Below are 288,358 nucleotides of genomic sequence, written 5' to 3'. Positions count from 1 at the left end.
GGAAGCTTGGCTTTCCAGCCCTGTTTGGGACCAAAAATCTGTATTCATATTCATATGTAGATGTCCCAGTCGATGCTGGGATTCAAAAGAAAAAGGCTGGAGAGCCAGCTACACCCATGTCAGTCTTGCATTAGAATCTTTGGTATTTGTGTAGTTTCTCGGTGGCACCTTACGTGGCAGTTCTGCGTAGTCAGCATAGTGTCCCCGTCAGACAGCGTAGTAACCATACTGTCCTCGCGAGCTGCAGCTCTGTCTCCGGCGTCCCCGGCAAGCCTAGTGAGCGCCTCTCACACAGCGCCAGTAACCGCAAGATCCCCTGCACTGGTGGACGAGCATCTCATACGCTTGTGCGTCTCAGTCATTCTTGCGGCAGGGTACGACAACCCTGTCCGTGTCCACTTCAGAGAGACGGACAGGGTTAGGGTTCGGTAGCGTGTGCATCTCGTGCACAAAGGAGGGTGCGGTGTGCAAGTGCATCTCATGCACAATAATAGACGCATTTGCCATTGCTCCATGTTCTGTACTGGCCTCCATTTTAAACCCCCACTCTCCATGCCAGCCCGAAGTGTGGCGAGCGCAGTGAGCCCCGCAAGGGTACACGGTATGCGCAGGGCCGGCGCCACCACTAGGCAGCTCTAGGCATTTGCCTAGGGCGCCGGCACCTGGAGGGGTGGGGTGTCCTTGCCGCGGGGGTACCTGCGGCGCTGTCACTGTATAAAGCTGCTGGCGGCAGCGGGGTCCCTGCAGTGAGTAGAGAATAACTAGCACTATGCGCGCGACGGCGCAGGAAGCGCTTCTGGCGGCGCTAGTTATTCTCTTTTCACTGCAGGGACCCCGCTGCCGCCAGCAGCTTTATACACAGTGACAGCGCCGCAGGTACCCCCGCGGCATGGACACCCCTGCCTACTCCAGCACTGCAGGGACGCCGACAGCTTTATAATACAGGTACCACCACCCCCCCCCCGGGCACCTGGGGTGCTCCGGTGCCTTGCACCGGCCCTGGGTACGCGTACTCCCGACCTGTTCATACCCCCACTATCCATGTCGGTGTGGAGTAGAATTTATAAACTGTGGTAAGCCCAGCGTGCCACCGAGCCCAGCGTGCCACCGAGCCCGAAACATGGCGAGCGCAGCGAGTTTATACCCTCCGCTGTTTATACCCTCATGTGGATAGTGGGGGTTTAAACAGGTCAGGAGGGTGGGTGGGTGGGGCTCGCTGCACTCGCCACGCTTCGGGCTGGCGTGGATACTGGGGTTGTTTCAGGGACACATGCACACCTGTCATGTCATCCATCTGAAACAATAATGATGACATGTGTTAACTCTCAAATGGATTTTATGCTGACTGACTACGCTAATTGCGTAACGCTGACTGACTATGCTAATGTAAGCTCCGCTTTGCCATGAACGTACACACAGTCGCAGTGATGCTGACTATGCTGACTACGCTGGCTGCGGGAACACTACACTGATTCTGACAGGGACACTACACTGACTATGTAACTGCTGCAGTGAAACTACACAAGTACCGAATCTTTCATAGAATGCAACCATTTTAATGGTGCATGAGCTGTAACCACTGTAAACTTGACCCTACAAAGATAATACCTCAAAGCCTCAAGAGCCCATTTTATAGAAATGCATTATTTTTCTACTACAGAATACTGTACTTAGAATCTTGTGGAAAAAATTTCTACTCAAATACAGAAAGAGGTGTTAATGCCATCAAACTACTGACACAAAACTGCCCCCAAACCTACATCTGAAGCAGCTGTTTGCACCACAAACGACTTTGCAAAATATGGAGACTTTAAAACCGGTCCATTACACAAAAGCTCTTACATTCCTTAGACCACTCAAGTTTATTTGGAACAGAATTTTTAACGGAGCCGCTAAGGTAAAGAACTCAGGCAAAAACCTTCTGTAATAGATTGCCAAACCCAAGAGGACCTCAACTTCTTTTTGGTTGTTGGAACTGGGGTATCAGCTAGTGACTGTACCTTACTCACAAGAGGCTTCAGACACCCATTGTCCACTACATAGCCTAAGTATTTAGTTTCATTTTTACACATTTCTATAAATTAGCAGTTAAAGCCTGTCAATATGGGTGCTCCAGCGTTGACTATATTTGACAATATTGTCCAAATACCCTGCAGCATAATTTTGATGAGGACGAAGCACACGGTCCATTAACCTCTGAAAACCTCCTAATGGAGTGGAGAAAGCAGTCTTATTAGCTTTCTCCATCAACTCAATCTGCCATTACCACTTCGTAAGGTCAAGGGTAGAAATATATTTAGCCGAGCCTAATCTATCAAGCAGATCATCAACCCTTGGCAATGGGCAGGCATCAAATTTTGAGATTGCATACATTTTTTCGGAAGTCTATGCAAAACCTTGTAGAACCATCTGGCTTCAGGATCAAGACAATAGGGCTACACCAGTAGCTAAACGACTCCCCAGTTACCCTTAACTTTAACATCTCTTGTACGTTCTTCATTACTTTTGCTTGTATCCCCTTTGGACTTCTATAAGGTTCTCCATGGTTTATCTGAAAAAACATCTGAGAACTCTTTAAAAACGTTCTCTAAGGGAGGTTTCAAATTGTTTGGACCTAGAGGTTTAAGGGGAGAAAAAAAGGGGGGGAGATAGTAGCGCTAATGACAATATATATTTATAATTGTTAATAGATCTATCAAATATAGCTGCTGACTTATTAGGATAACCAATCCTACCAGAAAGAGCCAAAAAACAGGAGTGTAAGAGAGCGCTTGGATTTGAGAGATATATTTTTTATACCAGTTTTTAATATGTAGATACAGACAAAAACATTTTTTTTCCAAAAATTAAAAATAATTTAATTATCAGTCACAAAGGTACCGGCCGATACCGAACAATTAACACATATAATTAAGAGATATCACAATACAAATTGGGATTACCCTAAAGAGAAAAAACAGAATATACATATAAAATGAAAGATAAAAAAATGTGTATATATATATACACACACACACACTTTGATCCACTTATAGCAGCCTGATGTTGAAGCAGTCCAAATATTAGGCAGATAAAGCAGTCCAGTATTAGTTGTTTTAGTGATTAGTGTATTTACCACCTCCTCTGTATATGCAGGCTGGAGGGTATCAGGCAAAAGGTGTTAATCTGATATTAAAGCAGTCCGCATATTAGGCAGGTATTAGCAGTCCAGCGTTAGTGGTATTAGTTGTAATAATAATTAGTATATTTACCACCTCTTCTGTTTGTGCAGGCTGGAGAGCATCAGGCAGAGGGTGTAATCTTCAATCCACAGAAGGGTATTCAAAGGAATGAACTGGAGATGCAGCGCATTAGTGGTGTATAGTTCCCAGTAAGCCGGCCGGCAGTACCTTTTAGTGTAGATAAAGTAGATTACGAACTGACGCGTTTCCCCGCTTCCTTGTGTAGGCGGCTTTCTCAAAGATCAGGACCTGATCTTTGAGAAAGCCGCCTACACAAGGAAGCGGGGAAACGCGTCAGTTCGTAATCTACTTTATCTACACTAAAAGGTACTGTCGGACGGCTTACTGGGAACTATACACCACTAATGCGCTGCATCTCCAGTTCATTCCTTTGAATACCCTTCTGTGGATTGAAGATTACACCCTCTGCCTGATGCTCTCCAGCCTGCATATACAGAGGAGGTGGTAAATACACTAATCACTAAAACAACTAATACTGGACTGCTTTATCTGCCTAATATTTGGACTGCTTCAACATCAGGCTGCTATAAGTGGATCAAAGTGTGTGTGTGTATATATATATATATATACACATTTTTTTATCTTTCATTTTATATGTATATTCTGTTTTTTCTCTTTAGGGTAATCCCAATTTGTATTGTGATATCTCTTAATTATATGTGTTAATTGTTCGGTATCGGCCGGTACCTTTGTGACTGATAATTAAATTATTTTTAATTTTTGGAAAAAAATGTTTTTGTCTGTATCTACATATTAAAAACTGGTATAAAAAATATATCTCTCAAATCCAAGCGCTCTCTTACACTCCTGTTTTTTGGCTGTTTAAGGGGAGAAGAAACTCCTCCCAACTGGGGACTCTGTGGACTAAGGTCAGTATGGCCATAGCAGGGTCTACAAAAAAAAAAAAATTTTTTAGTCCTTCCATACTTTCAACAAATTAACCTGACACTTTAATAGTAGTTTACTATCCTGAGTAGGCAGTAGCAAAATGACTTTATCACCTGGAGAAAAAACTCTAGTTTGGGCATTGCGTTTATAAAGAAGTTTTTGAGCCTCCTGGGCATTTGCCAAATTCTCCCGGACCAATTGACCTAGAAGGTCCATGCGATTACGCACCTGGACCACATGTTAAAGGACACTTTCACCCTCTATCGGCTGTTCTTCCCATGCCTCACACAAAAGGTCGAGAACCCCACATGGTTACTTTCCTCCCATACAGAAGCTCAAATGGGGCAAAGCCAGAAGAAGTTCACAAAATCAAGAGACTTCAGCATAAACACCCAGCCAATAGAACTGGGAGGTTATTCTCTCCACCATCTTATCACATCCCAAATGACTACCCCAGGGAACTGCATGGGCCAAAACCAATACCTGTTTTCGGAAAGGGCCTGGGACTACCAACTGTTGCACCACCTCCCCCGTTTGTTTTGCGCTTTTCCAGACAATATAAATTCTCTACAAGCAACACAAAATTGGGATATTTGTCACATGTGACAACATGACACCATCCACTGAAAGCAGGTTCATCCTATTGAGCCTTTCTTAAATCAGGCTGAGGTGCAAGGGGAAGTGATAAGAGCTCTTCATTTATACTACTTAACTGAACCTGCTGTCATCCTGTTATAGAACCACTCAGCCCTGAGTGGCTGTAGGCATCTCCATGGAGCGATTTTTGTGTTTTCGTTCCTATTTCAACATTCTTTTTACAGGTGAACTACAAGTCCAAGGGGGCAGTGGCGTGCGGTGGGGTGAGGCAGGTGAGGCACAGCCTTTCCTGACATACTAGCATATATGCCGGCATTTTGAATTAATAAAGTATGTCAAAAATACTAATAATTTATTTAAAAAAATCATATTTTTATTATTTTAATTTACATTTTTATAGTCAAAATGCTGGAGTAAAAAGTCTATGGCAGATGAGGCAGTGCCTCCCCTGGCTACCTTTTCTGCACCTCTCTTATCAAAACTCAGCGAATCTCCAGCAGTGTATACTGCTGCACATGTGTATAATACGGCATGTACCCCATGGCTCATATATTGTGTGCATATCTGGCTCTGGTACTTGCCATGGACTCTTAAGCCATTTACCTCACCGCATGTCCATACAAGGGGGCCCATTAATGCCCTGCATGCAGGGACTTGTGGTTCGCCAAGTCCCAGCAGGCGGGGGAGGTCTGCTGGGACTTGTAGGTTGACTGTAAAAAAAACCTGCAAATTGTACACGTATCAGCCCATCGTCCACTGTCTAGGGACGCCGGGGACAGCCCTGTGCTTCAGCCCTGGACGGGTGAAGCCTAGGGGCGGCAGTCAGCTCGGATGGAATACCATCAAATTCCATCCGAGCTGACTGCCGAAGGCGGACGGCTCGCTCCCTGCTCACTGTGACATCAGTGGGTTGTCAACAGGCGGCGACCACTGGTGGGGTAGCTGGAGCTGTCGGCGGACAGAGTGGATTTCCAGCACCTTTTAGAGTTCCTCTCTTTCCTGGCGCCTCCCTGCTCTGCATCCTCTGCTGAGTGGGTAGTGCAAGCTCTGGTGTTGGCTCTGTTCATGTCCATACAGCTAAATTTTCACGGCTGTCCCACCCATTGGTAGTAGTTTCCAGTGGTGGTACATAGCAGAGCAGTGGTGAATAGATGCAGTGCATATGCAGAACTTGGGACATGGTCAAGAGCTCCCAGAGTGCTGGACATGCCTCCACAGTAATGGCAAAAGGGAGGCGTGCCTCTTGAGTGAATCATCCCTTAAAGCCACACCCCCTTTGCAGAGGCCACATCCTCTTTTCAGGGAACAATTGTGATGTTGTCTGGTATGTCTGAAGAATCACATACACTACATTTTATATGCGGGAACTTACTCATGCTATTTATGCCCTCTTCTTGAGCTGACCATATTTGCTGTATAATTAAGAATTTAGATACCCCCTCTAGAAATCTTGCATTTGCCCCTGACATTCCACCATTTCCCACCACATATCCTCAACTGAAATTCTTATTTTCTGTCATTTAACCTGAAATGAACTCAATATAGAAGATAAGTTTTAACAATAACAACAAACTAAAAACAAACTTTATGGCTTAAACACTGATTAAATGGAAATTATATTTTTCTATAAAACTATATATTTAAAATGTATATTAATAGTGGTAATTTACTACTGCTAAGTGATTAGCCGGGGCTATCTAGTTAGTCCTGATAACCTGCATTTATCAGGGATTTGCTTTGGGTGCCTCAGGCACGCAAAGCATAATCCGCAAATAGCCGACACTAGGAGCCGCGATAACACATGGGATCGGGAGATTATCTCGGCTCCTGTTATCACCATAGGCGTGCACAGCACATTTTATTAGGGGGTGCACTGTCAAAGGGGTGTGCCTAGCACCACCTATTGGGCATGTCTAACACTGCCCATTGGGTATGTCTAACACCGCCAATCAGGCGTGTTTACCACATCTATTGGCACTCACTACAATATAAAACATCTATTTTACTCTGTGTAACAGTACATGCAAAAAAAGTAAAAAACTTATATGGATGACACTGGTATGTAGTGATATGACAATGGTCTAGTACAATTAACAATGCAAAACACACATAATTAATTGATGGGCTCTTCTTTTAATAGAATACAGTTCTAAAAAGCAAAAGTCTTTTGAAAAAGGTATTGCTAGCGGCAGGGAGATGTTCATAAGGTTGAGTGGGCACAGCATTAGGCGGTGCCTGTGCACCCCTAACACTCAATGTGCGCACACCTATGGTTATCACCCAAAAACAGGTAATTTTCTTGCCATAAAGAACAGGCTATAATTGGATAGTCTGCCAATGACCATTGGTCTAAAATTGCTGATTTTTTTGCTGAAAAATGATCGCATCCAATTGGATACCGATTGGACTAGAAATAAATAAACATGATGGGAAGAAACTTAATAAGACAAGTTTCTTCCCATAAGAATCTTTTTCAATACGTGTAAACAGACACAGAAAGTGTACGGTGATATTGTAAGATACATATATGAGATACTGAACTAGGAGGGGGCAACTAATTAATTATTTAGATGCAGTAAGCATGTATTAGAAAGGTTTATATGATGTCCATTGAATAATGGGGCACATAGTAAATAATATATTTTGTTAAAAGAACATAGGAACATGATGCCACTTACCTGTCAACAGCAGTAATACCATGCCAGTTCCTTCCCGAATCTACAGTATCCTGTGTTACGTTATAAAGCACTCACTATTAATGAAGACTTGTGTTTGGTTAGCACTGAGTGTCCCATATTGTCTAGTATTATTGGTGTGTGTGTGTGTGTGTGTGAAGGAGAAGTGAGGGAGGAGGGCAGCTACAGTAGTTTCTCCCAGCTTACCCACAGTGACTAAGACAGGATGCTGCTGAGGAAACCAACACACATCTTTTACTGTATAGTGCACAAAATTGTCCCATAATAAATTTAAATTGAGCTTATATTTTTTTATTTATTTAGTGTTAAGGGGCATTATTTTTTCTCTCATTCGCAGGTATGAAGCTGGGTAAATACTATACAACGTGTGCACACAGCGATATCAGCGGGGTCCCGGTGGGGTGCCAGCATCTGCAAGTGCACATATATACTTGCCGATGCTTGGGGGAGGGGAGGTGTGGAGAGGGGGGCCATTCTGCTTCAGGGCCCTCGTTAACGATGTGCTTCATCATCTGTACATGCAGGATGATGGAGAACATCATTAATAACCCGCATGATCATGCATCGTTGACGATATTGAGAGTACACAGATGATATTACAAATGATATAGCTTAGATATAGCTTAGAAGGGGCAAAATGAGCAATATCGTTTAAAATATTGCTTTGTGTGTCTGCGGCTTGACACATGTTTGCCGCAGATTTATAACAACTACATTTCTATGCACACACAACACAGAGAACAACATGGCCGATAAAATATGGATGCGACAATTATTTATTTATTAACAGTTTCTTATATAGCGCACACATATTCAGTAGCGCTTTACAGAGAATATTTGAACATTCACATCAGTCCCTGCCCCAGTGGAGCTTATAATCTAAATTCCCTACCACATGTACACACACACACACACACACACACACAGAGACATTCTAGGGTTAATTTTGTTGGGAGCCAATGAACCTACCAGTATATTTTTGAAATGTGGGGGAAACCGGAGTACCCGGTGGAAACCCACACAAGCACGGGGGGAATATACAAACTCTGCACAGTTAGGGCCATGGTGGGAATCGAACCCATGACCTAGAGCAGGGGTCCTCAAACTATTTTGGTCTGTGACCCCATCAAACAATAAAAATAATAACAGGACCCCAGCAAGTGACTGCAGAAGGTCATCACATCACATATATAGTCAGCAGACAGCACATACATGGCAGCATTATGGAGGTACACTGATGGGAGCAGCCTGAAGTAACAGACAACTCAACAGATATTTCAGACTCCTTGAATCAGTGACTGAGATAAGAAAAATCATCAGCCTTATGGTCAGCAACATGGAGTCACGACCCCATGCTGAGAAGGTCGGGACCCACTTTGGGGTCAGGACCCACAGTTTGAGAACCGCTGACCTAGAGCAATTACAGATGTTTAAATAGATACTGTATGTATAAATGATATTAAGAGATTTGGCTATAATATGGACTGTGTCTCCCGATAAGAGGGACAGTTGTGAATATGGCTGTTGTCTTGCACACATTCTTAGCATCCAGTGAAAGCCTTTTGTGGTAAAGATGATGGAACTTGGGAATGTAGGCAGTAGGGCTGCAGGAGAGGCAGGTGACATCAAGAAGAGACTGAGGGGGGAGATTCTCTTCGCCCCCCTTCGCCGCCCATCGCATATTTAATTATCGCATATGCTGTAACATATGCGATAATTAAGGCAAAGGACAGCTCTTGCGTTAAGAGCTGTCCTTTGCGATGAGAGTCGCCGGGTCCCAGCAGGTCCCGGCGTCTCCCCCCTCCCTCCCACACCCGGCGCTGCTGCTGCTGCGCCGGGATCTCCTCCTCCCTGCACCCGGAAGAGGATCAGTGCAGGGAGGAGGTCACAGGTCCGGGCAGCACTGCGCTCTGCTGCCCGGACACAGGTGAGGGGGGAGGGGGCGATGCGGGGCGGCGGGGGGTCGGCGTGGGGTGGAGGAGGGTTGCGGTAGAAGCCCATTGGCTTCTATGGGGCATCGCCAGATTTTTCTGGCGATGCTCCCCGCCGCGGTAACCCGGCGGGGGATGCTTACAGCATCCCAATATGCGGTAAAAACCCCGATAACAGGGTTTTTACCGCATTTTTAGCTTAGAGAATCTCCCCCTGAGGACATTGTGGAATTGCCGGAAATTTTAATGGAAAGTAATCAAAGATGCTTTAATCATCAGCCATGTGTATAAGTGTGCATGAGGTCCCGCTGCTGAAGTGTTAGCCAATAAACAGCAAGAGCATATAACTCTCCTGCAACAGCCTGGTTAGGCTCAGGTCACATCGTACAGCCAACCTCCGAGTCCTGATCCCTATAGAGGAACCACTGCACCTTCACTTCTGGTTCCCCTGCTACTGCCTCTCACAATGGGTATACTCCTCATCTGATCCAGAGCATGTAACCCTATCAGGCAAGGATTGGTTATATGTGCATCATTGTCACCTCTCTGAGCACCACCCTCCTCCATACCTTACGTGTCTTCAGAATGATGATGCATGCAGGGAAGATACAAGGTACCACCTTGTGTCTCCTATGATGGACCCATTATGACATTACTGTGTGCAGGTAGTGTGGTAACGTAACACCTTTGACTCATGGACCCATGTGCACCATGCACCCATGGGTCAAAGGGGACACCTTGCCACACACCTTGTGCACAGATCTGACATTGCCAGCACTGCCATCTTTATAGCACACATTATAGATGCACTAATGGAAGTGCCAATGGCGCCTCAACTAGTCCCGTGTTGTGCATTCTAGTCTGGGACTTGTGGGCTTTTTCTACACAGAACCATAATCCAAGAGTATGAAGGTAAGTGCGATATATATACTTGTTCATGCGAGGGGACTCAAGTATAATTACGTCTTCTCCTTTATGCCATTATGTGCTAGAAGCAGTGATAATGAATATACAAAGTTCTGTGACCTGCACTAATATCTTGCACTTTTAGGATTCACATGTCAGATGTCACCAACAGGAGTCACATCTCAATTGTCACCAACAGGAGTCACACATGTCAAACGTTAGCAACACTTGAAAATAGATAAATGCAGACTGGATAAATAAACCTTCTAGTGATGTGATACAATGCTTATACACGCCATCAGAGGCTGGGAGGACACTTGTAGAATTGTCCAAATGATCTTCATATATCACCAGTGGCGGTTTTTACCTATGGGCTGCAGCCCCCCCAGGCAAAGCCAGCCACTGTCTGTGAGACTGCACTGGCGTCACTGTGACTGGCAGTGACTATTGGAAGTCCAACCTGCCAGTGTCTGGGGGGGGGGGGGGAATCTTAGAGTGCACACCCAATATACATGAGGTGCTATCATGCTAGGACTTGTAGTTCTGCAAAGAAAGTCCCTCAAGGCAGTCCCATTGGGAGGTGTTCCTTCCCTTCAGGATGCCTCTCTATGCACAGCTGCGGGGCAGCCCCTAAACCCAGGTTCTGTGCATGCGCAGTACCGCGGGCAATACTGAGCATGCGCTGGAGCCGAGATCTTCAATACAATTCTATGGGTCTGCTCCTGAAGCAGCCCCATAAAGGCTGGGGCCAGCGCATGCATAGTACCAAAGAGGCTTGTGCCGGTCCTGCGACGGTAATCAGGACAATAAGGTGGAGGGGGCGGCAGGGACAAGAATATGGAGGCAGCGGTAGCGGGGATCAGCAGCGGCGGTGGCATCAGAGGGGGGGGGGGTCTCAGCAGCCCCTCTCCTCCTCCGAGGTAAGAGCCGCACTGTATATCACACCCCCATGGCCTACATTCAATTTCCCATTGATTAAGCAAGTATCAGGACAAGTCACTGTCCTCATCACTGTCCACGCTCTTCCTCTTTCATGTATCCAATGTGCCTTATGTATAAATAACTCTGCTTCTGTAGTGATGAAATAAGATAAAGAATGTAGTTTAATAAATGTACGTATCATCCTGTTACATAATCCTTCCTGTGTGGGTGCCTATTTCTGCTTTTGTTTTCTCACGAATACATTTTGTTAGAGTATAGTACATTTAGCAATAATTAACATATATTGGGCAGTCTAGTCTGGTCCCCAACACTGGTTTAAGGACAGAGCATGGCATAAACAACTAGTCACAGACACCTTACCAGTGCCAGATTAAGCCTTCGGGGGGCCTGGGGTACTTTAGACAGGGGGTCCACTTGCACTTGTCATTACTGGCAGCAAACTGCATTGGAGAATATTACACTGTCAAAACACAGAGTAAAGGCAGTATAAACTTGGTCATTGGGTAACTGCAGGGGGAATATATATATATATATATATATATATATATATATATATATATATATCGATATTGTGTGGCGGCACTCCAACAAGGGCTGCTTTGGTATCTAAGCAATAAAGCACGGTGCCTTCCGTGAGAAGAACCCAAGAGGACCTTGGGGTACACAAGACTGGACGGCGGTGGCACTCGTAATAAAGCAGAAAGAATCACCAGGAGACTGGATGCATTACTAGGTAATGCATCCAGTCTCCTGGTGATTCTTTCTGCTTTATTACGAGTGCCGCCGCCGTCCAGTCTTATATATATATATATATATATATATATATATATAAAACCAATAGTGTACAGCGCCCAAATATCTGTCTTTCCCACTTTTGTAATTATAATCGACCAAGAATTTTTCTTAACTATAAAACATTTATTATAAAATACATAAAATCAAATATTCTTGAAATATAAGTATTTTCTTGGGATTGAGGATCATACCAAGTACCCGACTCGTTTCGTCTCTTAGGGCCTTATTCTGGTCTGTAGCGGCCGGAGCCGAATATGCGGCCAGGACCGTGCATCCTAAACCCCGCCTTCCGTACGGATCGCTTACTCCGTCCGAATGCGGTAAGCCGCTGACCGAACGGAGCACGAGTGGATTTCTCATGTATACACCTCCTCCATCTCTGGGAACCTCCTCCCCCATCATTCGATGGTCGCAGACCATCGAATGCAGGACCGAGTGGTCAGGCAGCTCCCGCAACCTCAGACCACACGGGCATTTCTCCGTGCAAAAGCAGGGATCTGGGCGGGCAGCTGACATCCGGCAATGTCCGCCCCCTACACGTGCGTCATGGCCGCATTACCATACGTATGCCCAGCGTTTTCATGGGAACGCCCATGAAACGCGGGGCGTATGCATATGTTAATGAGGCCAAACAGCCCTTCACACCCCTCTCCTCCCCCTGTTCGTAGTGTAAACAATTCATGCGGAATTTGGACGTATGTCCCTTTTGCACATGCGCAGATATCTGTCTCAACGTTATACACCATTATTGATTCTGAAAAAGGACTAACAGCTGTTTCATATTTTTTAAATCGTTCTCCGTTAACACAGAATGTCAAGGATTTTATTATAGAAAGCATTTCATTCATTCTGGAGAACAATTACTTTTATTTTAATGGTAGTTTTTATCTTCAGATGATCGGTACAGCGATGGGGACCAGATTCGCCCCCAGCTACGCCAATTTATATATGGCGTACTGGGAGGACATTAACATCTGGTCCGGCCCGGAGCTGGGGGAGAATCTGGTCTCCTGGCAACGCTATATCGACGATGTTTTAATAATATGGAAAGGGAATGAGAACAGTCTTTTAGAATTTTTTAATAAATTAAATCAAAACGATTTTAATCTCAATTTTACCTTTGTATGGAGTCCCTCTGAAATAGTATTTCTTGATTTAAGCATTTACATCAAGAATACTAAAATATGCACAAAAAATCATATCAAACCAACAGATTCCAATAGCTATATTGAAAGAAACAGCCAGCATCATGAAAATTGGCTTGAAGGGATTCCATACGGCCAATTCTTAAGGGTAAAACGTAACTGTACTGAAGACACTGTATATGAAACTCAGATAAATGATATGTCCAAACGGTTTAAAGTGAAAGGCTATCCTGAAGAAGATCTACAGGTAGCCAAAATAAAAGCAGACCAGATGGACAGAAGTGATCTACTAAAGGACAAAAAGAAGGAGAAAAAATCCAGGAACAATGAATGGTCCTTTATCACTGATTTTAATTCTGATTTTAAAAAGATCGAGAATGTTTTTAGGAAAAACTGGAAAATTTTAAGAAATGATCCTATTATAGGAAACCAGATTCCTAAATACCCAGGTTTTATATACAGAAAGGCACCATCGCTGAAAGACAAACTTGTGAAAAGTTGTCTTGATGTTATCCCTAGAACAAGTGACCGCACAAAAGGGTTTCATAGGTGCGGCATGTGCCTAATGTGTCGAACAGTTAAGGGATCAAGTAAAACCAAAGAAGTCACCATTAATGGAATTGTGTACAAGATAAATGAATTTATCACATGTAATTCAAAAAATGTGATATATTTTCTTGAGTGTAAATGTGGGTTCTTTTATGTCGGCAAAACTACCAGAAACCTAAAAACACGTTTAGCCGAACACGTGTATAACATTAGGAAAGGTCTGGTAGCTCATACTGTGTCCGCACATTTTAAAGAAGTCCACCACTCAAATGAACATGATTTGAAATCTTTTGGCGGTCTGGAACAAATAACGCCCACTTGGCGTAATAAAAATATTGAAACCAGACTTGCCCAAACAGAGATGAAGTGGATTTTTAAGTTAAGCACATTAGTCCCACACGGCCTTAATGGTGACTTTGAAGTAAAGTGGTTTTTATAGATACTGTTTCTATAAATACTGTATTATATCCCTTTTAACAGTGTTTTTAAAGTCTTTTAAACTCTGTTTATCACTGATCTTAATATGGTATTTTTTATCTTTATTTTATTTCATATGGACTTTTATTATGGACAATATCCGGGACCTTTAAGCGCAATTTCACAGCACTTTTGCACTTTAAGGATTCTTTTCAAGAAACAGAAAACAAAGACAAGAAAAAATCTATAATGGACTTGAAACGAAAGATTATAAAGCGAAATTTGATGTTCTATTTCTATTTTTGTTTCATGCCAAAAGATCGTTATGTCTCCTGTTCCCGGATTGTAAATCTCCGCTATCCAGTCCTGACATGTGGAACGCACGCTTCCTGTTTGATTGGAACGCGGAACTCGCATATGTGGGCGCGATGACGCACTTCCGGTTCCGGACCACGTGACCGGAGATCGTAATGTTTTTCGCGCCATTCTGCCTTTAAAAACAGCTCCAGCCACGGAGTACAACATGCTCCTGATGAAGGACGAATGGTCCGAAATGCATTAAAAAAAGAGCAGCTGTACCCGTGGCTGGAGAAATTACAGCATCTTCCATCGTTTGATCCACCTCCAACCTTGTTTGGCGTTTTGACGTTAAGGAACCGGCACCTTTCGGCAGCACGACCACAGGAGTGGTTGGTGAGATCTATCCCCTTTGTCTATCACCGGCTGGTGATTTTATATGCTTTTACCCTTGTACCATTGTGAGTGTGATGAATGAATAAATTTGTTCCCCCCTGTACAAGAGGTGTCTGCACTATTTTCCTTTCTTTACCAGATCCATCAAGAAAGGGAAACGATTACTATTGGGTTCAAGCCCCATTAATGTGTTGTTCCTAGAACATCGTTATAAACATAATAGGAACCATTTGGGACTTTACCATATCAATAGTGTAAGTGTGATCTTACCGATTTGCTCCACTGTATTTAGCGCTTAAGACATTTGATGTTTTTGTACATGCGCAGATATGCCTCTGCACATGCGCAAACACAAAACATCGGCGGAACGAACGCACGAGGACATATCCGCACCAACCAGAATAAGGGCCTTAATGAGACTTCATCAGAGGTTTGATACTTTTAGTATAAATCTATAAAAATAGAACATGATTGTAAGCATATACAATGGGAAAGACATTAATTCTATTTAACCAATTAATTTTTCAGGTTAATGGGAATAATACATAAGTACAAAAATGGAGATGGAGAAGAGAATGAATCAGGAACAGAAGGACTAGAAGAAATGGCAAAAAAAAAAAAATCTGCCAATGTTATACAACCTGTTCAATTAATTAATTATTTTCAATTAAATTCATTTTATAAATAAACACTAAACCCCATAAAATTCATGCCAATCCCTAGGTCAGGGGTGTCCAAACTTTTTGAGACGAGGGACAGATTTGGTGAAGTGTAAATGTGTGGGGGCCGACCATTCAGCCTGACATTCTTTGAATCATTAATCACATCAGAATGGTTTCCCACTCTGCCCCCATTCACTCTATGTACCCCAGCCCTGCCCCTTCACTGTATTTCCTCCAGCCTGCCCCCATTCACTGTATGTCCCCCAGCCTGCCCCTCCTTCACTGTATGTCCCCCATTCACTGTATGTTCCCCACTCTGCACCCATTCACTCTGTCCCCCAGCCTGCCCCCTTCTCTTAATGTCCATCAGTGCCTCCATTCATTGTATGTCCCCAAGCCTGACCCCCTTCACTGTATGGCTCCCATTCACTGTATGACCCCCATTAACTATGTACCCCACTCTACCCCCATTCGCTGTATGTCCCCCAGCCTGCCCCTGCTCCCCCTTCTCTGAATGTCCATCACTGCCTCCATTCACTGTTTGTCCCCCCAGCCTGACCCTCTTTAACTGTATGTCCCCCCACTCTGCCCCCTCCCTTCTCTGTACAGTATGCTGGCCCTTGTGTGAGCCAGAGGAAGGAGAGGCAAAGCAGGTACTGCAAGGACAGGAGATGCTTGGGCACCTGCTGCTGCCCTCCTCTGCTCTGCATGTTACGGGAGCAAGCTTTCCCCTTGTTGCCCCCCTCCCCAAACACTGCTGTCACTGTGATTGTGGAGTAGGGTGATATACGATTGCAGCAGCAGGGGTAGGACGCCAAGCACATCTGACTGTGGCGGCCGGCACCTCCTCACTGCAGCAGACAGCAAGGTAAAGGCACGCTTGCCGGGGCCACACCTTTAGTGTCCTGTGCTTCCCACATCTGATGCTCTGCCCGCTTCTAGCTGGAGGCTGCAGGCCGCTTAAAATGACAGCAAGGGCCGAAATTGGCCCCCGGGCCTGACTTTGGACATGCCTGCCCTAGGCTGATATTTATTATTGAAGTAAAGGAAGATAGAGTATTGACAGATCGTTTGCCTGGGATAAAATAATACAGGTATAATTGATTGCTTTTCTTAATTAAATACATTTTCTATAAGGTAATATATATATAAATACATGCAAAAACATATATATATATTTTTCTTATATTACATTTATTTACAGTAAAAAATTATACATCCTTTGCTTTGAGCATCTATTATCAAAGAATTCTATTAGAACCCTACTAAAAGTAGGGTTAAAGGTACGGTACCATAATATACCCTTCTAAAAAAATCTTCTCTGTAAAATGTTTTTCAAAATGGTTTCCAAATGTAATGGTTGTATAACATTGGCAGATTTTTTTTTTTTTGCCATTACTTCTAGTCCTTCTGTTCTCCATCTCCATTTTTGTACTTATGTATTATTCCTATTAACCTGAAAAAATTATTAATGTTAAATAGAATGAATGTCTTTGCCATTGTATATGCTTACAATCATGTTCAATTTTTATAGATTCATACTAAAAGTATCAAACCCCTGATGAAATCTCACAAAGAGACCAAACGCGTCGGGTACTTGGTATGATCCTCAATCCCAAGAAAATACTTCTATTTCAAGAATATTTGATTTTATGTATTTTATAATAAATGTTTTATATTTAAGAAAAATTCTTGGTCGATTATAATTACAAAAGTGGGAAAGACAGATATCTGGGCGCTGTACACTATTGGTTTTGTATTTTAATTGTGTGGATCCCTCTAGTAGGGGATCTAGTGTCATTAGCGACCTCCTTATATCTAGCGCAAAATTCTAGTGATATTGTGTTGTTGATATATATATACATTTTTTTTTTATTTTACCTCTCTCTATACATAGCTTCGGCCTCTTATCACTAACATTTATTAACACTATAGTTTTCACTGGTGTGCCGCTCTGGGCTTCCTAGCTTGTGCTAGTCTTTTGGGGTGCGGTACCCTGCACCTAGATATAGCGCTAGGGACCCCCAATATACAGAGAAGCCTTGACATGGCTTGGGGGCATATCATACACCTGTGCAGGTATATGTAACCAATATCTCTGAATTCTATTATCATGTAGTGTTCAAGATTGGTTACTAATACCATTCAGTGAGCTGGGGGAAACAATGGGCGAAATGTAATAGGGTGCGATTTTTGGACGAGTTCCAAACTCGCCAGAAATCGCACCTTTAAAAATCACGTTTTTTGCCGCGAAGTCGCATATGTAATGAGATGCGAATTAGCGGCAAAAAATGCGATTTGCCGCGATTTGCCGCGATTTTCATAAATGCGATTTTGTTCCAAAAAAAAAAAGTAAAAAAAAAAAACGGCGTGGGGTCCCCCCTCCTAAGCATAACCAGCCCCGGGCTCATTGAGCCGGACCTGGTTCCAAAAATACGGGGGGACAAAAAGCATAGGGGTCCCCCGTATTTCTGAAACCAGCCCCGGACTCTTGGACCGGTCCTGGTTCCAAAAATACGGGGGACAAAAAATCTGGGGGTCCCCCGTATTTTGAAACCAGCACCGGGCTCCAACAGCCCGCGGTGTCATGCCACAGCCGGGGGACACTTTTTATACAAGGTCCCCCGGCCAAAACATGAGCACCGTGGCTGGTCAGCCTTGGACGGGGTACCTGGAGGAGTGGGGACCCCCCCAATAAAGGGGTCCCCCCCCCCAGGCTTCACCCGTCCAGGGCTGAAGCCCGGGGCTGTCACCGGCGTCCGTGGCCAGTGGACGCCGGCCTGATAGGGTTAAATCCATCATACATATCATTACATTGCTTTTTACCGGCGAACTACAAGTGCCAGCAGACCTCCCCCGCATGCTGGGACTTGGAGAACCACAAGTCCCAGCATGCGGGGCATTAATGGGCCCGCTGGGACTTGTAGTCCACCTGTAAAAAGAATGTTTATAAAAAACACACACACAGAGAAGTACAAGTTTATTACACACACACACCTCAATTTTACACCAGCATACTTACCATTCCTGGATCCAGCGCTGGTCTGGCTGCTTCACAGCCGGCTCCCCCCGCACTGACAAGCAGCGGGGAGAACCGGCTTTCTCCGTTGCTTCTAACAGCTTCTGTAGCGCTGTCCGAGTGCTACAGAGGCTGAGAGCGTGATTGGCTGAGCTACAGTATGCGTCTCCATGGAGACGCATAGCTCAGCCAATCAGGACTGAGCTATGCGTCTCCATGGAGACGCATACTGTAGCTCAGCCAATCACGCTCTCAGCCTCTGTAGCACTCGGACAGCGCTACAGAAGCTTTTAGAAGCAACGGAGAAAGCCGGTTCTCCCCGCTGCCTGTCAGTGCGGGGGGAGCCGGCTGTGAAGCAGCCAGACCAGCGCTGGATCCAGGAATGGTAAGTATGCTGGTGTAAAATTGAGGTGTGTGTGTGTAATAAACTTGTACTTCTCTGTGTGTGTGTTTTTTATAAACATTCTTTTTACAGGTGGACTACAAGTCCCAGCGGGCCCATTAATGCCCCGCATGCTGGGACTTGTGGTTCTCCAAGTCCCAGCATGCGGGGGAGGTCTGCTGGCACTTGTAGTTCGCCGGTAAAAAGCAATGTAATGATATGTATGATGGATTTAACCCTATCAGGCCGGCGTCCACTGGCCACGGACGCCGGTGACAGCCCCGGGCTTCAGCCCTGGACGGGTGAAGCCTGGGGGGGGGGGACCCCTTTATTGGGGGGGTCCCCACTCCTCCAGGTACCCCGTCCAAGGCTGACCAGCCACGGTGCTCATGTTTTGGCCGGGGGACCTTGTATAAAAAGTGTCCCCCGGCTGTGGCATGACACCGCGGGCTGTTGGAGCCCGGTGCTGGTTTCAAAATACGGGGGACCCCCAGATTTTTTGTCCCCCGTATTTTTGGAACCAGGACCGGTCCAAGAGTCCGGGGCTGGTTTCAGAAATACGGGGGACCCCTATGCTTTTTGTCCCCCCGTATTTTTGGAACCAGGTCCGGCTCAATGAGCCCGGGGCTGGTTATGCTTAGGAGGGGGGACCCCACGCCGTTTTTTTTTTATAAAAACACTTTTACACATTTTTATTAACAGAACCATGCACAGATCTCAATGATCTGTGCATGGTTCTGTCAAATTCGCCTGTCAGAACCTGGTCTATTTTTTTTGCGATTTTTGGTAACATTGACCAAAAATCGCACCCTATTACATTTGCGAGTTGTATACTTTATAATGGGAAAACATCTGGATGCGAATTGAAATGTGACTAAAAATCGCACTTCGAAAAGTGCGATTTCGCGGTAAAAAGTGCGATTTTTTACCGCGATTTTCAACCTATTAAATGTGCGATTTTCGGAAAATGTGCGATTTCGGCCGTTTTTGACCAAAAATCGCACATGTCTAAAAAAATCACACCCTATTACATTTCGCCCAATGTCTTTTTTAAATTACTGTTACGTTGTTTTGTCATTTTTTGGGATACGGTCATTGAATCACAAGCGCGTAGGTCGACAAGCATTAGGTCGACACCATTAGGTCGACATGCAGGGAGGATCGACATGCCTTAAGGTCGACATGCCTTAAGGTCGACATGCAAGAATGTCGACATGCCTTAAGGTCGACATGCCGGAAGGTCGACAGGGTCATTAGGTCAACATGGGGAAGATCGACAGTCAAAAGGTCGACATGGTTTTTTATAGTGTGACAAGCATAGGAAGGCACCGTGCCCTAAGCATGGCGAGCAAAGCAAGCCATGCGAGGGGATGTGGTGGTACGTTTTGATGTCCATGTCGACACAACATGTGCTGACAGGCGTTATTTCATGCCCTACCATCCACTAGGGCAGGGGTGGGGAACCTCAAGCCTGGGGGCCTTATGCAGCCCCCGTAGCCGGTCTGAGTGGCCCTCCCACCCGCCTGGCAGCTTTGCCGGAAGTCAAGTACAGGGGAATTCTCGTGAGAGGTCGGTAGTTCTCGCTAGATTCCTCTTAATCAACATCAGCCGGAGACTGTGAGTCCTAGTCAGCGGCAGCCGCCGGAGTGTGGGACGGCTGCAGTAGGACAATTTGTAAGAGAAATGTTTACATACGGCCCCGAAGGATTTTTTCGTCATACAAACGGCCCTTGGCACAAAAAAGGTTCCCCACCACTGCATCTAGAACCTGATCTTTCTGGCAGCTTCATTTCAATTTGTTTCTTTTTTTTTTTCTGAAGGAATTGTGCATTACACTTTTTTGGGATAGCAAAGAATATCATGTTACCTATAAAATGACAAATCATTTATTAAATGTTCTAGAAGAATGTATTGCTTATTTTTATTATTATTATGTTACTGTTTACTTTCTCCCATTCTGCTTCTGCGCCTATAGTCTAGGCAAACCGTTAGATTTGTCCACTTGTATTTATTATCCACATTATTTATTATCGTCTGACATTTTTGTTATTCTGTCATTTATACTTTTTCATGTTTAATTTATTTAGTATGTTTAAAAAAAAACTCTAAAAGAAACATTAATGGCATCTGTTTACCGTCATACTTAGGACCTTAGGACCGACTAGACAGGTAATAGATAAGCCCTCTGCTATAAATAGTGCAAGAGCGCCCTCTGCTGACTTATGTGTTAAATACATGTACAAAGTACAGTAAAGTCAATTACAGGTCCAATCATTGTCACAATTGAAGAGAAAGGGGGAATTGCGGCGTATGCTGCTGCACAGGCTGCACTCTATATTGTATCTCAATGGATATATATATCTCTCTTAATTGTCCACAATGTTATATCTGTGATACAGTGCACTGGCCGGAGGTGACAACCTGGAGGGGAAGCGACAGTGGTGGTGCGCCAGTGGTGCACAGCTGGAGGAAACACTGGAGCACACCTATCAATCACTGGCATGCCTGGAAATTTCTCAGGCAAGCCCTCGCAGGTGGTTAAAGTGGTTAAAGAAAGAACGTGCTTTTGCGAGTGAACCAGAATCAGAACCTAGATCTTGACTGAATGATTTGGGTGGGGTGTGTTCAAACTGAAATCTAAATTGCAGTGTAAAATTAAAGCAGCCAGTACTGCACAGAAACAAAATCACCCAAATCTTACTCTCTCTGCATATTTTACATCAGGGTTGCCGACTTGCAAAAAATCCTCTCCGGGAGAAGCCCGGAGAGGAATCTTTCATTACGATTTTGGGGGGCGGGGCTTAATGGTGACGTCATTAAGCACCACCCCCATTACGGCAAATAGCCAAAATAACTGATCTCCATGGAGGGGGCGGGGCTAAAATGACACAATTGTACCATTTTAGCTCGGCCCCTTCCTCTGAGACCCGTGGATTTAAATGCCGCAATCGGGGGGCTCAGTGGGGGTCCTCCTGATTCCGGGAGGGTTGCCCACCTTCCGGGGGGCCGGGAGGGGGACCCGATTTTCGGGAGACTCCCGCAAATTCCGGGAGGGTCGGCAACCCTGTTTTACATCTGCCCCCCCCCCCCGCAGTGCACATGGTTTTTCCATTAGATTCAGATCCTTATTGAATAATCCCTCTAATAAGTACATCATTTAATTTGATTTCAATATCTGTGGTGAACCCCAAACTAGTGTGTTGGGGTGCCATGAGGACTGTGGGGCAGAGGCGTAGCTAGAATGATGCGGGCCCCATATTAAAATCTTGGCAGCCCCCCCCCCCATTGTCACTACAGTGCCCATGGGGGGGGGGGGGGGGCAGAAGAAAGAGTGAGAGAGTAATAGACAAAGGGGGAGAGTAGAGAGAAAAGGGGAAGGGGCTTCATGGAAAAAGAGAGAGAGAGGGAGAGGGAAAGAGATAGAGAGAAGAGGGGGATCAAGAGAGAAAGGGAGCGGGCGAGTATATTGTCAAGAAGAGAGATAAAGGGGAGCAAGGGCGAGTGTCAGCAACAGATGGGGAGAGATGGCTGTGACTGTGCTTCCTACTTTACTCCCCTTCCTTAAAGGTGCCGCTGTGAACCTTTCAATTAGCCCCCCTCCCAATACAGGTGCTGTGGTGTACTTTTTAATTATTCCCTTGCTGCCAATAAAGGTGCCGCTATGTACCTCCTGTGCCCCCCCCCAGATGACACTACCTCTGGCAGCGCTGTATCTCCTCTCCTCTCCTGTCAGGTCTCTGCAGTCTGCACCGCCGGGTCTCCACACAGGACATAAGTGCCGGAAGCTGCACCCGCGCCGGGTCTCCTAACCTCGGCAGCGGGATTCCTCAACACTGCACAGGCCATCAGGCGCTTTTGTATTTTGTGCCAGGGCTGGTGATGTTGAGCCCCAGGAGGGAGGGGGAGGACAAAGACACTGAGGCCGTTACAGTGCTGCGCTGTCACTGGTGCTGCTAGCTTAACACTGTTCGTGACACTATTAAAAAATTTAAAGGGTGCAGGGGATTGCTAGCTTGGGCTCAGGCCCCCAGAGCCGCCGGGCCCCATAGCAACTGCACCCCCTGCACCCTCCATTGTTACGCCACTGCTGTGGGGTTATCTAGACCACCAGATCGCACTGCTGCAGATCCGCAGGCCGGACAATAATCAATAGACTGTGCATGTGTACAGCTTACAGTACGTGTAAGTGCCGCAGAAAATTCACTTACACTAGTAGGCGAAGCTCTGGTCGCTCGAGAGTCCTCAGACACAGGGTTGACGGTTTCTCTGAACCCAGTGGGACACTGGCTAATACTCAAAAAGAAACAAATTTATGAACCTCCACCAACCCCCACAACTGAACGAAGAGTGTCGTAGGCACCCACAGGTGGCTGCGAGTTTCACCAGTTAGGTGAAAGTCATCAGTGGCACAAGGCCTCAGCCACCCAAACTTCACCTATTCGCACTCGCGTGTAGGTTTTTGTTGTGGCTCTCACGCGGGAGAGCCATGGACCGGTGCTCAGAGACAGGACACACTCGCAGTGAGATAAGTTACTGGATCAATTCTTGTCACATTCTTGTAACCTGTCCCTGCTAGAACACAATAACAAATTAGGCTGACATCCTAACAATACAGTCAATACTTTCAATACTCTAACTAACCACAGGACATACAATAAAACAATCGTTCAATGACAAAACAACCCTATCAGAATACATAAGTAAGTGTATGTGCGATACTGAACCCCTCAGATGTAGTGCGCAACCAGACGGGTATGGGATACTTCTGGACAGACACCAGTATCTGGGTAGACAGCTGTCTATCCCAGACCAAGAAATGTCTAGTACAGTTCTGCGCTAGGCTGCCACAGAAATTGCAAAGAAGGGTATCCAGAAACTCCTTCCACAAAGTAAAACAGGTAAACAACAACAGATTTTGCAACCCCAGATGGCGCCAGTGAGTTAGAAATAATACAATAGTGGGTTCATACAGCAAGGGAAAATACAAAAACATGTATACTTCCTTTTGTATGGTGATCAATGTTCCATATTAGAAGGATCCCTGTCTGGTAGTATACTCCAGTACATGTAAAGGAGAAAAGGCTTAAGATGGTGAAGCCAGTTTTTTAATATACATACATATACACAAACAGATAAAAACAATGATCAAACAATAATGAATCCAACGATAAAAAGTCCAGCATTCAAGTAACACATGGATGCAATTACCAAGGAAGTATCAGAACTGGGTGTTAGTCAGTTCATAAGCATAATAGTCACCAGTCTGGTCCCGGGTAGCAGTCCTGGATGTATTACACCGATGGTAAGTTTCCCAGTGTTCCCCATAGCTGGTCCAAAAAGCTGCCACTTCACTCCTGCCAACGCGTTTCGACCCTGCATTCAATGGGTCTTTTTTAAGGCTGTCGACAGCTCAGCTCAGGGGAACACTGGGAAACTTACCATCGGTGTAATACATCCAGGACTGCTACCCGGGACCAGACTGGTGACTATTATGCTTATGAACTGACTAACACCCAGTTCTGATACTTCCTTGGTAATTGCATCCATGTGTTACTTGAATGCTGGACTTTTTATCGTTGGATTCATTATTATTTGATCATTGTTTTTATCTGTTTGTGTATATGTATGTATATTAAAAAACTGGCTTCACCATCTTAAGCCTTTTCTCCTTTACATGTACTGGAGTATACTACAAGACAGGGATCCTTCTAATATGGAACATTGATCACCATACAAAAGGAAGTATACATGTTTTTGTATTTTCCCTTGCTGTATGAACCCACTATTGTATTATTTCTAACTCACTGGCGCCATCTGGGGTTGCAAAATCTGTTGTTGTTTAGCTGTCTATCCCAGTGTCTGAACCTGTGGGAGGGAACTCCAAGAATACCACCCCCATAACCCTCTATGACCGCACGGGGGAGAACCGGAGTTACTCCTTCCCTACTTCAGCCTAGACCCAGGAAGGGCTGCCGCAAAGCCCACCGTTCCTAGGACCAGCGATCTTTCAGGGATGTGTGCTGTCTGGTAACCACTATTCACTATACTCTAGCAGTGTGATGCAGGCCTAAATAACTGATGGACCTCTGTAGGCCTGAAATGGCAGCCGGGCCTAGTGCCTGGGTTAGGACTCAGGCCTTAAGCCTGGTCTGGGCACAGGCCTTGTGGCCTGGGAGAGATGACAGGCCTTGTTGCTGAGGCTGGGTGCAGGCAAGAGGCCCATTACTGGTGGAAAAACCAGAGGAAGACACAGGCCGCCCGATATCTGAAGCACAGGCCGGGAGGGCTTGACTACTGGGACACAGGCCAGGAGGGCCTGAACACACCCATGGGCCTAGCGCCTGGTGGTCTAGTAGGAGCTAGATATAAGTGGTGGCCGCCCAGGGCCACTTACCCTGACCGATGGGAGACTCGAGGGCCTTCCTTGTGGTGCTGCCGGGTCTTCGGGTTCTGCTGCTGGCTCCTCCTGCGCCACCGCCGCCGCCTTTCATCCTCTGCCATCACCGCTTCTCCTCTCGTGCCCGCTCTCCTTCTTCTCTTCTTCCCCACAGCCACACCATCCTTTTTTCTTTAGCACCCACCTCCTCGCCTCCGACCTCTGATGCAGGGAGGGGGCGGGACTATCTTGCGGCACTTCACTGTTGGCCGCCCAGCCGCCACCCTCTATTGGCCGGCACCCCTTCACCCCCCCACTTTGACGTCTGTAGTCTCTACAAAGACTCGATGAGATGTCCAATCAAAGTCTGGGTCCGCAAACCAAGGGACCGGTACCCCCAAAGTGGATCGCGTAGAACACCTGGTTAAGGGGGTAGTAGCGTCGGGTGTATTCTCCACTGTAGCGTCTTACTAACCCCCAAATGCGCTTCTTACTTGTGTGCCTCTGTGATCAGGGTTGAGGCCAAGCCGGCGGGGATTATGACCTGCCACACATTCCCGAGCTCCTGCTCTAAGAAGGCACAATGACATAACAGCCCTACCCGTATGGCCATCCGATCCCATTGATGAAGTATCTTCTGACCAATGGGGCTGAGGTGTTGTCGCTCCTGGGATGATGGCTAGTGACCGGCCTCTTTCCACCGGTGAATGATCTGTATATCCTGATCTTGTTCCTGTTGTACTACCCAATCAGGCAGGGTCTTCTGCAGGAGTATCCCACACAACGCCCCCGGGATCTGGGTGCGGGACCGCAACCTAGTCAGATCCAGGATCTCCTGCTCTTCCTTCTCCTCATCTGTGGGGCCAACAGGTGCCTCAACCAGAAACCTTGACAGGGCACCTGCGTTTGCATTCGCCTTCCCAGGCCGATATCGAATTTTGTAGGAAAACTTCACCAAACGAGCCACCCAACGTTGTTCCAGGGCCCTTAGTTTAGCTATGTCTAGATGTGCCAACGGATTGTTGTCTGTGACGATCTCAAAGTCCATGTCTGTCAGATATTCCAAAAAATTTTCGGAGACTGCCCGTACTACAACCAGAAGTTCTAGTTTAAATGAACTATAATTATCTTGGTTCCGCTCCGATTACTGTAGGCTCCGACTGCCATAGGCGATCACCCTCTCCTGTCCTTCTTATACCTGGGAGAGTACAGCCCCCAGTCCTTGATGACTCCCATCGCTATACAAGATGAATGGCTGATCAGAATCTGCATATGCCAACACTGCAGCCTGCGTAAGAGCTTGTTTTAAGCGGATAAAGGCATTTTCCTGTTTTGATCCCCACTTTATTGCCTGGTCCCACCCCGGGCATCTGTAGCTACCCCTACAAAAGCTTGTGGAGTGGGCGGGCCATGTTGGCGAAGTCCCAGACAAACCGACGGTAGTAACCGACCAATCTCCGAAATGCCCTTAACTCCGTGATTGTCTTTGGAGACTTCCACCCCTGAACTGCGGAGACCTTGTCTGGAGTTGGTTTTACTCCTTCTTGTGACACAACATGGCCCAAGTACTCCAAGCTGGTTTTCAGGAGGTGACACTTCCTTGACTTTCGCTTGAGGCCATACTTTTCCAGTCACAACAGCACCTGCCCCAACCTCGGTATGTGCTCCCCCAATGTGGGAGCAAAAACTATAATGTCATCCAGGTAGATCAGAATTGCTTCGAAATTGAAATCTCCCAAACAACGTTCCATCGGGCGCTGGAATGTGGCCGGGCATTGGAGAGACCAAATGGCATCCGGCAAAATCAAATTGACCCATTGGAGTGATAAATGCAGTTTTCGCCTGATCCTTCTGAGCCACCGGAACCTGCCAATACCCACTAGCCAAATCCAAGGTGGAGAAGTAATGAGACTTCCCCTAGGGAACCAGAGACTCATCGATGCAAGTTAGGGGGTAGGTGTCTCCCATGGTGCAACTATTCAGTCTCCGATAGTCCACACAGATCCGGATTAATCCATCTTTCTTCCTTACCAGGACAATCGGAGCTGACCAAGGACTCTTGCTTCCTTTGATCTCCAACATCTGTTGGATCATAGCCTTTACCTCCTGATACAGCTTAGGTGGGATCTGCCAATACTCTTCTAGGATGGGTGGGTTGTCCCCTGTTCCATAATAACTCTCCCGTTCCACTCAGCAGTGGGGGCGGCCTCCTTTTATTTATTTATTAACAGTTTATTATATAGCGCACACATATTCCGCAGCGCTTTAAAGAGAATATTTGAACATTCACATCAGTCCCTGCCCCAGTGGAGCTTACAATCTATATTCCCTACCACATGTACACGCACACACAGACATTCTAGGGTTAATTTTTTTGTTGGAAGCCAATTAACCTACCAGTATTTTGGGGGGATTGTGGGAGGAAACCGGAGTACCCGGAGAAAAACCCATGCAAGCACGGGAAGAATATACAAACTCTGCACAGTTAGAGCCATGGTGGGGATCGAACCCATGACCTCAGCGCTGTGAGGCAGTAATGCTAACCATTACACCATCCATGCTGCCCATTTCCTCTTTTTCCACCCTTACCAACAGTGTCCAAGGCTCATGGACATCTGGACTCAATGTCATGTTTGGGCTAGTTGTAATTCTCCCGGCGGGTACGACCTCCAAATGGGCCAGAACGGTCCTGGTGAGGATCTTGATGAGCGAGTCCCCCAGATCAAATACCCGCACAGGTACGACACCGCCCTTCACCACTACCAGTGCACGGGCCATGATCAGACCAGCATCGACCTGTCCAAACCAGCAGGGCTCTACCAGGACTTCCTTTCCTTCCAACCTTTGTTGTGAGCGAACAGGTACATCCAGTACTAACTCCTGTCTAGCAGGGATCTTCACTCTTTGGTTATATTCAGTCTTGATCTGGCCCACAGAGCCACGTAACTCATCCAGCAAGGCCCCCTCACTCTGTTGCATCGTCCTCTGAAAGGCCTGTTGTACTTGTTTCTGTATACCGAGATACTTCCAATATTGTGGCCCCTTCTTCTAGGCGAGTACCTGGTCAAGGCATCGAAGGATGTTCATGCCCAGGATCATGGGTCCATGTTTTATCTTTTCTCCGGAAATGACCATCACCCTTTTTCGGGTATGGGGAGATTGTTTGCAGCCACTCGTGTTACCCACCTTCCAACACTGGTTTTTCTGAGGTGGTTATAATTCTCCTGGAAACACTTCTCCGACATAGTTGATACTTGGGAACCAGTATCCAAAAGGCAACACTGGTTCTTTCCAGCCAATTTTGCTACCACAGTGGGACATTTGCAAAACAGATCAGACGAGTCGACAACATCCACCTGCTGCTCCCCGATATCTGAAGCACAGGCCAGGAGGGCTTGACTACTGGGGTACAGGCTGTGAGGGCCTGAACACACCCACGGGCCTAGCACCTGGCGCCTAGTAGTCTAGGAGGAGCTAGATATAAGTGGTGGCCACCCATGGCCACTTACCCTGACCGCAGGGAGACTCCAGGGCCTTCCTTGTGGCGCTGCCGGGTCTTCGGGTCCCGCTGCCGGCTCCTCCTGCACCACAACTGCTGCCTCTTCTTCTGTTGACACTGGGGACACTCCCGTCTCCGCCTCTTCTTCTTCCTCTGCTACTGCCGTGTCACCCCTCGCGCCCGCTCTCCTTCTCCTCTTCTTCCCCGCAGCCATGACGTCCTTTTTCCTTCCACACTAGCCTCCGATCTCTGACGCAGGGAGGGGGCGGGGCTATCATGTGGCACTTCACCGTCGGCCGCCCAGCCGCCAGTCTCTACTGGCTGGCAGCCCATCACATACGCATGAGTGAGGCCATGCGTGAGGCCATCCTGTGATAAAACCCTGATACTTTTTTGATCGCAGGCCATAAGCAAATTGACAAGAAGCTTGCATTTGTGGGTGGTAACCGGCTGATTTCTAGGAGTGTCAGGGAAAACACAGGCATGCCCAAGCGTTTGAGGGGAAGGTGTGAGACGTCAGCTCCATCCCTGAAAAGCATGTTTTTATAGCACTAGTCGAGTAGGTCCTGGGCTACGCACAGGCTTATCGCAGTCCTGCAGAGGGTGGGATTTCCCTCTGGCTGGACGGTATATACCCAATTACAGGGCTCTGCTAAGTGGCAGCCATGCGATCAAGTCTGAATAACCCCCTATGTTTAGGAATCCCTGGCATAATGTACAGTATATCCAACATAAGACCTTTTTGCTGCATGTGATCACCTTTCTCGCCTTCACAATCACAATTATCTGCAGCTTGTAATTGACACACTCCGAGAACCATGGGGGTAGGGTCTCATTTTGTTACCATATAATTTAATTTAAAGAGCAGAATCATTACAGGGAGAAAACCCAGATGACCCTTGTTCAGTACTCTACATTTATTTGCTCCTGCCAGAATCAAGTGCCCCTCAAATGCTGATGTGATGATTACCTACAATTCCCAGCACTTTGCAGCCAGCAGGGCTTTCCCAGTGATTCATTTGATTGGTTAATAATCATTAGCTAAAGGCTGGGATTATGTGATACAATTGTCGGTTGTTGAAATGACTGTACTTTATACTTTTTTATTTTATGCTGTCCAATGCAAGCCCCGGTGATTCTTAAATCTAAGAGACATTTGACTTTGTAAGATATTTGAAGCCAAAACTATCATTGGCGCAGCACGTGAAGTTCCCCAGGGCCACTGAGGACTAAGGGGCCCACTGCTGCCCTGTTGCCCTCTTCCTGTCACCCACTGTTTCACTTTGCCACACTCTGCCACCCTCTGCCTCTCCTTGTCACCCACCGCCGTCTTGCATATTGTGATGTCAGCTGCCCACCCCCGCATGTCCGTCACAGCCGCATTAGCAACACCCATGAAGTGCTGGACTTTCCGATATGCTAATGGCCACAATGGCCACAAGGTTGGGTGTGTGCACCCGGCGAACATTATGTCCGCCATGGCCACACGCACCAAGTGCATGCACATGTTCAGAAATGCTGATGCGAAAAGTGCAAGATCGGCCCCCGAATGCATGCAGACCTACGAACAGACCAGAATAAGTTCCTATATGTAATGATGGGCCAACTCAGGCATCGTTAAGTCCAGCCCAAAGTTTGAAAAGGTTGGAAAAGATGTAACCTTTCCAGATGCTATTACATTTGCATCCTTGTCTAAATAATACCCATTGTGTCTTATGGGTCATGTGGAATTGTGTGGTTTAGGGCCCCACACACGGGGCGACATTCAGGCATTTTCTGAGCAATTTTACTGAATCACTCAGAAAATGCCTGAAAACGCATGTAAATGGGTAGACCACACAGTGACTTAAATGCGCACCCCCGCCGTTCTGAATCTGCACACAATTAAGAAAGGACGGTCCTGCACATCTCCCACATGTGTGGTGTGGGCAGATGAGCACGGCCTTCTGAGCGGGCGATGCGACACCTCCGCCTCCCCTTCCCCACCTGTGGCACCTCTGACCCCCATCCGCGGCACAACTGAACCCCCCCCCCACCCCATCCGCAGGACTTCAGACCCCCCCTCCACCGATTGCGGCACCCTTACTCCCCCTCCCCCACCCACGGCACCCCCCACCCCTCCATCTGCAGATCTCACCCTCGGTCTCAGTGGTGGCGGCGGAGCAGGTTCCCACTCCCCAGGGGCAGCGTTCTGGGTACTCCTATCATCCAACGGCAGCAGCGGAGGAAAAAAAATTGAAATAGGCGTGGCCAGCCAATCATGGCTTGCCACATCATCACCCTGCCCCCCTAGAGCTGGCTATATTAGCCAGCTTGAGACATGGGGCAGGCAGTCCGACGGCGTAGGAGGAGCAGAGAAGAGCTCCTGAAGACAAAGTCCTGGGAGGCGGCGGCCATGCAAAAGAGCTTAGAAGGCCCCCCTGGGTGAAGAAACCTGTGGTTGTAGTTTTATTTTAATATTTCCTTTACAGGGTGACTATAGGTACCGGCAGCTTTTAATGCCCCATATGCTGGTGCCTGTGGTTCTCCCAAGTACCAGTATGTGGGGGAGGCTTGCTGGGAACTGTAGTCCTACTGTAAGACAATATTACTGTTTACACTACATATCAACCCTGCACCCACCACCCAGGAATGCAGGGGATAGCCCTGAGCTTCAGCCCAGGCCTGGGGTGCCATGGAGAATGGGGACCCCTATATTTGGGGGGGGGTCCCCACCTCCCCAAAAATTCCCGGCCGTGACTGACTAGTTAGGGCGGGTAATGCTTGACCCTGTCAAGATATGCCGCGGTTAGGGGAAAGGGGTTTCTCCAGGGTTCTCAGGATGGGTGCTCCGTGGTCTTCAGCCGCTCAGAAGGCTCTGCTCATCTGCCCGTGCCCCACATGCGGGAGATGTGCAAGACCTTCTGAGCGACTGCACAACATTATCCGATGGGGCTGTTCTGAATGATGGGCAGATTCAGAAAGGTTAGGGCATTAATTTAAGTCGCTGTGTGGTCTACATGCGTTTTCAGAAATCGCTCAGGTAATGCCTGACTGTCACCCCGTGTGTAGGGCCCATTATAGTGCTTCATGATAAGTCATTGTGGAAATCACAGCAAAACTTTGGAGCTAAAGATTATTGGACGTGTTTCTGTGATGTCTGTTCTCTAGTGATGGGTAGTTCGTGAATGATTAGTTCAAAATGAACTAATCTTCAAAGTGAACTAAATCGTTCAGATCACTGCTCTGGCAAAGATTAGTTCATTTAGTTCACCAGGAAGTAAAGCAAGTGGGAGGTGTAACACAGACAGACAGAGCCCAGCAGCTCCATAAGGCTTATTTACTGGATCTTTACTTCCTGAATCTAAAGTTAAAAGTACAACAAAGCCCAGCAAATAAAAATCTAATAAAATATAAATATGCACTGCCTAGACAAAGTTGTGTGGTGTGTCTGTGAGTGAGCATGTGTGCTCATGCTGCTCACCTTTATGTGATACTATCATTATATGATTAGTTCAGATGTCCAAGCACTTGCTGCTGCTTCTGGTACTGGGTCCTGAGCTACTGCTGTGCTAAATCTTCTGCTGGGATCTGTGTAGGAGCTTCTGCAGCAGCCATGTTATCAGCTCTCATGCAATACACAGGAGGCAGTACATGGTAGCTGCCAAAGATGGCAGTGCTGAGCTCAGACATGGTCTGGACTCTGCGGATCCAAATGAACTACATTGTCCTGATGACTCATGAGTCCTGCAAATAGTTCAGTAGTTCAATTAGTTCACTGATCATACAGATCCCTGAACTAATCTCTGACTATACACCATAATAAGACTGTACAGTACCTGTGAGCTACCATGTGTGGCACTGCTGTGCTCAGGCACATGTATTGTGTGTATGCAGCCACAGACACAGTGCTGGCTGCTGCATGTTATACAGTATACTGTAGTAGCTCTGTTTACTCCACATTACAGTCAGAGATGGATATGTATGAACCTTCATGATGCATACAGTGGAGCAGTTGCCCCTAGCAACCAATCAGCAACTGGTTACTTTGCAAAGTCTCTACTTTATCTCTCTCCAAGGTCAGTTACATTGGGGCAAGGGGACATGTCTTTTTTCTAATTACTGTATTTTAAAAGCAGAAAAAATTTGACTTATTAAATTACTCTGAATTTGGGTATTTTACTTGCATATTATGGAAGGTAAAATAATAACCACAATAGGATTAATATTGCAGAGCTAAACAATAAGCATGTCACTAGAAGGGTGCTGTATAACTTATTGCTTTTCTAAACTAGAAAATAATCTGATTTTTTAAACATACAGTATATGATCATTCTAACAAGACTATAACTCCTACAATGAGCTGGTATTACAATGCCTGCTCTGTGTGTCATAATCTAGTCTAGTTCATCTAGATCCATGCACTCCTCTCAGTCTGAGTCAGTGATGGAATAATGAACTAAATCAGGCTTGTCCAACCTGCGGCCCTCCAGATGTGCTAAAACTACATATCCCAGCATGCATTGCCATTATTCTAGCATTCCCTAATAGCCAAATTGTGGCAAGGCATGCTGGGATGTGTAGTTTTAGCACATCTGGAGGGCCGCAGGTTGGACAAGCCTGAACTAAATGAACTAGATGAACTAATCTTCTGATCTAATCTTTTGGGTGAACTAGATCATAATGAACTAGTCACCAAAACGAACTAGATTTCCCATCACTACTGTTCTCAGAACAGAGTTATCAATAATTCACACACAATGCTGGCTCCCACTCCTGATTAGTAAACAATACACACATATGGTTTGTAACATTCTAAACCAATTTCTATACTAAGTGTTGGACTGGCCCACTGAGGAACAAGAGATATCTCCAATGGGCACTACTGCCCAATGGCTTTAGTGCCTTTTGCGATATAGGGCTGACTGAACAGCTGATGTGGCTCAGTTAAAAGATAAACCAAGTTCTGCTGAGTGTTTCCTGATTTCAGTGCCATACTTGCAGTACTTCCATTCTGGCTGGGGTCAGGGGTTAGCCAATGTCATTCTTTGCTGACTCCATAGCCACTACTTCTCCATGTAATAAGTGCACCATATGAGTAGACTCTCTTTTCCCCTACACATGAACCAAGGGTTAGAAAGGAGGCAGAGTAAAGCTGGCCATACACTAGAGCGATATCGCACATGAATGCACGTTTTCGACGGGTCGTGCAATTGATTGTGTGCACATCATGTCCACATTGGGAGGTATATCAGTATGATGTGCGATCCCGCGGGTCGAGAGGTCGATCCTCCGATCCTACGTGCTGCTAGTCTGATCTGACAGCTTTGATTGTGATCGTAAGCAGATTGTATGTGCTTTTTAAGCACACACAATCGCTCGTTCCATCTCTCTTTTAAGACGGTCAGGTCATATGCCGGTCCTTCTAGTGGATTGCCAGCTTAATGGTGCCCACACACTAGAAAGATCTGCGATCAAGATATGTGTATTCGACGATTTCCGTTGAAATCTTTTGTCCGTTCTGGACAAAAGATTTCAGGCAAAAGCACATTTTTGACAAAAAGATTTATCTTAAGATTCGATGTGCATTCCTATAGATCTTTTACTAAATCTACTGATCTTTCTTGCAGCATGTAAGATCAGAAGATGTAGCAAAAGATCTGCGGGAGCGCGCATCCGACCGTGTTCGCTGAACGATTTGCGGTAAAATTGGACGATCGGCCGAAAGATCGATGCAGTGTGTGGCCACCGTGATACCCCTTTAATACCCTTTTCAGACATCCCAGGATTTTTCACGCGCATGTGCATAATCCCGGGACTAGCGTATGTCTGAATGGCTATTACCAGGATTTTAGTTGACTAAAATCCCGGGTCTTGCGCACCTGCAATTGACCCAGGATTTTTAAAAACCCGGGATTGTACCGGGTTTTAAATCCCGGGGGGTATGTGTGACAGGGGTATAAGTATATTTGTATTCCTTTTCTGTTAGCTTATCTAGTCTGCCAGCCTTTCTTACCATCTCTCCTGCATTTGCCAATCTCTCTGCCCTTGATTTGTCTGCAGCAGCCTCTCTGCCTTCTCCTTTCCCTGCCAGTCTCTCTGCCCTCCTACTGTTTGCAGCTGTCTTTTTGCCCTTTTCCAGAGCAGAACTAATTAGGTTCACAGGGGGCATATGCCTAAGGCTGCCCTCTACTTGGAGGCCCCCTTCTGCCACTCTTATAGTGTGTACACACGGTTCGATATGGCTTCCGATGTTGACGATATCGCCAACATCGGAAGCCATATCGCATACATATCGCATACTGATTGTATGCATTGTAAGGGCTTCCTAGCCCGATGCGCGCTCCCGTTTAAGGAGAGATCGGAGGGGAGATAGAGTGGGCAGCACACTCTATCTAGCGCAAATCGCAAGCATATCGCATGCATCGTATGTGCCTTGCGATATGCTTAAGATGCGATGTGCTATACGATTTCCAGGGCCCTGTCAGTCATCCTGTTGTTAAGTCAAAATCGCTTAGTCAAAATCTTAAGCAAATCTTAAGGCACATAGGAAATCGCATAGTAAATCAAATAGGAAATCGCATAGCAAATTGTATGGTAAAAAGTCAAAATCTTAAGCATATCTTTTACCCCTTTCAGACAGAAAAGTCTGAAAATCCCGGCAAATACACGGCATTTCAAATGCCGTGTCAATTTGCCGGGAGCAGCCTGACCCCCCTTCACACAGAAGAACAAAATTACCGGGTTGAAAATTTCTACCTGGTAATTTGCTGAATAACACGGGTAATTCTTCTGTGTAAAAGGGTCAACACGGGTCATAAATCCCGTGTCCTCGACCCTGGTCAATTCCCGGGTCGGAGACACGGGATTTACGACACGGGTGTGTCCTTTCACACAGAAAAAGGACCCGTGTATTTAATGAAATTCCCGGGTGGAACTGCTTCACCCGGGTATTTCATTTTCTGTGTGAAAGGGGTATCAAGGCATATCTTAAGGAGTAGAGAAAAAAAAAAAAAAAAGGGAAAAGTAAAAATCGGACAAAACATCGAATCGTACATCGGATCGCACAGAACATCGAACCGTGTGTACACACTCTTAACTACATTATAGAATATTGTGTATTTAGTGTTGGCATAGAGAAAGCTCTGTATACAGTTATCTTGTTGGCAATCAAGTTGAAAGTGATTCTGTCAAAAGCACAATTCTGGCAGCATTCTCCGCATCAGCAAAATTCTAATGTTACTTAGGGCCCTTATGCCACCCAGGGAAGACACACCCACCCCGCCGCCCGAATTCCCATGTACACTTACACGTTCGCTCGCATGCGCCCGCACAGAGGAGAAATCATTAAATGGTTGCTCAACACCAAATGATTTTTTTTCTCTGTTCACAGATAAAAGTAATCCAGGACTTATTATTTTATTCTTCTGCAATTTGGGGGCGGGCGCTGACGTCATGTGACATCATCCACTCACCTAGGGCACTGCACATGTGCATTTACGCCTATGCGCATGTGCAAACCCTCACCATCAGGGATGGGGACGAATTCGAACAGGCATGAATCGGCCCCTTAGAGCATGTTAAATGAGTTGCAATCAGCTACATTGCAGCTGTTACATGACACCGCATTCCAATAGCACATACCATCGGACATGATCAGGAAGGGGTCAGGATTCCAAACCAGAATCCCAAGAGGACCAGACAAGTCAGTGCTGGGGCTGGAGTTAGGCACTAGGGCCGGGGAACTTGTTTACGTTTTACCCCAAAATATATTTAGACACGCCAACGTTACCCCCTTGATTTGAAAGGAAGGAAATCATATAATTGTAATACACACTGTACCCCCAGAGATTGATGATATATCCTGCAAGTGCGGTACACAGCCTGGCAGCCATTGATGATGAGGATGATGATTACCATGTATGGCTGGGTGTGGTACACAACTTGCACCACACACGGCCATACATGGTAATCATCATCATCAATGGCTGCCAGGCTGTGTGTACTATAGCCATTGATAATGTGACGTCCATCTTAACGTTATCCTGCAAGAGGTGTGGGTTAGGGGTAGGGTTACAATACCAGCATACATCTGGAATTTGACTGTTGGGATGCATCTGTCCTATACTGACTGCTGAGATGTGACTGCTGGGATTTCGTAATCAACCCTTAAATTCAACTGCCCCAGAGTAGCAAACGTACAGTATAATTTATTTTTGGCCAATTCCCTGAAACTCGTGTAGGAGCTGCCATGAGTCTTAGAAGTCTTTTCCTTCCCTTAACACAGCGCAACAGGAGAATCGCCCAGATCGGTGGATGAACTGCCTGAGCATTGCATTCAGTGAGCCAGCTACAATGGAGATAAGAAAGAATGCAGTATTATAGAGAACTAGCTGAGCTTCTGAAGCACTGTAAATAAGTGATGAGTATTGTCAGCTATTCCTGACACTAACAATCATAGTTCACCCTGGCATATCCAGTCAAACATGTGTAACTTCTAGTGGTTATGGTACGGCATAATGCAAGGGCAGCAGCTCGGCAGCACCGGGGAAGCGTGCTGCTACAGTATATATTGTTTAGTTGAAGTGATTCAACAAACTTTTGCCATTTTATTTACAAAAGGGCCTTCCGCTTGTATCTTAAGGTGCATACACACAGAAAGACTTAACAAACAATCCAATCTCGTTAACAATTTCCTCAGAACTCCTGGACAAACAAATTGGTGTCAAATAGTGAACAATTGTACAAATGAACGTTTGATCTTTAACGATGGTGGAGGGGAGTGGGAGCCAGTCAATCAGCTTTACCAAATTGTTCATGTATACACATGAAACGATTGGTACACATCGCTAACGATTGGTCTGTGATCTTTCTGCATGCAGGAAAGATCATCGACCTTTACCAATGACCGTCGGGTACGCGCATCGTCATCTATATCGTTCATACAGACAAAACGATTTGAGCATTTGGTCGTTTCAATCGGTCGGGAACGCCCAGATCTTTTGCGAAATCTATCCATGTGTACGCACCTTAATAATAGATACGGTACCAGCCTCTGGGAGTACATATAATAATCACCGTATTACAACATCTACTGACTGACAACATCTCCGACTGTACATTGAGTTAAAGAAGCCCAAACATTTTATTTTCTTACATTGAACACGACAAAAAGCGTTTTAGACATAGTTGCCTACTTTTGAAAACTAGTTTTAGGGAGATTATAGCGGGCAGTCGAAAGGTGCACAGTGCCCCATTAAGGGGGCGTGTCATGCTCCAGCCAAAGGGTGTGGCTAGTCCCTTATATAGGCGTATAAGTGCTTAAATGCTTGTTGCAAGATATTTATAGATAACATTAGTAACTATATACTTTGGGGAATGTAGCACGTATTGATAATAACAGCGCTGCCTACACTATGTAATTTATTTGTTTGCAATTATTTGCAGTGATATTTAGCTTCTGCTCTCTCAGCACAACATACATGATAATAAATGTGATGCCTATGCAATAAATTCCAAGTGCAAATCCCATCTTATTGCATATAGCTCTGATTTCTTTTCCCCCCCACAAAAGGCAACAGCTGCATAGGGTGGATTAGGAGAAATCAGGGAGATTTCTAGACTAATAAGGGAGAGAGGGAGATTGCTGCTATTTCATGGAGTCTCCTGCAGAATGCAGGAGGGTAGGCAACTATGGTTTTAGAGCATTATACCTATCCTTATTGATGTCCTGTCCCATTCACTAAAAAGCTTTTAGAAGGGGAATGGGGAGAGAGGGAGTTTAGGTTCCGCACACAGATCAGATGTACCCTGAGTCTAGGTTGGATCTAGGGTTTCTATTAGAATGGAAGGCCGCCGCTTTGTTTTGGTGGTGTGGCGGGGGTGCTATCCAGGCAATTGGTATAGAACTAGTAGGGGAAAAAGAGAAGGGTTTGCTCGAGGGATGCACACCTGGGAAGGGTTGATTAGTTTTTCTTAATTAAAACGTAGCCTTTATTAATTTGTTTAAAAAATGTCGAGGGGACTTAGGGCCTTATTTTGGTTCATTCTTTCTGACAAAATCCTTCTTAGATGGACAAAACCATGTGCACTGCAGGGGGGCAGATGTAACATGTGCAAAGAGAATTAGATTTGGGTGAGTTATTTTGTTTCTGTGCAGGGAAAATACTGACTGCTTTATTTTTACACTGCAATATAGATCTCACTTTGAAGTAAAACCCCACCCAAATCTAATTCTCTGCACAAGTTACATCTGCCCCACCTGCAGTGCACATGGTTTTGCCCATCTAAGAAGGATTTTGTAAGAAAGAATGAACCAAAATAAGGCCCTTAGTTATCTGCGTTCTTCATAATTGTTTGGAACCGCAGGTCTGAGTCCACTCCGCTTTTGTGAAATAATAAGGGGTTAAAACAAGATGTACATATCACACATACATATAAGGTGAAGTGCTTGTGCACTGAGGTAGTAAGAAAGTGTGTTGGTAAAGATTAAAAAGTGTTCACTGGACGTGTTACTTGTATTGGCAGAGAGTCTATAAGTACGTGCAGTGTGGTTGTCAGACCTCACACTTAGAAGATATAACCAAATGAAGGGTTTATTCAAGTGGCAGGCTTGTAGGTTACAACAGTACTTTAGTAGTTAACTTCAAGCGGTAATACAAACTGGTACATTGGGAACGACAGTCTCTGGTTGTTACTTAGCTGTAGCGTTTTGGCGCGTGCAGGGTCAATGACAGTTTGCTGGTTTACGCTGCGGTATCTCTCCCAGTCTTGCTGCTGCCAATGATGACTGATCTCCCTGTGCAAAAGGTCACGCTGGTAACGGGATTACAGCGGGGACTTGCTCCTATGCGCTCCGGTGCACGTGGAGCTACAAACAGCATGGACGGAGTCACATACGCTCTGAGGCACACACCACGCAGGGACTTCCTCACAGGAAAGAGGAACGCTGCCAGCAGGGTCAGGGGTCTCTGCCCTGCTATTCGCTTAAGCGAGCTGTCACTCAGGGTGACGCCTAGCTGCGTTGGCTGCAAGGGGACAAGGCAGACTGTGAGCCTTACACTAGACAGTGTATGGAGACAGGCGCTGAGCGCTATAATCTAACACTCCCCCTCGCTCAAGGCTGTCTTCGGCTACATAAAAGAACTTAATACAATTCTCTGTCCTTTTGTGATACCTGTAACCGAAAATATGGTTAGAGAGAAGAGACATTTAGAACATCAAAAACTTCAAATCAACATTTTGAACTTAGACAAGTCCACAGTCCTTCACGAACTTAATAAGCAAGTTTGTCGACAGTCCTTTTGTAAGCATGTCAGCGACATTCTGTTCACTTGCAACGTATTCAACATCGATGGACTTGTTCTCCACTAGTTCTCTGATGAAGTGGTGTCTTATCGCGATGTGCTTCGACCTTCCATGGTGCTTGGTAGTACAGGAAAGATCTATTGCTCCCCTGTTGTCACATGCGATACTGATAGTCTCTTCTTCATAAAGTAGACCTAACTCACACAAAGTCTCTTTGATCCAGAGTGCTTCTTTTGATGTCTCTGTAAGAGCCATGTATTCGGCCTCAGTTGTTGAGAGAGCAACTGTTGGTTGTTTTCTACTCGCCCAACTAACTGCTGCTCCGGCCAGTGTGAACAGGTAACCGGTGTGGGAACGACGATCATCTTCATCTGCTCCCCAGTCGGCATCGCAGAAGACTTTCAAATTTGAATTGCTTGTCTTGGCGAATTTTAATTTCAAGGAACTTGTACCTTTTAGGTATCTCAGAATCCTCTTCACTGCGATCCAGTGTTGTCTTCCAGGATTTATTGCAAATTGGCTCACCCGACTGACTGCATGAGTGATGTCTGGACGGGTTCCAATACTTGCATACATAAGACTTCCAACCACGTTCTTGTAAGGAACATCTTGCATTTCCTCTGCTTCTTCTTGTGTGGTTGGTGACATACCTTTTGTAATCTTGATGCTTTTGTCAATTGGTGTATTCACTGACTTGGAGTCTGCCATCCCATACTTCAAGATTGTTGCCTCGATGTACATTTGTTGGTCGACTGTGACTGTTCCCTTTTGCAAGTTTTGAACAATTCTCATGTCCAACAGATGATTGGCTGGACCTAAGTCTTTCAACTTGAATCTCTGTTTCAGTTGATCTCTCACACTTGTGATGTGATCTTCGTGACCTGCTATAAGTATATCATCCACATAGACTGCTATGATGAACAACTTTTCTCCTAGAGTTTTGTGATAAAGGCAGTGGTCAGTCTCTGATCTAATAAAATTCATTTCAAGTAGTACTGTGTCCAATTTTATGTACCAGCAACGACCACTCTGCTTCAGGCCGTATATGGATTTCTTCAGAAGACACACCTTTTCTGTCTGAAGTTCATCCTCATTATAATGATCTGGCGATTCCATATAGATCTCTTCAAGTAGTTCTCCATTTAGGAACGCTGAGTCGAAGTCTAGTTGGTATAGCAGTAAGTCTTGTAAGGTGGCGACTGCAATTACTAACCTGAGAGTGTTATACCTCGCAACAGGTGAGTATATCTCCCCATAGTCAATTCCGGATCTCTGTGTGTATCCCTTAGCAACAAGACGGGCTTTGTAACGGGCAACTTCTCCGTCTGAATTTAACTTCTTGCAGAAGACCCACTTGTTCTTGACTGTCTTATGGTTGCTTGGCCTATCTACTATGGTCCAAGTATCGTTCTCTCTCAGTGCTGATAGCTCTGTGTCTATTGCAGATTTCCATTTCGCCCAATCACTGCACGCTTTCGCTTCTTGAATACTCTGAGGTTCACTGAAAGCTATATTCGCATATTCTTCCTCATATCTCCTAGCTGGTATGCCCTTGTTTCTTCTTACAGAAGCTCTATTAGTTGGTTCGCTTCCTTCTTCAGTATTTTCTGTTGCAGGTATGCTCTCTATTTCACATACCTCTACTAGTGCTTGCTTTTCTTGCTCTTTTGCTTTTGTGGGTGATGCTGTCTCTTGAAATATCACATCTCTTGATTTTAGAAGACGTCTGTTCTCTGCATCCCAGAGCCTGTACCCTTTGCTCTCCTCACAATAGCCTAGCAATATGCACTGTCTTGATTTTGGGTCAAGTTTCTTCCTTTTCTCCTTTGGTATATGCGCATAAGCTCTGCTCCCAAAGACACGGAGGTGACTGATGTCTGGCTTCTTCCCAGACCAGGCCTCTAAGGGGGTTTTTCCCTTCACGGCCACTGTAGGTGTTCTGTTTTTCAGGTATACTGCAGTAGATACAGCTTCTGCCCAAAAACTCTTCTCCAGGCCAGCATCGTTCACCATCGCTCGTGCTCTTTCAACGATTGTTCGGTTCGCCCTTTCACTTACGCCATTCTGTTCAGGCGTGTAGGCCACCGTCAGCTGATGCTTTATGCCATGTTTTCTGAGAAAGTCGGTTAGAACTTCATTTTCGTACTCTCCCCCATTGTCGGACCTCAGGACCTTTAGTTTTAGGCCCGTCTGAGTTTCCACTAGGTTCTTGTACTCCACAATTTTCTTGACCACCTCACTTTTCTTCCTTATGAAGTATACGTGTGTCATTCTTGTGGCATCATCGATGAGAGTCATGAAGTATTTGTAACCACTGGTTGACTCCTCTTCCATTGGTCCGCACACATCTGTGTGCACCAGAGCTAATTGTGTTTCTGCTCTGCCTGCTGACTTGGGAAATGGGTTGCGGGTCTGCTTGCCTTTTATGCAACTCTCGCACACAGGTCTTCCGGTGTCCTTCACTGTGATTCCTGTTGCCATCCCATCAGCTAGTTTCTGGACATTATCATATCCTAAGTGTCCCAAACGTCTGTGCCAGAGTTCCATCGACTCATTTTCAGCAGAGGCTGCCAAAGCTACACATTTCTCTGTGTCTAGGACGTATAGTTGGTTGCATCGGGTTGCTGAAGCAATTACAGTCCCTCTTTCATTATGCACCATACACTTGCCCTTTGCAAACTGGACTCTGTAGCCTTTTGCCTCGAGTACGCTGATAGCGATGAGGTTACTTCCCAATTCTGGTACATACAGGACGTCTTGGATATCTGTGACTACTGTCTGTCCCTCAATTCTTAGTCTCACTGTGATTGTCCCAACATTTGAAGCAGTAAGGACCTTTTCACCAATCCTGGTAACTGTTGTGGGGTTACACTGTGTTAAAGAATTGAACCACTCCTTGTTGCAGCTGAAGTGTCTAGAGGCTCCCGAGTCCATGTACCAGAGATCCCTCCTTGGCTTGTCTGTTACATTCAGTGCTGACTCGTTCTTCTTATCATGCCGCTTGTGCATGCCACTAGTGTTCTTCAGCCTGCATTCTGAAGCCTTGTGCCCTACTTTGTGGCACACATAGCATTTGAATGTGCATTTCTTGGGTTTCGCACCCTTTGCTACTAAGGCAGAACCCTCAGCTATGGCATCCTTGTGGATTCTCTCTTGGAACTGTAGTAGCTTGGCTCTCACAACTTCAGTTGTAAGCTTGGTTTCATTTGACTCCAGTGCGACAACCAGAAAGTCAAATTCTTCTGTCAAGTTCTGCAGCATTACCATCGCCACTTCTTCCTCATCCACTTTTGCTCCTACACATGCCAATTGCTGAGCTATCGATAGTATCTTATCAATATAATCGTTCATGTCCTTGCATGCATTCAGCTTTGTTCCATACAGTGTGCGTCTCAGACTTATCCTTCTCATTAAGCCTTTATTCTCATAAGCACCTTGTAGAGTTGTCCACATGTCCTTAGCGGACTCCTTCCCACAAATAGTAGAATAAACATGCTGCTCCACAGCCAGGCCTATTGTGCCAATGGCCTTGTCTACCTCTTCTGGGTTTGGACTATCTCCTGGAGCTATTGTGACTTTCCATAGCTTCTCCCTCTTAAGCTGCATTTCCATAGCGAACTTCCATGTAGTATAATTCTCTGAGCCTTTGAGCTTTGGAAAGTTCATGCTATGCCCTGTACTGTGCATTCTCGTTAACTCTTCCACAAATGGCAATTCAGAAATAATTCCTTTGTGTTCTTTTATGTACTGCGCTAGCACTTTGTCTTCAGGGGGTTAATCTTCGCGCACGTGACGTGCTGGGCCCATAACCTATTGGCAGAGTGTCTATAAGTACGTGCAGTGTGGTTGTCAGACCTCACACTTAGAAGATATAACCAAATGAAGGGTTTATTCAAGTGGCAGGCTTGTAGGTTACAACAGTACTTTAGTAGTTAACTTCAAGCGGTAATACAAACTGGTACATTGGGAACGACAGTCTCTGGTTGTTACTTAGCTGTAGCGTTTTGGCGCGTGCAGGGTCAATGACAGTTTGCTGGTTTACGCTGCGGTATCTCTCCCAGTCTTGCTGCTGCCAATGATGACTGATCTCCCTGTGCAAAAGGTCACGCTGGTAACGGGATTACAGCGGGGACTTGCTCCTATGCGCTCCGGTGCACGTGGAGCTACAAACAGCATGGACGGAGTCACATACGCTCTGAGGCACACACCACGCGGGGACTTCCTCACAGGAAAGAGGAACGCTGCCAGCAGGGTCAGGGGTCTCTGCCCTGCTATTCGCTTAAGCGAGCTGTCACTCAGGGTGACGCCTAGCTGCGTTTGCTGCAAGGGGACAAGGCAGACTGTGAGCCTTACACTAGACAGTGTATGGAGACAGGCGCTGAGCGCTATAATCTAACAACTTGTACCTAATTTTGGCTGTATTATAACAGTGATGGATTCTCGTTGGTAGGAGTGGGAGGCTACAGTATATCAAAGTTAAATTTTAGCAGCTCTTAGTCCTTGCTCTAAGAGATAATATCTGGGTAGGAGGCTGCCTGATTTTGATCTTATACAATGATCAACACAGTATTGCTTTTTTGATATATGTTGGTTAGTACTCTGTTATGTAGTGGTGGTTTCACTTGGTGTCTTATTGTGACACTCCTTCCAAGTGATGTTTTTATGTTCTGCTAAATTGCAGTTAAATCACTACATTTACAGGTGTTGGTAAGCCACTTTTTATTTATTGCCTTGTACAGGCCCGGTATGATTTGTGTTATTATTGGGGGATTTTCTTGTCGTCCTAAACCCTGCCCGAATTTTAGGGTCGTGGTCTCTGCATTTATTATATGCAGGCCAGATTCTTGATCAGGTTGGACTTGTTCTTTCCCTCTATGCCGGCTAATAGTGGGAGATAGTTTGGTATTCAATTTAACAGAGTAATTATTTTTATTATATTTACAGTATCAACTGCAATTATGTTTACTGTGTATTTTGGTAGCAGACTACATAACAGAGTACTAACCAACATATATCAAAAAAGCAATACTGTGTTGATCATTGTATAAGATCAAAATCAGGCAGCCTCCTACCCAGATATTATCTCTTAGAGCAAGGACTAAGAGCTGCTAAAATTTTACTTTGATATAGCCTCCCACTCCTACCAACGAGAATCCATCACTGTTATAATACAGCCAAAATTAGGTACAAGTAACACGTCCAGTGAACACTTTTTAATCTTTACCAACACACTTTCTTACTACCTCAGTGCACAAGCACTTCACCTTATATGTATGTGTGATATGTACGTCTTGTTTTAACCCCTTACCATTCACTAAAAAACCTGGGATAATTATATGTACCAGTTCTTTTATAGAGTGATACAACGTAGAGAGATAAACTACCAATCAACTAGCTCATATCTTGCATTTTTCAAAAAAGAGCCTGTAATATGGCAATTAGGAGCTGATTGGCTATTAGTTTATCTCTCTCCATTTTACATATGCGATGATCATCGGCACGATGGGCGGCAGGATGTGCCGCCGCTGCTTGGTACATCCCACCCATTGAGTGGAAGCGGGCAACCAAAACACAGTGCCATGTCACCAAAACATATACAGGTATGTTTTTTATTAGACTTTAAATATTGCTGGGGATTTCCAGTTGTTTTTTAAACTAATTTATACAATGTTCCTGGGGATTGCATTAATATATTCCCTTATACCCCTTGTGGGCCAATCTGACCCAATTGCAGGGCCCCACGGCCTCCCAAAGGAAACTCTCCTTTTCACAAAGCCAGTCCTCCTTTAAACAGGCTTGAGCACCCACCAGCAAAAACATAGATCGGCACCTATGAGTGGTTACCCTATATGAATTTTTGACTGTGCCGCAGCCCCGCCCCGCCTCTGGAGCCGCCACTGAACTTAGTACCACCCGCTTTGGGTGACAAGAGGGCTAATCTCGCTGTAGTCTCCAGAAAAAACAACCAAGCACCAAGTTCATCCATAATTCTGCTCTAACCCTAGTGGATGGGGTTGGCCCTGTAGGCAGTGGGGCAACTGGGGATTTCACCTGTACAATTGTGGGCCAGTCCATATCTTCCAACTTTATCACCATCCACAATCTGGTCCTGTCGCGCAGCTGACCCGAGAAGGGGGAGGAGCTACAACTTTGATGGGCATGGCCTGGTGCAGCAAACCCCCTTTTCCATCACTTTGGGGTGTGCCTGAGCAACTGGGCAGCCCCCCTGAACATGGCATTAGTCCAAGCAGGGCAGCATAGAAATGAAAGGCTAAGCTATCTACATGTAAGAAAAACAACTTACCATCCATCAGCATACTGAGAAAACTGCGCTGGGTGCTTACAACAGTCTCAGTCTGAGCCACAGCTGCCCTTCATCTCCACTTGGGCCTTTTTCCATTGGATTGTTAAACCTTCCTATCCTTGTATGTGTTGGCAGAGTATATAGCGGTGCTTGTGGTGTTGTTAGATTATACACTTTTTGGCTTAACCAGGAATGCAGGTTTATTTGTGGTGAGCACAGAATTAACAGTCATCAAAGGGTTAACTTTCAGTAATGCAGTATATAGCAGACATATTACAGGCAGGTGTACACAGGTGTATGATGCGGGTACTTATCGTATCCTGTAGCTTGAGCTGAAGGGTAATGGAGGTCTTTCTGACAGTAATAAAGAAGACTGCACTGCCGTGCAGCCTTGAAGCTGGTCTGTGATAGCTGCAAGCGCTACACAGGGAACTCTCCCAGCTGTGATTGACAGTATAGCTGCCGAGGGACTCCGGACGCGCTGGGCACACTAATAGCACCGTCCTCCTCTCAGTGTGGGCTCTCCTTGTCCCTCACAGCAGGTGGCGGGCGCTGCACAGCGCATGATCAACCTCTCTCCTCACACACTGGGCGCGTGGACACACAGAGTGCGCTGTCATTTACTAGAAAGGTGTGCTGACTAAATGTAGGGAGGACCATCATTGCCTTTGTCATCGATGTTTGCCATTGATGGCAAAAGTGCAACTGGCCATTGATGGTGCATAACTATGCAATGGATGACCATCAATGTTTTTACAAATCGATGGTCATCCCGTGAAGCCCCACCCCTGTATTCTGATTGACCCACAGGCAATGGATGACCATCAATGTTTTTACATATCGATGGTCATCCATTGCCTGTGTGCCAATCAGAATACAGGGGTGGGGCTTCACGGGTGTCCTGGGCGGAGCTATGCTCTGTGTCCCAGGAAAAAGCAAAACAGAACTATTCGTTTATGCATGACATCAATGGTGGGAAACCATCTGTTTCTCCCCCATCAATGTCAAAACTATTTCAAATCGGCCATAAACCATTAATGTTTTCTAAACGATTGCCATCCCTAACTAAAATACTCAGCACACAAAGGAACAGGGACGCCCTACACCAGGGGAAGGGAGGCTCAGAGGGACAAAACAGCGTACCATTCTAAAAGTATGTCCTTGTTTTATGTATGTCCACTCCCCTCCCTTGATGCTTCAGAGCACTGTGTGCCATTCAAATCAATGGCAATAATAATATTACTAATCATCCAGCTTTTGTAAATGCTACCATAGTGTAGGTCCAGTGATTTCTCTATACTTGCTGTATTTGTATTTTGTCTGGAAGTGACACTGTAATATATACAGCCTGAAATAAATGCTTTGCACCACTGCTCACACTTCCACTTATTATTACTAAATGATAGTTTCTATTCAAGCGAACAGTATTACAGCACAAGTAATCTAAATTGTGATAGACCAGTCATTCGGAACATTTGTTGTGGCTCACAGGATCCCGACCTTCGTGGAGGTCTTCCGGTCTACCGGTACAAGCACAAAAGCTCATTATATTGTAAGCAGGCTCAGGCCTTCTAGGGTACTTATTAGAGCCTTTCCTTCTAAAACGCAATAGAAATCCCACCATGCTTTTTACATGATAAAACTTTACACACAAGTTCCCTTGTTATCTTACCATTACATTTACACTTTATTTGTTGCTTTGTCCAGCCCCCAACTGCCATTTTACAAACACAGCTGGTAATATGGCCGTTAGCTGATTGGCTGGTACTCCATCTCTGCCATCTCTTTACTGATTTGCCAGAACAGATGTAAGCTGTGTTAGACGTTTCTAGATGCTCTCGTGGATACATATTGCGGGTGAAATGTAATAGGGTGAGAGAAAAAGAATTGAGTGATTTGGTTTTGCAGTGTAAATGATTGCTGCTTTAAAAAAAACTAGAGATTTCTTACCAAATCTCTATTTCTGAATCTCTCATCCTATTAAATTTCACCTTTACCTAGCGCAATGTGCATAAGGAGCTCTCGCTGGCACAATGTGTGTAAGTGGCACTACTGTGTGGTGTAATGTGAAAAATAGACATTGTAGGGTGAATTGGTACTATTATGTGGCCACGCTCCTTCCCCACAAAACCATACCCTAAATTTTTTGATGCGCAGCCTTCGACACGCACTGTCCCTGTTATCAGTGATTGTATCTTTGTGTGTTTGTGTGGGGGTGGGGGGCACAGACACCCTTTTCTGGCGCAGGACACCGAAATGTATAGTTGCTGCACTGCTGCTACTGGATATACAATGTGGCACTACCACTATGGGCAAGTTTGTCCCAGTTTGTCCCGGAGGCAAGATATATATTGGTGCCCCCCCCCCCCCCCTCCCCACACACACACAACCTGAAATGTATATCTATCTATCTATCTATCTATCTATCTATCTAGTGAGAACACATATTTTAGAACTCCACAGAAGTAATATTGATGGCATTCAATTAACTAATTTAAATTTACAGGGGAGGAGAGGTGCCCCCTTGGGAGCAGGAGCCCGGCGGCACATGACTCCATTGCCTCCCAGAGTTCTGCCTCTGGACCCCCCCATGATCAAATTCACGACCCAAATTCTTGGACTTAATACTATGGGCCAGATGTATCAAGCCTAAAATAGTGATGAAATGGAGAGTGATAAACAGCCAACCAATCAGCTCCTAAATATCATGTTACAGGTTGTGTTGGAAAATGACAGTTAGGAGCTGATTGGCTTGTTGATTATCACTCTCCATTTTATCACTTTTTGAAGCTTGATACATCTGTTCCTATATACTATAGCTGGAACAGGTATCTGTAATCCACACTTGCCTACCCGACCCTCTCCTTCAGGGAAAAAATGCTCTGTTCCTGGGCTTCCCTGGTAATGTATGATTGCCATCACCTGTGGTGAGCTAGGTAATAGATAAGAAAGGTGTTTCACCACAGGTGATGGCAATCATACATTACCAGGCAAGTCCAGCATTTTCTCCATCATGGAGAGGGTCAGGTAGGCAAGTATGCTGTAATCCTGATAGTATGTGGTTCATTTAGTGAGTGGATAATTCCACCTAACATAGGGCCTTATTCTAGTTCCCATTAATCAAGTCTGCTCCATACATTAAAACCACCTGCCTGATGCTGTGTTGGTCCCCCTTGTGCTGCCAATGCAGCACTGACTTGTTGAGGCATGGACTCCACAAGACCTCTGAAAGGGCCTTATTCTAGTTCACTCTTTCTTACAAAATCCTTCTTAGATGGACAAAACCATGTGCACTGCAGGTGGGGCAGATGTAACTTGTGCAGAGAGAATTAGATTTGGGTGGGGTTTTACTTTAAAGTGAGATCTATATTGCAGTGTAAAAATAAAGCAGCCAGTATTTACCCTGCACAGAAACAAAATAACTCACCCAAATCTAATTCTCTCTGCACATTTTACATCTGCCCCCCTGCAGTGCACATGGTTTTGTCCATCTAAGAAGGATTTTGTCAGAAAGAGTGAACTAGAATAAGACCCATAGTAACACTTTACCCTATTAACCTTTACCATACATTAGGTTATGGTATATAAAGGGTTAACAGTCAGAGGGGCAGATGTATGAACGGTCGTTATGGGGGAGAAGGGGTATTAGCGCACGTTATGTGCACTGATACCGCTTCTCCCCCATGTATGAAGCAGGTGAGATGCGGTAAAGGACAGGGGCGCTATGCGCCCCTGTCCATATCGGCGCTGCTATCAAAATGATAGCAGGTCGAATGTATGAACGGTCAGCATCGCTGACCGTTCCGCACGAAGCCTGCTTTGGCTTCGCCAGCATCAGGCTGGCAAAGCCCTATCTAAACAGCAGGGACAGCGCTGTCCCTGCTGTTAGGTCTGGGCTGCGCTGGGGATCTCGCGTGAACAGCGAGATCCCGCGCATGCCCAGTGCGGCCGGCTATCTCCAGAAAGGGACATCGCCGGAGGGGGGAGTTAACGCTCCCCCGCTTCGGCAGACAAGATGTTAATACATCTTGTCGATGTCCCTTCCTGCTTCGCCTCGCTATTGAGGCGAAGCAGGAAGTATCATAGCAGCGCGATAAGCGCTGCTATAACACATCTGCCCCAGAATGTCAACGGTGTCTAGGTTGACCTTAAATGGCCAACTTGGACAAGGTCAACATACAAATGAAAAGGTTGACTTGGATATGGTCAACTTTTTGAAGTTTTTTCTTTTTGTCAATACAGTATGTAGCTTTTAGCAGATAGCAACCAATTAGATTCTATTTTATTTTATAGAAGGTGCTACATAAATAAGAAGCAGAATCTGATTGGTTACTATCGGCAACATCCCATCTTAGTAAATTTACCTCAGTGAGCTTGATTCAATATTGCACATACTGTCCTCATATATGCCAACCGCAATGGTAAGTCCTATGGGGATACGGTCGTTGGGTCACCAGCAAGTTGTTAGACAGTCATTAGGTTGACACCGTTAGGTCGACATGGGTTAGGTCAACAGGGTCATTAGGTCGACATGGGCTTTTTCACTGTTTTTTAGCCTACATGTGCCGACAGCCAGCATTTTATGCCCTACCTTCCATTAGGGAGTGGTGGGAGAATAAAATAGTGTGCTGAGCATAGCGAGGCACCGCGCCCAAAGCATGGCAAGCGCAGCGATCCATGCGAGGGGATGCGGTGCACTTTATCCTGTGTCCATGTCGACTGTGTCGACATCCGGGTAAAAAAACAGTGAAAACCCCCATGTCAACCTTTTCACTGTCGACCTAACCCATGTCGACATAATGACCCCGTCGACCTAATGCATGTCGACCTAGACTCATGTCGACCTTTCTGCGTGTTGACCTAATGACTGTCTAACAACTTGCTGGTGACCAACTGATCCACACCAGCCCTATGTGACTATCTATGAGTTGTGCAGGAGATGTGACTGAAAATGGTGTGCATACTACATACACCACTCGGGCTACACACCCATGGGACACTTCTCCGTGTGATTGCCTATTCATTATTAAACAAAACAAAAATTTCATTAGACACATGAATTTTCGGGTAAAGATATGACATGTTTTGACAGACAGTCTTTTTAATAATTTAACATACAACAAGCCTCAGTTACATAATATGGAGAAAATCACATAGCTTTGTGCTCTAATCTTAAAGATAATGTATTATGCACTGACAAGTCAATGCAGGTCCACCAATCACAGCGCTGGCGTCACCGTACCACTTCAGGGCCAATGTATATACCTCGTACAAAGTTCAGTTTCTACAGATATTAAAAATGTTTTCACAGTCCATTTCCACTCGATATGTTCCACTTGATATATATATACATATATATTTATAGAGACTAGAAAAATATTAAGCAGGGCCCACATGCCTAAAAAACTGTCTAATACATTCCAAATATACAATCTGTCAGTCCGTTCCCAATCACGGTACAAAATAAAGTATATTCTGTTTTGCGTTGTAATGAAGATAAAGACTTGATATGCTGGACTCCATGATCGTCCCACATGTAAGACAGCTATATCCTATCCCATCTCCAGGAGCCAGTCAAAAAAGTTGGGCACTGCGTCACTCCCTTGCACCCGTATCTTCGAGTGGAGGATGAGGGCGCTGAAAATATCTCCAATTTTCCAAGACTTTGCTTGAACCAGTTGTGTGACCTCCAGGAACTTAAATGGAAAGAAGGAAGAGGGTTTGGAATAGTTGTTAGTCTTAAAAGTATGCATGGGTTCCAGAACAAGATGCATGTTTGCATTTTTTTTTTTAAATTAACATTTTTCCTCATTCAGTTAGCTTTCATACCACATGTGTGTAGATATACAGTATATATATATATATACAAGGTGATTAATCGCGCCCTACGGGGGCTCTTCACACCGTCGTAAGGGGCTGCGCCCCCTTAATTTGTGGATGTTTGTATTGTGAGAAATATGGTTAGAATTGTATGAAAGATGGTTAGGAAAAAAAACAGTTTGTATCCCAATTGCACACTGAATGAGAAATATACATATAATAATCAGCTTGCCAATAAAAGTGTTGTATGAAAGATGCCCTGTATTGCAACTTGAGTTATAGGTGAAATGTGTTAAATAGAGAGCATATGATGTGGAAGGGGGTGTGTATTGTTTTGTTTAATTAAAAAGCGGTTGTTTAGGTGCGGGGGTGCCAAGAATCGCGGAAGGGGGGGCGCCGTGAATTGCGGGAGGGGGGGTCCGCGAATCACGGGAGGGGGTCTGCAAATCGCGGGAGGGGGCACGGGAGGGGGCACGGGAGGGGGGTGTGAATCGCGGGGGGGTCGCAAATCGCAGGAGGGGGGCGCGGGAGGTGCCGTGGGGGTCCGTGAATCTCGGGAGGGGGTCGGCAAATCGCAGGGGGGGCTAGAATCGCGAGAGGTGGGGCGCGAATCGCAGGAGGGGGGTGTTGTGAACCGCGGGAGGGGGGCGTGGCAATGCATGGGAGGGGGCGTGGCGAATCGCGGGAGGGGGGCGCGGGGTGCCGTAAATCTCGTGGGGGGGGGGGGGGGGTGTGCAGGGGGGGGAGGGCTTGAATTGCGGGAAGGGGGGGTCCGCAACAGGGGGGTTGTGGGGGTCAGTGAATTGTGGAAGGGGGGGTTGTGGGGGTCCATGAATCGCGGGAGTGGCGTGGGGGGTGCTGTGAATCGCGGGAGGGGGGGTGCCGTGAATCGCAGGAAGGGGGGGCCACGAATCGCGGGAGGGGGTCTGCAAATCGCGGGAGGGGGGGTAGCAAATCGCGGGAGGGGGCGCGGGAGGTGGGGGTCCGTGAATCGCGGGAGGGGAGCTAGAATCGCGTGAAGGGGGCCCGAATCACGGGAGGCCCCAAATCGCAGGAGGGGGGGTGCCATGAATAGTGGGAGGGGGGCGCTGCGCTTTGTTGGAGGGGGGCGCGGCGAATCGCGTAGGGGGGTGCCGTAAATCGCGGGGAGGCCCGCGAATCATGGGAGGGGGGATCGAGGGGTGGTGCAAATCGCGGGAGGGGTTCTGCGGGGGGGGTGCTGTGAATCACTGGACGGGGTGGTCCACAAATCACGGGGGAGCACCGCGAACCGTGGGAGGGGGTCACGGGGGTGCCGTGAATCACGGGAGGGGGGGGGTCGCGGGGGGTGCCGCGAATCGCGGGAGGGGGGGTCACGTGGGTCCCGTGAATCGCGGGGAGGGGGGGTGTCGCGGGGGTCCCGCAAATAGCGCGAGTCGCGGGGGACCCGCGAATCGCATGAGGGGGGGTCGCGGGTGTCCGTCCTCAGGCGCAGGGGTTCACACTCGCCGTCAGGGGCAGCGAGCCCCTGTGACGTTGAATAGGGGGGACAGCGAGGCTCCGGAACACGGCGGGCAGTGGCGAGTGTGCAGCGAATCCTAAACAGGATTCGCTGCACGCCGTCAATATTCTCATTGAATACGGCCCAGAGAGTTCAGCTGCTTAATCTTCCCAGATAATCTGCCAGATATCCCTGCCTGCAATAGAAGTGCATGCCACTGAGTGGGACACAGTGGAAGTGACTGCTAACAGCAGCAGCAAGAAGCAAAGAGCCCCACGTACTCAGAGGAGACCCTGGAGAGTGGAAGACAGCCTGGAGAGTGGAGGACAGCCTGTGCAGGACAGCCTGTATCAGCGACACCCAGTAAAGCATGAGTCTGACTATCACAAACCTGTGTAACAGTGTGCTCCCTGCTAGAGCCAAGTCTGCACCACTCACCCAAACTCCAGTATCAGCAGAGGAAAGTACCCACAGAGAGCACAGGCAAAATATAGCTCCTGGCTATAGAAGTGGTCCCTGTCAGACCCCCCCCCCCCACAGCAGAGTATAACAGGACTGCCCTAAGTAAGACTGTGTAACATCACCACTATAAAAGGACCTCTCAGTAGACTGTGAATGCAGAGACTTGATTTAACCTCTATGTGCTAGAAGCTGCTTTGAGTGTGGGATTCAGCATTAACTAAGCCCTGTCTAGGGATTTGAGAACACTTAAATGAGTTGGCCTTTGACTGTTTTCATTTAGCAAGACTCTGTCAGCCACTGACCCCCAAATCCAAACTATGTGCTTTTATACTTACTGAGCCAACCTAAAGAGACTGCTACATGTCCCTTGACATGCAGGATCATTACAAAGAATCTAAATACTCCAGCCTCAGGATAAGTACGTGGTTCACAAAGCAAACCGTTAACTATTGGTTAGTAGAGGACTGGCCAGCGATACCACACAATACAGAGTAATTAATAACTTATAACAGTATATTGTATATTGTACTATTCCGTTAATGATGCTCACAGAAGTGTGCAATGCTTTGTTTGTTTAATACCGTAACCCATTATTACTGAAGGGGATCATTATACCCTCACCCAAGAGTCACAAAATAAACCATTATAATTGTACCAACTTCCTTGCGAGCAAAAAGACTCCTAACCGGACTGGAAAAGAAGAACTAAAGTTACCTCACAGTGTAAACGCCACCCAGGTCAGGTAAACTGGGCCTTCCCACTGGTAGCGGGGGTTACAGATACCCTGACAATCAATTGTATGCTTCCCATACATGCTGCGATCCCGGCGTGCGTTGTGGGCTTAAATAGCATCCATCACATCACATTGCATGCCTTGTGCATGCAATGCGATGCAATGTGATGAAAAACAAGTACAAAAAGTATGTGCAGCACATACTTTTTGTACTGTGCGATGAGGTGCTGCGGGAGCGCGCACCTCAAAGCACACATCACACCGCCGGTAGACGCAACGTGTATGGGCGGCTAACGAATTAGCTTGTACAATCTAGAATTTCTAGTTTCATCAATGATGTGCAAGTCATCCTGGTCCGTGGCAGCAAAACAGACCCAAACTGTGATACTGCTACCACCATGTTTCACAGTTGGTCATGAGTTTTGTTGGAGTACATCATTTGGGTTTCTACAAAAACAAGTTTTGATTTAAGTCACAAACTTCTCATTTACACTCATCCATTCAAGACTCATTCTTCCATTCTTATTCTCCATTATTCTTCCGGCTCATCAAAGATGCCTTCATAGAATTTTGAATGGGCAGTAATGTTCATCTTGGCGAGCAGTAACTTTGTGGTAGATGTATGAAGCAGTGATAAGGGAGGAGAAGTGATAAAGTGCCTGGTACTTAATCACCGGCCAATCAGCTCCTGACTGTTAAGTTACAGGCTGGGTTTAAAAAGGAACAGTTAGGAGCCAATTGGCCGGTGATAAAGTACCAGGTATTTTATCACATCTCCTCCCTTATCACTGCTATATTAATCCACCCATTTGTTCTAGCTGTAATCCCATGCATACTATTCTTTGGACGTTATCCTTGGGCATTTTTGATCTCACAGAATATTATATTTATTGCTTTTGCAGTGATTTTTCTTTATGTCGTAGTGAAGAATAAAGATATAGGGTGACATTCTATGGGATGAGATAAATGCACATTTTTTTTATCGCACCACTTCGCCCTTTTTAAAATCGCAAGATTGGCCCGTTTTTCGCATATTTAATGAGATGCGAAAAACGGGCCAAATAGTGCGAATAGGTGCGAGGTGGTGCGATGTCTTTAGTCCTGAAAATGTGTGATTTTCATGTCTGAAAACGCTGGTTCCCAAAATACGGGGGACAAAATGACTAGGGGCCCCCTGTATTTTAAGAACCAGCACCAGACACAACCAGCCAGCAGGGTAATGCCACAGCCGGGGGACACTTATTATATAAGGTCTGGCTAATTTGCCCATCAGAACCTGGTCTGATTTTTGGGCGAATTATAGACACACTTTATACAAATCGCATACCATTAAATATGCGATTTGTATATTTTTTCATGTGAAAACATCTGGATGCGATGTGCTGCGAAAAGCAGCCATCGCATTTCCAGTGTGTCCAACTTGTTGGCAAATATCGCACTTTTTTCACATTTTCGCAGCTCATTAAATATACGAAAATGGAAAAAAATGCGATTTCGGCCATTTTTGCGAAAAAATCGCAAAAGTCTATTTTTCTCATCCCATAGAATGTCACCCTCTATCTAGATATAATTTCCCAGTTTAGTTACCATAAACTACTCTGCTTTATGACATCCTCAGAAATCTGATAATTGATTGAGGTAAGTCATTCATTGGCAAAAGTATGTGGTGAAGATCAGCATTTTGTAGTGAGAACACTGGTTTATGTTTAATAAATAGGACAAAGATAACCAATCTCCCACAGCTGTCATCCTATTGCTTGAGATGGCTAATTATCCCCTTCAGAAAACTGAAAATCTTAGAGGTTACATTGTTTTTTTTTTAGACAAAGAAATCTATTGCATGTTCAATAAACTTAGCCTAGGTCCGAACATCCCATTACCACCCAGTTACACCCATTTAGCTGCAAGCAGAGTTGTGACCGAGGGCAGTATTCAATGAGGATAATTCGCCCTGTTTCACGGCGAATTTGTGCTATTATCACGTTGGAAGGTGATTTTTTGGGTCAGAAAGTGAATCACCCTATTCCACTTGCACTTCTCGCCGTCTTTCTAAGTGATTTTCGCCGTGTGTCGTCGTGTAGCAAATTGCCATCTTTTCATGGTGAAGTGGAATGTGAATTTTTAAAATAAAGTTGTTGTTTTACATTTGGTGTCAAAAAATCAGGAATTTTATTCTGTGAATGGGGCATGCTATTTTTATTCATGTGCTTATAGCACATGAATATATATTTAATTAAAAAATATATATATTTTTTTACACATAGCAGCCAGCAGGGGGCCGGGAGCCGAGAGCTGCTCATTAGATATTCATATATTCACTGCTCCCGATCATTACATATGCACGATCGGGTGCAGTGAATACCCGGTCCCCTGCTGGCTCTCCCGGGGGGCAGCATGTGCTGCCTGGCTCCCGGGGAGCCCACCTCCCCCCCACATAGGTTCTGGGGCAGGCAGGGAGACTTCCATCTCCCTGCCAGCCGCCGTCCTCAGGCTTGCAGGGGTTCACATTCACGGTCAGGGGCAGCAAGCCCCTGCCTCATTGAATACTGTGTCAGCGAGGGCTGGCAGCGAGGGCTCCAGCCCTCCGGAACACGGCGAATGTGCAGCGAATCCTAAACAGTATTCGCTGCACATCGCGATTAGGGACATTGAATACTGCCCTGAGATGCCCTCTAAGCCACTGCTCTAAAGCTCTTGGCACTTGTGCAGTAAAAGTGTTTATGTACCAGGATGATAATATGAATGCACAGTGATGTGTGATTATTCCAGCACTGAGATATTGCCCCATACAGTATCTGTGTGTGTTTCTAGTCACTGTAGCCTTGGACATCTGCTCTGTATTCACATTCTATTTATTATCAGTCTGTGCCATTCACACATCATGAAAAACCCAAGATTGGACAATACCTTCTGAATACTGCTTTCCTGAGAATGTGTGAAGTACACAGTGGGTATTCCTAGCTCTGACGCAGCGATCCACTGTAATGTTGTACGTCGCTCCCGGTCCGAGCACTCACAATCCAGGTCAATGTTTAAGACTGACACTTCCTGCTGACAGCTGACAGTGCCCACTGATAACCCCGAGGTACATTCTGTAAAGAGAGACAACAGGAGTCTGAGCTTCTGGTAGATGCAATTTATTGTATACAATGAAGGACATTTAAGAAAACCTTTGTAGAAAAAATGTTGGAAGGCATTTATATACTAATACATTATAACAGTACTGGATACATTATAACATTTAACAGTACTGGAGTTTCCTGACTAGCAAATTGCTTTATTCATCAATATACTCTTTGCGAATAGAGAGGAGTGATAGAGAGAATACTTTTCCTCTGTTACACCATAGCAATGGTTTCCTTGTCAGAAAAATTAGGTATTCCGGAACTCCCATATGACTTTGCCTTGTAGACAGTCAAGTTGCAGAACATTGGGGTTGTATTGTATAAGCAATCCAACCCACACTTTGATCATCAGGAAACTGTGCAAGTGCAGGACCTGTTCTGAACATGCGCAGAATGGGTCATGTGATCTCATTTCAGAAATGAAAACGCCTCTTCTGCAGCCCACACACGCACCGATTCCAGCGTGCGTTGTGGGCTTAACTAGCACACACAGCATCGCATCGTATGCCTTGTGCATACGATGTACATGCGATGCGATGCTGTGCTAGAAAAAGCTAGTACAAAAAGTATGTGCAGCACATACTTTTTGTACTGTACGATGAGGTGCCGCGGGAGCGCGCACCCCATCGTACAGCATCGCACCGCCGGCATCGGCACGTGTGTGGGCTGCATTCCTGTTCTTCGCAGGGAGAGGTGAAGTGTACTTTAGGTGGCTGGCACTCAGGAAATAGGGGCATATTGCCTCCATTTTCTTGGTTTCGCAATGCAATCCGGCGACTGCAACAATGCATTACTTCAGACTTGTTCAGGTACTTGTGTATTAGCTGGGCGCCCAATTAACATACGTACGCAGGCGTAGGCTAAGCTACGCTGTCAGCGTAGTCCAACTGCTGCCTAGCGTAGTTAGCATAGTTAGCGTAGTGACTCCATGGCAGCCCAACGGCTGCCTAGCATAGTTAGCGTAGTGACTCCACGGCAGCCTGGCTCTGTCCCCGGCATCCATGGCTCTGTCCCCGGCGTCCATGGCTCTGTCCCCGGCGTCCATGCCAAGCCTAGTGAGCGCCTCTCACACATCGCCGGTAACCGCCAGATCCCCTGCGCTGGAGGACGCCGGCGGAAAGGGGATCATGCGTGCGCCGGTGGAGAGGCGCTTCAGCTGTCTGAGACGCAGGTGCATCTCAGACGCTCCTGCATCTCAGTAATTTTTCGCATGTGCGCCTCATGCAGAAAAAGCATCCCATGCACAATAAAGGAGGCATTTTCAAACCTCCAGTATCCACGCCAGCCCAAAGCATTGCGAGCGCAGCGATCCCCATGAGGGGACGCGTTACGCGTCCTCCCGACCTGTTCATACCCCCACTATCCACATCGGCGTGGAGTTGATTTTAAAAAGTTTGGCGAGCGGACGCGGAACACATGTGAAGCAAGCCCGATTCGCTTCGGGCTAAGTGGCTCGCTGCGCTCACCACACTTTTTAAAATCAACTCCACGCCAACGTGGATAGTGGGGCTATGAACAGGTCGGGAGGACGCGTAACGCATCCCCTCGCGGGGCTCGCTGCGCTCGCCGCTGTTTGGGCTGGCGTGGATACTGGGGTTTTTTAAAATGCCTTCTTTATTGTACATAGGACGCACTTTGTGCATGAGGCGCACGTGCTGATTCTGACAGGGACGCTCGCGGGAACACTACGCTACTTCTGATTGACTACGCTTACTAATCTGGCTCTGACTGACTGCTAACTACGCTGGTCGCGGGAACACTACGCTGATTCTGACAGTGCCGCTACTCTATCTACGTACCGGGCACCCGGCTAATACATAAGTACCCTTGTTCATCCTGTACTGAGATCTCATTGCAAATATAGCATTTGCAAATGCAGGAAAATGTGGTATACACCTCCTCCTGCATTTATATTGCTAAGGATTGTATATGCTAAGCTGCTGCAAGCATCTTAGCACATACAATTCATGCTGAATGATCCATGCTGAATGACTTTCATTTACAGAAAGGAATGATTAGGAGAGAATCTAGGAGACCATTGGATTAGAAAAAAAGGGAGACAATATCAAGCTAAGGAATCAGATCCTTTTGGGATGACTGTACTAGATAAAAATGTTAGGACTTTTTACTTAGGGAAGTGCTCTGTTATTGATTCCAGTTCTTTAGAATATATCTTACTGTATTTGTGGATAATGTAATTATATTTTTATTCGGTATTTACTACAACAGAGAATCTCCCATTGAAGCCTGTGTCTCACCATCTGGATTTTCCTGTAGATCTTTGGTCACAATCTTCTCTGGTTTCCTTGGAAAGAAAATAGAGTAATTAAGCATATTAGTGGGGCAAATAAAACAACAATAACATATTAATCATTTATTTACAGTGGAATGGCCAGTTGCAGAACTACAACATACAAGACAGAGTAGAACATGGTATGAACACAGAAGACAGTACACAAGATAGTATGGCCCCCAAAGACACAAGACAGGGTAGAGCATGGCCACTGATCACACAAGACAGGGTAGAGCATGGCCACTGATCACACAAGACAGGGTAGATCATGGCTACTGATCACACAAGACAGGGTAGATCATGGCCACTGATCACACAAGACAGGGTAGAGCATGGACACTGATTACCCAAGACAGGATAGAGCATGGCCACTGATCCCACAAGACAGGATAGAGCATGGCCACTGATCACACAAGACAGGGTAGAGCATGGCCACTGATCACACAAGACAGGGTAGAGCATGGCCACTGATCACACAAGACAGGGTAGAGCATGGCCACTGATCACACAATACAGGGTAGAGCATAGCCACTGATCACACAAGACAGGATAGAGCATGGCCACTGATTACACAAGACAGGATAGAGCATGGCCACTGATCCCACAGGACAGGATAGAGCATGGCCACTGATCACACAAGACAGGATAGAGCATGGCCACTGATCACACAAGACAGGATAGAGCATGGCCACTGATCACACAAGACAGGATAGAGCATGGCCACTGATCACACAAGACAGGGTAGAGCATGGCCACTGATCACACAAGACAGGGTAGAGCATGGCCACTGATCACACAAGACAGGATAGAGCATGGCCACTGATCACACAAGACAGGATAGAGCATGGCCACTGATCCCACAAGACAGGATAGAGCATGGCCACTGATTACACAAGACAGGGTAGAGCATGGCCACTGATCAAACAAGACAGGATAGAGCATGGCCACTGATTACACAAGACAGGGTAGAGCATGGCCACTGATCACACAAGACAGGGTAGAGCATGGCCACTGATCACACAAGACAGGGTAGAGCATGGCCACTGATCACACAAGACAGGATAGAGCATGGCCACTGATCACAGAAGACAGGATAGAGCATGGCCACTGATCCCACAAGACAGGTTAGAGCATGGCCACTGATTACACAAGACAGGGTAGAGCATGGCCACTGATCACACAAGACAGGATAGAGCATGGCCACTGATTACACAAGACAGGGTAGAGCATGGCCACTGATCACACAAGACAGGGTAGAGCATGGCCACTGATCCCACAAGACAGGATAGAGCATGGCCACTGATCACACAAGACAGGGTAGAGCATGGCCACTGATCACACAAGACAGGATAGATCATGGCCACTGATCACATAAGACAAGTTAGAGCATGGCCACTGATCACATAAGACAAGGTAGAGCATGGCCACTGATCACACAAGACAGGGTAGAGCATGGCCACTGATCACACAAGACAGGATAGAGCATGACCACTGATCACACAAGACAGGGTAGAGCATGGCCACTGATCACACAAGACAGGATAGAGCATGGACACTGATCACATAAGACAAGGTAGAGCAAGGCCACTGATAACACAAGACAGGGTAGAACATAGAGGGTGATTCAAACCAGCTCAGTGTGGGCCAAATTCGCTACCCTGGCTGATTGTTGGGGTTTGTGCAAGCCCTGGGATTGAATGCCTTTGGTGTTCCCTCCAGGATGGGCAGAAGGGGGTGGGCAGAGGGCGGACTCAAGGACCACCTAGCATTTTATGGGCATGCCCATAGAAATGCTGGGCGTACCCCTGAGAATAAACTTACTTCTATCCACGAAGCAAGGAAACATCATTAGATGGGGAGCTACCATCAAACGATTTTTCCCTTGTGCGGCCACATGCGAGCGGATGTTTAAGCGTACACATCTGCTCGCATGCTAGTGCGGGGATTCGGTCAGCGGGGGGGGGGGGGGGGTGGGGGGTGGGCAGTGTTTGCCTATGTAAGTGCTGCCTAGCAAACAGGTCTGAATCAGGTCCATAGTCTGAACACACAAGACAGGGTGTAGCGTGGCCCCCAAACACACAAGACAAAGCATGCCCATGAACATAGATTGTGAATGTCATTTATTGGACCTTATTTTTGTCCTAGCTTTGCCGGTGTAATTCATACTTCATATTTTAGAATTCCAACTTTTTTAAAGTATATTTTATTTTTTTCCGTTAAACAGATAACACACAAAAATAACATACAAACAAATGTCATTAACTTATGCATTCCAAATGAGAGACAAATAAACAATATTGTTGGCATAGACTCAACAAAAAAGTATTCAATAGAGAAAAGTCACTATGCAAATTCTATGAAAATATTCAGAGATAATGAGATTCTAAGCAGAAGTTTAGGAACAAAGCGATTCACATAAAATGAAAGGAACATATTATGAAAGAATATTCATGCATGACAATAGTGATACAAACAAATCAATACGTTGGCATATATGGAGACGAGTTGGCATGAGATGAAAGCAAAAAGTTGGCAAATAAAACGCAGACAACACATTACAAGTTAATCATCAGATTCAAGGACATATCCTGAATTACTCCAAAATCCCCAAATCTTACCATATTCAACATTTACGTTCGGTATATAATGTTTAGGACAAAAGAGAAAAAGGGACTGCTTTTTGGGGAACGCACTGAATGAATAGAGTCATAAAATATAACTTTTAATTGTTTATTATTAATAATCCCACAGTTAGCTTATATGGGAATGCAGCGAAAAATAGAGGTTAAAAAGTTTTTGGACATACAGACATATACACACTATGTGCTCAAAAAGACAGAAATAAAGTGTTTAAAATTACACTTGAATCCTGTCCGAGAAATGTTTGTTTAATAATTGCCAGTGATGTGGTATTATACATAGAGAAGGTATACCCTTATTTAATGGTTTTTGCTGTTGTTTTATATGAGAGAGTTTATTTTCCCTATGTAGGGTATATATAAAGCACTCATGGGAAAGTGTGGTATTTTTCCGTCTTTTTGCAGATGAATAATTGGGTCAGTGGACGAATTACTGCATTTGGTAACCAAAGGAATCCAGGTTTTTAGGCAAAAAATGTGAGAATTCTAGCACTTAAAGTTCTTTAAATATGTTCAGGATAGGAATTGCTTTAAACAGTGGTAACCAGTCCTCGAGAGCTACCGTACCAACAGTTAACATTTTCCAGGTCTCCTCACGGAATCACAAGTGAAGTACTGTATTTAGCCCCACCTGTGGATCTTTTAAAATGTACCAGTGAGTATTGTAATGAGTGCACCTATGCACCTGCTGGGTGGGCTGGAAAATGTGAACTGTTGGTAGCTCTCGAGGACTGCAGTTGGCTGCCCCTGGCTTAAAGTGTATTACTGAAAATAGGTTGCCCATCAGGCTGAAGTGGATCTTGGCAATACCCTGGTGATCAAATCCAAAAATCAGGAAACGAAATTGATTATAATGGAGATACAAATGAATTGATCACACATTGTTTACTTTCACAATGCCTGAGTTTTGTAGCCACACACTTTTGTAGTATGAAGAGTTACATTGATAAAGATGAATGCAGATATCCACATTCTACCAATGGCCACACCCAGGGAAACGGAGAGAGGGGAAGGGAGGGTACAGTATATAGCACCCAGGTCTCTCTTGGAGTCTGGGCTTGCTGGTGAAGCCTAATTAACCCCCCCCATAAAAGTGTACCACTTCCATAAACAGCATCTGACAGTTTATGACCACATCACCAGTATCAGGCTTCACCAAGTTCTCAGCGGCACTGGCATGAACAAATTATTTGACGCTTTATATTAAATAACTACCTAGAAGTCAACTCAATTAGGACCGATACAAAGTCACTTGTTTCAGTGTGATATACAGGCATCCTATTGGGTTTCTATAAAAAATGCACAATGTATGTAGTCATTGCTGTGAGTTCAAACCCCATCACAATCGACACACTGTCCATGGATTGCCGAGTCCTAATCGGAATGGCTGCCTAGCATTCACAAGCATGGCTCGTTTTATTCTAGTCCTCATTCTCATGACTTCCATTAGACAACTTTTAGCCGGGGGGGGGGGGGGGGGGGGGGGGGGCAAGTCAAGAGCACCGGCCCATAAGTAACAGCGCAGCTTTAAATGGAGGTTTTTATTTTAAAAATATTTATTAATAAAAAAAAATAATAATAGGACACCAAAGGCTGCTCCCCTGTATAATAATAGGACCCCACAGGCTGCTCCCCTGCATAATAATAGGACCCCCACAGGCTGCTTCCCCTGTATAATAAAAGTACACCACAGGCTGCTCCTCTGGTATAATAGTACACCACAGGCTGCTCCCCCTGTCTTATAATAATAACAGGACCCCACAGGCTGCTCCCCCTGTATAATAACAGGACCCTACAGGCTGCTCCCCCTGTATAATAATAATAATAATAACAACAACAACTGGACCCCCACAGGCTGCTCTCCCTGTATAACAGGACACCACAGGCTGCTCCCCCTTTATAATAACAAGACCCCATAGGCTGCTCCCCCTGCATAATAATAATAACTGGACCCCAGAGGCTGCTCCCCCTGTATAACAGGACCCCACAGGCTGCTCCCCCTGTATAACAGGATCCCACAGGCTCCCCCCCCCTGTATAATAACGGGACCCCACAGGCTGCTCCCCCTGTATAACAGGATCCCACAGGCTCCCTCCCCCCCTGTATAATATAATAACGGGACCCCACAGGCTGCACCCACTGTATAATAATAATAACCGGACCCCACAGGCTGCTCCCTTTTATAATAACAGCACACAACAGGTTGCTCCCCCTGTAGAATAATAATAACAGGACCCCATAGGCTGCTCCCACTGTACAGTCCCTCTTACCTGATCTTGATGCCGGACAGTCACCTAGGCAGGCTGCAGCACAGGGAAGTAAGGTGGAACGCAGAGAATCCACAACCCAACTCTCTGTAGCGGCCTCCTGCACTAGACATGTCCTCAGTGCAGGAGGCCAGCGGCCATGTTTCTGAAGACCAGTCTGAGACTGGTCAGCCGTGGCTGCAGCAGCAGCAGCCTCAGAACAAGGCGGCCCGCACACAAATCGATTGAGCGGCCTGAGGGCACATGGCACTCTGCCCCGCGGCCCAGCCCGCCCCTGATTACTTTTGAAAGTGCCCTCTTATAAGGATATTCTGGCTGCAGGTTAGCAGATACTGTATGTCTTGGAGCACCTGGTGAATTACATACCATTTACTATTGGGCACTATTTGGTATATTGCCCGATTGTCACTGGGTGGCGAAAGACTGTAAGAGGTTATTGTTGATCATAAGTGCAGTAGTCGTTAGTTAATTTTGCGGGCATGGATTGATGCTACGCCCCCAATGCTTCAATTATTTAATGTGTTTAACATGGATTGATTAGAGACTACATTGGAAAAAGAGAAGAAAGTACCCATGCTTTTTGGGACATGCAACCCTGACTTTGGATCAACGTCGTAGGATCCATGGAAACTCAATGGTATTGTAAGCCTGAGATATCAGGAGATCCTCTCATCCCTCTATCACCATTAACAAATGTATTCACTTAATCCCCCTCCCCCTTTATTATTATTTGCTGAAAAACATTGCCTGCCCTGTGATCCTGCCACCCTGTTCTTCTTGCCCTGGCTACAGCTGTGGGGAGATCTGAGCAATGATTTCCTTTAGTTCCATCTAAATACTAGCTATAATACAGGTCATTTATAAGATGCATCTTACAATTTGAAGTTTTTATTGTGACGAACAAGACTGTATACAACAATTGAACATTTATAATAATTATAATAATTTATTTATATAGCGGCCTTTCTCCAATAGGACTCGAGGCGCTTAACAGATAGAATGAATGTAATACAGTACAGAAACACTGAAGTACAAAAAAGCTTTTCATAAACAATACTCAAGGGAATGAAGGAAATGCTTGAGTAAACAGTAACGTTTTAAATCTTTTTTTGAAGGATTCTAGAGTGGGGGTCTCTTCGAACTGTGCGGGGAAGTGAGTTCCATAGATTTGGAGCAGCATGGCTAAAAGCTCGACCCCCAGATGAATTATGGGAGATCCGAGGTACTGCTAAAAGTCCTTCATCTACAGAATTGCAGTAATCGGGTGGGACAGTATGGAATCAGATATCAGAAGCTGCTTCAGGTCCTTGGGTCTTGGTCATGTAGGGATTTGAAACTCAGTAAATTGATTTGCCATTTTATCGGCAGCCAGTCCCGGGTGTAGAGAATGGGAGTTATGTGGCTAGAACAGGGCTGGTTGGCAGCTGTGTTTTGTACCAGCTGTAATCGGTGCAGTTATTTTGCTGGTAGACCAAGGTAGAGGGCATTGCAGTAATCCAATTGAGATTTTATGTTATCATACCCTGCAACATCTGAAGGGCAGAAATCGGTACATACCCAGAAAGGGGGCGTGGCCATGTGTAAAGTGGGTGTGTCCACTGGTAAATGGGGAGTGGCCATCCCCTTTCTGAATGTTTACCCGGCATTTAAAATAAAATAAAAAGTGAGCGCTAATAATATATATATTAGTAGTATCTGGCACCCAGACCTATACTTTCCTAATGACATGATGTCACAGGATACTAGAATTGAATGTATGTGTCTCTGATAAATAAAGTGACCATCACACCTTATTTTTTGCCTCATGCTTGTTTCATGATCTGCTCCGCTGCTGCAGTCATTCCCCCATCACTCCATGCTGTGCTAGCTCTCCTCTCTGTGTGCTTGGTGTCCGAAAATCACCACTGCGCTTGCCAGAGAGGGCTAGCAGACACACTGTGATCTCCCACGAAGTGCTGTGCGCCGGATCCGTGGTGCCGGCGCGTGAAGTTATGATGCGTCGCCCACTGGCCCGGGACCTGCAATGCACCCGTGGAAACGGGTGCATTGCGGGCAGAAAAAACGGTACATTCGGTACACTTGAATTTTGCCAAAATGGTACTGTACTGGCAAAATCGGTACTGTTGGAGGGTATGTGTTATGTAAAACATTGTGAATGCATTACTCCTTTACGGTGCCTATTTATTTTGTAATTGCACAAATACTGTAAAGCTCATTTTCTTTGTGTGTCAATAAAAATATATTTTAAAAAAGCCATTAGTACTTTGGCAGGTCCGCATGTTTTCACTTTGATGAAGATGTGATAGCCAGGCTCTCAAAAATATGGGTGACAGTTTAGGACTTGCAAGTGAAATGAGGTCCCTTGATTTTTGGTTGCAAGATCGAATGTATTGATCAATCCATGACCCAAAACTCTACTATATTTTGTATTAAGGTGGTGGTGACTGTTGAGTTCTCTGTTCCCAACCGGGAATGGTGAGTGCAATATATAAATATATATGCAACAACATCTCACAGAAGAAAGCAAAGAATTCTGTACATGTCGTATATACTCACATGTCAGGTGTCGGAGCCGGCGGAATAACTTCCAAAAAACCCTCCAGGTCTATGACGCCTATGCTACTCGTTGTGCTGCAGTTGCCATTACTGTTTAGAGAATACAGATTTAAGGATTTTTTAGCATGAGGCCTCCCCTATATATACATTATCTGCACATTCAGGAGGCCTGATCCTTTGCATATCCTCTATTCTGAGAAAGGTTCGCCCTAATCACAAGACATTCCACTAAGCCAGTATATTAGTAGTATAAATATACCCAGAGTAATGCTGCATTGGCCTATTCCCGAATTCTAGCCTGCACCTCTTATTCATACTTGCCGACTTTTGAGCTCTGGGAGTGAAAAAGAGGCGGTTTGGGGAGTTGCCACACGGATGCTGCCCTGTGGGGGGCGTGCCTACAGCGTCGTGTCATTTTAGCCCCGCACCCCGCCGTGCAATGTCGGTATTTCAGGCATTTTACAGGGGGGGGGGCTGGGGCTAAAATGCAGCGATCGCGGCATTTTACCTGCGGACACCCCCGCCGAGGGACACATCACGGGAGCTAGGGGGGGATATGCGGGAGGATTGCCACCCTTTCCGGGGGGCAGAGAGGGGGACCCGATTTCCGGGACCCTCCCGGCCATTCCGGGAGGGTAGGCAACCCTGCTCTTATTTATCTACTGAACTTTACACTTCTATTATTTATAAAAATACCATTTTTTTAAGCCTACTTTTTTAACTAAGAGCTTTATCAAACCTTCAAAAAACGACAAGAGCAGGTGTTGCCTAAATCAACCAATCAAATTCTAGCTATTTTATAGAATGTACTAAGTAAATCATAGCTACAGTAGAATCTGATAGGTTGCTTTGTTAACCCCTCTTTAAATTGTTTGATCAATCAACCATTAATATTCTAACCGGTATTCTGTATGACTCAGACAGCCTTCATCACCTTGTAGATCTTTCACTGAGCTGCAGAAGGCTGCTGGCATCCTCAGGGTTTTCCTCCTCATTTACAAGCTGTGACCAGCTGCCCGTGCTATCCTCACTGCTGCTCAGAGGAGTAGGGAGCTCAGGCCTTGGAGTCATCCTTGGAAAGATTCCAGTTACCTGCTTGGCTTGCAGTGACCTGGTTTACAAAAGATATGTTAGTAGTGCAATAAACCGCTATGCAATAAACCACTATGCAATTCAGATATGTTTAAATTGCCAATTTTGCTTATAAGAGATCCTCAAAATATCTGTTAAAAATGCGAGCGCCACTCACAGCGACTGTTCTTTTTTTTGGGTGCAATATTTAAATGACTTGGCTGTATTTGTATTTATTTATACTAAAAGAACAGTCGCTGTGAGCAGCGCTGGCTTTTGTAGCGGCTATTTTGAGGATCACTCACAGCAACATTGGCACTCAAAGGGTAAATCCTAATTTACAACAGTAGAAATGCATTCCAGGCAGTAATAGGCACCGATTGATTAAAAATAACATTGAAAGATTGGCCTGAGACCACAGCTTGACTTTTTCCGATCAAGTAATTATACAGGTCAGTAACGGACCACAAGGAAATGCAGACCACAGTTCATTGTTACAGTGTCTCTATAACCCGCTGTCTTTATTGAGGTTGGATCTTTTTAGCTCGCACTTTTGACCCATCCAAGGCCAGAAACATTACAACTAAACCTCCCAATCATGATACTCATAATCATGGGATGTAAGGGACCCACCTGATCAGATCACCATGATGTGGTAGATGGACCCATATATTTGACCAAAAATTGTGCTAAAAACCTCAATTTTACTCCATGCTATATATTGTAGAGTTCATTATAATTGTTTTGATTACCAGCATGTTTAGTGCTTAGCATGTGAATTTTTCTTTTTTTCTGGGTGGCACTACAAGTCTCAGCAAGGTACAGTAGCACCCTTGCTGAGTAGCAGTCCGAGTGCAGTCCGGGCTCCCCTTGTGTACTGTGTAATTGTGTATGTTTGTACACTTGAAGGTGGAGTCCATTCTTCCTAATCTTTACACTCAAGCCATCTGCTATTTGTTTTTTTTTTTATTAGTTTGGGACATATACAGTATTTGCTTTCTACATATTAGAATGGACACTATGGTGCATATTCAATCCTGGCTGCTATTTCCGCCGGAGGAAATAGCGGCCCCGGCCTATTTAACACTGCTGATTCCAACAGCAGTTTCAGACAAAAAGTTAAGGCAGTTTCAGACAAAATGGATCTGTTTTGGCAGAAATGACTTTGGATTGTTAAATTCTCAGGCTTTTTTTTTTTTGACAATCTGGGGCCATTTTCGCCAATCCTAGGACTTTCCAACACTCGACAGTCGGAACATTGAATTATGACTGTCGAGTTTCTTTTGAGAGAAACAAAAATGGCCTGAGATTTTGACTGTTGGGATGTTCCGACAGTTGTAATCCCAGATTGAATTCCCCCTATGATGAGTAAAACCTAAACCTGGTTAAGGTCGTGTTATAAGTCAGTATTAGGGATGTTAGTGACCCACCTGATGTACCCCTGACAGCTAGAATCAGTAGTTAGTCAGTATTAGGGATGTTAGTGACCCACCTGATGTACCCCCCTGATAGCTAGAATCAGTAGTTAGTCAGTATTAGGGATGTTAGTGACCCACCTGATGACCCCCCCCCAATAGCTAGAATCAGTAGTCAGTCAGTATTAGGGATGTTAGTGACCCACCTGATGACCCCCCTGATATCTATAATCAGTAGTTAGTCAGTATTAGGGATGTTAGTGACCCACCTGATGACCCCTCTGATAGCTAGAAACAGTAGTTAGTCAGTATTAGGGATGTTAGTGACCCACCCGATGACCCCTCTGATAGCTAGAATCAGTAGTTAGTCAGTATTAGGGATGTTAGTGACCCATCTGATGACCACCTGATGGTCAGTAATAGGGATTTTAGCAACCCTTCTGATGACACCCCCCCCCCCCGATAGCTCGAATTAGTGGATAGTCAGTATTAGGGATGACAGTGACCCACCAGATGACCCCTTTGATAGCTAGAATCAGTAGCCAGTCAGTATTAGGGATGTTAGTGACCCATCTGACGACCCCCTGATAGCTAGAATCAGTAGTCATTCAGTATTAGGGATGTTAGTGACCCACCTGATGAGGTCACCATGATGTGATTGGTTAGCCCACGTTTTTGGCCAGAACCTCAATTTCACTCCATGTTGGGAGATACTATATGTGTTTGCAACACTCTGAAGCAGGTCCTGTGTTGCCAATATCTGATTCAGGTTATAATAATCATCATTATTGTGCTGTATTTTATATAAAGGTAACTACCCCATGATGTATTTCTTGGCCTGTATAAGCAGACACTGACTTGCTTATTCTACCAAAGCACCTACCCCTGGAGACGCCCGAATTTCCAAAAGGCTCAATAATGGGATTCTCATTGAATCACATCAATGAGATAATGCTGCATTGTACAGCAGGGAGCAATTGCCCAATATGCAATGTCACACTCCTCCTCTATCTGTTTCCTGGTACTTTGGTTCCTGGTATCTGTTTGACAGTGATCAGCTCGAGAGTCAATAGGTCGACCACTATTGGTCGACAGGCAAAAGATCAACATGGTCAAAAGGTCAACATGCACTAGGTCAGCATTGACAAAAGGTTGACACTAGCAATAGGTGGATGTGGTAATGGTCGACACATAAAAATGACGACATGATTTTTTCACAATTTTTTTTTCATTTAGACGACGTTGAACAATAAAGTGTTAAAAAAAAAAACCTGCAGAGGTATTCCTGTGTTAGACATCTTTGGGAACTAAAAATTGCCATTCCTCATTTGTACTTATTTATATTCAGGGACAGTGGCTAGCACAGCACAGATATACACTCAGGGACAATTTTAATTACACCTGCAACATAATAGGGAGAGTCCCAAGTTTAGACAGGCTGTCCTGGCCTCCCAAGAGAGCTGACTGAAGTGGGCGTCCTGAGGTTGAATAACATGATTCATGTTGTGTCATAATAGCCCCTACCGGCTATCACTATAGAATGCAGCAAAATTGCAAATCACAGCTTTGAACAGAGGGATGGATCTTTATAACATGCAGCCCCACAATCACTGTAAAGTCCTGCAAGATGCTTCAAAAGAAGTCAGCAAGTATGAGCTGTACAATTGCTTGTTAATGCAGTCGTAGTCATGAGGTTCAGGAATAAGTAAGAAATGTGTCAAAAATGACTAACAGGAATATTTGGTGGTAACAGACTTTGTGGTGAAATTGATGACCTGAAATTTTCATGCTCAACATTCACTAGGGTTAATGGAGAATAGTGCATGAAGCATATAAAAGTCATCTGAGCGGCAGTTCTATGGGGGGATGAGTCATGCTACTAAAATAGATCACAGGGATATGCCCAGAGTACTTCAATCTGACAGGAAGGTGACCTCACCTCCCCTAAACTCTCTCCACCCTTGACTTCAACACAAACTTCACATCTAAAATTGAATCCCGGTCAGGTCATAACCCCACCACCATGCTCCACTTGCCCCACCCATTATACTTAGCCTTCCATGTCTTCCACTTCTCCCCTTCCATCCTGCCAACCCTAACTCCATCACTCCAGTATCTGGAGATTAAACTATTGACTTTGCGCCCAACATATTGTCAGAACATTGAGTTTATATTCTAGGGATAACTAAGTACTAGTGGACAGGTGTTTCTAGATTTGTCTATGTATAGAAGTGGTGGACTACAGAAGGTTACTTTATGATCCAGTCCTATCAGGCTACATCAGTGGTACCCAAACTAGGTTGTCAAGGAACCCCCAACTGTCCACATATTAGGGATATCCCTATTTGATTACACCATCCATGTACAAAGTGAATGAAGCCCAAATTAGTCCCCTGTGGATATTCTCAAAAACTGGCCTGTCTGGGTGATTTGAAGACTTGTTTGGGAACCACTAGGCTTTAATAAAAAAAGGTCCACCAAATATGGCCAGATGTAGATTGGAGAATTGTCCCCTGGTCTGATGAATCTGGATTTATGTCGCAATCTAGGTTAAAATTTGGCCGATTTGCAATGATTTAGCAATTTGGAGATTTACTAAAGGCGAAACCTACAGGTAATTGCAGGTGAAACACAACATCAGATGGCAATAGATTGCATTAGACCATCAGTCCAAACATTGTATTCTTTATGTAGTAAACAATAAAAAGGACAAATTTATTAAGAATCAAGTTGTTAAATTTGTTTGAACTCACAGAAAAATCACATCAAAAATGAAACTAAACTGACAACCACGTTAGTGGCATGTTTGGATTTGAAAAGTTCTCCAATTTTCTTGGCCTTATTCATGATACACAGCCTTATCATTGGTACAGCCTTATTCATGGTACAGCCTTATTCATGGTACACAGCCTTATTCATGGTACACAGCCTTATTCATGGTACACAGCCTTATTCATGGGGCAAAGAACAGGATCCCAGGCCACCTACAGCAAAATGTGGCTGATTTGGTCATGGCTGATAATGGTTTGGAGCCACTAGAGTGCTCGTGTTTGGAAGGTTTGGGGCATTTTTGTAACTGCTTTTTGGTGACACCATTGCATTTGCAGCATGCATATTGAAATTGGCACCATGAATAGTAAGACCTTAAACAATATGTCAGTATAATATGTATCGCACTATACAACTTTTATCCCTCTCTTATTTTGTATATACTTCTATAACACTTCTTAAACATCTTAATTATTTCCTTTCACCTTTATAACACATAGATGCTACTCCTAACGTGACAGCATTTTTATTGGTACTATACACCAATGCGATGTCTTGGGGTGGTTGGCCTTTGTTGGTCTGGGAGGGCCCATGCCCTAGACTCCAGCCTTAGAATGTTAACACTTATGTGATTTTGCCCGATTTTTACCTGATTCCGATGCATCTGGTCGAAAAATCAGGTGAAATCGGGCAAATCACATGTGTTTTAGATGCGATGCGCTTCACCAGTGAATCGGAATTGAGCACCAGTTCGCAAATGCTGCACGTAGGATCTGTCGGATCGGACAGCCTCCGGCAACACTTGCTGGGTTTAAGGGGGGATTGGCTGCGATTTCTCCCTCAGAGAAGTCGCAGTAATGTATGGGGTCTTCAGCGATCCATTTAATGTTGAAGTCACATATATTTAGCCAAAAATTATTCTTAGTGCCTCAGTTTTGCTCTTTGTTAAATTGCAGAGTTTATTATTAATATGATTAGCAGTGCTTAGTACTTTGGATGTGCATCTGCAATTTCTTTTTTGTTGTTATGTGAAACAGCATGTCTCAGTATGGTGCCAACTGTCATTATGGTTGGAATTAGGTGTACAGTCTAAAACAGTGGCATATTATATCCTCTACCTAGGAAATACATTTGAAAATCACTTTGTACTGTATTGTTTACTTCAGTTTCATTTCAGTTTTTTTGACAGTGGAGTCTATCGTGAAAGGGAAATCTGACTGTTTTAGACATAAAGAAACAAAGGGCATTGTCATTGTCCCATGTATTTTTATAAACAGGACCGGTTCAATGAGCTCGGAGCTGTTTATTATTATTTTTTTAACTAAATATCGCAGACTTCCATGTCTAAAAAAAATAACACATTATAATTACTAAAAACCGCACATGTCTAAAAAAACGCAAATTTTTGTTATTAAAAACCACACTAAATCAGATGCGAATTCCGAATTTGTCTAAAAAAATGCACCCTGTTACATTTGCGATTTTTGGACAAAAATCGCATATGTGACATCTCGCTTCATGTACTCAAAAACAATGCTTAGCAAATTTGTGATTTTGACCTTCTAAAATACCAGAGATGTCCAGTGATGTGGTATAGTCAATCATGATTCTTAGTAAATTACCCTTATATTAACTAAACCAAACTTTGATATTATCTATATCTAACCCTAATGTAGATGTCAAGATCTGCAGCAGGTTTGGGAACTGAAAATCTACTGAAAGATAGAAATTTGGATCCTAAATTGGACTTGCCATTTCTTGTCATATATAGAAACTAGTACCTGACTCCTACATGTGTGATGCTTCTCTCTTCACTTCGTTTTGAAACATCTTCAAGAATAGTCATTTCTAGTACATTTCCTTTGTCTTCTTCTTCTGTCTCTTCCCTTTGATCCGTTTCAATCTGTATCAAGGGTACTTCCAGGTGTCCAATGGAAGAGGCAGTCTGGTGAACGAATGTAGATCTTCTCATCGCCAAAGTTTCTTGATTGTCCATAAAGTTGCACTGACTTTGTGAAATATTATGGTTATTAAAGCTTCCCTTATTTGTGCTCTCAAGTGAATCTTGATGTAGAACGATCAGAGATTTTCCACTCTGAACGATGTCCTCAGCCAGCATGTTAGCATAAGTGTCCACATGCGCTGGAGAACCCTTTGGTGATGATTCTGGATCTATGCTATCAGTTCTGTCTGCTATAATTTTATTCTTACGCATTAGTGACTCAATGGAGCTGGACCAGGTCTCATATATAAGCATGTCCGTAGCTTGGTCAGTCTGGCACCTTTGGTAAAGGCAGGAGTCTGATTTACAGAGATTTTGGGAAGAGATAGCATTTACATGTTGAATGTTGAGGAATTCCCGAGATTCGTTACTTGAACACCCATCTAGAGAGTTTGCTTTAATGGGGGCATTTACAGTCAAGCGTGCACTGGATGATCGGTTGCAGGGCATGGAAGATTGTCGGAAGCAGAAAGGGGTGCGTGGTGATGGAGGCATCAACTTACTTGTCCATTCTGCAGTATTTCTGAGGGAATATAAATCCTTATTTTCCTTGTCTATTTCCTTTAACATGTACCGGTAAAATTCTTCTGTTATGCTCTCTGTGCTAGACTGCTTGGAAAGACAGGTAGGTTTCACGTTCAAGTGGCTGTTTCTCCTAGACACCTGTTGTAATGCAGAATTAAGAATACTATTTGCATTTTTCCCAGCATAATAGTCTAACAACAGTTCAAATTCTCTTCCCTCATTTTCCATTTGATTCACCATAAACCTAGAAAATTCATCTGTGATACTTTCACAGCTAGATTGTTTGGACACGGAGCTGGTCCTGCTGAATGGTTGTCCTAGCATGTACCCAGGACCAAGTGTGTTGAGAAGACTTTTGGCATCAAGGTCTTCCTCAGGGATACTTTCATAACTGGATGCTTTGCCTCTGCTCCATCTGTCACAGTGTAATCTATTTCGTGACAGGTTTTGTCCCTGCCACAGGGAATCTGCCATGGATGACTCTGTTAGATTCATTATTTTGGAGGCCACTTCATTAGCAAAGGCATTAACTGAGTCTGGAGCATCCTCGAGGTTGATTGACTCATCCACCACTCTGTTCATCAGCCTTTCTTTAAGCTCTGGGTGCTCATCTGTTTTCTTCTTTATCTCACTGAGCCGTGGTGGCCTGTGCCTTCTAACCACTGACCCACCTGAAGAGGTCTCTTTTTTCCTTTTCACTGTCCTGCAAGGTGTCAGCAAGCACTCGCTGCCCTTTGCCCATGCACAAAACCATGGCTGCCTTCCATTGGAGTTCTCCAAACAAACAGCAGCTATTTCGGTGGCCATAGAGACAACCGTTTCTGCCAAGTCATCTGCAAAGTCTATTAGGCAGTAGTTACTGATGGGATGTTTCAGTGGAAGAGAAGCCTGAGCAGAAAGCAACTTGTAGCTATTCCCCAACGATGTATTCAAAGTGATATCTTTGGACATATTAAGCTCACAACTGAGATTTTCGTAACTCCCTGAATTCATACCCCGGTCTATAGATTCTTTGTCTAGCACATAAAACTTGCACTCATCTTCTGTGTTTTCCCTGGCTAGGAAGGCTCTGTGCTCATTGTGGTGACGTTTGTAGCGTTCTCTTTTCAGGCACTGTTTGCTGCAAGCTGCTTTTGTTACCGCTGGTGGTATATTGCTGTCTTTTGCTTCATTTTGGGATAGTCTGTGTGAATTTGGTCCAGGCTTGTGCTCACTGTATAAATTTTCTAGTTGACTTTCGTTCCACTGACCGGATGCCCTGTGACCTACTGGCATGTCAGGCATATCTTCAACCTGACTCTTCTCTGAATCTACAGAGTTAGGATCATTAGCCACAAAATTAGGAGGCAAATCTCCACTCTGCACAAGGTCACTCATCTTCTTACAGGTGAAATGCATCACGTTGAAGAGAAGCTCAGTGGTAGTTGACACAAAGTCACTTTGCGCACTGGAGCAATGCTGGTCTTCAGCACTCTGCAGCCGTTGAATGGCTTCCTCAGCCGAATGTCTCAGTATTGTATCCGATAAGTTGTGAGCTAAGTCATCATTGGCAACGTCGCCCACATGGGCCAGTTTATAAGAGCTTACACTGTTCCGGATTTTCTCATTTATAGAGTCAATAAATTCTTCTAAATTCCGGTAGGTGCATGGACTTGTCAACATTACAGCCGCTTCCCTAAGCAGAGCTTTTGCAATGTTATCTTTGAGTTTCTCCATGCTGCTTCCCAATGCTATACTACAATGTAACGTCACAGCTGCTGAAGCATCCGCTGCTACTAAAAGTCCTTTGGATGTGGCTGGGTAATAGCCTTGCTTTTGTTCGGTAAGGCCACAAACAGCAACTGCACTTGCCACCCGAGTCATTTCACACAAAGCAGTTGGCACTGAAAATTCTGTCCCTATTACAACCCCCGGAAATCCTACAATGTCTGCGATGCTTTGTTCAGTGGTGTCTTTCACTTCTAAGTCCATGTTATCATTTTGTTTCACTTTAATTTGATGTGAGGGCTGAGAACTGGAGATTGTGCCTATTACTGAGGCTGCACATGCTAAAGCAACCTCTAGAGTACTTTGTGTGAAGCCTGACGATGACTTCTCCTCTGTCCCTTGGTCAGAAACATTAGTAGGGCTCTGCTGTTCGGGCCAATGAGACTCCTCGATCCACTCTGTTGGGCTGTCACAGCTGTCTGGACTCTGAACGATGACAATCTTTGGAAGTTCATTCCATGATCGGGATGCTGCAGGAGAACCTCCTTTGCAAATTACTCCAGAGTCACTGGCTGAGATAGAAACTGCTGCTTCCTTGGTGAAAGAGTTGTCGGACTGTGAAAGCCTAATAAATGCATCCTGCAACACGCACTCAGCCAAGTTGGTTGCATACTGACCAGTGGTCGCAGGGTCTTCAAAAGAGTCATTAGCCTCAAACACTTTGTCATGCAGGATATTGCTATCTCCAGCCTGGTCAACATATATGTCACTCCTACACAATTCTCCAACAGGTTTTCTTCTCTCAGTTTTATACTCAATAGTTTCATTAAAGCTGTGCCCCGCCAGAGATGGTCTCCTCGTTTCATAGCTTCTATCCAACTCTCTCCAAAGATTCCCAACTGATTCATCTTTTTTAAGATTTGTCCATTCACTCTTTCTGTTCTGAGAGTTGTCTGTTACTTTTCTTTTCTCTTTCTTGATCTCAGGAGACTCTGAAATGAAAAGATAACATAAAATAGGTCAGATAGTTTTTATGCATATATGATCACTACTGCGAAATACCCTTCATATAAACGACTGATTCTGACTGTAACTATATTATGAGAAACTGGCACGTATCATCAATAATGTAAAGCATACATTAAAGTAACACTGAAAATGAAATACAGAGTATCCAAATGAACTACAACGTTTGAAGCATCCTGAAAGGTGTCTTCATATAAGACTAAATCATCAAGTACTGTAGCTACTACATGATCAAATATATTTATCATGGGTTAGAGTCATGGCGATAACTTTGTACTAGTTTATTACTAGATTTTTTCCCCCCGATTCTTTTTAACTGTGGCAACCCCAAAAAGGCCCAATGTCTCTACAGACTTTACAGGTTCTTTAATCTAAAAAGATGTGAAAGTATTTTTCCGAAATAGCTGCTGAATGATCCACCCAATTATCCATTTTGTCAGATTATCGGTGGTGCATACACCTCCCACTGCTCCTAGCACCACAGCAATAATGACTCAGATGCAACGGACATGACACGTCTGTGTTTTTCCAACCACTCTCCTCAAACTCCACATTAACACCTTCAAACTTGCAGCACATGTTCTTTTTGATGATATTCGTTCCATTGCACAAAAATAAATTAGTCCTAATGTTTGTACCATGTTTATATCTAGTCTCAGGAGTACTCACCTCCCGTGCTGTTCTCCTCCTCACTATTCTCTTCCAGCTGTTCGGAGGCAGTCAGGAAATCCTCCTCTATGGATGACACTGAGCAGTTGGTGTCATCCTCAGCACGGATGGCGCTGGTATCAGGCTGCAAGTGATTTTCTTGTGCCAGTTCCAGACCCAGAAGAAACTTATTTAGTTCCAAGATAATGTAATTAGAGGAGTGTTTTCTCATTCTCCCATGTTGCAACATGCAGACCTCGTTTGGCCACATGACCTGTAAAAGAGCAATACAACCATATATCATTTAATACTTAGTTCTATCATAAAAGTACCTGTGTACTCAATGAATATACTGTGCTAGGCAAGGGCATAACTATTGTGGGTGTGCTTGGTATCTCCACCATCTTCAGATCCATTTTCCACAGTGCATCAGCTGGCATCAAGCAACATTACAGAAGCAACCTCCTGCGGCATCCCAAGTCTAAGAACCCTGAAACATTTTGGTTCCTACTGCAATCTCTATGGGTGGACAATCTGCACCCATAGATTATCCTTACCTGTGGCAAGTGCTGCATAAATCATTGGCAAAATGCTGTTGGAGCCATTTTCTTGGAGATTGGCAAATGTGCAATTCAGAAATTGCCCCCTCTGACCCTCCTAGTAACCCCTGTTATTATTACTAGGGATGCCAAATCCTGGGATCTGTGGGATTCTGAGATTTAGGGCACAAATCGCCTGGATTTTAATCATGGGATTGGTGCCTTCAATCCTGGAACGAAATGTGCATGATCGTCTGACCATTTTCTGCCGGGCAGCGCTGCTGGTTCAGGCACCAGGTTGTGCGGATGCGGGGTGTGATGTTACAAGTCACTCTGAGCAGCCACGCACCTGCTCGCCCACTTAAGGGCAGCTTCACTAATCCTCCGGATTAAAAAATAGTCCGGGATTATCCTCCCTAATTATTACCTCTGCTTTTTAATGCCATTTTAGCTACAGTATGTTCTCAATTAGGTCTATTTCCAATTCCTTTTCCTGTTCTAAAGGTCATTAGATCAGCCCAGCATAATGTAAAAATATTCTTATTTTCTACCAACCACCTCTTCTATAAATCTTATAAAAGTCCAACAGTGCTGCCGTAATGAATGAAAAGTGGCAATTCACCTGAAAAGTGTTCTAACCATTATAATTCCTAGTATGGGAACGGAGTATACAACATATTTCTTTCCCTATTCATAGATCTTGTAGGAAGACAAGAAATTACATACTTCAAGGAGAGCAGTCTGTTCCTTCAAGTGAGTTCAAGCTCTTTATCTAATCCTCTACAGAGACATAACATCTAAAGTCCGTGGTCTGAATTTATACTCCTTTAAACGAGGGCATTTATGCTGTGAGGTAAGCACCTTACTTGAGGCAGCAGAATCAAAGGGGCTCAAGCGGGTGACAGTATTCATTTATTAAGAATTCATCTAAAAAGAAAAAATGTTAATTGAGCTCCCAGCATGCCTTGTTGTTCTCTCTGAGATCTATTATGCGTTCTCCTGCGTCAGTCTAGCACAGGCTCAGTAGAAAGGAGCCGGCCCTTACCTACTTACATAATGAGGGGGGCAGGTAGGGAAGAGAGGTCTGAATTCAACCCCATCCCCGATGGTGGGGAACTGTGCATAGGTGCTAATGTGCCTGTGTCATCCCCCCTCAGCGAGCGCCTTCTGCTATCTTTTAATTTGCCGGGGCTCTCACTTAGGGCGAGATGTACTAAGCCTTGAAAAGTGATAAAATGGAGAGTGAAAAACCACCAACCAATCAGCTCCTACCTATCATTTTTCAAACACAGCATGGAGTATGGCAGTTAAGAGATGATTGGCTGGTGGTTTATCACTTTTCATTTTATCACTTTTGAAGCTTAGTACATCTGGCCCTTACTGATTGATAGATAGGAGGCGTTACGGGTTGCCTGCTCGGGGCGGTGGGATGACATCACATGACGTTAGTCCCCGCCTTCAATTTGGCCATCACTTTTCAACTGCTGTCTGCTACGCTCTGCAGACATCAGCGGAGGAGGTGAATGGATGTCTGTGTGCGGCATCCATTCACCTCCCGGATGAGGGCTGGGGGGGTGCACGGGGGCTGGGAGCAGCCCAGCAGATTACCTTAGTGCTGCGTTCCGGGTCCCAGCGGCAGCGATCGGCCCTTGGAGATGACGTCCTCTCCAAATGGCGGCTGGGGGATGCGGCGGTGTAAAAGGGAACAAGCGCCGGGTTGCACCCGGCTTGAAGCTGGGATCAAAAAACCCGGGTGCAACCCGGCGTTTTTGGTGTAAAAGGGGTATAATAGAGATCAATGTATGAGTATATTTCTGTTTCTTTAATACAAATGGAAAAAGGGTTCAGTGTCACTAATATATCTTGAGAATTGCGATATTTCTGATTCTTGCCCTTGAGTGCTTTCTACCGTAACAGTGTAAGCACATTGGGGATATAAATACAATGCTTTCTGTACAGCTAGGTAAATATATACAGAACACTGTGTGCTGGTATTTAGTGGATGCTATTTGGGGAATTTATTTTTGTTTGATATGATGTCTCTTAAGCACAATGGGACATATACCTGTAAGTGGGCTGTAATGGTCTGTACCTACCATTAGAAATAATGTAAATAATGCTGAGTAATGGTGGGAAATTGCAGTGTGTGAAAAATAGATTCCCGTAGGAAAAGAACACAAGAAATTATTGCGTCTTGCTGACATGTTTGTGGCAGATAAAAATATACCCACGGATTGTTGCACAAAATCAAAGTACAGGTAGGATACATGTAGGATTCTATGGGCCTAATTCAGACCAGATCGCATGGGATAGAATTGGGACAGCGTTATCCCTGCTGTGGAAATAGGGCATCGCCACCCTGTGGCTGTTGAAGTCGATAGCGGCAGGGGGCAGAACGGTCAGTGCTGTTGACTGTTCATGCATTTGCATTGCATATTGCCTTGCTATCTTTTAGATAGCAGCGCCGATATTGGCATGGGCGCATATCCCAGCGGCTTCTTCTTACATTGGGGAGAAGCAGTATCAATGCACACAACGAACATTTTTTGTGATTGACTCGGAAGGCTGCAAACTTCACAGCCTTGCGAGTCCATCAAACGCCGCCCGTCAGCCGCAGTTCCGGCCGCCACCCCCCCTTGCACACAGGACCCCCACACAGCTGTGAATGGATGATTTACAAAATCATCCATTCGCAGGCGGGGAGAAATCATTCGATGGTTGCCGACCTTTTCCGCCCCTCGCTCGGCGTGTAGAGTGCGTGCACCCGGTGAACTGAATGTTCGTCGTGGGTGCACGCAACCTGATTCTGCACATGCTCAGAAACTCGCCTGCTCTGCGCAGATGCTCAATATCGGTCCTCCGTGCGAATGGATCTGAATAAGGTCCAACATGCGTGCGCTGATACCATCATCATACATCTGCCCCATGTTACGTGTGCACCCAGCTGAAACCAGATTCTGAATACGACACCAACCTGTTGGGTCTCGGCTGTCGGCCCACATTTCCTGTTTGTTAAACCGCTCAGCAGCAAAATCTCGTTCTCTCTCAGCTCCTGCGGCCTTACGGAATGTATCAGTTTCTGCAAGTCGGGAGACAACTTGTCCAGTTTCTGTAATATGAAAGAGCAGTTTCACTTACACACAACAACTATACATTGCTGATTATATAAATTCATAAATGGAGAAATCAACAATATCAGGAATAAGTTAAAATCTCTAATCTCCACAATGACACTATTCGCATATGCGATTAGTATAACAAAGAGCTGCCCTTTGCGAAGCAGCTGTCAGTGGGTGAGCAGGTTCCAGCAGCTCTCCTGCTCAGAGGGACTGCAGGGCTTGTAAGGTGCTAGGACGGAGGAGGTCACTGGTCCGGGCAGCAGAGCAGGAAGCTGCCTGGACATCAGGTGAGTGGGGGCAGTGCGGGTAGTGTGGGGTGGCAGGGCATGGGGGGGGATGCAAAAAGAAGCCCATAGGCTTCTATGGGCTATGCCACTAGAGTTGGCGTAACCCCATGTGGTGAAGCCCCAGGGTTGTGGGGCTTTAGTGCATCTGGAACTGCGGTAAAAACCCTGATAACAGGGTTTTTAACCACATTTTCAGTTTAGTACATCCCCCCCTCTGTGATAAGGAGTACACCGGGTGTACTGGTGTATGGTTGGAAGTTTCATGCCCTTGGATATAGTACATCCCCCCTCTGTGATGAAGAGTACACCGGGTGTACTGGGGTATGGTTGGAAGCTTCATGCCCTTGGATATTTAGGCCCAAGTGATAAGAGTGGAGTATGCCCCAGGTGGGGGTTGCAATATATGGGGTCTATCTATGCTTTGGAGAGAGCTAAAGTACCAACCAATAAGTTCCTAACTGTCCTAGTTAGGAGCGGATTGGTGGTTAGTTTATTTCTGTCCACTTTGTCTCTCTCCATGGCCTTGTACATAGCCCCCATCTTCTGTAACCTGGCAGCTAGGAGCTGGTTGGTCTGTACATTATCTCTTGCCACTGTATCGCTCTTTAGGTCTTAGTACTTAGTACTAAAGAATTAACCAACCGGTACGTTTTGGATTGTGGGAAGACAGTGGACCCCCCAGAGGAGACCCATGCAAATATTAAGAGGACATACAAACTTCACATAGATAGGGCCCTAGTGGGAACCAAACCCAACAACTTAGTGCTGTGAGGCAGCAAGCTAACCATTGCGCCACCTTGCTTCCTATACCACAGAACAGCCCTGATTGTGGTGGACTGTTCTGATTTACAGTGATTGGCAAACTGCAAGTTTTAAATTAGAGTCAGATTAACAATGGGGCAGATGGAGCGGATGGAGCTGCAGCTCCAGACCTCCACAGAAAACATCGACCCATCACGCTGACACCATGGTGATCACCAGACAGACACCAGTTGGCCACATGATTGGCCAGAAATCATATTTATCACATTGTGTTGTGTGCTATAGATGTTGGGACACATCTGTCTATAAATTAAACTTTGCAGTGATATTAGTAAGAATGTCACACTGTCACATTCATGAGCCAGACAGTGGCGTAATTATAAATTTTGCTCCCCCATGCCAAAAAGTTTGTGCAGGGCGAGAGAAGTCTTGGACACGGGAGTGGGAGGAGGTGATTAGGTGAGAGGTCAGTCGGCGGTCAGCGATGGAGCGAAGAGGATGGGAGGGAGTGTGGGTAGAGATCAGTGAAGAGAGGTAAGGAGCGGTGGAGGAGAGACTTTTGTAGGTGATGGTGAGGGGTTTAAAGAGAAATCGGAAAGGAGTGGGGAGCCAGTGAAGAGATAAACAGAGGTGGGAGGCGGAGGTAGAGCGGCGGGAGAGGAAGATGAGCCTAGCAGTGGCGTTAAGAATGGATTGGAGAGGGGCGAAGCGGGCCAGAGGTAGCCCAGAGAGAAGGATGTTGCAGTAGTCAAGGCGGGAGATGACAAGAGAGTGAATGAGAATTTTGGTCGCGTCAGTGGAGAGGAATGGTCTGATGCGTGAGATGTTGCGTAGGTGAAAGCGGCAAGACTGTGAGAGAGCACAAATCTGGGGGGTGAAAGAGAGGGAGGAGTCAATGATGCCGCCGAGGCAGCGCGTTCGGCGTGCTATTGGCTAATGTGCCCATCCTGTACACATTGGCCAATAGCCGGCTCTGCGTACAGTCAATTGAATCAGTGGGTGGGATTTGTCGTCTCTGCCATGACTCACTTCTGGTGCTCAGCCAGTGGGCAGCAGCAGGCAGCAGCATGTCAGTTCGTCGAGCAGGTGCCGGCGCCCACACAGACCCCACTGCGGCTTGCTCCCCCAAGCGGCAGCTGGGGCTGCCTTACAGTAGATACGCCACTGGAGCCAGATTCTCAGTGACTGATTACACCAGCTTTCAATATTGGATTGGATTGGATAAATATACAGTATACACAACTGAAGGAGAGCACATTGGGACATGACTTACTTTTCTGAAAGCTTCATGGCTTGAATCCTCATTCAAAGTGTTGATATTCACAAAAGAGATCTAAAAAACAAAGCAGGTGACGAGTTGATATGATTTTCCCCACAGACAGCGGATCTGACCAGTTATGAGTTAGAAATGTACGATGTAGAAATTTAGCGTGTCCATATGGTTTCTATGTCAATAGCTCACATACACAATGAGGCTGACAAATGTAGACATGTTTATCTAGTTCACACTTCCAACTCACTCTACACCATCTTCATGTAAGTGGTATTTCCCAATTCTGGGACCAGTTTCCTACCTGGCATCTCTTATCGTCTGACCTAACTACTCTCATAATAAGGGACCTCTTTGTTATTCCTTTTTTAATTAATTTCACCTACATTTGTTAAAAGTAAGTTCTAGCCTAATTCATAACGTTAATGCAAGAATGAAATCTTCAGATGGCTTTAGTTCCCAGAGCCATGATGCTTCGGTACTTGCTTCCTAGCACGGCGCCCAGATTTTCTACGTACGCTAACGTAGTGAAATCGCATCGCATCGCATTGCATGGGCCATTTTAGTGGCATGCGATGTGATGCGATGCAATGCGATTTTCTATACAATAATTTCATTGTATGTACAATGATGTATTACGCCCCCCCCACTATCCACGCCACGCCGAAGCGTGGCAAGCACAGCGAGCCCCCTGAGTGGCGGCGGAACGCGTCCTCCGACGTTTTCATACCCCCACTATCCATGTCGGCGTGGAGTTGATGTTATATAGTGTGGCAAGTGCAGCGAGCCACCGAGCCCAAAGCGTGGCGAGTGGCCGCGGATTACTTTACATATATTACGGCTCGGTGGCTCGCTGCGCTCGCCACACTATATAAAATAAATTTCACGCCGACGTGGATAGTGGGGGTATGAAAACATCGGAGGACACGTTCCGCTGCCCCTCGCGGGGCTTGCTGCACTCGCCACGCTTCGGGGTGGCGTGGATAGTGGGGGGGTGCCTAAAACCTCTTGGTATGTCATACAATCATATTATTTGTAATGGCATCGCACACCCTATAAAGTCACATGCGATCGCATGCAATTTTGCGGGAGGTGCGATGCGATCCCCTGGGGCATACAGAGCAGTGAATAAATTACATTAAAAAATCGCATCGCATTGCATGGCACTAAAATGGCCCATGCGATGCGATGCGATTCTCCTACGCAGAAATTAGCTTAGTGGGCGCCGTGCTAGGAAACAAGTACCGATGCTTCTTCCTATGGTAAGGGGATTCAGGCTGTGATGAGGGATCCGATCGGCAATGCTGCAGCAGCCAACACATACAGGGACAGATGTACCAAGCTTCAAAAAATGATAATGTGGAGAGTGATAGATTAGCTCCTAACTGCCATTTTAATTGAATTGTCAATTGACATGGAATAAGAGGAGACACATGGGTGGCGTATCCTACCCCAACAAGTACAAGTTTAGTTCACCTTTGAACCTTTAGTTCACCTTTCTCTAGCTTAAGCTCCATAAGGACCATAGGCATTTGGTTCAATTAGACACAGTGATGCCCTGATCATATATTGGCAACAGACAGTCAAGAGTGGCATAATGATGATGGGCGTATCAACCGCATGATGATATGTGTATTAACATACCATTAGGCACTAGGCATACAGTATATGTGCATTTCCATGCATATTATTATGATTGGCATGGATCCTAAACACATATTGGCTCTTATCCTGGTTCACTTGCAAAGGCAAATTCCTTCTCAAATGAACAAAACCATGTGCACTGCAGGTGGGGCAGATGTAACATGTGCAGAGAGAGAGAGAGTTAGATTTGGGTGAGTTATTTTGTTTTTGTGCAGGGAAAATACTGGCTGCTTTATTTTTCCACTGCAATATAGATCTCACTAATTCTCTCTGCACATGTTACATCTGCCCCCCTGCAGTACACATGTTTTTTTTTTTTCATTTGAGAAGGAATTTGCATTTGCAAGTGAACCAGAATAAGGGCCATTGTTCTGCCCGATTCAGACCTGTTTGCGAATTCACAGCGGCCCGCATTCAATAAGACTGCTGCCTCACTCCATTGAAATCCTGCCTTGTGAATGAATGTGCTCACTGTGTGAATAAATGTGTATGCAAATCCCTTCGCACCCAAGCCAATATGTCCTTCATAAAAGATTCACCATCAAATAAGTTTTACACTGGCCACAAGTCATCGCAGGCGCTGTCCAGCGTTTTTCTTGGCACCCTCACTGCATGTCATTCACCTTGCGTAAGGCCAGCTAACAGACAAAGTTGCAGGTCTTGATCACAGCCAGGTGTCGCTCACGAGCTTTGCGGCCAATGTGCATGTGCAGTACATTGATAATTGGCCCCTGTGCAAACAGGTCTGAATTGGGCCGATAGATAAGCTATTTGCACGTGAAACTTATTAATCTCAAAATACCTTACAACAACTCAGCATCAGACACGTTTCCAAATCATACTTGCCTACTTTTGAAAACTAGTTTCAGGGAGATATAGTTGGTAGCAGAATTTTGCACAGCGCCCCATTGAGGGGGCGTGTCATGCTCCACCCAAAGGGCGTGTCTAGTTCCATATATGGAGAGAGATTGTGAAAAGAGATTGTGAACGTGACACTTAGATGCATGGCTGTGTAATCTAAAATGACTTATATCCAAATGTAGATGAGCCCCAAAGCAGTTAATAAGAGTTACTATACTTGGTAATGTGCTAGGAAATGGTGCTGATGAATTATTGTAAATATATTTATCTCTCATTCCTTTTATCCCAAAAAATGTAACAGTGTAATGCGGGCTAGGTGACATGAGGGAGATTGCTAGACTAATGAGGGAGAGAGGGAGATTGCTGCTATTTCAGGGAGTCTCCTGCAGAATGCAGGAGGGTAGGCAACTATGTTCCAAATGAGCACTTTCCTTATGGCCACAGCGATCTCAAGAGATGATTTCGGAGGCAGTCACCTATATGACTCAGACTCTTACACTCCCCACATCACACTGGGTAAAGAGCAGATCTCTAGCATTCTCACCCTGTCTGCTTTTTTCTGGGTGCTTTAAAATGAAATGGCAGGCAGCTCTAAGCATTCTTGAAAGTCATAAAAAAGGTCAAAACACTACATCCTGTAAGTGGTTCCACTGAGATATACACAGCAATTCATTCCAAATAGCAGCAATACTAATTTATTTTGTAAATGAACACTCTCTAGTTTAGTAGACGTCTGCACTAAGAGATGGGCCATCTGCTCTTCCACCTAGAGCACCATGTTATGTTGCAATCTCTGAAGATGCTTCGCTGGCATATGTTGGTATAAGTGTTCCGGCGTGTCTCTGCGTGACCCTCACACGTATTGCCTGATTACTCCAGGGATGAGCGAATATTTAGTTAGGTACTGAACATATCGTCTTACAATTCATGCTGAAACGAAACAAAAATGTGTAACAGCAAAAACTAAACAAACACTACAGCTTACATAGCTTAAACTTGTATGCGGCTTTAGCAAGGTGATTTCCGATGACTTCTCCCTGTATATGTCAGTAATTCTCAAGTCCTTGCTTGAAATGTTCACTTCAATTCCGTTCCCTTTCTTAAATCTTCCAATGCATAAAGGGATCTATTCATTATTGCTTATTTGCTCCAGACTAGGTGAAAATACCTTTCTGAGGAAGCCGCTGATTCTATAGGCGAAGAAATGCATAAAAGGACTTTGACTTTATGTTTGCCTGCCAGTTGAATCGCCCCCTGTCCATTGTCCCATGTGGTAACCCTGAAGGGCTGCATTCTTGGATAAGCACCAGCAGCCAAGTTGGCACAAAGGCCCTTATTCTGGTTGGTGCGTTAATATCCGCGTGCGTTTGTGCCGCCGATGTTTTGTGTCTGCGCATGTGCAGAGGCATCTCTGCGCATGTGCGAGCGGGACGCACGGCCACATTTCACATGAAATGTGTACACTACGAACAGGGGGTGGAGAGGGGCGTGAAGGGCTATTTGGGCTCATTACCATATGCATACGCCCCGCGTTTCATGGGCATTCCCATGCAAACGCTGGGCGTACGTATGGTAATGCGGCCGTGACGCACGTGTAGGGGGCGGACATATGACATCGCCGGATGTCAGCTGCCCGCCCAGATCTCTGCTTTTGCACGGAGAAATGTCCGTGTGGTCTGAGGTTGCGGGAGCTGGTGGACCACTCGGTACTGCATTCGATGGTCTGCGACCATTGAATGATGGGGGAGGTTCCCTGAGATGGAGGAGGTGTATTCATGAGAAATACACGTGCGGTCCGTTCGGCCAGCTTCTTACCGCGTACGGACGGAGTTGGCGATCCGTATGGAAGGCGGGGTTTAGAACGCACGGTGCTGGCCGCATATTCGGATCCGGCCGCACCGATCAGAATAAGGGCCATAGAGACAGCAGAGGACTGCAACAAACAGGGAGGATTGTGGGCCAGATTCTCTAAGCTTCAAAAGTGATAATATGGAGAGTGATAAACAGCCAGCCAATCAGCTCCTACCTGCCATGTCACAGACTGTGTTTGAAAAATGTCAGACAGCAGCTGATTGGCTGGCTGTTTATCACTCTCCATTTTATCACTTTTGAAGCTTAGAGAATCTGGCCCTGTGTCCGGAGCACACAAATGCACTTTACTTGCAATATAAGTATAATTTCAATTTCCAACCATCCGTGCATCTAGCTACTAAACAGCTGAATAGCAATAACTGTTATAATTTCTGCTGCTTGAATTATTTCATCTGCTTGTTCTACTAACCATAATACAGGGATATAACTGGAATCATCACCAACTACTATTAGCCTTACTGCTTGCTATACTAACAATTACGCAATATTGCCATATTAATAGAACTGGATATTGCCCTTATAACGTTTCAGCTGTCAATTATTAGGATATTATGTTTATTTTTATGTTGCAGTTATATGTTTTTTTTTAAGTTTATGTATACTGGCTTGTAACTTTTGTAAATATATCATATCGTATATACAAATCTTTTCATTATTTAATCCATATTGGCACTGTTTTTAGTTGTTTTTTTCTAAGTAATGAATGTCTATCTTTTGTTAATGTCTAACTAATGCATGTCTATCTTTTGTTAATGTCTAACTAATGCATGTCTAACTTTTGTCGCTGTCGGACTAATGCATGTCTAATTTTTTTTCAGTGTCTAACTAATGCATGTCTAACTTTTGGCACTGTCGGACTAATGCATGTCTAACTTTTGTCAGTGTCTAACTACAGCATGTTTATCTTTTGTTAATGTCTAACTAATGCATGTCTAATGTAGTGTACACACCAGAACGTCCATGATCATACCACAATCGTAAAATCGTACAATGGTTGCACGATTGGATTGGAGTACATGATCTGTACACGGTACACGATCGGTACCTAATCCAATGTAGATGAAGAATCTTTAGTGCAGTAAGCAAAATCTCCAAAGCAACCAAACGACTGGCAGGGATGCGCAACGGATCAGAATTGCATTAAAAACGTGTACAATTCTGCTTTTTTCTTTTACATACAATCGGTTGATAGACTTGTCAAAATTGATGGAATTGAGCCAAAATTGTTCTGGTGTGTACCCAGCATTACTTTTGATTCCAACCTATTGACAGTCTGAGTATACATTGTCCGTGAGCTATACCACACTTGGCTGCTCCAATTACTGCATCTACTTACGTATTTAAATTCTACCTTCAGAAAACTTTTAACTACAGTACTTGGACCAGGTAACAGTAAAATACACTTGGTAAAGAAATAAAGAAAATTATGTTTATGCTCTAAAATGATGTATATGTTTCCCTTTTTATATTTATTGCTGAAATGTTTTGCATACAATTTATTTGTGTGAATTAGTCCCATCCCCTGACAATTTCCTATTTGTTCATTCTGCATATAATTCCCAACCAAAGGGCCTGATTCTGGTGATTTTCGCACTTCTGTGCATGCGCTGGAGCCACATTGTATGTGCGTGACTTTTCAAAGTGTGATTGCATCTTGAAGGATTGCACTTTGATTGACAGCGGCGGGCGCTGCCACGCTGTTTACGTGGAATGGTCTAGACCATTTTTGGGGCAGCTGCGTGACATCACACACATCCACTGTTAAAGGGAAAATGGTGTCAGTGCACCTGCCTTCACATCAAGTGAGATCATGGTGATTTCTGCAATGTGATCGCAATAAGATAGGCCTTTTCATGTTGGGCAGCCTTGCCATGTAGCCCCCAGCATTCAAAAGTATGCAGTTACAGATTTGCTAAAATAGAAATTGGGCCCTTAGTCTCTAATCAGCCAATGACTGGTGCTTATCAATGCATTCTAGAAAAGATCTCACTCTAGAGCCTATTCATTATGTTGTGAGCAGCAGTGGTAGATAGATATTATAACACTGAAGAAATGTAAAATGACTGCAGTGCAGGGACATCACATTCCTATTTATTAAACATTTACGCTTTTATTATATACACAGGGTTAGCGGAAAATAAGTTCAGAGGGTACTTGTTTCCTAGCACGGCCACACCGTGGGTAGTCGTGTCGGAAAAATCGCGTCGGTCGCATCGCATGCGATTTGGTCGCATGCGATGCGACCAACCCGATTTTTTTATTGAATCAAATGTGAATAGGGTCCCTGGGACCCGATTTTACATTGGATTCAATGTAAAATATTCCCTAGACCCCCAATTTTACAGCGTAAACCCCACCCCACGGGTGACGTGAACCCGAAGCGTGGCGAGCGCAGCGAGGCCGCGAGGGGCGGCGGTGCGCGTCCTCCGACCTTTTCATTCCCCTACTATCCACGTCGGCGTGGAGTTGAGAATATAAAGTGTGGCGAGCGCAGCGAGCCACCGAGCCCGAAGCGTGGCGAGCGCAGCGAGCCCCGCGAGGGGACGCGTATAACTTCACAGGTATACGCGTCCCCTCACGGGGCTCGCTGCACTCGCCACGCTTCGGGCTCGGTGGCTTGATGCGCTCGCCACACTTTATATTCTCAACTCCACGCCAACGTGGATAGTAGGGGAATGAAAAGGTCGGAGGACGCGCACCGCTGCCCCTCGCGGGCTCGCTGCGCTCGCCACGCTTCAGGTTCACGTCAATAGTGGGGTGACGACGGGGCCATATATAATGTGAAATGGGTCATATTGGCCCATTTCACATTTTTTACTATGTTAGATGGACTTTATCAAGTCCATCTCATCTTGTGCCATTATAATGGCACAAGACCGACGCGATGCTCCCGATTTCAATGTTAAAAATTATTTTAACATTGAAGCCTATGGGGAAATCGCGGGCATCGCGTCGGTCGCGTCGGGGCCAATGTTAATGGTCGCGACCGACGCGATGCCCCCGATTTTCCCTTTGCCGGCAAAATGGACCTGATTTCAGAGGAAATCGGGTCCATCGCGGGCATCGTGTACCTTAACTTAAAGGTACACAATGCCCGCGATTGTGGCCGTTCTAGGAAACAAGTACCGTTCAGAGGGCTCTGGAGCTCATTTATAGCTCTGGATGTGACAACATTGTAACCACAGGTTATTCTAATGATGCCCTAGTGATTTGTTATATAAAAATGTTATTTACAATTTTCATAAATTCACCATAGCACAAAAATAAATATTCAATAGACTTATACAATGTAATGTCCAATACCCTGATCAAAAAAGTTTACTATGCTTGCTCATTTTGTAAGACGAATGCTCTTTTTCATAGCTGGCACAGAACCCGTTATGGTACGTAAGATGTTGTCCTTTAGAAAACCTGATAACCAAAAGTCGCACTCAGACGAGCGAGGAGGCCAAGCTGTTGGCAAAAATCGTCTGATTACCCATGCATCAGTGAAATGCTGCCTTACTAATTCAAAAAATTCAAAAAAATGGGGATACACCACAGCGCCAGAATTCTGGCTTTTTCAAGAGTACTTTCAATTAATCCAATTCATTCAATTAGTCCACTTCTCATAGATTCATAAACCATCCAGCAAAAATTCATAAACAATACATCTAATTTTTCTTGAATGATTTTTATTTAATCTAATATTCAGACAGTTCCGCAATAAAAAAATAGACAAAACCTTTTAAAAATAGATAAAGAGTTCCAGACAAAAATTTCAGACAAAAATTACTGACAGTCACATAAAAAAACTTCTTGTTTTTCTCAGATCCACAGTCATAAAAGAAAAATGCAACGCACCGGACCTTTTTGGCTACACTGCCAAAAATCCCACACACTGATATTATTCCCGGGAATTTTTGTGGGATTATTTGGCTACTGTGTACCCAAGCCCTTTCAGAGTCTTACTGGGGGTTGAGGGGATGAAAAAGGGGAAAGACGATACAATCTCATCTGTCCTCTGCGTTGATCTTTATATTAGCAGGACCGTTGTTCTATCCTGGGATATGGCTTCTGAGTCACCGTGCTTCCACCACAGTCCCTCAGTTTCACCAATGTTCTTACTTGGGGTATGATAGAACAACAGTCCTGCTAATATAAAGATCAAACCAGAGGATGGGTGAGATGGGTGAGATTGCATCATCTTTCCCCTTTTTCATAATTTTTTTTTTGTACCCAAAACCTTTCAGTCTTAAGGTGGCCATACATGTTACAATTATTGTATACAATATCTCATCTCATCGCATCTCAGTTTTGCGATGAGATGAGATCTAGTACAAAAAAGTATGTGCTGCACATACTTTTTGTACTAGATCTCATCTCATCGCAAAACCGAGATGTGATGAGATATGGCTTCTGAGTCGCCGTGCTGCCACCACAGTCCCTCAGTTTCACCAACGTTCTTACTTGAGGTATAATAGAACAACAGTCCTGCTAATATAAAGATCACCCGAGAGGATGGGTAAGATGGGTGAGATTGTATCATCTTTCCCCTTTTTCATATTTTTTTTTTGTACCCAAAACTAAGGTGGATTAAAAAGGGGAAAAATGATACAATCTCATCCATCCTCTGGGTTGATCTTTATATTAGCAGAACCGTTGTTCTATCATACCCCAAGTAAGAACGTTGGTGAAACTGAGGGACTGTGGTGGCAGCACGGCGACTCAGAAGCCATATCCCAGCCTAGAACAACGGTCCTGCTAATATAAAGATCAACCCAGAGGACGGATGATATTGTATCGTCTTTCCCCTTTTTCATTCTCTCACCCACCAGTAAGACTCTGAAAGGTTTTGGGTACACAGTAGCTAAATAATCCCACAAAAATTCCTGGGAATAACATCAGTGTGTGGGATTTTTGGCAGTGTAAATCATTTACCCCAAAATGTCCAGTGGTTTGCCTTTTTCATTTATGACTGTGTATCTGAGGAAAACAAGAAGTTTTTTTTATGTGACTGTCGGTGAACTTTGTCTGAAATTTCTGTCTGGAACTTTTTATCTATTTTTAAAAGGTTTTGTCTATTTTTTATTGCGGAACTGTCTAAATAATAGATTAACTAAAAATCTTTATTTTTTTTTTAAAGAAAAATTAGACGGATTGTTTATGAATTTTTGCTGGATGGTTTATGTTACTGCCTTTCAGTATGAATCTATGAGAAGTGGACTAATTGAATTAATTGGATTAATTGAAAGTACTCTTGAAAAAGCCAGAAGTCTTGCGCTGTGGTGTATGCCCATTTTTTGGAACTTTTTGACATTGTGTTGATAGTTTAAAGTTGAACTATTATTTTGGGGATCCAGCAGCAGGACAAAGTTTAGGGCTTGGGTGGTGTTCTTATTCTCAATTTTCTGCCTTACTAATTGTTGTACAGAATGAGCAATATGGGGAGATGCGCCATCTATTGGGCACTTTTTGGACATTTTTTATTTTAAAAAAATCACTAGGGCGTCATTAGAATAATCTGTGGTTATAATTTCGTAGAATTAGGAGCTATGGAACGCTCTCCAGAGCCTTCTGAAGTGGGTAACATATTTTTTGCTAACCCCGTATTTCTATCTATCTATCTATCTATCTATCTATCTATCTATCTATCTATCTATCATGGCATTGAATATCACACAGAAATGTGACTTTCTTTTTTAATTTACTGTACAGATTATATTTTCTTTTTGTACTTTCTTACATATGGAAACCAAATTGATTTTTTTTTTTATGAATTACTGACTATACAGACAATAGTTAATTATCTTTCGCATGACTAATGTGAGTGGGAATTACAGTAGTGTTTGTTTAAATTTGCACTCCTTTTCTATTTACACTTCAGTTTCTCAAGCATATGTCACATTTGTTTATATTGGAGTACATTGATTATATTAAAATAACAACAGCAACTGTAATATTAAAGTGGAAACCAGGCCTTTAAAGGCCACATATTTTGTACATATATTTAGCACTATCCTACAGATGGAGCGCCATCTTGCAGGGGATGGCTGAAGATTCGCCAGCCGCCATCCCTCACCAGCCGCCAGCCGCCTTACCACGAGGCTCCCCCCGGGTCCCCGCCGCCTCGCCGAGAGTCGCCCCGGGTCCCCACTGCCTTGCCGCCCCCCCCCCCCTAACCCTGTCCGTCTCCCTGAAGCGGAGACGGACAGGGTTCCCATCCCTCCGCCGATGGGAAACTGAGACACACGTGTGTGTGAGACGCACGCGTGTCTCAGTCAGATGGGGCGCCTCTCTGCCGGCGATCGCCAGCGGCCAGATTCTGGCGCTGGCGGAGCAATAGTGAGAGGCGCTCCATCTGTATATTTAATTTCATCAACATTCACCCAGTTTTAAAGTGAACCTAATAGCATTTTAATAGAAAGCATACAGTAAAATAATATAAAAAAATCAAGCAAATGAAAATTAGTCAAAACAATTATCTGATTAAAATAGAGGTTTTATTAGATAATGTAAAGGCCCAAGTGGAATTCAGCTTGTTTGCACCGGCTGGTGGATGACATATCTTTATATTTAAGCTGTCAACTGCCCCTCCCATCAATATGAAATATCCACAGTATTTACGAGTGGAGTGGAAGAAAGTTGTTTGTCCTTATACATTTCTTTATATTAAGGAGTAGCTAAGGAGTAGTGTGCGGTCAGGAATCAGGTCCCTTTGTGTCTGGCCGCTGGCTGTGTACTGTCCCCGGAGTTCACCTGTAGAATTAATGCCACTGCTTCCTCCACCTGTGTTAGCATAGGACAGATGATCGCTAATGTCTGAGGGCAGCGTGGGTAGCTCCCAGTGGATTGCTGGTTGGGCAAAAGCAAGCAGAGAGACGCTGCTGATGCTGCAGCCAGAACCGGAAGTGACGCAAGATGGTTAATATCTCCAGAGCAATGGGTAACTTATTCTGTCATTGAGAGATGACTTCTTCCTATGCCATTACCAATACCCCCTAATTTCAAGTACCCCAGTCTACAGTGTATCCCCAGGTGTACAAGTACCCCAGGTTGGGAACCACTGATGTAAGTAAGTAAATTTATTTATATAGCGCACTTTCTCCAACAGGACTTAACGCGCTTTACAGACATCAAAACAATGCACATAATACAGAAGATTTGGGTAGATAAATCACACAGACATAAAAGAAAGCTTTGAGAGCACAATAGGCACAATGCATTATTGGTGCAGGCCTTTTGGAAAATAACTATGTATTCCATCCTAACAAGTTATCATATGAGGCTGCCATCTTAGGCGCACGGTGTAGGCAGGGCCGGCACCACCACTAGGCAGCTTTAGGCATTTGCCTGTGGGCGCCGACAGGTGAGCCAGGTGAACATTTCAGCGGAGCCTGCAACCCCCTCCCCTTGGAGACCGGGTCAGAGGCTTCCCTGGAGCCAGGCAAGGGGTGCCTGCAACCCAACCCCCCCGCGGATGGAGCAGGTCGCAGTGGCCGCATCCACCCCCCTCCGGGTGAGCACCCTGTGGAGCCAGGCAATCGGCGCCTGCACCCCTCCCTGGACCGGGTCGGAGCGGGTGAGTGGCGAGGAGTGGAGGGTTGCCTGGTGCGCTGACATGGCTTGCACCGGCCCTTTGTGTAGGATTACCCTAGGTGAAATAGGTTACCCCAAGAAGAAATTACACAAATATGAAGTGATTGTTGTGTAGTTTACTATCCCAATAAGTCAGTCAGGTCCATGTATTTTTCATCCCATCCACGAGTGTACCAGATGAGGCAGCCATGTTGGGCGCACAATGAAGGTTACACTGTGGGAGATCAGCCATACAGTATAAGGACCCAATGCAGATATGGGAAAGCAGATGCTGGTGTAGTGCATGGAAACATCCACATGAAGCACATCCTGCCTGTTGAGGAACCATCCGAGGCAACCAACTGGGGTGCACTGCGTAGGTCACTGCTGGTAGGGTGTGCAATCAATGGAGGTACACATTACAGGAATAGTACACTGTGATGTAGAAATACACTGTTGGAGGGATGGTGGGCTTGGTCCAGGTGTTCTCATAGCAGATGTGAGGATAGGCCATATAATGCATACTGCATGCACTGACAGTACAGCACAAGCCTCATCAGCAGCAGCATAATTGCCTTTTAAATGCTTTGCAATTATTGATTGTGGACCATTGATTCATCCGGTGAAGCATTCCCTGATTTAATGTATTTTTACAATACCAGATCTGTTTGCACACAAACTAAGGTATAAATTCCCACTATTATACAACATTTCTATGGCGTTATTCAGAAAAAGGCATTTAGTGTAGAAAAGACACCATTATCTGCTGCAAGGTCACTCAGTATATTACATTACGATGAACCCCACAGTGTGGTATACGTTTGATATACAATAATGGAATTTCAACAATGTTCTTATTTTACTGTCTCTGTGACAATGATCAAATAGCAAAGCTGTGTAGGGCAATCAGGAGTCACACTAAAGACACCATCAGATATATCTTCTCACACAGAGGACGGAGGAACGATCAGAGAAATGGCTGCATGGGATGTTTAAGGGTTTTGTTAGAGTCATCATCTTTCTGACTGCAATGTCCTGTTTTAGGGAACATCTATGGGATGGTTCTGCAGTGAGCATTTTTTAAAGATTATTTTGCTGATTTGGTCCATTTCATGAGTTAATCCATGAGTCTAAATGTCACCTATGGAAAAATCAGTGAATGTATCAATCCATCATACAAGACTGTGACATACCTCCCAACATTTGATTGCAGCTCAGAGGGACAGTTCCCAAATTCTTGGGGGCATGACCTATTGGAAAGGGGGCGTGGTCTGCACCCGCGATGCTGCTGTGAGGCCACGCCCTGTTTTTTGCCGCTTTGGGGCATGCTCAGCATCTCCGTGAGCTGCTGGCTATGCCCCCAGCCCCTCTGTCTGCTGGAATAGACGCCCAGCATCTATTCACGGATGCCCAACTGCGCCCCCCCCCCCCACACTGTCGACCCCGGAAGAGATGCGGGAACGTCACATAAAACCAGGACGTTCCCGCGATAAGAGGGACAGTAGGGAGGTAAGCTGTGATCCAACACTTGTTTTAATGCAGTGTTTCCCGACCTCGTTCCTCAAGGCATAATAACAATCCAGGTGTTAGTGATAACCAGGCTTTAAAACAGATGTTTAATCAAATTAGCTGAGGTACTAATTAAGTCACCTGTGCTCAAGTATGGCCATCCTTAAAACAGGAACTGTTAGGGGTTTATTTACTAAATTAGGAATTCTATTTAAGATGGGATGTTGCCCATAGCAGAATCTACTTATTAAAACGTAGACCTGTCTAGAAGATAATAAATGAATAGATGTGGCCATGGAATACATATAGACAGTCTTCCTCATGATCACTTTTAGTTCTCTATAGAACCCCACAACAGGTACGTGATTGGCGCACACGGTCATACTTGAAAGGAGGAGCCTGCAAACCGCAAAGTACCTAAAATTCTGAAGTTATTTTTATATTACATTTAACACACAAAAAAAATCTATAATATATACTATACTATATTTTAGACTTGAATATATAGGGTGTAGCAAACCCTCACTTGGTAAGTGTGTTGATAGTGCAGCTTAATCTAAAACTTTACATACACAACTAATGAAAATGTGCACACAAATTCTATTTCTATATTTTCCATACAGCTGTCTCTAGAAAGCATGCAGGGAAAGTGGAGGGGTGCATCGGGCCGACTCGAGGGATGCTCCACAGGAGCGGCTACGCTGGGCGCCGACTCCTAGGGGCGGCCTCAGTCCGGGACAGATACAGTGGTGGCAGATGGTACCTGGGCAGCGTGGGGTCTGGGGGTGCAGTGGCAGAGCAGCCATTCTGTCTTTTGAATTTTCAAATTCTGCCGCCGCTGTCCGCAGTGTCCGCTCACTCACTCAGCGCTTCCCGGACACTGCAGACTGCACACTCTGCTGCTGCACCCAAAGCCCCTGGGTGCTTCACGCTGCCCGGACCCCACACTGCCCAGGTACCACCTGCCTTCCCCTGTATCCGTCCCGGACTTCCCGCTGCGTAGCGGCACCCACAACTCTGTGCCTGGAGCCAGCCCTGGGGTGCATGCCCAGCTTTCTTCTCCTCCGTAAGGTCACTTGCTCACGAGGTGCAACTCAGGTCTCTGGTACAGCACTGTAGTTTATTAGTAAGCCCGCTCAAAGCAAATGCTTCCAAAAGTAGTCTGCTACTACCTTGTGATTGCCTCAGTGTTGTTGCATGTGTGAGAGAAAAAGAGATGTAATTTTACTCACTGCCGACATATGGCAGTGTTTTGGAGACACACAATCATATGCTAGGCATATATATATATATAGATCTTATGGCAGATGCAAATGCTGTGTTTGCACTGGAAATAAAATGGCCTTCGTCTCACAGCAGCATTTGCTGATGCTGGAACTTAATTTCGGGAAACAGTTGGTGAAACACCTTTCTCTCTCTGTCATATGACAAGCGTGTCATTCGTTTTTGCTGAACATGCACAAAAGAAATTAACCGTCCATGAACTAAATCTAAACCCTCATCCCTCCCCCGCTTCTGCAGATTTCTTATGCTGCATTAACAAAGTAAATGCTGATTAAAAAAAATAATCATTGAAACCCAGCCAGAAATACAGTAATTTAGGATAATTAAAGATTTGTGCAGAATCCTTCTATCTTTCACATAAACATCAGTGATATTTGAAATCTTGTAACTATTAGATTATCTGATGAAACTAAATAAAATATTAGTGTTTCTATATTGATGGTAGTTATTTCTTTGCATGAAAGGAGTCAAATGTGTTTTTTTTTATGTAAAAATGTTTTTCCTTATGTACCTCAAAGGGTTTTGTGAGTTTGTAATCTAGTAAATTAATCAAAGTGCAATAATTAGAAAACTCCTGCAGCCAAATAATTTTTTTTTTTTTTGCTATAATCACCATTACCGATATTATAATGTACATAGGATTGTTATTCTGTATTGGGTGAAATGACCAATCTTTCACCTGCTCATTCTCTTGCATACTAATCCCCTTATGACTCATCCTATTTCCCTTTATGGCAGCTAGCTATTTTTGGATTTTTATTTTATGGATAAGCACAATGCCACACAAGAGCCCTATCTTTTGCGCCAATTAATAAGAAGCAAGTGCAGGGCTGGTGCCACCACTAGGCATCTCTAGGCATTTGCCTAGGGCGCCGGCCACTGGACCATAGCAGGGAGCGGGGAGCAGGTGAACACCCCCACCCCGTGAATCAACGCTGCCCCCCCCCTGGACACCCCCCAGTGGTCGGCGGGAATCGTGTGCCTGACATCCCACCCCCGCTGGTCAGCGGGAATCAGACGGCCATCACCCCCCCACCCCGTGCCGCAGTATCGTAGAGAGGCTTTGCACCGGCCCTGAGCAAGTGTAAGGCTAGTTTTAGTGTACAGTAGTTGCTCTCCCTCCTTCCCCCCTTTCAGCATACTGTGCCTCTTGTTATTGCATTGCTGGGCCCCTGGGTTGTCCCTTTTGATAATTATGTCCCATCCTAAGCAATCCACCCCTCCCTCCTGCTGTCTGGCTGACACGGCCAGACCCCTTGCAGCCATGGGATATTGGCACCCCCGCAGCATTGCTGCCGATTCCCGCCTCCCCCCTTCCGTTGGTTCCCCCTGTGCCCAGCTCTCTGGTCTTGGCCGTCTTCCAGCACGTCTCCCCATTTCCCCTGCGGGTTGTGTGGCACTGGTCGCGTGGTGGGCGGCCTCCACCTGTCAGGTACGGCCCCCTCCCTGGACACGCCTGTGCCTGCGGGTCCTGAGGTCTCCGATTGTGTTACCTTGCCTGCTGTGGCAAGGTTTTTGTTCATGGCCCTTGGTGTGCCGATTGCCGCAGACAAAACCAAGGGTCCTACACACTGCCGTAGCTATTTGGGTATTGAAATTGACACGAACGCCGGTTGTTGTTTCCTTCCAATGGCCAAGGTTCAGAAGCTCTTAGGTCTGATTGAGGATTGCTTGAGTAGGTGTAAAGTTCGGCTCAAGCAGGTCCAATCTTTGTTGGGATTGTTCAACTTTACATGCAGAATCATGCCCATGGTTTTTTATCTCAAACTTGAACAGGCCACAGCGGGGGTGGTCAGGCAGCATCACACCATTTACCTTTCTCGTAACCTTTCTTTTAACTGGGAGGTGTTGTGGCCGGCTCCTCCATGTTACAACAGCTGCCTTTGCTGTTCACAGATGCTTCATGTAGTATCGGTTTTCTGGCCTTTTTTAGTAATGAGTTGTGTGCTGCTCCCTGGCCCTCTTCATTGGTATCCCGGGAATTCATGAGGAATCTCCTTTTACTGGAAATGTTCCTGATCATTATTACTTTGGAATTGTGGGCTTCCCATTTTGCGGATAGGCAGGTTGTTTTCCAGTGAGACAATATGGGGATGGTTTACGCAATCAACAACCAGTGCGCCTACTCCCCACAGGCCTTGCGTCTGCTGCACCATTTGGTCCTTCAGTGTTTGAGGTTTAATGTGCATTTCTTGGCCCGTCATGTCCCTGGCATTGACATCAGTATTGCAAATTCTCTGTCTTGCTTTCAGTGGGATAGGTTCCAGGAGTTGGTGCCGAGGCTGGCAGCTGAGGGTTTACCATGCCTGCCTTGTATCTGGCAGATGACCAAGCAGGTATAGTTGCCTTGACCAGGAATGCATTGGCCCCTTCCAGGCATAGGGCATATGATGCGGCTTGGAGGGATTGGATGGCCTTTTTGTGTAGGTATGGTCAAGAAGGTGAGTCTTTGGAGGATAAATTCTTGGCTTTTGTTTGGGAGCATTTTAAGGTGGGTAAGTCAAAAGGGGCCATATCCGCAACCCTTGCAGACATCTCCATGCTGCATCAGGAGGATCCCAGTAGGTCCTTCATGCTGTCTAAGGCAATGAAGGGATGGGCCAAGGCGAATCCCTTGCCTGCGGATTCCCGTAGGCCCATCAATTTAAAGTTGTTGAGAGGTTTTATGGGGGCTCTGGGAGGAGAGTATGAGGCCGCGCTACTTAGGGTGGCATTCAATTTGGCCATTTTTGTGGCTTGTAGGATAAGTGAGTTGGTTGCTAGTAGCAAGTCTTGGACATGGGGCTGTTGTTCAGTAACGTTCTGTTGTGGGATGATGTGTTGCTTTGCAAATTGCACGTTCTGAAATGAACCAGGCTGGACATGGCCTTTGGGTGTCCATCGCAGCGCAAGAAGATATGGAGGTTTGCCCTGTAAGTTTGGTGCGTGTGAGAGCAGACAATTGCTAGTTCATGCCGTCACTGGTCCTCTCACCAAGTTACAGTTCGCAGCTGTGTTACGGCGACTTTTGGCTTGAGGCCTGATGATTATGGGACCAATTCCTTTTGGATTGGGTTGGCTACTCAGGCTGCGGTGAATAGATCTCCCTCAGTGGCAATCCAGGCTCTGGGACGGTGGAAGTCATCTGCCTATAAATCTTATGTTTGTTTAGATAAGATGTAGTTGCGCCTGTGCTCTAACCCAAAAACTACGTTTACCATCAGTTTTTGAACGGCTAGTGTTCAGGAATTTATGGTGGGAAGGATGCTTTTTCCTCCGAGGAGGCCTTAAATCAATTGACACAATTACAGTCCATGGGAGGTTTTTTGAGTTTTTTCCCTCACTTTTTCAGCTTCTTTGGATACATCCAGACAAATTTGGCTGATTGGCCATTCTTTAATTTTTTGGGCGGAAAGAGATCCGATGGCAGAGCGGACTGAGGATTTCTTAGGCGACAGGGTTGTCAGGTGGATAGAAGTTTGTGGTTTCTGTTGGGTTGATTTCCTGCAGGTTCTTTTCCGGTATGAGAAGCGGGGTTGTCCTGACTGGCTGGTCATTCACTTTGAGGAGAATGGCATGGGGTTAAGGGCATTGACATAATACTGAACATTAAGTAGGATTTGGTGGCCTTGAAGGCTTATTGGCCAGGTGTCATGGTTGTCTGGCCCGTATTGGCCCCCTGTTTTCACTGGAATGGGGCGGTTAATTTTTCAGCCATTGAAAAGGTTTTAAGAAAGTTAACTCAGATGTGGGTTTGTGTCGCTACCAGCCAGTGGTCAAAGCATGGCATAAGCGGTCATTTTGGGGCACCCCCCTTTGGTTGAACCCATGCAGGTGGACAAAGGGCGTTCCTGTGCAGAAGTGTGCATTGCTCTGCTGGGGTAAAGGGTTGTGAGTCCCGCACAATGCAGGTTACTGTATGCAGGTAGGAGGTGGTGGTGAACCCCTCATGGATTTTGGGTAAGATCAAATTGACTGGGCTGGTGTTGGTAGCTACTTTTCCTCTGGTATCCTCCAAATTTAGTTTAAAAGTTAGTTTAAAATTTCAGCTCAAAAATTTAGTTTCAAGTTAGTTTTAAACTTGGTCACAAAACAATAAATGCTTGTGGATCTTTTGAAATCTAGCACTTGTTTGTCCGTGTATTTATTTATTGTCTGTGTGGTTTATTTTGTGTCAGTGTGATTTATTTTAGGATAAGCTACAGTAGCTTAAGTTAAGGTAGAGGTATGGTACAATAAGTTATGGGCGCCTTCAATATATTTACAGCAATAGTTTGCAAATATATTGTGGATGAGAAGATCTCAATCTCCTTTCTATGTCTTATTTGTAATTTGTGTCTTGTACAGGTGCTTACAGGTATCGGGAGATCTTTATACTAATGGGGCCTCCGCACGGGGTAATTTTAGGGCATTTTCTAAGCGATCTCACTAGATAACGTAGAAAATGCCCCTACATCCCTCAATGTAGTGGCCATAGCGATAGCAATGTGTGGCCCCGCACGTCTTTTTCGCACATCCGACATGCTGGAAAAATCGACGTAATCACCAGTAAAGGCCAGTGTTCTCACTGGAGAACACTAGTCATGACAGATCGCTCAGCACACATCGCTGGCACATCGCTGTGATCAATCCTGCTGAGAGATCTGAGTGATCTAGCATCGCTCAGATCACTCAGCAAAATCTCCTCACGTGTAGGCCCCTTTAGAAGGCAACCAAATCACTGAACACTGTGAATAGCTACATTTCTTCGGAATCTATACAATAATTGTGATTGGCCTGCTTTGTCTCCATTAGGCACATTGGCAGTCAACCCCCCGCCGTCATTTCTAACAGCTCCTACTGCTGCAGCAATGGATGGGACATGTTTGCAGTCTGGGAAGAGTGATGATCAGAAATAAATGGGGAACCCTGTAGAGCTCTCTACACTAGCTATTGACCCAGTGAATAACAGGCCATAAATAAAATTAGTGGTACATTCATTAGAATACACCGAGAGTCTTCTGAATGCAATCCACAAGTGCCGGGTGCTTGGCCATGACCACAGTGGGAAACCTTAACCCAAGTCTGGTTGTTGCTCTCTGCGAAGGCTGGGAAATGTCACTACTGAGTAGACCCAACCTCCATTTATTAGCATATTAAATTCCTGTGTGGTCACAGCTGACTACTACTCCTTTCACACCAATAACCCAGGTTCAACCAGGTTAATTGAACAGAGTTTCAAGCCCTCCCAGTTGCTTGAAACTGTGTTTACACTGCTGGCTGGACCCGGGTTATTCACAAATTGCCCCTTTGAGATGACATAATCTCCAAGCCACGGTGATCTGGCAAGCTTGGACTCTTGCTCTGGTCCAAGGTCAGAGGCTCGTGTGAAAGGGGCATGAAAAAGACAGAGGGGGGAGCACAATCACTACTCTGTTGGCACCTCTACCTTGCTTGCAGGGTGCTGATAAGCTGGCTCTCAACATAGATATACAGATAGAGCGCCTCTCATTCGGCGAGAGCTGGTGGAGAGGCACTCCATCTGATGGAGACGCGCGAGTGGAATCCCTCCCTGTCTCCGCTTCAGGGAGATGGGCCGGGTTAGGGGGGGTGAGCGGGGGCTGCGGGCAGCGTCGGTGGAAGTGGCGGGGGAGGTAGCGGAGAGCGGCGATGGGCTCAGACAGAAACGGGGCATGCAAGCGTCTCGTGCGCCCCCTTCCGTCTGATGGCGGGTCCTGGGGATTGGCGATAGAATCTAAAGTCCCATACACAATGGGTGACTTTGAGCTGAGAGCAACTCAGTTTACTCGTCTGAGCTGCTTTGAGCTCAAAATCCACCCAGCATGTACGGGGCAGCGATGAGCGGTGAGCGCTGATCATCACTGGCCTGGCAGCTCATCTGCTGGTATTACCAGGTTGGATGGACGATGGCCGCACGGGTCTGAACCTTCCCCCATGATGGATTTGGACATATCCCCCTTGTGTCCCATATATGTAGATTTGTGTACATGTGCATACAGTATACTGTATATGTGTGCACCTTTATTTAGCTCCTGATTGTTAATAAATGTAATTACACTTCCAGGGTTTAAAAAAAAAAAAAAAAGCCTGTAGAGAGATATAATATGAGGAACATAGAAGTCCTCAGGATCAGTTCCAGTTTACAAATGAAAGAGACTGTATGCATGAGAGATCCATCAATCCTCAGTACAAACAGATGGGGAGATTTCAAAACACACGTCTTCTGATAGCAAGGTACAGGGACACTTAGAAGTGATGACTGACATCCTGGCACAATGCAAGTGACTTACACAAATCTGTTACCAAATGCATTATGTAATCACAGGCTTAATTCTCTACAGCACCTATAAAAAAAATGAAAAAATAAAAATAAAAAACACAAAGGACCCGTCTAAGGTTTACAGTATACAGTATATAGTGTATGTGTATTAAGCTTATAAATGACCTACAGTACATTGCGCTTGCTACTGTACAGTATATGAAGAATAGATCTGTGTGTAAAATGCCAGATGGATTGTATGCAACTATAAAAGTGGTTTAACTCTTAACATTATATGTGGCACCTAACTAGAGGCATTCATTTTCCTGGGGTATTCTGTGCCAAGATTTTGGTGATCACTGGACTCCTCTACCCACCACAGATCTGCAGTACTCAGATGTGCCACCACATTCTCCTGCAAGTCTGCAATCTCTTATTTAAGCGGGGGTATTTGTGCACAAATGACATATGCACTCTGGAGTCACATCTGCTGCATATTGTCAGTGAGAGAATAGGAGAGACAAGTGAGTGACGCAGGGAGGAAAAGGAAATTGTGTCCATGGCCTCAATGTTACACTTATGCCCCAATACACTACACTGCATTATCGCATGCAGCCTCATCGGCACAGAGCAGTCCTTTTGTATTTGATGTATCATATGTGATCCCAGTCATGGCTGCGGGATCTAACAAATCCTTTTGGCAGCCATGGAGATTAGGGCGGAGTGAAAAAATTGAAATTGAGAAATTCAAAATCGGCTAGTGTGGAAAAGTTGTGACTTGACCTGAATAAGAAACGTGCAAAAGCATTTTGATCTGAGTCAACATCTTCTGTTCTGGCAAGAGGCCAGAAAATAACGAAACCTATGAAGATGCTCCGATCTAGTTAAAATTATGTCAGGATGTCATAGAGTGGTTCATTAATATACTTTAGCATAGTAAAAAACAGTACAAGCTTGTCCTAGTGCAAAGTGACTGACTGGCGGTAGAAAAAATCCCTGATAATTGACCCATTTTCATGGTCACAATAGTGAATATTGTGTTTTCTCCTGAAAGGTTTTTTTTTTTTTTGGAGAGAATGCTCTGTAATGAGTGACCAAGAAAAAAAACTTGGGGCAAAAAATCAGGGTAAATAGCTTTTGTTTGCCCTTAATAGTATAATGCACACCTGTGTCTTTTAATGTCCAACAAACTCTTTACTGAATGCTACAGTAAGTTCAGTAAACAATGCATAACACCCTGTTCTTTAAGTGCAGTATTTAAAACACTTCTGTTTATTGTCTTTACTTGTGGCAGTTTATTTTAAACATTGAAGAACAGTTTTGCATCCCCTATGCTGGGAACATGAATGGGCTGCATTACAGCATATAATTATGCCAAAGATAAGCCAATATATTAACAGTTAAATACGTTGAAGTGTATTATGATGTAATAAACAAATACATCTAATGTTTAGAAAAATAAAATCAAGAACATTGATTAAAAAATAACAGGTTAATCATTGTAATGATTTCTGTCAATAAACAGAAGTGATATGTAAAATGATACATTAGACAGTTTACACTGTTATTTGTAATACTTATTGTAACAGTTACTGTTTTTCAATAACAGACTGCAACAGTTATTTATTATTTACAGTATGTACACAGGATTGTCTATCTTTGTATATGCACTGCAAAGAGAGCAGCATAAATCCAATTGCATGTATTTCAGTGACACTGGGCTAGATTCTCTAAGCTTCAAAAGTGATAAACTGGAGAGTGATAAACAGCCAGCCAATCAGCTCCTGCCTGCCATGTCACAGACTGTGTTTGAAAAATGTCAGACAGGAGCTGATTAGAGAATCTGGCCTACTGCACTGTGTGAAATATAACACTGCATAATGGCCCTTAATCATACCTGATCGCAGTACAAATTTGTTCTCAAAATGGGCAAAAAAATGCTGCACTGCAGGTGGGGCAGATGTAACATGTGCAGAGAGAGAGTTATGGTGGCCATACATCTACAGATATATTGTCAGATCTGGCTGGTTGGAACAAAATCCTGGTAATAAATGAGAGCAAATGACAGTTGACCATTTGCTTTGAAATGCTGGAAAACTGCCAAAAACTGTCATTCAGATATTACCAGGTTTTTGTTCCAACCAGCCCAATCTGACAATCGATCTGTAGATGTATGGCCAGCTTTAGATTTGTGTGAGTTATTTTGTTTCTGTGCAGGGTAAATACTGGCTGCATTATTTTTACACTACAATTTAGATTGCCCGCCAAAGTCAGTCACTTTGCACTAGGACAAGCTCATACTGTTTTTTACTATGCTAAAGTATATTAATGAACCACTCTAAAGGTGCCCACACACTAGAAAGATCTGTGATTGTAAGATGTGCGCATAAATTAGCCTTGAAATCTTTTTTCCGTCCTGGACAAAAGATTTCAGGCAAGCGCACATCTTTACAATAGATTTTTCTTAAGATCCCCTGTGCGTTCCTATGGATCTTTTGTTAAATCTTCTGATCTTTCGTGCAGCATGTAAGATCAGAAGATTCAGCAAAAGATCCACAGGAGCGCCCATCGGACCGATATCGGACGATTTATCGGAAATCGGCCAAAAAAATCGTTCTAGTGTGTGGGCACCTTAAGACATCCTGACATAATTTTAACTAGATCGGAGCATCTTCATAGGTTTCGTTATTTTTACCTAAAAAGTGAAACTTTAGGCCTCTTGCCAGAACAGAAGATGTTGACTCAGATCGAAATGCTTTTGCACAATTCTTATTCAGGTCAAGTCACAACTTTTCCACACTAGCCGATTTTGAATTTTTCAACTTCAATTTTTTTCACTCCGCCCTAATGAAGATCTCCGGATCTGATCCAGTGACGTAAAACAGAGGTAAAACACATACGATATGTCTCTTTTCACAAGATTTATCGGCCTCTAGATGGCTCTAAATCATGTGAAAGAGGGCCATGTTGTATAAGTGTATGGGCACCTTTAGTGTTTGCAGCCTTAGGACGTAGATATGGAGAAGCAGAGGGAGAGAGAGAGAGAGAGAGAGAGAGAGAGAGAGAGAGATTAAAAGAGCGCAGGTGATAGTCAGAGAGGGGGAATGGGGAGTTGCAGAAGTCATGGAAGGGTGAGGAGGTCCAATGTGAGAGACTAGCAATGGTCAATGATATATCAGGTCTACAGTGTCTAGGTCTTGGTTGACAATCAGAAGCTCGATATGGTCAAAAGTTTGAAATACTGTACATTAGGACCAGAGGCGTAGCTACCGTAAGGCAGCCACCGCGGCTGCTTGGGGGAGCAAGCGCCAGCGGGGCGCCCCTGGTGCCCGGGCACTCTGGTCAGACCCCCCCTTACCCCTCCGCATGCCGCCGCCACCGCATTCAGTCCGGCACCGCAGATAGCCTCAGGGCTCCGTCTCCTGCAGTAATGAAAAATGTCACGACAAAATGGCTGCCCCCTAATAGCAGACAGTTTTTACGGATGCTAGAGGAGGCCGCCGCCTCCTCTAACATCCCTAAAAAAACTGTCTGCTGTACGGGGGCAGCCATTTTGTCGTGTCATTTTTCATTACTGCAGGAGACGGAGCCCGGAGGCTATCTGCGGTGCCGGACTGAATGCGGGGCCGGCGGCGGCGGCATGCGGAGGGGTAAGGTAATTTTTTGGCGGGGGGGCGCCACAATATTAGTTACGCCTCTGATTAGGACAACATGGACTAAAAGGTAGACATAAATTCGGTCGACATGGGCAAAAGGTCTACACAATGAAAAGGACGACATGAAAAACGTTTACATGGAAAAGGTTGACATGAGTTTTTCGTGTCTATGTCGACATAGGTCAACATGGACACTGTATAAGGGTACCGCGTCCCCTGGCATGGCCCGTGTTTCCCATGTCGACTGAATGTATGTCAACCTTTTGACTGTTGACCTGGACACTGTAGACACAATGACTGGATACCACTAGCGATGATGCGAAGTTAATGGTGAGCCGGGAAGCAAAGTGACGGAGCAATGTGATGTCTTCACAATAACTAACGGTTGTTACATTGGACTAATCTTGCTGGCTCCTGTCGGTGTGTGTAAGCAGTGATTGTTTCTGCTGTGCTCTCCCTGCCTGTGGCTGAGGATGCCTGTCACATAATGACAGTGACTAGGGTTCCTGCCATGTCTCCTGTCACTCCCCGGGGAAGCTGTCATGCCTCTCACCTCTTCTTGATGTTGCTATGAAGTTTCCACAGTACTGATTCCATGTAAAATACATTGTTTTTAAACAGTGATATAGATGACAGGAATTACTATCATATTAATAAAGTCTCATGTCTCATATATACCAGCTACAATTCGTGATGTTGCTGCACATTTCTAATTATTTATTTATTTATTTATTACCAGTTTCTTATATAGTGCACACATATTACGCAGAGCTTTACAGAGCATAGTTATGAGCAAACACATAACAAATTACAGTACAAGACAGTTTAGGACAAGCACATGGTTAATACGGATAGTTGCATCAGGGGACAGGACACTGAAGCAATTATCAGGGTGGCAGTGGTTTATATATTCTAAGAAAGGCACATGAGGAAAGAGGGCCCTGCTTGTGAGAGCTTACATTCTAAAAGGGGAGGGTTAGACAGACAGGGGTGACACAGAAGGGGGAGAGGTGAGCATAACTTCTAATGACTAAAAGACAGCGGTGTAGCTAGGTGCCATGGTGCCCGGAGCAAGGGCATATTTCGCGTCTCCCCCCCCCCTGTAATGAATTGGGGGTGTGGCTAACATGTGTTGGCATTTGAAAAGAAAAAACTTAAAAAAATAAGACACTATATAAGACACTGTAACGGAATCTGCTGCGCTATATAAGACACTGTAACGGAATCTGCTGCGCTATATAAGATGCTGACAGCTGTAAATAAATATATATGCAGATAAAGAATAAAGACATATACAGCACAGCAGGGCCAGGGCGGCAGCAGAAGCCTGAGATATTCACCCCCCCCCCCCCCACCCCACCCCAAGTTTATTACTATGTTTATTATTAACATTAATTAGCTGTATAAATAAAATAAAAATTAACCTTGAATTACAGGGCGGCACGGGCGGCTGCAGAACACCTTGTCCTCCTCCAGGCTACAGCCAGCGCTTGGGATGGCTGATGATGCTGCTGTAGCCACGAAGGAGGGAGTGAGTCAGGTGACTCTGGGAGGAGTCTTTAGTGCTGATACGCTGCGCTGCCCGGAAGCCGGACCGAGCAGCAGCAGCAGTTTAGAAAAGACAGAAGATAAACGCCTGCCGCCCGGCCACACCATCAGTGAAGCTTGGCGGCAGGGACTGGGCGACGGGGCAGGACGGAGGCAGGCGCCGGGAAGGGCAGACACCAGCGCCGGGTAGGGCAGCGCAGACGCCGGCGCGCGCTGCCTGTTATTATACTTGAAATAACTTGTGCAGGGAATGGATCATTTGAGGAGGGGGGGCGGGCCGGCGGCGCCATTCCACCAATCGACGCCCGGAGCATGAGCTCCGGTGGCTCCGCCCTCCCTACGCGTCTGCTAAAAGACCAGCAATGAAAAAACGAGCATCTACTGAGCGCAGTAATGGAAATATAACTATTAATATTTTATTCATGTGTAATGGAAACTGCGGGCGGTATTCAATGTCGGCAGCTATTACTAGCAGGGGAAATAGCGGCCCTTGCCTATTCCATGCTGCCGTTTCCGACAACACTGAAGGCGGGTTTAGACAAAATAGATCCGAGTTTAAAACAGGTCGACAGGGCTTAGGTTGACACCTGAAAGAGGTCGGCATGGCTAAGGTCGGCAGGGTCGGAAGGTCAAAACAAGCAATGGGAATTTCGACAGTCAAAAGGACGACATGAGTTTTTCATGTTTTTTCTGAGCCGACATATGCCGACAGGCGGTATTTCATACCCTACTATCCACTACAGCCTGGTGGGAGAATAAAATAGTGTGCTGAGCACAGCGAGCCTTGCGAGGGGACATGATGCACTTAAACAGTGTCCATGTTGATATTCGGGGCAAAAAAATGTGAAAAACCTTTTGACCTTCCCATTGTCAACCTAATGCTTGTGTCGACCTTCTGACCGTGTCGACCTATTTCAGGTGTTGCTCTAAGCCTTGTTGACCTACAGTGATCGACCTAATGCCTGTTGACTTTCAAGCAGTTGACCCTATGGCCCATAGCCGTTGACGGGCCCAGTTGGTTCCAGCTACTGTATATACAGCAGCAGTCCGCAATAGTCAAATGATACGACCTCTGAAATAACCTTCAGTGTAACTGTTAGAATGAAGCCAACAAGTAATCGCTGTCAGTGTGCATGTGACTGTGCATCAGCCATATGGACAGGGGGCTAAGTTCCAGCAGGCTGAGCATCATTAATCGCAAAAGTGAGGGGACTTTGGGACATCGTCATGTGTACCAATTGTGTGTGGGAAGTATTTTTTTTTTAATTGTCCGTAATGAGCTAGGGAACTGATTGAATAACTGATTGAATAAAAATGAGAAATGGTGCAAACAGTGCTTCCTTTCACAGAAATTAAAATGTGCCCCTCTTCAAGGCAATGAATGCGCTCAATATGGCCTCTGCAGTAGCTTGAATGGTGTTCACCCCCTTGGGCATTTTCAGATTTTGCTATGTTAAATGCTATGTTATTTTGCTATGAAACCCTGATGAATTTAATTAAAATGTCTTTCCGCTTATTAGTGCAAATGACTCAATAATGGGCCAATAACATATTTAGGGACAGATGCACTAAGCTTCAAACATGATAAAGTGGAGAGTGATAAACAGCCAACCAATCAGCTCCTACCTGCCATGTCACAGACAAAAGGCTTTTTGGGGCACACTTTCTCAATAATGGGTAAATTGGTTAATTCAAACATAACTTTTATCTCTTATATATTTAGCTACATCTGTGAGTATGTGTATAACGCTGGGCGGAGTCAGGCAGTGAACTCCGCCCCCCGCCCATCATTATACACACAGCCCACAGATACACAGATGGCCTGGCCTTTAAGATAAATGGGTGCCCGGCACACCTACACAACCAACCCACCAGCACCCACATATAGGACTCCAGCTGCGGCCATACACATATCCCCCTGTCCTGTGTGCCCTGCAAACCCCGAAGTCTCGCGGGAACACTCACCCACACCCATATTGCACCGCAGCACCATCCATGCATCCCACTGCCCGGTGACCTGTGACCCGGGAAGTCGCGCACGAACACGCAACCTAGCCTCAACACTCCCATACTCCACATAACCGCTTCTGCAGCCTGCTGCCCAGCTCCCGCCGCCTGGTCACCCCGCCACCCACCAGGATCACCCTCCCGCAACCCCGCTACACAAAACTCCACGACACCCGCTCCCACGGCCTGCTACAGCCGAACCGCCCAGGAGCAACCTTTCAAATCACGCTACTCTGACACCCGGAATTCAAGGCCACCCACTACAGCAGCGACAGCACACACCTGGACCACATTCTTCAGGGAAACCTCTCACTGTACCACCAAAGGCTACCAGGTACATATCAACTTTTGCCATCATTACATCACACCTTTCCATTCTACAGTACCCACACACCTCCCCATACTCCACACACGTCACTACGAACTATCCCCCAAACACAGCACGCCCAGACCCAGTTCCTCACCCATGGTACCCCTCCATCCGCTCCTCCTACCCCTGCACCACCCCCCAATATTACACACCACAACACTTCACACCCACACCACCCCCCCTCCAAAACAAAAAAAAAAACTCACACACTATATTTTCCCAAGTCCCTCACCCACCCACCACACCGCCACACACACCTACAACACTACTGCAAATGCCCCTACTCCACACACACACACACTACACCCAAAGACCACCCTCCCCTATACACAGAGCACCCCCAGACCCACTTTCTTACCCACGGCACCCCTCCACCCATCTACTCCTCCTACCCCTGCACCACCCCCTAAACCACCCACCCAAAACACAACTTCCCACCCACGCCACCCCCCAAAAACAAAATGCACACACTATATTTACCCCAGTTCCTCAGCCACCCTCGACACCACACACACACACCTACAACAATACTGCACATGCCCCCAATCCACCCACACTACACCCAAAGGCCACCCTCCCCTATACATGACACACCAACCTCACAAACATCCGCATTATTTACAGGTTACTCTCTAATCACTTTTCATACCACTAAAACTGCCTACACCCCCTTCCCGATGATACACCCTCTTCATTAAAAAAAAATTCACCTTTAACTAAAGTTGAAATAAAACACATCCTTTCTCAAATAAAAACCATATTTCACACACAAAAATTTACTGTTTAAGGCGGCGGAGCCCCTTACGACGGTGTGAAGAGCGCCCGTAGGGCGTGATGAAACACCTAGTTAGTGATACTTAGCGAAAAGATGAGCACTTATTAGCAAGCACTCTGTGTTGATAGGTGGAAATAATTTTTAATTAAATCCATTATGGTTCCATGTTGTAACAAAACAATGTGGAAAACCCAAAGGGGGTGAATAACTTTTATACCCACTGTATATAGCGATTCAGTAATCTTGTTACGCACAATAAAATGTTATTTTGAACGGCTCTAAGAAGACAGGTCAACAGCCCGCTCCATAAACCAAAGGAACTTGAAATCTAGGTGAACTTGGTCTAGAAATTCAGTTATCAAATGAATGTCATTACACACAATAATAGGGGTGTATTCAATGTGGCCGGCAAGGGGGTTTTTATGGTGAGGATGGCTTGTTTTCGGGGAGGAAAAGCCATCCTCGACGTTTAACTCGCGCACCGGCCGCTCAACCTATTCAACGTTCCGGGGGAATCATCGCTGTCAGAGGATGGCGAGGATTCCCCCAAACGACGAGGCTCACAGCCAATGCAGGGAGCCTGCTGCATTAAGCCACAAGCCTCACCGTTTTGGTGGCCGCACATGCCGTTTCCACCTCGCTGTAAAAACCCAGCGAGGTGGAAATGGTGGTTGCAGGGGGTCAGTTGAATACGAGCAATCAGCACTGCTTGCCGTCACAGCTCGCTAAAGAGGGTGTAATCTACCCTACAGTGAGCCGGGTTAGGGGAATCAGCATTCAGTACAGCTCATCTTCTAACAAAATTGTGCAATAAACTAATCAGACATCAGTTTTATTGCCTAACTAGATTTGCTTCTATGGTTTAATGCAAATTATGCGTTGAATGCAATGTTAGAAAATTAGCCCTCCTGACTTACTGGTGTAATAATGTCCCGAGTGCATCCTCCTGTCACCTCTCATTTTCTCTGTCTTCATTAAATAGTTTGCTAAAACCTCAATTCATTTTCAAATCTTGCCAACAAATGGGTTTATTTATTAAATGAGCAACTCGCTGCACTTGATTCGCCATTTGGCAATCGAGCCAAAACGGCTCAATAGAGAATGGTAACGAAACAGAGATGCAAGGCAATATATACATTTATGGTGGAAAATGTACTAAATGTTCTCATAATGGTTTGATATAGATTAACTGTCAGGAATACCCTCATTTGTAACACCGGTGTGACCCAGTGAAAACTGTACAGTTGGGATACTATAAAGAAAGTGTGCAGAAATCTAGTGAAAATTTCGCACACAAGCGAAGTGTATGTATGCGATTTGTTTATCCGTACAGCATTGGTGCACCACTAAGTGACTTGTTCTGCCCTAGCCGAGGGCAGGAGTCATTAGTTCCCAGCCAGAGATGGCAGCGTGGTAATAATGAATGAATCTGTTAGTAATGATCACATCTGCTCTCACAAAAGAAACTCATCAGTACATGGCATGTTAGGGGTAGCCGTGCTCTGTTACTGATGGCGGATTCAGCTGCAGCGCTTACTGTACTACTGCCTTCATAGTGGTAGAAATGTGTGAGGTTTATTTTTACATATACTTATCTCATTATTCATTCCTTTCAGCCAACAGCCACACTGTTATTTTATAATACAGTCATTTTAAAGCTAATAACATAATGTAATACAAATTTAATGGACAAACACGGAGTTCATTAAATTCCCATTATAAGACTATTAGCCATCAGTATTAATATACAGAAAAAGAACAGGTGATGGGCAAACAATGGAAACTTACCAGCCATAAGAATAAAAAGTATTTTTAAAGTTAACAAAAAAAAAAAATATTTTCAAGCTTAGGACAAGGGAAGGTTTAAAGGGATGGGGGTGCAATTTTCACACTCCTTCCTCTCTGCGGCGCAATAGACTCTTCTGATGCTCCAGTCTCCAGAAACATGGCCCTGCCCCACTCCACCATTTTTTGAGTGATATCTGCTGCAGCAGTTGTGACAACACGGGTCTACAGAGAGGTAAGTCATTGGATGTGGATGTGCAGCGTAGGCCCGTGTGCACTGCACACACTGCACCCATTATAGAAATGCCTATGCCTCAGGGCATGTCCAAAGATATTTGCAAATCTCCCAACATTTCCATTTTGGAAAAGGTGTGGCCTATGTTATAGTGGGCATGGCCTCTCGGGAATGCTGCGGCCGCAGGTCACGCCCAGTTGCCCATCACTACAAGGTCATGGCCAGTGCTGTGTAAGTTGCTGGCCATGCTCCCAGCCCCTCTGCCTCTCTGAATAGGCACTGTGCACATGCGCAGTGTCACAGTGATAATGCACCAGTCAATCAAACTACTAACTGTCATTTTTCAAACATGGGGCAGATTTATTAAGCCTTAACAAGAGATACATGCAAGGGTGATAAAGAGAGATAAATGTCGAGCCAATCACATCCTAAATGCCATGTTACAGTCTGTGTTTGAAAAAGTCAGTAAGGAGCTGATTGGCTGGACGTTTATCTCTCTTTATCACCCTTGCATTTATCTCTTGTTAAGGCTTAATACATCTGCCTCAATGTGTGTTATCACCTTCCACTTTATCGTCGCTTTATCACTTCACCAGGCTTAAAACATCTGTCTCAATGTCACTTAAATGCATTTTAGGGCCATTGGGAACCTTTTTATGATAAGGACATTGGTACATTTAGTGCCAGGCTTCTCGTTAGTAAAAACCAAAGGGGACCAATCCCAACTCAGCACGGACTATGTAATGCTTAGCATTACTGCCTCACAGAGTTGAGGTCATGGGTTAAATTCCCACCATGGCCCTAACTGTGCGGAGTTTGTATATTCTCCCATTGCTTTCATGGATTTACTCCGGGTACTCCAGTTTCCTAGCACAATCCCAAAAATATACTGGTAGGTCAATTTGCTCCCCCCAAAAATAACCCTAGAATGTCTGTGTGCGCGTGTACATGTGGTAGGGAATATAGATTGTAAGCTCCACTAGGGCAGGGACTGATGCGAGTGTTCAAATGTTTTCTGTAAAGCCCTCAGGAATATGTGTGCGCTATACAAATGGTAAGAAATAAAATTACATACATACATACATACATACATACAGTATATATATATATATATACTAGGTGATTCATCGCGCCCTACGGGCGCTCTTCACACCGTCGTAAGGGGCTGCGCCCCCTTAATTTGTGAACGTTTGTATATGAGAAATATGGTTAGAATTGTATGAAAGATGCCCTGTATTGCAACTTAGGTGTCCGCGAATCGCGGGAGGGGGGGTCGCGGAGGGTGCTGTGAATTGCAGGAGGGGGGGTCGCGGGGGGTGCCGCGAATTGCAGGAGGGGGGGTTGTGGGGGGTGGATGCTGCGAATCGCGGGAGGGGAGGGATTGCAGAGAATCGCGGGAGGGGGGTCGCGGGGTGGGTTGCCGCAAATCGCGGGAGGGGGGTTACGGGGGCGGGGGTTGCGGCGAATCATGGGAGGGGGGGTCGCGGGGGGTGTGCCGTGAATCACGGGAGGGGGGGTCACGGGGTGGGGTGCCGAGAATCGCGGGGGGGGTGTGTGTGTGCCGTGAATCGTGGGAGTGGGGGTTGCGGGGGGGGGGTGTGACGCGAATCGCCACAAGAAAAAATCAACACAGAAAGGTCAACACATGTAAATGTTGACATAAGTGTGGCACTTCATTGGTGTCCATGTCGACACATGAGAATGAATATGAAAACATTCAAAAAATGAAAAAAAAAACTTCAAAAACTCATGTCAACCTTTTTCATTGTCGACCATAGCCATGTCAGTGTTTTCCATGTGCAATTTAATTCTGGAGCTGCCGCGAATTGCGGGAGGGGGGGTCGCGGGGGTGGGTGCCGCGAATCGCGGGAGGGGGGGTTACGGGGCGGGGGTTGCGTCGAATCATGGGAGGGGGGGTTCGCGGGGGTGTGCCGTGAATCACGGGAGGGGGGGTCACGGGGTGGGGTGCCGAGAATCGCGAGGGAGGTGTGTGTGTGTGTGCCGTGAATCGCGGGAGTGGGGGTTGTGGGGGGGGGGTGACGCAAATCGCCACAAGAAAAAAATCAACACAGAAAGGTTAACACATGTAAATGTTGACATAAGTGTGGCACTTCATTGGTGTCCATGTCGACACATGAGAATGAATATGAAAATATTCAAAAAATGACAAAAAAACTTCAAAAACTCATGTCAACCTTTTTCATTGTCGACCATAGCCATGTCAGTGTTTTCCATGTGCAATTTAATTCTGGAGCTGCCGCGAATCACGGGGGGGTGCCGCGAATTGCGGGAGGGGGGGTCGCGGGGGTGGGTGCCGCGAATCGCGGGAGGGCGTGGTTCACAGGGGTTCCGGTGGGGGGTTGCCGCGAATTGCGGGAGGTGGGTGGTCACGGGGGGTGCCGCGAATCGTGGGAGGGGGGGTTGCGGGGGGGGTGTGACGCGAATCGCCACAAGAAAAAAATCAACACAGAAAGGTCAACACATGTAAATGTTGACATAAGTGTGCCACTTCATTGGTGTCCATGTCGACACATGACAATGAATATGAAAAAATTAAAAAAATTAAAAATAAATCTTCAAAAACTCATGTCAACCTTTTTTATTGTCGACCATAGCCATGTCAGTGTTTTGCATGTGCCATTTAATCCTGGGGCTGCTGCGAATTGCGGGGGGGGGGGGGGGTGCCGCGAATCGCGGGAGGGGGGTCGCAGGGGGGGTGCCGCCAATCGTGCAAGGGGGGGTCGCGGGGGGTTTCTTTTTGCCGCGAATCGCGGGAGGGAGGTCGCGGGAGGGTGTTTTTTCCGCGAATTGGGGGGGGGTCACGGGGGAGGGTTTGCCGCGATTCGCGGGTGGGGGGGGTCGCGGGGTGGTGGTTATGCCGCGAATTGCGGGAGGGGTCGTGGGGGGGTTCTTTTTGCAGCGAATCGCGGGAGGGGGGGTCGCGGGGGTGTTTTTGCTGCGAATAGCGGTAGGGGGGGTCGCGGGGGAGCGGGTGTTTTTGCCGCGAATCGCGGGAGGGGGGGGCGCGCGGGGGGGAGGTTTTGCCGCAAATCGCGGGAGGGGGGCGCTCACCTGGTGGCTGTGGAGTAGCAGTGCTGGGCAACATGGGAAGGCAGTGGGTGTCTGGCACTGTCTGTGGGCTCACTGGACTGGTTCTCTGTCACATACCTCCCAACATGACCCTCTCCAGGAGGGACACAATGCTCTGTTTCTAGACTTCCCCTTAATGTATGATTGCCATCACCTGTTTTAAACAGGTTAATTTCTCAGAAAGGTGTTCAGCACAGATGAAGGCAATCACACATTAAGAGGAAAGTCCAGGAACAGAGCGTTATAGACACAGACACCCACTTTGAGTGACAGATGTAGCCAAATATATAGGAGATATTTATGTCTAGTGTTTATTTGTGTGTCTCCAAAACAATTCCATGTGTTGGCAGTGAGAGAAAATACATCTCTTTCTCACTTGCACCAACACAGAGGCAATCACAAGATAGTGGACTAGCTTTCTAAGCATTTGCTTCAAGCTGGCTTACGAGTAATAAATAATAATCCTCATGGCCTCCTCTTCAGCCCTTTCCAGTCTCTAAAGGTTTTCAGGAATTAACAAGGTTCTCAGACACACAAACTGCTGCCTAAAAATAAGACATACAGTACATAGGGAACATTGCAACTTTATGGCGCATTGGTGCCACTGGGATATACACATTTAGACTTCCATTTTCAAACACCAGCAAACATCTACCAGATTGACGTAATCAGCACAATATCAGAGTGAGTGAAATAAATCCAAAATTGTATGTGACAGTCACAGGACAGCAGCGTGCTAGCCTGCAGGAGATACTGAGCGATCGGGAGTGACATAAAACAATTATTTGCAGACACCACAGGATGACTGAATACATTTCTTCTATTTTTATCTAAAAACTGTTTTTATAATTCACAAAAGTACGGTGCATATTAAATCTGCATCTGCACTGCTTCTAGCACTGCAGCAACATTCGGCTCTTCATGCAAACTACTGAGCTGCTGGGGCCAGAGCCGTCTTTCCCATTGGGCTTAATGGGCAGTTTCCCAGGGGCCCATGGATTCTAGGGGCCAACCCCAATGGGAAAGGCGGCTCTGCCCCAGGGAGCGGATGCGGCTGGTGGTGGGGAGGGGCAGCGGCAGCTGGCAGCCTGTGCTATCGATATTTTCTGGGTGAGAAGCGCTGCTGATTTTGAAAAGACTGGCCGGATGCTGTGAGGCAGTAATGCTAACCATTACACCATCTGTACTGCCCACACTATGTGGCATAATGTGAACTAAGGTAAATTTATGGGGTGTAAAATTAACAACTGCTGCAGAGAGGTGTCTATTTAGAAGCATTTTTAGAGGGACTACTTCAAAATGTTGCTATGGAGCCCACAAAGTTCTTTCTATGCCCTTGTGTTAAGCTCACCGGGTTTGGGTGACTGGGTTCCAAGCGAACTTCTGGGAGGGGACCTCACGGACGTCCAAGGAAGAGGGAAGAAATCCAAGACCACGACCAGGTACCTGCAGACGTCTTCTGGACGGTTGTCCAGGATGCCTTGGCCTAAGCCCACAGAGTAGACCTCTTGCCTATAACAGCCCCTTTCCCAAAAGACTAGACACGTCTACAGGTACTGATATGCCGCCAGGTCTTACGTCAAAAGGTAACAGTGCAGGCTTAGCCCTTAGTAACCCAGGCAACCCGTCGGTAATGATAGTTTACTCAGGGAGGACTGATTATGTACACAACAGAGACGACAGGGGGAAACAGACCAGTTATAAGGACAGGGCAAGGACTACCTAGGGGTGAGGTGAAGGTAGGTGATATATACAACAGAGCGATAAGGGTATATATACAATGGTAAATGACTGGCAGGGAAAAGTGCAGGGAAATTCGGTGACTGTGAGACACAGACAAACACACTATATACACAGATGGCCGACCTAGCGACCAGGCGAGGGAGTTCCACAAGTACCTATGGTGGAGATTGGTACTGCAGGTAGAACCCTTAACAAACTCTAAGAATGCTGCTACCACAATAGGGCTCAGGTGCTCACGATGGTAAGGTGACAGGTACACAGATCGGGGAAACAGCAGCACAAAAAGAGACAGGTATACTGGCAAAACTGAGAACCAATGCAGGGACCAGATATCATGCAGAGTAGTACAGTACAGACCTACAGGACTCTATATCCGGCGTCTGTCTGGCCCCAGTGCAAGTTTTAAGAAGGGGCATGGTTCTATCAGCATTTGTGGGACTTCCCACAAAACTAATGAGAAGAAGCTGGGCAACCTTCCCTTTCCCACCTGCCCGAGGCTGTCTGGCATCCCCGTCGCCTAGGCAACCGCTGTGGCAGCGGGGAACACAGAGCCGGGACGCTTCCTGTTGCCTAGTAATGGCAGTTCGGGCCTGGAAGTGCGCTTACGTCCTGGCTGCCTAGCAACAGCCGGGGTGCACACTCCGGGACCCATCTGCTGTGCCCGGCGGGCAGCGACGCGGCTCCCAACACCCTGACTGAAGCCCTATGGTCTAAAAGGACCAGGACTCTTCTCCGGTACACCTCCCCCCAACAAATCAGCATTATTCCCCTCAGCACTTCTTTGTTTCTTCCATCCTTTAGCTCTTTCGCTTGGTCTTTTCCTATGTTCTATTTCTGTTCTCTCCCAGCTCTCCTTATTTTTTACACTTTATTGTTCTTTTTCTAGTCCTCTGCCAAGGATCGGTTTAAGAGAGAAGAGGGCCTATGTAAGGGTTCCATGCAGGCCCCTTATTCTCATGCAGCACAGTACAATCTGAGTCTATTCCACATGCGGAAGGGCTACGGAGACATGACACCTTTACCTTGATCACAGACACATCTCTACTGTGCATGCATATATCATTGGAAAGATGGATGCCACAAACTTTTTCCTGCTATGTGCGCCAACTCAAATGGGTTCCTGCAGACCTCTCAAATCCCCCTCCCCAACTCCATTGTCCTCCTCTGAACCAGACCACAGTATAAATAATTGATCTGTGCTGCAAAACCACAGTCACTTACAGTACATAGACTATAGCATAAAGGATTATTTATACATTTGCATTAGAGTACATCTGCATAGTATTGATTATAGTATGCACAAAATGCTTGCTTTGCAGATAATGAGAGAATGACATAAATCATTACTGTGAGACATCAAATGTAGACTAAGGGTCAAATACATAATTCCATGGCTGACATTCCTTCCAGATATTGCAAGGAATTGAATAAAATATACATAGCTGGGTCTGCATGCTGCTCTGGCCTGCATCAGCTCCAGTCCCCTGCCCTATGCCTGCTGTTTATGATAACCCATTGCTGGCACAGAGTTGTCCTCCAATCAGGCCTGGTCTGGCATATATATAAATATATATATATATATATATATATATATATATATATATATATATATATGTATGTGTATATATATATATATATATATATATATATATATATACATATATTATGAAACTTCCTCCTTTATCCCAGAATGCAGTTCTTCCCTGCCTCTTTGCAAGCAGGGCTTCATCTCTGAGTGTATGTACAAACCAGTGAATGCACACTCATGACAATGTTACCTTTCACGTTGGCAACAAAGAGCTGATGAAATGCCATATGCAATAAGCAGCAAGTCAGATAGACAAAAATATGTACATTTTAATAAAGTCAGGTACACTTAAAGAGTCAGGTACACTTACATTTGTATCCTATGGACTTTCTCTCTGCTGACAACTCAGTAAGGGCGGTATGCACTAAACTCTGCCGGTGCAGCCCGCCACACATACAGTAGTAGGTGTTTTGGATCCATACTAATTGCATATGCACTGACATTCTGATAAGAGCTGTCCTTTGCAATGCGCTCCTGTCACTGGACTTACAGGGCTGTGACCCGGGAGTCCCTCAGCGCATACACAGCAGTTGAGGGCATGCGGATCCATGACGGATTCTTCAATCAGCGCTGTAAAGCAGTCATTACACTCCACACCAAATCTTCGACGTACAGGGTTTAGTGCATTGGGAAATGCGTTAAAAATCAGGAAAACTGGGATTTTACCACATTTATCCTTTAGTGCATCCAGCCCTATGTCTCCACACGTGCTTATCACACATGACGCATTGTTGCTACTTTTAGGCTACCCTCTTTAGTAGAGGGCAGCAAACTCCAGGAGGTAGTGGGTGGGACCAGCAACCATGCCGTTAAGAGGGGCGGAGCCAACTGAATATCATGCGAGGGGCTTTGCCATTGTAATTGCATCATTGTAGCCAAGTACCCCGCTGTGTAATGCCTTTACTACAGGCATTGCACAGTGAGGGCGGGGCCATGATGACATGTTTTGCATCATCTGGTCCCTACAGACCCCTCCCCAACGAGGGGGGATTGAGGGAGGCTACCGCCATTGCGGTGGACTTGTCCACCTTTCGGGGGGCCGAGAGGCGGACCCAATTTTTGGGAGCCTCCGGGTAGGCAAGTATGACAAGACCTTATTTTCTCTACAGCTGCTTTTGTACATCTTTTGCTGAATCGTTTGGCCAGATGGAGAGTGATAAACAACCAGCCAGTCAGCTCCTACCTGCCACGTCACAGGCTTGGTTTGAAAAATGACAGGTAGGGGCTGATTGGCTGGTTCTTTATCACTCTCCATTTGATCACATTTTGAAGCTTGATACATCTGGCCCCAGATCAGAATACATAATAATATCTATCACTTATATATGTTTTCCATTCCCTTAATATCTGCATTACTTGTCCTTTGTCCTTAACTGTTGCATTCATCCATGGTGTCTAACACACCAATGAACTCAATGGTTCAACAGATGTACTGATCTTCTGTTTAGTGTAACAAATCTCCATAGTATTGCCAGAGAAGCCATAATAATCCACCCGGCTCCCATTGTCTCTCCTGGTGTCCATGTGTAAACTTTTGCCACTACGAGTAAGCAGTAAAAGTAGTAGTGATTGAGCTTGTTTAGACAGTTATTACTGTCATAGCAGCTGTGCATGCAAAGGAGCATTATAGGCATGAGATAAGATGGTGGAACACTGACTTGCACTCTATAATGTATACAGTTGTACTGCAATAAGTAAGAGCGCCATCTAGCGGGCCTCCAGTAACACTACGTCTGCACCTGTAGCATTACACCAAGAGAAAATAATTCCAAGCCAGAGCTCCCAGGCTGCTACTGTACATGCAGCAGTTATTAACGGGGGGGGGGGGGGGGGGGGGGGCTCTGCAAGCAGTGTTATCAATTAAGTCAATCAATTAGTGTCAAATCAATTAAGTCAACATCTTGATTGCGGCTTCTGACTCATCACTATCAGCTTTTCCCAATTTCTGGCCAGGGTTGAAACGGAATCCGTAAGAACAAATATCTACAAGGGTCATTTACTATATTTCTATTTTTAACATTTATGTTTTTGCAAATACCCTACTGCAAGCTCTACAAAATATGTTATTTCACTTTTCTGGATATGTTCTGTATGTTTTGCCTTTTTTATGTATTTATGAAATGGGGAAAAGTCCTACTTTATCTTAGGTGCAAATTGGTGTTAAGGTGCCCATACACGTTTACAATTATTGTATACAATATTGTATACAATATCTCATCTCATAGCATATCGGTTTTGCGATGAGATCAGATGAGATGAGATCTAGTACAAAAAGTAACGTATATGGGCACCTATATTGCTGGAGAGAGGGCTTCTCTTATAAAGGGTTCACACTGAGCGACAAAGAAAAGATTAGACAGACCTGGCCAATCAAAGTGTCCTGTGTACACCATTGTGATGCATTGTTAAAAAAACAACAACGACATTCCAATAAATATTTATTTCAACAGTTATAGGCTTTCATTTTTTTAAAGATTCGTTAGTATTTTTTTTATATTACAGTATATCCCTTTTTATATTATATATATTGGATGGCGATATTATATCAATAAATGACTGTGAAAACACTTCTTCAGGCACTGAAGGTAGCTGTATCATATCTATGGATTGCAAAATCATAGCTATCTGGAAAATATTGTCAGAGCTGCAGAGTTATCTCATACTGGGGGAGATTCTGTAAAGCAGAAATGCGGTAAAAACCCCGTTTCGGGGTTTTTACCGCATTTCTATATGCTATATGCCCCCTCCGCAGTGCCATCGCTGCGGAGGGAATCGCCAGCAAAAGCTGGCGAATCCCTGCAGAAGCCTATGGGCTTCTTACCGCAGCGCTGTTTGAGGGATCCGTCACGGATCCCTCCCAGCGTGCCCTGCGGCCGGCGCCGGGGTCTGCGCATGTGCAGATGGACTCCTGGGTCACAGACCCGGAGTCCAGTGCCGGCACCGCATCGCAAGTGACAGCTCTTATCGCAAGAGCTGTCCCTTGCGTTAATAACGGCATATATTACAGCATATGCCGTTATTAATAATGCGGTAGCCGGCGATAATGGGCGCGGACGTTACAACATCCCGCCCACTATTGGAGTAGTTTCAGTTCCTCATTAATTTCTGCCTATAAGGGGAGAACGTATTCATAAAAAAGGCAAAATAGGCATTTTTACTTTCTTTTCTGCGCCTGTGTCCAGGGTGAATTCTCACCCAAGGATTCGATAAACCTTCTTTTCTGAGCTTTCACACCCGCATTAAGCCCCTCCTCAGCTCAACACACTGTGGGCACCTTATCTGCCTCATTTTATGAAGCATAACACTATATTCTATCCTTAATTACACAAAACAAGCGTTACAGTTATTCATTTTGTTTTGTGGTATTCGTACTGCACAATGCAAACTGATCCCAAATTACGCAAAGATGCACTGTAATACATAGTGATCTAGTAACATCTGTGCAATAACACGAAGCAGATTGGCATCTAATCCCTGTAAAGTTTATACTTGGTTTACTTGACTTGTATGTCCCCCAAAGAGTACAGCCTGTAATACTTTAATTAAACATTCATTTTTCTTAAAAACAGCTGCGCATATCCTTTGTATGTCTGACGTCATTTGTGAAAGTCACTGTAAGGTTGACATTTACATGCCATTGCCAGGCTGTTGTTCCCCTCCCTGCAGCATTTCCCCTCATTTAAATAACCATTTATAAGACAATCTTCCCCTCTTTCTAGAAATGTTCGATTTTAGGACCCTTTACGTTTGCTACCACATTCTTTTTCTCGTCTTCTTCTTCTTCTGTCACGCTGTTTCTTCCGTATGGCTAAATTTACTCCAGAAGATTGAAATGTGCACTGGGAACCATCAATCACATGCACGGTGCTTTGACGCTCCACGTGATGAAAACCAAGCTTGGATTTGGGATAGAGTTGTGTTAAAATGCTTTTCACGCCCGGAGAAACTTAATTGGTTTTGCATTGTGTTTATGACAAAGGGAAAATAATTCACTGGATAAAAATGTATTTAGCGACTGCAGCCGAAGCCTCGGAGAATGGCAACTGAAAGAAACTACTGAACTGTATTTCATTCATTTAAAGGAGAGGTAGAGTGCGGTACAGGTTCCATGCAGTGGTAATGCACAGAGCAGTGATACATAATGATTATCAGTCATTACACAAGCACCTAGAGTTAGTCAGCGTCTGTAGAGTACACTATGCAGGGATTTCAATTTTCGCTGATATTTCCAGCAGTCTGATATATCGACACACATCTATTCAAAGCACACATTCTCACATCTATTCAAAGCAGCCTTTTCCAACCGAATTGAAGCCTTTTCAGATTCATCTTTTTAAAACTTCGACTCTGCATTGTCGAAAGTGGCCGCTGGGTTGCCGAATCTGCGACCGTTTTATACAAAATATTCAAATGTCGAATTGACGTTAGAATGGATGATATTGGGACTGTCAGAAATATTCCGACAGTCAGAATCAACATTGAACTCCCCCCTATTAATTTAACATACTTGGCTTCTGGTTTGTAATTTATGTAACAAAATATTCTGGGGCAAACATAGTATTTTGATAGGGCGCAAAGAAAAGTGTTAAGAATAATATACAGTGTTAAAATGAGGAGGGGACTAAGTTCCACCATCTGTAATTGTAGGTGGAACTAGCCCCACCTCCACCATAGCCCTGCTCAGTAATTCTAACAGAAAATCATGCCTGCCACCCACGTCAATAGATGATGCAGGTGGCACTAGTGTCACTATTGAGCTGAAGCCACCTCCCCCTCCTTAGGTCCTGGCAGATTTATGGTTCTCGCCCACCTGCGGTCCGTCCCTCTGAATTGGGATTATCCTGCCTAAATCAGGATTCATGATTTTTGCTATTTTTTCAATTTTACAAACAGTTAATCTTTCTCATATATATTTGTAAAATAAGCACCCATAAAAATGCCCTATTTAATAGTGTAATGTTTGTACAGTATGTTATTGTGATTTATTTGCAGAAACTGGTGGGAGGGTTAGGAGTAGGGAAGCGGTCATCTGTCAGAATGAACTTAGGTCTACAGTCATTTAGGTCGACCCCACTAGGTCGACTGGCAGGAAGGTCGACCTGACTTAAGGTCGACATGGGCCAAGGTCGACATGACTTAAGGTCAAATTTGCATAAAGGTCGACATGAGGAAGGTCGACTGGTTATAAGGTCGACATGGGTTTTTCACTGTTTTTTTGAGCCGACATGTGCCGACAGGCGGTATTTCATGCCCTACCATCCACTAGGGCGTGGTGGGAGAATAAAATAGTGTGCCGAGCATAGCGAGACACCGAGTCTGAAGCATTGCGAGCGAAGCGAGCGATGCGAGGGTCCGATTCTCATTGCCAACTGTGTCCATGTTGACTGTGTCGACATTCGGATCAAAAAACAGTGAAAAAACCCATGTCGACCTTATGACCAGTCGACCTTCCTCATGTCGACCTTTATGCAAATTCGACCTTAAGTCATGTCGACCTTGGCCCATGTCGACCTTAAGTCAGGTCGACCTTCCTGCCAGTCGACCTAGTGGGGTCGACCTAATGACTGTAGACCTAAGTTCATTCTGACAGATGTACCGATTCCTAGGAGTATGGATTAGGGTTAGGTGTGCATTTACCAGAATCATAGGATTTTGCCAGAAGTGGCACATGACCGCCGGGACCCAGAATACATTGCTAGAACAGCTGCAGCAAGGATGATATGTCAACATACTAACATGACGACATTTTGTCAGTGTCTATATGATGAAGGTTGGCTTGGTTAGTGTCAACATTATGACCATGTTGACATATCATACCACACCTAAATAGCAGGCACCTCTCAGAAGCAATCTGTGCTAAAAAAAAAATATATAGAAATATTGGGGAACCCTCAACTTCTTGCTGGATTATATAAAGTAACTACTTCTTTTTATGCATGGACTCACAGATCTCTAAACCTGGACAGGTGCATTGTTTTTATGCTGCCTTCTTGCTGTTGACCAAATACCTATATGGGAGTTTTGAAATACAAAGGACTATTCTGGAACACCCCATTGGTTGAGGTTTTACTGGGTGTACCCAGGGCCGGCGCCACCATTAGGCAGCATTAGGCATTTGCCTAGGGTGCCGGCCACTGGAGGATAGTAGTCAGGAGCAGGGACCCCCCCCCCTGGATGCTGGTGAGTAGATGTCACCCCCCCCCCCCCAGCGACCTCGGCGGCCGCCGCATCACCCCCCACCCCTGTGGAATCACCGCTGTCGCATCACCCCCGCCCGCCAACCCAAAACCCCGTGGAATCACCGCCGACGTATCACTCCCGCCCGCCTGTCACTCCCCCCCAGCATCCTCGGCGGCCACCGCCGCATCACCCCCACCCCTGTGGAATCACCAGTGTCGCATAACCCCCGTCCGCCACCCGAACCCCCATGGAATCACTGCCACCGTATCAACCCCGCCCACCTGCCACCTCAACTCCCCCGTGGAGTGACGCAGCGGCCACATCGCACCTGGCAAACCAACCCAACCCGCGACTGCATAGCATCACCCACCTCCCCCCACCCCTGTAGTGGCGGCCACATCGCAAAGCCCCCCCCCCCCGTGGAGCATGTGGGCGCTGGGTTGCACCCAGGCCTTGCACCGGCCCTGGGTGTACCAATATCTAGATCAGGGATGGGGAACCTTTCTCCCTCTAGCTGATGTTGAACTACATATCTCAGCATGCCCTAAAACAGTTTTGCTGGCGGAATAGCAAAACTGTATTAGGGCATGTTGGGATGTGCAGTTCAACAACAGCTGGAGGGCCAAGGTTCCTTCATTCTGCAGGAGACTCTCTGAAATAGGCACATTTGATTCCTCCTAACCCACATAATGCAGCTGCTACCTTTGTTGGGATTTGCACTTGTAATTTATTGTAATTTATTGCATCGACCTCACATTTCCTATCAGGCATCGTATGCTGAGTGAGAAGAGTATAAATATCACAACAAATATTTGCAAACTAATAATCCAATACTGCAGGCAGCAATGTTATAACACTTTCTACATTTCCCAAAGTATATAGTTAATAATATTATCTAGAAATATCTTGCAACAAGGATTTAAGCATATATACGCCCATATGTGGAACTAGCCACGCCCTTTGGGTGGAGCATAACACGCCCCCTTAATGGAGCGCTGTGAAAATTCTACTGCCAACTATAATCTCCCTGAAACTAGTTTTCATACATAAGTAGGCAAGTATTCACTACAGGAAAAGTATAGTTGTACAATGGATGTGCAGATGGTCAGATCTCGAGAATTGCTATTTGTTAGATGTTAATTGGGAGCAGTGGGGATCTGGGGCTGTGATTCGCTGCCAATTAGGTCTATAGACGCAGACCAGCTGAATCACCTTGAACTGTACTGTATGAACTCTCTATGATAATATTCTGTCACAAATGGTGCTTTCAATATTTTTTGTTAATTCATATACAGTATATAAGAAATGGACATTTGACTACAGCAGCCAGCAAAATGTATTTCCAACAAAAACGCTACTTCGGTGAGTTTTATTTGCTGTGTTCTAATGTTATTTTCATGTCTGGAAGGGAAAATGCGCAGCTGGAGGACATTACCCATTTGCTGGCTCTTTGACCAGCATTCGCCTCCATTGGGATCATGCCCTAGTTTATAATAAAGTTCCATAAACAATCACCAGAAGAGGATTCAAATGCAGCTGCAGCTAAAAAAGCCTGTTTATGAGCTCGTTGAGGCTCATCAGCTGCACCTGCCTCATTGTGAACAGACAGCAAGTGTTTCCTGTTGTCATGTCCATGTGTAGGGGACAGGCCAGGACACAATCATTCAGAAGCCAGTCAGGCAAAGCTATGAGTCAGCAGAATCATTTAGGTAAGTGCAGATCCAGTCCTAAATGGTACTGTAGGTGCCAGAAGTAATTTTTAGGTTCATTGACTACCTGGCAATGTGCCACACTGATTTTAAACCAACCTCCTATAGACTACATATGCCTCATTCCTGATTTGTTCTTAAAGGACATTTAAACATTTACTTTTTTTTTTTAATTGTCATGGGAAACTAGGGGGGTCATTCTGATTTGCGAACGCCCCTATACCTTAGTACGGGGAGTTCACTGTTGAAGATCTGCGCATGCACATGTGCAGGGCTTCAATGTGGGCACCTTCAGAGGGGGGGGGGGGTGGCGTGAAGGAGGCGGGCAAGGGGCATTCGCATGCCCACAAAACGCTGGGTGCACCCAAGAATATGCTGGGTGTCCACTTGCGAATGTTGGCGGCCACCTGCCTTCCGATCAGACTGATTTTATCAAGTCCAGACCCACTCAGAGCCTGCGATCAGTGGTGACCCGTGGGGAAGTTATTCGATGATGAGTTGGCATGGCGTGATTTCACTCTGGCGTGGAATCCTTTACCTGATCTCTGGCTACTGTAAATTAACTACCGTGTGATCAGGCCTGAATCAAGGCCCTCTCTCCATGCCAACTTTTTTCATGTGTCAACATTTTTGATTTGCTTGATTAAGGCTTGGTTAAATGTCTATGTCTTTCTCTGCATAGCAAGGATCTCTCTAAGAAATACACACTCTCCACCCCTTTTATGCATAGTGTAGATCTGCAGAATTGGGACCAGATGGAATTTCACCCAAGGGTTCTGATGGTACTAGGTAGGAGTTAGCGAACCCCTTGCACTCCATATTCAATAAATCATTCTCAGCAGGTTTGGTAACTAGGACTCGAGATTAGCAAAAGTGGTACCACTATTTAACAAAGGTAAAAGGGAAGACCTGTCAAATTACAGACCAGTGAGCCCATCACAGGTCATTGGAAAAATATTTGAGGGAATACCAAGAGATGGTATCAAGAAATATTTAGCGCAATGTGCAAAATAATATAATCAACAAGAATCAACATGGGTTCGGAAGAGATCGTTCATGTCAAACTACTCTGATTATCTTCTATGAGGAAGCTAGACAAAGCTAACGCAGTTGATGTGGTATACCTGGATTTTATGAAGGCCTTCAACACGGTGCCTCACAAGAAGCTAAAGGGTTAAAAACTGGCTGCTTGATGGAACAAAGTGTGGCTATAAATGCTGTCTTTTCAATATGGATACCAGTACTAATTGGGGTACCCAAGGGTTATTTATCAATGACATACAGGATGGGATATTAACCAAAGTGTCCACCTTCAGGAATGATACTAAAATGTGCAGAGTGATTAAACAGGACAGGATGTATCCATGCACTTGTTAGGCCTCATCTCTATTTCAGAGTATAGTTCTGGGCCCCGCACTACAAAAGAGACATTATTGAACTGGAGAAGTTTCAGCATAGGGTAACTAAGCTAATTAAAGGGATGAAGAAAATGGGTTACATGGACAGATTAGCCAAACTATGAATGTTTACAATTGAAAAAAGACTTTTAAGAGGAGACATGCTCAACATATATAAATGTATTAAGGGGCAAAATAAGGAACTATCAAGAGCCCACTTTACCTTACGGTCGGTGACCAAGACAGGGGGCATCCACTTGAACTGGAGGAGAGGAGGTTTCATACCATTATAAAGGAAGGGTTTCTTTCAGTAAAGGTGTGGAACTCACTGTGGTGGTGGTGGTGGACAGTGGTGGTCACAGTTGGGGTGGTGATGGCAGATACACTAAATACATTTTAGATAAGATTGGACAAGTACTTGATAAACAATAACATTCAGGGCTATAATCAGCAAGTTATGGTCTCATGGGGGGGGGGGGGGGGGGAATCAGCGGGTTAAATGAAGCCATATCCGACAAACTAGTTATGCCGATGATGGAATCAAAATGTACAGTCCGGAAAGAGGGGGGTTGTGGGGGTGTCACATCTAGGATTTAGTCCAATGAGTCTAAATAAAAAAGTTAAACTTGATGGACAAATTTATTCTTTATAACACAGTATGTACTATGGTGCTATGTTACTAGTGTATGTTGCTATGGAACACACGAGTGCCCATACTGCATACCCTACAATAAATACCCCTGCTCCACTGAGTACTTTCCCGAAATCTGTGCTCCATCTAGCTCAGCAATCCTATGCACTTTAGCATACATTTTGTCTGTGTGCAAAGTAATGTACAAGTCATAGCTGCAAGAGGGGGGGGGGGGGGGGGGGGAGTTCCAATGGCCTTCCTGGCATTTACACACCACTGCAATCGCAACTCCCCCCCTCGAGTGCAGGGATCAATTATTTGAACTGATGCAACGTACGGAGCGGATGGTCTTACTGTATATAACTAGTAATCAACACAGAAATTTGAAAAGGTAATGTATAATTTAGCATTTGTATAATTAAAATATGCATCAAGTGAGATATAATTGTACTGTAGGTGCAGATTCTGCAGAGTCAGTCCTGTCAAAGCAATATGAGCGACTGATATACACAGACCTCTTCAAATAACTTGATAATGATAACTTGCAGAGCGGCGCAGATACAGTATAGCATTATAGAGGCTGCTGTCTGCAGGTTCTAAACCAGTGGTTCCCAAACTGAGTGCCTAGGCACCCTGGGGTGCCTCGGGACACTTGCAGGGGTGCCTTGGATTTGTGGTCTAGGACAAATTCATAATAGTCATGGGCAAAGCAATAGGGAAAACCAGAGTTGGTGGCCGCCAATCATGAAATATGTGGGCAAACAAAAGCACATCTGGTTCCTCACTACATAATTGATCCTCAGGATGACATATAAACACAATTTACTTAATTTAATATATTTTCTAAAATGATCAACAAGAAACTTTTGACCTAGGGATGCTGTGAAAAATATTCTGATATTCTAGGGCGCCGTGGTTCAAAAAGGATTGGGAATCACTGTTCTAAACACGAACCACTGTAGTACATTCGCAGTGACATATACTGTCTATTCCCAGTGACATATACTCTGCCCCTGCCCAGCAACTTCACTTATTACACTAAATGAAAGCTGCCATGATCACAGCACTTGGTAATTATGTTAGTATATTGATTCTGTGCCCACACAATTAATTTTGTCAAAAGCATTGACATTTTCTTTCCACGTTCAATAAGTCAGTTGATGTTATTAAAACTAAAGATGTGATTTTTTTTTATAGTTTGGAATAAATATTGACGCAGTATTGTCAGTGGTATTGGGAAATAAATCACCTGTTAGGATCAGTGTCACCACATTATTGAGTGATCAGAGGTTGGGATGTAGGGTACAGGATGTCAGTAGCAGTTACAAACACAATATGTGAAATATTCATTGCCTGATCAGCGCTGCAGCTGCCACTGGGAATACAGATAACATCCTGTGGCGCTTAGTACGCCATGGGGGTGATTCTGGTTTGACCTGCAAAGCTAGGAAATTCGCAGCTTTGCCCATCCTCTAAATGCTGCCCGCACGACCGACCACCCTCCCCCTCGCACTCCTAATGATTTCTACAGCGCTCGCAGATCTAAATCACCTCCCTGGTGTCTTAGAATTGCGGCGTCCCTGGGCATGAAGCGGGCGGGCAGCTGACGTCAGCTGCCCGCCCCCCGGCACCCGCTTCACAAGCGCATTTCAAGGGGAACGCCAAGCGCATGACCAACCGCACTGCTAGGTGTGAACGGGTGGCGTATAAGTAAGTGGATGCACATGAGCATAAAAGTTTATACGCAGGCACAGTGACTAAACCTCGCTCCCCTGTGTGGATGCGCAGGGGAGTGTAGTCATTTGAATCAGGACCTATGTGCAGCCTCTGTTCCTCTCATGCCTATCACCGGAGCTGAAGCATCCATTTGGTCTACATAGTAATGTAGAGCCCAAATGACACTAATACCCCGTTCTCACTGCTAGGCAAATTCCCGGGTCAAGCATGTCTACCCGGTAATTTGCCTTTTAAGACTGTTTTTTTTCCCAATGTGAACGGTTCAACCCATGACAAAATTCCCTGGTCTCCAACCCTGCTTTTTACCCAGGTTGGAGACCCGGGTATGCAGACACGGGATGACCCTTTCACACTGCAAAACAACCCGTGTTAAAAGGCAAATTACCGGGTAGAACTGCTTCACCTGGGAATTTGCCTTAGCAGTGAGAATGGGTTCGGCGCTGCAGTCCCCGGCATTAACATGCCGGGTAAAAGCTGTGTTCTTCACACTGGCAGTGTGAACATGGCATAAACCAGGGGGAGATGAATCACCCCGTCCCGTTCCAATGGAGCCCCCACCGCCCTCCTCTGCTCTTTGCAGCTCCCCCGATGCCCCCAGCAGCTGGCCCCAGCTCCCCCCTAACCCTGCCTGTCTCCCTGAAGCAGAGAAGGGCAGGGAAAGTGTTCCCCGCTGCCATGTAAATGCGGACACGTGTCCCCATCAGTTGGAGCACCTCTCCGACGGCGATCGACAGCTAAAGGAATCTGGTGATTCCCAGCGCTGGCTGAGAGGCGCTCCATCTGTACTTCACTCCGTGTGTAGGGATCATAGTTATAGCAATACGCGACCTCGCGTGTCGCTATTGCCCGGCTATTACAATCCAGCATGTCGGTCAGGGCTAGTGTTCTCATCGGAGAACACTGGCCCTGACAGATCGGTCAGCACACAGCGCGATCTGTCAGGGCCAGAGTTCTCCACAAACCCTACTCTCATATGGGGCCTACACACGGAAGATTTTGCTGAGCGATCTGAGCAATGTAGATCACATTGAGATCGCTCAACATGATCATGCTGAGTGATCTGAGGGATCTACATTGCTCAGATCGCTCAGCAAAATCTTTCCAGTGTAGGCCCCATATGAGAGTAGGGTTTGTTGGAAAAGGGATGTACATGGTAAACAGCGGATTACTAAACGAGCTTGTTCTACGTCAGCTGAGATTGGTCACTGATCTCATTACTGTGTTTAAATCATTTTCCCAGAAATGAACAAACCAAAGTGTGTGTTATATCTATAGTCATTATCGCACCCGCCGCCATAAACAAAATAAGAGAAAGCGATGGATGAAAATTTACCAACTATTGGGTATTAATTTCATCACCTCTTTTCTCCTGATATTTCCCCATAAGTGATGATGCCGTGAGATTGATGTGAACTTTAAAGCTTGAACAATCCATGAATAAATGTATGAATCTTTTTATTTATCGTGCTTCACAAATACACCCCCCCTTGCTAAGTAGAATGGAAATGAGTTAACCTCTTGGCTGTAGAGAGAAAGGTATTTTATAGCCATTCCCACGCAGAGTCATTTTAGACAAGATGATTGCTAGAGAAACACATGATTTTCTCTCTTGTTGATCTGCTACTTAAGTTGTCATTAAATCCACCTGGTGGTGAATATCACGCGAAGCTGGAGCTATGTCTGTTTTTGTGTATGTCACGTCTACTTAAATGCACTGTCTCTTACAGAGAAAATCTGCTCGTTCCCCAGCTTCCTCCTCTCTACACAATTCCGGGACTATTCATCAGTCTCTCCTGTAAAGGCCACACCGACCTAGACATGTCCCATCTCCCTGTGACACCGTGCCTTCATGTCATTTCTTATAATCCATAAACACTTTCTAGCTGCCTCCCTCCTCTCCGACTCAACATCTATGCAAGTTAAATGACAGTATTATGACCTCAGTAACATCCAACCTTGTGTGCTATGCTTAAAGTGGAATTAAATGCCACCCAAAAAATAAAAATGATAATTGAAGAGACAGCTATTCGCACATAAGAAAGTGATAAAAAGCTACCAAATACTGGCTCACATCAATCCTACAGTGTTGGTTCCGCGCAGTGCCATTTAATAATTTATTCTGCAAGTTCTATACATATGACAGTTTTGGAGGGTTGGTTTTATAAATGGAGGAGGATAAGCACAGTAAAGCTGGAAGCCCATAAACACTGGGCAAAAATGCACAGTGTGTATGGACCTTAACTGATACTAAAGCGTTACGGAAGAGAAGTGGGGGCCTATTTAACATCCAATACTCGCAATAGTGAGTATAATGCTGGGTACACACCAGGACGACTAGGGCCCGATCCCCTCAATCTAGATCCAATTCCGACCAATTGGATGTAGATTGTGTGGTGATTGGGCCCTTTTCTGTCCTGGTGTGGACCGATACCGATCCGATGCGCGGTCCCACGGGTCGGTCGGTCGTTATTCAGTTCCTACCTGCTGCAGGTAGGATCTGAATAACGACCATACTGCCGGGTGCGGGTCACCATTGGATCGGACCCGCTCACGGTGCACATCGTGAGCGGGTCGTGCCCCCCCGCGTCACCGTGAGCCGGTCGGACGAGACACTGACGACTCGCTCACGATGTGCATCGTGAGCGGGTCATCGTGGTGTGTGCCCTACATTAGGGTTGAGTGTAGGATTAGCCACTAGGGGGGCGGTTAGGGATAGGCTGCCAAAGGGGACACTGACCCTAAGGAATAAGCTTAAGGGGTGGATGCAGGAGAAATGACTGCAGGAGAATGATTTTGACCGTTAGGATGCAGCTACCGGCATCTATCGCTACAATCATCTCTTCAATGATAAATCTGGGGGTTATTTTTGACTGTCACCTCCAATCATTCACTTGCTCATTGCTGGTATACCTGGGAAGCACCTCTGTATAGGAGGGATAAGTTATAGACCATTAGATGTCCTAAGATATGCCTGATTCAGGTTGGTTTTCAAAAGCAAACTCATTCTTTAATGGAAAACCACCATGAGCACTGCAGATGGGGCAGATGTAACATGTGCAGAGAGAGTTAAATTTGAAACTGAAATCTAAATTGCAGTGTAAAAATAAAGCAGCCAGTATTTACCCTGCACAGAAACAAAACAACTCACCCAAATCTAACTCTCTCTGCACATGTTACATCTGCCCCACCTGCAGTGCACATGGTTCTGTCCATTAAAGAAGGAGTTTGATTTTGCAAACCAACCTGAATCACCCCCTTTATGCCTTCACTGTATAACCCATAGAATATACAAAGTCATTAAAACCCTTTTGAAAATAACAGTATTCCTAGCTGTGCCAGAAGAAACAGTCAGAACTGTAGCTACTATGTCAAATGTTTGTGCATTAATAATGCCAAGCTATTATCTGAAATTATTGAAAACATGTTTATAAATTAGGCAAAACACTTTGTATATTCTCAAAGGAGGTAACCCAAATTTGTGAAATGACAGAATATGCGCGGTGCTCAGTGATGCTGTCAGTATGCTCATTTAGTAGGAAGGCTGGGGAATATCTGTAGTCTGTCATATCCTCCACACTCTCTGCTGTAATATTCAGTATTTTTAACCCTGACTTGACCATAAATTTAAGGGGCCGATTATGCCCATCCACTCCTCAGATGCGGATGTGGTAATATCGGCCTAATTAGCAATGTGATAGCTGATTACATTGTACAGATATATCAATTATTATATGCAAGGACAGAGCTTGCGTGAAAGTAGGGTGGCCAATTGGCCCCTAAAACGCCGGGATCTCAATCCCGGGATTGGAGTTTCCAATCCCGGGATTTCGGGATTAGACTGCGCATGCACAGTCTAATGCCGGGCAGCTTCTGAGCGTGTGCTCAGACGCTGCCCCGACTTCTCCCTTCCCGGCATTGTGGCTCTGCGCAGTGTGATGAGGCCAGAGGTCACGCTGCGCAGGCCAAGCAGCTGCACAGCCCCGTCCTGGGCACGCAGCATGATGATGTCATCGCCTGGCCACCCGCCTGCCTGCCCGGCCACCCGCCCACCTCCCTGCCCGGCTCCTGCTGCCGGCTCGCAGCGTGAAGTGTCCGCCACCCGGCAACAGTAATCGCCCGCCCACCCTCCCAGCTTTACCGACCACCCGTCCGGCCGCACCGCACATGTAAGTAAATATGCAGGGTGGCCGGGGCGGGTTTTTTAATTAGGGAAGCCAATCCCGGGATTGAAAAAATGCTCCAGGATTGGCAACCCTACGTGAAAGCTCTGTCCCTGCTATTCAACACCGTAGCATTATCTGGGTGTTTTCCACAAAAAATACCCCCATCTTATGCTGTGCATTTTTTTAAATATTATTTTAAAAAAGGATTACATAAATATTCACCCTTTGTTATTGTATCATTTCATCCAAATTTGGTTAATCCACAGTCACAATTCAAATAAAACACCCACTGGACGGTTTGATAAATAATCACAACAATTAGTAACCGGATTCCTCAAAGATAGTATGTGGAATACTGTATGTAAGTTTGCAAATTCACTGTAACATCAATAAGCAACTTAATCGCCAAATAGAAAACAGTGCTATGAGTATGTAAACAAAAAATTGCATATACTGTACACTGCACAACAATTCTTTGTCACACAGTTCAAATTGACATTCAATTAATAAGCAATAAGTAATAGAGGAAAACTGGTTCCACTACAATGGAAATCAAATAGTATGGATATCAATAACCATTAATCACAGAGCAGAGTGGTTACTAATTTATTTCGGCAACTAGCATAAGCCCATTTGAAAATATTTATGCACATAGACCAGGCATGTCCAAACTATAGTCCTCCAGCTGATGTGAAACTACACATCCCAGCATGCCTTGCAATAGTTTCAGCATTAACTAATAGCAAAACTGTGGCAAGGCATGATGGGACTTGTGGAGGGCCATCATTTGGACATGCCTGACATAGACGCAATAGTAGTTAATAAATTTGGACATAGAGAGAACTGCCACACTTTCCTAATACCCCATTCACACCAGCCTAAATTCCCGGGTTGAGTCCGGGAACAACCCGGTACTACCTCTGGTGTGAAAGGTAACCGGGACAAATTACCGGGCTAATTTGCCGGCAATCCAACCCTGCTAGGTAGCAGGGTTGTTCCTGGGTTCAACCCGGGGACCTGGCTGGTGTCATTGGGTTAGGGTATATTTACCCGGGTTGCCAGGTCCTCGGTGTCCTGTCCAGCGGGGATTTGATGCAGGCGGCGGGCACAAATGATGGGACAGGGACAGCCGATGGATGATGATGATGCAGCTCTCCGGCGGCAGTGAGGGTGCCGGAGAGCTACGTCATCTTCATCCGCTGCCTGTCCCGTCATTTGCGCCTCCGCCTGTGTGGGTCCCGGGCCTGTGCGGAGGACCAGCAACCGGGGTGAGTATTCTCCCCACCTCCTGCCCACCTCCGCTGACTGCCCGACGCCATCCCGCCGACTGCCCGCCTCCTCCCCGCCTCCTTCCGGCCTCCTTCCTGCCCCCTTCACACACCAGAAAATGCAGGGACTTTTCTGGTGTGAATGGGTCCAAACCCGGGAATGTCCCTGCTTGTCCCCAGAACTGAATTCCCGGGTTTGTCCCTGCATTTCTGGTGTGAAAGGGGTATAAGAGAGACTTTTCTTCCCCCTACATCACAAAATGGTATTGTGAAGATACAAAGTTAACATTACTGATTCTTTTAAGAAATGAAATGTAACACTGTTCGCTACTGTATCTTCTATTTCTGCTACAGCGATGCTCACAGTTCAATCATCCGTTTATATGCTATATCCTCTTCAACACAATCTTGTAGCTATTTATGTGTCTGATAGGAGGAAATCTATGCCTGGTTCAAAGCATTTGCCCGTTATTTCATCCACGGGCAAATTATGTGCTCTTTTCCATTACCACTTGTAGAACAACTCCTGAAGGATGCAAGGAAATATTCTCATGTCAACTGTATATTACTGTACTTTATAATGTTCTCCATTCAACTGTGTTCATGTCATTCAATTGCCTAGCATAATGCATAGTGCTGTATATATCAGTGGGTTTCAACTCCAGGCTGCCAACAGCAGCCAAAGGCCAGGGTACTGAGGGGGCGTGGCCAAATCTGGGGAGACATGACCACACCACCTCTTTTCCCGATGCCATTGCAGCAGCACAGGGGTGCTGACAGAAACACTGGGGGTAAGGGACATTTGTCATCCTCAGCAGGGCTGTCCCAGGCCTCCCCAACAAGCTCATAGTGGGTCATAGTGTCGACTCAATTAAGGTTGACACTCAATAGGTTGACTTCTATTGGTCGACAGGCCATATGTCCAATCCTTAAAAAGGTAGACAGGGACAAAAAGGATTAAATTTATCTTTGACCACAGATTACTGGGATCTGGGTTAATAATCTCAAAATGGCCACAGATAAATGAGTCTTGGTTTCAGCAACAGGGCTTCTTCGAAATGCAGCTGACATATTTATACAGAGCATAGGTGCCGATTTATATTTTTGCTGGTGGATGCTCAAGCCAAAAATATAGGGGAGTGGCTTCATGGGAAAGGGGCATGGCCACAAAATAATACTGATTTATATTACGCAGCACAGTTGTCTCCAATATTCAAATTATGGCAACAGTGCCAAATACATAAATGTCCCCACAGTGCCAAATACATAAATTCCCCCACAGTGCCAAATACATAAATGCCCCAACAGTGCCAAATACATAAATGTCCCCACAGTGCCAAATACATAAATTCCCCCACAGTGCCAAATACATAAATGCCCCAACAGTGCCAAATACATAAATGTCCCCACAGTGCCAAATACATAAATGCCCCCACAGTGCTAGATACATAAATGCCCCCACAGTGCCAAATACATAAATGCCCCCACAGTGCCAAATACATAACAGTACCTGTGCCAGCGACGAGGGGGCATGCAGTGGGACACGGACGAGTAGGCCGCTGCTGAGCAGGTGGATGCTCATCAATTTCCATGGGTGCTCGGGTCCTCAAGCACCCACAGAATCGGCACCTATGATACAGAGGCGTAACTCTGGGAGGCAATGGAGACATATGCCGCCAGCAGTGGCATCGAGGGGGGGAGGAGACTACTTTTTACCCAGGTCCCACTCCCCCCTCTCCCGTAGCAGGGAGTCAGGCAGTGGGGAGATGACAGGCTGCCGTCACAGCACAGCCTCTCTCCCCAGCTCAGCTGAGCCTGAAGAAAAATACATCTGTATTTGAAACGTTGCTAGTTTTAATAAACTATTACCACAAGCAATATTGGAAATCTGGAGTGCCGCAGTATGATCTACGTCTATTACTAATCCTACAGGAGGCACCCGATAAAGCACTCTCGGAGGCTGTGCCAGGCACCCACAAAGAAGGACCTCTGTGATGCTGCTGCCTCCACACTGGCCCACATCCGCCAGCTGAACAGCTGACACCGGCGCACTCAGACCCGGCGCACTCGCCACCAAATTAAAAAAAAGTTTGTGTCCAAACCAGGGTCCCCCTGACAGGCTCGGGCCCGGGTAAACTGTACCTGCTCCCCCCCCCCCCCCCTCGGCACCCCTGTGCGTAACACCCGCATGTGTGCTCCTGATTTACCTCCATCTCCGCATCAGCCCCTTTATTTGTGCTATAAATACTGTACACTAATGTATTTCCCATTGTTAGCTACTTACAGATGCGCAGTTGGAATCCAACCTATCCTCCACTAGTCCGATCTTGCACAGGTTCTTGGAATTCTGCAGCCAGTACTCTAACGAGTCCGTGGATCGGCTGGGACAGATTACCTGGGAACAGACAAAGAGGAGACACACGCAGTGAGACTTGAGGGGCATTTTTGAAAGTTTCAGATGGATTCGGATCACAAGGTCCCTCATGCACAAGGTCGCAATGGGAAAAATCAACTCAAGCTAAATGGTGTCACGGAAAAAGGAGGTCATTAGTTTTTCACTTTGTCAACACCAGAGCACATGAACCCGCAATTAGTGGACTGTATCCTCTCGTATGGCTCGCCGCGATGCCCATGCTTCTGGCCAGGTGCCGAAAAAGTAAAAAACTCATGGTGATCTTTTCACGTGCTGATCATAGCCATTTCAGCTATTGTCCTGTTTCAGATACGGCATGAGAGTGTAAGACCTATTCTTTCTGTAGTGTATATGCTGCTTGCATTTTATTTTAGGCAACAGGAATAGACTTTTCAGGTGCAAATAACATTAGTTATATAAAACATGCAGCCAGCGGGTGGTATGCAGCCAGGGGGTGGTACGTACGCAGCCAGGGGGTGGTACGCAGGCAGGGGGTGGTACGCAGGCAGGGGTGGTATGCAGCCAGCGGGTGGTATGCACCCAGTGGGTGGTATGCAGCCAGCCAGCGGTATGCAGCCAGGGGGTGGTATGCAGCCAGTGGGTGGTACGCAGCCAGAGGGTGGTACGCAGCCAGGGGGTGGTACGCAGCCAGCGGGTGGTACGCAGCCAGCAGGTGGTATGCAGCCAGGGGGTGGTACACAGCCAGGGGGTGGTACCCAGCCAGCGGGTGGTACGCAGCCAGTGGGTGGTATGCAGCCAGCGGGTGGTATGCATATGCATTGCTGCAGGATTGCATATGATAATCTGCTGCGAGCAGATCATCATGGGCCTGATTCTGGTTGGCTCGGTAAGCTGCGAAGAGTACCAAAGTGCCTACGCCTGTGAAAAACCAATCCCCCCCCCCCCCCACCACCACCACCACCATATCCGGGACACACACACCAGGGGATGTGTTACGCCATTATCTCGCATGTGCCCGCAGCAGGAGAAATCATTCCATGGTTGGCGATCACCAAATAATTTCTCCGGGGCTTGCAAATATAAGTCAGTAGAGATGAAGACAGGGCGGGCGGCTGCCATCAGCTGCCATCCCCTGGCACACTTTATCCCGCCGGCATTTGCATGGGAATGCCCAGCATTTTCATCCGCCGCCACAGTGCCCATCCGCCCCTCCCTCTCCACTGCGAATGACCTGGCGACAAATGTGAAAATCCCGACCATCGGGGCAGGCGCCGAGTTCAGTTCACTGCGAGTGAAGCAGAATCGGCCCCTATATGCGATCCCTACTGAATAAGGCCCAATAATTAAATTCTCTTGCACAGCAAATGCGACAATGCATCTTCTAAGAACTGACCATTATACTACTTTTATTAGGAGATTATTACAGTATATTATTAAAGTAGCACCGGTAGAATTTATCCTTTAATTAATATGTACAAGTAAGACACATATAAAGCCAAATTTAGCAATGTGCTAGAATACTGGGCAGGAAGCATGGAAGCTAAAAATGGTAAAACATATAAAAATACGTTTTCAGAGGTTTTAACGCATTAGTCATATGCACCAAGCTCGATATACAGATGGATCCAGCATCACTCACTCACACGTCCCCATCAGCAATGCAGATGGGAGCGTGGACCGAAGGCTGGGGCAAAGCGGACAGGAGTGGGGAGATGGGAGGAGGGCTGTTACAGCCTCCCACAGAACGGGGCACGCAAGCTACTCGGGCGCGCTCCCCATTCTGATATCGCCAGGAGCTCCTCTAATGAGTGCGGCTCCATCTGTACTTGTTCTAGCTTGGACCTAGAAGGCCAGGGCTGGCCAAACCGGTCCTCGTGATCTACCAACGGTCCACGTTTTCCAAGTCACCTAGCTGGTGCACAGCTGTAGTCATTACTAACTGTCACATTTCATACTTGCTGCATTCCACCAGTTGCCTGAAATACATGAACCTGCAGTAGGCAATGCCTATGGGCCTCTTACTGGCATGTTCTCTGAGAGGATCCCTCCTAGTGTCCCCTGCAAAGCATGCATCAGCCATCATATGCGCAGATAGGATTCCCAGAAGTCCTTGTATTGAAAAGTTTAAAAGAATGAAGGTGTACAACAGTTGTACTAACTAATACTGCAGACCTACTTTGAAAACTAGAATCAGGGACAACAGTAGGATGTGTGTAGTGTGCTGTTGTCATAGTGCCCAAAGAGCATGTCTAGCTTCACATATGGGTGTATCTATGCTTGATGTTGTGAGAAATTTCTATATAAAATTAGTAACAATATATTTTGGGACGTTTTGCAAGTATTGATACTAACATTATAGTGTGAAATATGGAGTTTCTTGTCTCCAAACTTTAGGCGCTACCTATATTTTTGGATGTGCTGTTTTCTATACCATTATAGTAATCGCCAAATCATGATAGACACCAGATGCTCTAATTAAAAATTCTTACCCTAGTCACTCACTAAAAGCAGCAGGAGCATGCTATGGGCCAGTGAACATCAGCACAGATAAGAAGACCCTACGTGTGATCATGTGCTTCTGTCTGTCTCTCCTCTCAGGGGTTCCCACAAGGGGGGATAATGAGACTCGTCAGCAGGGACTCCTGAACAGCTACATTAAATCACAGTGACTGCAGCAAATCATGATCCCTGCAAATAAACTCCTCATGGCGCCCAAACACAATGTGTGCTATGCGATTTGGACTGTACACACTGTGCAATTTGAACTACACCAGATTTTGACTACACTTCAACAGTATGTAGTACAATAACATGCAATGTAGTTAAAAAAGACCTGCATGAGCATACTATTTTGCCTTGCGATATTGACTACGTGGGAGCACGCCTTGCAAATAAACACAGTGTGATTTGAACTAGATATGATGCAATTTAAACTAAATAGATTTATTTATAACCAGTTTCTTATATAGCGCACACATATTCTGCAGCGCTTTACAGAGAATATATGAACATTCACATCAGTCCCTGTCCCAGTGGAGCTTACAATCTATATATATATATATATACCACATGTACACACCCACAAACATTCTAGGGTTAATTTTGTTGGGAGACAATTAACTTACCAGTATAAATGTGGGAGGAAACGGGATTACCCGGAGGGAACCTAAGCAAGCACGGGGAGAATATACAAACTCTGCACAGGAAGGGGCATGGTGAGATCGAACCCATGATCTCAGTGCAGGTAGCAATACTAACCATTACATTGTCCGTGATCAAATCACACACAATAATCGTCCCGTGTGTGGGCACCATTAGTGGCACCCCCTTGCACAATCTGAAGATTCTGGGAGATTAGTAGTGCAGTGCAGGGAAGCAGGAGATTTAGAAAGGTAGACAACTGGGCTGCAGATTTATTTTTGGGGACAGTTGCCAAAAAAGATCTGCAATAAGGGAATACACTATTATGCAGCAATAACTATGAATTTCTATCACCACTTACTACAGAAATGGAAAGGTCTTAGGGGCAGACTTATTAACTTTTTTTTTACTAAAATAAAGTGAATAAGGGTGTTTTGGAACAATTTACTAAAAAAACTTTACAAAAATGGTGCTAATTACTCCTTCCTGATAGTGTAATTATAAGTCTCACTGTGATATTTTTGCCCTTGTACAGCTTTCTCTGGCCGTATGCAGAGAGAGCTTGATCAGCCAGTGTGATCAGTTGTGTGTCCGATGGACACACAAGCTGATTACTGTATAAAAAAAAAAAACAACACCCATCAGGTCCTCCTGTGCTGCTGCGTAACCCCCGGTTCAGTAAAGTGATGCTGCAGAGCAGCATCTCCCTTTGCAGTACCGCGGGTCATGCAAAAGTGGATTACCTACTTCTTAGAGCAAGTATACCCCAATAATGCTGCGCAATACTATAGCAGGGGCAGACGTTTCTCACAATCTCTTTCCCTACGTGCGATAATTGATACATCCATGCATTGTAATTAATTATCACATTGTGGTGTGGGATGATATTATCACATCCTTAGATAGGGATGGTGATATCGGCTGGCAGTGGTATGTGAAGTATTAAAAAAATAGGATTAAAAAACATACGTTATATTTAAAATAGTTTATAATATTCTGAAATTAAAAATAAGTTAAGGTTTTTTTTTTTAATCACTGTTCCCTTTTATAGCCAACATAAGATATAGATACTTGTACTGCGGCTATCCTTGCTTTTGTGGAAGATAGCAAGTAACCTAGGTTTTTAAGTGCATCTAGCAGGGTTCTGTAGCGGTATCGCTATGGACATAGTAATTAAGGCTGAAAAAAGACATTAGTCCATCGAGTTCACCCTATCTAACTTGTAACTACTGACTTGAGTAAGTCATATCTATAGGATTACCTTAGTGGCCAGAAATGTATCCAGTTTTGATGTAAATTCATTAACAGTAGTTACTGTAACCACCCCAACCAGCAATGAGTTCCAGAGTTGTACTACTCTAATGGTGAAGAATCCTCTTCTTAATTCAGTACGGAATTTATTTTCCTCAAGCCTCAGTACATGCCCGCCTGTCCTAAGTATAGGCCTGTTAGTGACCAATCATCTCCCAGTTCCATATGATTCCCAATCCTGTATTTGAACATACTAATCATATCACCTCTCAACCTCCGTTTCTCCAGTGATAACATATTCAGCCTGGTTAACCTATCTTTGTATTGTAGTGATTCAAGACCTTTTACTAGCTTAGTCGCCCTTCTCTGTACCTGTTCCAAATGCCACAAGTGTTCGCATTGCAGTGAATGGGAGGCGGGGGCATGCCCACACTGGCTCCCATCTAGTCTATGGCATTGCGGGAGTGTACACATGAACAAGCGCGCTGTACCACTATTTCCGTGCGCATCACAGCAAGGATAGAAGAGGACACATCTGTATAATCTTGGACCTTCTCCCCACCTGTACCAACGAATGCACCCAGGCTGTATTCCCTAATAGCACTTATGTAAGATGCCATACAGTAGTTCAACTTATATATTCATCTGGCTATACTTATTTACACTAGACAAATTGAAATGGGGTAGAACTTATAGAATGAATGTGCATCGTACCATGAAATAACACACTCTTGTGGCATCAGTCTGTGTGTAGTATATTAGCAAACATGGTAGAAGGATGAAAGGTTGAGCAGTTGATGTGTTGATGACTATAGCAAAGATTTAATTACTTTGAGATCACTAAATGAATCAGCCATACATACACCAGAGAGATAAATAACCAAGGCTTCTATTCCAAATCAGATCTCTACATTGTCAGACACGGAACCTCAGCTAATTAAATTACCCAGCCTAATTACAGGTTATTAAAAGGAAAACAAGCTGTGGATGGATTGTTGCTGAGCAGAGACAATCGGAAGGCATTGTGAATTCGCAGTGCGGATCAGCTTCCAGCATAGTGCAGCGCTGGGAGACCTGACTGCACGCACTGGGCACTTACAGCTCAATGAGGGCTTATGCATTTAGCATCGAGGTGAGTGAGTCATCTGAACTACACGAAAGAAGCCCAGTGCAATACTGGCATTCCATGTCACACCGGCAGACATTTATCATGCATTCCTGAGCCAGAGCCGGATTAACAATTGGGGAGGTGTTGGGGTTCTAGGCCCCAAATTAAAATAGACAGAGGTGGAACTACCACTGGGGCACAGATTTTGTAGTTGCTTACTTTTACACCATGTGAGATTCATACCTCTCAACTTTGAAGACGTCAAAATTGGGACCACACACACCAGATGAGCCTTGCCTATGACAGAGAGGGCCTGCCATTAAGTCGCAACCCCCATTTTTGTCATTTTCGGAGGCATGCCAAGCAGCTGGGCAGCCCCGGCTCCCTCTATCCCCCCCTGCACTGAAGAGATGTCATGCATCTACACAAAGCGGAGGTAATTCTGATTGACCTGCAAAGCTGCAAATGCCACATGAACACCCGCCCGCAAGCAGATTTTCCCTGCACGCATGCAAATGGATCCATTCGCAGCTTGCGTGCGAAGCAGAAATCATTCGAGGGTTGCTGACCTAGATCCCCTGTAATGCAGCGCACATGCTCTAGCACAGATCCCTTGTAATGCAGCACACATGCTCTGGCACAGATCCCTTGTAATGCAGCACACATGCTCTGGCACAGATCCACTGTAATGCAGCACACTTGCTCTGGCACAGATACCCTGTAATGCAGCACACTTGCTCTGGCCCAGATCCCATGTAATGCAGCACACATGCTCTGGCACAGATCACCTGTAATGCAGCACACATGCTCTAGCACAGATCCCCTGTAATGCAGAACACATGCTCTAGCAAAGACTCCCTGTATTGCAGAACACATGCTCTAGCAAAGATCCCTTGTAATGCAGCACACATGCTCTGTCACAGATCCCCTGTAATGCAACACACATGCTCTGGCACAGATCCCCTGTAATGCAGCACACATGCTCTAGCAAAGACTCCCTGTAATGCAGAACACATGCTCTAGCAAAGACTCCCTGTAATGCAGCACACATGCTCTAGCAAAGATCCCTTGTAATGCAGCACACATGCTCTGTCACAGATCCCCTGTAATGCAGCACACATGCTCTGGCACATATCCCCTGTAATGCAGCACACATGCTCTACCACAGATCCCCTGTAATGCAGCACACATGCTCTGGCACATAGCCCCTGTAATGCAGCACAGATCCCCTGTAATGCAGCACACATGCTCTGACTAGCACAGATCCCCTGTAATGCAACACACATGCTCTAGCAAATATCCCCTGTAATGCAGTACACATGCTCTAGCCAGGGTCGGATTAAGGGGGGCACAGGGGGTCAGTACCCCTGGGCTCTCCTCTAACAAGGGGCCCCCTGTGGTCGGCATGTATTCAAAAAAATATTATTATTTTTTTTAGCTAAAGGTTTTGGGCATGGGAGTGGGGTAGTGCTGCAGGTTCACCTATCTGCCAATGTGACAATGATTATTGATGCTGAGCATTGGGAGACAATACACACTGGTAGTCCTATGACACTTTGCACAAGAGGGCAGAGGCTGAGATGTTTGTGCTGAGCTCTGATTGGGGAAGCTCATCACATGCTTCTCAGGCCCATGGAGAACAGCAGCAGCCTCCTCATGGGAGGGTTTTTAATCAGAGGCAGTGGGGTCTCCTACAGTCCTACAGAGTAAGGTACAGAGGAACAAACACAGGCTTTTCATGCGATATGTATGTGTACATAATGTATATATATATATATATGAGTCTGACGTCAGAGCCGCGCGTCAGAGCCGCGTGACCAGCAGCTGACTGGAGCGGGCGGAAGCAGCGTCTCTTCAGAGGGGTTGGCGTGCTATTTATGGGGGTAAGTTATGTTTTCTCACTGTTACACTGTTCTTGATAAAAGTGCTATGCACTGAAACTTTGGACACTTCTACAGTGGTATTGTGTCATTATTCCGTCTGAGAGTGCCGCCGCCACCAGAGATATTTAATGTACCCGTTGCATTAACGGGGAAGCTTTTGGAAGGCACCGGGCAAGTTTATCTTCAGTGGCCACGGAGTGCCGGCCCCACGTAAGCTATATATATATATATATATATATATATATATATATATATATATATATATATATATATAAAATAACACCACCCCCCTCCTGCAGTTACCCATTGACCAAGTCAATACTGCTTTTACTCTGTGTTTTGAAAGTGTAATATTATCCCATGCAGTTTGCAGACAGTAATGACAAGAGCAAGGGGGCCCCCCTGTCTAAAGTGACCCCCCCCCCCCCCAAAGGATTAAAACGGCCCTAGCTCTAGCAAAGATCCCCTGTAATATGCTTCCAGCTTATACGCAGGATCACAGTGGTTTCAATTGATGGAGCTGGAATATCTGCCAACTGGTCCTTAAGGCTCCATGTATTATTCTACAGGCTCGCACCAAAACACAGTGTGATATCTAGGGAAGATGTCATGTCATTTTGGGATAAAGTACGGCACCATTGTATTATTTTTTGAAAGTAGAATGAAGTATGTTTCCATTTACTGAAGGGATGCAACAGTCCACTGTGATGATCACAACTTTAATGAATTTTCAGGCTTAAGCTAGATACAGTAAGTGTGGCTAAGGTCTCTATCATAAGCAGTGATAACGAAGATTTTCTATCACCATTTATCACAGCAATTGCCTGTTATTACTAAAGTTACAATCTTGCTTATTTTTGCTTGTGGCTATTTTGGCCATTACCAAACATAGGGGGTTATTCTGGTCCGTAGGCACGGACCAGAACATTCACACGGGGACTGATGGTGGACACATGCTCATAGGTAGGGTCATTTCTGCTCATGTGCATACACCGGGTGCGTGCACACACCTGAGACTGTGGCAGGGGGCGTGGAGCAGCGGCGGATAGTCACGCCCATGGGAACGCCCAGCGTTTATGGGTGTTCCCATGGTAATCGGGCTGTAACCTCAGTGCCGGGGGCGGGCAGCTGACATCACCGGATGTCAGCTTCCCGCCCACTTCCTCCTGAGGATGCATGCAAATCTATGTGACCTGAGAGTTACCTAGATATGTGTGCATGTTCCACATCATTCAATGGCCCTGTGAGGGTGGTGCGGGGCAGCATTCGCCTGGCTGGTGTTTGGTGGACTCACAAGTCTGTGAACTACACACACATAATGAATATTAATTAGCCAATGTGACTTAATACTGCTGTGCAGCACAGAGGAGCTGATAGACGACAGATGGCTGCAATGAGCTGCTGCAGTAAGGCACACACAGTGGGATGCTGTCAGTTTACCGACAAAGGTTGCACCCACGGTCATTATACAGACACCCATTGACCAACAGTCAAAATAGCGACACGGCCAATATACCGACATTCAGTATACCGACATGTTCAGTTTGACCTGGTCAAAATACCAACATTTAACCTGTCGACAGGTCAACACACCGACATGACTTTTCAAGCAATTTTGCCCTGAAACAGACCTCTTTCATACTTTACCTTCATAGTGGACCTGGAGGGGGAATATAATAGTGTGCTGAGCGCATCAAAACCCATAATAAAATGTCGACATGTTGACATGTCAGCATGCTAAATGTCAGTATTTTGACCATGCCAGTCAGTTGAACATGTCGGTATAATGAGTGTCGATCTATTGACAGTGTTGGTATTTTCACTGTCGGTCGATGGGTGTCGTTATAATGACCTCAGTGAAACGTCAGTCAATCATACTGAAACCCACGCAGCAGCTCTTCTTGTATGCAGGTAGCTCTGCCAATCAAAGCTCTCTGGGACAGGTGTACTAAAAGTCCAAAAGTTATAAAGTGGAGAGTGATAACGCACCAGCCAATCAGCTCCTAACTGTTATTCTGCAAACCCAGCCTGTAACGTGACAGTTAGGAGCTGGTTGTTTGTTACTCTCCACTTTATTGAAGCTTGGTGCATCTGTCCCTCTGTCTGATATGTACTAAGACGTAAGTCTTTAAAAGTGGAAAGTGATAATGCACCAGCCAATCAGCTCCTAAATGCCATGTTGCAAACTGCATTTTTAAAAAAAATGTCTGTGAAGAGATGATTTATTGCACATTTATCACTCTCTATTTTATCAGTTTTCAAAGCTTAGTACATCTCGCCCTGAGTGTGCACAGCCAACTGATGTGAATGTTCAACTGTACTCTGTAAAGTGCTGCGGAATATGTATGCGCTATATAAGAAACTGTTAATAAATAATAAATAAATAAATATCCCAAGTTAGTTAATTGATTCTAATGGGTATATTACTAAAGCTTCTAAAACAGAGGTGATGCTGCCAACAGCAATCATATTGATTTGAATATGTACAGTAGCATCTGAGCCAACCACTGTTCCTGACACATATAAGACATATATTGTACTGTATGCTTGAAAAGTTACCTTCTTGCATGCCGTGATGGAACTGCCCAGGTTACTGGTTGACGTCTCAATCAAACTGCTTCCGCCACTGCTCCCATATTTGTCCAAGGGGCCATACATGGCTGCCAGCTCACAGCTGCTGGAATGAAAGCAGACAAGACAAGAAATAAAGCCGTGTGATTTTCTCTCATTATGCTGAATATGACCAATTGCAAATCAATTACCAAAACAGCTGGTCACTGCAAACAAGCACAATTTACATTTTGATGACTAGGTATAGTTCCTTAGAATGAAGTATCAGCTATGTGGTATGTAAATGAATGCTATAGGGTAGCATGATTTCTGGATCTGTTTCCTGAAATAAAACGAAATGTTCCAGATGAATTAAAAGGTTCTCAGTTCATCAGTTTCTAAATGGATGGAATATTTCGGTTTATTAAGCAGAAACTATTAATAACACTGATATATAGTGGAAACGCCATTATCCCCATCTCATCAGAGTTTGTAATCCACTAGACCACATGCTCGGTGCCAGATTGCCCAGACCTGGCCACTGGTGCACCAGATGTGCAGGTAAATTACATGGGCACCAATACCATCTAGGGGGATGACCAGCACCAGTAGCTAGATTAGAACAATAGATATAACCCTTTCATGAAATTGTGAAAAAGCATATTTGGGTGAAACCCTCTCTTTTCAACGGACTTGTTTCTTCACCACTTAATTAATATACCCCTAATGTCCCAGACAGCGCTGTGTGTGGAGGTTAGACTCTGACTAGGTAACTCAAGGGCCCTACACATAGGGGGTTATTCTGGTTGGTTCACAAGGCTGCAAATTCGTAGCCTTGCAAGTCCACCAGACGCCACCTGCCGAATGCCGGTACGCCCACCCCCCTCGCATGCCGTGTACTTTCACAGGGGCTAAGAATGGATATTTAACATAAACAGCCATTCGCAGGCTGTGGGGGTACACCCGCATCAATCAATGGTTTCTGACCATCGAATGATGAGGAAGGTCCACTCATATCTAAGGTTACACTCCGGTGATGTCAGCTGCCCACTCCCCGCACTAGCCTCACCAGGCCATTTCCATGGGAACGCTTAGCGTTTTCATGGGAACGCCTATTAAACGCTGGACGTTCCCATGGGCAAGTCCTTGGCCCCCCGACCCCGCCCACAGTCTAGGGTTTGTGCACCCGGCAAATAGTCTGTTTGCTGTGGCCGCACGCACCCGACGTTTGCACATGCACAGAAATGGGTCTGCACATGCGCATGTGCCAAACATCGGCCCCTCGCGCGAAGCTACGGGGGATGTGAAGCGATCTAAATAAGGTCCATGGGCCGATGAGCGCTCTGAGCAAAGCTACTTCCCTCAGAACACTCGGTCTCTCTCTGCAGAGCGCTGTGTGCTGAGCGAGGTGTCAGGGTTCTCTGTAGAGAACCCTGGCCCTAACGGATTAATAACCTGCATGCAGGTTATTAATTGCCGCCGGATTCAGGCCGGCAGGGCCATGCATTTATATTTATTTACATGTATTTCCAGGCATTTTCTGAGAGATTTACTAAAATCCCTCAGAAAATGCCTGAATGTCGCCCTGTGTGTAGGGGCCATCAGACCTACAGGAGAAGCATGTCAGCTGCTTCTCTGATGGGAGAATGGAGTTCTCATTGTTTATCTTTTCCCTCAGAGTAACGTTCGTATACAAACAAGACGGGACAGGTCCTATTTAACATGATAATACAATTACTCTTGTTACTTCTTCCATACAATGTAAGCAGCTAAAATTGTCTCCTATAAGGAAATTTCAGGGTGACTCCAAGGGGACAAAGAAATGCCTGGAAGCCAATGAAATAAATATGTATAGAGTATGTATGCATAAGTGTGTGTGATAGATGGGAGAAATACGCAGCCTGGTCATTATGTGAAAGACAAATATATTAGGTTCTTTCTCATTGTCAGACTGGAAACCATACCAATAGCTGTGAAGGTAATAACTCAAATACTACAAATAGGGAGAGATGCACATGACACCTATAACAAGCTGACAGTGCCAGAAGACAAACAAGTCCTATATATGTCAGAAACACAACGTTTAACTCCTTGCCTTCCAGCCACAGCGGCACCAGGAAAAAACACACCAGAATGCAGAAAATATATAGCAACTACCCAGGACAAAAAAGTGTTGTAGACACCCAACGCTCATCCCCTTCCCACCCCCAAAAAAGGAATGGTTTATATTATCAACATTACATGATGGTGGCCATGTTGTTGGTGATGACGATAATGAACTATAGTTGTTAGGTAGCATTTCCGGTACCTATAGATGTATTATATGTTATTTGCATTGGTGCTTTAAAAGAGGTTGAGGCCTGTGTGCAGCCTCCTCCGTTCGGGCTCCCTCCTCTCTTTCGGATACAACGCCCCAGCTCTCACTGCAGTAGAGTCTGTTATTGTTTCCGCCGGCGTGCCAGTCGCTGGTATCTGGTGGCTGGCATGCCAGCAGACGTGGACGCTCAAGTGTCTCATTGTCGAGAATGGGGTGCATGAGCATCTGCAACGTGTATGTGCCCCATTCGCCGGTAGGGGATGTCGATCGGTGCGCCGGGAGCCACTCAGATGAGAGCGGCTCCTTCTGTATACAATATGGTTGCCAGTAGTTTGACATTGTCTGTGTCTACAGTCATTAGGTCGACCACTATTAGTCCAAAGTTATTAGGTTGACACATGAAAAAGGTCAACATGCTTTAGGTCAAAATGGTCAAAAGATCGACACAAAGCAAAAGTGGTCATACGAGAAAGGACGACATGGGACATGAGTTTTTCATAATAAAACAGTCATTATTATTTAAAATGAATTGCCTTATAAAGTTAATGATCAAAAAAACTATTTTTGACAATTAATTAGATGTTAGAACTTTCTAATGTAAAATATAAAAATTATGTAAATGTAAAATATATTTTGCTATTTCTTTAATCTTTCTTTTCATTGTACATTTGGATATGTTTACAATTATATAAATGTATATGCTGGTAAATTGCTCACATTTCTCTTACTGACCCCACAGTACTGATGTAGAGAGAAGGGGAAGATAAAGATAGGAAGCGGAGAGAGATTTAGGGTGATATTCAATCCCGGCCCGAATTTCCTGGCCAGGCGAAAAAAAACTGCAAAAATTCGACTTTTAGTATTCAATCTTGGGCATTTTCGCCAGTTTTTGAGTATGTTTACGCTCATGGCATTTAACTTTTTTGTCGATCCACGCAGTTTTCGACGATGAATAGAGCGAGTCAGATTTGCCCATGAAATGGGCGAAAATTGCTGTTTTTTTGTCTTGTGAAAAATTTGACCAGGATTGAATACCCCCCATAGAGGAGTTAGGTAGAACAGAACTTGGGACATACACAAGACAAGCTAATGTCAAAGTCAGACTCTCAGGTGCATGCAACCTTGCTTTTGTGATGCAATCTTACAGACAAGGAGTACTCCGTTCCCTGCATCAATAGCAGTTACTGTGTGACCACAATCTGAGGCATCAGATATTAGTACATTGGTCACTGTGACCCTAATAAGCCAATTTCAGCAGACATTCCATGTGTTTTCTCTGCGTTACAACATTACAAATTGACTAGAAGGAGCACTTGACATCCAGTCTGACCTATAAATACTGATAGGAAAAGCATCCGATTTGCTGAGCATTCCTTGCTTGGGAATTGATATTGCCTTGTTACATTCTGTGAGAACTACTGAGCGGCGGGAGCAGAGTTTGCCAACACATAAAAAAGTAGTCTACATTTGTACATCTAATCGCAATATATGAATCAGGGTTGCCTACCCTCCCGGAATGGCCGTGAGGCACCCGAAAATCGGGTCCCCCTCCCGGCCCCACGGAAAGGTGGGCAACCCTCCGGGATAGCGTCGGCACCCCCTGAATCTCCCTAGCCGCAGTGGTTAAATGCCTGCGATTTGCAGCTTTTCGGGGTGGGGCTAAAGATGCAAATTGCATCATTAAGCCTTGCCCTCTCCTCGAAGACCTGCAAATTGAGGGATTTGCCACACTGGGGGTGGGACTTGATGACATCTACATCAGGCCCCTGTCCCCAAAGTGCTGCTGACAGATTCCCGATGAGGTGACTTTGGCCCTTATTCAGATCTGATTGCAGTACAAATTTGGTTATAGGGTTGTCAACTCAAATTTGTTTTCAAAATGGGCAAAACCATATGCACTGCAGGTAGGGCAGATGTAACGTGCAGAGAGAGTTAGATTTGTGTGAGTTATTTTGTTTCTGTGCATTATAAATACTGGCTGCCTTATATTTACACTGCAATTTATATTTCGCCTTCAACACACCCCACCCAAATTTCACTCTCTCTGCACATGTTACATCTGCCCCACCTGCAGTGCACATGGTTTTGCCCATTTTGAGAACAAATTCGAGTTGACAACCCTATAACCTAGTACGATAAAATAGTATACGAAATGATCACCTTTATACAGGTTTGCTGACAGAAAGGACGACGACATGTCAATGTCTCTTCCTTTAAAAGGAAAAATAAAAAATATGTTATTTGTAGGGCCGCAAAATGATGCCGGTGTTTAATCCAGCAAACGCAAAGAGGAAAGAAAACGCTGAAGCACAGCACTTGGCTTTTTTAATGTACTTTTAATTTGAGCTGTGACAGTTTTACTTTCACTTTGAGCTGTGACAGTTTTTAGCCTACAAACTCTCCACCCCACCCCCAGTCCCTATGGGTTCCTACCTTCAATCTCTGTCTTCAAAGCTCTCGCTCTCCTATTCAGTAATTTTGAAACAGAGCAGTGTCCCTGCAAAAATAGCTTTCACTTTCTTTTATGACATGTTTGAGCACACAAAGGAGAAATTTGGTCCCTCGGGTGGCCTCTAGGGGTCACTGGCGGTACTTCACCTCATAGAGGTGAGGAGTGGTTAGCCTTTTTTATATATAGATGTGGTAGGTAAATTAGATATAGAATCTGGTTGGTTGCTATGGGCAACTTCTCCCTTGTTCACTTTAGAAAGTTTGATATATAGGTCCTAATTAGTTGTAAAAGATTACACCAGATGAAATATCCTGGCTTCTTCTACCACATTTACTGTATTTGTAGATCTGAGCCCTCAAACATTGCACTGGACCAGAGAGCAGCTGCCAGGAGGAAGAGACAGAAGCCTTACAATGAATTGGGAGATTGTGAGCTTAGAAAGTGCAGTACTGTTTCTATTATGTTTGTGTATGTATTTATTATGTTTAACCTTTTCCGGACCACTGATTTAAATGTTTGAAACAGCCTTAACTATAGACCATCTGTACTGTTAAATATTAATACTGTATTCCATAGTATCCATTGTATAAAAAGACCAATATTCAGGGCAGTTACCACTCCCCCAGACTCCCATACTTACTCCAATGTGCTGCAGAGTGGGAGATTTTGGATTACATTTGGAAACCCCCCTCTAAAAATCCTGCATTTGCCACTGGACACCGGGGGATGCTATGGATGCTGGAGGACACCTCTGAACCAGGTGAGTATAAAATATTCTGAAATTTGGAATAATCCATTATCCAAAATGCTCCTCGTCCCAAGCATTTCTGATAAGAGATACTCAACCTGTATGTTTTTAGATATGTTACCTTTTTACACAAGTATCTTTCAACACTATTAACACATGCAGCAGCAGCTCTTATCTGTCTCATGTATCAAGCTTCAAAGTGTGGTGAAAACGTGGTCAGATAGTGAGTCCATGACACCTTTTAGTCACTTGCACCACAGGGTGCGTGCGGGGGACTTTTCAGGGCAATGGGTATCATTTACTCCAGTGATGCCCCTACATTGCACATGCCTATGGCAGCTTCAAAATGCTGAGTGACCATGGTCGACGACCAGTGTGTGACTCCCTGCCATAAGTCTTTTGGGTGTTTGTGCACAATATTTCCCAGCGCCCCTTGCATGAGGCGAAGTCATCAGTATATGGCTGTGCTAATGTAACATTAAACATGAAGCATTTTGCAATTCTAATTTAGTGTCCCTCCTCTAAAGCTGTCCTGTAGAGACCTGCAGCATTATCTCAGTGTGCTGATGCGGTGTCCTCCTCTAAAGCTGTCCTGTAGAGACCTGCAGCATTATCTCAGTGTGCTGATGCGGTGTCCTCCTCTAAAGCTGTCCTGTAGAGACCTGCAGCATTATCTCAGTGTGCTGATGCGGTGTCCTCCTCTAAAGCTGTCCTGTAGAGACCTGCAGCATTATCTCAGTGTGCTGATGCGGTGTCCTCCTCTAAAGCTGTCCTGTAGAGACCTGCAGCATTATCTCAGTGTGCTGATGCGCTCCCGTGCATGTGAATCCTTTAGCCAGCTACATTGACTAATGGCATCATTGATTTACTCCTGTTAAACAATTGCCTAAGCCTGCAGGGGATTCACTTAGTTGATCAGCCATTAATAGATTTCCCTATCTGAGAGCTACATTATTTAGCATCTGTACCTAATCAATATTCAATTTGAAAAAAATAAATCCCGACAAACATTGGTCTATATAGAAGCTTTAGCGGCGCTCAAGGGACAGGTGTCTCTGGTGGATGTTTCCAAGGTATATGGGTAAAAAAAAATCTGCATCCTTCAATAATACAATTACTTTTTCAAAATATACATTTTATCATTTTTTGCATCTTTATTATTGTTATTGTACAAAGTGTATTAGAAACACTTATTTTCTCCCTAACTGCAAATATATAAACACACACAGGAAGATGTGTGAAGTTTTGACTTGCTACAGTAAGCTGCTATATACAGCAACAATGTAGCGGGACACATCTGCGCCAATGGATGGTGTTTGTATAAAGTGCTGTTTGCTTTCATTTTTTAGGTTTTGTTAAGTGTGTACTGTGTACACATGGTGCAGTGTAGTGATTTGTTTGTGCTGCAGCGATAAATCGCTTGGTGCACGCTCCAGTGTTCACTAGTAGTAGTAGTAGTTTGTTTATTTATAAGGTGCCACAAAGTGTCCGCAGCGCCGTACATAGCAAACATAAAACAAATTACAAGGTAACTTACAGGGTGTGTTGATAAAATACAGCATAAATAGGGGTATAGCTGGTAGAACTAAAATCAGCATCAGTTCTGAAGTAGGTGTCAAAATTGTCGAGGAGACTGACGATGAAGTAGAGGAAGGGAAGAACAGGACAGGAGCACTGGTGAGGTAAAGAGGTAGGGTGAGTACGTGAGGAAGGAGGTCCCTACTCATAAGAGTTAACAGACTAAAAGGAGGTGGGTGGACAAACGAAAAACAATAGGATAAGTAGGAATGGATGTGAACAGATGGAGGGGTAGGGTAGGAAGGATAGGAGGAGCGAAAGAGTTTAGGAGGAGGAGGGATAGGCTAGTCAGAAGAAGTGGGTTTTGAGGGAGAGCTTGAAGGAGGTAAGGGAATCAAAAAGCCTGATGGGTGGCGGGAGGTTGTTCCAGTGCAGGGGGGCAGCGCGAGAGAAGTCTTGGACACGGGAGTGGGAGGAGGTGATTAGGTGTGTGGTCAGGCGGCAGGCGGAGCGAAGAGGACGGGAGGGAGTGTGGATAGAGATCAGCTAAGAGAGGTTAGTAGCTTGCTCCTGCGATCAGCTGTTTCCCTCTGCTGCTCCCCCGGCAGAGTCTCCTGTTCGTCAGAGACCATCTCTGGTCGCTGATGGAAACGGGACACTGAGCAATATATTGCCCCCATGTGTACACAGCTAGAGTTTTAAGATGTAGTTCATAATTATTTTACTAGCAGCTTCATGTTGTGATGTGCAATGTTAAATACTTCTAATTATCTTAACCCTTTGAGTGCCAACATGCGCAAAATATCCACTAAAAATGCCAGCATCACTCACATTTGTTCTATAAATTCAAATAAAAAATGTTTTGTAAAAAAATACTATATTTCTATATAAGCTAAACATTACAGGTCATTATGGTGAATACAAATGTTTGCTTGGCAAATTTCACACCTATTTTGACAAATTCCCTTGTGAGGGGACAGGGTGCACCAATATGGTGTCCATTTTGATAATGTCGACATTTGGGACAAAAAAACATGAAACCCCCATGTCAACGTTTGACTGTCACCCTTTCCCATGTAGACCTAATGATTGTGTCGACATAATGACCCTGTTGACCATGTCGACCCATGTTCACCATGTTGACCTAAGGCCTGCTCATAAGTACATCGTGGCTGGTTTTTAGTACCTGCGATATATCACTTGCAATTTGATTTATATAGACGTATTTGCCAGCCCCTGTGGTGCAGTCCATCAGATAAATCACATGTAAAAATAGTACATTAAGTAGAAAATCGGATGGAAGGACTCCTGGGGAGCTGCCATCGGAGTTCAAGGGAAATCGGATGCAATTTAAGGCTCAGACAAGTCGCAGCAGTGTATGAGGATCTTAGGTAAAGTACAATGGACATAAAATACTGTTAATATTTCATTAATACAATAGAATAAGGGCTTTATAAATAACTGCTCCTCATCAGAATCAGTTCTGCAATATCAGTTACTGGCTTTTCGTTTTCTGATTTTCATCCACACGGGTGCAGGTCTTTCACCAATCAGCAAGTGACTCTGTAATCTACAGTATATTAATGTTAATTGTTAGAGAATAGAACAAGCAGGGACACTGTCAGGGGGTACGCAGTGGTCCCAAGAGAGGGGGGGAGGGTACTAATTACCCAGGCCCAGGTCTGATGAAGGGTCCAGTGCACCCCCCCCCCCCTCCATTACGTGGCACCTACAGCTCTTCTATACTCAAAACATGCTGCTGTGTACTGGGCTGCAGTGTGGCCAAGGAGGTGCTTAAAGTGTTATTTTATTGTAAGAGTGCGTGGCCACGCCTCCAATTAACCCTCACCCCCTGAAAAGTACCTGGGCCCCAGCCAGGCTCTCTACTGCACTGGATGTACGGGGGTCCCATCTGATAGTGGGCAGTGTTAAACATTTGTAACATTACTAAATATTGCCTTGCATGGATTTCGGAGAGATGTCTGGCAGGTTTTGTAGGGGTGAGGTTGAACTACAAATGGTTTTGCTGATAAGTTGCAATAGGCTTGTACTGCCAGCAGGGGTGCTACATGATTATTAGACTGATGAGAATTTGCATGTGTGTATTTGTCTCTCAGTCCTAATTGTAAACATTGCTGTACTAGCGGAAAAAGGCTTTTGCAAATAATTATGTTTGTGACCTTTATATTCAATCTTACTTCAGGACATACAGTGTGGCCGGGCAAAATAACAAGATTTCTAAATAGACTGGGAAAATAGAATTTATTAAAGCATTATTAAAACCATAAATGTGCAATTTAAAGGATAATCTGGAATCCTGTAGCTGCAAAGCAGACCATTGTATTTCACATTTTTTAATTAAATCTAGTTTCTAGATTTGTTTTACTTCAAGTCTTATTATCCATACACACTGGGCGTTTTTGCCCAGTGTGTATGGATAACGATGACGGTGAAAAAAGGGGACTCTTATCTCTCTCCAAGGCTAAGACCCAAATCTTTTAGAGGCTTTCTCCTTTCCTGAACCTCAATAGACTCTATTGTAAGAGAATTTTTTTTTAACACCCAAAAAAAAAATGTTTTTGTTTACATATTGGACATCACTGACATAAATGGCAAGTTAAAACTTGTGACCCACTGAACAAACAGGGACCTCTGGCTCCAATACTGTTTGAAGGCTTCATCATCATTTTTAACCCCTGCAAATTCTATCACCATTAGGGTCTGGAATTGGACTCACTCCATACTGGTTGATCTGATACAGACGTCCAGTCTCTGCCTGCGTGCTACAGATGTGTAGGGAAGTCAACTTGCACACCCGCGAAACACCCGTGAGACAAAACAGTCCTCTGGGATCAGCCATGTTTACCGTCCAGTAACCACCCAGATATGCCTATTTTATCAATCTCCCTGCTGTTGCCACCTCCGTCTGTGTCTGGTACATGCACAGTTCCTATGCTGCATGCACACTATTAAGACATCCCTGAAATCAGAACACAAGTGCATAAATGGGTTTAGTATAATCTCCCAACATTTAAAATATTGATGGTCAAAATACCGCCAAGTATTGGTAAACAGTCAAAATATCAAATGTTCAAAATGCCGACATTTATTATGCCGTCATGGTAAAATAAGCTGACACAGTCAAAATGCCCAACATTTAAAATGTCCACATGTCAAAAAGTCAAAATTTTGTTTGTGTCTATGTCAACATCCCCTCGCATGGGGAGGGGATGTCCTGTATCCCCTCGCATGGTTCTCTGCGCTCGCCGTGCTGCGCTCGGCACACAATTATAATCTAACTCTATGCCCACTTGGATCGTGAAGTAAAAACAAGTCAGTTTCAAAGAAAAAAATCATGAAAAACCACATGTTGACTGTTTCACATGTCGACATTTTAAATGTCACCATTTTGACTGTCCACATTTTGACCATTTCAGCAAAATGAATGTTGGCATTTGGAATGTGTTGGTATTTTGACTGTCTACCAATGGTTGTCGGTATTTTCACCGTCAGTATTTTGACTGTGAGCAGGCTAACGCTGACTGACCAATGACGGAGGTCGGCACACATCCCTACAAAAGTGACCACATCCACCTAGTTCACCACCAACGCGTTTCAACCCCTGAAGGGTCTTTATCAAGCCTTAAGAAAGATCCTGCAGGGTTTCAACACTGTGGCTTTGTTGGATTGTAAATAAAGTTCATACTGAAAGATTCCATTAAGCAGCATAGCACCAATTTCAACACACTGTGTATGTAATCATATTATTCAAGATGAGCTAAGCATTTTTCAAGACACCATTGCCAAGCCTGTATTGTTTAACATTACATTCTCAGTGTGTGGAGGGTGTAGTGTATGTTATAATGATAAGGGGACACTGTAATGTGGCATGATCGAATCTGCTTGTTAAAATGCGGAATACACTTTATTGTTGCATAGCAACAACTGGGTGACTCTAATATGGCACAGTATGAACAGTGGACACTGTTATGTGACATAATATGAACTGGGGCACTGTAATTTGGCATAATTTGAACTGGAGGGCACTCAAATGTGGCATATTATGATCAAGGGGCACTGTAATGTGGCATAATATGAACTGGGGCACTGTAATTTGGCATAATTTGAACCGGAGGGCACTCTAATGTGGCATATTATGATCAAGGTGCACTGTAATGTGGCATAATATGAACTGGGGACACCATACTGTATGTAATAATGTGAATTTAATGAGAACTCTACATCATGCTATCTAGCTAACTAAGATAGTTCATAAAAAAATCTAAGGCACTACTATGGGGCATAACATTAACTAGGGTACTACAATGCTGTGGAGGGATGACTCTAGAAGCATTGAGATGGGGACCTCTTCAGTATGTTGCTATGAGGCCCAAAATTCTGGTTGGATAAAGGGATTTTCATGGTTGGGTTGAAGGTGCCTGGACACCACGGAGAGACTATAAAGGGTTGTATATCACCGGTCACTACTCTGAGATGGCAACTGACTGATACCATGCAGTAAAATTGTGCTCCCTAAGGACAGTATTGTCGAGAGCAATTGGCACCATTGAGACAGCTAAAATAAAAACGCAGCTATTAAGTTCTTCCAGTAAAATCAAACTTCCGTGCGGAATGGAAATGAATGGGACTGCTGTTGTATGTGAGGGCAATTATAACGTAAAATGAGATGCCCCAACCTCTTATGCAGTCACATAATGTTCAAACAAGCCTATAGTACATGCCGTAAATCACCACTGAAAAGTTATGGTGCAAAGTTAGCGCTGAACTTCAGCAATCCATCAGACACCAGCTTTCAGCTTGCACCCAACAGATAAAGCTTGGTGAAGCAGGACCGTGAAGCTGAGGATCCCCTTTTTCCAGGGATACCAGAATTTGTGAAAATCGGCCCTGGGGAACTGGAGATATCCAACTTCAAAGCAGCAGTGCACATCCAAACTGTTAATTGCAATTCCCAGTCATATTTCTCAGGTTCTCTCTGACTTAGAGTATTTCTGAGAGCTGGGACTCTCCTCTTTCTGTCGACACTAGCGCTTTGTCTCTATCATGCCTAGAACTAGAGATATCAGCCTTCCAGCAGCCGGTCCCTTCTCCAGCTCCAAACGTCTGGTGTACAGTTTAATATTTTTGTCAATGGATTGCTCTGGCTCCTGATTTCTGATCCCCAAGTTCCCAGCATCTCCTGAAAGGTGGGACTCTAGGTTATATACTATTGAAGGCTAAGAAATCTATTTCCAGATAATGGAGATATCTGCAGTCAAACAAGCTGTCCTTCCACCGGAAAATGACGAATATTAAGCCCACTCCATTATCCAACCCTCCCCTGCCTATAAAACACCCCCTACCTCCCTGGAAGTCATTTACACGGGACCCATCATTCAGCTCAGTGCCCCCTTCCACACATTAGTGTTCTCCCTCCCACCTCCTGTGCAGTAAAGGAGCAATTAGCAGAAGTTACTGCTCCAGGTCCTACATGTTGAGTGGAAGATAGAGCACCCCCTGCCACCCGTGGGACATCAAAGCTGCTGCTGATACCACCCCCCACCCCTAAGAGGGGAGAATGGGTAAGGGCCCCTTGTGCAGTGCTTTGCCCAGGGGCCGACACTGCTGTTAAGACGGCCCTGTGGTGCAGATATATGCAGTTTCAGTGACCGAGCCCTACTGGCAGCAGTCTGATATGCTTTGGTATGTTATACGAATCCTATGCTATCTTGGCAATCGTTGATGAGAAAATAATAGACAATTTATAGAACATTGACAAATGGGGCAATTATTTAATGACATTAATGTACATTTGTATGGGGAAATTTAATTGTAAGTTTAGCCATGTAAAAAACCTTGAGCTCAATTTTGGGTATGAGTGCTCCCGATTTTCATAGTATCTAATTTTACAAAAATAGTCACATGGTTTTCAGAACTGAAAACCACTCAGCACGTGAATAAAACACTACAAAAAAAATAATTAGTTTTGACCACTATTGGTCAACTAGACTTAGGGCCAGATTCTCTAAGCTTCAAAAGTGATAAAATGGAGAGGGATGAACAGCCAGCCAATCAGCTCCTGTCTGACATTTTTCAAACACAGTCTGTGACATGGCAGGTAGGAGCTGATTGGCTGGCTGTTTATCACTCTCCATTTTTTACTTTTGAAGCTTAGAGAATCTGGGCCTTTAGTCTGGTCCGACATTGACGAAAAGTCAACACAAGCAAAAGGTCAACATGGAAATGATCGACACAGGAAAAGGTCAACACAAGTTTTTTATGTTTTTTGTATGTTTTTTGTTTTTTATGTGTATTGACATTACTTGACATGGAAACTGAATTAGTGAAATGCGTCCCCTTGCGTGGCTTGCTGCACCTGCCATGTTTGGGCACACTAAATTATATTACCCCTCTATGTCCACTAGGATCGTGATGTAAGACGTAAGTCAGTAAAAAAAAATGATGTCAAACTTACACTGACCTTTTCCTGTATTGACCATTGACACGTCGAGTTTTTGTCAATGTTGACCTAGACCTTTCGACCAATAGTGGTCAACCTTTTGACTGTTGACCCGGTAGTGACGTCAGCAACCCGTATCCGACCCAGGTTATTTTTGGAATGTGAAATGGGTTTCAGGGATTTAAATTAAATACCCCCACTTGCGCCTTCTCTTACAAGGCGGGTGTGCCTAATTATGCAAATACATTTGATCCATCCTTATTCTTCTCTCCTCTTCAGTTTCTTATATTTTAAACAGTAACATCATCCTGTCACAGAGCGGAAGCCAGGAGCACTGCCTAGCGCAGGAGAAATATAATAATGTGGGTAAAGTAGGGAAAGTTTATAGGTTTGATTAGCACTTACAGGCTTAGCCACGAAGGGAACAGTCTTGCATATTCCTTCATTTAGACAAGACTCCATAAACTAAAACTTCAAATTATATTATGCATTAATGCTGTTAGGTATTCATCTTATTTTTCTTTTTAGATGCTTCAACTGATTGAAAATGCCAACAGTAGAAGAAAAGGTCAACTGCATGGTATTAAAAATGTGTCACAAATGAGTCTTGTTATATACTCTAGAAGTTCAAAAACATACAAACTGTACTGCTCTAAACTTTGAAATGCTACTTACAGTGCCTTTTATATATCATTCTGAATGTTACAAGGACTTTGTTATTTAATTTGATGTTAAGTAAAGTTTAAGCTTTAACAGTTAAATGTATTACCCAGTGGCGTAACTATAATATCAGTCGTCGTCCCCCCCCCCCCCGCCGCCAGGCCGCCGCTGCCCCCCCCCCCCCCTGAAATTTCGGTCGGCAGCCCACCCCCAGGAATTTCGTCCTGTAGTTCCCCTCCCCAGCCCTGCCTTACCCCTCCGCCTGGCCCCGCTGCCGGGTCTGTGGCCGGGACCGCAGATCTACATGTCATGTCCCACTATGCTATTTGCTTAGTTTTACACGTCCCCTCGTGGGGCTCGCTACGCTTGCCACGCTTTGGGCTCGGTGGCTCACTGCGCTCGCCACACTATATGAAAACAACTTCATGTCGACATGGACAGTGGGGGTATGAGCGTACTTACTAAAGTGGGCGCCCAACTAACATATAAGTACCGAAAGGACTCACTGACATGCCTACAATGACGCTGTCCTGAAATAGTCCTCCACTAACCTCTGCATGGTGACCGTCTCTGATGGAGTAGTCATGCTAGAGGTGTCACTGATACTGGGCAATTCCCTTAGACCCGACCAAAAAGGTGTTTCAGTGGACTGCTTTTTACCCCCACTAGATGTTTTTGGAAAAAGCAGTTTTTTACGGGCAGATTCTTGCGAAATTGAAGGAGGAGATGTCACTTCAGCTGCCAACAGGAGCTCTTTGCATGTCTTAAGATCTCTGTCAGTTGTAAAGAAAGACACAGCATAGGACTTGAACCTTGGATCAAGCACGGTTGCTAAAATGTAGTGGTCCTCTATCAACATATTGTCAACCCGTGAATCCTGTCAAAGACAAAAAAGAACTTGATCAAAAAGTCCAGCATATTTTGCGCATGGGCTTTGTTTGATCTCCTCCTTCAATTTCTCAAGTTAATTCTCCAAAAGCCTAATTAAGGGAACCACCTGGCTCAAACTAGCAGTCTTGGCACTCAATTCACAGGTGGCTACTTCAAAGGGTTTCAGCACTCTTGCACAGCAAAGAAATTAGTGCTGGCTTGTTGTATAGCTGTGAATGGCTTTCTGCTGTTCTTCCATCCGCTGAAGCATATACAGAGTTCCACCTTGTTGGCACCTCCTGCTTCAGCTGATGGAAGGGCAGATTAAATTTTTCTTGCAGCTGCTGCAATCTCCTGCACGATGTTGCGGAATGACGAAAATGCCCGCAAATTTTTCGTGCAACCCACATCACGCCCTTAAAATTGCCTGAACCACTAAGTTGATCGTGTGAGCAAAACAGGATGTTATCTGAAATCATAAATCCTGAGGAGAGTTCAAGTGGGGTAAGCCATGTCATTATGACATCTCTGTTTTTCCAAGAGGTTCTCAGCTGTATGCCTCTTAGTAAAGCCGGTGATATAGAGTAGCCTGCCAATGAATGAGCTGGTGATGCTTGCTAGATTCTACTGCTGCTGCTGCTGGAGGGGATTCAACCACCCAGTGGGCTGTAACAGCCATGTAATCCTTGGTCTGTCCATTACCGCTTGTACACATATCCGTGGTTAAATGGACACTGGCTGCAATCCCACTTTTCAGGCCATGGATTACTTTAGATTTAATGTCCTGTTACAGCTCAGGAATGGCTTTCCAGATGAAATGCAACCGAGATGGAATCCGGTACCAGGGACACACAGCCTCCATTAATTGTGTGAAACCCACAGAATTGATGACAGTTATTGGACGCACATGCAATACTATCATGGCACTCATGGCTTCAGTGATCCGCTGTGCCACTGGATGAGAACTGACATACTTGTTCCTTGCCAAGCACTGCTGAACAGTCAGTAGTATAATGGGTTTTCTTGGGACACTTCTGGGTTGAAGAACTACCCCCAGCAGCAGCAGCAGTAACAGAAGACCTTGTTATCTAGGATTCTTCTGCAGAATCCTGGAAAGGGGAGGATTCTTCTAGCACAATAGTAGTATCAGAAGAACCATCCCTGGTCATTACTGAGGATACTGAGGTTGAGGGTGTTGGTAGTGGGGATCGCAAGTGTTGGGGTCCACTAAAGAAAAGGGACACATTTTATGCTGGACTGCTTCTTTTTCAGCATCAATTTTGGAACCCTCCCTATACTTCCCATGAGCTTGCTGCAGATTACATAATAGGGTAGATGTTCTGAGATGCTTAATGTCCTTACCTCTACTTATTTTGTTTTCACAAAGGCTACAGATGGCTTGGCAAATGTTTTCTGAATTAGTTTGAAAATAATTCCAGAATGGTCGACACTATATAGTGTCGAAATTAGGGCGCTATATAAAATTTTAAAGCACAGAAAAAAATATTTATATACAATAATTAATATATACTATAAGAGCTGCAGCCCTCTGAGTGTACAAGTGTAGGTACACTGCAACTGATCTCTAGCTGGAAATATACTATAACCAGCTGAGAATCAGAGGAAAAATGTATACAACAGAAAAGGGGTGGAGAGCTGCGCTAATAAAAATATCAAGTACCAAGGAAGAATACACTTACACAAAGGGGGTGTTTTTTGTATTTTTACTGAATATAATAAATCATATTTTAATTTTAAGAAAAAACAATTGTACATAAAAAATATATATATGAAAATTCATATAATTTCCAGGTGGCCACCTATAGACATATATCAATATATATTAGTACATAAAAATGCAATTGGATGAAACATAAACGTATACGTTTTAGTAAAATAGGTGTTTGTACTACACCCTATAATTTGAAAAAAGTATAATGAAAAAGGAAAAAAAAGAAAAAAATGGAAAAAAATCAATAAAAGAAACAGATCCTGTCTCCGTATTTTGGTACCACTTTAGATTTAGTGGTTGTAGTGCAGTCACTATTTGTGGTTAGAATCTGGATAGACAGTATGTATGCAGACGCTAAGTGCGCGTCTCTCACCTGCGCCTCCGTGCGCTGCTGGCTGGAAGATCTGAGTGTCCCTCCGGAGCAATGGTGGAGGGGAGCTGGCCAGGTAGATGTGGTTGCTGGCTGCCGCTCTTACCCTCCAGACCCGTGCCGCTATTGATGTTATGGGCGGTGTCGTCTCTCTCACAGACGCTGGGTTCACTGGTGCATCATTGGAGTTCTCAGATGTGCCGGATGGAATATGCAGCGAGGTGGCAGGTGGAAATCGCCGGTGCAGGTGCCGTAATTTTTCTGCTGATTTTGTAAGTTTTGCAGGTACAAGTTCCACAAGGCTTTATGCACTGGACAGGCTGGAAATTCTCCCTCTAACGCGTTTCGCCCCTAACAGGGGGGCTTTTTCAAAGAGTGTTTGATTTGTGTCATTCCTCACTTAATATACCCAGCCACTGATTGTCTCTCCCTTTTAATTGGTCTAGGGGAGGTGAGACAGGTGCAGTTGATTTCAACATTTTCCTGGATCTAAACAGGTTTCCAATTGCATCGTTATAACTATCTTTATTTGTAAGTAACTGACAGAAAAATAATCAGGTAAATAAATAACATCTTTACCACAAGAGTATAAAAATAAATATATAAAAGAAAAACATATACACAAGAAATTATATAAAACAAACCGATGGAGGGTTTTGTCTTTAAATATAAATAGAAAAAAATCCATATATATGGATAATTCCATTTTCTTTCTCCCTCACGGTTTATACATAAACATTTAGTGTTCAGATAAAGAGACTTCCAGGTTTAGAGATATTTTTGATACTACTCTATTCATTTGTATAATTTTTACGCTTACATTTATAGTTACTATTATTCTCATATAGAATGCATAAATACACAGATAAAAATCTTGAAATACATGCATATACTAAAAAAATTTTCATTCATATATTACGGACTCCTCCAGACTCGAACTAACAACCTCCAGTCTAGTATCAGGCGTTCTAGCTGAATGAGCCACTAGGCTCCTGATAAGGCATTTATCAGTGGCAATCAGTGGCTGGGTATATTAAGTGAGGAATGACACAAATCAAGTGAGGAATGACACAAATCAAACACTCTTTGAAAAAGCCCCCCTGTTAGGGGCGAAACGCGTTAGAGGGAGAATTTCCAGCCTGTCCAGTGCATAAAGCCTTGTGGAACTTGTACCTGCAAAACTTACAAAATCAGCAGAAAAATTACGGCACCTGCACCGGCGATTTCCACCTGCCACCTCGCTGCATATTCCATCCGGCACATCTGAGAACTCCAATGATGCACCAGTGAACCCAGCGTCTGTGAGAGAGACGACACCGCCCATAACATCAATAGCGGCACGGGTCTGGAGGGTAAGAGCGGCAGCCAGCAACCACATCTACCTGGCCAGCTCCCCTCCACCATTGCTCCGGAGGGACACTCAGATCTTCCAGCCAGCAGCGCACGGAGGCGCAGGTGAGAGACGCGCACTTAGCGTCTGCATACATACTGTCTATCCAGATTCTAACCACAAATAGTGACTGCACTACAACCACTAAATCTAAAGTGGTACCAAAATACGGAGACAGGATCTGTTTCTTTTATTGATTTTTTTCCATTTTTTTCCTTTTTTTCCTTTTTCATTATACTTTTTTCAAATTATAGGGTGTAGTACAAACACCTATTTTACTAAAACGTATACGTTTATGTTTCATCCAATTGCATTTTTATGTACTAATATATATTGATATATGTCTATAGGTGGCCACCTGGAAATTATATGAATTTTCATATATATATTTTTTATGTACAATTGTTTTTTCTTAAAATTAAAATATGATTTATTATATTCAGTAAAAATACAAAAAACACCCCCTTTGTGTAAGTGTATTCTTCCTTGGTACTTGATATTTTTATTAGCGCAGCTCTCCACCCCTTTTCTGTTGAAAATAATTCCACATGTAAGACGTGCATTTGTTGGTCCTATGACCAGGCATGACAATGGCAGTCTTATAATGCCCAACAGATGGTTCAACTTGTGCCTTACTTACAAACACACAACATCCTCATCCTCAATCATATCCGATTCCTCAGTAGTGCCATTGTCTGCTACAGAAGTCAACCCTTTTTCCACTTGCTGTAACTCGACAGGAGTGGAAGGGGGAGTGGAAGGCGGCTCGAGATTAGGCTCACATGTAGGACTCAAGGACACACTTGGACTCCTCTCAGTGCTTTGTGACATTTCTGTTCTTAGACGCACAGTTTGTTTTGCAGACTTAGGGGTTTGGCCTGTTTTCTCACTTTGACAATGAAAGACCTTGTCATACACTTTCCTAACGCATGAGATGCCTCACTAACAGCTGCAGATTCCCAAGTCTGACTCAAAAATAGAGGGCAAGCCCGGAGTCTTTCCTTGCCACTACGTGATGGAAATGGCATTCTGGCAATTTTAATTATTTCAGCTACAGGAGGAACTAACTTTCTTTTCATTCCTGTTGGAGGTTTTTTATTTCAAAACTTTTTTGGGTAAATCTTCTTGCCCGGTTTGAGGCTGAGCATCAGCAACGGCATTAGTAGTACATATTAAGTCGTCACCATGAATGATGGCAGCAGCTGGTGTGGGAGTATTGTGTCCAAACTGTTTGTTCTCCATTTTTAAATTTAATTTAATTAATTAATAGCCAAATATTTTTTTTCTTGTTTTTGTGGACAGAGCTTGTTTAACGCTGAACAATCACACATCTTCTGAAAGTATACTATAATAATTAATAATAATAATTTTATTTATATAGCGCTCTTTTTCCAATAGGACTCAAGGCGCTTAACAGATAGAATGAATGTAATACAGTACAGGAACAATGAAGTACAGAAAAGCTTTTCATAAACAATACTTAAGGGACTGAAGGAAACGCTTGAGTAAATAGGAAAGTCTTGAGTCTGTTTTTAAAGCATTCTAGAGTTGGGGTCTCTCGAACTGTGCGGGGAAGTGAGTTCCATAAAGTCGGAGCTGAATGGCTGAAAGCTCGACCCCCAGATGAATTACGGGAGATCCTAGGTACTGCTAAAAGTCCTTCATCTACAGACCGCAGTAATCGGGTGGGACAGTATGGAATCAGAAGCTGCTTCAGGTATCTTGGGCCTTGGTCATGTAGGGCTTTGAAACTCAGTAGATTGATCTTGAAAATTATTCGCCATTTTATTGGCAGCCAGTGAAGGGAGTAGAGAATGGGAGTTATGTGGCCAGAACGGGGCTGGTTAGTTAACAGCCTGGCAGCTGTGTTTTGTACCAGCTGTAATCGGTGCAGTTCTTTTGCTGGTAGACCAAGGTAAAGGGCATTGCAGTAATCCAAACGAGATGATACAAATGCATGTATGACTTTTGGCAGATCTTCAGATGGGATTAAGTGTTTGATTCTGGCTATGTTCCTCAGATGGAAGAATGAGGATTTGATTGTGGCTGATATCTGATGTTTAAGTGTCAATCCACCATCTAGTACCACGCCAAGATTCCGCACATGATCAGAGTTTTGTAATTTTGTACCCCCAATTGTCAGTCCAGTTGGGTGGCTGTGCTGCAGTCTTGTCCTTTGATGTTGAGGTCCAATCATAAGGACCTCTGTTTTATCAGGATTCAGTCTCAGCCAACTGGCACTCATCCATTCCTGGAGCTCAGCTAGACAGCCATTTAGGGTTGCTATTGGGTTTTCAGTGCCCGGAGCAAAGGACAAGTACAGCTGTGTGTCATCTGCATAGCAGTGGTAGACAAGGCTATGGCGCCTAATTATTTCACCCAGTGGCAGCATGTACACTGCAAAAAGCATGGGGGATAATATAGAACCTTGTGGGACACCGCATGGCAATGGCACAGATGCAGATGAGTATACTCCAGATGAAACTCTCTGTGACCGGCCAGCAAGAAATGATTTAAACCAGCTTAGTACTGTGCCATCCAGGCCACAGAAATTTTTTAGGCGCTCAATCAGAAGCCCATGGTCCACAGTATCAAATGCTGCAGAGAGATCAAGAAGGATTAAGATTGAACAGTCACCTCTGTCTCTTGCCATCAGAAGATCGTTTAGCACATATACCAGGGCTGTTTCAGTGCTATGTCTTCTCCTGAATCCTGATTGGAATGGATCATACATATCATGAGATATCAGGCGGGTTTCAAGTTGATTTGCAACCACTTTTTCAATGACTTTTCCTAGAAAAGGAAGGTTTGATACCGGTCTGTAGTTGGTCATGCAGTCTGGATCTAAATTAGGTTTTTTAAGAAGAGGTCTAACAATTGCTTCCTTTAGAGGTTGAGGAAAAATTCCTTTCTGCAAAGAGCACTGAACAATTTTTGCAAAGACAGGGCCAATTATATCCATGCACCCTATTAGGAGCTTGGTTGGGGCAGGGTCCAGATCACAGGTAGTGGGACGCAAAATCTGGACAATTTCAGCAATGTCCTTTACATCCATTGGGTCAAAGCTGGTCCATGAGGATAGGTGGCTTACATTGTCAGGCTTGATAGTTTGGCACTCCTCTGATGGAACTGTGGGGATTCCAGCTCTGATGGCGGATATTTTATCTGAGAAGAATTTTGCAAACTCATTACATCTTGCCTGGGAGAGTGTTTCATCGGGTTGCAGGCATGCTGGCTTGCAAAGCATTTCCACTGTGCGGAAAAGTTGAGCAGGCCTATTGTTTGCTGCCATGATCTCAGTTGACAGGAACTCTGACTTCTTACGGGTTATTGTTGATTGATATTCCTCAATATGCTTTGTTAGTTTTATCTTGTCCTCCAAAAGGTTAGTCTTCCTCCATTGTCTTTCAATTCGACGCCCCCTTTTCTTGAGCTCATTGAGACTGCTGTCAAACCAGGGAGCTTGACGATGTGGTTTGAGACGTTGTACACGCACTGGGGCTATAATATCAATTGCAGCGGTTATATTCCTATTATAGTTATGGACTAGGGAACAGGGATCTTCACAAGCTCCCAGTAATGCAGAGAGATCCAGATTTGCTGCAAGAGCCTGTGGAGTCATACCCCTTCTCGGACTATTTTGAGGGGTTGCAATTGAGAACCAGAGGGAGTGGTGGTCTGACCACGTGACTGGGTTTATTTTTAGGTCAGTGACTTGTAATCCAATCTGAAAGACGAGATCTAGCGTGTGACCACTTTTATGTGTGGCAGAAGGAATGATTTGTGTGAAGCCCATGCCATTCATTGTGCACAGAAGGTCTTGGCCAAGGTGTGAGAGCTCGTCATCAACCCATGCATTGAAGTCCCCGAGGATGAGCCATCTTTGGTGCTCCAGAACTAGACCAGCAACAGTGTCTGCAAGTTCTTGTAGAAATAACTTTCCATCTCCAGGGGGGCGGTAAATGAGGAGTACTCTGAAACCTAATCCTGTCGAACTCCGTGCAGCAATGCACTCAAACGAGCGAGTGCTTTCCATAGGGTGGACTCTAAGTTTGAGTGATTTTTTGAAGCAGATAGCCACCCCGCCTCCCCTGCGTTCCAGTCTAGGGTTGTGAATGACAGAAAAGTTTTTGGGGACTGCAGCTTCCAAGATAGGTGCTGCATTTTCGTCTAGCCAAGTCTCTGTAATACAGGTTAGATCTGAAGCTTCAATAAGGTCAGCAATTGTAGCAGTCTTGTTTCTTATAGATCTGGCATTACAAAGGACAGACCTGATTGGGCATACCAGAGAGCCTGCGGTTTTCTTTATGTTAAGCGCTGGGGCTCTGGGTATGGGAGTCACGAAGCGAGGATTGACAGTTCTGTCCTTCCAATTACAGGGCCGTCTGTTGTGTACCACTTCTATTTGTTTTCTCTTTAGATATGGGGGTGCGCAGGTGAGTAAGGAACCTCGGTGGTTACAGGGAGAAAAACGTTTCTGTCCTGCTCGCTTCCCACGCCTGCGTCTGTTTTCTTTCTTTTTTAAAATGCCAAGGTCTTGGAGAAAAGAAGCCTGTCCTGGTGTAATAGGAACTGCAGCACCTTGTAAGCGGAGTGAAATAATGAAGCTGGAGGTATACTTATACATTGGTTCATCAATGATGGGCCTACTATAAGTATGAAATGCATTACGGAGCCTAAATTGTCTCAGTCATTGCTATAACCTATAGCTTTTCTTTAATCCCATGTATATATTAAACTTTTCTTTTCTGCTGCTGAATTAGTCAGTTTTTCCAGGACAAAGCAGGCTTGTGAAAAGGTGTTACAGTCAAATTCCTAATTATGTAGGTGTGAAAATCTCAGTGAGAGGCCTTTGATGTAGACTCCTTGTGCTGGTAGAGATAACATGTACAGTATCCTGGCTGGGGGATGGTTGGGGCTCTGCTAGTAGAAATGAACAGTGATCCTTAAGCAATTCAGAAACTGAACTTATTAATGCAAAAAATGATGGAGTTATTTGTTGCTCAGAGCACAGAGGTGAATGGAGTCTAAGGAAGATCCTGGATTGGGCTAAAGATATATTGTAGTCCACAGTACCTTGTTTGGGGTATCCAATGCAGAGTACAGGAGATGCCAAACTGAAGGAGTTCTCAGTGGAGAGATGCAGAGGTTTCAATCCATTGTGTATCTCAGCGTAGGAATGCAATCCGTTGATTTTGATGAGATGTCCACGGAGAGTAGTACAAGTTGGAGGTAAGTCCTTGGATATTTATGATGATTCAGAAGGATGATTTAGAAGCCTAGTGAGTGCCTCTCACACAGCACCGGTAACCGCTAGATCCCCTGCGCTGGCGGTGAGGGGATCATGCGGGCACCGGCGGAGCGACGCTCCATCTGTCTGAGATGCAGGAGCATCTCAGACGCATATGCGTCTCAGTAACGATGGCAGCAGGGTACAGCAACCCTCCGGGCAGGTTTAAGGGTTTGGTAGCGGGGGGTGCATGCGTCTCATGCACAATAATGGACGCATTTGCCAGTGGTCCATATTACATACTGGCAAATGCCTCCATTTCAAACCTACACTATCTACACCAGCCTGAAGCGTGGCGAGCGTAGTGAGCCCTGTGATGGGACATGGTATGCGTCCTCCTGACCTGTTCATACCCCCACTATCCACGTCGGTATGGAGATGATTTTATAAATTGTGGAAAGCCCCGCGAGGGGACGCGGATTACTTGACGGATATTCAGTGTCCCCTCGCCTGGCACGCTGCGCTTGCCACGCTTCGGGCTCGGTGGCTCGTTGTGCTTGCCACACTTTATAAAATCAAATAGTGGGGGTATGAACAAGTCGGGAGGACGCGTACCAGGGTGTTTCAGGAACACATTCACACCTGTCATGTCAGGCAGGTTAAAATGGTCAATGGTTCCCACACAATGTAATAAGCAGTGACTGACTACGCTAACTGTGTAATGCTGACTGACCACGCTAACTACGTAAGCTCCGGCTATCCGTGAACAGGCAGGAAGACGACACTGATACTGACAGGGACACCTGACTGACTACGCTAACTACTTAAGCGGCCTTGGGAACACGCTTTATTAACTACGCTAACTAAGCAAGCTGCGGGAACACTACGCTGATTCTGACAGGAACGCTATGCTAACTACCTAACTGCCGCCATAAAACTACACAAGTACTGTAAATTTCCCCCAAGGCCTTTGTTGCGCTCATATTTTGTATCCCTTTTTGGCCATTTGGTTTGTTTCTGACAGTTTGCTATATTATACTCATGTCTGTGTGCAGTTCTAATGGAGGCAACTCATTTTCTGCTCACACTAATGTTTACTGTCGTTCATTGGCCAGAAATGTATTCTTACAGACAATATTAAAGTGTTATGTCTGCCATTCTGCCTATAAATGAGGAACCCTGTAGTTTGCTGTAGATAATGAGTTCATGTTGATGGTCGGGGGTATGTAAGCACTGCTGGAATGATACGAACGAAAACCATGCAGAGGCGCAAATATTCTGAGAGAATTGTTATTCTTACCTTTGTAGGCATTTAGGGATTTGCATTGTTCTCTTTATAGAAGGGGAGGGGGGGTTGTGTGTGTGGGTGAATAGTAATACAGGAGGATTCTGAACAAAGGAGTGTTGAGTTCTGTACTGTACTGTATATGAGGTGCGTATGAGGCGGCAGGAAAACAGAAGAATGTAAAAGTGTTATAATTATAAGGTTTTCTGTGAGAATATCAGGGACTTGTGCAGGATAAAAGAGGGAGAATAGAAGACAGACCGGGATGTGATAGATCACAACTAGAAAACTCTTACAGTGTGCTCTGTCGGGACTACAGTATAATTACGGGAGGGAAACACTGGACTAAGCTGATGGATGTGGGGGATTGAAGAAAAACATTAACAATTTCTAAACATGCAAAGATACATCTCACATCACACATTCCATGTTGTGAGTCTATTTGTATATGCATAGGCAAACGGAGGGGCTGGGGGGGGGGTTGGGGTTAGAATCCTTACACTTACAGCCTGGTTATTGAAAATTATGGGGATCTTGCACAGGGGTGCAGGAAAAGACTGATTACTGTATGTCTTTTCTGGGGCACTCTTTTTTAATAGTTTGTATTATTGTTGTATTTAAAAACTAACTTTTTTTGGGATATGCCTTAAAATAAACTGTGCTATTAATCATTTTTAATATTCTTTATTTATTTATTTTTTAAAATACGATTTAATAAAGAATTGTCTTATAATACAAGAAGAGGTGTTTTTTGTTTCCCCTCCGTTTACTCAGTTCTTGCAACGTTCAATAATGGTTTCACAATCTCTTACAGATTTATTCTGTCAATATTTCCAGTTTGCGAATATATTATTGAAAAAAAATCTCTCAATGCCCTATAAGCCTGATTATTGAGTCAGAATATAGCCTATAATATTGTTCCATTTTTCAAGCAGTGATGACCTCAATAGGCAGATATATGGTTTTAGATATATATATATATATATATATCTGTTCATATAAACACCTACTCAGTTCTTCTAACTAGGGATCCGTTCTGCCCGCTGATAATTTAGACCGAAAACGAGGCTGAAACGTCATCATCCTGCGTTGGATTCCCGCGAGACCGGATCTCTATATAAGTCCCTGCTTCCAGCGCCATCTTCATTTGGCATGTGAAAGTCAGACAGCATGTATGTGTCAGTGCTGTCTGCAGAGAGGGGAATGGGACAAACTGCACATGGGCATACTATGGGGGCTGCAGGGGGGGGGGGTGTGTAAACTAAAGGGGGAACTAAGAGGCTGCCTAACTTTATGGGGGCTTGTGAAAACAAAAGGTACATCTACTAAGGGGGAACTACTGTAATGGACTCACTAAATGGGCAACTCCTTAAGGTACAACTACTAAAAGGGGCATTAATAAGGGTACTATTATGGGGGAGTAATAAGGGGGGCTGCTATATAGGACTTCTGTGGAGGGACAACTAAGGGGCTACCCCCATTTTTTTATTAAAATAAAGAAGGTAACCTGCAAGGGGTGTTACTGTTCAGTGTCCCATATCAGTCCAGCTGTGGTGCACTGTGTCTCATTTTTAAAATAAAAAATGTTTTTTTTTTTCTTTCCTGCAAGGAGTGTTACAGTAGGTGTCCCATATCAATCCAGCTGTGCTGCCCAGTGTCCCATATCTGTCCCTAGTGTCCCGTATATGCCCCATTTGTTAATTTACAATAAAAAAGGTGTTGTTTTTTAACCTGCAAGGGGTGTTAAGTGTGCCATATCAGTCCAGCTGTCCTGTACCAGTTTAGTTGTGATGCCCAGTGTCCCGTATTAATCCAGGGGAGATGCCCCCTATTTTTTAATTAAAATTAAAAAAATGTGGTTTTTTTTTTACCTGCAAGGGGTGTAAGGTGTCCCATATCAATCCATTTGTGCTGCCTAGTGTCCCCTATAAGTCCAGCTGTGCTGCTCAGTGTCCCGTATCAGTCCATCCATTTTTTTAAATTAAAATATAAAAGTTATTATATTTTTCAAACTGCAAGAGCTATAAGTGTGCCATATCATACCAGGGGTGTTGTATCAGTCCAGGGGTGAGCCAAGTGTGTTGTATAATTCTTGGGGCCAGACAAGTGTGTCATATCATTTCTGGGGTGAGCCAAGTGTGTAATATAATTTCTGGGGTGCTGATAAATCAACCGTACAGTTTTTGGGGACCTGCCCTTTTTATTAAGAAAGTTAAAACCTTTTTCTCTTTTTTTTTTTTATTGCAGGATTGCTGTCATGTGTGCCGTATAATTTAATGTGTGCTGCCATGTGTGCTGCCATGTGTGCTGTATCAGTCCAGGGGCGCTGCTATCTGTACCATACAATTCCATGTGTGCTGCATCAGGTCATGGGTGCCGCCATCTGTGCCGAATAATTCCTGGGGTGAGCCCGGTCTGCCGTATAATTCCTGGGGCGTGCCGTATCAGTTCAGAGGTGATGCTACCTGTGCTGTATCAGTCCAGGAGTGATGATAATAATCAGAACCAGAAACACGAAAATGGTGGTGTTTTGGAACAGATCCAGATCCAAAACACTGCCCGAGATACAGACCCAAAATGCGTTTCACGAAACACGAAAAGTGCCCGGTGCACATTCCTAATAGTATTGCCATTTTTTTTAAGCAGTGATGACCTCAATAGCTGGTTTCCAAGGCACAAACACTGGCGACGCATTGTAGCTGAGGGCACAGAAAAGTTCAGGATATAAGCATATGTTGTGTGGAATCAGCTGGCATGAGCGGCTTTTGGAAGACAAATTAAAACTCTTGTTCCCTGTAAGCCACATTCACAAGTGTTCTTGTTAGCACCTAGAGAAGTAACATGTCACAAAAACACTGACAAGTTGCAGACTGCAAAGTAGTAACTTTATCTCAAGATCTTGATCTATGACACCAGCTTTTGTTAGAATCCTGAGTAAATCTGGTATCGGAGCAACCTGTTTTCCCTTGGTGGATTAATTTCATACCGATAATGAAAGACTCCATCCAGCAGCGCCTTGTTGTTTTGTGCTATCAGCTGATAACGTTAATAGCAGATTTATACTCCCAGTTTTAATTATCTTGTGAAAGGACGAGACAGATCAGTTAATGATCCAGCAGTCATGACCTCAACATTGTATCAGCAGTTAACCTAAACTAGAGGGCATTGCCAGGCCCCAGTACAGGAAGGGTGCATGGTTAATGCAGGCAGGGGAGGTGTGGCAAGACCCCCTCCTTAAAGATTATTAAAAGTTACATTATATCTTATGTGCATTTGTTCCTCCACACAGGGGCCCTTATTCTGGTTGGTGCGGTCAGAGCCGCACACGGGGCTCCGACCGCACAAACCAAGGGCCGCCCACCAGACGGATCGCCACGGCCGTCCATACACGGACGGCTGGCGATCCGCTCAAAAATGGTGGAGGCTACGCCTCCACCATGGTGGGAGCTGCCCCCTGCCTTCGATGGTCGACGACCATCGAAGGCAGGCCCGCACGCCGCGGCAGCTCCCGCAAGCTCAGACCACACGGACAATCGTCCGTGTGGGAGCTTGTAAGGGGGCTGAAAGCTGACATCCGGCGACGTCAGCTTTCCGCCCCCATGTCATGGTAATGAGGGCGTCATGCCCTCATTACCATGCATACGCCCCGCGTTTGCATGGGAACGCCCATGAAACGCGGGGCGTACACATAGGGAAATGAGGGGCTGAAGCCCCTCACGCCCCTATCCGCCCCCTTTGCGGCGGACGAAATCCGTCTGCGGCGAAGGGGGCTGCACATGCGCAGAATGACCTCTGCGCATGTGCAGACAAAAAACATCGGCGGTACGGCCGCACGCGGGCCGTACCGCACGATTCTGAATAAGGGCCAGGGAGAGAAAGGACTGACTGCTGCAGTAGCTGCCTCTCTCCCCAGCCCAGCACACAACAGCATTGCTGAGCTTGGGAGAGAGGCTGCCGCAGCAACAGACAGTTCTCTTTCCCTGCCTAAAGGCCCCTGGTGTGGACATGGATGCCTATAAAAAAAGGGTGTGTGGCTTCTTGTGGGGGGATATTGCCTAGAGAGGGTGTGGCCTCATGGACTAATCTCCATTTTCTTCACTCTCTAGGACCAGAAGGTGCAGGCAGCCCATGTTTGCAGCGGAAGCTCCTGTGCTGTGATAGGAGCAAGTTGCCTAATGTTACATCGCAGCACCCGGCTTCTGCCACTGAGCAGTAGCCAACATTTTGGAGTCACTCCTTGGAGGGAGACATTGACATCTATGTGCGAATGCAGGCACCGGACCGCCATATTTAGGGTCGCAGCAGCTGCAGGTGACACCACACAGCCACGGTGATGCCCCACAAATTTGAACATACATGTTTGCATTGTCTGAACTGTGCTCAGGCAACGCCGCCGCCATCCCCGCGATGTCCCTCAACTCACCCTGTTGTCTTGTCGTTGCCGCACATTGCTACTTAGACATGAGTTGCATGCGCAGATCTGTGGGCCAAGCTTTTATTTAATAAGCAGCCATTCTGAGGTGGACATAAGAGATACGTCTTGGTGCATAGAGAATTCCTGCTCTGACATTGCTTTTACTGTATTTTTTTTTTACTGTTTATTTGTATTTTATAAATATTAAGTATAACGCATTTTAAACTCCATTACAAGAGTTGTGTACATAAATTCTGCCACCAATGTACTATTTTTTTAACCCTTGGAGTGTTACTGGACAAGGGGACTGACCTGTGTGAGAGCGTGGAGAGCTGAGTATACAGTATACTGTATGTATGGATGTTTGGATGCGTAGTGTGTGCATGTATGTGAATAAAATTGTACTGTTCAGGGTGTCAGTGTGTATTTGTATGAACATGCTGTGGGACTACAAGGCCCATACAGCCCTTTAATGCCCTGCATGCTAGGACTTGTGGTTCTCCAAGTCCCTGCATGCGGGAGAGGCTTGCTGGGACTTGTAGTTCCCAATGTTATATTTTATCATTCTTTTTTTACACCCCCAAAAAAATCAGCCCAGTACCGAGGACAGCTCCCAGGCAGGGCTGACCAGCCAGGGTGATAATGATTCCGCCAGGGGACCTTGCATAAAAATTGTCCCACCGCTGGCTGTTAGATCCCAGTGCTAGTTTCAAAATACGGCTACCTCTACTCTTTTTGTCCCCTGTATTTTTTGGAACCAGGACCGGTCCACAGTGCTGGTTTCTTAAATATGGGGGACCTTTATCACTTTTCCCCCTGTAATTGGGAAACCAGGGCAGGTTTAAAGAGCCTGGGGATGGTTACAATCTGGGAGGGGTGGGGCACCTCGTACTATTTTATTTTATTTTACCCAAAAAATCGCTCACTCCCGTTACTAAAAAATCAACAGAAATTGCAAGTGATTTCTGGCTAAAAATGTGCATCCTATTACATGCGTGATTTTCGGATGAATATTGCACATGCGATGTGCAATTTGGTGCGATTTGTTTAGCTGTCTAAAAAAAAATTGCAACCCATTACATCTCGCCCATAGTGTTAATGTAAAGCTCTTTAAAACATCTGTGGAAATGTTTTTGAAAAGAACTGTTACTTTAGCATGGCACTCAATGCTTTTGTGGATTGGTGACAAGCAGCCTACAGTAATCTATTTCCAACTTTACAGCTCCAGAACAAAATGTGAAATGTTTTCTGGTTTAAAGACATATTCATGGAACTGACTGTCCCTTTTGTGGCAATTAAGCAGAGAATTATATCTCCTGGATCTTATGTACTTTTCTTTATAAAAATGTCCACACATACTGTGTTGAGAATTTATACTAGTTAATGACTAAGTTGCAGCGGCGTAACTATAGCACCGCAGCCCCCGCCACCGCGGGGGGGGGGGGGGGGGGGTGCTGTGCATGTGGGGGCGCCGGGGGCTGCGGTGCTATAGTTACACCCCCCCCCCCAATCCCCCGCAGACTTACCTATCTCGCTGGTCCCGGCGGCTCCGTTATTCTGCTGGGGACCACCACAAAATGGCCGCCCCCATATAGCACAAAGTTCTCTTAAACTGTCTGCTGTATGGGGGCGGCCATTTTGTGGTGGTCCTCAGCAGAAGAAGAACGGAGCCGCCGGGACCAGCGCGATAGGTAAGGCTGCAGGGGATTGGGGGGGGGGGGTGTTTGCATGGGCGGCAGGGGATTGGGGGTGCTTGGCGGCGGGGCGGCGGGGGGGGGGGGGACGCCCAAAACTTAGGTACGCCACTGCTAAGTTGATGGGGTCGGCGACCATCGAATGATTTCTCTAGCAGTGGGTCATGCGGGTGGATGTGTCTTCGTGGTTGCGAGGGGATACAGTGGCGGAAAGGGGGGCTTCGATTTGACAGGGCGGCAGGGCATCCCACACCACTGCCGGAATTGCAATGAATTCTATCCAAACCGTGTATGCCCTTTTCCAGGTGTCAGTCTGTTCCAACCCAAACTCCCATGTCCTCATATTACTAGTAATAAACAGCAGTAATATAGATTATTCCTGGTGATGATCTTGAGATGGGCCAGATATTTTGTAAATCCAGACATCCGCTGTGTGATGTGGAACAGACTCTGAAAATCATTGTCATGGGCAGACTCTCCCTCGCCAACGCTCCTTTCCTGTTTATCATTAACTGAGTTAATTAAAAGGACTGAAATGAGCCAATATTTATCACAGCACCTTCTATATATGCTAGGCATGCTGGGACGGCTGGGGAAACATTCAGCAAATATAAGGGCTGATGCATTACTCTACCCACTGTATAGACACAAATGCAGATATCTAGCTTCAGCACTGTTGGTAACCATATTGGTAAACAAGCAGAGAAAAGACGCTGGCTAGAGAATGATTTATACTTGTTTTGCCACACTTTGAGTGGAAAAATAATGTGAAAACAAAAGGGATGTAATTTTCCCCTGAGAAACTGTACAATACACAAAAATAACAAGCCTGTAGTGGGTGACACCGCTTATACCAGCAGAACCGAGCATCAATCATGTACAATTCTCTCTGTACTCGGAGTTTCAGCTGGCAGCCGCAGAAATGATTATCAGGCATGTGACAAACAAGATAGGAAAGAAAATCCCAGCACATTCACAAATATATATGTCAGAGTTTTTATGTAGTGACAGAACTTCAGATATTTGACATTATAATGGCTATGCGGTTAACCGCAAGCTATACTGTTTAACAGCCATATTCAGACTCAGCAAAGTTGTATCAATCTTAAAAGGACTAAAGACATGAGTGCAGACGAAATTAAGAAACACAATTATCCCCATAATCAGAGTTCATATAGATCTATGACTTTGTAGCTTTTTTTAAATTTAGTGAGCATGTAAGTTGAGCCTGATTAAAGGTTCCAGGCATTCCTCAGAGTGGTCAAAGAGAGGTGTTAGAACTCATCTCCCCCCCCCCCACACACACACACCAGTGAAAAGAACACAGTACGCCATAGGGGTGTGGTCTCACTAGGAGTATGGCCACACAGTAGTAGCTCTAATTCAAATTACCCCCCACAGTGCCCCTTACAGGCAACACCACAGAAGTAACACCTTTTACATAGATATTTCCCCCAAAGTAGTAGTGTCTCTTACACATAATGCCCACCACAGTGCCCATCACATGTAATGCCTACAGTATTAGCATTGTACCCTATGAATGCAGCGTATTATCATGCCTCTTACACAATGCCCACAGCAGTAGCCCAGTTCCTGTGACACAATGCCCACAGCAGTAGTGTTATGCCCCTTACACACAATGCCCCACAGCAGCAGCACCATGCCTGTGACACAATGCCACAGCAGTAGCACCATACAGTCACACTAATGCCACAGCAGCAGTACAATGCCCATGCCACAATGCCCACAGTGGTAGCACAGTGCCCATTACACAATGCCCAGAGAGGTAGCACAGTGCCCATCACACAATGCCCACAGCAGTCTCAAAGTGCCCATCACACAATTCCCACAGTTATAGCACAGTGTCTGTAACACAATACCCACAGTTATAACACAGTGGGCCAGACTAGAGGTCAAGCAGAACCTCTAGTGTCTGTCTCCTCAAAGGTGGTTTCCATTTTTGGAGGTGCCACCGTGGACCAAGGTACATGCAGCAGTTTCTTATTCCATACTCGATGGAGTTTATTTACAGTACTAAGATCTACTGAAGATGGGATGTTGCTATGGGCAACCAATCAGATTTATTATCTTCTAGAAGATGCTAAAAAAATAAGAGGTAGATTCTGATTGGTTGTTATGGGCAACATCCCATCTACAGTAGAACTCCTATCTTACATACACTACGATTACTCTGATCAGCAGATTAAGGACTTTTAGCATTGCCTAGTATCTCCCGTCATTCTTCTGGGGGTTGAGCTTTTACCCATATAGCTTCGACCTTACGGAAATCACTTCCCTACACAGTTTAAGAGTTGTTTCTGTACTGTATTAGGTTCATTCTATCTGTCAAGTGCATTGAGCCCTGTTGGAGAAAGAGCACTATATAAATAGAATTATGATTATTATATAGAAAACAACAAATATTATATAGGTCTACAATAGGTATGGGCAAAACGTGTAAAGTTTGCATGCAGTAGACGCACCTGTTCGAGAAACTATTGAGATGTTAACAATGAAGCAGGTGTAAGGCTCAGGTGAAGTCCATGCTGGGTATTCCCAACACAAAGTAAACATCACTGAAACACATATACAGTACAGTGGTGGAGAATGACTAACATAAAGCTGGCGTATAGCCTCCCCTTGCACAGTTACTGTTTACTCCTGGCATAAAGCTGGCGTATACTGTTTTCTACCGTATAGGCTTCTCTTGCTCAATACAAATTTTCATACAACAAGCTATGCAAGTGGTCAGAGACATACAGTATATATCATGGGCGCATGGAGGGGGTCATTCTGGTTTGCTCTGTAAGCCATGAAGCTCACAGCTTACCAAGAAATAGAGACCCCGTCAAATACCCGCCCCCTGCCGCCGCCAATTCCCCTTGTTAATATGCTAGGGAAAGTGTAGCGAAGACACATCACCTTGCATGTCTCCACTGCAAATAAAAGTCAGTATGAACTGACTTTTATTTGTGCGTTCCGGGACCAAGACAGGGCTGGCGGCTGACGTGCTTTGATGTCAGCAGTCCGCCCCCGGCGGATGTCTTTCCACCTGCGTAGCTATGGGAATGCCCAGCATTTTCATGATGCCCAGAAAACGCTGGGCGTTCCCATGAGCGGCCCCGGCACAGCCACCGTTTGCCCCTGACCCAAAGTTGGCGAAGGGTTCTGTGACTATGCAAGTCGCTGAAGCCATTCGCAAAGGGGAACTGCACATGTGCATAATAGACCATGGGCATGAGCAGTCCCACAAACATTGGGGATGGGGCAGAACCTGCAGGAATATGTGCCAATCAGAATGACCCCCTGGTGTGCGGTGTACATGGACCCATAAGAGATATACTCACCTGAACCCAGGACAAACCAGTTATCCAAAATTGCTGGCTGTGCAGTGCTTCTTCACCCTACACCCATCTGGCAGTGCCATCTTTTGGTGATATATTAGGATTGATGGCTCCATACAGGGGCAGTAAAGACTCTTTCCACAGCTCTCTGCTTTCTCCTCCAAAGACAGGTACTTTATTATCTTTTGACAGTCATATGGGAAAATGAGGAAAGTGTGTTTTGGGTGCTCTAACCATGTATCAAGCTTCAAAAAGTGATAAAGGGCAGAGGGCCAGATTCTCTAAGCTTCAAAAGTGATAAAATGGAGAGTGAGAGTGATAGTGATAAACAGCCAGCCAATCAGCTCCTACCTGCCATGTCACAGACTGTGTTTGAAAAATGTCAGACAGAGGCTGATTGGTTGGCTGTTTATCACTCTCCATTTTATCACTTTTGAAGCTTAGAGAATCTGACCCAGAGTGATAAACAGACAGCCAATCAGCTCCTACCTGTCATTTGTTAAACCCAGATGGTAACATGGCAGGTAGAAGCTGATTGGCTGGCTGTTTATCACTCTCCATTTTATCACTTTTTGATACATCTGGCCCCAAATGGGGTAATCTTAAGTTCTGTATGGGTGGCTTTGTGAGCTATATGTGCAAGTCTCTCTTAAACTGGGATACGGTTATTAGGTTGACCATATTTAAGTCGCTATGCATTGGGTCAACCACGGAAGGCTGACATGACTGAGGTCGACACATCAAATAGGCCAGCTTATGTTGATAGGGTTAGAAGGTCGACACAAGCATTAGGTTGACAATGGGAAGGTCGACAGTCAAGGTCAACCTTTTGACTGTCGACCTTCCTATTGTCAATCTAATTCTTGTCAACCTTCCAAACCCTGTCGACCTTGGCCATGTCAACTTATTTCATGTGTCAACCTGAGCCATGTCGACCATCAATGGTCATCAATGGTCAACCCAATGCATGTAGACCTAATATAGGTCAACCCAATGGCCCAAACCCCTTAAACTCTGGTCTGTTTCTCACTGACTATACTATAAGAATGTTACCGTTTACTAGCAAATTGGGCAAAATTTAGATACAGTACAGTAGCAACTGCTTTATTTATTGTGAGAACGGAATTTACATGAATGAATACAAAGTGATGTTTGCATACAATGGGGCAGATGTATTAAGCCGTAACAAGAGATAAATGCAAGGGTTATAAGGAGAGATAAACGCCCAGCCAATCACCTGCTAACTGCCATGTTACAGGCTGTGTTAGAAAAAAGTCAGTAAGGAGCTGATTGGCTGGATGTTTATCTCTCTTTATCACCCTTGCATTTATCTCTTGTTAAGGCTTAATACATCTGCCCCAATGGGAGAGCGTTCTAGCTCAGGAGGAAAATAGCGATAGAAAGGTGACCTTCGGAGGTTGATAGGATGGCAGAGACACAGGGGAGACGATATTATGAGTGTTATCTTTCAGGAGGAGTCCACAGAAGAACAAAAGAAAGTGAAGCAATGGGATGCGAGTCTTCTTATCACGTTATTGTATTTTCTTTAAATAAAGATGGAAAGAGAACCTATTGCAGCTTCAATCAGACAAGAAAATGGCTGATTGTGTTGCTGTTTGTTACCTGCAGTCAGATACTGGATGTATCTATAGCATCTTGCCAGGATAAAGCAGTTTTTACAAACACATTTCCCTGTAAAATTTCAAGTCCACATAAATGATGTTGAAAGTGCAACCATCCTACGTTTCCCAGTAATGCACCAACAGGGACTGAGAACGAGATTGACTCCATCATTTGATGTCTCTTGTTACATAGAAATTGAGATAACCAAGTATGCATCAAGGTAAGCGGACAAAGGTTTCATCAGACAACAGCTGACCCCGGTGTCTGTGCTAGACTACAATGGGTCTGATTCAGCTTGGATCGGATATGTTAATCTGCTCATAGCGGCTAAGCATATGTGATCATTAAGCAATGAAAATGCAGGAAGAGGTGCGTACCACCCCCTGTCTGCATTTGCGCGTGCACACTGTGACCGCGACTGTAGCCTGAGTAAGGTCAACCTGCAGTCACAGGCCTTGAGAAAGTCCCACAGAGGGAAGAAACGCGTCGGAAGCCAGGTGGATTGCAGTGCTGGAATATTTTAGTACTCCTTTTAAGTAAAGGACAGACACAGGAGCTCTGAGAGTGTGCCGCCTACATCTTCACGCCGCTACAAGTAACAAGTGTAGCGGTACAGACTTGCTGTAGTACACCTGCCAGGCTTATTGTTGGCGGAGGTTGAAAAGCGGCTGCTGTAAGCCCCAGAGCATCTGCGGTTGAAGTGTCCCTCCAATGTCTCTCCAGACCGGTGGCAGAGCTAGGAGTTCTGTGGACAGCTTTCTTTCGCGTACACATTGGCAATGGACGCACAGAGAAGGTGAGAGGGTTTTTTCCATACACTGGCAGAGGCAGAGGTTTGGGAATCCCCTTTACATTGTCCACCAAACCCCACTCCCCCCTGAATACCAGAGACCTGCGTCTTTAACTTGAATCGGTGGCATAACCCGGGAATTCCATCATCCCACTGGGCAACTTTGAGTTATCTTAACCCTGAAGGTCCGGTGAGCTCTGTCCTATTTTTATGACTTGTTACATTTGCTATTTGGATTATCTTCCATTTTTTGGATTTTTAAAGGAATATACTGACTTTAAATAAATGACTATGTTTTTGATTTTTATAAAATACGAGGACAGGAATTCTTTGAAGTAATATATAATATACTTTTTTGGAGGAGTCTTTGGGAAAGGCTTGGTTGAGATTACCAGAGAGTTATTATTGTTGAATATTTGAAGTGTTTTTGAAAGTTTGAAAGGGTGAAGCAGTACAGCATAAAACACAGTGCTGTGGATTTCCTTTATAGTTATGTTTTATATATTGACAGGCCTTGGCGTGGCTACTCCCAGAAAATGGGTTGACATACTTCTGTTTATTGGAAAGCCAGCCTCCCCTGTCCCTCACAACAAATGCTTCTGCCTGTAAAGCATGCACTGAATGGGTCCTGCGCAGGTACAGAACCCTAGGGGGAAATTTGCTAAGATGGGATGTTGCTTTGGGCAACCAATAAGATACTATCTATTATCTTCTAGAAGGTGCTAAATACATAAGAACTGGATTATGATTGGTTGCCCGTAGCAACATTCCATGTGAAATAGAACTAAAATCTTAGTCAATTATCCCCCCTACTATCTGGCATAATACAGGCAGAAGCAATCTAACCTGAATTCAAGCCAAGGTCGGTAAGGAATAAAAACAACATTGGTAGCGCTTTCCGTGGTGCTGAAATGAATACACTGGCAGATATTTAGTGGTAAATTTGCTAACGCTTCTAAAAATGAAAAGAGGTGATGTTACCCATAGCAACCAATAAGATTATGTCTATTATTTCTTTATTTCATCGTAGAAAATGATAGAATGTGATTTGTTTCATTTTTAGAAGCTATCGTCAATGTACTACTAAATATTTCAGTCTATTCATTTCAGCACCATGGAGAGCAATACCAATGTTGTGCTCAGTCCAAAAGGAACACTGGGTCTATTCAGGTTGGAACACTGACTTTCATTTTTAAAACCTTTAGTAGATTTACCACTTAGGGCGCCCATACATACAAGTCGGACCCAATTCTCCTGTGAGCCACCCGGCAGCTCACCGGGAGGCTCACTTACGATTGATGTGCCATTTTTTACATGTGATAAATCACATGTAAAAACTGGGAGCTGCAGCAGGGGACGGCTGGTCATTTCACACTTTTTAAAAAATTCTAATACCCGCCACTACCTGGTGTCCGTCCAGTTGATCACTGTCCACCCCACTGCTTCTCACCGGCCACTAAAGCTCAGCACCCACCGCCTGCCCCACTGCTCCACAACGCTCGCTGCAGAGGTAGGACACGCTGAAAGGTGTGTGCCACTTCAGAATTGGACTGGATACACTGCGAGTGCTAAAAAGCACCCGTGATGTGCCGCTGGTCGGTCCAATACGACAGATTGAACCTGCAGCAGGTTCAATCTGTGGGGTCTGACCTGATGCACACGGGACCGCAAATCGGGTCGAATGAGGTGTCAAACACATCCGATTTGGCCTAATTTCTCGTCCCGATCCGTCGGAATCATGCAAAATTGGCACAAATTAAAATAAGTGTATGGGGACCTTTAGTTTCTGGTCAGCTAGTGAACCACTAGCAACTAAAGAGCTATGCATTGTATAATCTTGGAGTAATTCAACTAATTCAGATACACTATATTAACTCCAGTTGTGCTATAATAAGCCTGGTTTCTTATGGAAGAGAAGCATAAAGGCACAAGACAGTTTGCATGGTCTGTAGAATCTATTCAGTGGTGAGCGTACACAAAGATCCAGCTGGATTCACACATATTTCTTGCGTCAATGATCGTGCTGGTAGAAATGTGCACTGCTAATGGTGATGACGACTTTTACAAGCATATGTGTAGGAGCAGGGATGCTTACATACATGCAGCTAATTGTGAGCATGAGCGAAGATCTGCAACTGGCCTTGGGATCAACATTTGACTTTCAAAATGTTCTCATCCCCTACACACCGGTGTGATAAGCACATGCTGTCTGCAATCAATATTTCATTTAGAAACTCACAAGGAATCAGTGACATGATTGATTTTCAGTAATTTGGTGTCATAAATCGTAATATTACAATAAGTACTGCAATCTTAAACTAGCAATTTATATAATGAAGGCCAAGTACTGGGTTCAGTTGGCTGAGAAATTTCACCTACAAGATAGACAGACAGACAGACAGATAGACGGGGGAAATTTACTAAGATGGGAGTTCTATGTTGCTATGGGCAACCAATCAGTATGTACTTATTTATTTAGCACCCTCTAGAATATAATAGACAGGATCTGAGTGATTACCCTTAGCAACATCCTATGTGAAATAGAACTCCCATCTAAATTCTACCACAGAGTTATATTGTGTTCTATACAGTATAAGCAAATACTACCAAATGATCATCTCTACCACTACAATAGGACGCTTTGATATCATACAATAGAAATACTTTTATCATTTATTTGTTTTAATAAAATGGATTAGAACCATCTTGGGAGACATGACCAGTGTGCTAGTTATAACCTAAGCGGGGATGAATTGGGTAATTCAGTACTCGAAAAGGATCTAGGAGTCCAAATAGACAACAGTTGATCACTGTCCAACCCACTGCTTCTCACCGGCCACTAAAGCTCAAAAAACTATAGCAACAAGAAAGGCTAACAAAACTCTAGCAGGTATTAAAAGGGGCATTGAAACTAGGGATTCACAAGTAATTATGCCTCTGTACAAATCATTGGTAAGACCGCACCTCGAATACGGAGTACAATTCTGGGCCCCGCACTATAAAAAGGACATCATGGAATTAGAAAAAATCCAAAGAAGAGCAACAAAGCTTATTAGGGGAATGGAGAATTTAAGCTACGAGGAAAGATTAAGCAATCTGGGACTATTTACACTAGAGAAGAGACGTTTAAGGGGGGACATGCTCAATATGTATAAATATATTAGGGGCCAATATAAGGAACTGTCAAACACCCTTTTTTCTGCTAGACAGGAATCTAGGACGAGAGGGCATGAGTATAGATTAGAAGAAAAAAGATTTTGTTCATCTAGAAGAAAAAAATTCTTTACAGTCAGAGCTGTCAAACTTTGGAACTCTCTTCCTGGAGAAGTGGTGTCGGCAGACACTATAAATACGTTTAAAATAAGGTTGGATAAACATTTATTGGTTAAAAACATCCATGGGTACGAATAAGTAACAATCTGTCTTTAAAATATCGTAACATACTATACAACAAGGGATAAACTATTATGAACATAGGTTGAACTAGATGGACGCAAGTCTTTATTCAGCCTCACCTACTATGTAACTATGTAACTATTTATGTAACAACACCCTCCTTCAGGACATTTTTATATTCTGTATTTGACTGGATACACATGACCATTAATTGCATTAAAGTTACATACAGCTGCGGCCGTGTCTGTGTCCAGCTCTGAATGCAGGGTCACGACTGTCGGGCTGACTCGACAGCCGTGACCCTGTCCCGTTCTCGGCCGGTTCGACATAGATTTTGCAGGCAGGATTCAATGTCCTGCCTGCCGAGCGCAGAGAAGGGGGTTGAAATTGCAGCCGGTAGCTTGTCAATTCCTGGCCGTGCTTGTGAAGTTGGGCATGTTCTGCCGAGATCCCTGTTTAATGCTGTCGGGGAAGACAGCATTGAAAAGAGGCCCCACCGCTATTTTCCCTGCCGGGAATAGCGTTGGGAGATTGAATAACCCCCTGACTTGCAACTTCTTGGCTTTTTTTTTAATATAATTGGAAACACAGGTATTTTGAAAATGCCAATATATACTGTAGTATAGAAATGAGTGGGATATTGTCTTGTCACTTCAGCTGTGGTTTAATGCCAAAGGTGTCACAGCATTGAGGTCAAGGGTTTGATTCCCACCATGGCCCTAACTTTACAGAGTCTGTATATTCTCCCTGTGCTTTGGTGGGTTTCCTCAGGGTACTTCAGTTTCCTCCCACATTCCAAAAATATACTGGCAGGTTAATTGGCTCCCTACAAATTAACCCTAGAATGTCTGTGCGTGCGTGTATATGTGGTAGGGAATATAGATTGTAAGCTCCACTGGGGCAGGGACTGATGTGAATGTTCAAATATTCTCTGTACAGTGCTGCAGAATGTGTGCGCGCTACAGTATATAAATAACTGGTAATAATAATAACAAAATAAAATAATATTTCTGAAGTAATGACAATATTGTTAAAGTTAATGATGGAAATATGAAGCCCAAATCCTACATTCAATATGTTATAAAGTAAAATGTTTACTTTAATGGATACAGTAAATCTGTCTCTGGCTGCTGCATGGTCACACAGGGACGAGACTCTATACACAAGTATATGGCTGAATGATACTGTTTATACTTATTCTTGTCTGTCTCCAGAGAACAATTCCACAGTGTTCTTTCTCAGAAATAGTTCTATGAGCTCACATAGAAGTCTTCACTATCTGTGCATCAACTTTCTGCCAGTTTATGATATCAAATCATCAGTTTCTGTATATTATATGACTCTGAATATAATGTCTGCATATTTAGTTTTATACGTCAGTAATACTTTCATTCCAGTTCCATTAACGTATTTCTTTATGTTACAAAAGTGTGATCTGTCAAAGCCAGGATTTTCTTTTCTTTGATATTACTCCTTTGTGATTGGTCTGGATAGGAATTTAAGTACAACAATGGCTCCCAAGGCACACAGGATAGAAGGAAGAATTTAGTGCTCTGGCTATGATGAAGACAGAAAAACAAATGACAAGTGCTAGTCCTTATTCTCACCTCCCATTGTGTCTACTTTTATAGAAAGGTTATACATAGTGTTACAAGGAATCACATACACTGGATAAGATGAAGTCTTGGTCTTTATTTTGTAGCAGGTTAACGGCATACCAGGTAAACAGCATAGGCAATTACGGTTACAGCATTGCAGAATACAGGTGTCACAGCATATTACAAACTCCTCACAATGTTCCAGTGGACCTTAAAGTAGCCCACACCCCGGCCTATCTCCTGGGTGCAGTGGCGTAGCTACGTTTTGGGCGCCCCCCCGCCGTTAGGGTGGGGGGCGCCCATACCCACCCCCCGCCGCCGCCCCGTCGAGCACCCCCCCCCCGTCGAGCACCCCCCCGTCGCCTATGCTAACCCCCTCCCCCGCAGTCTTACCTATCGCGCTGGTCCCGGCGGCTCCGTCCGTTCATCTGCTGAGGACCACCACAAAATGGCCACCCCCGTACAGCAGACAGTTTCAGAGAACTGTTTGCTATATGGGGGCGGCCATTTTGTTGTGGTCCTCATCAGAAGAACGGAGCCGCCGGGACCAGCAAAATACGTAAGTCTGCGGGGGATTGGGGGGGGTTAACTATAGCACCGCAGCCCCCGGCGCCCCCACATGCACAGCGCCCCCCCGCGGTGGCGGTGGCTGCGGTGCTATAGTTACGCCCCTGCCTGGGTGGCTATTCCACCATCAGGAGCCATGACCTCCTGCCTTGTAAACACATATCAGAAAGTCACAGGTGCTGCTAATCAGCTCAACCCTGATCACATCAGTTAGGAAACCTGGACTGGATCTTATTATCCTGCAGCTGCTGCTCTAAAACCTGGTCTGGACTTTCCACATTATCCTCATGTTCTAATATGCTATATCTGCCACAATAGGTAATATCCCCTTGCTCACAGAAAGGGCACCAGAAAGGCTAAAAGAAGGCTCTCTTAAGCTGCATACACAGTAGATGATATTTGAAACGATATCCACGATAACAGCATATTCATGTACAACACGAAACAAAAGAGGAAATAGTCCCAAAGCGCAAAAATACTTCCTGTAGCCACCACAAAAGTCCTCCAATAGACAAGTCAGAAAAGGAAGAGGTAAAGTTGATCAGGGCGCTGAAAGCCAGCGGGCCCACCGATGTCTTAAATCACCAATCTCACTGGGTCTCGCTGTCTACACACACAATGGGCTTCTGATACTGATCTTCAGACTCCTCCCCCTGATGAGGTCATCAGAGGTTGATCAGCTGAGCCTGAGAATACAATGTGGCCCAGTGTGATGACATCATCACACTGTGCCACATTGTATTCTCAGGCTCAGCTCAGCTGATCAGTTGGTATTATTGGATGGTAGTGGCTAGTTCCCCTTCTGTCTCGTTCCCGATTACGTCATCAAAAATCACGTGATCAACCTCTGATGACCTCATCAGGGGGAGGAGTCTGAACATCAGAAACACATTGTGTGTGTAGACAGCGTGGGAACTATCAGGAGCATTGACCCAGTGAGATTGGTGATTTAAGACATTGGTGTGCAAACAGGCTTTCAGCTCCCCGATCAACATTACCTCTTCCACTTCCAGCATTTTCATGTATGTTGCCAAGTGTGTTCGGCTACAGTATGAGCCTGATTCGGATGGGATTGCTCATTTGCGAGGAAATATCCATTGCCTAGACAGAAATAAAATCTGCCCTGTGCAAACCTGCCAGTGAATTGTGAAAATATAGCAATCCAGTATCCTGAGGCTATCGCACATCTATATGCAAACGAACCACCAAATGATTTTTCCAGTCTGTGCAAATGTGAGTAAGTTTAATCCTACCACAACTCTGCAACAGAGACAGGGTGGGATGCACTAACATTGGCGGCCCCACTTCGCCTTACATCGCCGGCTACCGCATAGATAATTATCACATATGTGATAATTATTGCAAAGGACAGCTCTTGCATTAGGAGCTGCCCTTTTTGATGAGCCCGGCAATGTGCAGCAGATACCGCGGCTCCCCATACTTCCCTTACCCAGCTAGCTGATGTTCCTGCTGCTGCTGGCTTTGCCTCCTCCTCCCTGCACCTGGAAAGGGAAATAAGGGCTCGGGAGGAGATCACTGGTCCAGGCAGCACAGCAGTGCGCTGCCTGGACTCAGCAGGTGAGGGGGGGGGGTGCACCGGTGCGGGGTGGCGATGGTCTGTGCGGCGCGGCGGGGGTTGCGATAGGAAACCCATAGGCTTATATGGGGTATCACCAGCTTTTGCTGGCGATACCCTCTGCAGCGAAAACCCGGCATACGGGTTATCATGCATATCAAAATGCGGTAAAAACCCAAATAACTGGGTTTTTACCGCATTTTTTGCTCAGAGCATCCTGCCCACAGGCTGATTGAGTCCGGCACTGACATCACATACCTTCCCTTAAAATGCTTGGACACGCCTGTGATTTTCCTGACACTCCCAGAAAGGAGCCGGTTAACTCACCCAAACACAGACTTCACCGAATTCACACAACAGCGATTATCTCTGAGCCAAGCCCTATATCGTTAATGTGGCACGCTCGTGTAGGTCATAACCAATGTCCTATGTCATCTGTGTTAATATGGTGCTCTGTAAAACTATGCCCGCAGCCGGTTGGCTGTTTGACCCCTTTCCTTCCCTAATAGTAGGCGGCCCCAGCGTCCTTGAGCACTGTTGCACTCTTAAGTGACAGTACACTTAGCCAGTCAGTGGTCAGCGCACCTTTTGCAGCAGTGACTGTCTCCTCTCCTTTCTGTGAGGAGAACAATGTGACAGCATGCCCTCTGTGAGGAGACAGGGATCCTGTGCTAGTGTGAGAGAAAACAAGCTGACAGGACTGCGCTATTATAGCTTATCAGTGCGATCTGACTGCGATCCCTGGCTGTATAATACCCCGCCGGTGAGAGAAGCTGTCAATCACCGCTCAGCTCTCCAGTATATACAGCGTCGGTGTCCTTAACCCCGAAGACTTCTTCTATTGCCATAGAGCAGGGATGGGGAACCTTCGGCCCTCAAGCTGTTTTTAAACTAGATATTGCAGCATGCCGTACAACAGTTTTAGCATGGCCAAATAGCAAAACTGTAGCAGGGCATCCTGGGATGTGTAGTTCAACAACAGCTGGATGGCCGAAGGTAACCAATACATGCAATAGAGAGACCTCCATCTATTATTTCATTTGCTGCCACAGGATACGATAAGTCTCAGCACCATACACCTGTGTACATCTGCTTGTTGTATATCCGCTATATACTGCATAAATCAAAGTTTACCTTTAATGAGTGCTCACTACGAAATACACCACATTCCTGGTTACGCATCAAATGTGTGTCATCTAATAACACCTCTAGTACCGCTACATACTCTGCCAACAATCTGTACATGCAGCTCTATCTGAGGATATCATCAATGACAGCTACAATGTTTGCATTATATCACTTGTCGGGGACTTCAAGGGAAATTATGAACGACAACGTATTGTTTGCTGTGTCGTCTAATGTGCATCCAGCTTTTAGGCCCATACACACTAGAAGATTATCTTTCCAACCTGGCTGGTTGGAATGAAAATCTGGAAATTTCTGAGAACAAACGCAGTCATCTGCATACACACTAGAAGATTTTGACATCAATCTTGTTTAGAAAAGGGCTTCTGATGGCAATATCTTCTACTAGGTTTAACAATGCCCCCCCCCCCCCCCCCCCTTTGTGGATGCACAATATCTCTTATGATCAGCTCGAGGGAAAATGTTCACCAATATTTTTTGTCTTTCACATCTTCTAGTGTGTATGACCAATTTGTGTCTGTTCTCCATGTTTAGGAGTAAATGGTCAATTGTCATTTGCTCCCCAAAATTTCCAGATTGTCATTCCAACCAGCCAGATTGAAAAGATAATCTTCTAGTGTGTATGGGCCGTTATGATGACTGCTTGTGTTTTCCCAAGAAATTTACAGATTTTCATTCCAACCAGCCAGAAATTGATGCTATATCCTGCTAGTACGGTACACAGCCTGGCAGCAATTAATGATGATGATGATGACCATGGATGGCTGTGTGCTGCCAAGATGGCGCAGCAACTAGTTGAATGTACTGCAAAAGTGGGCAGCATTGGAGGCGAGGCCCAGGGAATCACGCAGGGAAGTGTGTTATACACAAGGGCCTGACGCACTGCACTCTGTGAGGTCCTTGTATACTACAGTACTGTAACACACACAGACAGGGATGCATATAGAATCTATATATACAGATGGAGCCATCCTCATCTAGCCATCACTGGATAGCCCCAAAAAATAAATACACACTGTATTCATCACAATACATACAGTTCGAGATGTTCCCATTTGTAAGCATTCTCATGTATAGATATCTGTCCTCACCAGTGGCAGCTCCTACTGGCCATGCTGCCGGGTCTGCACCCCGCCAGGTCTCCGCTGGTCCCCATTGGTCTCCACTACCAGGTTCCGGTGCTTTTACACTACAGTCCCTGCGCATGCGCAAATGCCTAGCTTCTATGGGCTGCGACGGCTGAAGCCCACAGAAGCTGGTTAGGGCTGCATGGTGAGGCAGAGAGCGACTTTGTACAGGAACTCAGCACCCTGCCTATGGGCGCCTGGACTGGCAGTCCCGGAGGAAGGGTACACCTCCCAATGGGACTGCCTGTCATGTGGGTGACTGGCAGGTAGGACTTCCAATAGGACGGCTGCAATCCATATGTAAAAACCACCACTGGTCCTTACTCTTTCATGTTGCACCGATCTGTTTCTTGATTGAGTGTCCTTAAGGCCCCCATACATTGAGGCGATTTGGTCCGATTCCGGCCGATTGCGGCCAATCGGCCCGTTAAATCGGACCAAATCGCCTCTTCCTGACATGCCATCGGGTCCGATGCGCGGCCCCGTGCGCATTGGACCCGACCACTTCGACACTATCGGTTGGCTTGCAGCACATATGGAGTCCATCTCAGAGGCCAAAATATCTCCTTCCAATGATCCTGGACCCTCTGGCGCCTCTTTGGCTCCCCCTATATGGCAGCGGCGTGCCTCCATTTTCTTAAAGAGTCAGACACCGCACCTCCCCGCTCCCAAACGGTCCCACATGCGCAATATTCAGCACTGAATGTATATGAGATAATATTTCAATAAACACTATAATAAGAATATTATTATACTTCAATGCCTCTTAGGGTTAGTGTAATAGGTTCTAGGATGTTGAAACCAGGATGGTTTTGCCAATTTAGCAGGGAATACTCGCCAAAAGCACAGTGGGTCCCTTCATCTCAGGACCTGTTACATAAGCAGATGAGGAGTCAGGAAAGGGAGAGCATTAAGGGTAATCCCGTAACCACTCTTAAAGCTTAGGTTTTCATTTAGCATTATAGTTATGGGCACGGATGTGTATGAAGTACAAGTAGTAATAAAACGAATCAGTCCCTGACATTTGGATGCACAGATTATTTCCCGAGACAGGTAAAATCAGTGCATGCACAGCACTTTCCAAACTGGTGAAGGAACATCTAGTGAAGTGAGAAAATGACACCTCCACTGGATGGGCAACTCCATGCTGTAGGCAGGCAATTCCGTCTTAGCAACAAGACTGATGATACAGGCAGTGACAGTTAAAGGTATTATCATCCAGCAATGCACATGCAATGCTAGGCCTCAGGAGATGTTTGAGAACAGTGTCACCATGGAGACCAAGAAACTATATACTGCTCCCTATGATTAGCTTTACGGGGCTTACACACTATTCAGAGTTACTGGAATCCTTGAAGAAACACATAAAGTTCTTTTTTTTTTTATTTACAAGTTCGTGCAGTGAACCATTATAATGCAATGAAAGATCTAACCAATCATTACCGGCCATTCCAATTTTTTCTCTCCAGTCAAAACTCTGAACTAACAGATAATCGTACTGGAGATTAAGGTTGTACTTTAACTCTTCCATGAAGACCTTGCAGACTAATTTGTCAGTCAACTTAATGAAAAAAAAAATAAGCTCTTTTAACCTCATATTCAATGACACTCAGTTGTTGGACAGTTGAATCTGTACATATTGGACCTTATTCAGGATTCGCAAGCCCATATGCGTTCGCACGGGGGCGATGATTTTTGCACATGTGCATGCGATGGTTGCATGCGCCCACGGCAAACAAACTGTTCGCAGCATGCACACACCCATCCTTGCGGCCGGAGGGCGTGGGGGCGTGGGGCTGGCCCAAATGCCTGGGGTGGGCAGCTGACGTTACCAGATGTCAGCTGCCCACTCACTTCCCCTTGAGCATCCACGCAGATGTAAGGTTGCTCAGAGCAACCTTACATCTGCGTGCACCTTCCACATCTTTCAATGGTCGGCAACCATCGAAAGCTGTGGGAGGGTCCCAGTGGCATGCGAATGGATGTTTATGTGAAACAATATAATTATTCCTCAGGACTTGCTTGTGTTGTATGTATATCCCCAATGAGGTGCGCTGGTGCCATCTTTTATTTGATCTTGTATTTTTTATTGTGGTAGTAGGTGACTATCACAGTGTTTCAGCTGCACCGACTTTAAAGTGCAAAAACCACATGTATATATTTCCTTGTAAAAAGACTTAATATTCCCCATCCTGCCCACTTCACTGGGATGTGGGACGGATGCAGCAGGAGATCCACCCACTCTTCTGTAAGCATAAATACCTAAAGGTGCCTCTTTTTCTACTCATAAATGTGTCTAAGGGCCTGATTCTGGTTCACTTCCAAAAAAAATTCTCTCTCTAATGGACAAAACCATGTGCACTGCAGGTGGGGCAGATGTAACATGTGCAGAGAGAGTTAGGCTGCAGAAGCACACCTATAGCTGGTGTGCGCGTGAAACACCCCATCTGCCTGTGTAATACACTGTCATGTTAGGATGGGACGGCAGTGAACGGCAGCTGTCCCTTCCACTGGATAGATCCGGCTGCTACCCAATGGCCGAGCCGTGACCGGCCCATGTGAAAGGACACATAAGCTGTCCATTCTGATCTACATATCGAGCATGGCTTTTGCCCGTTCGGTGTTTTGCCGTCCGTGCTAAACCGATGCGTGTGAAATAGCCCTGAAGGTTGACAAGGACACGTTTAGTTATGTGTTACTTATAACACATCTTGCATATGCTTATCACGATACATTCTATTATGCTGGAAGCGCATAGTAATCCATTACAGTAACATGGGTTGTATTTTAACATTTTAAATGTAGAACTGCAATGTAAAAGCACATTGGTGAGAACAGTCCCGGTGACTCTTATTTGTCCTATATTTAATATATTTTCGTACATTTATTAATGTGTGAAAAACACAAGAAATTTAAAAGGTGGCGATGATCCCTTAAAGCGTTTCATTACATTTCATATCAGCGATTGGCTGGGCGCATGACCTTATGTTCTGACACATCAGTCTTCCATCGGAAAACATTTCCCCTGGCTTTTGTTTTCATTTTAGGAGAATAATTCTGTCAGTCCTTCTTCAGTCTCCTCTGTGTGCAGTCAGACTAACATACTGAACCATACTGTATAATTTTATAGGCAACAATAATGATAAAATGTATGTTTAGTTTTTCCATGATAAAATCGATGTGGGAAACCGCTATGGGGATATAAACTCTGACAGCAGTCAATGATCAGCGGCAAACTGAGAGTAGAACTTGCTGCATTACACTTCCTATAGCAGCAGCGTCTCACTACAGAAACCTTGGGATAAATCACTCCTACGGCGACGCACAAATGTCTCTGACAGTAGTTGTGTTTTTATTTATGCTGATGCTTCTCAAATGTGTCCAAAAACCTAACCATTCCCTTGGTATAATTTAATATGAATGTCAAGAAAAACCCCAGGAGTATAACCCAGGCAAAAAGCAGAAAGACAGAAATAAAGTGGAACAGAAGCGGATCCAGAACTAAAAATGGCCTCAGCGATTCATTTTACATTGGGGCTCATATTACATTGACAGACATAATTCTTTGGGTATGGGTCATTAGGTCGACATACATTGGGATGACCGCTGAAGGTCGACAGGCCTTAGATCGACACAGACAAAAGGTTGACAGGTTTAAGGTCAAAAGGGTCATAAGGCTGACACATGCATTAGGTCGTCATTGGGAAGGTATTATATATGTTAACCTTTTGTCTGTGTCGACCTAACGCATGTAGACCTTCAATGTATGTCGAGATTAATTGTGTCGACCTAATGACCGTGTCCCAATTCTTCCACAACTGGAAGAGATCAACCTGTTGTATACCAAATCCACTATGGGGTCTATTACTAAGCCTTGGATGGAGACAAAGTAGACAGATATAAAGTAACTGCCAATCAGCACCTAACTGCCATATTACAGGCCACTTTGTAAGATGGCAGTTAGGATCTGATTGTTTGGTTCTCCATCCACTTTATCTGTATTGAAGACTTAGTAAATTAGAGCCCTATATTTTTGCCCAGTTGGGAAAACTGTATTACATGGACTGTTACAGGAGCCACTGTAAGCTCCTCCTATCTGTCCAAGGCCCTTATTCTGATCGGTGCGGCCGGAGCCGATTATGCGGCCAGGACCGTGCGTGCGAAACCCCGCCTTCCATACGGATCGCCAACTCCGTCCGTATGCGGTAAGAAGCTGTCCGAACGGACCGCACGTGTATTTTTCACGGAATACGCCTCCTCCATCTAAGGGAACCTCCCCCATCATTCGATGGTCGCAGACCATCGAATGCAGGACCGTGTGCTCCACCAGCTCCCGCAACCTCAGACCACACGGACATTTTTCCGTGCAAAAGCAGGGATCTGGGCGGGCAGCTGACATCCGGCGATGTCATATGTCCGCCCCCTACATGTGCGTCACGGCCGCATTACCATATGTACGCCCAGCGTTTTCATGGGAACTCCCATGAAACGCGGGGCGTATGCATATGGTAATGAGCCCAAATAGCCCTTCACGCCCCTCTCCACCCCCTGTTCGGAGTGTTCACATATCATGCGGGATTTGGCCGTACGCCCCGCTCGCACATGCGCAGAGACGCCTCTGCACATGCGCAGACACAAAACATCGGCGGGCCGAACGCACGCGGATATATCCGCACCGATCAGAATAAGGGCCCAAGTGTCCAATCACTGTTCCAAGAGACCAACTAGGGCTCTATTCTAAATCGTATAAAAAAGAGTAACAAGTGATAAATTAGTTTTGAAATCCTTGGAAGTTCATTGTAATATTGATACTTATTCATTGATCACCAAATACAAAAGTATAAATACTAAATCTGAAAAGCTGCTGTTTCTGCCTTTCCATCAGCGTTGCTCAGATTTTAAGTACTGCAGCTGACGCAGTCCCTAAAAGCCTGAATTTGTGTACATGTACATGCATAATGTACATGGCAGATGCGTCAAGAGTATGGAACCCAACTGGGCAACTCCCCTTACTCAAAATGATAGGTAGGAATAACCACAGCTAATAACGCATTACCTATGGTAATAGTACAGTACAGAGTCTTGCCTGTTGGGTGACCTGGAACATATAATCTGCTATTTGCTCTGGATACTGGGACAGTTATTTACAGCCACCCACTAAGCAGGGTATTTTTTCGGTTCCTAAGAGGGTGAAAAGGGGTCAAATGTTCCACATAGTAAACGTTTGTTCTGCTGAAACCGGTCACATCAGTTGGTATTATTGAAAAGAAACTGTCAAAAGATGTCAAAGAAACACCTGATTTTGGTTGAGAATCTATGCACCAGTTACATTGAAACTTTAGGGAGTTTCTGTTGTATTTCAAATTATACCGGGCTTAATACATCTGCCCCAGTGTTTTACTACCAATGCTGTCAAATGGTGCTGATAATTCATTATAAATGTATCTATCTCTCATTCCTTTTTTCCACAAAATGTAACAGCTACATAATTTAGGCTAGGTGAAATGAGGGAGATTGCTGCTATTTCAGGGAGTCTCAAGGTTAAGTTAGTGTAAAAGGTCAATCATAATAATTCAATAGGCGCCTTAAGAAACATTAACTGACAGTTCAGAAATCTTTGAGATCACAACACCCACCCTGGTAAATTATGCACCGCCTCCCCCCAAGTGTGCACTGAGGAGTCAACACAGTCTGCAGGCTATGCAGAGGCTGTTACACATCCACAAGGAAAATCAAGTTTCAGGCAATTTGCAGCTCTGATGTTCTAAAGACGCAAACATTCCCTTTACTGTCAGCTACAGCATTTTACCTGTTTTCTTAACCCCTGGCAAAAAAAAAAAAAATGATATTTTTATTTGCAAGAAAAGCTGACTTGTAAAATTGGCCCGCAGTGGCTTTGCAGAAATAATCCTTGCTGGCATTGAAAGGTCAATATCTATATAAGGAACACATTATTTCATTTTGATATTCACAACACTTGTGCCGAGTACCTTCCTTTAATCTTTCGGTTTTATTAGTATTGTTATTGCCGTTCCTGCCTCTCATTGCATAATTCAATCTGCACAACTACTTCTACATGTCAGAAATGATAAATAGCATGGGCTGGTCCCTGTGTAACACAGGAGCCATGTGCAAATATTCCGCTCCCTCAACAGCTTTTATTCTGACCATACATTTCACCTCAGTGAGCACCCAGCATACTGTTAGAGGCAGAGACTGGCATTAACATCTATGGTGGGTAAAATAATGCCTGCCTATCTGCCACACTGACTTGTATACACAAATGGAAAGGATAATGAGGCATTGCGCTGCCCAGTTACTCATCAATAAACAGACCGCAGTCTCCACAAGACTAATCACCATTGGGATGAATTAATACACATACATCAATGCGGTCATTATTGCGGTCAGAGAGCTATCTAAGTAGATTTCTTCAGCAGCAATTGGAATAATTAAGAAATAAATATGGGAATTGATGTTTTGGACAAAAGAAAGCCTTGGGGTTAGGAAGAGATTTTCAAAGCTTGCGAATTGATAAAGTGGAGTGAGATCAAGTACTAACCAATCAGTTTCTACCTTTTTTCAGGCTATGTTTAAAAAGTCACAGTTAGGAGCTGATCATTTAGTACTTAGTACTCGGCTCTTGCCAAGAATTTACAAATTGAGTGCCGGAGGACTGTCCGACTGTTGAGATCTCGACAGTCAGTATACAGACATCAAAATCCTGACTCTTCGACTGCTTAACAGTCAAGATCCTAAACAATGGGCTATTCTCCCTTGTGGGGGTTCATAACCCCCATAAAGGGAGAACAGAACCTGTGGTGAGTCACCTAGCCCGCAGTGTGGCGAGTGCAAAGAAAGTGCAATTTTTGCACTCGCTACCCTGTTGTAGTACCAGCAGCAAGGATTCCAATGTCGGTATACTGAACATCAGAATCTTGACCTATGGCCAGTCCTACCACACCAATAAAAGTAGGTTTGGGTGTTCTGTAGCTTTTGTTGTTGTGACCTAGAGTAATTGTGCATACCTGTATTCTTGCCTTATTAGTAGTAATCACAGGTTTATGCAGACAGTTTCTCTCTTAGGGCCTTATTCGAGTTCACTCTTTCTGACAAAATCCTTCTTAGATGGACAAAACCATGTGCACTGCAGGGGGGCAGATGTAACATGTGCAGATAAAAATAGATTTGGTGATTTTTTTGGTGATTCTTTGCAGGGTAAATACTGGCTGCTTTATTTTAACACTGCAATATAGATCTCACTTTGAAGTAAAACCCCACCCAAATCTAATTAGATCTGCACAAGTTACATCTGCCCCCCTGCAGTGCACATGGTTTTGTCCATCTAAGAAGGATTTTGTCTGAAAGAGTGAACTCGAATAAGGCCCTTAGAGATGAGTCATTTATTGGGAATGCACATGGATGACTGGCAGTTAGATAGCGGTGGTCAGAAGACCAACAGCGGCATTCCAATGAGCAGAATCAAGAGAAGGGCTGGCCAAGTATACTTACCCTCTCCCCCTTATCCCTTCCTGCCTGATTCCTAACCGTAACCCACCCCCACTGCAGCTTAACCCTAACCCTACCTGTTAGTGCCTAAACCTAACTCCCCCCACATCCAAACTTTAACTTAGTGCCTAACCCATACCCCCCTATATCAGTGGTTCCCAAACTGTGTGCCTAGGCACCCTGGGGTGCCTCAGGACATTTGCAGGGGTGCCTTGGGTTGGTGGACCGGGATCAATTCATATTAGTTATGTGCAATGTAACAGGCAAAAGCAGTGCTGTGGCTGCCAATCATAATATATGTGGACAAACAGGAGCAAATCCTGTCCCACACCAGATAACTGTGACATATACACACAATGTACTTACTTTTATATTTTTTTCCTAAATTTCTCGATAAGAAACATTTGACCTAGGGGTGCCTTTGAAAATATTTTGATGCTCTAGGGCGCCATGATTCAAAAAAGTTTGGGAACCCCTGCCCTATATAAAGTAGGTAACCCTAACCCTCCCTCCCTGAAGCCTCTCTCTAATCTCTCTACCCACAGCCTAACCTTAACCCCCTCTAAAGCCTAAACCTACACCCCGTTCCCTTGCAGCTTAACACTAAGTGTCCCTGACATACATATAATTGGGATGCAGACTGTCTGGATTCCAGCATTAGTATTGTAGTCGCTGTTTAGGTTTCTGGTGCAGAGTGGCGGCATCCCGATCACCGGCATGCTGAACATTCATTGTGTAGGGTAAGGTAAAGCAAGGAGCATAAAAATAAAGCTGTCAATGCATACTGTGTCTCATTGATGTCATTAGCCCTAAGCCAATTGTCAGACTATAAATGTGATGTTCCAGGATCAATATGTGTTGGGGTTGATAAGGCTGATGACCTGAGAATTTGTTTCACCTGCCTTAGGCAAGCAAACAAAATCCCTGATAACTACTGACATTAATGACAATTGAATATCCCCAGTAGAGGCAATAAGCCAGGGTAAATTAAAGTGACTAGTTAACTAGCCCAAACCTCAATATAGGAGATTTTATAGTTTTGTGCTGAAAACAGCATGAATCTCCCCCGTCGCACACCTCCCAATAACACACCTGTCCCTCCCCAGCCCCGGTTCTGTAGTCTTGTATATCCTTTGTGTATTGCAATCACCTACATAATATATTTACCTGGTTATAAAGTCATTTGTTTTACATTTAAACTGTTCCTTATAAGAAATGTGTATTTCCAAGGCCCAGAGACATACCTCTCAATAGTCCCGAAAACTGCGGGAATGTCCCGGTTTTCGAGGACATTCCCGCGTCCCTCCCGCAGCCGGCAGTGTCCCACGTCGAGGGGGGGGGGGGGGCTGTGGTCACGCGCACAGCGTCTATTACCGCAGCCAGGGAGCTGGGGGCATGGCTAGAGGCTCACAGGTCTCTGGGTCATGCCCCCATAACGTCAAAACGGGAGCGTGGCCTCGCGGGAGAGCAGCGAGTATAGGCCATGCCCCTTTAAGTAGGCCACACCCCGACATTTTTCGGCGCCCCTGCGGCGCGCATCCCTCTGTCCTGCCTCCCTCTCCCTGAAAGTTGGGAGGTATGCAGAGAACAGGAACATTAACTAAAGAATTGCAACAAATATACACAATACGAGAACCTGTACAGTGGAATTCACCAATTGCAAGATACAGATACATTTTCAGAGATGGAACTTTCCAAGAAAAAATCTTCAGAACCTGTGACAGAAGCGGGAAATCAGGGACAGTTGTCAGCATTTCCAGCAATAGAACATTTTCTGAGACTCTCAGCATATTAGCAGATTACCACCCAGTATAACAGCAGCTCCAGATAAACGTAAGCTGAGATTGTATAACTAATGGGCTCTATATAAATGATACACTTACTACTATTTTATATTATTTATTATATGAACAAATGATAATGAGTTGGCAGCGCTAGTATAAACTGGAGGTGGTTATGATGACATGGTGGCAGTTTGCTTTTCAAAAGCGAATGTGAACTGTAGACTGTGATTTAAGATTGATCCAAAATACATGCACAGGCTAGCAGAATGAGAGTCAATGAATGTCACAGTGCAGCATTTACATAATCCATCCAGTGCAGTACATTATGTCACAGTGAGACACTAGTACAAGGTACAATGGATAAATCATCTTTGTTTCTCATTACAGGAAAATTGTGATCGATTTGGGATTACTTTGCAATTGGGTCAGGTCACAACTTTGTCACCAAAACACTGTGGGGATTTAAAAACCAGATACAGTATGTTCAGATTTTCTCACTCAGAGTAATATAGAAATGAATGGGGAATAGGGATCTGCCGTTTCATGGTCAGAAACTTACAGCCTTCTAAAAGTCATGTGTATACACAGTCCAGCGGGTGGTTCAAACCATTCATCTGATGTTAGCCATCCATTTTTTTTTACACAAACCGTTTTTATTGAAGCAAGCAGCAAACATATACTGTCTGTTATAAAAGATTCATCTGGGACCAGGGCCGGACTGGGACCAAAAATCGGTCCTGGCATTTTGAGCACACAGGCCCACCTGCTGCGTGTAAAAAAGGGGGTGTGGCCTAATGGAAAGGAGGCATGGCATTACAAAGTGGCGGGGTATTACACATTATACTACACACCGTAATTCCCATTACACATTATGGCACAAACACCGTAATGCCCATATGGGGCACACACCGTAATGCCCATTACACGTTATAACAAAAACCGTAATGCCTATCACACATTATAGCAAACACTGTAATGCCCATTACATATATTACCACATGCCGTAATGCCTATTACACTTTATGCCACATAAGTTCCGCTTACCTACATGCTCGTTACTTCAGGTTTCATGCTTGTTGCTATGGGTTTCCTGCTCAATACCAGGTGTTTCATGCTCTATGTCAGGGGTTGCATGCACATAATCAGTCTGCCTTCTGTGTGGGCGGCGGTGGCTCCTTCGCAATTTCATGGGCGATAGAAGGCCAGGCAAGGTGGGCGACGATGGCCTGGGCTAGCCTACTGGTGCTGGGCCCCCGGCTGGGCGAAGTGACGTTGAACACCAAATAAGAAATGACAGTCTACTTTTGACAGACTGTCCCAACTTTTTCAATCTTCCCTGAGCTGCTGCTGGCTGCCTTGCTCTCCACGGCCTGGGCCAGTCATCTGGGGCCTGGTTTCTAGTGCCCCCCCATCCTGTATGTTGTAGGATGTACTGGGGGGCTGGGATTGACAGACAGATTAGTGGTGGTGGGGTCTTCACCAATGGCAGGCGGTCCGCAAGGTCAGGGCTCAGGGGGAGGGAGCCAAGCTGAGCGGGTGACTGTCAGCAGCACTCAGCATGTGAGAGAACCGCAGCTATCAGCCACTATCGCTGCCTCTCTCACCAAACTTGATCCCAGATGTCACATCATGCTGAGCTGCTGAAGCAGGAGGACACACCCATCGCTGTGTGACGTGTCATACAAACGCAGTGAGTCACGTGAGTCACGTGGGGGGTGTTATCAATGGGAAATAGTAAATAGGCTGGCCGGGAAGGTGGTTGGAACCTGCAGCTGCTGATCATTGGAAGTGTTGCAAACGTGCGGGGGCACGCCTAAGGTCACGACGTCTCACGGTAGGCAGCGCGGTGCACAGTGATTGAAGACCAGAACTCAAGGTAGTGGGCTCAGCACACAAAATCGGCCCACAAGGCCATCGGCCCTTCTAGCATTTGTTAGAAGTGCCAGATGGCCAGTCCGGCCCTGGCTGGGACATGATAACAGATAATAGGGATATCAAGCAAGGATTGGTATAAGAAAAGTCCCAAAGTATGATATAACTACACCGATAGAAAACATTACAAAAATATATAGCATTCCACTTTGCTGCATTTTTAGGCAAATCGCACATTTGCCAAATTCACACATGGAGTAACATGCGAATTGTGGTAAAATTTGCATGTTTTGACATGTCGAAAAGAATGGCAAAGTTTTCACCCCATACAGGGCTAACCAGCCACGGTAGTCATGTTTCGGCCTGGGGGACCTTGTATAAAAAGTGTCCCCTGGCTGTGGCAAGACACTAGTGGCTGTTGGAGCCCAGTGCTGGTGCCAAAATACGGGGGGAACACTACTCTTTTTGTCCCCTGTATTTTTGGAACCAAGACCGGTCCAAGGGCCTGATTCTGGTTCACTCACAAAAGCAAATTCTCTCTCTAATGGACACCGTGTGCAGGGGGGGGGGGGGGGGTGGCAGATGTAACATGTGCAGAGAAAGTTAGATTTGGGTGAGTTATTTTGTTTCTGTGCAGGGTAAATACTGACTGCTTTATTTTTGCACTGCAATATAGATATCAGTTTGAAGTATAAATCCCACCCAAATCTAACTCTCTCTGCAAATGCTACATCTGCCCCACCTGCAGTGCACATGGTTTTATTCATTAGAGAGAGAATTTGCTTTTGCAAATTAACCAGAGTCAGGTTCCCAGTATTTGGGGTTATTTTAACACAAATCCGCACTTTCCCATTACTAAAACAAATCTTACATTCACGTTACAAAAAAAAAACAACGAATGTCTAAAAACAATCCCACTTTGCCATTACAAAAAAATTGGCAGAAATAGAAAACGACTTCTGACTTTATCTAAAAAAAAAAATGCACCCTATTACATCTCGTCCCTTGTGTCTGTTATTTACCAATTATGTTTAGAAAACTTTACCACCGAATTACCCTCTTATGTAAAAGCCTTGCAGTAAGTGCTAGCGAATGAACTACAAGAAGACCATTGCTCTACAATATATCAATATACATATGCTAGCTCCATCCAGGGTTTAGAAATTCAACATACAATTCTGGCCAGATGGTATACGTGTCCAGTACATGTTCTCCAGATATTTCAAACCTATCTGATCTCTGTTGGTGGTGCAACCAAGCTCAGGGTTCCCCGCTACAGATATGGTGGCTATACCCAGAATTGACCGTTTATTGGAAGACAATAAGGAGATTATAAATAGTAATTACTGGTCTGCCATTTGCATAATTATCCATTCAGAGCCTTGGGTACGGGGGAGAAATCATTTGCTGGTCGGCTGAATACTGTTGGGGCAAACGGTGACAGCGAGCCCACGGCATTATATAGCAATCTAGTTTGCAGGTGGATGCCAAAATCCCTACCACTGGTCCTGTCTCTGCCTAATGGGGGGAGGGAAGGGGGGTAATTAAATGGCATAGAAAAATGAGTTCCACCACCACTGCATAACCACTTTAAGCTCTGGGTCTATCTAGTGAACTGGGCTCTATAAATCAGCTCTGAATGAGGCCCATGGATCACATGCTAAAGACGATTAATTGTCCAAATCATAGGAAAACGGCATAAGAAATAAAAAATCTAAATATAATAATAATAATATTGATATAATAAAATATGAAATATTTATTGTGTCTACATTGCCTTTATCTTGGTTTATATTATACAAACAATACTTAAGTTGTTGTCATGCAGATCAATCAGATTATAATGATATTAGGGATGAGTCTTCATATTCCAAAAAAATGTTTGGGACCAGAAGGACTGCATTTTGAATATTGCTCGTTTCCATATTTTTGGAATATCTGCATACCATAAGGAGATACCTTGGGGATGAGACCCAAGTCTAAACACAGAATGCTGTTGCCATGGCAACACCACCTTTTTCATCCCTTTTCATACATCCCCCATTCAAGCTATTTGTTTTTATACATGTTATTAATATTGAGAGACATTGTTTTATAGTATATATAAATGTAGAAAATGATTAAGTTACCAGAAACACGGGTTGGTCATATTGGGGTGTATGCCTCACTGTGCTTGTCTGTTTGGAAAACTATAATGAGGTGGTTTTAAATCACAGATGACATTGTTTACATGTAGCTGGCAGCCCAAAGATGCTTGTTCTGGTTGGCCCTGCTCTCACCCCCTGCCACGTGAGTGCCAGGAACCTGCAGGAAACATCAATTACTTCATATTTATTCACCTCATTTCATGCATATTAGAGAAACTCATGTGGAAGACGAAAATCACTTAAAAGGAGAGCAGTAAGACGGAGGCTCTTCATTACACGTCTTCCCTCTATAATATGAGACTACTTGAAGATGATTGTTTTCTACTGAATTCAAATACTTTTACTAACACATAAGGCTATCAACCAAACTACTGTATACCAGCGTACTGTATCTCACATATCATCCACACCTGCTCCCATTCATACACACAGAATGTTTATCAGGCCACACTCACTCTGTGGAATGCCCACCCACCCAGGGCCAGATTAACAATGGGGTGGATGGAGCTGCAGGCCTACACATAAAAATAGTCCCATCACTATGACAGCATGATGATCACCAGACAGGCAACCAGCTGGACACATGGTCGGCCATAAATCATAAGTATAACAATTGTATTGCTATTTTAACACATTTATGCAATTTTTTGTACTTTTATATATGTAGGGAGACACTGGGGCTTATAGTGTATGGGTTCTACTAAATGCATTTGCTTCACTTCCTCCACTTCTGATAATAGGCCCTTGATCATTTTTAGCCCATTGGGCCCTTAATCTGGCCCTGCTGCCACCCACAAGACTTCTCTTTAGTTTTCAAGCCTTCAAGAGCTCCCTTAATACTCACCTCTCCAGTCAAGTTTATTAGCTTCCAGAATCATTCACATAACCAATAAGCTACCCTACCCAATTACATCCCCTCTATACTAGCCACACATATACTGTAACTTTACATATATTTTCTTTCTACACTTTTACATCCTCCTGAAGGCCTGCCATACTGGCCTACTAAGTGTCTCCTATCTGGGAGAAGCCCAATGAGCAGACTCTCTACAGATTTTCCAGGGGGCGGGGGCTTATTGTCATTAAGCCCCACCCATTTCCTGTAAATTCTGTGATTCGTGGCTCTTTGGGCAGGGGGTGGTATTAAATAATGCGATTTGTGTCATTTTGGCCCTGCCCCCTCCCAGAGAGATACCAATGTCGGTATTTGACCGGCAGAGGGAGGGGTTGCAGGGGTTCATACAGGGGTCCCGCTAAATGCGGGAGGCTTGCCCACATTTCCGGGGGGGGGGGGGGGATTTTCAGGACCCTCCTGGCCATTCCAGGAGGGTAGGTAAGTATGCCCAGGCCACCAATTCCTGTGTGACTCTGACTGGGGCAGTATGTAGCAATTATTCTTGTGTAACAATCCCTATGATACTGTAGCGTATAGGCTTGCAGAACAGAGCTCTCTGTCTGTCTGGTATTACTCAGTCTCGCTTTATTGCTATTTGTTCCTATTTGTAAAGTGCATAGGAATATGCTGGCGCTATATACAGTAATTAACTGTTAATGATAAATACCTAAGATTGCTGTAAGATCCACTTGTTATCAGTCATGGAGACTGAGACTGTTCCGAATGAGAGTGCACATCATTTTTATTCCAGTGCATTAGACTGCTTGTCAGGGGATTAAGAACTGATTGCTGGTGACTGACTTTCATCCTATCCAGAATGATACTAATAATTTGAGACTACAGTGATTGAAATGAACAGTCCCCAGCGGCTTAGACAGCTGATCAATGCCATTGTGTCAACCCTATAAACAGCGAGACAGCCATCAAATAATGAAAGGCTGACTGAAAAGCAGTGGTATTAATCACATCCGCCTTATTTGTGTTTTAGAGGTGTTTATAGGAGGAATAGAAAAAGGTGTACAAGATGCAAATGGCTAGAAATAACATCAAATATAGTATATACCCATTGGCACTGTAAATTGGGCGGATCCAACACTGAAATCTGGCTCGCCCATTACACAGAGGGCAACCCTGGTTTAACCATTCTTATAACCTGGGTCGAATTGCTGGGTTGGTTGACCGGGGTTATATGCTGTGGTGCTTTCACACCGCACCTTGTCCCAAGTCGACACATCACCAACTCGGCAATAACCCGGGTCCGAGATGCGGTGTGAAAGGGGTATAAGAAAGGTGTGGGGTCAGAGATGCTGAACTTATTGGAACTGCTTTGAAATTTGAGGAAATTTAGAGCTTGATTCAGAGTTGGTCACAAAAGCACAATGTTTCTCGAATGAGAGAGTTAGATTGGGGGGGGGGGGGGGGGCTTATTTTGTTTCTGGCTGCTTTATTTTTACAATGCAATGTGGATTTCAGTTTGAACACACCCCACCTAAATCTAACTCTCTCTGCATATGTTACATCTGCCCCACCTGCAATGCAGCATGGTTTTGCCCGTTCGGGAAAGATTTTGCTTTGCGATCAACTCTGAATCAGGCCCTTAGATGGTTTGTGGGCATTTTTGTGGTGAAATTGGCATTTTCAGCTTCTTATACAGCTGCGAGTCACACGCAATGGATAGGGTGCCCTGTGGGTATTTCGGCAGATGATGGCAAGGCAGTAGCTTCTTGTGAACCAGATGAAACCCCGTGTTCGACTACAATCACATTTTCCTAAAGTAGCGCGTTTCTCTGCATAATATATTCAGCCCTTGATAACTTCTCGTGGCAGGGAACAACCCTAGCAATCAATATGGGCCTGCACCATTCCACCCTAGTCAGAGGTTTCTTTGCACACTCTTTCAACAAGAGGCAGCTGACATAAGGGAGCATATAAAAAGGGTCCAAGATTGCTAGAGGTGTTGGATGATCTTGGATGTTTTTTTTAAAAGAAACATTTACATGGCAAAACCAGGACTTGTTGAAGCTTTATAAAAAGATTGGCACAAATCCTGCATCTCCTGCAAAACTCTGACCCTATTACACCATGAGAAAGTATCTTGGTCACAGCATTTTCCCGTATTATTTTGGTTGCATTGCCCAGTGACTCAACATCTTCCCCCATGGCCTGTTGAAAGAGCAGACTTATGAAGTCTCCTTCCAGTAGGGATTGTCATCAGCCATTGATGGATAACAACCATTATTTGTTTGACACCCATAATTGATGGTTTTACTATCGATGGTCTAGATCCAGGATTTCTCTGCCATTAATAGCCTATGATGGTTTGTTGGTTTTCTTTTTTTAACCCGTCCCCACTGCACCACTTATTCCCGATTGGCTCATTGCTAAGCTCTGCATCACTGTCACAGACTCACACCGCTCAGCTCAAACCACCGTTCCCTGATTTGCCCGCCATGTCCCACAGCTTAGATGCCCATCATTGGTTCAAACTGTTAATGGTTTCATGCTATCAGTGTAAAGCACCATCAATGGTGAATCCTTCAAGGTCATCAATAATTGTTGATTGTATCAATGATTAATGATTGACAACATGATTGGTTTTGGGTAGCAGGATATATTCGTCAATCACGGGCAGATGGTGATACAGTCCGGGGCCTAGTGACAGATACAGCAATATCTCATGGGGCCTGAGTCAAGCAAACTACAGTACATATGCCGGGCGCAGTTGAGAATTTTGCACATCTAAATTGCACAGCGCATGCATGCAAAAGTTGCAATTGAAATGTGCAGTCTCAGTAAGTCTTTACAATGTTTTGGGTGTCGATGGGAGGTAACTGGAAGGTGGAAATGTGAATGTACAGAAGTAGTCCATCTTTGGGGCCTGTTATGGGACTGTCATATGTACACATAGATTGCATGTGATAAATCTGCTGTAAATTATAACCACTCAAGTAGCGAATTGCAATCGCAGGCCTCCTGGAAGGTCCCGCCCAGATTACAGGGAAAAAGGATCCAAATTATTGTTGAGAGAGGTCTCACTAGTAGATGGGGGCCTTAAGGATGCACCAAGTTCAAAGTGGGCTCCTCAGTCCTTGTCCATTCAGGCAGAATGTACACCAGGGAAGGACGCGTATAGCAGTATTTGTATAAACTCAAAGACATGTTATTGTAAAAAGACATCTACTCAAATGGTGCCATCACATGTCCTTGGGAATCTAGATGCACATAATATGAAGTGAAGTGCTTCTGTCTTTATTATAGCTCTGTCTATTGTATTTCATTTTATTTTAGCCTTTCTATACTGTATATAGTTTTATTTTGCTATTTTTGCTTTTTCTTTGTGATTTCTACTTTATACCAATATTTTATCTTTTTTTATTCTCTCTTTTACCCTTTCATAATACATCTCTATATATATCTGAATTTTTCTCATTGCCTTTTCCTCTACTCTTGCTTCTATAATCTTCCATCCGTGATCTCATTCATACCTGCTCTTTTTTATCTACCTTTTCTCTTGTTTTATCTCTTTTCCCTTGGGAACATGAGGGCAATAGGGACACAATCCCCCTTGAGTTCCCTGTAGATCACTCTCCAGCCCTATGATCACTGTAACTCCATGACTTAGCTGTCTGACATTTCAGTGCTCCACATTACATCGCCGATGCTCATTATACAGAGTATTGTGCATTAATATATGCATATGTTTCTTACACAGCCATGCGTTTCCTCCCCCATATATAATCAGCACACAGGCAGATGCTACTTGGGAACCCCCAACAGAGAGGGCTAGCTCCATTAAGTCATATGGATATGGCAGTGATTGAGCACGATAATAATGTACACATATACCAAAGGGCACGTTTTCAAATTATTCCTCTGTACTAATATTATTTTGCAATCAGACAAACCAAACCCTGCAAAGAGACATCAGTGTGGGACAATCAGTTGCAAATGCAGGATTTTTAGATGGGGGTTTCCACATGTAATCCAAAGTCTCCCACTCTGCAGCACATTGGAGTAATTACGGGAGTTTGGGGAGCGGTAACAGCCCTGAAAAATTGTCTTTTTATAAACTGGATACAGTATGGAATACAGTATCAATATTTAACAGTACAGATGGTCTATAGTATAGGCTGTTTTAAACATTGAAATAAGATAAGTGGTAATTTAAAGGTTAAACATATAATAAATAAATACACAAACATAATATAATCAGTTCTGCACTTTCAAAGTTCACAATCGCCCACTTCCTGGTAAGGCTCCTGTCTCTTCCTCCTGGCAGCTGCTCTCTGGTCTATTGCGATGTTTGAGGGCTCAGATCCACACATAAAGTAAATGTGGTAGAAGAAGCTGGTACACTGGGCATGTGCAGCAGCTCTCCTCTGTCCCTTACACTGCAAGATGTGGTGATAGCTCTATTGTTCATATTATATATCAGTGCTATTGTTGTCATCATTTAAGGCACTTGCCAAGAGGATGAGGGTTTCCGGGCAACCAGAACACCCCCCCCCCCCATCCCCTGCGTTTGCCTATGACAATGGGTGAGGATTATAAAATAAAATTAAGAAAAACAGGGGGAGATTCTCTAAGAATCTTCGCCCCCTTTGCAATTATAATTATCGCATATGTTCTAACGGGGTGGCGGTGGGATGCGGTAGAAGCCCATTGGCTTCTATGGGGCATCGCCAGATTTTTCTGGCGATGCCCCCAGCCGTGGTAACCCGGCGGGGGATGCTTACAGCATCCCAAAATGCGGTAAAAACCGGGGTTTTTACCGCATATTTAGCTTAGAGAATCTCCCCCACACTTTGGGTGAAATTTAATAGGATGAGAGACTCAGTAAGAAGTGATAGATTTGGTAAGAATTCTCCAGTTTTTTTTTTTTTTTAAGCGCAATGATTTACACTGCAAAATCAAACTGGTTTTGCAGTGCAAATAATTGGCGCTTTAAAGAAACTGGAGATTTCTTACCAAATCTCTCACTTTCTGAATCTCTCATCCTATTACATTTCACCCATCATTACTGCAAAAGTATAACCAAGGGAATTTGTGTTTTCCACTATCTGCAAATAATAAAAGTGATCAGATTTGTATTTTTAATTACTTCCTTATTATCCAAATGTTCATGTTAATTTGTACATCTTGTTCAAATGACAAGTAGAAATCACCAATTACAAGATCTGTGGGGAATTTAAAAAAGTACATTTCTACAAACAATTTATTACCCCAAAATATACAGTGAATTGGATAATTGTACATTATCCAATTGCAAGTATTTGTATGGCTATTTTCATTGCAACTGAACTTCCACATTGGGCAGCACAAACTGTATAAGGATTAGCATTACTGCCTCACAGCACTGAGATCATAGGTTCGATTCCCACCATAGCCTTAACTGTGCGGAGTTTGTATATTCTCCCCGTGCTTGCCTGTGTTTCCTCCGGGTACTCTGGTTTCCTCCCACAATCCAAAAATATACTGGTAGTTTATTTGTCTCTCAACAAAATTAACCCTAGAACAGTGGCAAACGCAGGATTTTCAGAAGGGGGTTTCCAGAGGGGCGGAGCAAAGCACGGAGATGGACACTTAGGTGACCCAGTATATGCCGGGTCAGTTAAAGTATTATAGATAGACCAAATGTATATAAATTATAATAATAATGCTTTATATATATATATATATATATATATATATATATATATATATATATATATATACATATACATACATATGGAAGAAAGGGTTTTTGACTCTGAGTTGCGCTGGGTTGTGTGTGCAGCACCACCAAAATTCCTCCTGTTAGTGAGGAACGGTGTAGTAATCAGAAAAGTGGGGGGTGATTGGGGTGCGCTACCTAGTATAGAATCTGTACCTCCCAATATAACATTACAATTTCAAAACAGAATAAACATTTATGAAATAGTGTTCTTGTATATTGAGGATGTTCCCAATGAATAGGCTCAGTCCATCTCTGGATAAAATAAATATCTAAAATAATGATACTATACAATTAATCTATGTTATTTTATATATAAAAAAAGGTTGGGGAAGGAGGAGCTGGCGAATGGGAGAGAAGAAGGTATTTGGAGGAATATTTCATCCTTACCACCAAGTCCTTCTCGATGGGAGCTCCTCCTTCCCCAACCTTTTTTTTATATATAAAATAACATAGATTAATTGTATATTATCATTATTTTAGATATTTATTTTATTTGCATCAGCTGTGATCAGCAGAAACTTCAAATAGGACCAGCTACACAAAATCTACTCACCCATTGGGTATGTAAGAAAATAAATCAAACCACTGGCTTTTATTGAATGAGTGTGAATAAATTGTACATTTATATATCATCCCCCCCCCATTTTTTCTTCTGTACCATCCCCCAGTTCTTACCCCTGATGAAGTCTTAGAGACGAAACACGTCGGGTTTTCTTCACCAATAAAATAACTATTTACCCAGAGATGGACTGAGCCTATTCATTGGGAACATCCTCAATATACAAGAACACTATTTCAGAAATGTTTATTCTGTTTTGAAATTGTAATGTTATATTGGGAGGTACAGATTCTATACTAGGTAGCGCACCCCAATCACCCCCCACTTTCTGATATACATACATATATATATACATACAGGGGCATTAACAGCAGTGTAGGCCCCTGGGCATAGCAATGTATTGGGGCCCCTACTGATCCTCCAGTGGTAGGGGTGGGGGAAGCTTTGATGTCCCACGGGTGGTAGGGGGTATTATATCAACCGCTCAGCATGTAGGGCCTGGATCAGTAATTTCCACTAATTACCCCTTTACTGCACAGATGGTGGGAGAAGGGGGCATTGGGCTGAATGAAGGGGCCCTGATACATAACTTCCAGGGTGGTAGAGGATGTTTTATATGCAGAGGAGGGGTGTATAGTGGAGTGGGCTTATTATTCATCATTTTCTGGTGGGAGGATAGCTTGCTTGTCTGCAGATATCTCCAGTTCCCGTAAATAGATTTCTTAGATTTTAATGGAATTAAAAACTAGAGAATTCCACCTACCAAATGGTACTGGGGACTAGGAGATCAGAGTTCAGGAGGCAGACCAATCCACAAAAGAGTATATAAAACTACATACCAGGTGTGTGGAGCTGGAGCAGTAACCAGCTGCTGGAAGGCTGATTTCTCTGGTTCTGGGAAGAGTAGAGACAAGCTACTAGTGTATTTGAAAGTGAGAGAGTCTCACCTTTTGGAATATACCCTCAGAAAAACTCAAAGTCAGACAGAACCTGAAATATCTGACTGGGAAGAGCAATTAACAGGCTTGGATGGGGACCACTGCTTTGAAATCAGATATCTCTGGTTCCCAAGGGCCGATTTTTAAAATTCTTGTACCCATGGAAAGAGGGGACCCTCAGCTTTCAGCCTAGGGCCCATAGGCTCCTAGGGGGGTTTCTGGGTACTCAGAAACCCCCCCTGCGTGCGCTACTGTAGAATGTCTGTGTGTGCATGTGCATGTGGTAGGGAATATAGATTGTAAGCTCCACGAGAGCGGGGACTGATGTGAATGTTCAAATATTCTCTGTAAAGCGCTGCGGAATATGTGTGCGCTAATAATAACTGTGAATAAATAAATAAATTGGGAAAGTCTGCTCTATTTACACCAATCTGAAATACTGTAGAGTTTTCTCCAAAGACAGAACCAACAAACATTACAAAAGGGAAAAATAACATTTTCTCCCTGCCTCATACATAAGACTTTAATCTGCGATAGACCGCCTGGGGTTTAATTGTCCTGAGACCATTTATAGAACACCACCCAACTGACCTGGGCGATACGTTTAATGCTGTGTACACACGGGGGAGATATATTGCTCAGCCATATATTGCTGAGCAATATATGGCTGAGCAATATATTGCTCAGTTTCTCCTGTTCATCAGCGACCAGAGAAGGTCGCTGATGAAAAAGAAACTGCCGGGGGGAGCCCGGCAGTGGTAATCAGCTGGTCGCAGGAGCATGTTCCTGCGACCAGCGATCACCACAGGGGCAAAAACGGGAGCGCGCACCCGGCGATATATCGCCGGTGCACACTCCCATTGCGGGCAATATGGTCGCTCAGCGACCATATTTCCCGCGATTTTGGACAAAATCGTCCCCGTGTACGCACCTTAAGACTTAAAGTGGTTAATACTGAAGCTATGCAGAGGAATACTAAGAGTTATGGATGCTTTTCTGCTCCAACAGTACAATAAAATAATGAAAGGAGTTATGATAAGTTACAGGGACAAACAGAAAGCTGTGGGAACAATGTGTTCCAACTGGAGCAGGAGGAGGAGTTCAATTACAATAAATAATCAAAAAGAATTAGACAGGTGGAAGGAAGTAGTTTTACTGCAATACAAATAACTTATTTTCAAAGCACAGAATGAGATGAAAAGAGTTATTTATATTTTGCCGAGAACTGTTCCCAGCTCCCGGGATAAATCATTCATGGAACATTCATCTGTATTGCTTTCATCCGTCCTTCAGGCTGCGCTACCTTTGGGTATACAGTATAATCACATTTCACGCCAAGTAAACGGAACCAAGAGCTTAGAGGGCAGATGGGTATGGGCTAAATATTGGGAGGGGTGTTTTATATTTGTTTGCTTGCAATAAAAACCTACCAAATACAATATTATTGTAAGCCTTACATTGGAGCTCCCTTCATATATTGATTTTAATGCACACACACTTACATAAAGTGATATAGAAAAGGCAGGTACAGTAGAGGATTGGTAACAGCAGACGGAACCCATGATCATAAGATGCTGTAATTCTGCATGCATGGCACAGCTTGATAAATTACTTTTCAATTACTTGGCACGGGGAATATTGACAGGTGGAGTGCAATTTGGAGACAGAAGCTGTACTGTATAATAATACATTCCGCAAGAAATTCTTCCACTAATGCAAATGAGAAACACATGTGAAAAGCAATCTTCCTTACCACAGTTATTAGCAGGCACCTAAGGTATCGTCAGGCATCGAACGCAGTTCTCTTATGATTAAAGAGAAGACTCCAGCTGGGATTCCATCTGAAATACCCAATCAGAACCACATTCCTCCCTGGTGGAACTCAAATATTCAGAAAGCCTTAGACTCCAGTTCTCACCTAGCTTATAGAAGTTATATTCAACTGCTTACAGATTGTTCCATTGCCTAAAATGAAAGAATGAATGGGGGGAGAGTACCAGCTCTCCAGAACCTTGCACCTTATTTCGGATTAGACCCAGGAACCAAATGCACAATTGCGTTTGTTGGTATTATACCTAGAACATGACTACAGTACATATAGAAGTGTACTTGCAACATAATAGGACAGGAATTCGGTTATGCCCTGAAAACAACTTGATATTAGGAACGGTACACCTCTATCCCCCATAGACTGAGTAACTTAATTTGTAATATTTAGATATTTTTGCTCAGGAATCTGGATATTATGTCCACAGAGGAGCGAGCCCCTCTAACAAAAATGTATTTCGAATGTAAAATATTACAGTATCTTTAAATAGAAAATTCAAAGCCAACAGTTCTGTGCCTGGCCGGTTACGGTATATTGCTGAGGATTTATTTTTTTCTTTATTTCTTTAAAATGCTCCGGTAACACTAAATCCAATTAAGTTTTCCAAGTCTAGTTCTCAGTTATTCAGTACAATGTATAGACAGAGCCAAGATAAGATTGAAGGGCTTACCTATGGGATGCACATGAGCACATCTTTAGGAGAGCTGCATGTGGGGCTGTAGAGATGCTGAAGTCTGGGATACGTATATAGGATAACGCAGGGTGAGAATCACTTCAAGCAACTCTCTCTGCTGGTAGTGAAGCTGCACTGAATCCTCAGATACAGGAGCAGAGCCACTCCTTCCATCTACACACACAGATGAGTCACACAGGAGAAGATGTGAGCAAGGCAGCGTTCTGTAACCCTTCAGCAGCAGAATGTACTGGGATGCAGCAAGGAATGAAGGGGTCACTGAGCATCACTTGTTCCCAGTCTGGTGAGATGCAGAAAATAGCCTGAAAGCCGAATCATATGTATTAGCCGCATTTTTATGTGAATTTATACAGGGTTTCATTAGCCAGCCTGAGGTCACTTTACAATGATTACCAGTGAATTTAAACACATCTCGGACAGAGTGCCTTATAATGTTATGGCATTAACTACTGTCAGATAATTTAACCAAGGCTGGCTCTACAATTAAGCAGCTTTAGGCAACTGGAGGGGGGGACCAACGAGACTGCATATCACAAAATTAAGGATGTTTTTGCGGAAAACATGCTTGGTGTATTTAGTGGCAACTGTGGAACTTCTAAGATGTCACCTCCACACTTTCACTCGAGAGTCTAAAAAGTGGGTGGGTGAGAATGGCCGTCGATAGAGAGGTGGGTACTATATACCCAGGCCTGCTGGAGGGTCCCGGGTCCCGCACCACCCTCCCCCTTTGCAGGAAGCCGGCAATGGGGAGAGATATAGGCTTCAGGCGCAGCACAGCCTCTCACCCCAGCTACATTGTGCTGAGCTGGGGAGAGAGATAACTGTAGCAGCAGCCTGTCATCTCCCTCTTGTTTATTTTTTTTCACAGTGATGTGGCCCCACCCACTCTGAAGGCCATGCCTCCTGCTTATTTCCAGGGTTCGGACGATCTGTTGACACCCCTGGGCGGGGGGTAAGGTGGGGTGCAAGAGGATGAAGATCTGCCTAGGGTGCTGAAACACCTTACACCGACCCTGGAATTGACCCAGTTCTGGTCTTGAAAATTTTCTTTATGAATTGAAAAGTCCATGTATTAAAAAGGAAACTATATTTATAAATATGTCAATTTAACAGAATTCTATTTTTTTAAAAACTGCATTTGGCAGATTAGGGGGGTATTCAATGTGTGCATTTCAGACAGTCCGAAATATATATCACTTATTGACAGGAGTAGTTTTAATTTACATTTGACCTATTCAATCTTTGAGGGTCGGAAGTTTTCTGACAGTCGGAAAAACCCATGGATCGGTGAAAACAATTGTCGAAAACGGCAGCAAATTCGACAATTACTGTCCATTTTCGACAATGCAGATTTCACTTTGAAATCCACATTCCTGCTGGCATCCTAAAGCTGGCCATACAGTAGAATGACCTGATCATATGCAGGTTGAACAAGCGATCGCATGTGCTTTAAAAGCACATATGATCTGCTTATGACCGCAAGCAAAGCCGTTGGATCATACGTGCAGCATGTATGATCTGAGGGCTGACCCACGGGACTGCACATTGTACCGATATTCCTTATAATGTGCACATGATCCACCGCACGACCCCTTGAAATTGTACGTTCAGGCCTGTCATCGTTCAGGTGTATGGACACCTTAACACTCCCAGCGACGGGCTGCTAAGTCCAATCAGTGCATGCACATGATTCCTTGAGCCAATGGGAACCTGGCAAGGGATGCGGTCAACAGACAAAAGGTTAACCACTATTGGTCGACATGTGAAACAGATCAACATGCATTAGGTTGACATGGTCAAAATGTCAACACAAGCAATAGGTCTACATGAAATAGGTCAATATGGGAACATGTCGGCTCAAAATAAAAAAAAACCCATGTCAATCTTTTGACTGTTGGCCTTGCCCATGTCGCCCTAATGACTCTGTCCACCTTTTGAAGGTGTTGACCTTCAGTGGTCGACCTAATAAATGTCAACCTTCCTTTGGTTGACCCAACCCGGCTCAGACACATGCTAGCAGTTGCAGAACTCTGGGAGGCAATGGAGTCATCTGCCGCCAAGCTCCTGCTCCCAAGGGGGCACCTCTCTTCCCCCTGCAAGTATAAATCAGTTATTTAAAAGCCAACGATATTGCTTCTATTGCTGAGTTCTGAGAGATATATGTGTTATCTATGTTTCTTAACAGAAATATATATTTTATATAAGGTTTTATTGGGTTGTGTTGTGTGTGTGTGTGTGTGTGTGTGTGTGTGTGTGTGTGTGTGTGTGTGTGTGAGGGGGCACCAACATATATCTTGCCTCCGGGAAACTGGAACGAACTTACACCACTGCATGCTAGTTATGCCATGACCATATTGCATATATCATCCACTGCATATACTGTAACTACAGCCTGTGCTTGTATTAGCAGACAGCAGATGTTACTGTACCTACTGACTGTATGCTTGCTAGGCCAGGAGGATATGAAGAGTGTGTTTCCCTGTATTGATCCTCATACGATGATTGCTGGTGATTCCTGTTTGCTGATGTGCTGGTCACTGTATTCTGCCAACATATTATTGTAACTTATCTGAACTACAGCGTGCTCAATAAATCACACTATACAATCACACCAGTTCAGGGCGGTCACGGCCCAGTGGCGAGCAGTGGAAATGAGATGACATTACTGGGAGAATACAGAAGCTGCCGAATGCTGGCTGCACTGGGTAATTTTCTATCTGATTATTCAGTAGTTTCCTGGAGAGAAACTGATACTGTACGTGTCTGTGGGTTAGCAGGCAACCGCTCTGCACTCCCAAAGTCATTCCTAAAGGTGGGTGTGCTGGCAATCCATAATCCTTTTCTTTATGTGCTTCTTGTATTTTATGTTTCTATAGAGCAGTAACAATATAAATAACATGTAAATTGCATAGAATAAGGCTCTGCTGCGTGTACACAGTGAGCGTATTAGGAAAATAGGACATTATGTCATTAAGCACTCAGCTAACATAAAAACAATAAAGAATTTTCAGTTCTATAAGTTACAAAATCAAAGCTCTGTAAAAACTAGGGATGAGCGGGTTCGGATCTCCAAGATCTGAGCCCCCTCCGAACTTCCTGAACTTCAGTGAGTTCCGAGTATGGATTCGGTTTTCCCGCCAGACTCCAAACTCGAGGCAAAAGGTCATCATCCCACTATCGGATTCTCACAGGGTTTTGGATCATATGCTGTATAAGACTCCGCCAATCGGCACCTTCTTCACTCCAGCATTGGAGAGGGTAGAGCAGAGCTGGCCTTATCCAATTAGATGCCCAAGGCATGATTTTTGTTGGTGCCCCCTAGCATTTTCAGTGGAAGTCACTTTGAAGTAAAACCCCATCCAAATCTAATTCTCTCTGCACAAGTAACATCTGCCCCACCTGCAGTGCACATGGTTTTGTCCATCAAAGAAGGATTTTGGCAGAAAGAGTGAACAAAAATACCCCCCTATGTGCTCTCTGGGGCCTAATTTTTAAGCTGCCATCCTGTCTTCCACTGCAGGGCCACGGGTTTGTGCCGCACACTTGTGTTGCTTAGCTTAGTCATCCAGCTACCTCTGTGAAACCTTTTGACCTAAAAACAATATTGTGAGCTGTTCAGAATAGACTGGAAATGAGTGTTTTTTTTTTCAAATACAGATTCAAACCTGAAATGGTGGTTTTGGCAAAACCATACCTCCCCAACTGTCTCGCTTTTCACGGGAATGTCGCTTTTTTTTTTAGGACATTTCTGCATCCTGTCTGGGGCCGGCAGTGTCCCGCGGTGGTTGTGGTGGTGGTGGTGGGGGGGGGGGGCAGTTGGGTGTCCCCCTGTCACCCTTGCACTATTCCTGCCGCCAGAGGGGCAAAACGGGCACATGGCCTCACAGGAGTGATGCAATTTGTAGGACATGCACTCTTGCCCCCAGGCCACACCCTCAAATTTCGGCTGGAGGTCATGCTGAAGAACTTTTTAAAGTTGGAAGTTACTGTATACCAAAACCAATCCAGATCCAAAACATGAAGGGAGATCCAGATCCAAAACACAAAACCCGAAAAGCGTAGAGTGACATAGACCTAATACAAGTCGACCTTTGTCACGTGTCGACCTTCTGACTGTCAACTAATAGTAGCTGACCTTTTGACTGTCGACCTAATGACCGCATACAGGACACACAAGTCCACTGAGGCATCCAGTGGGCAAGAATCCTGGTGAAGAAGGGGTGCATAGCCATGGCACTGAGGTCGTCAAACACTACAATGATACGTATGGTGTAGTGGTTAGCATTACTGCGTCACAGCACTGAGGTCATGGGTTCCATTCCCACAATGGCCCTATCTGAGTTTGTATATTCTCCCTGTACTTGTGTGGGTTTCCTCTGGGTACTCTGGTTTCCTCCCACAATCCAAAAATATACTGGTAGAGTATCTGTCTCCTAATAAAAATTGACCCTAGAATGTCTGTGTGTGTGTGTACATGTGGTAGGGAATATAGATTGTAAGCTCCACTGGGGCAGGGACGGATGTGAATGTTCAACTATACTCTGTAAAGCGCTGCGGAATATGTGTGCGCTATATAAGAAACTCTTAATAAATAAATAATAAATAAACCTTGATCAGAAAGACCAAACCCACAACCCCAATTCTGTATACTGTATGTGTTTACCACCGTACATCTGTGCTGCACAGTAAATATTTTTAAACTTACCATCGGCAATCTTTATGCCCCACACTTTAATAACTTATCTAAACCCTATATAACTTAAAACTAAAATAATGAGACAGACACAAGTGCTGACATTTCAAATATGAATGTCAAATTGGTACTTGTGTATTATAGCGGCGCCCCCGATGTACATCGCGCAATGTTTTTATGGCATCGCATGCCATGCACCCGATGGCATGCGATGCGATGCGACGCGATTTTGGCCCCCTATGCGATGAAACATTGTAAAAGCACCCTAAAGGGTGCTTTTAAGCACCCAAATGGGTGCTTACAATGTTAAATGCACCCCCACGCCACCCTTCCACTATAAACGTGAACCCGAAGTGTGGCGAGCGCAGCGAGCCCGCGAGGGGTGGCGGTACGCGTCCTCCGACCTTTTCATACCCCCACTATCCACGTCGGCGTGGAGTTGAGAATAGAAAGTGTGGCGAGCGCAGCGAGCCACCGAGCCCGAAGCGTGGCGAGCGGCCGCGGATACCTGTGAAGCCCGCGAGGGGACGCGGATACCTGTGAAGCCCGCGAGGGGACGCCGATACCTGTGAAGGTATCCGCGTCCCCTCGCCACGCTTCGGGCTCTTTCTATTCTCAACTCCACGCCGACCTGGATAGTGGGGGTATGAAAAGGTCGGAGGACGCGTACCACCGCCCCTCGCGGGCTCGCTGCGCTCACCACGCTTCGGGTTCATGTTTATAGTGGGGGGTGGCGTGGGGGTGCATTTAACATTGTAAGCACCCATTAGGGTGCTTATACAATTTTTAATCGCATCGCATCACATTGTATGGCATTGTATGCCATACACAATTTCATACAATTTTAAAATTGTAAGACATTGTACAATATCGCACGATATCGCGTTGCATCGTATACCATCGCATGCCCTATATCTGATGAAGCCGCTGATACCTACACAGGAGGCGGAGAAACGCGTCATACAGCTTTTAAATACCCCCTCTACACTTTCTGGAGCTCCAGAACTGGATCCCTCATCTGCCTGTCAATTATCCAAAAAGCAAGTACTGGTTTACTTTTAAAATCGATTACTGCCTCAAATATAGCAGTAGGACAGCAGCAGCTTGGGACCCACAGGCTATAACTTTATAATTGACTATTATTTTTATTTTTTGCTCCTTTTTTTTTGCATTTTAAATTTCTTATTTTTTCTTATTTTTGTCTGGCCTGACATCAGTTAATAAGAACTGCTCTGGAGTCATCAAAATAAGTCTGCCCAGATATAATTGCCCTGTTTTTTTTTTTAACTATTGCAGCCTTTAATGTGTTTTGTATTTATTATTAATTTTTATCATATCCATATGTTATTTTAAATAATTGATTGCCACTGGCCAGTGCAATATATACATATAATAAATTTTCTTTGTTATTCTATATACATTGTTTCTAGCGCGTGTACCCCCCTTTTTGTCTTTTGTTCTCACACTAGGAATTGGCTATTCCTTTTCACGCTGCCTGAACCCTGTGCACATGGGGGATAAACTCTAGACAAAGTGTCTTATAACCCCTTTCCCTCTGTGTGTATCTTGGTATAAAACTAAAATCTGACTACCAAACAGATTGATATAAGTAATTTTGGGACAAACAGGGCAGAGCGCCATTTGTTTTCTTTACCTTATGGTATGCGATGCGATGGGCGCCGCTATAATACACAAGTACGGTCAAATTTATTCATTGACAATAATATATAACTGATCTATAAAAGGGTGGTGGCCCTAAAGAACGGTCATAGAGAAAAAGAGGGGTAAGATCACATGACACTGTTCACACATCGTTGGTGTTCAACTCTCCCCTCGCAACCCACCCGTGCAGATGGTGCAGCCCATCCCCTGTGCAAGGGGCATGGGCTAGCGACATATCAATGTCGGGAGAGCGCACCCCACTATCTTCATACAACTTCCATTTGAACAAGGACCGTTCTTTACCGCCGCCAAGAAGATAGAAAAATAGGGAGGGAGGGTGGGGAAATCCGGACCAGAGAGGAAGATCACCTGACTTCCTGACTATTCCTAACTATAGGAACTCCTCCCCTGCTCCATAATTGGCTAATACTGATCATCATAACCCCTAGCAAAAACACACAACCTAAAGTGGAGGCAGCTCAGAATCCTTCGGTAGTTTATGTCACCTCAAGCTTAATCAGCCTTCGGTTTTCTTTCTCACTATAAAGTTCATGTAGTGGGATCATTCTAGAGGTACATCTGTCTTTTTCCAGTGCAGTGTACTGTGGGTATGACCTTCCTAGCTGATGTCTTAGTTTATCCTCAATTGTAAATGTTACTGACAATGTAAAATAAATAAACTGCTGTTGGGTAGAAACTTGTGTTCCAAGGGAATCCGCAGCAACATCTTAATTTATTGAGCATCAAGTCATCAACAAAAGACCAGCAGGGGAATGAAAATCATGAGTGTGCACAATGCATCTTATAGGAACCATGCCTGCTGACCCTGCCGAGCAGGACAATCTATTATGAGATACAAAGGCAGACTGTGCTGGACAGGGAGAATAAACAGGGGCCCACCACAGATAATGAAGGAAAACTGACAACTGGTTTAAATTTTAAAATCCACCAACAACACTGCGGAGAATCACTTCTGATTTTGATCATTTGTTATATGTTAAATACACCTTATACCATGGTTGCCTACCTGACCCTCTCCATGAGGGAGAAAATGCTCGGTACCTGGACTTCCCTGGTAATGTAGGATTGCCATCACCTGTGGTGAGCTAGGTCATTGATAAGAAAGGTGTTTCACCACAGGTGCTGGCAATCATACATTACCAGGGAAGCCCAGGAACAGAGCATTTTCTCCCTCATGGAGAGGGTCAGGTAGGCAATCATGCCGTATACTCTAATTGGAAACATAGTATTTTAGGTGTGTATATGAAGCAAAATAGAAATAGTATCTGAACACTGACATTCTGTTTTACAGAATTCAATAGCAGTGTTTCTATAAAAGTAAAAAAGAATAATAAGTGATATGAAATTAAAATTAAATTTAGGGCCTTGTGGAAGTTAAACACTGCAGACTGACAGTAACTACAGTATAGGCATTAAACCACAAGGGATTGTCGTGTTGCCCCCTTTAATAATGTACTGGTAGTTTCCCCTTTAAGGAAAAAAAAAGCGTAAATGCAGGAGCGAGCACACTCAGTGAACTTCAAACATGAAAAACATTGGTAATTAGCACAATTGTAATAAACTCTACAAATTACCATGGGGCCTGGTTCAGACCTGTTAGCAAGGATGCAAGGATGGACAAAACCATGCTGCACTGCAGGTGGGGCAGATGTAACAAGTGCAGAGAGAAATAGATTTGGGTGAGGTGTGTTCAAAGCCATACTTGCCTACCTGAGGGAGAAAATACTCTATTCCTGGGCTTCCCTGGTAATGTAGGATTGCCATCACCTGTGGGGAGCTAGGTAATTGATAGAAAGGTGATTCACCACAGGTGATGGTAATCCTACATTACCAGGGAAGGCCAGGAACAGAGCATTTCCTCCCTCATGCTTAAATCTCAACACCACCCTCCAGGGCCGGCGCCACCACTAGGCAGCATTAGGCATTTGCCTAGGGCGCCGGCCACTGGAGGGCGGTAATGAGCAGCATAGAAAATAGCATCAACAGCAAAGCTCCGAGTCCCGCCGAGGAGAGCAGGAAGAAAGCACTGGGAGCACTGGTGAGTGGGACAAACTTCCCCTGGAGCCCGCCCCTGTGCTGGTCATAGTCACCATCCGTCCCTCCCCCGCCACCAACTCCCGTACCCCCTTCCATACGCCAGCACCTATTCCTGTGTCACTGTCTCTATAGAGCCACCCCCACCTCGCCGCCCTAGGTGACACCTCGCCTGCCCGCACATGGGGCTCCAGCACGCAGCCTACAGACATGGGCACCCCAGAAGAAGCCACGATACGGGTAATTACCTGGCCGACTGTCCTGTCTGCTGTCCTGTCTGCTCAGCCAGGACCTTGCAGGAGAGCAGCAGCTGGTAGCGGCTCCTGCAGTCAGACTGCGCCGCGGACGTAATGTCCTGGTCCCCCAGCATAATCAGGTATGCAGTGCAGGACGAGGAAGCCGGGGGAAAGGGGAATAAGCCGTTGCCCGCCGCTCCAGAGGAGGGAGCCGGGTGAGGAGGAGGGGGTGCGGTAGTCACCGTCCATCACTGTCCGCCCCCCTCCCGCCGCGTCTCCCGCCACTAACTCCTGCCCCCCTTGTTAAGCGAAGCAGCGGCGGCCGCATGACCCCCCCCAGCGTATTAGCGCCGGGGCGCCCCAGACCCCCCCCCCCGCCTGGGGCGCTCAAGTGACTGGCACCGGCCCTGCCACCCTCTCCAGGAGGGACAGAATGCTCTGTTTCTGGACTTTCCTCTTAATTTATGGATTACCATCACCTGTGCTGAAACACCTTTTTTTATCAATTAACCTGTTTAAAACAGGTGATGGCAGTCATAAATTAAGATGGAAGTCCAGAAATAGAGCATTCTGTCCCTCCTGGAGAGGGTCATGTTGGGGGGTATGCCCTGATCTAAATTACAGTGTAAAAATAAAGCAGCCAGTATTTACCCTGCACAGAAAGTAACTCCCCCAAATCAACTCTCTCTGTACATGTTACATTTGCTCCACCTGCATTGCACATGGTTTTGTCCATCTGAAAAAAATTGCAGCCTTGCTAGCAGCACAATGTACATGCCTACTCTCCCAGCCGGTGATAAAATGAGGGCGGGGGGGGGGGGGGGGGGCGGGGAGGGGGGAACTGAGTTCCACCTCTTCCGAAGCCCTGAATAGTAATTCCAACAGAAAAGCCTGTCCCAGTGGCTTCTTCTTCTGGCATTATTTCGGATAATTTTTTTATAAAACTGTTGTACAGTATGTGTTAGAATCTAAGTGGTTACTTTTATATCTAAGCTACCTACATGCAGTCTCACTTATTTTACCTTTTTGTTATTTGATTTAATGAACTATGCACTATATTAGGTTGCTGTACACCTCTGCCTTTAAAAAGTTGTCAGATGATGATGAAACGCGCCAGAAAACACTGTTAACCTTGGACACTAGATTACCTTGGATGGACTTCCCGCATTGAACCAGCTCCTTTAAAATTCTCACCATTGACCGAGAGCTACTTGCCCTTTGGAATACGATATTTTGGAACACCACCACCTGCCCACTTTGGGTCTGCCCCTTCACTCTATAAAAATACTGGGACATAAACATTCCTCAGTGGCAGAAACCCCAGTCAGGTTTATGGTTACCCACACTTTCCAGCTCTAATGGACTAATCTGGGGATCAGCAATATCTCCACCCAGGGAGCATAGATGAACAACCGGGACTCCACCATAAGTATATCTGTTTCCATTGTCCTATTTTTAACTCTTATGTATTCTTAACTGTTTAAAGTGCACTATTGTATTTTATTCTTATTCTATGTAGAAATGTATATACTATTCGTCATAACAATAATAGAAACAATTGTGATGTTTTAATAAATCAATTCTAATTCTAATACTCAATTGATCATCATTTAGGAAGTTTTTTAATGCTGCCCAGACCCAGGTGAGGGGGGGACAGTGTGCATCATTGCAAGGCGGCGTGGTGTGGGTCACAATAAGAAGCCCATAGGCTTCTATGGGGTATAGCCAGCTTTGCTGGTGATAAACCCCCCCCCCCCCCAGCGAAAACAAAGCGTGTGGGTTTTCCTGCATATCAAAATGAAACCAGCGTTTTTACCTCATTTTTGCGTTTTTGCCAGAGGCTGCATTTCAGGGGGCAGGGCAGAAAACTCCGTAGTTACGCCACTGTTCCCCAGTGTTTTCCCTGTGGTGGGCAGAGAGTGATTATGCCATTTCTGGATTTCCCCCCTGACCCTGGCTCAGGGAAATTTCTAGGCTCTCCGCCACTAGTTTAGGTAGTCTCCCTGACATTGAAGTATAGTCGGCAACTACTGTACATCTCAAACAGAAACAGCCGCTTTGTGGACAGAAAGATGAAATGTGCCCTCCTGCAAAGCAGACACTGCCCCTGATATAATCTTGTTCCATTACATCCCTTTTCTTTATTGCTCTGAAATAGTAATTTTGCTATAGTCACTCGCTCTGACAGTGTTAATAGTAAACTTGTTAGAGTTTAACAGAACAGCAAATTATGCAAGATATTGTTGGTGCAGTATCCATTACAGTACACTAATGTCAATGTGCACAAGGTTGACCGCAACAAAAGGTTGACATATAAAAAGGTTGACATGAGGGGGGACCCTTTAGAAATGTTGCCAAGGGGCCACACATTCTCCTGCAGTTCGGTATTTGGCTTGCTTGGCAGGTTGGCCTTTCCCAAGTATTGCATAATGCTGTACAAAACCATCTAGCTATAGAAACCTGTTGGATCCATACAGAGGGAGGGATTGCATTGATTTTCTGTTTTCTTCAGGAATCCTCATTATTTTGTATACTATTGTTTTTCTAAGTCTTATTCATTTTGTAACATTTGTTGCAAAAACTGAGATCTGCTAGACTTCATTAACCCCATAGCTAGATTAAGACCCCTTGATGTCCTAAGTAATATACTGTTTTGCAGTCCTGTGAGGAGAAGCCTGCCCGGGAGGCAGGAAGGAGATGTGAGAGGTCAGCCAGGCAGCGTGACAGGAAGAGAGGAAAAAGCCCTGTGAAGGAGAGCTGCAGCAAGGAGTGCCAGAGCCCACTGTCAGAGAGAAAAGGAGTGTGCTGCAGGAGGAGGATCAATGAGGCATGTGTGAGAGAAAGGTGAAGAAGGCGGCTATCCCATGTGTGAGGGGAAGCAATAGAGAGAGGGAGCACACTGAAGCACCCAGCAGAAGGGCCAGACAGCATGCAGCAGTATAGCCAGTGATCCATGTGGCAGGAGCCAGCAACACCCAAGGTACTGATTCATTCCCCCTGCGACAGCATCTGCACCCTTGTATTACCCAGCAGGGGCATTCCATACCACCTGTTTACAATCCACATACAGAGAGGGGTTGTTGCTTCAGCCACAGCATTATCTGCTTATCAAGAATAGGGGAACTCCGAGAGCCAGAGAGGGGACTGCACCTGTGAGACTCCCACTGCCAAGGTCGGCTACTGTTAAGGCTACCCCTGTAGCCTGGTTAATAAACACAGGAGGTCACCCCAAAGGGAACCTGCCTGTCCCTCCAATAAGGACCATTCAACCCTTTCCTGTGAGTTATAGATAAGTGTGCACACTATCATAGGGCCCTAATATTACACTTGTGAGGACCTGTTGACGAGGGACCATTGATGTGAGCCAGTGACTGGTTGAACCGTGACAATGTATGTTGATTTGCCGTTAAATTGCATTTAAGCTGTTGAATTGTTTAGATTGGCTGCAGAGCCGTAGAGTGAAACTAGATACGTACAGGTTAAGCTGCGTCACCTGGCGGATGATAGATAGAACCGCCATAGTTTATGCAGTGTCAGAGTACTAGAATAATAATTGTGTATTTAATGTTTTACCATCATTGTACCTTTGTTGAGAATTTTCTTATGTCATGTACCATTTAATATTGAAGCATTACAGCGACCACTTAGAGTGCTGTTAAATAAATTACTATTGCTGCTAACGGGATGCGGTCATTTGGTCTACTGCATTATGGTAGAAAGTCATTAGGTCGAATCCATTAGGTCGACATGCTAAAAGGTCGACATGACTCTAGGTCGACATGGGAAAAGGTCGACATGATTCTAGTTCGAAAGGTCATTAGTTCGACAGGTCATTAGTTCGACAAGGTCATTAGTTCGACATTGTCTATGTCGACATTCACAAGGTCGACATGGAGTTTTTCACTGTTTTTTGAGCCAACATGTGCCGACAGGCGGTATTTCATGCCCTACCATCCACTAGGGCGTGGTGGGAGAATAAAATAGTGTGCCGAGCGTAGCGAGGCACCGTGCCCGACGCATAGCGAGCGCAGCGAGCGATGCGAGGGGATGCAGTGCACTTTAAACTGTGTCCATGTCGACTGTGTTGACATTCAGGTAAAAAAACAGTGAAAAACCCCATGTCGACCTTGTGAATGTCGACATAGACAATGTCGAACTAATGACCTTGTCGAACTAATGACCTGTCGAACTAATGACCTTTCGACCTAGAATCATGTCGACCTTTTCCCATGTCGACCTAGAATCATGTCGACCTTTTAGCATGTCGACCTAATGGATTCGACCTAATGACTTTCTACCATAATGCAATAGACCAAATGATCCCAACCCCTGCTAACTGTAGTAGTGTCGCTTTAGTGAGTTCTCCTTGGGTTGTGCCATTTCCGGCCATGGGTTCTCCAAGAAGAGGCCATGAAGATCTTTGAAGCTGGCAAGTCCAAATACAGGTACGCCATCACACCACACCATTACATGGGCATTGTCACACATACACATATTGTAAAGTGCAACGGAATATGCTGATCTATATAAGAAACTGTAAATATATAAATAGAGGTGTTGTGTGTGTGTGTGGGCGGGGCACTAATATTTATCTTGCCTCCAGGCAACTGGGAAGAACTTATGCCACTGTGCAGGAAGGGTGTGGTATGGCGGTCTGACAGGGGGGATCCCGATGGTCAGTATCCTGACATTGGAATCCCGACTGCCGGTTCTCAGACAGAGAGGTGAGTGCAGAGAAGCCCCTTGCGGGCTCTGTGGCACGCTTCGCTCGCCACAGATTCTATTCTCCCATCACAAGGGAGAATAGCCCCTGTCAGTTGGGATCCCCCCTGTCGGAGCACCGGCAGTCAAGATTCCGACTTCGGGATACTGACCACCGGGATCCCCCCTGTCGGACTGCCATCCGTCACCCCTGCAGGAACTGGCTATGGGGCTCAGTTAAGGATATGCAAAGGTAATGGGTATTTTCTTTATATCGGCTTATTGAAGTTGAAGAATAAATTCCATAATGCATCCTTGTAATCGTCACCTCTCACGACAAGAAACATGAGCATGTCATGACATTTATTTGCATTTTTACTTTACTAAAACTAATATATATGATTTCATGCATTAAACAAGACTGAGATGTCATATTAATATCATATTAATTCCCAATCTCTTCCATACTGCTGGAGGCAGCAAATGATTGCAGTTGATCTCATTCTCCTAGACATGACCACAGACGTCCCTGTTTTCTGCTGATATTGAAAGCAATAAAATACACTCTCAGATCAAAGCAGAAACACCTTCTGAGATTAAAGGAGAACTCCAGCTCAGCTAATTGAACTGTAGGATTCCCGAACCGTGTGGCACTCTGGTCACTGTTGAAATCAATACACTACCTGTCCCTGAGGCTTCATCTCCCAGTATTACCCAGCCATATTATGGAGACCCTATTCCAGTTTAGTGATTATATATGCTGCTCTGTGAAAGTAACTGACCTGTATTTAGCACTGATACTGCTGTTGCTTCCTTAGGAAAGAGCACATGCTGGTGCTGTCATGTGTTCTGTGTTTGTTCTCCAACAATGTGTACTCCGGCCTGCCAGATCCATCTCTATTTATCATTAGGCAGCTGCCTAAAGCGCCAGGATCTGGAGGGGGGGCACCGAGTCAGCCTATCACAAAATTAAGGATGTCTATGAGGAAGACATCTTTTTTGGACTTGATACAGGTGGAAGCTGTGGAACTTCTTAAGGTGCATACTCACTGGGGGCGGGAGGTATTAATATACATCACTGTGCCACCGCAGAGATGCGGTATGTACTAACATATGCGATTAGCATCGTAATGCGGTGATGGAGGCCCCCCGCAATACCTGTGATGTGGTGTGTGGGGGGTCTCTGTCACATCCCTGGGCTCTCCCTCTTCTCCCTGGCGGGAAGAAGGTGTCCTGGGTGCCTCCCCCTCCCCCCTTACAATAGGGGACAGGACTGCCTCTGTCTGGTACCACTCAGCCTGCGTCATACTTGCTGACTTTCTGTTTTTCCTCTCTGGGAGAAGCAGGAGAGGAGACTTTCAGCATGCTTCTGGGGGCGGGTCCAGAGCCTGACATCATCAAGCCCTGCCCATTATTACATCTGCGATTTGTGGGTGTAAGTGGAGAGGTGGAGCTAAAATTACCCACTTTACATCTTTAGTATGGCCTTCGCTACAGCAAGCGATGGTGAACCCACTGCTGCTGTTATACTGTGAGATGGGACACACGGGTGAACACTGATTTTACATGCTGGAGCCCTGTCAATTTACAGCAAACTAAAATTATGTAAGTCATGTATATGGGGGGACCAACCTCTAATTTGTCTCTGGGCGACTGGGATGAACCTTCTCCCATGAAGAGCATAATCTGAGCATAAAATCTAAAGTCCTCCTTTGTGAAAATCCTATGCACTCTTTCGGCCACAAAAATATACATATGCCCCCACACCCCACAGAGCTTAATACTGTATACATTTTTTTTATGTAAATTAACAATATTTTTAGTTTTCAATAAATGTAAATAATCCAAAATATCAAAAAATAACAAAAGACAAATATGTTATAGTTAAATAGAAACTGCTAGGAGCATGATAAAGAAAGGGGGGGGGGGGGGGGGGGGGAGAGGGTATATGCCTATGCTTAGTCACTACATCACCTCCAACACACAGATAATGCAGTGTCAGTAATGAGAGATGGGCAAGCCATCCTGATGCAGAAGGGAAGTGAGCAAGTCAGTCACTGAAGTACGGATCAGGATGGTGGTTAATGTTCAGCTGGATTGTTGATATTCCATTAGACATCAATCTTTTCATTAACTTGAGCTCCCAGAGCTTAATTGGAATAATTACTACTTTCTACCATTATCCGCTTTGGAGCATCATATTATTGAATACAGGACTTTATTATGCTTAATATTCAGGGCTTCCTCCTAATACATGTTCCCTTACTAAATTTCTTGGCATTTATATATTTATATATATTTGATAGACTGATGTGGATACCGTAACCAGATTTACATAGTCTCTGGTGTTCCATGATATTTGTTAATCATCATGGACATTCTAACTCGTTACAAGAACCGAACCAATTCATCATTGCTGTGGTGTGGAGACAGTTGATCTGAAAATCAGCCGTTCCAGCCAATCTATTCACCGCTAATTCCATAGCGGACAAGGGGGCAGATGTATTAAGCCTGGCGAAGAGATAAACTGGAGATAAAGTGGAAGGAGATAACGAACCAGCCAATCAACTTCCAACTGTCATATTTCAAACACTGCTGATTGGCTGGTGCGTTATCTCCTTCCCCTTTATCTCCACTTTATCTCTTCGCCAGGCTTAATACATCTGCCCCAAGGTTAGTGCGGCTGAGTCTGACCCAGCAGTTTTGGTACACTTGGGTGAACTATGGTTAATGCAGATGCACAAACGGGGTCATTCTGACTGACTCGCTAAGCTTCAAAATGTCACTGCTTAACGAGCCTTCTAATGCCACCCACCGGGCGTGTGCGTACTCCGGACATCCCCACCACTTTGCAAATGGATGTTTTGCATAAACATCCATTCGTAGGGGAGCGTATGGGGGAAAAATCATTTGATGGTCGCCGACGATCAAATGATTTGTTCCCTGCTCGCAAATCTAAGGCAGTCTGGACTGACTTAGACTTGTGGTGTCCGGGTCGAAGAATAGGGCTGGCAGCTGACGTCCTGTGGCATCAGGCACCCACCCCTGGAAGGTAGGTACCTGTCTGCGTTTGCATGGAGACGCCCAGTGTTTGTTGGATTGGTGATGTAGATGTCTATTGGGGGTAATATTGGCTTGAGCAGGACACAAGGAAGCCCTGATATCATGTTACTGTATTTCCTTAGATTTCCCACAAGGCACTTTACCATTACTTAATTGTGTTAGAAATGGAGTGTGTTACTGTGCAGTCTCTGACAAAATGGCTCCTCTAGTGATACTTTATTACCTAACCAAGATGGCAACAGATAGTTTGTCTATGCATGCACTGTGCCATCTTGCCACTGTGTATAAGTGACATGGTGGAGGATTCACATCCTCCTCTTAGCTCCTGAGACTTTGCCATGCTAATACCACATGGTCCTGCACTGCTATCTGAGACAAGAGACAGTGGGGGAGATTCTCTAAACTAAAAATGCGGGGTTTTTACCGCATTTTGGGATGCACTAAGCATCCCCGCCGGGTTACCGCGATGCACCATAGAAGCCTATGGGCTTCTAACATGCCCCCCGCCGCCGCCCCGCACGGACCCCCGCCACCCCGCATTGCCCCCCCAACCAACTCTACTGTGTCCAAGCAGCACAGAGCTGTGCTGCCCGGACCTGTGACCTCCTCCTCCCTGCACTGATCCTCTTCCGGGTGCAGGGAGGAGGAGAGCCAGCCCCCCCCCACAGCAGCAGCCAGCAGCCGGGTAAGGGAGGGAGGGGGGAGCCCCCTCACTGCAAAGGACAGCTCTTAACGCAAGAGCTGTCCTTTGCCATAATTATCGCATATGTTACAGCATATGCGATAATTATGAATGTGGTAGCCGGTGATAGGGGGCGGTAAGGAGGTGCGGATGTTAGAGCATCCCTCCCAGTAACTGGCTTGTGAGCTACTTAGATCCTTGTTCCGCTAGAGGCTCTGCCCCATCATTCATCCAAGCAGTGTAAAAGTGAGTAATGCTGTACTTGAGCAAATAAACTACAAAGTCACTGGACTGGTCTTTGCCTAGATTATCAAACTGCTTGTACAGTATGTACTGTACAGTACTGTGCTCACAAGAAAAATTACACACACATTCCCAACAACTTGCACACTTAGGGGGAGATTCTCTAAGCAAGAAATGCAGTAAAAACCCCGTTATCGGGTTTTTACCGCATTTTGGGAGCATCCCCCGCCAGGTTAACGCGGCGGGGGGCATCGCCAGAAAAATCTGGCGATGCCCCATAGAAGCCAATGGGCTTCTACCGCATCCCACCGCCGCCCCGCATCGCCCCCCCCTCACCTGTGTCCGGGCAGCACAGCTCTGTGCTGCCCGGACCTGTGACTTCCTCCCTGCACTGATCCTCTTCCGGGTACAGGGAGGAGGAGAGCCCGGCGCAGCAGCAGCGCCGGGTGTGTGAGGGAGCCACCGGGACCTGCTGGGACCCGGCGACTCTCACCGCAAAGGACAGCTCTTAACGCAAGAGCTGTCCTTTGCTATAATTATCGCATATGTTAGAACATATGCGATAATTATAAATGCGATGGGCGGCGAAGGGGGGCGGAGATTCTTTGAGAATCTCCCCCCTTAGCATTTGTCTTTGTTTTTCTCTTCTGTTCAACACAGAACTGAATTACACTTATTGTTTTCTAAGACTGAGAAAATGTACAATGTGTTCCTTTATCTGCAATTCCATGATTTCTTTTGGCCAGCCGTATTTCTCCAGTATTTTGCTTTACCTTTTGATGAATTTTCTGACAAATATGCAGGGAGAAAGCATAAAAACAATGTATGTGTAGAACTGTTTATAAATAGGAGGAAGAGAATTCCCCACGTGGTAAGTAAAGGAGGTGAAGGTGCAGTGGCGTAGCTATTTATTATGCGCCCCCCCGCCGCTAAAAAAAATTCGCCCCCCCTCCCCTCGGCAGCCCCCCCCCCCCCATGCCCATACCTGCCCACCCGCTGCTGTCTGTGGTACCTGCCTGCCATGCCGTCACGGTCCCGTAGCGCTGGCTCCTGCTGCTAATAATGAAAAGTGACTCTTAGAAAATGGCTGCCCCCATACTGCAGACAGAAAACTCTCTGCAGTATGGGGGCAGCCATTTTCTATGTGTCCGTTTTCATTATAGAAGCAGGAGCCAGCGCTAACAGAAACGGGACTGTGACGGCAGACACGGCACGGCAGGCAGGTACCGCAGACAGCAGTGGGTAACTATAGCCCCGCAGACCCCCGGCGCCCAAACTTGCTCTGCGCCTCCCCGCCACCGCGGGGGCTGCGGAGCTATAGTTACGCCACTGTGAAGGTGTACACTACTGGGAAGAGTATTAAGCATAGTTTCCTACCCTCCTGCATTCTGCAGGAGACTCCTTGAAATAGCAGCAATCTCCCTCTCTCCCTCATTAGTCTACCAATCTCCCTCATTTCACCTAGCCCACATTACACGGTTACATTTTTGGGGAAAACGGTATTAGAGATAGATACATTTACATTGAATCATCAGCGCCATTTCCCAGCACTTTACCAAGTATAGTAGCCCTTACTAACTGCTTTGGGGCTCATCTACATTTGGATATAAGTCATTATAAAAGATTCCTCCCAGATGTAGCAGTACACCCCCACGCTTCTAGGTGCCATGTTCACAATCTCTTTTCACAATCTCTCCATATATGGAACTATACACACCCTTTGGGTGGAGTATGACACGACTTCTCAATGGGGCGCTGTGCAAAATTCTCCTACTAACTATAATCTCCCTGAAGCTAGTTTTAAAAAGTAGGCAAGTATGGTATTAAGACTTATACTCTATCCTAGAAGTATAAAGCACATCACAATATCTTTAACCTTATGGAGTCAGGACATCAGACTAAGCCGTCACCTTATAAAAAAAGATAAAACACCACAATGAAGAAAGCGTATCCCTCTCACAATGCATATAGGTTAAGATAAATACATAAAGGTATCTTTTGTATTAGAACCAACAGGCATGACCCACTCACACAAACCCAGGAACTGTTGCGCACATGAAGTTGGGAAACCATTATACTCACCAAACATGGCTGAAAACAACAGGTGAAATAGTGTGCAACCATCCCGCCGTGGCTGAGGAGCTGCTGCACGTGGCAAGGGCCCTACCACGGCCAAAAAGTGCCGCAAATGAACTTGTGTCCGCATTAATCTCCACCCTTATGTCTTCCCAAATCTTTCATTTAGCTGTGTGTGTCAGCTTCCTGTGTCCAATCCCGTGCACAGGTTACCCACATTTGCCCTCGGTTCGAATGTCTTGTTTGGTTCCCCTGTTGCCCTCTTTTGGCTACCATTACTGTCTGCTGTACTTGAAGTGTTGGTGCTATACTTTTGTTGTGAAGCCACCTGATGTGTTCCTAATGATTCTGCTGTGGCTATGTATGTAAATAATACATTGTTTTATTTTTATTTATTTTTCTACATTCCTGGTATGGTACCTTTAATTTGTTGCATGTGTCAAAAAACATGCTTTTTCAATTTTGTGTTTGACCTTAGTGTAATAAATTTATATTTTGATCCCCAAATGTGTGGTTTTATTGGTAAATGTACAAGTGACATGTATATTTATATTAGTGATAGGAAGTTCTGTCCATTGCTTGCAGTGTAAATGTGTGTAAAAAATGCAGCATATATTTGTGTGTTTAGTAATGGTCCATTTAAGCTGCAATGGTTCCAATTGAAGCAATGACAAGAGTGTAATTAATGAGTAATGAGTAAAGGAGTGGATTGTATTGTGTTCAGCTGACATTGGTTGAGGTGCGCTCGTACTGATTGGGCGTTCCGAATGCCTAGCGCATGACCGAGTGGTGTCCGCAAAGCAATACTTGCGTATGAAGACCGCATGTTTCCTGCCTTTTTGTTCGTGTGCATTCGGTGTGCTGTCTGAATGTACGCGTACCATAATTAGTGCACTCCCTCGTGTACGCCCATGTTTACACCCAGTTTAGCCCACTTTGAAACTACGCCCCTGTGTATTTCCGAATGACACCCATAATACGCCCATATCTCCCGAGTGAATGCGGTGCACATTTCTGTACGGTATTAATCTGTATCCTGGAATAAAGGGATGACGTGCTCATCTAAGGGTTACATGTCCCTGCTGCAAGCGTACAATCTGTAGCCTCATATAGGTGAATAGAGTTTACAGTTGATTGATATTTCTAAACTAGATTAAATATGGCATAAATGGAGTATGGACAGGCGTGGCTTAGAATGGAGTCACAAGTGGTCAGTGCCCCTGGGCCCTCCTCTAGCTAACCACCCCCTGTGGTTTGCATGTATTTTTGCAAACATAATTTTTGGTTGATTTTGTCTTAATAATGATTTGGTGCATGGGAGTGGGTTAGTGCTGCAGCTTCTAATACAACAAATATGAGTATGTCGGTCAGAATGGCGCCCCGAGCTATGCAAACATCTTTATGGGGCAGTGGGAGGAGGAACATATCTGGAACCACTGTCCCCATGGGGCGAACCTGGTGCTCTGGAAACGATATATAGATGACGTGCTGTTTATCTGGAGAGGGGGAGAAGTTTTATTAGAGGAATTTTTTAATTATCTAAACACCAATGATTTTAATATTGAGTATACATTCGAGAAAGATTTTAACAAAATTAATTTCTTAGATATATCTATTTATATTGAAAATAATGAATTACTATGAATTTTAACAAACCAACCGATTCAAGTGCATACCTACAAGCCTCCAGCTGCCACCATCCGGACTGGCTCAAATCCATTCCGGAGGGCCAGTTCCGAAGGTTAAGACGTAACTGCACCAAGGTTGATGTCTATAAAAATCAAGCATCCTCTATGAAAGATATATTTACATCATCTGGTTACAAGGGTGACAACATCGATCTGGTCAAAGATCGGGTGGCAGAAATCAATAGGGAAGACTTATTAAAAAGTAATAGTAAAGGAGGAGAAAGCACCAATAACTTTGAATGGTCTTTTATAACTACTTACAATAGTCAATATAAAACACTGGAGAAATCGCTCAAAAAACACTGGGGGATTTTACAAAAGGACCCCATTATAGGGGAACTTCTCCCTAAACACCCTAAGTGCATATATAAAAGGGCACCCACCATCAGAACGAGCTTGGTCAAAAGTGCTGCCCCGCCAGCAAGACCCATGACCACGATTAAATCGAAAGGGTTCTTTCGATGTGGGATGTGCCTAGGGTGCAGAGCGATACCAGGAACAACTTCGAAAATGAATGAAGTCACCATTAATAAGAAGGACTTCAAAATTAGAGATTTTGTGACGTGCAACAGTAGTAGTGTTATATATGCAATCAATTGCAGCTGTGCCCTATGGTATATTGGACGTACGTCCAGACCATTAAAAGTTCGCTTGGGTGAACACCTCAGGAACATCAGAAAGGGGATGACCACCCACGCATTGTCAGAACACTTTAGAACACATCACCAGAGTGACCCAAAAGGGATTGTGAAATTTTGTGGTCTTAGACAAATTAAAGAAAACTGGAGACATAAAGGACTGGCAAAACAGCTGGCAAAGGCCGAGATGCAACTTATCTATGATTGTGGAACCCTCATCCCGGGAGGGTTAAATTCGGACTTCGAAATAAAATGGTTCCTATGATAAAAAATGCACTGGGAGCTGATGCACTTTATACTGCTATGCACTTTATTGTAAATCCACTATGCACCTTTATTGTAAATCTACTATGCACCTTTATTGTAAATCTTCTATGCACTTTATGTAGCACTCTATACTCAAAGTTGGTGTTTTATGCAATTTTTTAATCCATTTTTATTCCATATAATCTGCCGTTTTTATTGTGATATTTTTTCTCTTTTATGGGGATATGTACCACATCTTGATATGATTGGCAATATGATGTTGACGCGGTGACAGCAAAGAAATAAAATATCAGTGGCCGCTGTGATAACTGAGAAGGTCAAGTCCCAGCTCTCAGAAACTAAAGATAAGGCGTCCAAAGTCAACATGGAAACCTGCATAATATGCAGGGAAGACCTTACCGGAAATGACGTATCGGGACGGAGTTCCAGTGATCTAAAGGCATCAAGAGATCACCAGGGATACGGTCGAAGCGGAGCTGAATCAGCCACCGGATATGACGTATCGGGACCTAACGTCCTGCTGCGTCAGGACGCCAGTGTCTCTATTGTATCCCGGCTCACACTAACGTGTGGGGCCGGATGTCTGTATGCCAGTAGAGGATCATGGGACTTGTAGGAAAACGCTGATTAGGATCCAGCTGGCATACAGAGGTAGGGTATTTAAACAGAACTATTGCTCAGTGTCTGCACACCTTGAAAAAGTCCTAGCCTTAGGGCGAAACGCGTTGGTGATATTTGTTGGCAGACTTGCGGTATTTATGCTGGTAACAGACGTGGGACGGAGGACCTTGTGAGCTGTTTATACCGGAGAAGGATTCAGTGTTAACACTACTGTGGAAAGTGTGTTATACAGATGGGGCCGGGCTCATCTTTGCAGGGGATGGCGATGGCGACGCCATCGCCATTCCCTGCTCCCGCGCCATCTGTGTGTCGGAAGGGGACGCGCGCGCGCGTCCCCTTCCGACGGTCGCCCGGTGCCCACACCGGGTGCACGCACCCCCCCACAGCCTCCTCGGGTCCCCCCAGCCCCCCTCGAGCGGGAGGCGGACAGTATTGCGTCCGCCTCGCCCGCCGGCCGCCCGGATACTGAGACGCACGTGCGTGGGGGACGCACGCGCGTCTCAGTCAGATGGCGCGCCGTGTTGCTGGCGGATCGCCAAAGTCAACATGGAAACCTGCATAATATGCAGGGAAGACCTTACCGGAAATGACGTATCGGGACGGAGTTCCAGTGATCTAAAGGCATCAAGAGATCACCAGGGATACGGTCGAAGCGGAGCTGAATCAGCCACCGGATATGACGTATCGGGACCTAACGTCCTGCTGCGTCAGGACGCCAGTGTCTCTATTGTATCCCGGCTCACACTAACGTGTGGGGCCGGATGTCTGTATGCCAGTAGAGGATCATGGGACTTGTAGGAAAACGCTGATTAGGATCCAGCTGGCATACAGAGGTAGGGTATTTAAACAGAACTATTGCTCAGTGTCTGCACACCTTGAAAAAGTCCTAGCCTTAGGGCGAAACGCGTTGGTGATATTTGTTGGCAGACTTGCGGTATTTATGCTGGTAACAGACGTGGGACGGAGGACCTTGTGAGCTGTTTATACCGGAGAAGGATTCAGTGTTAACACTACTGTGGAAAGTGTGTTATACAGATGGGGCCGGGCTCATCTTTGCAGGGGATGGCGATGGCGACGCCATCGCCATTCCCTGCTCCCGCGCCATCTGTGTGTCGGAAGGGGACGCGCGCGCGCGTCCCCTTCCGACGGTCGCCCGGTGCCCACACCGGGTGCACGCACCCCCCCACAGCCTCCTCGGGTCCCCCCAGCCCCCCTCGAGCGGGAGGCGGACAGTATTGCGTCCGCCTCGCCCGCCGGCCGCCCGGATACTGAGACGCACGTGCGTGGGGGACGCACGCGCGTCTCAGTCAGATGGCGCGCCGTGTTGCTGGCGGATCGTCAGCAGCATGCTGCTGGCGATTCACCAGCAAGCATAAGGCCTGCCCTATCTGTACTCTCGCTGGAACTGATTGATCACCAGTTCCCAACGGATCCGGTAATTATTAGCCCTTGTCCTACCTGGATACACATAAGGAAAACGTCCATGACTGCAATACAGCACTTTATACCTTGTTATTTATTTATTTATTTATTTACAGGTTCTTATATTGTTGAGAATTTATGAATTTTTATAATATTTTATTGTATTGTATTGTATTTTACCATTAAAGTGGGAGGGAGACTGTGTAAACGTGCTTCACTATTGGCATTTTTTCTGTTTCCTCTCCTTTTATATTTCACATTTACGGGGGAGACACCTGTACAACCCCAGGAAGGAGCGCCAGAGAGGTCATGTTTTAATATTTTGGTTTTATAGTGCTGCAGCTTCACCTACCTGGCATTATGACAATGATTTATGGAGCAGACCATCAGCAGCCAAGCCATGCATGATTGCACAAATGTGCTGTGCATTCCTGAGAGTTGACTAAGTCCCATGCCACGTTGCATCATAGAACAGACACTGAGCGGTTTTTGATGAGTTGTTATTAGTGGAGCTCATTACATGCTTCTCATGGCTTAGTCATGGGTGGGTTTGGATTCAGAAGGAGCACTATGACTGTGAGGTGTTCTAGAGAGTAAAGGGTAGAGGGAAAAAAACAGGCTTTCCATTTAGTATGTATGCATGTATGTATAGATGTATGTGTCATATATATAGTTATATATGTCTCTATATACATATATATATATATATATACACACCTGTCACCTTGCATTTATTACATTTATGTATGACTATGTTAAATGTATTCATGAATATCATTACTAATTTTACCCCCTTTAACATGCCCACAGATGAGCCTACCCAAGCAGAGGAGGGTGTACGTGGGGCCCTCCTCAGACTGCGCCATCGCCTGCAGCTGGTCCTTGCAGACCTCCAAGATCTTACAGATCTTCTTTTATAATTTTTTTGTTTTTAGATTAAATTATTTAAATATTATTGTTTATAATAAAAAGTTTATCACAGTTTGAAGTTGTATGTGTGTTTTTTACACAATAAACAGTATATGTGTAAATTGTTTAGAATAATTTTCTGATCCGAAAGGTACATACTGTATATAGATGTATGTTATTGTAGTGTGTACATCCTTGCAAGACACAAAGGTCTGATAATTGTAGATCTATTTACATTATACAAACAAGAAAACACACACACACTCTGTTAATAACTGTTGTTATGTTTGCTTTATTATGTGTTACTAATAATTAGCACATTGTAGAATATTGCATTTGACGTGCAATTCTGATATCATATGCATACATAAAAGCTACATAAAGGGGTGACAATGATTAAAATATCACTTCACATGATGTAAGAGTTAATGTCTGTAATGAATGTAGTAGTAATGTGTTTAAGTATGCATTAGGATTTAATTGATTCCAATAGGAAACAAGCACTTTTTAATGAGGTTACCTAATTGCATAAGTGTGTCATGTGACCGATTTCGGAGTTCAGATAAGAGTGGTGATTTTTGCGAAAATACACTGCATCGGTGCGTACGGCCAGGTTCCCGTCCGTTCTGACGCGGTAAGACCGTGCAAACGCTGTAAAACTGTGCAGAATATGTGTGTGTCCACCGCACACGCAAGGTTTGGATGTCGTCCGTATGCGGAGGTCCGGTGGGCGTTTCTTCGGACGATGTCCACACAGCGTGGCGTGCGGACCGCTCCGAAAGATTTCGGAAATGTACGCACCAACCAGAATTACCTCCATAGAGAGATTCCCTGTGTCCAGTAAGGTACAAACTCCTTTGCCGGAATCCCTGGTGAAGACAAGTGACCTGCTGGTCTCCAGACCTCTGGGGAAGCTGAGACAATCTAAAGAAAAGTCAGACTGTCTAAGGATACACAATCTCACTGTTCAGCCAGACAGAAATGAAATAAAGTGATATTACACGGTAAAAATTGCCTATAGCAGCCGCCTGTCTATATTACACTTACTTTTTGTACTGTTTTATTAAAAATGATCGATTGAATTTGCATTCATAAAGGTAATTTTGTCAAAGTACTGGACTGGATCATTGATTTTTCACGACTTCACCGATTACACGCGCTGAAAGCTATTTTATGGATACATGTAACACGTCAGAAAATGAAATATTTATTTGAAAAAAATCCATAATCTCGGTGGACGAGATTCTTCCCTATTTCTCTTGTTTAACAGTTGGGGAAATTTTACATGCTGGATAATAATATGAAGTGGTGTCGGCTGGCGGGATTAATGCTCTCAGAGAGCACAGCCAGAAATATCAGATGGGGTATAGGGGGAAATACATTCACTCCAGACCATGTTCCTACTGTGTGGACTACATAACGAACTACTAAACATTTTAAGTGTCCAATAAAATGACAGGTTATTCGTTAGGACTATGGTTCCAGGTCACAATGTGCTTCATGTAAAGGATGCCAGCCATGCAATGTATCAGGCTGTGGTTTGAAAAAAACACATTCAGTATATGACCGCCATACAAAAGGCAGTTTTTATTACTGTGCTTCTGGTGGGTATGGATTACCTCACAGACAATGTCTAGGTAGACATACAATAGGTCGATATTACAAAAGGTCAACATGCAGTAGATTGACATTGGCAAAATGTTGACAGTGACAAAAGGTCAACAGAAGCAAAAGGTCAACATTGACAAGCTTAACAGATGAAAAAATTGACAAAATGTTTTCAGTCGACACCTGAGCATGTAGACCCCCAATTAACGTAGCACATTTGCAATGCTTCGGACCAGGTGCCTCACTTCAGTGCACACAGCACACTTTAGAATTCCCAATCAGCATCCTCGTTCATCTCTCGGCAGGTCTGGTGGGGTCTTCTCTGTCGGCCCTTGGAGATGGGTGCCGCCATCTTGCTTCAATCACCTGATCAGTTGGTGCTCCGTTAGTTTGTCCGAACTCTCGGACCCTGTCTGCATTTATTTCCAAAGAACTCCTGGTTAGAAAAGTGACATGGGTGTGCAGGAGATGCTTGCGGGACACTTTCGCCATTCTGCCACTGCCTGCCGAAGACTGGAGCGCCATTAAAAACTCCTGAACCTGTCCTGCCATTACTTCAAACAAAAGGTTGTGATGCGCTGGAACTCCACCCTCTATATGTTGCAGAGGATAGAGGAGCAGCAAAAGGCCATTCAAGCCTACACAACCACCTACGACATAGGCAGAGGAGTGGAGAGGCACCTGACTCAAGCGCAGTGGAGGCTGATTTCCATGTTGTGCAAGGTTCTCCATTCATTTGAACTTCCACACAGGAAGTCAGTTCTGACACTGCCAGCTTGAGTCTGGTCATTCCCCTGGTCAGGCTGTTGCAGAAGCAGCTGGAGAAAGTGAAGGAGGAGCTAAAGTGTTGCGATTTCACAAAGCATGTAACTTTTGTGGATGAAGCCGTTCATATGCTTTGCCACGATACGAGGATGGTCAGTCTATTAAAGTCAGAGAAATATATTCTCAATCCTTGGTTTAAAGCATATATTGTGTCTCTGTTTCTGGCGGACACAAGTCTACAGCGGTACAAAGACCTGCTGGTCAGGAGATTGTCATCTGAAGCGGACCGTGACACAGCAACAGCTTCTTCATTTTCTCCTACACTTGTGGCTGTGAGGAAACAGCTCAAATTTCCTGGCAGTGATGCAGGGCAGGCAGGAGCGAGTTTGCACATCACTTCCAGACTGAAGAACCTGGCAACAATTGCTGACATGTCTACTGTCACTTCATACGATGCTGTCACCATTGAAAAAATGTTGGAGGATTACTTTGTTGGCAACATCCAATTAGACATGTTAGACAGTCCATACCTGTACTGGTAGACACCTGTACAGTTTGGAGACCCCTGTACAAACTGGCTCTATTTTATCTGAGTTTTCCCCCCTCCAGTGTGTACTCCAAAAGAGTTTTACGTGCAGCCAGGAACCTGGTCGGTTAGTGGCGTAGGAGTTTGCATGATGATGTTCATCAAAATTAATGATCAATTCTTCAACGAAGACCAGCAATTGCCTCCAGAGACTATAGAGGGACCTGTAATGGTGGATTCCAGCCGGGACAAATTGATCATCTGTGAGGATGAGGATGTACTACTGAACAGGGTGAGGAATCTGAGGATGAGGACGACATCTTGCCTCTGTAGAGGCGGTTTGCACAGGGAGAGATGATTTGCTTCTTGTTTTTTTGTGGGGGCTCAAACAAACCAATAATAAGACCCTGACGCTGAAAAGATTGGTTTGTTAAAGACAGTGTGCATTTCCTATTTACGCAACATACGGGTGGGTGGGAGGGTCCAAGGACAATTCCATCTTGCACCTCTTTTTTTTCTTTGCATTATGTGCTCTTTAGGGCTTAGTTTTACAGCCATCCTGTCTGCCACTGCAGTGCCACGTGTTTGTGCCGCACACTTGTGTCACTTAGCATAGTCATCCAGCTACCTCGGGGCAACCTTTTGGCCTAAAATAAACAACATTGTGAAAATGAGAGGTAGGAGCTGATTGGCTGGTTGTTTATCACTCTTGATACATCTGACCGAAGGGCGTAACTATCATAGGTGCAAGGGGTGCAGCTGCTATGGGGCCCATAGCTGTATACTTGTGTATTATCACGGCGCCCGTTAAGTAGTTTACATACTGTCCTATTCAGCGTAGTGTCCCTTCAGCACGGCGGCGGCAGCATAGTCAGAGCTACATAGTCAGCGTCAGCCAGCGTAGTCGTAGTAATGCAGCGTAGCAAGCGTAGTCAACTTAGTGTAAAGTAACGAGTAAAGCTGCCAGCATCCACAGGGTCGGGTGCACTGGCAGACGCGGGAACAGCATCGGAGGACAGGCTTCACATACAGCGCCATGAACCGCCAGATCCCCAAGCCTGGTGGACGCCGGCAGAGAGGCGCTCCATGTTAGTTGAACACGCGAGCGTCTTATACGCATGGGTGTCCCTGTCCGATTCAGTGAGACGGACAGGGTTAGGGGTGTGCTCCATGTCAAATTCTGGCAAATCACTGAAGCGGAGACGGGCAGGGTTTACGTCCACAGCCGCAGAGTGTCTGGGACGCTCGTGCATATGAGACGCTCGCACGTTCAACTAACATGAAGCGCCTCTCACCCTGTGGACGCCGGCAGCTTTACTCGTTACTTTACACTACGCTTGCTATGCTGCCTTACTATGACTACGCTAGCTGACACTGACTACATAGCTCTGACTATGCCACGTTGCGTGCGCCAGCACTGTGATAATACACAAGTACCCCAAAAAAACACAGTTCTATTTATGTCCGACTTTATAGAGCTGTTTTGTGTGAGACTTGCTAATTCGGCTCCTATTACATCCCGGCCAGCAACTGCTATACGTCACATTCTGCTTGTTCTGAAAAAAATCGGACACTTACTGCTCTAAAAATAAGTCCGATCTGATTTACTTTCTTCAGTGTTAAAGATGCACGGCATTACATTTGCCGAGTTCCAGGGAAAGGTCAGACAATCTAACGTGTGACTTTAAGCGACTTTTTCCTGGCCTGTAACTTCCTTAGTATAAAGATAAGACTCTCTCTCAGTTTTTTGAGCAGGGGCTGGGAACGTATGTATCCCCACTCAAATGCCTCCAAAGTTTGGTAGCATTATAAATATGAGAAGGGGGAGATCCAAGATTTAGATCGGTTTGGAGGAGCCATGCGGAGATGATCATATTTTTGTTATTCTTTATAATAGTCTGTAGGCTATATTAAGTCATAAATTGCTAAATGAAGTGTAGAAAAGAGTTTTCTTGTGTTTATGAATGCAAAAAAAGTACACATTCACTCATCACAGATAAAAGAGGCTAATAGGGAAATTTACTAAGGTATGCTGTGCTATACAAACGGTTACGAATGGGATCGGATGGGATCAGCCGTGTTTTCAACCTGAGAATTTGGCAAATTTACCTAGCTGCCAAGTTTCCGATGAAGAAGTCATTCAGATTTGGCTGCCAGGTTTACCGGCAGCCAAACACGGCTGATCCTGAAGAATCATATGGATCTTGATGCTTCTATGTAGAAAAGAAGCGCAATGCGAATGGTACGTATGCTATTTGTTAATCGCTTGATTTGTGAATTCTCTAGTGGTCAAGTCTGAAGGTCCTAAATATACTAGCTGCAAGTTGCCACCGGTGCTGGGCTTTGTGTCCACTTGTACCTGTAGACCAGGTTTTGCCTTGTCTGTCGCTTGAAAAATACGGGCATGACCGTACAAAGTCCTGCACCTCCATCCACTCAAATGCAGGCGATTACATTTAACCCAAGGTGTCTGTGAATAGCCTCTTACATACGGATGGAGGACATGCATGAATTCTATTACAGGTCAAGATGTCAGAATGGGTACAATAGCATGATAGCTAGTGTACTTGCAGATGGATAGTATGTCTGCTCAGATGCTGATCAGGAATGTTTCCTGCTGGGCGATTTCCTCAGGCTCAGTTATTATAGATTGAACACTAGGGATCCACACTTTAGAAATGCCATTACAAGGGGACAAGGGGTGAGCAGAGCAATTTGCAGGGCAGTAACTGCCAGAAGCACAGACAATCCTGTGATATATGCTGAGAAACGGAATAACACATTTATTTTTACTGTCGTCTCCTTTTCACTCATAGAGGGTAATATGAGTGAAAAGGAGACGACTGCTAGAAGGGGGAGTCAGCCACATTAGCAATATCAACTGCTTGCGATTAACTGATTCAAACATGCAGAGGAGGAGAGGTGCCCCCTTGGCAGCAGGAGCCCGGCGGCAGATGACTCCATTGCCTCCCAGAGTTCTGCCTCTGTTACCCTCCCTGTCACTGCATCCGTTGTCTCTCTATTTCTTCTTAATATGAATCCTTATTCCATCTGGTGTCATTAGATGTATGATGTGTGAGTGCAACATGCATGCTTTGGTGAGACCCCCACACCACAGGATGCCCATAGATCTGATGGTTGTGCTCCTCTATAATCACGTTTTGGGCATAATTCGGGTTGGCTCAGTAAGCACTGAAACACCGACTACCCGCCCCCCTCCCCACTGCCACAAATCCCCATGGTACTGTGCAAGTGGAAACCATGTGACATCAGTCGCCCGCCCCAGCAGGCATCGACCCGCCTGTGTTCCCAGGGGGAATGACCAGTGTTTTTATGGGGACGCTCAAGCGGGGCGTTCCCCTGCAGGCCCTGCTCCATCCCTCCCTGTAGTGAACGGGCCGGTGAAGGTGTAACTTGCCAAAGCTGTTCGCAGAAATGCGTGGGATACGGTCATTTGGTCTACAGCATGATGGTCGACAAGCATTAGGTCAACACCACTAGGTTTCTAGGTCGACAGGTCATTAGGTCGACACCAGCATTAGGTTGACAGTGTCTAGGTAGCCTGTTAAAAGGTGGGAGCATAAAATAGTGTGCCGAGCGCAGCCTAGTTTAGCTCTGTGTAACAGTACCTGCAAATAAGGTCACAAACATATATGGATGACGCAGGTATGTAGTGATATGACAATGGTCTAGTACAATTAACATTACTTGTTTCCTAGCACGGCGCCAACGATTTTAGTCTTATGCCATCGTTTTGATCGCATCGATCTCATTGCATGGCATGTGACCAGATTGCATGCGATGCGATCAAAACTATTTTTTAATTGTACATGCACCCTGATGGGTGATTACTATGTTATATGCACCCCCATTGTTAACACAACCACCATTATGAATGCCAACCCGAAGCGTGGCAAGCACAGCGAGCCCCGCGAGGGGACGTGGAAAACTTCACATGTATTCCTGCGCTCACCACACTATTTAAATTCAACTCCACTCCTACGTGGATGGTGGGGGTATGAAAAGGTTGGAGGACGCGTACCGCCGCACCTCGCGGGCTCGTTGCGCTCGCCACGCTTCGGGTTCACGTTTATAGTGGGGGTGGCATTAACAATGGGGGTGCATTTAACATAGTAATCACCCATCAGGGTGCCTGTACAATTAGAAATCGCATCGCATGCCATTGTAATGGCATGCGATGTGACGCAATATTAAAATTGTACAGTGCGGCTCTAAGGACCCGAAAATTGGGTCCCATCGCATACCACAAATTAAGGCATGCAATGGTATGCGATGGGTGCCGTGCTAGGAAACAAGTACCCAATTAACAATGCAAAACACATAATTGATTGATGGGCACTACTTTTAATGGAATACAGTTCTAAACAGCAAAAGTCTTTGGTAAAAGGCATCGCTAATGGCAGGGAGGTGTTCATTAATGTGGGTACAGCATTAGGGGGTGCCTGTGCACCCATAACACTCAAAATGCGCACACCTATGCCCCCGTTGTTCAATGCCGGTATTACATGCATTGTATAGTGCGGGGGAAGGGCCACAATTATGCGATTCAACATCAATCACATCATTTGGTCCCCCCCTCTACTGCCAATTGGGGGTTGAGGGAGACTGGGCACATTGCTGGGGACTTGCTCTCCTTTCCAAGGGGTGGACCTAGTTTTCGGAAGCCTCCTGCTCATTCCAGAAAGGTAGGCTAGTGTGATCTATAGAGGAGTGTCCTTTCCTGTTTTTTGCATTTCTCGAGATTCACTAGTGTGTGCATGTTAGACCAATGGGTGAGAATGATTGGAGCATACCATGGTACATGTATAGCGGCAACAACATCAGAAGAGCACACATCGGTATCTACTGTATCTGTGTGTATACTGTATATTTTCCATACATGTTATGGAAGTCGAGTTACTCTCACGCCATTTTAGGATAGTATGGCCGCCATTTTGGTTCGCAGAGTTGCGCAAATAAAGTTTCCTTACCCGAGTATGCGTGACAAAGTGGACCAGAAGAGTAGCCATACTATCACACATAAATTCATAAATACATACTGACACTAAGTAAAATATAGTTAAAGGTTTAGAACGCCACACATAGCTTAGTTAGCCCTGCATACATCTGTCTGTATCATGTTTAGTACCGTTCCGTTCCGTTCATTGTGCGAAGTATTCCGGTCATTGCGAATATTCCGCAATATACACGGCTCGACAGTTATGGACATAATCCATATTCCAGGGACAGTTTCTGTTGAAAGTATGTAACAAAGGAATCTAGATGAAACCGGTTCTTATCACTGCTGACGCCGAAACCACCAAACAAAGGACTCTTAAAGTTCACTCCCCTGGACCTAGCCAAACCAGGTGTATCATCTTACCTCCCAATCACAGCTGACCTGACATTCGACCTCTGACCAATGAGAACGGCCTTTGACCTCCCCTTTCTGACCCTATAAGATAGGCGACCCAGAGCAGCCATAGTCTCTTCGGCACATCTACCTTTCCCTGACTGTCCACCGGGCTATAGTTCATTCCTGAACGATAGCGAGCTCTGACCGGACTACACTTCGCATATTTGATGAGAACGGTAACGGTTGCATTAACGGTATTTATTCTTATTGTATTGATTGGCTGATTGTGTCTTGTATCTGTTTTCTTTCCCCTTAGCAGAGTCTGTTTAGTATTCATTGTTAGTATATTGTATTACTTGTTATACCTGTTTATTCTTATTTCTGTAACCCCCTTTTGTCCATTAGGGACTTAAATACAACCTTTTTACGGAGTTCTTATCTCCTTATTTCTATACAGTGGTCGTGTCTGTTTATTCGCATAATAGCGACAAGGTATATTACGGACACTGTCCGATAAGGTATATTCGCAGATTAGAGACAAAGTACTGCGAAGGAATCTCTGATTAAGGTATTGGTTCTTGGTGTACATAATACAATAAAAGGTACGCTACGCTGCGCTACGCTTTGTTCGCACGTAGTTAGGTATAAAGGGTACGTTGGTTGCGGACTCATTACGTAACCAGCGCTTTTCACTTATTGTCTCTCTGGTCATATTTAATCGTCATTAACAATTGAGGGCTCGTCCGTCCGCTCCACAGTCCAGAACTCAGTACCAGCCGTGCGGCTCGACCTATACCAGCAAAAGGGTGGAAGTATTTATTTGTTTCCATTGCTGGATAGGCCGAGTCCGCGGCGGTGCGGGGTTCGGGAAGTGCTAGCGCTGAACCCGGAGTACAATAAGTGAAAGCCACGTGTTTTAAAGCATATCATACCTAAGTGTTTAGTAAACTGTACTTCTGCCTGCCACAAGTAGTTTAACGGGGTATAGTGTCTTGGGCTGCTTGTTTATTATAGTATATGTACCACGTGCGATAAGGTTCGCACACGTGGAGTCTGTGTTTATTATAGTACATAGAGGATCCCCTCTGTGCAAAACTATAACTTTTATTGTTAGTTACTGCAAAACCAGAGACTCAGCCACGTGGCGACAAGCCCTGGGCCTTTTTGCAGTAACGTAAAGCGTCTATTGTGTATTACGCAAGGTGCGCGCGCACGTGCCCATATCGGGAAATTTTCGCATCTTTGTACGTGATTTACGGATTAAGTGCGGGATTTATTTCGCATCTTGATACGTAACTTTCGGACGGAGTTAAGGGATTTATTCCACATTTAGGCGCAATTACTGCGTATAGCGAAACCCGAGTGCAACCTTGCAAATACACTATAGAACACGTGGGTGGCCGATTCATCGGCGGCCTGTGAACAGCGCATGTACACATGTGGCTGTTCATTGGTACTGCACATGCAGCACACATAGGAACTCAAAGGTGAACAGTATTGAACCACTAGCTTTATTTAAACAGTATAGCAATATACTGTGGATAAGGTGGTGATTAAATAAAGAGAAAATAAGTTTTTTTCTTTTTGTTCATTTTCTCATTAAGCAAGCAACTCAAGCATTATTTTAATAGATTCCTATAGCGTATTATAAGGGATTTATACCTGCATAAGTATCTAGTGAAAAGCTACCAGCCTGGGAAGATTTTCTGTACAGAAATATTTCAAATATATGCATAAGACCAAGGTGTAACCAGCGCCCAGTGTGAAAAATAACTGAGGCGAACGGGTGTGTGACGACACGACTCAAGCGCAGTGTAGTCCAGTGTAGGACAGTCCAGGTAGGACAGAGTTCACGTGACGACGTGCCCATAGGAACTGCCCCTTCAGTGGAATTGATTCCGCTAGGAGGGTACAAGAAGATACATCGGAACGCACTTGTTTCCGATTAGCTACTTTAGAAATCCAATTTTTGGGGGTATAGGAAAACAAGTTTGTTATACCCTGGAAAAATTGTGCCGCACCAAGCAAGTTGGCTAGAAGTTCGCTGCTAGTTGAAAGACTTGGTGATTGAGTATCGTACCTCGTATCCTTCGCACCTGCTTGACTGTGGGATGTTCTAGGAAGCTGTAGAAGTGAGTGTTTGGGGAGCTCTCAGATAATTAAAAACCCACCGATATCTATTAAGCTGTGAACGTTTATTCCTGTAATTATGGGTAATAACGGGTCACGCTGTGATAACGTGCATGTTAGGGAGGAAGCAAGCCGGCCAAAAGGATCGGCTGCTTTTATTATGTGCAGGAAGCACGGTGAACTCGCAGTTGTTTACCAAAATAAATGGAGAAAAATGACACAAGGCAGCAAGTTAGAATTTCCCAGTGTTGGTAGCTTCGATCCGGAAATCTTATCGGCAGTAAAAGATGAAATATGCCTACTCTCCAGTCGTAAGGAGAGAGTGAAGCATATAGATATTCTTAAATTGTGGCAGAAGGAAGGACAGGAACAATGGGGAAGCAGAGGTCTGGCAATACCTGACACAATCAGCCAAAATATAAATGCAACCGCTGCCACAATAGAATCAGCTCCCCCACCCCCATATGTGCCGAAGGGGATAATGACTCATAAGAAAGGTATAAGTAATAATGTATCCGTTGCTAACCTGTACCCTGTCTTATCCCCTTACAAGGAAACCCGAGAGGAAAATGAGCAGCTGTTGGCACTGGCCGTCTCTCATGCAATTAATATGATTGAGGGAAAAGCTCAACCCGCTGTTGAGGCCCCAGCACAGGAGGAGGAGACGGCTGATGCCAACAGCATAGTATTGGACTCAGGTAATGACGCACCACACAGCACAGACACAAATGACTCCCAAGCAGGTCCCAGTAATGCGAATGTGGTACAAACATATCCTATGCGCACACTGGAGGTTCCCTATGGTAAGGCAGACAGAGAGGGTGTGATACCTACCAGAAAGATGACCATGCTAAACCCATGGACACGGTTAGAGCTGCGGTCCATCATTACAGATTTCCCTGACCCAAGGAAAGATCTGGCATTGTGCCGGAAATTTGTAAGGGATCTAGGAAACTCTGATGAGCCCACCAACAAGGATTGGAGAATCATGTTGAGGGCCTGTCTCCCCACTCACATTGACATCCCGAAATTCATTCAGGATAGTGGATTGAAAGTGGACAAGGAGATAAATGATGAGATCAACCAGGAGAATATACGCCTGATTAACTTACAGTTGGGAGTGTATTTTCCTGCAGCAGTAGAATATAGCAAGATTTTCACCATCAAACAGAAAGATGGCGAAACTGCTGCTGATTATTTTACAAAAGCCTTACTGGAGGTATCAAAGTACACTGGTGTCTCCGAGCCTAAGGACGACCCCCACCTGAGGGAGATGATTGTCTCTGTGCTGGTGGAAGGGCTTAGGGAAAACCTGAGAGCCAGAGTCCAAACTTCTTTTCCAAATTGGCGTGGAATGACAGTGGATGCCCTACGGGAATCTGCTGTGGACCACGACCGCAACATTAAGAAGCACAGGGAACTGCAAACTGACAAACTGATGATGGTTAGCATCCAAGCCCTTACTAATGCCCCAAATAAAGCTGCATACCAACGAAACACCAGGGACACAGGTAGAAAACCAATTATCTGTTACAACTGCAATGGGGAAGGTCACTACTCAGCTCATTGTAGGTTAGGAAACCCCAGGAGTTATCAGACACATAAGCGAGAATGGGAATCTCACAAAGGTGAGACACGGAGATACCCAGCCCCTAGACAATGGGAGGAGACAGACAGGTCACGCAACATGCCTCCTCCCCATCTGATGGCTGACACTGTGCTAAGGGCAACCCAGGTCAGACAATAGGAAACAGGTCATACCTGTATCCTACAGCCAGTTAGATTAACTCAACACCTTAGAGAGGAACCTCAGGTGAAGGTTGATATAGCTGGAGTAAGGCAAACCTTTTTGGTTGATACAGGGGCGGCCAGATCTGTTCTCAACACTCCTCTTCACTTGGGTTTCACTAACCAATCAGTAGCGGCAATTGGGGTAACAGGAAAAATACAACATTACCCACTGACGAAACCAGCGGAGGTTACAATCGGGCCTCTGCATACCAAACACTCTTTTCTGTTGGCTGCAGCGGCCCCGACTAACCTCCTAGGGAGAGATTTACTATGTAAAATGGGATGTGTCATCTATTGCACTTCCTATGGGGTATTCCTAGACACTCCTAAAAATCTTACACAAGAAGTGCAAGATATGCTGGACAGTCCTCAGAGGCTAATGTTGTATTCCACTGTTGTAGAATTAAATCCATCTAGGGTAGCTGAAATTACAGCACAAATACCGGGTTCCCTTTGGACTAAAGATGGACAAGACGCTGGGCTAATGGCAAATGTAGCTCCAGTAGAAATCCGCTTAAAAGAAGGCAGGATAGCCCCAAAAATACCGCAGTACCCTTTAAAACCTGAAGTTGAGCTAGGAGTATTCCCAGTGATCCAACGATTGCTCCAACAGGAAATCCTAGTTAGAACTTCCAGCACGGCCAATAGTCCCATCTTTCCTGTGAAAAAGAGCGGGGGGAGGGGCTACAGACTAGTTCAGGATTTAAGAGGGGTAAACAAAGTAGTTGAGAGCCAATTCCCCGTAGTGCCAAACCCAGCTGTCATCCTAATGCAAATCCCACCTCACTGTACTCATTTCACAGTCATTGATTTGTGTTCAGCGTTCTTCTCCGTCCCTTTGCACCCTGACAGCCAGTATCTGTTCGCCTTTACTTACAGAGGAGTACAGTATACCTGGACACGACTCCCCCAAGGATTCATAGACAGCCCCAGCATCTTCTCCCAGGCCTTGCATGATTGTTTACAATCCTTTCAACCCATGAGTGGTTCGATACTGATACAATATGTTGATGACTTATTGTTGTGTTCTGAGTCACTGGAGTCATCAGTGGATGACACTAGACAGCTGCTGATGCATCTCTCAGAGACAGGACATAAAGTATCAAAGGATAAGCTGCAATTATGCCAGACCAGGGTTAAGTATCTGGGCCACTGCCTTACCCAAGGGCTGAGACACCTCACCGACGACAGAATCCAAGCGATTCAGAACATGGTACTGCCACAGACCCAGCATCAGATCCGTACGTTCCTAGGCATGTGTGGATACTGTCGCAATTGGATCCCAGGATTCTCTATTCTGGCATTACCACTACAAGAGATGGTTTCCTCAACTAAGCCAGATCGGGTCTCTCATACTGAGGAATCTGAGCTGGCTTTCGAGGAACTAAAGGTGAGCCTAACAAAGGCCCCAGCACTGGGAATGCCAGATTATGGGAAACCCTTTGAACTGTACGGAACTGAATCAGGTGGGTGTGCGGCAGGAGTACTTGTACAAAAACATGGTGATGCCAACCGACCAATAGCGTACTACAGTGGCCAGCTGGACACAGTAGCACGCTCACTCCCAACTTGCTTACGAAGTGTGGCTGCAATAGCACAACTAGTAAGTAAGAGTGAGGACGTAGTGTTGGGACACGATTTAACTGTTCATGCTCCCCATGCTGTCTCTGCCCTCCTAAATTCTGCCCAAACACGTCATGTGTCCTCAGCACGGTTCACTAAGTGGGAACTGGCGCTGATGGCCCCAGTAAATATTACCATCAAAAGATGCAACATACTAAACCCAGCCACATTCCTTCCTCATGTGCCCTCCAAGGCACAAAGGGTGGAGGGTGATGGGAATGTTGCTGAATATGGTAAAGCAGAGTTTAGTGAGGGTGAGGACAAACATGATTGCATGACCTACCTGAATCAGACCTTCACAGCACGTCCTGACATAAGCGACAGCCCATTAAGGCCCTTATTCTGGTTGGTGCGGTCAGAGCCGCACACGGGGCTCTGACCGCACAAACCAATCCCCGCCCACCCTACGGATCGCCACGGCCGTCCGTACACGGACGGCTGGCGATCCGCATAAAAATGGTGGAGGCGTACGCCTCCACCATGCTGGGAGCTGCCCCCTGCATTCGATGGTCGTCGACCATCGAAGGCAGGTCCGCACGCCGCGGCAGCTCCCGCAAGCTGAGACCACACGGACGATTGTCCGTGTGGTAGCTTGTATGGGGGCTGAAAGCTGACATCCGGCGACGTCAGCTTTCCGCCCCCATGAGTGGCGTCATGCCCTCATTACCATGCATACGCCCCGCGTTTGCATGGGAACGCCCATGAAACGCGGGGCGTACACATAGGGAAATGAGGGCATGATGCCTCTCACGCCCCTATACGCCCCCTTTGCGGCGGACGAAAGACGTCTGCGGCGAAGGGGGCTGCACATGCGCAGAATGACCTCTGCGCATGTGCAGAACAAAAACATCGGCGGTACGGCCGCACGCGGGCCGTACCGATCCGATCAGAATAAGGGCCTAAGTGAGGTAGACCTAACCTTATTCACAGATGGTAGCTGTCATAGACAGACGGACACGGGAGAGCTGTGCACAGGCTACGCAGTAGTAGATGGAGAAGGTATTGTGGAAGCTGAACCCTTGGGACCACCTCACTCAGCACAAGTAGCGGAACTGGTGGCACTGACCAGAGCATGTGAACTGGCCCAAGGAAAATCAGTCAACATATATACCGACTCCAGATATGCTTTCGGAGTAGTCCATGATTTTGGAGCCCTATGGCGCCTCCGAAATTTCATGACGGCGGCTGGCACACCAGTGGCGCATGCGACATATATTAGGAGACTTCTGGGAGCTATTCAGCTTCCAGACAGAGTGGCTGTTATCAAGTGCAAAGCTCACACATCAGAGAAGGACCCGGTGTCACTTGGTAACAGCCGCGCTGATGAGGCAGCGAAAAGGGCCGCATGCCCTGTAAATATTTTCACCCATCCTACCAACCTTTGTACACTGAACATGGTATCCACATCCAAACTGATAGACATGCAGAATTTGTGTTCCCCACAGGAAAGAGCAGTATGGAAGTCGAAGGGATGTGGCCAAGAGTCTACCGGACTTTGGAGAGATGGACACGGGAAACCAGTGGCCCCCAGAGCATACCTTCCTAGTCTAGCCGAGGCGGCCCATGGGCTGACACATCTTGGGAAGGAAGGTATGTGCAAGCTGGTAAAAGCCTACTGGTGTGCGCCAGGGTTCGCTTCTCAAGCAGGTAGAGTGGCAATGTCATGCCTCACCTGTTTGAGGAAGAACGTTGGAAAAGCCATCCCAACAGAGCCATCCCACATCCCTCCTACAGAAGGCCCTTTCCAGGTAATACAAATCGACTTCATACAGTTACCACCCTGTAGAAATTTGAAATATGTATTAGTTTGTGTTGACATGTTTTCCAGCTGGGTGGAGGCTTTCCCCGCTGCCTCCAACACTGCTACCTTTACAGCAAAGAAAATATGTCAGGAGTTTGTCTGTAGGTATGGTATCCCAAAGGTCATTGAGAGTGACATAGGCACTCATTTCACAGGAGAGGTCTTCCAAATCATGTGTAAACTCCTGGGGATTAATAGTAAACTTCATACTCCATATCGTCCCCAGGCGAGCGCCAAAGTTGAGAGAATGAATGGTACTATTAAGAACAAATTGGATAAAGTTATGGCTGAAACAGGGTTGTTATGGCCAGAGGCACTGCCTATTGTGTTGTATAGCATTAGGACCACTCCCAGGACTCCGCTCAACTTGTCCCCCTTCGAGATATTGTTTGGTCGGCAGCCACACATCATGATAGACCCACAGGATGATCTCAAATGTAACAATGAGCTAACTGTACAGTATATCCTAAAGCTAAACAAACAGCTAAGGGAGCAACAAAAGCAGCTGAAGTTACTGAACCCTGATATGCCTACCGAGAATTGTCATAATCTTAAACCAGGAGACTTTGTTATGATCCGAAATTTTTTACGCTCAGGTTGTTTGATAGACCGTTGGGAAGGACCGTACCAAGTTTTGTTGACCAGCACTACATCAATTAAAGTCGCAGAGAGAGAGACTTGGATACATTCGTCCCACTGCAAGAAAGCCAGTAACCCAGAATCCCAGTGTGCAGAGAGCGAAAGAGAAGAAGTGTCGCTAGAAGCATTGTTTCGGGAACACTGAGAAGCAGCCAAGGTCGAGCAACCTGAGCGAACAAAGGTCCCAGAGCAGAGCAAAATAAAAGTCTCCTGGGTAGAGATGATGGAAGGACTCCAAGCAACAGGTTCACAGTTATGCATATATTTCTTTGTTTTCTTTCTGTGTTCTTTTCTTCATCCCAAGATACTCGGTGGCTGCCACAGTCTAGAGCGATCGGAGCGGAGTTCTGACAGTGTAATAATGGACCCAGATATGGGTGAGGTAGAATCCCTAAACCAGCTTGAAACTTTGCCCATGACAGGAGAAGGTAAAAGGTATGAGGGAAACGTAGTTCAAGGGCTATGTGATGAGTTATTGTCTGGTGAGTACTGTGTCTGTAGATATTGTCAACCTAAAATGGAAGAAGAATGCATCCAGCGATGTCAGTCGACAAGTAAGGCAACTACAGGCCGACATCCTTTGAGTGATTACCACTCACTAGTGGGTAAGGTCTTAAACCAAACAGAATGCTGGGTGTGTTCACAAGTGTTACATAAAAGGAGTAGTGTAGGCCTAGTCCCATACCCGCTTAATATTTCAGAGATAAGCGTATTAAATAAGGGGAGGCCATTGGATAAGAGATACCTGTATACCAGGTCCCCTAGTCTTAGATTACACCCATACCAAGTGGATAAATCCCTGGTATGTATGAACTTCTCGAGTTCCAGAGCGATTGGTACTTGGGAAGTGACATGGCATAACCAGACAATAACTTACTCCCAGCGTCCAGATGGAGAGCCTATTGATAAAGAATTGTTGTTAAAAATCCGAACCAGTGGGAGACACTATAAATATGTCTACACGGTGAAGAGAAGTAAAATGATGGCCGGCAGAGTATCAGCCGGCTACTGTAATGTAACCCTACAGCCAGAAATCTGTGAGGAACAAGTCAGGGAACAGGGGACGGGGATGTTCTTATGGATAATGTGTGACAAGATCATGAAATACTCTGTCCCTTATTTTCTCCCTGACGATGTTTATTATATTTGTGGTAGGAGGGCGTACAAATGGCTCTCCATGAACTACGTTGGTATTTGTTATCTAGGCAGAGTGTTACCTGAAGTGATGACCCTCACACATGATGAGATGGTGGGCATACACAGAGGTATACCTCCTCCTTACACTCATACCCATTATGACCAAATCCATAAAAGGGATTTAACAATCAAGAAAGAACCCCTAGCTTCTGAAATGATACACGAGTCGTTCGGTATCCAACTCCTCATTGCTTTAGATATCACCCATACCGCCAGAGGAGTCATAAATTTTAAATATATACAAGCATTAGCTAGCTTGGTAGATAACATCACAGAGATTTATGATGACACCTTTAGATACACTGGGAAGGAGTTGCAAGCATATAAAAGAGAGCTAGTCCAACATCGGATGGTGCTGAACTATCTGACAGCTATGACAGGAGGATATTGTGTCACCCTCTCTACACAGTTTGGGGTGAAGTGTTGTACATATATCACCAACAATACTGAAGACCCAGAAGAAATCATCGATCATCGGATGGATGAGATTCTTCAGCTTAAATGGGAATTTAGAAGGGAACATAATATCAGCCTGGCAGAAATAGGTAACAAAGTTAGTGAATGGACCTCCTGGTTGAATCCAATGCACTGGTTCTCTGGTTTAGGAGAATGGGCGCAAGGGATCATAGCTAGCATAGGAAAACTCCTTCTCTGTATCGGTGGTGCCATCATAGTCTTTGTGCTATTGTTCAAATGTTTAAAGGTGGTGACCCGGGGAAAGACAAAACGTACCGAAATCATGAGTGTAAGAACGAGAGATACAGAGGAAGACCAGGGTTTGGTATATGACCCTAGAATCGAAACCACCTCCCTTTAAAGGAAACCATATTTGTGAACGTGTATATGTTGTAACCACCCTTGTTTTTATTTTTATCCCAAAATTGTACATTATCCTTCGTGACCCTGAGTAGATTGTTCGATAAATGCGGCCCATCGTTTATCCGTGATCCCGGATCGGCCAAGAGCAGATGGTTTACTCCCCTTATATGTTTAATTCATGGATCCCAATTTCTTTGTTAGGATTATGAATTTCTGTATTATCGTGTGAAATGTTTCGTATTGTAACAGTTTTATAATTACTGTTAAAGGGTGGACTATGGAAGTCGAGTTACTCTCACGCCATTTTAGGATAGTATGGCCGCCATTTTGGTTCGCAGAGTTGCGCAAATAAAGTTTCCTTACCCAAGTATGCGTGACAAAGTGGACCAGAAGAGTAGCCATACTATCACACATAAATTCATAAATACATACTGACACTAAGTAAAATATAGTTAAAGGTTTAGAACGCCACACATAGCTTAGTTAGCCCTGCATACATCTGTCTGTATCATGTTTAGTACCGTTCCGTTCCGTTCATTGTGCGAAGTATTCCGGTCATTGCGAATATTCCGCAATATACACGGCTCGACAGTTATGGACATAATCCATATTCCAGGGACAGTTTCTGTTGAAAGTATGTAACAAAGGAATCTAGATGAAACCGGTTCTTATCACTGCTGACGCCGAAACCACCAAACAAAGGACTCTTAAAGTTCACTCCCCTGGACCTAGCCAAACCAGGTGTATCATTTTACCTCCCAATCACAGCTGACCTGACATTCGACCTCTGACCAATGAGAACGGCCTTTGACCTCCCCTTTCTGACCCTATAAGATAGGCGACCCAGAGCAGCCATAGTCTCTTCGGCACATCTACCTTTCCCTGACTGTCCACCGGGCTATAGTTCATTCCTGAACGATAGCGAGCTCTGACCGGACTACACTTCGCATATTTGATGAGAACGGTAACGGTTGCATTAACGGTATTTATTCTTATTGTATTGATTGGCTGATTGTGTCTTGTATCTGTTTTCTTTCCCCTTAGCAGAGTCTGTTTAGTATTCATTGTTAGTATATTGTATTACTTGTTATACCTGTTTATTCTTATTTCTGTAACCCCCTTTTGTCCATTAGGGACTTAAATACAACCTTTTTACGGAGTTCTTATCTCCTTATTTCTATACAGTGGTCGTGTCTGTTTATTCGCATAATAGCGACAAGGTATATTACGGACACTGTCCGATAAGGTATATTCGCAGATTAGAGACAAAGTACTGCGAAGGAATCTCTGATTAAGGTATTGGTTCTTGGTGTACATAATACAATAAAAGGTACGCTACGCTGCGCTACGCTTTGTTCGCACGTAGTTAGGTATAAAGGGTACATTGGTTGCGGACTTATTACGTAACCAGCGCTTTTCACTTATTGTCTCTCTGGTCATATTTAATCGTCATTAACAACGTTGAAATGCATTTATTTATAGCTTGTCGTTTTTCATTTCTTTACCCTTTTATTTTAGCAAGCCAGATGGAATGTTACAGAAATCGTTTCACCCTCCTGGCAGATGAGTGAGAGTTTCAGTCAGATGTCTGGAAATGGATTTTCTGATGTAACCAGCGGGAGGCAGAGAGCCATTTTGGACATTTCTACCATCTTGCACTATTCAATTTAGGGAAGTCTTTGGTGTGATTTTTATGGAACCACAGACATTATATGCCGTCTGGAGGTCACTACAAACATTTAGTTGAACATAGGGCAATGTGCATAGACAGGTAAATGCATAATTATTTTTGATGAAGGCTATTTTTAGAGACGGACACATCAGAATAACAATTATGGAATAAAGAATTGAAAGTGTTTAGTCAACACCAGGGGTGAAATGTAAAAGGGTGTGATTTTGTTAGACATGTGCGATTTTCAGGTCAAAAGCGGCCAAAATTGCACATTCAACTGTAAATCGCATATGTAGTAAGGGGTGATTTGTGGTAATCCAGTGATGTCACCGGGACCCCGGTCGGACATACAGTTACTGACAATGTTGTCAGATTAAGCTGCATGTGCAGATGGTGGTGGGTGATTAATGTTCCACGAGAGCGAACAGCGTTCCTCATTTGGAGCATACACACACACACACACGCACACACACTAGGTGATATTTTAAATTGCTCATAAGGGCCAAAATGATCAATATCGTACAATATATGGCCCGGTGTGTACTCATCTTTAGAATCTGTTGGCTGCAAAATATTCAAGACACTGAAGCCTAGTAATTCTAATCAGAATTTTATTGAACATGCTGTGCAGCCCTGTGTGCACTCTATCATAATTCCATGGTTACCTGGAAACTTTGTTATGTAGCAATCAGTGATCAGCTGATTATGTGAATCATAATGTAGCCCATACACTAGGGTGATTTTGCATTCAATCCTTCAATTTCGACCGCATATGTGCCATAAATCAAAAGATTGTATGCACGAATAATGGGTCCCCCTGACGCGATGCTCAACCCCACTGCTGGTCGCATATCGCATCGGAAAATATTATGTGCTGCACATAATATTTATAAAATTGCATTAACGATCGCATGTGGTTTTTAACCAAATGCGATCGCTCAAATGCACTTGCTAGCGGGTTCAGGGCACATGTGGCGGTGGAGTTGGGACCGGTGCGCTGGTGGCGCGTCTGCTGGTGGAGTAGGGGCTGGGCGACCCTCTCATTGAATTAGAGAGAGCTCTCTCAGCCAATCCGTAGCTGCCTGTATGTGTGGCAGCTGTTTGGCTGAGAGAGCTCTCTCTCTCAGCCAATCAGAGGGCCGCCCAGTGTTTTACATAGTTTTTTCAAATTCTGCCACCGCTGCTGAGCCCCGCCGGTACCAGCATGCCTTCACATCGCTGCACTCCACCACTCCAGTCCCAACTCCACCCCTGCCAGCACTCCGGGCCCCGCTACACCGCCACCCACCACCAGTCCTCTTCCACCACCCGATATGGCATCGCAGATGGCATGCGACATTGAGTGTTGATGTCTGAGATTGTGTCTTGTTCACAGTATCCTTTTTCAAGTCATGTCTGGAAATTCCTTGCCTGCACTACAGCCTGCTCATAGCCCCTTGTCTGAAATCTGGACATTAATCAGGATTTCTCACCGGAGCGCCCCAGGCGAGTCGGGCTGGGGGCGCCCCGGTGCCGGGGGGGGGGGGGGGGGTACCTTTCGTTCGGCGCTCTCTCTAATCAAACCTGGCGGCGGAGGCAGCGGGGGTCCCTGCAGTCTATTAAAAATCACGAGCGCTATCCGCCGGGCTATGCGGAAGCGCTTCTAGTGTGAAAACTCTGGCAGCACGCTGATTGGCTGAGATCAGCGTGCGCCGTGCTGCCAGAGTTTTCACAATAGAAGCGCTTCCGCATAGCCCGGCGGATAGCGCTCGTGATTTTTAATAGACTGCAGGGACCCCCGCTGCCTCCGCCGCCAGGTTTAAATAGACAGGTACAGGTACCCGGGCGGCATTTTCCGCCCTCCAGTGGCCGGCGCCCTAGGCAAATGCCTAGGTTTGCCTAGTGGTGGCGCCGGCCCTGCATAACTTTCATTGCTACAAGTATGAACTGTCTTGCCTTGGGCTGCACAGCTCCTTCTCACAGACTCTTGCAAATTGAACTTTGTCTTGGAATTACTACATACTAGAGACTTATTGTTCATACATTATTTAGTGCTGGCTGTGATCTGTCCATAAATAAAACTGGAACATTTTCCACAATATTGCACTTATGATATACTGTACTAGTTAAAATCCAGTCAAACTGTACTTTCACTTTGAGCTGTGACAGTTGACTAATTTCGTCCATCAAGTGGCCTCTAGTGATCAATGGTGGTACTTCACCTCATAAAAGTGAGTAGTTAGCCTTATATATAGATTTATGACAACACCAGTATTTGGTTTAATGAATACTGCAATTTGTGTTTGACCTGGTTAATTAAACACACATGGGTAGTGGAACTATCAAGGTTATAATTGATGCCTACGACAATTAAATACTAAAGGATGTAAAGATCAGTAGTCAAGTAATATACCGGTAGCAAGAGAAACTAGGGCTAAAATAGAATTAAGAAGTGTTAAGTAACGAAAAGGTGGTAATGAACGTTACAAGAGAATAGAAATAATTGTGTTGGATGGACGTGTTTATGGCCAAATTGTAGGTTACGTATGTGTGTGTGGGGTGGGGGGTGTTTTGGTTCGGGTTTTATATGTATGTAATGTAATGAAAAGTAATTTGATTATTTCTACATGTAATAATGTTTATATGGAGTAAATAAAGACTCAATTAAAAAAATAAATAACACACATTGGTTTCTCTGTAAATTAGCGACATTCATATTACTGTTCGGTTCACAGCTTTTGAACACTGTCATATCTAAGAGACCAAATCTTCTGTGCTAGCATTCCAATGACTGTGAATCACTTGTCATCATTGCCTAGCAGTATTGTGTCAAGGACATACAATTGCTGGTGTCTTGTGCTTGTATCATTGACAGCCCCACCTCTGTTTCTTACTATGTACTCCCTTCTTACAAACTAAACTCTCCTGACAATTTGCTCTAGGACACTAATAGCATAAAGATTTGTTCCCACTGTTGATACATAGAATATATTTCAGATTTCTGTGACTATGGTTTTTGATCTTATTCTAAATCAAGCTTTAATTTTCCTAATTTTAGTGGCTGCCAATGCTTGATTGCCAATTCCCTTGATTGTGAGAAGGTCACACTCACTTATTTTAAAAGAACCACTCTTAATTGTATTTGAACTGTTTGCTGCACCTGAATCGATATACTAGGAATCTTTTCTGAGGTTATCTTTTGCCCTCAGGACTGAATGATCCTTATTGTCACATTTCTGGCTCTGCACTGGATACAATTTTCTTTGTTTACAATTTACTGTAAAAAGACATCACTGTGTCTGTATTCAACTTTGCACTGTTTGACTTCTTAGTTGTTGTAATATACCATTATTTTGTATCCTATATAATCATTCAAACTTCTGCATTCATGTAAAATTGTTCTCAGCTTAAATTTATTATCACCATGAAACCTCCATACTGATAGACCTTTTTCCACTTTCACTGTTTTATAGCGTATGTGTGTATATTTATTATATAAAAAAGTGAAAATGTGCCCTTCTGTCTTTCTATACAAATCCACAGTTTACAAGTGAAGAGCGTGAAATTTTACATATAAGTGTATACATGGCAGAGGACACTAAATAAATGTTGAAATCAAAATGAATTACTGATATTTTTTAATTAATTAAGAACCACAATTTTTGCTGTTTGCTCATTGTGGGTCCTCAAGGCATCTGGGTAGGGCCTCGGAGCAAGCGTTTTCTGTTGTCATGATTTTAATGTTTATTATTGAAGAGAGCTTTAGCAGGCATTGCCAACATTCTCAGGTCTCTGACTATACCATCAGTGGTTATATGTAAAGAAACGTGGGGGGTTATTCAGGATGATTGACCGCCTCCCTGCTGCCCCCTCAAAGTGCGGCTTCGCCCGAACAGCTGCGAATGGATGTTTTGCATAAACATCCATTCGCAAACAGGAGATTTTCTGGACATTTAAAATGGATTCGCTCTTTCCCAGAGGTTTGAATGAGGCAATGGAGCTCAACATTGTCCTCTAAACAGCACCAGTTCCCATATATTATAAATTCGGTCTCAATCTCCCACCCTCTTTTCCTTTCTTTTCCCTCCCCCCCCCGCCCCCTTTCTCTCCCCCCCCCCCCGCCCCCCCCCTTTTTTTTTCCACCCCCTTCCCCCCCTCCCCCCCTCCCTTTTAAAATTAAATAAAATTTAAAAATCAAAAAATCAAAATAAATTATCAATTAAAAATAGTAGTAAATTAATTTACATTGTCCTTTATCCATTCATTTATTTTTATATTTTCATCATTATATATTATTATATATATATTTTTTGATCATTATAATTACATTATTATGAATGTGGAAAAGCACTTTCTTCTTTTCATTATTTATGTATTTTTGCACAAATGAATCACTTATATCGTTAAATTCCCTTTACATCATATACATTATTAGTGTCATTTTCCTCAGTAATTGACTAGAATATCAAATTATAACCTCGTTGCTCTCAAGATAGGCTGGACTCTTATACAGTCTCCTCATACTGGTTTGGGGTTATTATTCTGGTTTCACAAAAAGTTTCCATTTATATTTTCGTATGATCCTATATCTCTATTATTACCACTGTGCTGGAGCGCAAGTGCGTTCCAATCACAGGAAGCGATAGCTGGGATGATGGACGCTTCCGCCCACGTGCCCTTGTGCATCACAGGATGCTGTGTACGTTTCATGTGCACGCAGAATGACGCTATGACGCGTCCATCATATGACCCAAACCACTATTACTGGCCATTGCCGTCTTACACTTCCGGGGCAAGGGCGGAAGTAATCACACACCATTGCATCTGGAACGCAATATGCGTTCCAAACATCGTGCATAACCTTATTACAGGCTTATATTCATTCATGTCTCTCTCCACTTTCTCAATAGCGCTTATCTAAACTAACCAGCATTGGATGTCTAAACAACATTATTTAAAAGCGTCATTTACCTGGTGTTAAACTCCTCTATGTACTGTTTGTATATTCCGATCACATGACCCAATCTAGTCATGTGATCGCATCTTAGTATAGAGAAAAAAACGATTTTTCAAGTAAATTGCTTCATTATTTCTTATCGTGTACTTAATACTCATGTTACCTTATTAGATATATGTCTGCCTACCTATATTTTATATTGATATTTTATTTATTGGATGTTTTTGTATTGTTAATTGCATCGCACAGGTGCACTGACTCACCCATTAAGGAAGGTATAAATACCTGAACCAGGTACACAGTCCCCCACACCTTTGATAAAGCTGCAGGACGCAGTGAAACGCGTTAGGTGAACCTGTACCCCCTTCCCAGCCTCAGGACCTATTGTGAGACCCATTTCATTGTGGACTTTCATCCCTTTGCTGCTCATTGGAGACCACACTACTAGGCGGACACCGTGTTCCCAGACACCACTGGTTATCTACATCTACACCGGTGAGACCATCTCTGGGTCACGGAAGCCTACTCCCCAACTCCTGGACATTGCATTGGTCATATCGCCACAACAAACATCCCTCTGGTGTTGGAGACATATTCCATCTGTCTCACACCTCATCATAGAGGACTGATTCCATCCAGCGATCTCTGACCCCTCCAGCGGCACGACAAAATAGCCGCGTTTATCGTGAGGACCCAACCAGCCCTGTATCTTCATTTGTTCCACAAGGATCCAATTGGTAAAGTGCACTTACCTGTTTCTTCCACAAATCAAGTGATCACACTGTTGCTCACAAATACATGTCCTTTGAGGCGGGATATTCCCATATTAACTTTATTTCCGTTAATTCCAGTTTACTTTTTATTCCCCACCTTCTCGATTTTAATTAGTTACATTATGTTTTTTTGTTCATTATTGTATTAATATATATTGTGTATATATGCATTTTTAACTAGTAAAATATTTGTACCTTTATAAACAAATTTTGTTTCCATTCATTGACCTAAGCGCTGCCTAAACTCGCCTTGTGCGAGTATTTCCTTCTGGTTTGGGTAACCGCCCACATCTTTCGATGGTCACCGACCATCGAATGATGTTTAGCGTGCACGCATATATAAGTGACTTTTCAGTTGCGTATATATGCGTGCACGCTGGCGTGGATACGGCCAGGCAGCTGACATCCGGTGATGTCAGCTACCCGCCCCCCACACCCGCGTCACTCCCTCATTTCCATGAGAACGCTCAGCGTTCTCATGGGAACGCCCATGGAACGCTGGGCGTTCCCATATGGTAATGGGGCATCCCAGCGCCCCCCGCCCATCTCCGCCCCCCCCCCCACGCCGGCATTGGTGCATGCACCCGGTGACCCGAAAGGTCGCCGTGGGTGCACGCACCATACACCTGCACATGCGCAGACGCACAACATCGGTACTGCGTGCGAATGCACGCAGTACCGAACGCATCTGAATCAGGCCCTTAGTTTGTTGCCAATATTACTTCTGAAATGATTTTCACAATGTTCTATTGTTTTGAAGAAGAAGCGAAGATCATCAAATTTTACATATGAGCCTGCAAGTAAGGAAACTAGCTGAATTGTAGCTAAACTATGAGGAAAGATTAAACAATTTGGGACTATTTACACTAGAGAAAAGACATTTAAGGGGGGATAATATGCTCAACATGTATAAATATATTAGGGGCCAATATAAGGAACTGTCAAACACCCTTTTTTCTGCTAGAAAGGAATCTAGGACGCGAGGGCACGAGTTTAGATTAGAAGAAAAAAGATTTTGTTCATCTATAAGAAAAAATTTCTTTACAGTCAGAGCAGTCAAACTTTGGAACTCTCTTCCTGGAGAAGTGGTGTCGGCAGACACTATAAATATGTTTAAAATAAGGTTGGATAAACATTTATTGGTTAAAAACATCCATGGGTACGAATAAGTAACAAAAGCTGTCTTTAAAATATCAGAACATACTATACAACAAGGGATAAGCTACTATAAACATAGGTTGAACTAGATGGACGCAAGTCTTTATGCAGCCTCACCTACTATGTAACTATGTAACTTTGGGCCTTATTCTGATCGGTGCGGATATTCCCGAATTCTTACGGTGCGGGCCGCACGCATCGCTGTGCGGCAGCGTGCGGGCATCGTCCGTAGAAACGCCCACGTGTCCTCCGCATTCGGACGGACTCACTCTGTAAGAACAGGGCGTGTGTACGGACGACATACAAACCGTGCGCGTGCGGGGGAAACGTACAGATTCTTGCACGGTCTTCCCGCACAAGCACGGTCTTACCGCGTGAGAACGTACGGAAAGCTGTCCGTACGCCCCGATGCGGAGTATTTACGCACAATCCAACACTTTTGTACTGAGTACACACAGCGATCACATGACCCACTTAGGCAATTAGGCAACCTCCTGGAAAAGGGATTGTTAGCAATTTCAATCAATTAAATGCTCATCTATACTGACCCACATTCCTACTACATTCATGACACACATTAACCCTTACAGCATGTGACCCTAACATACATCTATGTACACTATTTACATTTAGCTTATTTAAAAGATTTTAAACAAGTTACACATATACTTTTGCATGTTAGAAAAAAACACGGACAACTTTGAACTTTAAATAACTATTTATTAATACAAATAACAAAAATTAAATGTGAAAAAAATTAATTTGGCCCATCTATGAGCCGGTCCATTTCGGCCAAAATCAGCCGCATGTAGGATCTCATTCTTAGAAGGGCCCCACGGCGACCCTCCTCTTCTTGGGCAGGCTCATCTGTGGAGGAAATTCAAAATGAAAAATGACTAATGATATTCATGCATACATTTAAAATAGTCAAACCAACATTTGAAACATGCATTGTGACAGGTGTGTGTGTATATATATATATATATATATATATATATTTATATATATATATATATATATATATATATATATATATACACATATATAACTATATATATGAGACATACACCTATACATACATGCATACATACTACATGGAAAGCCTGATTTTGGCCCTCTACCCTGTACTCTGTCAAACACCTCACAGTCATACTGCTACTTCTCAATCCAAACCCACCCATGACAAAGCTGTGAGAAGCATGTCACGCGCTGCACCAATCACAATTCGGCAAACAAAGTTCAGTGTCTGTTATATGATGGAGCCTGGCAGGGGAGTTACACAACTCTCAGGAATGCTCAGTACATTTGTGCAATCAAGCATGGCTTGGCTGCTGATGGTCTGCTCCAGAAATCATTGTCATAATGCCAGTTAGGGGAAGCTGTAGCAATAACCCACTCCCATGTTTAAAAGCATTACTAAGAACAAATCAACACAAAATTATGGTGCAAAACATACATGCAGACCGCAGGGTGTGGTTAGCTAGAGGAGGGCCCAGGGGCACTGACCACTTGTTACTCCAGTCTAAGCCACGCCTGTCCATACTCCATTTATGCCATACTGAATCTAGTTTACAAAGATCAATCACCAGTAAACTCTACTCACCTATATGAGGCTTTCTTCCAGGATACAGATTAACTACACAGGTTCAGTGGCACTTAAAATCGACCTGACAGCCATCCGCACAACCTGTGTCATTAATATGTGTCCAGGATGAAAGGGATGGTTTGGCCACCCTATCTAACCCCTAAGTGTGTCTGTTGCTACCCAGTTTGTTTTATCACTTTATAGTATAGAAAAAAATAATTGAATCACCAGTGCTACCTAGCAAATAGAAGATGACAAAAGGAATAATGAAACTTTATCTATACATACCAATTTGGGGTGCCTGCACCACCTCACAGGCCTCCTCTTCTTCTGTGGCCTCGTCATGTGGCACCTCCGCCTCTTCAGCCACCTCGGCCTCCATTGCCACCACCTCCGCTGCCCACTCCTCCTCCTCTTCCACTTCCTCCCTTTCCTCTTCCTCTCTTTCCTCTTCCTCCACTTCCTCCCTTTCCTCTTCCTCTCTTTCCTCTTCCTCCACTTCCTCCCTTTCCTCTTCCTCCACTTCCTCCGCGACCCCTTCTTCTATGGCAACCTCCTCGGCCATTACTTCCTCTGCCTCCTCCTGGGCCTGGGAAGCCTCTGAGTTATATCGGGCCAGTCTTGCTCGTTCCCGTGCTGTGTTTGTGCCAGTTAGGGGTCATTTGTATTAAGCCTTATGAAGGTTATAAGTACAGATAATTGTACAGGCAAACAGCTCCTTAGTGGCCTTTACAAAACACAGCCTGTAACATGGCAGGTATGCTGTGACATTTGGGCCATTGTAAGCATCACAAGCATTAATCCTCCCCAATAACATATTTTATGACCATTACAGGGTGTCAATCAGGAAGTAGCACTCATATATTGTATGGCATGTTGAACTCATGATCAGGCTGCTGACCTTAGTGGATTAAATAATGTCAGGTAAGCAATCATGTACAAATCCACATTTACTGTTGAAATACTCACATCTAGCAATGCTGGCCCTTATGCTTTGAAGCCTCTCTGGCTCCCTGCGCCGGAGGTCGGACCACCGCCGCTCAAGCTGTGCGATGGTCCGCCGCACATGGGTGCGGGCGTATATCCGCCGGCGGGCCACCGCATAGGCAGAACGTTTCTGCCTATTTGTAATAAACGGGCCAGCACGGCCCAGCCTGGTCTCCATAACGGAGACCAGTGTCCTCAGTTCGGCTGCAGAGAAGGGTGCTGCTCTGCCATAAGCCGCCATTTTAGGAGTGGCACAAATTTAACAATCATGTGCTGTCATTGGTTGATCAGAGTGATATTTGGTATTAACTTTATTGTTCATTTTTACACTAACAGCGTGTATGCGCCCGAACAGACGGCTAACCCATTGCATCGCACACCCATCCTAAACAGTGTAAAATAAGATGGAAACATATTATATCTAATCTATAACATTCAACAAACATGGGTATAAGCAACAGGTGAAATAGTGTGCATCTCTAGACACTTACACCTAACTCAACAAGGTACCAAACAGCTAATGTATAATGAAGGCAGACCTTTTCCCAAAATGAGCCCATGCAGCCATGTGTACACTTACCTTCTACTGGGCCATACTACAGAGGTGGAATGAAAAGTAGCTAGCATCTAACCTGAATGTGGAGTGCTTTCACATGTGATTTGGATGCTAGCACTGATTACTTGTGGCTAAGTGGTGGACTGGATTGACATATGGAATGGGTAGTGTCAGTTGTACTACATAGCAAACAAGTGCACAGTACAGAAGTACATTCAAATATACATGTCATGTCTGACCTTAGTTGTATTTGGTCATTGGTGTTGGAATCTGCATTTAGCAAATAAATCAGACTTACTGAGTTTGCCAGGTTTTCTGGAAATATTTTTCCACACCAAGGGGCGGGCCGTATGCGCCGCACGGTTGACGCTGGCGTACGGAACGCGGCCGTACGGAACGCAGCTTGCAGCTGATTAACGCCAATTACAGAAATAGTATTTAAAGTGGTCCTAGAAAGGCAAACACTTGTTGCAAACATGCCAGGCTCAGACTCAGAGGAAGAGCAGGTGGTGCAGAATCTGTTGTCCCGCATGGAGGCCAACACCACCTATGTACCCCTCAACCCAGAGGACCGAGCTGGCCCATCAACATCAGGCCAATCAGCAGCTGGGCCATCCTCAGCAGAATCATTGGGAACCCAGCAGGTGGCTTCCCAACAGAGTAGCCAGCCCAGCACTTCAGGTACAGCAACCGGTGGCCGTGGCCGTGGCAGTGGCAGTGCCCGTGCCAGTGCCCGTGGCCGCAGTGGGGCAACACGGGAACCCACAACACGAAACATGGCATTTGAACCGCGGGAGCTTGACATCCTGGTGACCCGGGCACGTGATTTAATTGAGTGTCCAGCGGTGAAGTTGACACACACAAGGAGATGGAAGATCTGGGAGGAGATAACGGCGGAGATTAATGCAGTGGCTCCACAAGTTCGACAGGCAGAGCATGTTAAGAAGAGGCAAGTACATGTGTGTTACATTAGAGTAGTACAAGTCCAGTAATGTTTACATTCAATATTAGATCTAGTTGGCCAATGGGTGTTCACGTTGCTTGGAGGCACAGACATGTTGGCCATGACATTTAATTGATAGTTATTGGAGGGTGAATGTTTTTGTATCTGCTAAGGGTTGGTATGAAAAATGAATATAATGTAAGGTTGGTGTCAGTAGGCACATGTTGTATTATGTATCATATTGCAATGGGTGATACAGCAAACATGAGGAGTTACATGTATTAATATGTACACTTTGATTGCAGGTGGCACGACTTCAAAGGCAACCTCAAGAAGAAATTGACCGACCGGTGGCAACACAGCCAGACCTCTGGGGCTGGCCCCATGCCATCCAAGCTGGAGCTCACCCCCCTGGAAGAGATGGCCCAGTGCTGTATTGCAGTGGAGGAGGTCCGGGGGGTGAGCACTATAGACAGCGAGTCCCCAGCGGAAGTGATGGCTTCTACTCTTGAAGGTAATTATTTGCCAGGCCATAAGTAGATGTTTTAAATGTTGCATGGAATGTGTGGTAATTTGAATTTTCTTGTTCAACAGCATCGCCACCACTTGGTCAAGATTCTCTTGAGGAGGTTGTGGAGTCTGTGCCACCTGGCCCCAGTAGCAGGGCCGTGCAGCAGCCGCCGGGATTGTCCGCGGCTGAATTGTCCATGTGGGGCCGTGTGCTGGATAGTATTGTGCAGCAGGGAGAGTCGGCATTCGAGCGGGTGCGTAGGGCCGAGGAGGTGCTGAAGGGTTTGACCACCAGCCAGCAGATTATTGCTGAGAGCCTGCAGGCTATGAGTGCCAGCCAGCAAGCTATGGCTGGCAGCCACCAAGCTATTGCTGGTAGCCTGCAGGTGCTGGCTGATCAAGCCCTGCGGCAAAACGACCTCCTCCTCCGCCATAATGAACTTATGGTGGAGCTAGTTAACAGCAATAGGGCCCTAATGTCACCCGCTTCGGGTGCATTACCAACCTCATCACTCCCTGCTGCCAGAGGGGGAAGAAGATCCACCCCCTCACCAGCACGTGCTCCACATGAGCCACCATCGGACTCTGGCCGTGGACGAGGTCGAAGAGCTGCTGCACGTGGCAAGGAGCCTGCCAGGGGCAAACGTGCTCGCAAATGAACTTGTGTCCCCATTAATCTCCTCCGTTATGTCTTCCCAAATCTTCCATTGAGCTGTGTGTGTCAGCATCCTGTGTCCAAATCCGTGCCCAGGGTCACCACTTTTGCCCGCGGTTCAAATGTCATGTTTGGTTCCTCTGTTGCCCTGTTTCAGTGTGCTGTACTTGAAGTGTTGGTGCTGTACTTTTGTTGTGAAGCCACCTGATGTGTTCCCAATGATTCTGCTGTGGCTATTTATTCTTTATTATGTAATTTTTGTCCTGGTATGGTACCATTTGTTTTGTTATGTATTTTAAATTTTTGCCAAAGTTTGTTTAATAAATGTTATTTTGGCCCCACAAATGTTTGTATTAATTTAGACATGCAGAAGTGGCATGTGTATTAGTATTAATATTATTAAGTTGTGTGCATTATTTGCAGTGTAAAAGTGTGTGACAAGTGCAGCATGTAATGTTCCCTTTAAGCTGCTATGCTTCCAATTGTAGCAGTGAGAAGCGTGTAATTAACAAGTCATGGGTAAAGTATGTGATTGTATTGGGTTCAGGTGACATTGGTTGAGGTGCGTCCGTCCTGATTAGGCGTTCCGATTGCATAGCGCATGACCGAGTGGTGTCCGCAAAGCAAGAGTAACCTTTTGGACACCGCACATTTCTTCCCTTTTTGTTCGCGTGCATTCGGCGTGCTGTCCGAATGCACGCCTACCAAAATATGTGTACTCCCCCGTGTCCGCCCATGTTTCCGCCCAGTTTAGCCCACTTTGAAACTACGCCCCTGTGTCATTCCGCATGACGCCCATAACACACCCCTATTGCCCGAATGTATGCGGTGCACACTTCTGTACGGGATTAGTGAGAACAAGTACGGAGACCATGCGTGGCACATGCGCGTAGCGTTCTCCACGCATGCGCAGACGGCTAAAAAACGCCATCCGAAAGAATGCGGAAAAGTCCGCACCGATCAGAATAAGGGCCTATGTAACTATGAATTCCTAGCTGGATTCTGAGGAGTTTATTATAAATTTCTATATTTTTAAATTGAGTTTTCATTTTATTGATGTGTACACATTTTGCATACTTTTTTATACTATGCTATGTATACTGTATGTAATATTTAAATTGAGATATATATATAAATGCTTCACATTCAAGCCTATGATATCCATGGCTCTCTACTTTACCTGGGCTTGAACTGGTCTACTTTTTGCTGTGCCTCCCATTAAGGCTCCATTCCCTCTTCCTTCAGCTGTATAATGAGGCATCCCTTTGTAGTGAAGTGTTCTGTGTACCTGCTTTCAGAACCGTAACTACACATATTGCTGCCCTGTTCCAGAAAGAGAATTGTTCCCGAAGCATTGAAAGTGCAATGAGCCATTGCTAGGGCACTGTGCACATACACAGTGTCCACAGGGACACTGGCTGTGATATTCGGCAACAAAAAAAACCTCAAAAACTTGTGTCAATTTGTTGACCGTCAACCTCATCTCCGTAGATGTCCCGTTACTGTTGCTTTAGACCCTGTTGACTATCTTTTAGGCAGCTACAGTATCTATACGCCTTCGACCAACAGTGGTCGATCCCGTAACTGTTGATCGTTTTTCCCGCAGCCCTCTTACCCAGCAGTGTTAGTACTGGATGTGCACATAGACGTATCTCTGCACTGCATTTCATTGTTATAAGAATTCTGTAGAACATGAAAACTTAATAGTACAAGTTGTATTTTTGCTAAATTCTTTATTTTTGTCTAGACCAGATGGCAGACCTTCTTGGTTTGGAAGTGGATGTGAAATCTGCAGGTAGCACTGAGCTGCCTATAATCTGCTCATTCAGCAGAGTAAATCAGACAGCGTGGGATGCCAGATTTCTGTAAAAGTTAGATGAGATAGGGATTCACGCATGATTATTCATCTGGGCTTTTAAAGCAATCATTCCCAGCTGTTTGCAGTGAGGATCCAGGCTTATTAAAATCTGGAGAACATTATATTTTTTTTATTTTTATTTTAAATTAAGTTTTACTCAATGTTCAAATAATTTGTGCAGTACACTTCTGCTTGCTGCGATGAATGGGCTAGTAGCGCCTGCGATGAATGGGCTAGTAGCGCCAGCAGCAGAACTAATGAGTCTGACTAACTAGTGTAGCTGCAGCAGCACCAGTAACACTCAGGGGAGAGGCTCTTCCCCACCTTCAAGCTGCCTTTTCCCTTTTTACAGCACAACACTGTATTTAAATGGTGGGTGCCCCCTGGGCAACGAGCATGTAACCCCCCCCTCCACAACAAGCATGTAATCCACCCTCATACAATTATGCAAACCTTTCCTACTCCCTGGGCAACGAGCGTGTAATCACCCGATGGCAGCAAGCATGGAACCCCCATGGCAACAAGCATGTAATCCTCCCCGGGCAACAAGCATGGAACCCCCAGTGCCAACAAGCTCCTGGCATCGGGAGGTGTATCTTGTTAGACAGAAAGAGGCTAAGAAGGCAATCAGATGTGCAAAAACACAGGCTGAGGAGAAAATGACCCAATCAGTGGGTAAGGGGGGGCATTTTGTTTAGGTATGCAGATTGGGCCGCTCTCGTTAGAGTGGCTCCTGGTGAATCTATCACCATCCGCCAGGTCCTGCCATCCATCTCGTGTGCACACCCAATCAATCAGCGGCATGATTCAGCACAGCAGAGCTCTGCCAGCTGCACACCAGCACCCATCGCCCCCAACCCCCTGAAGCCTGTCCTGCAACCACCGAAGCCTTCAAGGTACAGTACACATAGGGACACATGATTGAGAGAGCAGCTCGTGCGTCCCTGTCTGCCACAGCTGCCCTCCGCCAGCTAGGGGGATCTGGCGAGCGCTCTGCATTGCTGAGGGCAGCTACATCTGTGTAAGTGAAAGGAGAAAAACTAAAAGTGGAGAAATAAGACTAAAGACAGAGAGTGGAAGTCTTCTTGAGGGAGACAATGTAATAGCAAATCATATTAATAATTATTTCTGCTCAGTATTCACTGCTGAAAGAGAGGGGAAGGGGCCACAGTTACTGTAAGTTGCAAGTATATTCAGAAAAATGAAGGAGAAACAAGTACGTTTACTGAGGAGAAAGTCCTAACAGAACTCCCTAAACTGAAAGTGGATAAATCAATGGGGCCAGATGGGATACATTCAATGATAATAAAAGAGCTTAAAGGGGAGCTGGTAAAACCATTAACAGAATTATTCAACCAGTCACTAGTTGAAGTTATCCCAGAGGACTGAAAAATAGTGAATGTAGTCCCACTGCTCAAAAGTAGAAGCAGGGAAGAGGTAAGCAACTACCGACCAGTGAGCCTTACATCAGTAGTAGGGAAACAGCATTGGTCAGTAAACAAATCTTATTGACTTTTTTGACTGGGTGACTAAAGTAATAGATGGGGGGGGGGGGCATAGAAGTAACTTATCTAGACTTTCTGGCAGGCTGTTGAATAAACTTGATTGCTTGAGATTGGATTATAAATTGGTCGAATGGATCTTGGTTGCAGGATAGAAAACAGAGTTGTAGTAAATGGAGTTCAGTCACAGAAGGGAAAGGTTACCAGTGGAGTACCCCAGGGATCTGTGCTTGGACCAGTGCTTTTTAATATTCTTATTGGTGACATTGCAAATAGAATTGAGGGTAAAATTTGCCTTTTTGCAGATGACATAAAGATGTGCAACAGGGTAGACACACCAGGAGGGGTAAAACAAATTAATGATGATCTAGGTACAGTAGATTAGAGGAATGGTCAAGAGCATGGCAACTAAGGTTTAATGGCAAAAAATGCTAAATCATGCACTTTGGTCTCAAAAATGCAAAGACTAAATATAGTATAAATCGCATTATAATGGAAACTACTAAGGAAGAGTGGGATCCAGGAGTCACTATTTCAGGTGACTTAAAGGCAGGTAGGCAATGTAACAAAGCAATAAAGAAGGCAATTCAGAAGTTTGGTTGCATACAGAAAGGAATCAGCAGTAGAAAGAAAGAAGTAATAATGCCAGAGCCGGCCCTAGGCATAGGCATACTAGGCAATTGGCTAGGGCGTCGGCCTATGCCTAGGGGCGGCAGCCTCCTATGCCATTGGTGATCAGTGGGGGCTGCCAGCTGGGGCAGCCAATTGTTGCTGCTGCTGAAATAAACATTGCCCGCCCGGCCGCCTGGAGAACGCCTGCCCGCAGATGCTCGGTGCTGCGGCTCGCTCAGGGTCTGCGGTCGTGGCACTTTATACTAGAAATTGCTGTGGCTGCACATAAGAAAAATGCCCCTCCCCCACCCGCTTCCCCATGGGACTCCTCCCTTATGCTTCCCACCTGACCTGTTACTTGTATGAGCAGGACAGGAGACCTAGCGCTTATAGCCAGCGCAGCCTACAAGGAAAGCCTGCCGGGGCTCAGAGACTGCAGGCACAGTGCATACTCTGAGTAGAGCACAGCGCCGCAGACGGGGAGAGCCTGCAGGGGCACAGCGCTGCCAACGAGGAGAGCTTGTGAAGGCTTACTGAGGTACACAGTTAGGGAAGGTTTAGCGAGGTACCAGTGGTGGAGGGGTACACATTGAGGGAGGTACACAGTTGGGGAGGGGGGTTAGTGAGGTACACAGTGGGGGAGGGGGGGCATATTGAGGTACACATGGGGGGAGAGGGTACTTAGTGAAGTACATAGTGGGGGAGGGGAGTTAGTGAGGGTTGCCCTGAGGAAGACCTGCGAAGCGTACGCCAGCCGACCCAGCCGTGCGGACGTTCTTTGAACACTACCGCTAACATTGATTATGTGTGATTGTATTACTAGTCCTTTTCAGGACTCTAATGTACCTAGTAGCTAAACCGTTAATAGTCTCCGTGTAACCGCAGCACAAGCAGCTTAAGCTGTCAGCGGTACAGAGAGTGACGACCAGTGCACACCAGTCCGCATCACAGCACTTGTCCCTGCCACAGGGAGTGACTGCTGATAGCGGTGACGGTGCACAGTAACATTATCACTTATCTACATTGTGCGCATCTGTATGCTCAAACTACGAGCATTACATAAGATTAGGCATTGGCCACATTGTATTCATTCCCAAATCAGCAGATGCAGCATTGGTAGCAAATTGCTCCTGCAGCAAGCCACAACTCTATTTATATATGTGATACTGCTCCAAATCACCATCTCGTTTATTGATACAGCATATATCACGAGTTTTATTAGTGCCCCTGCACTGTAAATGTTTGTGATACTAATGCCGGTCTCATTAAAAAAAATAGGGATATCCCTACAGAGTAGTAGTTACTATATGAAAGTATAAACGAAAGTATAAACGGGCTGCAGGACCCCGGATACAATCCACATCAGCCTTAAATCATAAGACACCTCTCTCCTCACAAATTTGTTGAATATTATAAGAAGGAGTAATGTAGTAGTGTCACACCTATATTTAATATAGGTAGTTGCTCTCAGAACCCGCACGTGCCTTTTAATCACACTGTATTCACTTGTGTTTATGTTTTGTGTTGTGTGTCATATTTCGCTTTTTCAAAAATACAACCAATAAAAGGTATATTTTATGATTCTTTTCTTATAAATGGTGCACCACCAAAAGACAAATCTTCTCTCTCTTCTCAATAATAAAGTCCTCTCTTTGTTGTCCATGGTAGCACACCCCTAAAGATATATAAATACATACCTATCTAAACATCAGGGGGCCAGCCTTAATCGATCAAAATACCTACCTACCTTTCTTGTGCAACAGATCCCCAACCCTTGACCTACGAGTTAGTGAGGTACACAGTGGGGGAGGGTGGACTTAGGTACACATTGGGAGAGGGTAAAAGTGAGGTACACAGTAGGGGAGAGGAGGCTTAGCGAGGTACACTTTGGGGGTGGGGGGACTTAGTGAAGAACACAGTGGGGGAGGTGGGTTAGTGAGGTACACATTGGGGGAGGAGGGTTAGTGAGGTACACAGTGGGAGAGGGGGGATTTAGCAGGGTACACATTGGGGAGGGGGGACTTAATGAGGTACACATTGTGGGAGGGGGGTTAGTGAGGTACACATTGGGGGAGGGGGTTTAATGAGGTACACAGTGGTGGAGGGGGGACTTAGTGAGGTACACAGTGGGGGAGAGGGGATTTAGTGAGGTACACAGTGGGACAAGGGGGCTAAGCGAGGTACATAGTGCAACATGAAGGACTTAGTGAGGTACATAGTGGGGAGGTGGGATTCCTACCCTCCAACTGTACCGTTTTAGACGGTACAGTACCATTTTAGACGGTACAGTACCGTTTTAGATGGTACAGTACCGTTTTTTTTAACAGTCTGTACCGGCTAAAATTAAGTGTACCGATTGTACCGATATTTACTCAGCTTTGGCTGAGGGACTCTGGGAGATGTAGTTCTTAACATCGCCGACTGCTCCCCAGGGAGTGTGGGGGAGCAGACGACCAGGACTACATCTCCCAGGGTGCATGGCGATGGGACATGGCAGGCCCCCCTCCCCATGCTCATAGAGAGAATCCGGAGTCCGTTTGGGGGATGTCATGGCTGTGGGGGGCCGGCGTGTGTGAGCCGCTCCACCCTCCCAGCGCCCTCTCCCCTTGCAGCCGGGACCTGCTTGCCCTCTCCGGGCTGGACGGGTGGATACAGGTGTGGACTCATGGAGTAGTGATCATGTGTCTGACTAACACGTATGTGACATGCGTGTGCCGCATGGTCTGTGATTATGAGGTGAGGAGCTGCGTGTGTGTGCGCTCCTGATCCTGTGTGTCAGTTTTGGTTTGGGATGTCTAGAGGAAGGAAAGCAAAATGGTCAAGACCATGTCCCCTTTACAAATGGTCACACCCCCTATCTATGGCCACACCCCCTGGTTTGTACCAATTTTTCAGTTGGAATTGTTGGAGGGTATGGGGATTTAGTGAAGTACACAGTCAGGGAGGGTGGACAGCGAGGTACACAGTGGGGGTGGAGGATTAAGAGGTACAAAGTGATGACTAAGGGCTGTTTCACATTCTCCGGCTGTAGCCGGGCGGCGAAACCCAGCACGGACAAAAGTCGTAGTTAATAATGGACAGATTGTGTTTATTCACACGGGACATTAACAGCCGTGGCCATCCCGACCATTGTAAACTTCTGTGTACGGCACGGCTTCTTGGCCGTGCGGAGTTTCGCCGCCCGACATCAGTCGGAGTGTGTGAAACCGCCCTAACACAACCCTGCTCTCTCTCTCTTTTTCTGTCTTTCCCCTCCCCAATCTCTCTCCTGTCTCTCCTCCACCACCTCTCTCTCTGTCTCTCTCCTGATTTTTTTATCCTCTCCACCCACCCTCTATCTCTCACCCATTCTCTCCAGTTCTCTCTCATGTAATTTTCTGTCTCCCTCTGCTCTCTCCCCTTTCTCTCTCCACTGCTTTCTTTTCCCCTGCCCTCTCTCTTTCTCTCAACCCTCTCTCTCACCCCAGCCCTTGTTTTACTAATTCTTATAATTGTATTTTGAATTTGTGTATGTTTTTTATTAGTGCATAAATAAATTGCATGTGTTCCCCTTTATTGCGCAGTTCTATCCTTTTTGTTCTCTCTCTCACTTCCCCTCCATTTCTGTCTCACCTCTCTTAGTCTCTCACTGCACTTAATCTCTCTGCTCTGCTCTCTGTGTGTGTGGGTGGGGGGGGGGGGGAGGCGTTGTGCAGCAGATTTTTATAGTAAGTAAACGCAGCAGCAGCTGCATATATGTTTATTTTAACTACGAAACATTTGCTAAACATTATGGGCCTGATTCTGATTGACACCCTCCCCTTCGCATTCGCACAGGGGAGCAATGTTTTAAGGTTTGGTGGTGGCATCATCTGCTAGGGGCACCAAAAAAAATCTTGCCTAGGGCATAAAATTGGATAAGGCCGGCTCTGAATAATGCCACTGTATAGATCATTGGTACGACCTCATCTGGAGTACTGTGTTCAGTTCTGGAGGCCATATCTCCAGAAGGATATAAATACATTAGAGACTGTACAAAGAAGGGCAACTAAAATGGTGCATGGTCTACAATACAAAACCTACCCTAAAGACTTAAAGATCTTATAGTTTAAAGCAGAGAAGAGAAAGGTGGGACGTGATAGAAACCTTCAAATATATCAAGGGTTTTAACAAGGTACAGGTGGGAGACATTCTTCACAGGAAGAGGAGCAACAAATCTGAGGAAGAATTACTTCACAGAAAGGATAGTGGATAAGTGGAATAGCCTCCCATCAGAGGTGGTAGAGGCAAATACAGTAGAGCAATTTAAACATGCTTGGGATAGGCATATTGATATCATAATGCTGGCCACACATCAGACCAACTTTCATCCAACCAGCCAACTCGTTGGTTGGATGGAATAAAAATATGGTACTGGATGGGAGCAAATGACAATGAGCAATTTGCTCACAAACCCAGGAAAATGGACAAAAACATTCAGTGACATTATTTAAATCAAACAGATACAACTACATTACTTTGAGCAACAGGTCTTGTCCGTTTCCAGATTTTCAGTTTAAATTACTGAATTACAAATTACATTTGCTCCCATCCAGTACCAGATTTTTTTCCATCCAACCAACTAGCATGTAGCTAAGCGGCACTTATGGTATGTGACATAATTTGCAATTGACATTATGGCATGTGGCATAATAAATAATGGGCATAACGGTGTAGGTATGTGAAGTGGGCATTACGGTCTTGGGCATTACGGTATGGTGTATAATGAGTAATGGGCATTATGGTGTGGGGCATAATAAGTAATGGACATTACAGCGTGTACTGTAGTATAATTTGTAATGGGCATAATGGTGTATGCTATAATGTGTATGCCCATCATTACAGTTTGTGGCATAAATTGTAAGATTCATTACGGTTTGTGGCATAATGTGGCCATGACCCCTATTCTTATGTAGCCACTCCTCTAGTTTCATATGACCATGCCCCCTCACAACACATTGCCTACGGCGCACGCTTATAGTAAGAAATAATTTCTACTTGCACCACTGGGTTCAGCATTCCCCTTTGAGACCACAACCATCTTTTATTAGGCCATACACCCTTTTCTAGAAACCTGCTCATACAACGGCACCCCCTTTTATTAATTGTGGTGCCCCCCCCCCCTCGTAATTTGT

At 44.9% G+C, this 288,358-nt stretch overlaps 1 protein-coding gene and 1 long non-coding RNA gene across 6 annotated transcripts; both read right to left on the bottom strand.

Moving 5' to 3' along the window:
• Positions 1-51,412: 51,412 nt before the first annotated feature.
• On the bottom strand, positions 51,413-222,410 carry SPHKAP (SPHK1 interactor, AKAP domain containing). 5 transcript variants are annotated; one of them, XM_083178310.1, is made up of 13 exons: positions 222,224-222,408; positions 221,479-221,690; positions 152,008-152,125; positions 141,976-142,086; positions 84,848-84,907; positions 82,381-82,515; positions 78,889-79,141; positions 74,741-78,185; positions 68,639-68,815; positions 67,705-67,794; positions 60,208-60,254; positions 57,732-57,916; positions 51,413-52,025 (listed from the first exon to the last, which is right to left on the bottom strand). In XM_083178310.1, exons 3-13 carry the CDS (start codon positions 152,104-152,106, stop codon positions 51,882-51,884), a joined length of 4,746 nt encoding a protein of 1,581 aa, XP_083034436.1. In that variant the 5' UTR covers positions 152,107-152,125; positions 221,479-221,690; positions 222,224-222,408; the 3' UTR covers positions 51,413-51,881. The 5 variants fall into 5 exon arrangements, with proteins under 5 accessions (XP_083034436.1, XP_083034437.1, XP_083034434.1 ...); XM_083178311.1 differs by having other exon boundaries at positions 152,008-152,122; XM_083178308.1 differs by lacking the exon at positions 221,479-221,690 and having other exon boundaries at positions 222,224-222,409.
• Positions 62,226-64,362, bottom strand: LOC146064609 (uncharacterized). The gene is made up of 2 exons (XR_014471831.1): positions 63,309-64,362; positions 62,226-63,225 (listed from the first exon to the last, which is right to left on the bottom strand). It is a non-coding gene; the product is annotated as an uncharacterized LOC146064609 (long non-coding RNA).
• Positions 222,411-288,358: the final 65,948 nt, after the last annotated feature.

This window comes from Crinia signifera, chromosome 3 (assembly GCF_055691185.1).
Source record: "Crinia signifera chromosome 3, ASM5569118v1, whole genome shotgun sequence".
In the NCBI taxonomy this organism is placed as follows: domain Eukaryota; kingdom Metazoa; phylum Chordata; class Amphibia; order Anura; family Myobatrachidae; genus Crinia; species Crinia signifera.
Note: the sequence above shows the minus strand (reverse complement) of the source record. Positions and strands in the feature narration are given on the sequence as shown.

Coding starts and splice junctions, on each gene's coding strand:
- SPHKAP (XM_083178308.1), bottom strand. CDS start 222,246: ATGTGCTCATGTGCATCCCATAG. Junction 152,126..222,223: donor TGCTCATGTGCATCCCATAG/GTAAGCCCTTCA, acceptor CTTTCATTCCAG/CAGCTGTGAGCTGGCAGCCA. Junction 79,142..82,380: donor CGACAGCCGAGACCCAACAG/GTTGGTGTCGTA, acceptor GCTCTTTTACAG/GTCATGTGGCCAAACGAGGT.